The sequence below is a fragment of the Ornithorhynchus anatinus genome, chromosome 17 (assembly GCF_004115215.2).
Source record: "Ornithorhynchus anatinus isolate Pmale09 chromosome 17, mOrnAna1.pri.v4, whole genome shotgun sequence".
Classification (NCBI taxonomy): domain Eukaryota; kingdom Metazoa; phylum Chordata; class Mammalia; order Monotremata; family Ornithorhynchidae; genus Ornithorhynchus; species Ornithorhynchus anatinus.
In genome coordinates, this window is record NC_041744.1 from 4,734,754 (window position 1) to 5,005,458 (window position 270,705).

A 270,705-nucleotide genomic window follows, 5' to 3' on the forward strand; every position below is an offset into this window, starting at 1 on the left:
TCTTTCCCGTGCTGACTCAGACTTGCTGACAAGGCATAAGCCCCTAGAATCACAGCTCAGAATAGTTGCCTTGAATGATGAGATCCGGTAAAACCACGACTTGAAAGGAGCTTGAGTTTAAGCCTGGAAAGACAAACAAAACGACTTGGAACTGACCGGAAGCTTCAATTCTCCCCTTCCAGCCATCCCTTCTTGGATCAGCCACTTACCTGCTGTGTGGCCTAGGGCAAGACACTTACCATCTCTGTATCTCCATTTCCTCATCTGTAAAATAAACCCCTCACCACTCAATCGTATTTTTTGAGCGCTTTGGAGAGTACAATATAACAATGTAACAGGCACATTCCCTGCCCACCATGAGTTTACATTCTAGAGAGGTAGACAGGCATTATTATAAATAATAGTAATAATGTAATATAAATAAAGTTGGGATGAAATACCGTTCTCCCTCCTACTTAGACCATGATCCCCAGTTGGGAGAGGGACGGTATCCAAACTGATTATCTTGTATCTACCCGAGTGCTTAGTAAAATATTTGTCACGTAGTGTTTAACAAATACGTCAATCATTATTATTGTTATTGTTACTAAGAGGGAAAAAAACACACTATAAAAAAATCAATTACCAAAAACCCTGACCCTGAAACTCCATATTAGGTATGTAAAAAAAATTAAGCGCTACATTAATAGGATAAATGAGAACTCTTCAGCGTATATGAGACACTGCAATATTGACCCTTACCTTGATTATGTCCAGCGTGTGCTTTCTGGGGAAAACAAAATGTGGTGCAAATGGCATTTTGAATCAGATGAAGAAACCCCTGACTTTATCACCAAACACCCAGTTTGTACCACAAGCATCCATAGTACTGCCTTACTTAGCTTCATAACCTATTCCTAACGCACCAATTCTGGTAATATATCCCTTTATTTTCCTTCCGCTTTTCTGTAATTTATCGATGTCTGTCTCCCATACTAGATAGTAAACTCCTTGAGGGTAGAAGCTTAATATAGAGCTTCTCATACAGCGGGTGCTCAATGAATACTAATTTCTAAAGTCCCCGGGGAATGGGAGACAGTGAGAGGAGAGCGCCTGGCTTCCTGAGTTTATACAGGTCCAGAAAGGGGGATAGGAAAGGAGGCAGGAAGCAAGCAGGACCTGATTACTTTGTATCTACCCCAGTGCTTAGTACAGCGCTTATTCTCTCTCCTGTTTAAGCTCTGAGCCCTGTGCGGGACAGGGACTGTGTCCAAACTAATTATCTTATGTTTAAACCAAGTGCAAGGGGAAGGAGGTTAGGTATTGAATCCCCGTTTTACAGGTGAAAAGACTGAGGCAGAGAGGATGTGAAATGACTTGCCCAAGGTCACACAGCAGGCAAGTGGCAGAGCAGGGATTAGAATTTAGGTTTCCTGACTCCCGGTTCCGGGCTCTCTCCACTGGGTCATGCTGCTTCTCGATACAAGCCCAGATAGGAAGCGAAGAGATAGTTTAGGTAGGATGGAGGAGGGCGAAAGAGGGAAGGAGGGAGCCCAAACTCTAAGAGCACTCCAGAAACAGATCCCAGCATTTTCTGATTATGGTGATCAGCATATCATCCAGCTAACCCAAGCACTTCCCCCGAGCTGAATGCCTGAAGCTGCGAATGGTTAATGTGATTATTGTATTTAGCACAAATTTGCAACTGCTTCCTTCCTTTAATCACTTTAAAAATGCTTCAAATCCATGTCCTACGTGACTGAAATCCAAGTGGCACCTGTAAGAGCCACAGAACTGCCTGGCAATGCTAGGTAGAAAAGTGGCCTATTTGGTCTCGGCGAGCGAATCGTCTCTTCTCGAATGGCCCTCGATCCCTAATTTCAGCGGCTGACACGTGGGTGGAAGCCTCCCAGATATTTTTTCGTCAAGGATCCCAGGGATTACGTCAGAAGATCGGAGCCAAGGGGAATCAGAGACGGGAAGAGAAAGGACAAGCCTCAGCTTCCAAGTGATGTCATCACATCACGCTACGCATGCCCCCAGCATAACAAGGCGACGACATATGTGACATATTGCAGATGGACATCTTCCCCTCATCCCCTCTGCCACCTTCCTGGCCACCCAACAAGCAGCACAAGGCCTGGATTTATACTCAGCAAATGGATCATTTCCATCCCATCGCCACTTTTGAGACGAGGTCGGTGACTGCCATCTTTGAGAAGGGCTGGGCGGCTGCCATCTTCAAGAGGCACCGGGCGGCCACCATTTTTAGGAAGGGCTGGGTGGCTGCCTCCTATGAGAAAGGTCAGGATTTACTACTCTCTCTTTTAATCCGGTCACATTCCTGCAGACTCTTCACTAAATGTTGGGTACGATGTTATTATGATTCCAGGGTGTGCTCAGGCTAACTCAAGTGGCACCATGTGTCTCCAGATGCTCTGAACCCAAAGGCGTCATTTCTGGCCATCCTATCTCCAAGCTTCACACCTGGTTCCTGGTACTTGGAACTGACACCAGGTCCCGTTCGTCCATGGAATCTCCACCCGTGCGTATATACCTCGGCATCTGGACTGGGGACCCCTGCTACAATTTAGACACTAACTTACCTAACGGACACCTACCTCTCTTCCATGCGGCCTTATTATTAAAGAATTGATATCTTTTCCTGAAAATCTTTTGACCCGGGGGGAAAAAGAAAATCTCTCCCAGCTGGAAAATTCCCATTCAGTTTGAATCACAAGAAATGATTGAGAAAATGATAACACCAAGTCAGGGAGATCTCTGAAGTTCACTGCAGTTTGAATGTTTTTCACAAATTCCAAGTGCCCAAGGAATTTGTCAAAAGTTTACTGTTCCCAAAATGACTACTGTTTGATATCGACTGTTTGAACTGTGGAGGCCTGGGGTTTTAGTTTTAAAAAAAACAGCTGAACCAGCAGATCTTTTTTTTAAAAAAAGGTTTTGAAGTCAGTAAGTCTGACAGTTTCATTAAAGCTCACAGTGTTTTCAGTTCCGAAGTAATACTGCGATATTCAGCTGACTTCAAGTTACCATCAACTACAGATATTCCATACCATCAATGCTACCTTTGATTCCGAAAGGTCATCTGAGAAAACCCAGTTTCAAGATTAATTCTATGCTGGGAGCGAGCTCTGAAAGTGATCTTGCAGCCTCATTCTTTTGCAACCATGGTGAAAGGTGTTGAGGGGGAGATGTTTTGGTAACTTGATTCTATTTATTTGCTATTGTTTTAATGAGATGTTCTTCCCCTTGATTCTATTTATTGCCATCGTTCCTGTCTGTCCGTCTCCCCCGATTAGACCGTAAACCCGTCAAAGGGCAGGGACTGTCTCTATCTGTTACCGAATTGTACATTCCAAGCTCTTAGTACAGTGCTCTGCACATAGTAAGTGCTCAATAAATACTATTGAATGAATGAACTTCCATCCCGCTGCCATTCCTTTGACCCTGTTGCTTCTTTCCTCAAAAGAAAGCTGATTGTCAAACTGTCTTTTGTTCCCTGATTTACTTCTGGCCAACCCAATAAATACGTTCTGTGTGGAATCCCAAACAATTCTACGTCCGATCTGATTCTCAGCTTCAGACGCCAGCACTTAATAAGCATTTAACAAATACCACGATTAATTTTCGGAACAAGAATCGAAACGAACTCAGTTTACTCCCCCAAGAAATGCCAAAAAGTGGAATCCCATGGTTGATAAAACACAGCTGGACAGAGTCCAAGATCACAACCGTACATTCGCACGTTTCTTCCTTAGATTCTATATTGTAAATGATACGCATTAATGTGCGCCTCCCTTGCTAGACTGTAAGCTCACTGTGGGCGGAGAACGTGTCCATCAACTATGCTGTACTGTACTCTCCCTAGCGCTCAGTACAGTGCTCTGCACACAGTAAGCACTCAATAAATACCATTGATTGATGGAATGAAAATTTGAGACAGTCATTATCAGGGGTCCTGTGAGAAGGAGGCAGGTCACCCAATAATAAATGTCTGCCAGTTAGAAGTAGTTTATTCCACAAAAGATATAAAGTGACTATTTTTCACCACGCAAGGAGTCGGATAGCTGAATCCAACAATGAAGGATTTTTAATTAATCGGAGAGAAACTTGGTCTACAGAAAATGAAAGAAAACCTAGCAACAGCAGAGACATCACCACTTAGCAACAGGAAGTCATCATAAGGCATGAATTGCATTTGAAGGCAAAAACAACAGAGACCTTGTCAGATCCAGGAAAATAAGAATCCAGTGAGCATCCTCAATAATCAGAACCCCACCTTTGCCGGAGGGAAGGCAGATGTTAATTTTTCATTAGCATTATCGGAAGGTTTGACAATGACTTAAATAGATCATTGGGCTATTTGATGGGCTATTTGAGGGAAAAGTAAGGGATGTGAGAAGGAGCATGGCCTAGTGAATAGAGCACAGGCCTGGGAGTCAGAAGTACCTGGGTTCTAATTCCGACTCCTCCACTTGTCTGCTGTGTGACCCTGGCGAGTCATTGAACTTCTCTGTGCCTCCCTTATCTCTCAGGATTAAGACCCTGAGTTTCTAAAACTCAGATCCCAGTCTCGAAACTAATTTTCGAGAAAGACATAAAACATCGTTTGCCCCAAAGGTGAAGGGGGATCCGGGAAGAAGGGGTGAGCCATCTAGATTCATTCATTCGATCGTATTTATTGAGCGCTTACTGTGTACAGAGCACTGTACTAAGAGGTTGGAAAGTACAATTCAGAAATAAAGAGACAGTCCCTGCCCACAACAAGCTTACAGTCTAGAGGATCTATATCTAGATTGTAGATTGTAAGCTTGTTGTGGGCAGGGAATGTGCCCGCCATCTCTGTTCTATTGCACTCTCCCAAGCACTTAGTACAGAGCTCTGCACAGAGTAAGCACTCAGTAAATATGATTGATTGATTGATTGATTGATCTTTACAGCCAGCCAGGTCTAGTCTCCAGCATTTCTCTGGCTCCTGGCTCTCACCAAGTGGGACAAGAGAAGCAAGATCTGGTGTGGGGGAAGTAAGAAAGACAGCCCTAGGAAGATCTGGAGAAGCAGTGTGGCCTAGCGGTCAAAGCACAGGCCTGGAAGCCTGAGGGCCTGGATTCCTGAATCTCGGCTCTTCTGCTCATCTCCCTTGTGATCTTGGCCAAGTGACTTAACTTCTCTGGGCCTTAGTTACCTCATCTGTGGTGTGAGCCCCATGTGGGACATGGACTGTGTCCAACCTGATTACCACGTGTCTACCCCAGGGCTTAGAACAGTGTCTGGGACATAGTAAAGAGCTTAATAAATACCCTAAAAACCCCTGATATCATCGATTTCAGAGTTAAAACATCTACTCCCTCAAACCACCAAGATGTCTACGGTCTCAGAGGGATGGCAAATCTAATGAAAGGGAATTCTTAAGCAGAAATGCTAATATCCATAATTTCAACCTCAGCCATCCTTCCCCCGCTTCCCCTCCTCCCCATCTCTGGAAGTCACCTTTAGCGGCTGCCTTTTCTCCGGGCTGCAGTGCTGGACTGAGAGGAGAAACGTGTAACAAACAGCACTCAAGTGTTGCTTTAGGGGTTGCAAGAAGCAGCGTGAGCTAGCGGATAGAGCACGGGCCTGGGAGTCAGAAGGACCTGGGTTCTAATCTCAGCTCCTCCACTTGTCTGCTGGGTGACCTTGGGCAAGTTGCTTAACTTCTCTATGCTTCAGTTACCTCATCTGCAAAATGGGGACAGGAGACTATGAGACCTATGACAGTGACCACCTCCCGTGAAACCTGGAGAAAAGGAAATAGCTTTAAACCCTGAGAGATTTTGTTTAGATAGGATATGTCATCCGGACCAGACAGGGCCAGACCAACTGGAATCGGAACTGTTTGATGTAAGTCTGGACACCTAGGCATCGTAGATGGAACCCAGGCTTCTGATTCCCAATTCAGTGCTCGATTCTGCCAGAGAAGGGTTTCCTCTTCCCAGGCTCGGTTAGCTCCATAAAGGATAATATGTTCACAGATCATATGCCGTCACCCCAGACTGAAAAACACTTCCCAACATTTTTCACACAAACCCACCCCTTCCCCACCTATGTAAACTCCATCTCATGCGAACCACCTCTTATGCTAAATATCTCCAGTCTCGCATTTGGAATGCTGCCTGAAGGTATTTATTTGCTCTTTTTGCCTAATGACTAGTCTACTGAGATTTTATTTTATTTTATTTTTTGATGATGATGATTCTAAATGAACCATGAATCCGTTTGTTCAGGTTGAAATAGCCTCAGGCTATGAGTCAGAGGAGTTCAATTTCTGGGCTGGCTAGTGCTGGGGACCTTCGGCCGATATCTTAACCTCTCTGAGCTTCAGCATTCCCATCTGCAGAATGGCAAGATGAAACCCTGCCCTATTTCTGACCTCTCGCAAATGCCGTGGGAGCTGAATGAGGCAGTCCAAAGGAAAGCACCAGGATCTCATCGCCCGAGTCTTCTAGAAAAAGGGAAGGTTTTCGTTACGCTCCCTGAGGCAGGAATGGAAATTTCGGCTTTGGCAAAGGACAATCCAAAAGGTTCCTCACAACATCGGAAACCATCCACCTTCCCTGCTTAAGCGGGGATAAATGAACATAAAAAGCACCCGCCGACCATAATGAATTAGAAATCAATATATCCGCCTTTCCTCCGTCGATTTGTTTAACCTCCTGGACAACCACGTCCGCTCATCGGGCACCCGATAGGAAATTGGGTTGGAGGGAGTTGGCTTTGGTAAGTTCCCAAATGAATCATTTTATTGGAGGAGTTGCAATGGTCCACGAGCAATCTTGACTGACATAAATAAATGAATATAGGAACGGTTATAACTATTAGCGTTTTACAACACACAGGAGTCTGGAAGATGGAGCTTTGCAAGCGTAAGCTGCCTGGAGACTTAGGTGAAATCCAGGCATGCTGGTTGCAAGAAAGAGCGTGAGCTAGCGGATAGAGCACGGGCCTGGGAGTCAGAAGGACCTGGGTTCTAATCTCAGCTCCGCCACTTGTCTGCTGGGTGACCTTGGGCAAGTTGCTTAACTTCGCTATGCTTCAGTTACCTCATCTGTAAAATGGGGATTAAGACTGTGAGCCCCAAGTAGGACAGGGACTGCGTCCAACCTGATTATCCTATATCTACCCCAGCGCTAAGAACAGTGCTTGACGCGTAGTAACATTTAACAAACACCATCATTATTATTATTAACTGATCCCAAAGGGCAAAGGATCTTGGAATCCCCAGTGCTTAGAAGAGTACTTGACACATTTTAAGTGCTTCATAAATACCATCATTATTATCATTGTGGTGTTTTGAGGGGAATCTGCACCGATTCTCCCAATCAGCTGTCTCGCACTGCGGCCTGCTGGGCAAGGGGGATCAGGTGAGAGAGTGTGAATGGGTCGGTGTAAACCAACCCCACTACTGCAAAACAACTCCAGGGCATGCCCTGCTCTTGCTGGGAGCTTAACTTCCCCCTCTTTACCATTGATAAGAATAATAATAATAATAATGATGGTATTTGTTAAGCGCTTACTATGCACCGGCCACTGTACTAAACCCTGGGGTGGATACAAGCAAATTGGGATTGGACACAGTCCCTGTCCCACGTGAGGCTCACAGTCTCAATCCCCATTTTACAGAGGAGGTCACTGAGGCCCAGAGAAGTGAAACGATTTGCCCAAGGTCACACCGCAGTCAAGTGACGGAGCCGGGATTAGAACCCATGACCTTCTGATGTCTAAGTAGTTCCCAACCAGATGGCAGGGAGGGCCAACTGTATTTTCAGTAGCACAGTGGAAGTGTGCCAAAAACACTTACAAATCTGGATACAATCTCATCCTCAACAATGTCATCGTCTAACACGGGGATAACTGTTCAGTTCCCTATAGGTAGGGATATCAATGAAAAAATGATAATAATGGCATTTATTAAGCCCTTACCATGTGCTGATCACTGTCCTAAGCACTGGGGAAAAACAAGATTATGAGATCCAACACAGTCCCTGTCCCCCATGCACCTCATCATCTAAGAGGAAGGGAGAGGAGTTAGCTTATCCCCATTTTATAGATAAAGACTTTAAGTGAGGCACAGAAAGGTTCAGTGTCTTGCCCAACATCACACAGCAGGCAAGTGGCAGAGTCGGAACTAGAACCCAAGGCCCCTGACTCCCAAACTCATGCTCTTTCCTTAGACCAGCCTGCCAACTGCCATTTTAAATGGTAAATTCTTTCGGAGGGAGGGCCCCGTCTAACGAATAATGAGAGGGCTTGATCTTGCGCCCAAAATGGCTTCTCCGATCCCAGCAGAGAGAGGCTTCATTTCGCCATCTGGCTCCAAACTTCCAATTTGAGTTTTTGAAGGGGGGTTTTCTGGTAGTTGTTAAATGCATACTATGTGTCCAACACCATTTTAAGCACTGGGGTAGATAAAAGTTAATTAGGCTGGACACAGCCCCTGTCCCACATGGGACTCGCAGTTTAATTAGAAGGGAGAACACGAGAACTGAGGCACAGAGAAGTTAAGTGACCTGCCCCTGGTCACACTGCCAGCAACTGGAAGAGTTGGGATTAGGATCCAGTTTCTCTTGACTCCCAGGCACCTACTCTTTCTATTAGGTCAGGCTGCTTCTTCGTTTGTTTTCCGAAACTTGATCCTGAGCTCTCTGGAGCCCTCAGAAACATTAGGGCGGTGATATCTAGGAGGCCTTAGGCATCTCCGCAGCTCTTCTTTACTTCCAAAGGTTACACCTCCCCGGGAAGAGAAGCTCCCCATGGGGAATCAGAAGTGCAAGGGTTTAGAAAAGGCTCTGGCCACATGTCCGAGTTCCATTGGCAGTCATCTCAGCAGTTTATGTATATTTCAAAGATTTCTGTTTGCCTCTGGGGACATTCTTTCAGGTACACTGCTTTAAAGATTTTTTTTTAATTAGATCAAGATCAGTCAAAGAGATTAAATTTTATCTCCACCTCCTTTGACTCTGTTCCCTTTGCAGCTTTTCTATCGACTTTCGGAAACTCACTGAAGAAAGTTGGGGGTTTTTTTTCCTTAATTTCTATTTTCCAGGGAAAAGAGGGATGGGGATGTTCAGAGCTCAGTGTTTTTCCAAAGGGAAGCTGAGGGGTGAAAGGCGGGATTTGAACAGCAGGAAGAGCACCAGACTGGGAGTCAGGAGGCCTGGGTTTATTCTGATCTTTGCCACTGGCCTGCTGTGTGACCTTGGGCCAGTCACTTCAACTCTCTGAGCCTCAGTTTCCCCATCTGTAAAATGGGGAACAGATACCTGTTCTCTCTAGCAAGGACAGGGCCTGTTTCCAGTCTGTCTTGGATAAACCCAGTGAACACACAGCACTGTTTTACATAGGCAGCCCTGAATACTTTATTATTATTATTATTATTATTATCCTACTATCCAATTATCAGGAGAACCAGAGAAAAACTCCCAAAGCCAAAAAGTAGCACTCAGCGGCTAACTCACATAGTGCCTATTTTTTTGCTTTTCTTATAACGAGAGTTTGGAATTCAACTGTTAAATTTTAACTTATCAGGGTCCCTCATAATAATGTTGGTATTTGTTAAGCACTTACTATGTGCAGAGCACTGTTCTAAGCCCTGGGGGAGATACAGGGTCATCAGGTCGTCCCACGTGAGGCTCGCAGTTAATCCCCATTTTACAGATGAGGTAACTGAGGCCCAGAGAAGTGAAGTGACTCGCCCACAGTCACACAGCTGACGAGTGGCAGAGCCGGGAGTCGAACTCATGACCTCTGACTCCGAAGCCCAGGCTCTTTCCACTGAGCCACGCTGCTTCATCTGTTCCTAAGGTTCTAACGAGACCTTGAAGCTGACGGTGAGAAGTTTCCTTTCGATGCAGAGGTGGACGCAACCACTGAAGGTTCTTGAGGAACGAAGAGATGTGGACTGAGCGTCTTTTTAGGAAAATAATCCAGGCATCGGAGTGACGTATGGACTGGAGTAGGGAGATATTGGAGGCAGGGAGGTCAGCAAGGAGGCTGATGTATTAGCCAAGGTGGGATAGGAGAAATGCTTCAATCAGTGTACAAGCAGCAAGACTTCATAGAAAGAACAGAATTGGGATTCAGGAGACCTGGGTTTGAGAAGCTGCCATGGCTTGGGGGAAAGAGCACGGGCTTGGGAGTCAGAGGACACGGGTTCTAATCCCAGCTCCGCCATCTGCCTGCTCTGTGACCTTGGACGGACCACTTGACTTCTCTGTGCCTCAGTTCCCTCATCTGTAGAATGGGGATGAAGACTGTGAGCGCCATGTGGGACGACCTGATTACCTTATATCTAACCCAGCTCTTAGAACAGTGGTTGACACGTAGTAAGCATTTAACAGATACCATAATCATTAATCCCAGTTCTGTCACTAGCCTCCTGTGTGACTTTGGGCAAGGCACAAACGTGGTTTCCTCATCTGCAAAATGAGACTTATGAGGACTAATACGACAGACTGTGAGCCCCCTGTGTTTCTACATAGGGCTTAACACAGAGCAAACACTCTATAAATACGTAATAATCAATTGTATTCACTGAAGGCTTAACACTGTGCAGAGCACTGTACTAAGGGTTTGGGAGAGTACGCTACAGTTACTAGACACAGCCTCTTGTCCTCAAAGAGTTTTCAGTCCATTAATAATCCCTTCCCAACTAGCCACCTTGCAATCAACAATGACTTGGCTCAAAAGTCGTGGATAAAAGGAAAAGTTAGGAATGTGCCCTGGTCCATCAGTAACCGTGGAGATGGCTGTCCAGAAGCATCACATCATTCCTCCCTGCATCCACCGGTCTCCCTGTCAGAAACGATCCTTCAGTGGATGAACCATTGGTTCACAGGGGCGTTGCTGACGGCCTTCACTTTTCAGTGAAATGCCAAGGGAATGAATTTGAAAATCCATATGCTCCTCTCCACTTCACCAGAGTTCCCAAGGAAAAGCCCCGTTTCAGAGAGTTAACATAGGAGGGGAGAAGTTGTTCATATTCTGTAAATATTTTCCTTAATATCAATCTGTATTTACTCAACTTCAATAATTGCTATTGACTAAAGCTTAGAATTCATAACGGAGCCAATTCGGGAAATTAAATGCATATTCAATTATTCAAAACCTCCTTTCGCTGCCTAATAACTATGGAAAAGATGTCCGTTCCTACATCGTGATTATACCTCAATAATGTATTTTAATTATCCGCATTCAATTTCAAAAACCCAAAGTAACCGTCTCCGAAACCGGAACGTCACTTTGCGGAGGGTGTGATTAACGAACGAGTGCGCAAAAGAAGAAGTTTGGGTTGCCTTTCCTTTGTCTTTTTCCTTACGCTGTCAAGTCATCTCCGACCCATAGCGACGCCACGGACACATCTCTCCCGGAACGCCCCACTTGCATCTGCAATCGTTTGGGCAGTGCAACCGTAGAGTTTTCTTGGTTATGGAAGTGGTTTATCGATGCCTCCTCCGTGCGGTAAACCTACGCCTCCGCCCTCGACTCTCTCCCAAGCCTCTGCTGCCCAGCACAGGGGAGTTTTAACTTGAAGCAGATTGCCTTCCACTCGCTAGCCACTGGCCAATCTAGGGATGGAATGGGTGTGCCACTGCTTGACTCTCCCTTCCATCGCCGACCGGTAGATTACTGGAAATTCTCCAAGTGCCATCCTGAGGGGGGGGAGACGCACAATACCAGAGCCAAGTAGTGACTGATAGTTAACTATAAGGAGCCTGTCAGTACATACATTTCCATTTTAATTTACCACCAGTGCGTTAGCTCTGGACAAACACCGTTTGTAATATAGACTTTGCTCGGTAACTAACAGGAACTGATATATAGACAACGAAATCTGAGGTCGGTTCACCTTCCGGATTTCAGTTTGGGGTCTCCAAACCTTTCTTCCCCTTTCGGTCTGCTCTCTCTAGTCAGGGATGAATCTGGATACGATTAAGCATGAGGAGAAACGGACTCGAGATCATCCTGAATAGCTGGCTATCCTATCCATTGGCTATCTGTAAATATTTTTGTGTTTGTCTCCCCTATTAAGGTGACAGCTCTTTGGGGGAAGGAAACATCTCCTTTCGTTTAGTTCTTCCCGAGCAGTTGGTAGAATCGATCGGTCAAGGGGATTTATTGAGCACTTACTATGTACAGAGCACTGGACTGAGCGCTTGGGAGAGTAAGAAGCAGCGTGGCTCAGTGGAAAGAGCCCGGGCTTGGGAGTCAGAGGTCATGGATTCGAATCTCTACCACTTGTCAGCTGTGTGACTGTGGGCAAGTCACATTACTTCTCTGTGCTTCAGTTACCTCATCTGTAAAATGGGAGTTAAGACTGTGAGCCTCATGTGGGACGATCGGATTACCCTGTATCTACCCCAGTGCTTAGAACAGTGCTCTGCACATAGTAAGCGCTTAAAAAATACCGACATTATCATTACAATACAACAGAGTTGGCAGACACGTTTCCTACCCACAGCGAGCTTACAGTCTAGAGGGGGAGTCAGACATTACTATAAGTAAATCATTTATAATACATAATTTAAAGACATGTGCGTAAGTGCTATGGGGTTGAGGATGGAGTGAATATCAAATGCTCAAAAGTCAGAGTCTAGCGTACTCTGCCCAGTGAATGTTCAATAAACGATAGTATTATTCTTGCTACCACCGTGGAATGTTAAAGAATGCTTTCTCTACCTCTGGAGATGACCTTCCCACAGGCTTTTAGAAATGGATTTTGCACATCACTCAGACAAGTAGCTTTTCATGGTCAGGTTGGCCCACGGAAGGGAGAGAAGAGGTTGTCTGAAATGTACCAAAGGCTGTGACTAGCTGTTAATATTATTATTAATAATAACACTGAGGGCATTTAAGCACTTACTGTGTACCAGGCACTGTACTAAGTCCCGGGGTCGATGCAAGCAAATCGAGGAGGACACAGTCCCTGTCCCACGTGGGGCTTGCGGTCTCAATCCCCATTTTACAGATGAGGTCACTGCGGCCCAGAGAATGAAGTGACTTGCCCAAGGTCACCCAGCAGACAAGTGGTGGAGCTGGGATTAGAAATGATGATCTTCTGACTCCCAGGCCCATGTTCTAACCACTCTGCCAGCCACACTGGTCGTCCTAAATATTAAAGACTGTGATATCTGTTAAGCTCTTACTATGTGCCACCCGCTCTACTAAGCTCGATGGTAGTTACAAGAAAATTAGGTCTAACACCGTCCCTGTCCCACATTGAGCTCACAGTCTGATTAGGAAGAGTTTTGGGTCCTCTTTTTACAGCAGAGAAAACTGAGGCACTGGAAGGTCAGTGACTTGCCCCAGTTCACCCAGCCAGCCGGCAAGTGGTGGAGCTGGGATGAGAACCCACGTCCTCTGACTTCCAGGCCGATGCTCTCGCCCACACTGGTCTCCGTGGCCACAACTGGCCTTTACTGGCTGTCACTCATTTCCCTTCTGGGTTTACCCACTGGGTTGAGGAGGAAGGAGGGAAAGAGAGAACGTCTTTCTGTAATAAATAGCTAGTCAGCCTAGAAAGCATCCGGAAACCTCCTCCTCTGAACTCCCGGCAGATTCCGAAGCTCGAGGAATGGGACTATTCGGGCACCAAATGTTCGTCTGTAATGGGAACGGAACTATTCGCTCTCGTGATTACCCAGAGAGACATTCTATTAGTTTTCTATCGCTGCTTTCAGGGCAAGCTCTCGGCACAGGGTTTAATTAGAGACTGATAACTGAGGCTAAAGAGACCCAGACTTCTTTGGGCTTTCCAGTAATCAGAAGAATCATTCCATTTTTTATTAGTTTGCTTCCCCTATACTTATCACGGGAGGAAAATGAGCTGTAAAATGGGAGCAATTTCAATCGTAAGGGTTTGCGTTTCCTTCAGGAAAGCTAAAAGTGTGCTGCCTGGCAGGAGACCACCAACGAGGTAAAGAAAACACAACTGAATCTCTGCATCCATCAGATGCTTGCACACATACACACCCACACAATCCTCTCAGAGACATGCAACTGCACGCACAAATATTCATTCACCCAGCTCGCAGTGACCCACAATACCAGATATACCTGTGACACACTCACACACAAAACCCGCACATATTCAAACCTCCAGATTATAAGCTCTCTGTGGGGGGGAAACATATCTACCAAGTCTGCCGTATTGTACTCTCCCAAGCACTTAGCGCGGTGCTCTGCTCACAGTAAGCGCTCAACTGATTGATTGACTGACCCAACCCACCCACAAGGTGGAGAAAACAGATTTCTCTCATTAATAATCATAATGGTGGCAATTGTTTAGCAGTTACTATGTGCCAGGCACCGTTCTAACTGCTACAAGATAATCGGGTTGGATACGGTCCCTGCCCCACACGGGGCTCACAGTCTTAATCCGCATTTTACCGACGAAGTGCCTGAAGCCCAGAGAAGTTAAGTGACCTGCACGAGGTCACGCAGGAGACGAGTGGTGGTCCTGGGATTAGAACCCAAGTCCTTCTGACTGCCAGACCCGTGATCCATCCACTAGGCCACCTGCTTCTACTACCAAGTCTGTAATCTCAAAGAGGTCGCGTGACCTAACGGGAAGAGAACGGGGCTATGAATCATGGATTCTAATCCCAACTCTGCCACTTGCCTGCTGGGTGACCTTAGGCGAGTCACTTCACTTCTTCTCGCTTCAGTTCCTCATGTGTAAAATGAGTATGAGATCGGATCTCCCTCCCTGCATAGGTGGGACAGAAACCGCGTCCAGTATGATTATCGTGGCTCTAGCCTGATGCTTGGCATATAGTAAGCGCATAATAAATATCGCTACGACTGTAAGCCCGTCAAAGGGCAGGGACTGTCTCTATCTGTTACCGATTAGTACATTCCAAGCGCTTAGTACAGTGCTCTGCACATAGTAAGCGCTCAATAAATACTACTGAATGAATGAATGAAATCATAATAATTCCATCTTGGTTTGGAAGAGCATCTTGAACAATTCTCTAGGTCCTGAAAACTCTCACCTTCTAGGATTCCTTTAAACTCCTCTGTCCCACGCCTTCCTTTCTCCTACTCCCTATTTATTCCTTCTATTTCCCCAATGTTGCAGCACTTCCATCTGCCGTTTCAAGTGAAAGAAAATTAACTTGCTGACGGAATGATTATGTTATGAGCCCGAACCCACGCAACAACGCGGCACAGCCTGGTGGCGTTTCAAACCGTTTTGAGAGAATGTTAATTGGCAGGTAAATAATTTTCTGGGCACAAAACAGGAACCGAAGTAGGCTCAGAAAATAAAGACACAAGCACTCCGGCTTTCCGGCCAGATGAATCTCGGGATAGCTTTTCGAGGTTGTAAAACGTTCCAGTCAGCTCGATTTCAAGGTATGACGCCAAGGGGACTCTAGTGAACATGAGAAAGAAATCTCTCTCTCGCCAGTAGAATTAAAACAAGAGAAACTCACCCAATCTTTTCTATCTCCTGTGCCACTTTTCCATCAATCCCTAGATTGGTCACCTGTCCTGTTTCAAACCATCAGCTCGCAGTGGTCAGGGAATGTGTCTGCCAACTCTGTTATACTGTACTCCCCCAAGTGCTTCATACAGTGCTCCGAGAAGCAGCGTGACCTAGTAGAAAGAGCACAGGCCTGGGAATCACAGGACCTAGTTCTAATCCCGGCTCTGCCAAATGATCTGCCAACTGCTGGCCGGGTGATCTTGGGCAAGTCACTGAGCTTCTCTGTGCCTCAGTTTCCTCGACTGTAAAATGGGGATTCCATACCTGTTCTCGCTCCTACTTAAAGACTGCGAGCCCCATATGGGACAGGGACTTTGTCCGGACCAATTAACTTGTACCTACTCCAGCGCTTAGAACAGTGTTTGACGCATAGTAAGCGCTGCACAAGTACTACAAAACAAATACACAGTAGGCATTACAGTGCTAAACACACAAGCAAATGGGGTTGGACACAGTCCCTGTCCCACGTGGGGCTCACAGTCTCAATCCCCATTTTACAGATGAGGTAACCGAGGCACAGAGAAGCAAAGTGACTTGCCCAAGACCACAAAACAGACGAGTGGTGGAGCCTGGATTAGAATCCATTGCCTCCTGACTTCCAGGCCTGTGCTCTGTTCACTATGCCATGCTGTTTACTGTTATTTCAGGGGATCCCTGATTCCCCCCTCCCATTTTCTCGAGAGCTATTGAATTTTCTTCCCAGCGCTTAGTACCGTGACAGGCACAGAGTCAGCACTTTACAATTACCACAACTATTATTATTATTATTGTGGCCATGTTTCCCCACTCCTCAAGAGACTCCAGCGGTTGCCCATCCACCTCCGCAGCAAACAGAAACTCCTTACCGTCGGCTTTAAAGCACTCAGTCATCTCGCCCTCTCCTCCCTTACCTCACTGCTTTCCTACTTACCCAGTCCTCACGTTTCTCTCCTCTAATGCCAACCTGCTCACTTTACCTCAATCTAGCTTAATAACACCTCCGACCTCTCACCCCGCCTCTGGGATACCCTCCCCCTTCATATCCGGCAGACGATCGCTCTCCCCACCTTCAAAGCCTTAACATCTCCTCTAAGAGGTTTTTCTCAACTAAACCCTCATTCCCCATTTCCTCTTCTCCCACACCCTTCTACGTCACCCTAACACTGGATTTGCACCCTTTAATCACCCCTCACTCAGCCCCAGAGCATTTCTGTACATAGCTGAAATCTATTCATTTATATTGTCTGTTTCCCTCTCTAGACTGCAAGCTCGCAGTGGGCAGGGAATGCTATACTGTACTCTCCCAAGCGCTTATTAGAGCGCTATGCACATAGCAAACGACCAGTAAATACCACTGATTGCTGTAAAGCGTTTTTTTGTACGACATCAATAAATTACACGACATTGCTAGGGGGCCGGGGTAGGGCTTAAGGGGAACAGATCCAGTTGCATGGGGAACGCGATAGGGATGGTGAATAGGGGAAACAAGGATCTACTTGGGGAAGGCCACTTGGAGGAAACGTGATAGAGTCTGAATCTTACCCTCAGGGAAGCAGCGTGGCTCAGTGGAAAGAGCCTGGGCTTCGGAGTCAGAGGTCATGGGTTCGACGCCCGGCTCTGCCACTCGTCAGCTGTGTGACTGTGGGCGAGTCACTTCACTTCTCTGGGCCTCAGTGACCTCGTCTGTAAAGTGGGGATTAACTGCGAGCCTCACGTGGGACGACCCGATTACGCTGTATCTCTCCCAGCGCTTAGAACAGCGCTCTGCACATAGTAAGCGCTTAACAAATACCAACATTATTATCAGCCATTCGGCTACCGCTAGACTTTGAATCTTATCACCACCCGCTTTATTACCGCCATCTCAAGCACGATGCCTAAACTGAGGAAAGAGAACTAGCTTAACCTTCAGCTGTGTGTTCAACCAGAGAGCAGGCGACCCGGCCCGTAGAGATCGGCGCTCATATTTATTTAGGTGCCATTTAGCTGTCATCAGCAACGATATTATTCTCCAATGGGTGTGCATCTGTTACCTTATTCTTTGATTAATAACACGAGGAGGAAGACAGATGGTCACCGGGATGCGGTGAATCAGTTCTGAGGGGAGTTATTTTACCCACGATGCACCCGGCTGTGAGTGGCGACGTGGTTTTATGGGGGTGTCGAGTGGCAGGGACTACTCTTTTTCGTTCATCTGTCCATTCGTCCCCTGTCGGTTCTTCCAACTCCACACTCCGGCCCCGTGTCCCGGTTGAAGGACGACTCTGAAGGGAGGGACAAGGCGTAACGAAGAACGATGCCAAGGCGAATCAAACATGACACGTGCATCCATGTGTGATACCATTCCTCTGGCATATCGTGTGCTTCTTTGGCGGGGCGCTCACTGCTTACCATCTTAGGTCTCGGGAAGGATTCGCACAGGGTGGAACGGTAACATGTGTAAATGATCACCAGGAGGAGATAGAACACTTAACTGGCAGAACTGGCTCAAACTGTAAATGCTTCAGGACCGAGAATATGTACAAAGGAATTGAGTACAAGTGTTTGTGCTGTCCCACCAAGACTCTCTCATCCTCGTCCACTGGACTGTAAGCGCCTTCACAGCAGGGAACGGGTCTAACAGCGGTTTTGTTCTCTCCCAAGAACTTAGTACGGCGCTCTGTCCACAGTTAACATTCAACAAATACCATGGATTGATTGATGGATTTGATCGTCGGTCCTGTTTCCGCTGGGGTACGGAATGCCACAAACGCCTAAGCGTTACGTCGTAGCTTGCATGCAAGACTTGGGTAGACAAAACTTATTTTGGGATGAAAATGAATTCAGCGTTGTGCTTCTGTTGTTGCTGTGGCGGCCTGGCTTTTTGCGGGGGAGGTGGCCAGGGTGGGTGTCCCAGATGCCCTTGCGGTCTCTCCGCCCATGTTAGCCTGCTATTTCCAGGACTCCTGTTGTGCCTCCCCACCACAGGACATTAAGACTGAGTTGAAAACAATATTTCCTACTACATTTGACCAAAAATATTGCCCGCTCAATATAACATCAGGTCAGGGTACATTTTGTGACATAAAGTATTTACGGGGCATTGATGAGAAGTGGTGTGGGCTAGTGAGAGAAGCAGTGAGGCCTAGTGGAAAGAGCCTGGGCCTGGAAGTCAGAGGCCTAGGGCCCAGGTTCTAATCCCACCTCCACCCCTTACCTGCTGTGTGGCCTTGGGCAAGTCACTTCACTTCTCTGTGCCTCGGATTCCTCCTCTGGAAAATGGGGATTCAGTACCTGTTCTCGCTCCTGGCTGTATCTGTGTTGAGATGAGGTTAGGGAGCAGTACTTCTCTTTTGGTCCTTCAAAGATTTATAATGAATCCCACATGGGGTTCGTTAGCTGAAAATACCAAAGGTTCAAGAGAGGATTGTATAAATGGAGAAATCCATGAATGAGTGGTACAGGAAAGAGCCGTGGTGTCTAATCTCTGGGAAGACAACATGGCCCACTGTAAAAAAGACGCGACTGGAAGGCAGGGGGCCCAGGTTCTAGTCCATGCTCTGCCCGTTGCCAGCTTGATCACCTTGGGCAAGCTTCAAGAAGCGTGCTCACTAGCTCTAGTACTACTTTTTCACAGGAAAACATATTGCCAGGAGAGTCTGGTGGTGCTGGACCCAGGCTTTGCCATCGGTGACCTTTTTTTTTTTTCCAGGAATGAACAGCACTGTGCTCTGAATCGAGCCCTCCCTTATTCGTATTGATGTCTATCTCCGCTTCTAGACTGTCAGTTCGTTGGGGGCTGAGAACGCATCTGTTTATTGTTCTATTGTAGTCGCCGAGTGCTTAGTACAGTGCTCTGCACACAGTAAGTGCTCAATAAATACGACTGACTGACTTAACCTCCCTGGATCTCCATTTCCTCATCCTGCTCTCCCTCCCCCTCAGATTGTATCGTGTGGAGCAAAGACAGTGTCTTATCTGCTTGTCTTGTATCTGTCCACCCCAGCTCTTAGCACGGGGCTTGACACGTAGTACGGTCTTCACTGTTATGAGAAGCAGCATGGCATAGTGGAAAGAGCACAGGTGTGAGAGTCAGAGGATGTGGGTTCCAATTCCGCCTCCACCATTTGTCTGCTGTGTAACCTTGGGCAAGTCACTTAGCTACTCTGAGCCTCAGTTACCTCATCCGTAAAATGGGGATTAAAAGTGTGAGCCCCACGTGGGACAACTTGATTACCGTGTATCTACCCCAGTGCTTAGAACAGTGCTTAATAAAAATAATAATAATAACTTAATCATTTGGGTATTTGTTAAGAGCTTACTGGTGCCAAGCACTGTTCTAAGCTCTGGGTAGATACAAGGTAATTAGGTTGTCCCCCTTGGGGCTCACTGTCTTAATCCCCATTTTACAGATGAGGTAACTGAGGCACAGAGAAGTTGAGTGACTTGCCCAAAGTCACACAGCTAAGTAGCACATAGTAGGCGCTTAACAAATACCATCATTATTATTATAATCATTATTATTATGAGGATTGACGTCCACATCACTCAGGTCCTCCAACTGTCCCATCACCACTGGGCCGGGTGGACCACTGCTATAATTCAATCGCGTTCTGAAGAAGAAAGTTCTAGTTCGGCCTAGGGGTTGCCTCAGGCCAGTCTATCATTTGTTGCCAAGATAGCATAGCAGGGAAGGTCCGGTGTAGATAAGACTGACATTTTTGGAGTTCCTAACCACGGATCCCAACTCAGAGCCCACCAAAGGAAGGCTGGCATCGGAGTCCTTGCACGTTCTGAAGTGCCGGTCTCTTCCCCATGATCTGTATCGCCTTGACTGTGGATATGCGGGCCTGGTGAGGAAGCTGTGTGGCCTTGTGAATAGAGCAGAAGCCTGGAAGTCAGAGGACCAGGGTTCTAATCCTCACCCTGCCACTTGTCTGCTGCGTGACCCCGGATCAGTCACTTCACTTCTCAGGTCCCTCAACTGTAAAATGGGGATTCTATACCTGTTCTCCCATGGGCAAGGAATGGGTCTGTTAGATTGTTATATTGTACTCTCCCAAGCGCTTAGTACAGCGCTCTGCACACAGTAAGCGCTCGATGAATACGAATGACTGACCCATACCCACCATTTCTGGCTCCTCCAATCCCCCAAAACCCTGCCTCTCTCACCACCCCCATCTCTAAGCTGCCACTCTGTTTTTATAACCCTGGTCTCCCTGACAAGGAAAGGAGAAAAGAGCCGTCAATCAGGAGGTCCCCGGACCGATCAGGAGGCTCGGACTGAGGTTCTGGGGCTCCGGCCCCTCCCCGCTTCCATCCCGGTGCTTTCGATCAGTCCCTGACAAATCGTGACCAAAACCATTGGCGTCAAATCCTCCATTAATCGTGGCTAATGAGTCAGATATCGTTAGTGTAATGATGGCAGGGTTCAGGAATCACAAACAATTATGAGTGTGAGAGAATGCTAACTTTAATGAAGAAACCTACCCAGCAGGTCCTTCAATCCAGGGAGACAGATTACTCCGTCTGTTAAGGGCTGTGTCTCCTAATCCCATCATACGACCCCAGAGAATGTCTCTAAATATTAGTTTGTCACAGTGTTTTTCCTCTTAGTAGCTAGTAGGGAAGGCTATAAATGATTATCCAAATGCCCCCCTAACAACAATTACTCTTTTCCAAAATAAATTCACCTCAAAAATTGCCAGTCGTGAGCGGAACAGATCCCCAGGGACCTCCCTCTTCCCCCTTGCGTTCTGGGACTGGCTCTATTTCCGTTCGATTGTCTCCTCATAGACACACTGCAGTTACTATTATTACCATGAGAAGCTGCAGGATTCGTCAAAGCCCTCCCTCTTCATATTTATCAGACAATCATTCTCCCCACCTTCGAAGACTTCTTGCAGACCCAGCTCCTCCTAAAGACCTTCCCTAACCTAAGCCTTCATTTCCTTTTCTCCTCCTCCCTTCTGTGTCACCCTGATTTGCACTCTTTATTCACCACCCACCCCCAGCCCCACAGCACTTATGTGCTTAGCAGTAATTTATTTTCTTACATTAATATCTGTCTCCCCCTCTAGACTGTAAGTTCGTAGTGGGCGGGGAATGTGTCTGCTGTATTATCATATTAACATTCTTCAGATCACATCTTCTCCAAGAGGCCTTCCTCAGTTAAAACTCTCCTTTCTCTGCCTCCCTCTCCCTTCTTTATTCCTATGTATTTGGACCTGATTCGCCCCACCCTGAACCCCTCAGGACTTGAGTATATATCTTTAAATTATATATTATAAATTACTTATTTATTCATTATTTATTCAGTCTGTCTCTCCCTCTAGACTGTAAACTCATTAAGGGCAGGGAACTAGTCTGCTAATTCGGATGTATTGTACCCTCCCAAATGCTTAGTACAGTTCTCTGCACATAGTAAGCGCTCAATAAATACCATTGATTGATCGATTAATTATACTGCACTCTCCAAAGCGTTTAGTACAGTGCTCTGCACATAGTAAGCACTCAATAAAAAAGACTGAATGAACGATTAACTATATGCAGAGCACTGTACTGTAGATACACCCAATCCAATAAGACACAGTCCCTGTCCCACATAGGAATCATAGTCTGTGACTGGTGGATGGGCAGATTAACACCTCTGTAATTGACTTGTGGAGACAGGGAGGGGTTAGAGTTTATTGAAAGCCCTCTCATTTTTTTCCTAGTCTGGACTTTGCATTTGGATGAAGAGAAGGACTCGGGCATTCGAGAACTGACCACCACTCCTCCCCCCCCCCCCAACCCCTTCCCCATGAAGGTTCTACTCACCAACCTGGGCCTTCGCCATTTCTGTAAATAATAATGATTGTGGTATTTGTTAAGTGCCTTCCATGGCCAAGCGGTAGGGCCATGTGTCCATCGGGTTGGACACAGTCCTGTCAAAGGGGAGAGGGAAAACAAGTATTTAATCTCCATTTTATAGAGGGGCAAACTAAGGCACAGAGCAGCGAAGCAACTGGCCCAAGATCCCACAGCAGGCAGGTGGCAGAGGCAGGATTAGAATCCAGATCCCCTGACTCCCAGGTCTGCGCTGATTCCATTAGACCGCCCTACTTCCCTGCCCTATGGCTCCCCAGAGCCATATTTAGCATCCGTCATCCTCCGCTAGATCACAAGCTCCTTGAGGGCAGGGACTGTATCTAGCAGGGGCGACAGACACCGAAATAAATGACAGGTAGGAGAAAGCAACGGAGTAGACACTTCTTTTTTATGGTATTTTTTAAGCGCTTAATATGTGTTAGGCACTGTACTAAGCACTGGGGTAGATACAAGATAATCAAGGCTTGATCCCCATTTTACAAATGAGGTACCTGAGGCACCAAGAAGTTAAGTGACTTGCCCGAGGTCACACAGCAGAGATGAAGTGGAGCCGGCATTAGAACCCGGGTCCTCTGGTTCCCCGGCCCATGTTCTTTCCATTAGGCCAAGCTGCTTCTCTAGATAAAACTTTGAGTTTTACCATCATTTGGGCCATGCCTTCGACTTAGGAAATAAAGTTATCCCAGTTAACACATGTCAGCGTCACTCTTCTCGTAAGAGTCTTTAGCGAAACGACCTTTAAAATCCCGAAAAGATTTGTTCCGTCTGATCTTCCCCACACTCAGTTTCCAAACCATTGCTCTGGTCTGCTCTTTAATGATCTCGACACATTCAGGAACATGTACTTGAAAAATCCAATTCCATTTTCCTGGGCTTTCGCGGGGACCATATTAACCGCCCCGAAGAGGCAGACCTGATTTTTCTCTCCCTGACATCTCCTCTCTGGTTTAAGCTTCATTTGCAACATGAGGGAATCAGCTTTCCTTTCACGTGAAGTCGTAAAACCTGGTGGTTAAACTCAATGGAGGGGGATGAATCCCCTTAATAACCAACTCTGCCTAAAGTCATAACAACTGGAGCCTCCTGCTAGACTTGAAGCTCACAGAATGGGTCCTCTGTCATTCCATTAACCAATCAATCGACGGTATTAACTGAGTGCTTACCGTGTGAAGAGCACTGTACCAAGCGCTTGGGAGAGTACAATAGTTGATAGACATGCTCCCTAATTCATCAGTGGCAACACTTACTGAGTGCAGAGCACTGTACTAAGCATTAGGAGAGCGCTTGGGAGGATACGCTACATTTGAGTTGATAGATAGAATCCCTGCCTTCAAGGAGCTTATATTCTAGGGGAGGAGACGTGTTAAAATGAATCAGAGATATAATAATGTTGGTATTGGTTAAGCGCTTACTATGTGCGGAGCACTGTTCTAAGCGCTGGGGTAGATAGAGGGTAATCAGGTTGTCCCACGTGAGGCTCACAGTGAATCCCCATTTTACAGACGAGGTAACTGAGGCACAGAGAAGCCAAGTGACTTGCCCACAGTCACACAGCTGACGAGTGGCAGAGCCGGGAGTCGAACCCATGATCTCTGACTCCGAAGCCCGGGCTCTTTCCACTGCGCCACGCTGCTTCCCCAAGATATGGGAAGCAACAGCGCATAAGGATATGAAGCAACATGGCATAGTGGATAAAGCACAGGCTTGGGAGTCAGAGATCGTGGGTTCGAATCCTGATCCCACCACTTGTCAGCTGCATGACACTTGTCATCTGTGTTGCAGATGTGGTAACTGAGGCCCAGAGAAGTGAAGTGACTTGACCAAGGTCAGACAGCAGACCAGGGTGACTTTCTGACTCACAGGCCCGTGGTAATAGCTGAACGCTTACTATGTAGCACGTACTTTGTGGGAACACTGAGGTAGAGACAAGATGATCAGGTCCGACACGGTCTCTGTATCACACGGAGCTCACGGTCAAACAGGGAGGGAGAATAGGTATTTCACCCCCATTTTACAGATTTTTGAACTGAGGCCCAGTGAAGTTAAGTGACTGGCCCGAGATGAGCAGCGGACAAGCGGCGGCCGCTTGTCTTTGGCCACTCATTTCCTGCTTACCATTGGAAGGGAAAGGGAGCAGTAAAGAGAGAATGAAGTAGAAAGATGTTGGGGGAAGAAAAAAGGCCAGCTCACATTCAAAGCTCTAGAGCAAGAATGCGGGCTTATCCATCCATTTTTTTTTCTCATTTCTTTTAAATTCCCTGAGGTGCATAAAACTCTGATTGGTTGAGTGGCCTAGGGTTTGCTTTAAAAAGATCCCTGACGGCTATGTGCATTTTTTCTGATTGATTCCCTTTCAGCTGAAAGGAGTTTGTTCAACTGTCAAAGTTTGATTCCCACCTGGAAAAGCTGTTTTTGATTTGTTTTGATTTTCTCCACCTTCTTTACGTCCTCCTCCATCCCTGCTAAGTCTGCTTGGTGCAAGCCTGGCCAATAGGTTTTTTTTTGGGGGGGGGGGTTAATGATATTAATTATTAGTTAAGCACTCACTATGCGCCAGCCACTCTACTAAGCGCTGCACTAGATACAAGATAGGTTGAAAGCAGTCCCTCTCCCACACAGGGGTCACACTCTTAATCCCCATTTTACAGATGAGGTACCTGAGGCACAGAGAAGTTAAGTGACTTGTCCAAGGTCACATAAGGCAGACAAGTGGTGGAGCTGGGATGTAAACCCAGGTCCTCTGACTCCCAGGCTACATTGCCTCTGGTTCTAATCCCAGCTCTGCCACTTGTCCGCTGCTTGACCTTGGGCAAGTCACTTAACTTCTCTATGCCTCAGTCACCTCCTGCAAAATGGAGATGGAGACTGTGAGGGGAGGGACTGGATCCAACCCCATTTGCTTCCAACCAGGCCAGCGCTTTAGTACGGTGCCTGGCACGTAGTAAGCGCTTAACAAATAACACAGGTACTATTATTATTATTATTCTGAGATGGAACGCCATGCTCCTCCTTTCTGGGATCAAACTTCAAATAGCTGGGATCGACCTCCAAGCCTCGCCTCCCTCTCGATCTGGGAAGGAGAGCAAAAGGGGGGAGCTTCCTCAATGGTTGGGGTGAACCCCAAGTTTCTCATCTCCCCACCCTATTTCACTCCCTACTGCTTCACTAGCTCTTCCAAGTCACTTAAGCACTTAGCTGCTTCCCACCCTTCCCACCCACAGAACATGTCTAAACTTCCACTGTTTTGCTCTCCAATACCTATCATTTATTTTAGTCTACGTCTCCTCCACCAGACCCCCACGTCTTTGAGGTCAGGGATCAAGTCTACCAACACTCCTGTACTCTCCGAAGTGTGTATTACAGGGTTCTATAAACAGTAAGCGCTCAATAAATACTACTGATTTATCCCCCCTAACCTATAAGCTAATTGCAGGCAGGGAACGGGTCTAATATTGTTAATAATTATGGTATTTGTTAAGCGCTTACTATGTTCCAGGCCCTGCTCTAAGCACTGGGTCTACCGACTCTGATACATTGTACTCTCCCAAGCGCTTAGTACGGTGCTCTGCACACAGTAAGTGATCACTAAATACAATGGATTGATTGACTGATGGACAACAACCCGCTCACCTGGCCTCTAAACTGGCTGATCTTTCCCTAGTGGTATTTTCAACTAGCAAAATAACTCTAGTTATGGCAGCTTTGATGGGCATTTTTTTTTTAATTTCTGTGAATGACCGGAATACAGAGATTTTAAAATGCCAAAATCTGCAGTTCTTAGAAATCCCTGAGTGGGAAAATCAACACCATAAGGAGGAAGTGCAAACAACAGAATCGTGTTCCCAAGTCCCCTCTTCCCTGGGGATGGAGAAAGAAAACACTTCTTGGGACAGGTTCTCTCCCAAGTGCTCAGGATAGTGTTCTTCACAAAGTAAGCACTCAAAAATACCACTAATGATAATGTTTTATCTTTTAGGCATATCTACTTTCTTGCCTTATAGCTGAATCTGAAATAGAAGGAAAGGTGAAATGACCACCTTTTCCTTTCAATTCTTTCCCCTGAATAAATCAAGGAGAAATATCAATCAATTTCTAAATCTCTATTTTCTTTGTCATGAATTTATTACTTTTCTTACTTTGAAACATAAGCCGCATCCATTTCAAAGAACTCCACCAACAGAGCTAAATGCTGCAGATTAAACATTTAACATCCTAACGTAAAGGCATAATCTGTCTTCGGCGAGTGCTCTAGGCCTGTGGAAAACAAATTTCAGTTTATGGTTGTAATGTAAGATCAACATTACTTAATGTTGCATTTTTTTATTCCGCACAGTTGGTCTTCTGGGTTCCGGCTATGAAAGCCACAGATGGGACAAAATCATCGTATTCTCTGGGATATTTTCTGGAGATGAAAAATAGTTGTGGCCACCCAAACCCATGGAGATGAATCGGAGGTAGAAATTTCTTTTATGAAAGGTGCATCTGTACCATTTAACTTTATTAAATCATTTGTTCTCGATCTGTTCAATCAACAGCAAGAATCTTGCTCCTGTTATATTCTCCCAAGAACTTCGAGCAGGGCTTTACTCTCAATAAGTACTACTCATTAAGTACTACTGATTAATTGAATCATTAATTACTCTGGGGACAATATCTCTATTATATTCCATTTGACCCTTTTCATCTTCCTCCTCTTTCCTAATGGCTTCACTTCATATTTCTCCTTCTCAGCCATGATCAGATCATAAGAGTAAGAACTGCGCACATCAGAACTGGTTTTGAACGTTAAATCCTAGTTGAATAAGGATTGAGTCCGGAGCCACAGGTTGGGGAGAGGTAGCGGGGAAGAGAGAGAGAAGGAGATAGGAAGGAAAAGAGAAGGAAAGAGGAGAGGAAGAAGAAGGAGAGCAAGAGAGGGAGCGTGGAAGAGAAAAGTGGGAGATGGGGAGAGAGGAAAAAAAGACAGTGGTATCCATACGTTTACTCACGGAGAGTATTATTATTATTGTATGATGCCGTACTTATTAAGCATCTACAGTATGCACAAGGCTCATGATTTTCTCATTATATACATGGACTTTGCCTCAGTCAGTCAGTTGTATTTATTGAGCATTTACTGTGTGCAGAGCACTGTACTAAATTCTTGGGAGACTATAATACAACCGACATATTATTTGCCCACAGTGAGCTTACAGTCTAGAGGGGGAGCCAGACAGTAATATCAATAAATAAAATATCAATAAATAAAGTTACAGATATAACAAGAGTGCTGGGGGTTGGGGGGGGGGTGGGGGGTGATGAATAAAGGGAGCAAGTCAGGGTAACACAGAAGGGAGTGGAAGAAAGGGAAAAGAGGATTTAGGAAAGGCCTCTTGGAGGAGATGTGCCCTCAGTAAGACTTTGAAATGGGGGGAAACATCGTGGGATATGAAGAGGGAGGGCGGTTCAGGTCAGAGGCAGGACAGGGGCGTTAGGTCGATGGCGAGATAGATGAGCTCGAGGTGTGGTGAATAGGTTGGCGTCAGAGGAGCAAAGTGTGCGGGCTGGGGTGTAGTAGGAGAGTAGTGAGGTGAGGTAAGAGAGGACAAGGTGATTAACTGCTTTGAAGTCAGTGGTAAGGAGTTTCTGTTAATCACCCAGTCGAGAGTCAAAGCTGGGATTAGAACCCAGATCTCCTAACTTCCAGCCCGGTGCTATTTCCATAGAGTTGGTACCTAGTCATTCACGTATTCATGCAGTCACGTTTACTGTGTGCAAAGCACTGTACTAAGCGCTTGGGAAAGTACAATACAACCACAAACTGATATATTCCCCGCCCACAGTGACTCATGCCCTTTCATTAGGCCAGTAATCCCAGTGCTTCTGACCGGAAAAGAGTCTCACCACTTCTGTTGGCCCAGAAATTCAAATGATCAGAGAAGCGGTGTGGCTTAATGGATAGAACCCAGGCCTGGGAGTCAGAGGGACCTGGATTCTAATTCCGGCTCTGCCACTTGTCTACTGTGTGACCTGGGGCAAGTCACTTCACTTCTCCATGCCTCAGTTACCTCATCTGTAAAATGGGGATTAAGACTGTGAGCCCCATGTGGGACACGGACTATGTCCAACCTGATTACCTTGTATCTATCCCAGCGCTTACAACAGTCCCTGGCACATAGTAAATACTTAGCAAATACCATTAAAAATCAAAGGCCACCTCACTGTTCCCAACTGGAGTGAAACAACCAAGGTTCCTTGCCCAGGAGACTGGAGAAGATCACTGCCCACCGCTCTCAGAAAACAAAACTAAATTCACAATTTCTCAGTACCGGCAGTTACTAAGCACTGGAGTACAAACAAGCTAATCAGCATGGCTCAGTGGAAAGAGCCTGGGCTTCGGAGTCAGAGGTCATGGGTTCGGCTCCCGGCTCTGCCACTCGTCAGCCGTGTGACTGTGGGCGAGTCACTTCACTTCTCTGGGCCTCAGTGACCTCATCTGTAAAATGGGGATTAACTGCGAGCCTCACGTGGGACGACCTGATTCCCCTGTATCTCCCCCAGCGCTTAGAACAGTGCTCTGCACATAGTAAGCGCTTAACAAATACGAATAATCAGGTTGGACACAATCCAGGTCCCAAATGAGATTTACAGTAGTAATCTTCATTGTACAGATGAGGCAACTGAGGCACAGAGACATTAAGTTATGTGCCCAAGGTCACACAGCAGATAAGTGGCAGATCTGGGATCAGAACCCAGGTCCTTCCTACTTACAGGCCTGGGCCCCACTAAGCTACGCTGCTTCTCAGCCATCATCTCATACAGTCGGTCCATCGGTCCAGATCTGAAATCCAGTTCCACGTGGGTAGGGAATGGGTCTACCAACTCTTTTATAGCCTATTCTCCCAAGCGCTTAGTACAGTGATCCGCACACAGTAAGCACTCAATAAATACCATCGATGAATTGATTGATTGACTCGGGATGGGTCGTGAACGGAGCAATGAGAAGCAAGTACCGAAGGAGAGAAAGGGAAGTGGAGATAAAGGACGGAGAGGTGCTCTTTGAACTTCCTGGCAACTGATTTACAAATACCTGAAAGGCTCAGCACATTTGATTATTTGTTGTGAGCACTCTCCTCATCTCTGCCCGCCCTCTCCATTTTCCGTCTTCATTTTTCTGTTTTATGGGCTTTGCGGTAAATGGATGCTTAGCTTGCTTCTGAGCTACCACTTAAAACACTTAAATGTACAGTAGTGCATCTTGGGATGAATATATTATGTAAAAAAAAAAAGTCTGTCATCACCCACACAGGTGCGAGAGTTATTCTAATCGTCTTGCCCGGTGAGACCCTTCATCTCCCTTCCCAACCATTCCTCGCTCTCTTCTATTCCTCGTTCTAACACCTCTCATTTTCTCCCACTCCCTACCAATGTCATTCTTTCTTTCTCTGACTCTCTTTTCGTCTTTCTTTCTCCACTTCCTGCTCTCTCTGTTTGTCTCGCTTTCTCTGTGTTTTCCTCTCTCTTTCCATCTCATCTCTCTCCATCTCTAGCTAACTTTTGTCCCCACTCCTCTCTTGGGCCATCCCACTTTGTCTCTGACTGTCTCTGTCTTTCTGTTTCTGCCTCTTTCTGGTTCTCTCTCTGCCGCTCTTTTTTTCATGGTATTTGTTAAACACTATGTGTCAAGCACTGTTCTAAGTGCTGGGACAGATAGAAGTTTGTCAGATTGGATCACATGGGGCTCACAGTTATTTGAGAAGAAGCAGCACTGTGTAGTGATAATAATAATAATAATAATAATAATGTTGGTATTTGTTAAGCGCTTACTATGTGCCGAGCACTGTTCTAAGCGCTGGGGTAGACACAGGGGAATCAGGTTGTCCCACGTGGGGCTCACGGTCTTAATCCCCATTTTACAGATGAGGGAACTGAGGCACCGAGAAGTTAAGTGACTTGCCCAAAGTCACCCAGCTGACGAGTGGCAGAGCCGGGGTTCGAACCCATGACCTCTGACTCCAAAGCCCGTGCTCTTTCCAGTGAGCCACGCTGCTTCTCTAGTGGGTAGAGCATGGGGCTGGAAGGCTCTGGGAAGGCTCTGGGTTCTAATACCAGCTCTGCTATAAGTCTGCTGTGGGATCTTGGACAAGTCATTTCTCTTTTCTGTGCTTCAGTTACCTCATCTGTAAAATGGGGATTGAGACTGTGAGCCCCATGTGGACAAGGGGCTGTGTCCAACCTGATTTACTTGCATCCATCTCTGAGTTTCGAACAGCGTCCGGAGCATAGCAAATGCTTAACAAATACCGCAATTTTACTATTATTATTATCGTTATTATTATTATTATTTCTGCCTCTATCTTTATCGCTGTCTTTCTGCCTGTCTCACTGTCTTTATCTGTCTGCCTCACAGTCTCTCATCTCTCTTTCACCCCCATCCACCCTGTTTTATCTGTTCTCCCCTTCTCTTCCCTCCCCTTGCCTTCCTCCCAATCCTTTCATCTTTCTCCTCCACGTCAAATAAATGCACATCCTCCCTTGGAATATTTTTCTCCTCTAACTTCCCCTTGACCCCTCATTGGTCCATGTTTTCTTAACATCCAAGCCCCACACCTCCACCCAACCTCCTCCATCCTAAATCTGATCTTTGCAAACCACCCCGCCTTCTCTTTCGCTATTGTGTCTTCCTCCCCAGAGCTCTGATTTGGGAAGATTCCGCACAGGATAACATCCTTTCAGGGAAGAGATTCCACTCCAGGGGGGAGTTGAAGGCCGCGGACAGTCTTCTCCTCAAGGGATCCGCCGACGTCGGGACTACGGATTCCTTACATCAACAGTTACTCAAATGGCAAAGGCTGTTGGTGAGCTCTGGGGCTTTGCAAAGAGGCACTGTAGATCTGACCAAACACCCGGGTGGGAATCCAAAATGACTTCCTGAGAACCCAACTCTTTTCTTCCCAACCACAACAAAAAGAATGTATATTATTTCCTACTAATGCCTGCCTGCTACTCCGAGATATAAACCTTAAGCTTAAGGGTTGAACTATCCCTCTGCTTCTTATAAATCCATACCCACAGAGAGAAATAATTTCTTTTTTTAGGGAATCAGGGTAGGGGGAAGGAATTTATTCAGGGCCCAATAGAAACAAAGCTGAATTCTTTCCTCTGTGGGAGCCTCTGGGTTTGGTTCTGTTCCAGAGCAGTCAAAGACCTCCCAGCTAAAACTCACATGAAAAATGGCCAACTATCTACAACTGTCAAGTGGCGGCAGAAGAGGTAGAAACGCCTCTTTTTATAGAGCTGTACAAGTCTGGTGGTCTTCAATCACAGCTGCAAAATGGGACTTGGAACAGCCCTGATCTGTCACCCCAAGTGAACGACAAAGTGACTCTGGGAAATGAAGACGAGGAAGAACAGGGGAGAAGGGCGTGCTGCCACTCTTCCAAGTCCTGAGAAAAATTCCAGGCCTGGGAGTCAGAGGATCTGGGTTCTAATCCTAGCTCCATCATTTACCTCCTGTGCGACGTTGAGCTAGTCATTTCACTTCTCTGACCCTCTGTTTCCGCATCCTCAGAATGGGGATTGATTATCCCCATCCCCACATATTCAATCTAATAATGACGTTGGTGTTTGTTAAGCGCTTACTATGTGCCGAGCACTGTTCTAAGCGCTGGGGGAGATACAGGGTAATCAGGTTGTCCCACTTCGGGCTCACAGTCTTCATCCCCATTTTACAGATGAGGTAACCGAGGCACCAAGAAGTCAAGTGACTTGCCTAAAGTCACACAGCTGACAGGTGGCGGAGCCAGGTTAGAACCCATGACCTCTGACTCCTAAATCCGTTCTCTTTCCACTGAGCCACGCCGCTTCACAATCTATTACTTAATCCTGTCGGTTCAACCTGCACAATATCGCTAAAATCCACCCTTTCCTCTTCATCCAAACTGTTACCACATTAATCCAAGCACTTGCCGTATCCCGCCTTGATTACTGCTTCTTTGGTGACCTCCCAGCCTCCTTTCTCTCCCCGCTCCAATCCATACTTCATTCTGCTGCCCACGTCATTTTTCTAAAAAAAAGTTCAGGACACGCATCCCAACACCTCAAGAACCCCCAGTGATTTCCCATTTACCGAACCCCCAGTGATTTCCCATTTACCTCCGCATCGAAGAGAAACTCTTCGCCATTGACTTTAAAGCTCCCTATCACCTCGCCCACTCCTACTTCACCTCACTACTCTCCTACTATAACCCAGACGGCACACTTCGCTCCACTGATTTATCACTGTACCTTGATCCTGTCTATCTCGCCGTCAACCTCTGCCCCACATCCTGCCTCTAGCCTGGAATGCCTTCCTTCTCCATAGCTGACGATTACTCTCTCCACCTTCAAAGCCTTATTAAAGGCACATCTCCTCCAAGAGGCCTTCCCAGACTGAGCCCTCATTTCCTTATCTCGCCACGTCTCCATGACTTGCTCGCTTTATTCATCCCCCTTCTCGGCCCCACGGCACTCATGTACGTATCCTTAATTTATTTACTTATAAATTCCGGATTCTAATTCCAGCTCCACCCTTTGTCTGCTGGTGACCTGGGACAAGTCACTTCACTTTTCTGAGCCTCAGTTACCTAATCTGTAAAATAAGACCGTGAGCTCCCATAGCGCTTGGACTGTGTCCAACCTGATTAGCTTGAATCTACCCAGCGCTTAGTACAGTGCCTGGGATATAGTAAGCCCTTAACAAATACCGTAAAGAAAGAAAAATCAAGGACCACCCCTGCCTGTCCCTTCAAGAGAAGAGTCCACGACCTCCCCACTCGGCCGGCCTCTCACCCTTTTTGACCTGGAAGCCGTTTGCTCTGGGCACAGTCGAGGAACGTTTTCAAGTGGGAGGGTCATGCCGCTTCAGCTGCTGCCTGCCCCATTCTTTGAAAGATCTGGGGTGTTGCGGGGACAGACATCAGGGAAAGGGACAGGCTCCCGGCCTCCCAGTGAGCTGGTGGTCCGGCAAGGGCCCCATCAGACAGGCCTGCTGCAATGTGGGCCAGTACCTGTCACTTGCCCCAAGAGGTAACAGTCAGGCAATCAAAGACAGGACTGTTAGATCTTATCTGCTTCCACCGTGGACCGGATTTTCAGCTAGCATGCATCTGAGGACTCGATCTGAATGTGTCATCTCTGTTGCGGAGGGCGTGATTTGAATAGTTAGAACCAAAAAGGAGTCCAAAAGAGTGAGTTTTTCCAGCCTACTTCAGACACTCCTGAAGGATCCTACTTTTCCGCCTCAAAAATCATGTTGGTTCTGGAAACCGGTTATTTTAATTCCCTCAGATTGACCCTCGTTAGATTGGAGATGTCACATCTTGGGAAATGGTGTGGTCTAGTGGATAGGGCATGGGTCTGGGAGTCAGAAGGACCTGGGTTCCAATCCCAGCTCTTCCACTTGTCTGCTGGGTAAGGTTGGGCAAGTCGCTTCACCTCTCTGGGCCTCAGTCATCTCATCTATAAAATGGGGATTAAGACTGTGAGCCCAATGTGGGACAGTGACTCTGTCTAACCCTATTTGGTTGTATCCACCCCAGCACTTAGCCCCAGCCAGCCTACCAACCCAAGCACGTTTATCCGTCAGCAAACGGTCACATTCAACTGAAATCACTGTGGGGAGAGGAACCCGAGATGAACTGTTCTCCTCTGACTTGGACAGACACGGGGCTAAAGGCCCCAATAATGGTTTTGTTTATAGCCCATTTGTGGTTATTTTCCAACCCTTTCTTCCTGTGGTCCGCCCGCGGGGTCCTTTCAGGACTTAATTTCCACTTCAAATCACATCGGTGCTTCAGATGAAACGTGAACGGTTTTGATGAGAGAGCAGTTTCATCTCTAGGGGATTACAGTGGTTCGATTTTGATGCGCTTAAACAAATACCATTGAAAAAAGAAAAGGGAGGTAAAAGGCACTATTCCTGCCCTTAAGAAGCTTACAATCAAAAAAGAGAGACAGATTCAAATGATTTATAGTTAGAAAGACAAGGACAGGAGAAATTGTCCCTATCCCATATAGCACTCTCTGCCAAAACTCCAGAGGAGGGTCCCCTGAGTCTCTGTACTAAGCATCACCTTCTCCTTGGTATAGGAAATGAATTATCACATTGTTTGCGTCATCAAAAGTGCACTGTGGAGTGCGGATAGGATAGGAGGAAAATGACCAATAGATTGGTCATTGGAGGTGTACCATCTCAGTGAATGATTTTAGAGGTGAAAATCAGCCTCCTGAAGCGTTATTGTAAAGACGGTTATTCCTCTTTAGGGTATCCCTGAAAACACTCTGACCCTTGTCAACTCTATAGCGGGTTCTGAATCAGACTTGCTGCACAGCCCTCTGAGCAGTCAACATTTCCTGGTTTTTCCATCTTTAGGAAACCAAGGGTGATTAAATAGTGCCAGAGATCATCCCCTGACCCTTCTTTACATATACAGGGCTACTTTTCTCTCTGAAAAATTATGAGAGGCTAGAATATAAAGCTTTGGGATGAAAACAAATATTGGAAAATAAAAAGGTTTAGTGCTGATGGAAGGAGGCGACAGAGAAAAGAAGATGGAATCATGCTCTCTGAGCCCTAGAGGACCGAGCAGTTATTTGGACTGTGGAGACAATCACGCCGGATAACGTGACACAGAGATATTCCTTGGGCTGCCTGAACTCGGCTTGTTGGAGTTCCCACTAAGCTGTTGGGTTTTTTCAGACAGAACTCCAACTCCAGAATCTACTTTATAATTGTCAGAAATGGATCGTGGGGCTTACACTTGTCTAACTTTAATAACGTTTCCTGGTCAAATGGCTGGGAAAGATGGAACCCCTTCCTCAACCAAAGCCTAGTGGAAAAGAGAGAGTGCTTCATCTGTATATACCATCCATCTGCTAAACTAGCCTGCTGTAGTTAAATGGCTCAGTACGTCACAAGAACGATGGCGGAGCCTGTGGGTGCCATTTCCTCTACCCGAAAGAAGATTCTGGAGCATGTAATGAGCATCTGTTGAATACAGCACACTAAATGACACTAACTGTGCATAGAGCACTGTACTAGATGGTAAACTCCCCATTGGATTATAAATTCCTCGAAGGCAAAAATCCATCTACTTATTCTATTGCACTCTCCCAGGTGCTTGAGAAAATGGGATGGTAATTTATTGATCACCCACTGAATGCGGGGCACTGGACTGTATGGCTATGATAGGTGAATACCACAGCAAATTCCCAAATTCATTTTCGGTCAGTGAAGAGAGGGTTGGTGTCGAGTGGTTTCTGTGGCATATGAGATGGATTTTCCTTGTGATTTCCAGGTTGGGTTGGGCTGGTGGAGGCAAGACAGCCAGATTGTAAAATGAATGTAGAATGCCCCGGGGTATGCTTCATTCAGAACTAGCAGAAGTTAAGTGTCTTTTCGCGTTCTTTCATCCGACAGCCCACTGATCCTTGAGGGTCAGTCAGTCAGCCAGTCAATCACATTTATTGAGTGCTTACTGTATGCAGAGCACTGTACTAAGCGTTTGGGAGAGTACAATAGAACAATAAACAGATACATTCTCCGCCCATAATAAACTTACACTCTAGAGGAGGAGACATATAAATATAAATAAATAAATTACAGATATGTACATGAGTACTGTGAGGCTGGGGGAAGAACAAAGGGAGCAATTCAGGGTGAGGCAGAAGGGAGTGGGAGAAGAGGAAAGGAGGGCTTAGTCAGGAAAGGCCTCTTGGAGGAGATATGACTTCAGTAAGGCTTTCAAGGGAGGCAGAGTCATTGTCTGTCAGATATGAGGAGGGAGGGCATTCCAGGCCAGAGGCAGGACGTGGGCGAGAGGTCAGCGGTGAGACAGACGAGACAGTGAGGGCAGGGATCGTGTTGACCAACTCTATTGCCCCCACAGCTGTCTGAACCAGACAACCAGCCTCGCTCCTCCCAGACATCTGACCAGATCTGCGGGAGCCCCATCAGGGCTGAGAAGGCCCAAAATGGTGGCTTCCTGGCCCGTTGGCTCTTTGAAGCCTGCCACCTAGCCTCGTGCCCCCCTAATAACCCTATCCCCTTTTCACCTCTGTCCTCGAAACAAAAAGCTGCCACCACTGATTCCAAAAACTTGGAAAGAAGGCAGGGTGAGTTAAGGCAACCTCCAGACAGACACAAATCCCCTTTGGAAATAGACCTCCCATTTTAAACGCTTTCCGGAGGGAGACGCTCTGCCTCCAACTCCCACAAGGCCCGACCCGCCTTTCAAGCCGCCACTGATCCCAACCGGTTGGAACCACTTTCCTCCCTTTATGCCAGAAGACAGAGCCACGTTAAATTTAGAATACTAAAGGAAAGTGAGAAAATTGCCAAAGGGCAAGAGATGATTGGTTTCTATTCAATCGGACCGGCAACTTTCATCTCAAAGCCGACCCGCGGTGCTTTAAACCTCCCAGAGCCTCTTTCTATAGTGCGGACGTGGGTCTCCTTTATACATTTCAACCTGTTTAGATACTAAATCCATTCTTCAGTGACCCCCCTCAATCAATCAGTTAGTCAATACTCTTTATGGAGCACCTACTGTGTGCCAAGCACTGTACTAAGAGCTTGGGACAGTATAATAGAATTAGAAGAGAGGATCTTTGTCCTCAAGGAGCTTGCAGTCTACGATGCACAGAAAGCTGAACTATGGATTTGGGAGAATACAACAGACTTCGTAGACACGATCCTTATCCACAAGGAGTTTACAGTCTAGCAGGGGAAACAGACACTGAAATAAATTAGAGGGAGGAAGAAGTGACATTAGTGACAAGAAGTGACATAATAATGTTGGTATTTGTTAAGCGCTTACTATGTGCAGAGCACTGTTCTAAGCGCTGAGGTACATACAGGGTAATCAGGCTGTCCACGGGAGGCTCAAAGTTAATCTCCCATTTTACAGATGAGGTAACTGGGGCACAGAGAAGTGAAGTGACTTGCCCACAGTCACACAGCTGACAAGTGGCAGATCCGGGATTCGAACTCATGACCTCTGACTCCCAAGCCCCTGCCCTTTCCACTGAGCCACGCGCAGCAGGACATGGACATAAGTGTTCCGGGGGAATGCCTCGAAATTCATGGGAAGAGTCCGTGAGAGGAATTGGGAAGGAGCACGGCTTAGTGGAAAGGCACGGGTTTGGGAGTCAGAACCTGGGTTCTAATCCCATTTCTGCCACTTGCCTGCCGTGTGGCCTGAGGCAAGTCAGGCAACTTCTCTGTGCTTCAGCTTCCTCATCTGTAAAACGGGGGTTCGATGCCTGTTCTCCCTCCTACTTAGACTGTGAGCCCTAAGAGGGGGGAACAGGGACTGTGTCAGACCTAACTGTCTTGTATCTACCACAGGGCTTGAGATATTGTAAGCGCTTAACAAATGACACTACTATTATGAATTCCGCATCCAGTGATAGGGGGGCTTAATATTAGGGTGCTGCCTGCTTCTGTCCTCCCTAGATTCTGCTAACTCTTTCTCCACCCCCTCCTCTTTCACTTGTTTATTTTTCTTGCAGGTGCTAGCGGCCCTGTATCAAAGTTGGAAGAGTACTGCAATGTAATGGCTTTTAAAAGACAGAACAGCATGGAGGGTAAAGGTTGTAATTCCCTAGAGTCTGTTAGGAATCTCCCCCCCCCCCCCCCGCCCCCGCCCCGTTTGGCTGTCCAGTGAACCATTAGACAGCAGTTTAATCATTATTACTTGTGCTGCAGTGCGACTCTCTGGAGATGCACAAAACTGGAATGAAAAGGAACTGACATAATTAGTCTGACACAGTTCAATGGGGAGCTATTTCACCAAAGGTAATGAGTTCCAATGATATGTTAATGTTATTGTAAGAAATTATACCACTGAAACAAAGTGGCTTTGTGGGCTTGAACAACCGGGGCTGGTGCCTGCCCGGGAAAAGGCGCGAATGGGAAAAAATTGGGAACGTGGAGCCCTTTCCCTGCTCAGCCACGTTGGTGTGGCCATCTTGAGCTGGAAACGTTCTGGCTGAAACCACAGGAGGCAATCTGAGCTCTTTGGGTAGCCTGCTGTACTTGTGGTTATTCGACGTGTGACATACACCCTTCTGATGTCCTGAGGGAGAAGAAAGTTCCCCAAAATACCCACAGCGTGCTAAAAAAAATAGAGGAAACCACCCTGTATCTTCAGTTCATCTACTGCATCACATTTTAGCTGGTTTCTTCTGTCCTCAGGATTTTAGTGTTTTCCTCAGATGCTCTACGAATGTTAGGAATATGGTAACAGTGTCCCATCTCCACATTTTCTCCTCTAAGTTCCTTGACATTTGCTGCCGCTGGCTCCACTTTGCCCTACCACCCAAGGTTCAAGGAATAGGTGGCCTCAGGATAGGATAGGCTTTCCATATTGAAAAGGAGTGTAGCCTAGTGGAAAGAGCCCAGGCCTGGGAATCAGAGGACATGGGTTCTAATTCCGGCTCTGCCGCTTGTCTGCTGTGTGATCTTGGGTGAGTCACTTCTCTGTGCCTCAGTTTCCTCATCTGTAAGTCCTGTGTAGGACAGGGACTCTGTCCAACCTAATTCTCTGTATCTACCTCAGTGCTCAGGACAGTGCCTGGCACGTAGTAAGCACTAACAAATACCATTAGAAAAAAAAAATGGAGATTCGTGAATGGATTGTGAGGCCCATCTTTTCCTCCACCTCCCCACTTCTCCTAGGCTCCTGCTGGACCTCGGTCAGTCCGAGGGCAGAGGGAGGTGACCCTCACCTTTGGACCTGAGATGAAGTGACCCCTCCTCCCACCAGTTCAGCTCTGGGCAGATTCAGATTCTGGGAGATCCGATGAGGTCAGGCAGGAACCTATCTGGACCCGAAAGACCATCAGATTTTCCAAGGATCCCTGAAATCTCCCCCAGGACAGTAGCCGGCAGAGAGAGGGTGGCCCTTCGGCACCCTCCGATGCAAGGACCGTGTTTCCCGACCTTGTTAATGCCACATGGCTTGAAGAATTTCATATGCTTAGTCATACTTTTTTGTGTAAATATCATGGTAAAAAGACGTGACATTTTGGGGGCCTCTCTTCAGCATTAATAAAAGATTCCTAGAACAGGATGACCTTTTCACAAAGGATTTGTAAATGCCAAAAACCGCATAAAACCTCTCTTTCTGAGGCAGGCGAGATCTCCATAACTTAGCATTTATTCTTGAGGTGGTGGGTTTGATCTTTTCTTGGTCTTTCCCGTGGTCATCTTTTTGAGAAGCAGTGTGGGCTAGTGGAAAGAGCATGGGCTTGGAAGTCAGAGGACCTAGGTTCTAATCCCGGCTCCACCGCTTGCCTCCTGGGTAATCTTGGGCAAGTCACTTCACTTCTCTGTGCCTCAGTTACCTCATCTGTAAAACGGGTCTAAAAAAACCCTCCATCTCGCTCTCTTAGGAGGTGAGCTCTCGGCTGGGTCAGGGCCTGGGTCTGATTCGAAGGCCTTCCACGTACCTCGGTCCTAAGGAAATAGTAAACCTCCCTAGATATAGTAAGTCCTAAGAGAAGCAACATGGTCTAGTAGAAAGAACCAAAAGACCTGGGTTCTAATCCTAGCTCTGCCACTCGTTTGCTGTGTGACCTTGGACGAATCACTTCATTTCTTCGTGCCTCATCTGTAAAATGGAGATTAAGACCATGAGCCCCATGTAAGACATGGACTGTGCCCAACCTGGCTAACTTGCATTTACCCCATTGCTTAGTACAGTGTCTGGCACATAGTAAGCACTTAACTATCATTAATTTAGAGAGAGAGAGAGAGAGAGAATTGGTATTTAATGTTGGTATTTTTTAAGCGCTTACTATGTGCCGAGCACTGTTCTAAGCGCTGGGGTAGATACAGGGTAATCAGCTCGTCCCACGTGAGGCTCACAGTTAATCCCCATTTTCCAGATGAGGTAACTGAGGCACAGAGAAGTTAAGTGACTCGCCCACAGTCACACAGCTGACGAGTGGCAGAGCCGGGAGTCGAACCCATGACCTCTGACTCCGAAGCCCAGGCTCTTTCCGCTAAGCCACGCTGCTTCCTATAAATATACACCAATTCTATCCATCTGTCTATGAATTCTGAATTTTATCCCTCTTTTCATGGCACTTGAGCACCCCCACTGAAACAACTTGGTGATTATTCCACACACACGCCCTCTTCTGCCTCATTTCTGAAGGAAGAGAATGAAGTGACCTTAAAGGCCCTCAGTTTGGCACCCGCATGTCCTTTTCCTTCCCAGCTCTGCTCAGGAAGCCACCCCTCTCTTTTCATCCACTCTCACCCAAGTCCCTTTCCTGGGAGCTATTTGGCGGAGAGCTCGGGCTTGAGGCCAGAGAAAGACCCAGTAGCTCTCTGGCTCTTTTGCTGACCAGACATTTCCTTTTAGCTCCTCACCCCGCTCACAGGCCCCCCCCCCCCCCCCCAGGAAGGACGCCACTGAGATCCAGATGCACTGAACTCTGCTCTTCGCTTCTCAGAGTCAAGAGAGAATGGGTAGGCTGGGGGTTAGTTAGGATTTTCAAAATTCCCTCAATCCATTCCCTTGGTGAGGAAGACTGAACCGAATCTCCCTAGCGCCTCTGGGGAGGGGGTGAAGGACACGGTTGGGGTTGAATAAGGACTGGACAGGGAGTCAGAGAAGCCGGAGTCTAATCCTTGCTCAGCCAGTCATCTGCTGAGTAACCTTGGGCAAATCACTTCACTTCTCTCGGCCTCAGTTTCCTCAACTGTAAAATGGGGATTCAATACTTCTTCTCACTCCTACTTCGACTATCAGCCCGATGTGGGACAGGGACTGTGCCCAACCTGAGCATTTTGTATCTACCCTAGCGCTTAGAACAGTGCTTGACCCTTAGTAAGCACTTAACAAATACCATAATAAATAATAAATGTAAAGGGGATCGGGGCTCTGGGCCTTTCCTGGCTCTTGGCTAACAAAGAAAGAGAAGGGAGCTCTCAGAATTCAATACTGTACCTTTTTTCCTTCGCACATTTCCTCATTACTGGCTACGTTCAGTCCTTCCTGCCTTCGGGTCGACGAAGCTAATTTCCAGCAGTGTTCCTGGGTCAGGCCTCCTCCATCCGCCGCCTGCTTGGCCAGATTCATTAGTCTCGGTTGCCGGGATTGGTCCCCACATTCCCCTGGTGGAGGAGAAGCAGTGGAAAGAGCCCGGGCTTTGGAGTCTGAGGTCATGGGTTCGAACCCCGGCTCTGCCACTTATCAGCTGTGTGACTTTGGGCAAGTCACTTAACTTCTCGGTGCCCCCTTCCCTCATCTGTAAAATGGGGATTAAGACTGTGAGCCCCACGTGGGACAACCTGATTCCCCTGTGTCTACCCCGGTGCTTAGAACAGTGCTCGGCACATAGTAAGCGCTTAACAAATACCAACATTATTATAACTAATCCGGTGAAGGACAGCATTTTCCCAGACAAGGCCTCTCCGCCTTTCCACCGAGGAAATCCACGGAACTGCGCTCAGGAGGGAGGAGCGGGGTGGCCTTTCGCAGAACCCCCTGCTGGACCATGTGACTTTCTGATGACCAATCGCAGGGAGAATGATCAGGTGGCCTTGCCCCAGGTCCTACCCTCCTGCCTGGGCTTTTGAGGCGCAGGGTCGATGGGGTGGTATAGCTTAGAATTGGCATTCCACTAAGCAGGACCTGGTACTAAGAGCCTGGGCCTCAGGGGATCTGGGTTCTAATCCCCACTCCACCGCTTACCTACTGTGTGCTGTTGGGCCAATCACTTAACTTCTCTGTTTCCTCATCTGTAAAATGGGGATTCAATACCTGTTCTCCCTTTTTCTTGAATGGGAGCCCCATGTGATTAATATGTAAGTCCTCAATAAATACCACTGTTTGATTGACTGACTGAGTGATTATCTTGTATCTATCCCAGCATTAAGACTATAGTAAACCCTGAACAAATAGGATAATTATTATTAAATCCCCACTGTTGACTTTAAATCATTCTTAATTAGGTCATTGTCAATCATATTCTACCGCATTTTTTTTGATACATGAAATGGATTCCATAAAAGCCTTTCCAAGGAGTTCAGTTTGGAGTCGCCCACTGTAAGCTAGTTGTGGGCAGGGAACGTGTCTGTTATTTTGTTGTGTCGTACTCTCCCGAGGCACATAATACAGTGCCCTGCACACAGTTAGCACTCAATAATATCACTGAGTCAAAACAGTCCCTCTGACTGTTAAGCATCATCTTTAGGGAATTCAATACCCGTTCTCCCTTCGGCTTCAACTGTGAGTCCCATGTGGAAGAGGGACCATATCCAACCTGATTATGTTGCATCTACCTCAGCGCTTAGTACAGTGCTTGACCCAGGGTAATCCTTTAACACCTTATTATTATTATTATTATTATTGCTCCCTCTCCGCTGAGATAATCGTTCAGCTCAGTTGACATCTGGGATTCTGTCAGCTGGAAAGGTGCCCCGGGAGTGAACGCGGGCCAAGAAGTTGGCAAGTGTGCTGAGGTCAGACCCGTTAACGGCAAGTTCCCAGAGAACGCAAACAAGAACGAACAAGGGGTTGTGTTGTTTGTCAGGATTTTAAACCTTGAAACCCTATGAATAATACATTCCCAGAAAGGTAAGCCGCGCCTTGCTTTCTTCCCGTAAATCAACACGGCGAGGCGCATTTGTGTAATGGGTTCTCTCCTTGACTAATTTAATCGGGTGAGTGATCTGGGTCCGAGAGACAGGCTGCCGAGGCGACAGGCCCCGGTGGCTTGAGCTGACGGCTCAACCCCCGAGCGGGTGCGGGCTCAGGGAGCGAGGAGTCGCCTCCCCCCGCCGCATCCGCACCGATCACGCTCCGGGTCAGTCCCCTCCCGGCTGACCACCGGCCATAAGCAGGGGAGCTCCCTAGGCATTACATCGGGCACTGGCCCCCAGGAATTATAGATTCATTCATTCATATTTACTGAGCACTTACTGTGCGCAGAGCACTGTACTAAGCACTTGGGAGAGTACAATTATAACAATACGACAGACACGTTCCCTTCCCGAGATCCAGAGCGCACTTCAGAGGTCACTCCCTGGGGCTGGACTACTGTGAAGATGACTGTGACTCTTGAATCTGGGGTTGTAACTTCACAGTGTGATGTTTGTGAACTGCTTACCATGTGCCAGGCACTGTACTAAGCGCTGGGGTGGATACAAGCACATCGAGCTGGACGGGGTCTTGCGGTCTTGCCAACTGTGACCTGGTTATTATGACTGGCTGTGGCTCTTGGGACCGAGGTGGTGACTACAGTGGCTGTGACTACCTTAGCCATGATATGTTGTTTTGTGCTTTCTTATTTATTTCTCCTTTTCTCAAGTGTCTGCGGTATCCAGTCCGTTCTTTCTTATTTCTCCTTTTCTCACGTGTCTGTTGCATCCAGTCCGTTCTTCCCTGCTAATTCTCCCCTTCTTATTCTCCTGGACTCCGCTGATCGATGAGGCTCCGTGTTTGGGAAAACCAACCCGAATCTCTCCTTTGGGAGGAATAGGCAGGTATTTCCTGGGTGCCTACAATTATGGTATCAGGTTGCACACAGTCCCTGTCCCACATGGGGCTTACAGTCTAACTAAGAGGGAGTAGGACTTATTCCCCATTTTACAGATGGGGTAACTGAGAAGTTAAGTGACTTGCCCAGGATCATTCAGCAGACATGTGACAGAGCCAGGGTTAGAACCCAAGTCCTCTGACTACCAGGTCGATGCTCTTTCCACTAGGCCAGGCTGCTTCTGTGCTTAGAGGCGGCGGTAGAGAAAAGCGCAGCAGCTACTATTTCCAAGGACTCCTCCCCGTCTCATCACTTCTCCCAGGGATTCCCACACCGCTAAGATTTCAAACCAGCGCTTGGCACCGGAATCAGCTTGTCCCAAACCAAAAGACTTGGGCCATCCCCTCCCAACTTGGAAGACCAAGTTGAGTTTCCACATAAGCTCGTTCGTTGAGGCAGGGAACGCATCTGCTAATTCTGGTGCATTGTACTCTCCCGGGCGCTCAGTACAGTGCTCTGTACATAGCAAGCCCTCAATAAATACCATCGATTGACCGATTGGAAGATCAGCAACCAATTGTTCGCCATGTAGCCTAGTGGAAAGAGCGCAGAGCGGGGAGTCAAGAGAGCCGGGTTCTATTTCCGGCTCCTCCACCTGCCTGCCGTGAAACCGTGGACGAGTCACTTAGCTTCTCTGAACCTCAGTTTTCTCATCTGTAAAAATGGGGCTGAAACACCTGGTCTCCCTCCTCTTAGGCCGCGAGCCCCAGATGGGATTGGGACTGGCTCTTATCTGATTGTTTGATATCTATCCGGCGCTCAGCACAACGTTTGGCATATAATAAGTATTTAACAGATACAATAATTTTTATCAGCAGGCAGAGGGAAAAGAAGCCAAAACGGGATCATTTCGCCATCCAGGCCTCGCCACCTCTGGAAAAAAACTAGTGTTTTGAAATAATAATGATAATAATTATGGTATTTGTTAAGTGCTTACTATGTGCCAAGCACTGTTCTAAGCGCTGGGGTAGATACAAGATGAGCAGGTTGTCCCACGTGGGGCTCACAGTCACAATCCCCATTTTGCAGATGAGGCAACTGAAGCGCACAGAAGCTAAATGACTTGCCCAAGGTCACACAGCAGACAAGTGGCAGAGGCGGGATTGGAACCCACGACCTCTGACTCCCAAGCCCTTGCTCTTGCCACTAGGCCATGCTGCTTTGCACATCCTTCCCCGCTCTGTTCTATAAGGGGGAACCCTGGGGTTAATTTGGCCTAACAAAGGGAAAGTGTCACATTTTATTTCCTTCTAGCCCAACATTAATTACCGATTCTCTTCATAGCAGTCCTGCTTGCTTTGTGTTTCTTCCCTTAAAGCTGATAATAAGCTGTCCATCTCCATAACTGCTCGGCTGACACAAATCATGATGGATCTGAAAAGCAATAAAAAAGCCGGTCTAATGAGACATCACGAAGAATAAGGGTGGGGGGGGGGGGGAGGAGGGAAGTGAAGCCAGTTCTTTAATCATTGGCCTACAAGGACGACTGGAATAAATTTCTGTAATGAGTACCTCCTTTCTATTTAAATGTGAAATGTGCCACAGTGGTTCAACAAGCACTGTAAACTCTTGATTTCTGAGAAAGTACTCAACTTGTAATCGGAGCCAAAATATAATTTTTTTTAAAAGCCCTCAGGTGCTCAGAAGGGACTGGTCTTTTCTCAGCCTTACACAGATCTGTTCTTGGTATTCAGAGGCACCTCTGACGATCTCCCCCTCAAGACTTAGTTAAGCTCTGCTCGAAGTAAACACTCAATAAATACCATTAATTGATTGATTTACAGAAAGAAGGGGTAAGGGCTGCCAAAGCTACAGTGTGAAAGATGAAAGCGGGATGAATTCTTGCGGAAATATACGTCACTGCCAAAAGATGTTCTTCTCAAGAAGAGCAGGGGAAACAATGTGTCCTAGTGGGTAGAGCCCGGGCCTGGGAATGAGAGAACCCGTGTTCTAATCCCGGCCCCGTCACTTGCCTGCTGTGTGACTCTGGGCAAGTCGCTTAACTTCTTTGAGCCTCGGTTACCGCATCTGCAAAATGGGGATCGAGACTGTTAGTCTTACATGGGGCGGGGACTGTGTCCAACCTGATTATCTTGTATCTATCCCAGTGCTTAGTAAAGTGCCTTGCACATAGGGAGCACTTAGCACATGCCATTTTAAAACAAAAAGAGAAGAACTGTCTGTTGATTGTTATATTGTGTTCTCCCAAGTAGGCACGTGGGAGAATCCAGTAAAGAAGAGTTGGTCGCATCCAAGTTCTTGAAACCCATCTCAGTGCTGAGCTCTCCTCTTTTGCTCTGTGTTTGTAGAGCAAAATTCATTGGCCCACTTAGTTTTTCAAATGTGGTTCTCTTAAGGCATTAGCTCTCCAGAGGTAGCATAACATTCAATCAACGGTATTCCTTGAGCGCTTCCTGTATGCAGTATTAAGCACTTGGGAGACTACAACAGAACAGAGTTGGTAGAAGCATTCCCGCCCACAAGGAGCTTACAGTCTAGAGGGGGAGACAGATATTAAAATAAATTACTGGAAGATTGTTTGTTACCCATTTGGAGGAGAAAATGGCCACCTTGGTTTAGGAACCTCTGGAAAGCTCCCCGCCCTTCTTCCGAAACCTAATATCGCCGGTGCTTCCTTCTTGACATCTCCAGAATCCGCCCCTTCCTCTCCCTCCAAACTGCCACCATGTTGGTCCACATTCTGGCCCTAGAACTTATCATAGTCCCACTTGACTACGACATCAGCCTCCTGTCAGACCTCTAGCCTCTAGCCTCTCCTCTCTCCAGTCCTTACGTCACTCCTCTGCCTGGATCAGTTTTCTTCTCAATGGTCATTTTTCCAGCAGGTTAGCCTTCTAATGTGGTTTAAATTCCACACAGATCTGTAGGACTCAGGACTTTATCATTGGTTGAGTCCCCGGCCTAAAGGCCTCTGTGAGTTTCATATCGATAGCAATAATCCTGGTATTTGTTAAGTGCTTTCCATATAATAATTTTAGTATTTGTTAAGCGCTTACTATGTGCAGAGCGCTGTTCTAAGCACTGGGGTAGATACAGGGTAATCAGGTTGTCCCACGTGAGGCTCACAGTTAATCCTCATTTTACAGATGAGGTAACTGAGGCACAGAGAAGTTAAGTGACTCGCCCACAGTCACACAGCTGACGAGTGGCAGAGCCGGGAATCGAACCCATGACCTCTGACTCCGAAGTCCAGGCTCTTTCCACGGAGCTACGCTGCTTCCCTATATGCCAAGCACTGTGCTGAGAGTTGAGGTAGATACAAGATAATCAGGCCAGATATTAGTCCCTGACTCACCTGGGGCTCACAGTCGCAGTGGGCGGGTGAACAGATACTGAATTGTCATTTTAAAAATGAGGAAATCAAAGCACAGAAAAGTTGAGAGACTTTTCCAAGATCCCGCAGCAGCCAAGTGGCAGAGCCAGGATTAGAATCCAGGTTTTCCGACTCCCAGGCCTGTGCCCTTTCCCCCAGGCCACATTGCTTCTACGCCGACTGGGGCTCGGGTGATTGGAGTCCAATGGCAGGATCTCTCACTTCAGGAGTTTGGCAGGATAAATAAGATCATCCTCTAGACTGTAAGCTCACTGTGGGCAGGGAATGTGTCTCTTTATTCTTGCATGGTACTCTCCCAAGAGCTTAGTACAGTGACACAGACTCTGTCCGGCATGGGGCTCACAGTCTAAATAGGAGGGAGAACAAGTATTTAATCCCTATTTTACAGTTGAGGAAATAGAGGCACGGATAAATTACGTCCAATTTCACACAGCAAGCAATTGGCGGAGCTGGGATTTGAACTCAGGTCTTCTGACTCCCAGGCCCAGTAGGCTGCACTGATGAAAGACTGATTGTTTGATTTATTCAGGGTTGCCCTACACGCCCTGATATTGGGAGCAACATGGTCTAGTAGAAAGAACATGGACCCAGGAGTCAGAGGAGCTAATTCTGGCTCCCCCATTTTGCCTGCTACATGACTCGGCGCAAGTCACTTAACTTCTCTGTGCCTCAGTTGTTTCAACTGTAAAATGGGGACTTAAATCCTGTTATCCTATTTAGACTGTAAGTCTTATGTGGCGCAGAGACTGTGTCCATTCTGATTAACTTATTCCTACTCCAGAGCTTAGAAAAGGTGCTTGAGGAATAGGAAATGCTTAAGAAATGCCACGATTATTGTAACTGTCTTTCCTGTTTATCCCAGGTACCAGAGAACTGAGAGTGACCCTCAGCACTTCCTTACCTCTGCAACAAGGCAGTAAAGAAAGATGCCACTGCTCTCTATCCATAGCATGGTAACCAACCAATCAATCTAGACTGCAAGCCCATTTTGGGCAGGGAATGTGTCCGTTTATTGGTCTATTATACTCTCCCGAGCGCTTAGGACGGTGCTCTTGAATCAATCGATGGTATTTACTGAGTGTTTACTGTGTGTCGAGCACTGTCCTAAAGCGCTCGGGAGAGTACAATAGAACAGAGTTGGTAGACACCTTCCCTGGCCATGAGGAGATCACTCTCTAGTAAGGGAGCCAGACAAAAATATAAATAAGTGAAGAAATAAATTACGGATTAATACATACGTCCCTTGGGGCCGGGGAGTGGGGTGATGTCAATCAATCGTGAGTCAGTGAATCAATGGTATTTATTGAGTGCTCCTCTCTCCCTCCAGCAAGCCAGGACTCCGAAGCCAACAGACGTCAACTAATGGGCCCGCGATGGGCTAAAGCACGTGTGCCAGGATTTAAAGGAAAATCGTCAATAGCGCGTAGTTTGGCATGTTGATTTATATTTAGGGACACTTGAAAACCCTTCAGCTGGTTAATTGGTCTCTTTGTTCTCCAAGATTGGCATCGAGACTCTCAATTTCATAATTCTCTCCCATATAGAACTAGCTTGGAGAGGGAGGCATTTGGAATACTACAGCCAAGCATGAGGAGCTGGGTTTTACAGCTAACGATTATGCTTGATGCTGTAATGGGGACAATTAGAGCCTGCGGTTTATGAGGGGGAATCCAGGAGATGGGGCTGTTTTGGGGGGAGGGGGAGGGAGGAGTCGGGGGGAGCAAAAGAGAGCACTAATTCAGGTGGTTCGGAAGGGTTCACTGCTAGTTTGCGGAGAGGAAAATCCTGCCACCTTCCAGATAGACAGGAGTCTGAATCGTGAACACGAATCCTTATCGCGGGGCGGGGGGCGGGGAGTAGGGTAGTTCCATTCCCTTGGCTGCGAGGGAGAAGCTGCCAATCTCGTTGGAGTGCTGATCCAACCATCAGCGCCAAAGTGCCACGTCCGGGCATGCGGTTGCCATGGTAGCCGCCGCGGGCTCGGTCGACCACGTTCGCCAGCTGTCCGTCACGATTCCCCCTTGGGCCTGCCCACATTCTCGAATGCCCCAGGTGGTTCTCCAGGCCGGAAATCTGTACTACTCAGGGCACGGTCCCTCAGCCGCACTTTGCAGAACCAGCACTGGAACTCAGAGAATAATAATTAAAAAAATCATCACTGTGATATTTGTTAAGCGCTTCCTCTGTTCCAGGCACTGTACTAAGCACTGGGGTGGATACCAGCAAATCAGGTGGACACAAGTCCCTGTCCCATGTGGGGCTCAGAGCCTCAATCCCCATTTTACAGATGAGGTAACTGAGGCCCAGAGAAGTGAAGTGACTTGCCCGAGGCCACACAGCAGACAAGTGGCAGACAGGAATAGAACTCATGACCTTCTGACGCCCAGGCCCGTGCTCTATCCACTATGCCATGCTGCTTCTCCAATCAGGTGAAATGGGTAAAATATCTGGACCCAAAAACTTCAGCTCCAATTATCAAGGTTTTTCAGAAAAGGATGCTTTGTTATGGAGCAGAATTATCCCCAAAATTGAAGCCAAAGTATATTTATTAGCCAGAAGTATCTGTAAAATTTGATAACGTCGGCCTGACATTAATGCACTTGGTAAGTGATTCCATACGGTTTAAGTCGCGGGTTGGAAGTTTTATTATCCTGAGAAAAAGTTGATGTGATAAAAAGCTCCCTACAGACTTGTGAAATTTAAGATGCAGTTCCATTCTAAATGACTGAGAACCCCATGAGGGAGAGGGTCTATGTCTGACCTTTTTTTTTTATGGTATTTGTTAAGCGCTTACCGTGTGCCAGGCGCTGTACTAAGCCCTGAAATAGATACAAGCTAATCGACTTGGTCTTGATTACAGATGAGGTAACCAAGCCACAGAGAAGTTTGGTGACTTGCCCAAGGAGCTTAGTCCTGTGATAGGTACATAGTAAGTGCTTAACAAATATCACAATTATTCTTACACTTAACTAGGCTTGTCCTGGGGGTGTTGAACTGTGTCATTAGTTTAGAAATGGAAAAGTCCAGGAGTTTTCTGTCTCCAAGAAATTTACACTACTTTCCACACTCTTAATAATAATAATAATAATGGTATTTTTTAAGTGCTTAACTCTGTGCCAGGTGCTGAACTAAGCACTGGAGTGGATACAAGCAGATCAGGTTGGACACAGTCTCTGTTCCACTTGGGGCTCACAGTCTCAACCGCCATTTTACAGATGAGGTAACTGAGGCCCGGAGAAGTGAAGTGACTTGGCCAAGGTCACACATTAGACAAGTGTCAGAGCCACATTAGAACCCATGACCTTCTGACTCCCAGGCCCACTTCCATTCATTAGACCCCTTGAAGGCACACCCCTGACCATCTAATAAAGTCACACAACAGAAACACAATCTATTCAAACTGATTTCCCTTTTTTCTACCAGCTCTGGGTTCTTCCACTTGAAACCTCTTTAATGGGTTCTTTCATCTGAATCTACTTATGGTGTTGAGGCAGGAAAATTCTCAAACCCCAAATGATCTCATTCCACAGTCTTCTTGGTAGACTATTTCTTTCATGTCTCTTTCGACCAATTCCTGGGAAATTCTATTCATCCACTTGGCCGTATCTGATCTTATCTGCATCTATCCAGAGAAGCCACGTGGCCAAGTAGATAAAGCATGGGCCAGTGAGTCAGAAGGACCTGGGTTCTAATCCCTGCTCTGCCATTTGTCTGCTGTGTGACCTTGGGCCAGTCACTTAACTTCTCTGGACCTCAGTCTCTCATCTATATAATGGGGAGTTACAAGTCCAAATGAGCCCCAAGTAGGATATGGGCTGTGTCCAACCCAATCTACCCCAGTGCTTAATACAGAGCCTGACACATAGTAAGCGCTTAACACTATCATTAAAAAAAAATCCAATGCTTTGGGCCATTTAAAGTCCTTAATAAATACTATCATTAATAAATACCATAGCTATTATTATAAACTCAAAAACACTGCATGGCTCTCAGGAGAAGATCATGCAAGAGACCCAACATTTTGAAAAGGAAAAGATTTAAAGGACTTAAAGAGAGCTGTTGCTTCCGCAGAATTCTGCTTCCTCTTGAAACTAAGATGGCAGCCATCCATGGCTCGTAGGAGTAGGTCAAATGAGTGTAAAATAGCAGGAAGAAAAGGAAATCCCTATCGCAAGACTCCTCATTCCTACCTGCCTGTTTTTCAGTGAAGAAAAAAAAAGGAAATGTAGTAACATTCGTGGAGTGAAAAAAGCCGTCTGAAAGAAGGGGCCCAGATGTACAAGAATAGCAACCCACTAAAGATAAATATCATGCATAAATGTAATGAACGAATTAATCAGAAGAGGTGGGAAGGGGAAAACCTGCCACCATATGTTTTCCAGTGTTAATCAGTTAATCCCATTAGTAATGATCAAGAGGCGGTGGGAAATGAACAGAAAAAAAAGGCGGGGGTAGAAAGCTCTCAGGTGCCTGTGGTCCCGGCCCAGGCTTGGCCCGGAGGGGAGTAATCCTGCCCGGGGCTCCTTCCATGTTTCAAGCACAACCTCCTGAACCTAGTACAGTGCTCTGCACACAGTAAGCACTCAATAAATATCACACTGATGGATTGATCGATTGTACATAGCCTTTGCACCTGGATCCCCATCCCCTAAGCGCTCTGATGTTCTTCCCACCTCAACCCCAGAGAACCCTGCTGCTTCTCCTATCTATAATTTATTTTAAAGTCTGTCTCCCTGGTTAGATTTCAAGCTCCTTGTGGGAGGAATTGTGTCTATCTGATTGTACTCCCTCAAGCACTTAAGAATGATAATAACTGTGATATTTGTTAAGCACTTCCTAAATGGCGAGCCCTGGGGTAGATACAAGGTTTTCAGGTTGGGCTCATAGTCTTAATCCCTATTTTACAGATGAGGTAACTGAAGCCCGGTGAATTTAAGTGACTTACCCAAGGTCACACAAGTGGCAGAGTTGGAATTAGAACCCAGGTCCTTCTGATCCCCAGGCCTACGCTCTACCCACTAGGCCACTCCGCGTTTCAAACAAACTTCCACCCGAACAGGAACTTGAACCCTGTCGGATGCTGTACCGACTGAGCTCTCCGAGCTCCTTGATACACTCAGTTCAGTGCTCTGCATACAGTATGCTCTCAGTAAATACCACCGATCAATTGTTTTGTCAGGGAACTCCCCGAGAAAGCAACGCGGGCTGCAAGATTTCTGCCCTCCGTCCTCCCCACTTCCATCTCAGCAACCACCTGTCCTGCCCTGGGATCAATCACATCACAGAGTCCTGGAATCAGGAGATGCCATCACCCTCTACTCGTCCATGCCAGCACTGCAAACCCCTCCGTCCCCCAAATCTGGGTCCCCCTCCCCACCTCACACAGCTCCAAGGTTCACCCTCCCACCTCACCCCCCCTTTAAATCACCACCCTGGGCTGCCACATCGACGACGGTGGGATCCGGTGGCCACGGTAATAATAATAATAATTACAGTTATGGTGTTTGTTAAGCTCTTACTAGCAAACTAAAGGTTCTAGGCTTAGACCTTAGTCCACCATACTGAGTCCACTGTACTTACTCCACAGTACTAAGCGCTGGGGCGGACACAAGCAAATCGGGTGGGACGCGGTCCCTGTTCCGCACAGGGCTCGCAGTCTTAATCCCCATTTTACAGATGAGGTAACTGAGGCCCGGAGAAGCGAAGCGACTTGCCCAAGGCCACACGGCAGACAAGCGGCGGAGCCAGGGTTAGAACGCACGACCTTCTGGACCCCCGTTACGCCACGCTGCTTCCCCTAGAGTGAGGAGGCGAGATGGTTACAGGAGGCCTGGCAGACCAAAAAACCCGACTAGGCAACCCTCCCAGTCCAAGGCCTCAAGGTCTCCCAGTTGCCAACCAACTGACAAACAGGACCAAAGGACTAATGAGCTAACACACCGGGCAATCAAGCTTCCTCTAACTAAACCGCACTTAAACATCCCCATGGCCCACTGAAGGTAGGACCTTTTTTCTTTTTTTTCCCTCAGAATCGACCTAGTTCTATTTCGCTAAGCATGCGCACAGACCCGCTTAATCATTATAACTCAGACACTCCATTATCCATACCATGAAATTTAACAAGGTATGGCCCATACAGGGCTGCAACACTGCAGCTGGGTGGACTAATTAGATAACGCTCATTATTGTTCATTCAATTTGCGTTGGCAGATGCGGAGAGGCCCCGTGCCCACGGCGGTTGATTCTTTGATTGATGGCGGCTGCTCTGCATTCATTAAGCGGGTGGCCCCTGCGCTCTCGTTTTACAACATGTGTTGGCTACAACCTGACTGGAGGTGCCAGTCAAAATAGCCTTCCTGCGAGCCTCTTGATTAACATCGACGGGCAAATCCGGGCGAATATTTCAGCCTCTGCCCTGGCTTATTGTGGGTCAGCCGGATATCCCAGGCAGAGCACTTTGTTTTTTGTTAATTTTCGCTTCACTCCCTGAAAATAAAAAATACGGTTGGGTTGGCTAGAAGCTAGTGACAGCAAGCCAACAGGCTGAGTTGGGGAAGTAGCTGCATAATAATAATGGTGGTATTTGTTAAGCGCTTACTATGTGCATAGCACTGTTCTAAGCGCTGGGGAGATACAAGGCGATCAGGTTGTCCCATGTGGGGCTCACAGTTTTAATCCCCATTTTACAGATGAGGTAACTGAGGCATAGAGAAGTGAAGTGACTTGCCCAAAGTCAGACAGCTGACAAGCGGCGGAGCCGGGATTAGAACCCATGACCTCTGCCTCGCAAGCCCGGGCTCTTTCCACTGAGCCACGCTGCTTCTCTAATCCATCTCTTCTTTGGTATGGGTTCTAATCCCAGCTCCACTATGTGTCTGCGCTTACTATGTGCCAAGCACTGCTCTAAGCGCTGGGATAGATACAAGGCAATCAGGTTGGACAAAGTCCCCGTTCCACATGGGTCTCACGGTCTTAATCCCCATTTTACAGATGAGGTAACTGAGGCACAGAGAAGCAAACTGACTAGCCCGAGGTCAAACTGCGGGCAAGTGGCAGAGCCGGAATTAGAACCCATGACATTCTGACTCCAGACCTGTGCTCTATCCACTAAATCATGCTGCTTCTCGCTACACCACGGTGCTTCACACTATGCCATGCTGCTTCTATTATTACTATTATTTTTATTATTAGACAGATGGAAGTCACTAGTCATATGCAAATGCAAATCCAAGGACGGATTAGCGTAATTCTTTATGTCTGGGAGTCCCTGATTGTGTTTGCATGGCAAGCACCACCCTCATTCCAAACAGTCCCAGATTATGGTCTCCCTGTTTGTCAACAGCGTAAACCCATCAGTCCCCTTCTGAAATGCCCTGCCACCCCATCGGCTCCATAGAAAAAACCACATCCATTTTCCAAATTAATTCCGACCCCTTCCAAGACTCCGGTCTTTCGGACTTAAAAAACAGAAATTATCACAGTATCACTAAAGGCTTACTATGTGCCAAGCACTGTACTAAGCGCTGGTGAGATACAAGAGAATGAGATCAGACCCAGACCCTCTATCAAGCGGGATTCACCTCTAACAGGGAGCGAGGAAAGTTATTTAATACCCATTTTACAAATAAGGAAACCGGGGCAGAGAGAGGTGAAGGGATTTGCCCAGCATCACAGAGCAGGGAACTGGGATTAGAACCCAGGTCTCCTGACTCCCAGACCTGGGCTCTTTCCATCAGGTTATGTTCTTCAAAAGGATAAGGGTTAGGGTTCCCCCCTCCCAACCTTTAAGATTTCTAGAGTTGGGCAGGGGCTTTCCGAACCAGCACAACTCCCGAGTCGACCTGCTCTTAGTTTGGTGTGGCCGTTTGCCTTTCAGGAGCAGAAGAAATAAATCAGTTTTCAATCTGGTTAGCCACAGTTCAGAGACCAGAATGGACCTTCTGCTCCGTCACCTGAGGAATGATGTTGTTATGTGCAAGGTGGCCCGGGTTATATAAAGTGGGAGGAGGAAAATATTGGCAGCAGACAGTGGACTCTGCCCCCTGCACCTTCCCGACACCCCCTAGCCCCCTCGAGTCCCAAGTGAGCCCCGAGAGGCGAGCCCCGAGCCCTTCTTGGAGACTGACGCATCAAAAGGAAGCTCCCTCTCTAGAAAAGAGGCGTCCCCGCTGATCCCTTTCCCCAGATCAGTCGCTTAAAGAAATTAACTTCCAGTCGCCCCTTCTCTCACCAGAGGGGCAGACGAAAAAGGTGCGGCCTAGCGGAAAGAAGACGGGACTAGGATTGGCTCCTCCATGTGCCTGCTGAGTGATGTGGAGTAAGTCACTTCGCCTCTCTGGGCCTCAGTTACCTCATCGGTAAAATGGGGGTGAGATCAGGGCAGCGTTGTGGGCCTGGTGGAAAGAGCACCGGCCTGCATGGGTTAAACCCCCTAAACACTTCAGGATATATTTCTTTGGCCCATTCTTGGTGTGAATTATACACGGCACATTTTAAAGCTCCTTGCTTTCTCACAGACACGATTCCTTTCTTCCCATAATTGGTTTTGTTCCGTCCGTGTTTAGTCTGTGACCTGTGACGAAGACATGTTTTCCTAGATGAGACCTGGGGTTTTGCTGATGCTGGTCATATGTTAATGTGATCCCGGTCACAGTTTTATCAATAGAGTCTAGTGTCTGATCTCATTCCTTCTCTCCGGGAGATGATTTTACGCAGGGGTAAGTAGCTTGTTGAAGATCTGCATCTAGTCTCTTACTGCTCTGCAGACTTCCAAGGTCATAGTACGGTCTAGTGGAAAGAGCCTGGGGCCTAGGAGTCAGAGGACCTGGGATCTAATCCCTATTCTGTCACTTGCCTGTTGGGTGACCTTGGCCAAGTCACTTCACTTCTCTGAGCCTCAGTTTCCTCATCTGTAAAATGAGGATTAAATACCTGTTCTCCCCGCCGATAGACTGTGAGCCCCTTGTGGGGCAGGAATTGTGTCTGATCTGATTCATTCTGTACACTAGTACTTAATACACTTCTTAGCAGATAGTAAGCATTTATCATTAGGAAGGTTGTCAGATATAGGAGTGGTGAGGAAGGTTTGGGGCTTAAAACAGCTCACCAACTGTGTTTGAGCTCATGGGATCAGCACTCATGCTGAGATCAGGAGAGTTCTTATCTCAATTCAGCTCCTGAGCTGCTGTGTGACTTGGGGGAAGACACTTCACCTCTCCGTGCCTTGGTTTCCTCCCCTGTTACATGGAGAAACTGATAGCTGTCTCTCCCAGGGCTGTTGTGAGGTTAAAACAAGGGAACTGATGTGAAAGAACTTTAGAAGAAGAAAAGTTCTTTGGGAATTCAAGCCCTCCTATTTAGAGGATGAGAAAGGTGAACAAGTTGGGATATTTTCATTCTTACTCCACAACCTAAGCAAGGCAACATAGGCCTGTGAGTGGCCACGCTGACAACTTTCGCTAGTGTTTCGCAGTGGGCAAAATGTGAAATGAAAGTTTTATAGATGCCACATGGATGAGGTTTCACAGTATAACAGATGTGCTCTTCTGAAACGCAACCTGACCGCTAGTTATAAAGAGAAGAGGGGCAAAGGAGAGCCGAGCCACTGGGTGACCTTGGCCAAGCCACTTAGCCTGCCTGTGCCTCAGTTTCCTCACCTTTCAGATGGGGTTAAATTACCTGCTCTCTCTCCCTCTTTGACAGGAAGCCCCACGTGGGATAGGGACTGTATCTGATCTGATTATCTTCCCTGTCGCCTAGCACAGTGCTTGGTACTCAGTACGTGCTCAATGAGGGACCATCATTATTGTTATTTAGGCTATTGTTCCAGGAGTAAATCAATCGGTGGTATTTACTGAGCATCTACTGAGTGCCAAGGACTGTACAGAGCGCTTGGGAGAGTGCAATAGAGACAGCAAATTCCCCAGCCGGGAACCGTCAGCACTGACGGGTCCTGAGATGTTATGTTACTAAACAGTGGTATTTTCCAGGCCGATTGAAAGTTTGGACAAAAGCTGTGATAAAACAAAAACATTATTATTTGTCAAATAAGCGTATCTCATTAGCTCCTATATATAAGTCTAGCTCGCAGAACTATTTCAAACAGAAACCTATTATATGTACTTAGGTACGGCCAGGGTCTGTTCTCTGACTTTGTTGGTGCAAATGTGATTTCACACTTCAAGAGAGGGCTTCATTTATCCATAATTAATAAGCCGTTTCAGAAATATGTTTGCCACGGGGGACGTCTGGTCTGTGACCAGACTCTAAAAACTCCATTCCCTCTCTCTGAAACACTAATTCACATTTCCAGAAAGATGTGGGAATGCATCTAAGGTAGTCATTTGTCTAGTTTTATTCCAGACAGTCTGATTTTTTTATGGTATTTGTTAAGTGCTTACTATGTACCAGACACTGTACTCAGCACTGGGATAGTTACAAGCTAATCAGGTTGGACACGGTCCATGTCCCATACAGGCTCACAGTCTTAATCCCCCCTCTACAGATGAGGGAACTGAGGCACCGAGAAGTGAAGTGACTCACCCAAGGTCACACAGCAGACAAGTGGCGGAGCCAGGATTAGAACCCAGCTCCTTTGGACTCCCAGGCCTATGCTTTATCCACTAAGCAATGCTGCTTTGGTGGGCCTCACCTATGCCTGGTCACCTATATGGTACCAGGCACTTTTTTTTATTTTTCATCAGTGTTGACTGCTCTCTGCTCCTGAGTTCTGCAGTCCAGAGTCGGGTTTTGTGAGGTGGGGAAGGTCACAAAGTTTGGGAGCCGGTGAGGGAAGGTTTGGGGGTCCAAGGGGTCCTCCCAGAGAAACCTTCTAGATCGCATGAAGCTGGCAGACTTCCGCAAAGTTGTGCGGGGGACGTCGTCAAGTTAACTGTCACGGGCATCTCGAGGTCCAGGATTTATCCACCCCAGAATCTCATGGGGCAACAGGTGGTACCACCAAGCCTGTTTTATAAAGGGACCAGTCCAGAGAGAGGGAAGGAAGAGCAACCACAGGAGCAGGGAGCATTTTGTTTTAATGATATTGTTAAGCGCTTACTATGTGACAGGCAGCATACTAAGTGCTGGGGCAGCAGGTTAAACACGGTGTGTGTCCCACAGTCTTAATCCCCATTTTGCAGATGAGGTAACTGAGGCACAGAGAAGTTAAGTGACTTGCCCAAGAGCAAACAACGGACAAATAGCAGAGCTGGAAGACTCAGGTCTTCTGGTTTCCCAGGTCTGTGCTCTTTTCCCTAAGCCTCACTGCTTTTCATGCACAACTAGTAAAGGTTCAAGTGTTAATGCTGAAAGTTCCTCTCTAATAATCAGGATGGTCTTTACTACGCCCTTACTATGTGCCAAGCATTGTACTAACCGCTAGGGTAGATACAAGGCAACCGGATCAGATCCGGGCTCCCAGTCTAAGAGGGAGGGAGAGGGAGGGAGAGCAGGTATTTTATCCCCATTTCATAGCTGAGGAAACTGAGGCTCAGAGAGGTTAAGTAACTTGGCCCAAGATCACAGAGCCGGCAGACGGATTAGAACCCAGATCTTGTTGCTTGTCATGGCTGGGCCTACAGAGCCGACGGACAATTACTCTCCATCTTCAAAGTCTTCCTGAAGGCACATCTCCTCCAGGAGGCCTTCCCCATCTAAGTCCTTATTTCCTCTTTTCCCACTTCCTTCTGTGTCACCCTGATTGGCTCCCTTTATCTGCCCCTCCCTCAGTCCCACAGCTCTTACATCCATATCCGTAATTTATTCCTTTATATTAACGTCTGTCTTGCCCTCTAGACTCTAAGCTTATTTGGGGCTGGGATTGGGTCTACCAACTCTGCCCAAGCGCTTAGTACCATGCTCTGCACACAGTAAGCTCTCAATAAATACGATTGCTTGATGGATTGGTCGCTTTACTTCAGAGGCTGAGGGTCAGAGAGGTTCTGAACCAGCAACTTCTCCTTCTCCCCTATTACTTCCAGCCAAAACCAAGCCCCAGCTCTCCTGCCACTATCGCCGAATTCCAGGGACCCAAGTGGATATTTTCGGGGGGCCCTCAGGGAAGCAACCCCATGCCACGTTTCCCCAGCAAACGTCCCTGCCGGTGGCCCAGCCCGAGGTTCAACCACAACGCCGTGATCGGCAGACGTTGGAATGAAATACATAATCCGAAATCCATTTTTGGCTTCCCCTGGGGCAGCCTGATTAGTAAAACCCTAGTCAAAATGATTGTCACACACGAACCCCTGGACCCCGTCCAGCAACGGGGCCTTCCATTTCGATTTACAGACACACGCATTGATTACCATCCTTTCCCCTCCAGATTTCTAACCAGGAGCTCAGTGGAGAGCACAACTCCTCTTCCTGTCTTTCGTGATTCTCCCACATCCCTCAGAAACTGATGATTTCACATTCTAAATCTTGTAAAAATATCTTGTCGCCCCAAGCAACGCCCAAGGCGTACATTGTTTTTATGGCGGGGGGGCGGGATTCAATGAACTAGGAGTGAGTTATTTTCTTGGTCATCAGCACAAGTAATCTGTGGATTTAGGGTCCCGACGGCAAACTTGTCTGGCTTTGGGGGGTCCTCCCTTACTCTCCCCAGTTTCAAAGGCTTATTGAGGCCCCTCTCCTCCAATAGGACTTCCCAGTCTAAGCCCCACTTTTCCTCATCTCCCATTCCCTTTGCTCTCTCCCTCCCTCCCCAGCTCCACAGCACATATATATATAATAACATCTATAATATATCTGTTATTTTATTTATTTGTATTGATGTCTGTTTCCCCCCTTTTAGACTGTGAGCAGGGCAAGTGACTTCACTTCTCGGTGCCTCAGTCACCTCATCTGGAAATTGGGGATTAAAACTGTGAGCCCCACACGGGAAGTCAGTCCCCCAGCTCAGCCCGGCCTCATTCCCTGCTCAGCCCACCCTCATCATCCTGCTCGGCCCAGCCTCCTGCCGGACTGAGTGGACGGAAGAGGGGCTGAAGTGAAATGGTAAGCGCAGCTCCGTGAGTATAAACGGGCTTTCTGAAGGACTTACTGTGTGCTAAGAGCCGTACTGCTAAGGCCTGGGGAGAATACAAGGTCATCGCTTCACCTCTCTGTACCTCAGTTCTCTCATCTACGAAATGGGGATTCAATACCTGTGCTCTCTTCTTCTTAGACCGTGAGCCCCACTTGGGATCTAATGATCTTGGATCTACTCCAGCACTTAGTTCAGCGCTTGGCACATAGTAAGCGCTTAACAAGTACCTCAGACACCACAGTTATCATTATCCCCGGGCACAGTTTCAGCACCCGTAAACCAGCTTCCGAGCCACACTCCACCAAGGAGGGATGCATCTGCACGTAGTAAACCCTCAATAAATACCAATGATTGGCTCCCAGGGTCCGGGGTCCTTGGCCCAGGCCATCCGGATTGTCCGCCTTGCATTGGGAAATGTTGGGTTTGGCCTTTTGAATCGCAACCTTGGACAGCTTTCATCCCTCGCCTCCCGGCGGCCAAATCTTAAAAAAAAAAGCTGTTTTTTCTCTTAGTTGATGCTGTCCCCGTGTGGCTGCTGAGACAAACTGCCAGGTGCTGAGCAGGGCCTGAAAATGGAAAGAAAATGGATCATTTATTCATTCACTCAATCGTATTTACTAAGCACTTACTGCTTTCAGGCTCACATGCTGGGGGCTTGACCTACTCCCCAAAACACACACACACCTGCGTGCTCTCTCTCCCCCTCCCAGTAATAATAATAATTGTGGTATTTGTTAAGCGCTTACTATGTGTCAAGCATTGTTCTAGGTACTGGGGTGGATATAAACAAATCAAGTGGGACACAGTCACTACTATTAAATAACGATAATAATTATGGCATTTGTTAAGCGCTTACTAGGTGACAAGCACTGTTCACAGTCAGGATGTCCACGTGGGCCTCACTGATTCAATCCCCATTTTGCAGATGAGGTAAATGAAGCACAGAGAATAATAATAATTACGGTATTTGTTAAGCGCTTACTATGTGCCGAGCACGGTTCTAAGAGCTGGGGTAGATACAAGATAATCACGTTGTCCCACGTGGGGCTCACAGTCTTAATCCCCATTTTAAAGATGAGGTAACTGAGGCCAAGAGAAATGAAGTAGCTTGCCCAAGGTCACATAGCAGACAAGGGGTGGAGCAGGGATTAGAACCCATGTCCTCTGACTCCCGAGCCCGGGCTCTTTCTACTAAGCCACGTTGTTTCTCTATTACTGCGTTACTTTATTAATCTATTACCATACTATCACGATCACCAGTAACTACTATTACCGCTAGTATTGCTTCTCGGACTACAATTACTTCTGCCAGCAGTTCTCTTACCATCACTAATACCTCAACTATCCCGATTACTTTTAGGACGTCCACCACTATCCTAGGAATTCCACCACTAAAAGCACCATTACTTCTTCCTCCACTATTATTACGTTCCCCCAGGCAAATGGCGGTACAACTGGGAATTGAGGCAGTTACCGAGGTAATCTGGGGGGGAAATCACCCTGCTAGGCGAGGGACAAGAAAGCTTTTGCCATGAATTTTTCCGGTAACAATCCGTGTTTACCGAACTCTCCAGGCAATCGCTTCATTCTCCATTTCCCCAGACCCTGCCTTCGCATCGATTCATTGACCCGGTGACCATGGAAAGGCGGGTGGACTGAGATAACCTTGGGAAAGGTGAAAGCGCGTGAACAGTTCCAACACGGACCTGTTTACGGGTAGTGTGTGTTTCTGTGGCTTCCTAGCTTAATGACATACGCTCTCCAAAGCTGAAGCTATGGCACCAAATGGCGGTTTCGCTTCCAGGAATGCAGCCAAACTCATTAAGTTAATAAAGGAATTTAGCCAGAAAAAGAAAGCCTCTTCTCTATAAGCCCTAAACTTCACCCTCGAACAATTCATCAGTCACTATTAAAGCAGTTCATCTGTACACACTCAATGGTTCCTCAGAATCAGACTCTGAGCACTGAAGACTGGCTACTGATGCAAAGAGACCCTGCTAGCTCCTCCCCACGTCTCCAGCTACTGGCCCAGGACTTCTGCAGCACAACAAAAAGGAAGAGATCTTCCACTTTTTTTAATGTTATTTGTTAAGCGCCTACAATGTACCAGGCACCATACTAAGTGCTGGGGTAGATGCCAGCTAATTAGGTTGGCTCCAGTCCAGTTCCCATATTTTACAAAATCCCCATTTTACAGATGAGGTAACTGAGGCCCAGAGAAGTGAAATTAGTTGCCCAAAGTCACAGAGCAGACAAGGCGTGAAACTGGGATTAGAACCCAGGTCCTCCTGACTCCCAGGTCCATGCATCTAAGTCTTCACCCTTAAGTACTTGGGCACATCCCCCTCCCCCCCCACCGCAGAACTCACACAGGTTTTTAAATTATGGGCTTTCCCCCTACCTGGAATTTATTTCAGGGCCTTTCTCCCCTACTAGTTGTGAACTCCTTGAGGGTCCGAGTCTATTTACTCTATTGTACTCTCCCAAGTGCTCAGGGCAGTGCTATGCACAGAGTAGGCCCTCAGTAAGTGCTACCGATGGATTGAGAAGCAGCATGACCTAAAGACTAGAGTGCAGGTTTGGGAGTCAGAGGATACGGGTTCTAATCCCATCTCTATCACTTGTCTGCTGTGTGACCTTGGGCAAGTCACTTAGCTTCTATCTGCCTCAGTTCCCTCATCTGCCTAATATGGATTCAAAACCTGTTCCCCCTCCTACATAGGCTATGAGCCCCATGTGGGATCTGATTATCTTGTATCTACTCCGGGACTTAGTACAGTGCTTGGCACATAGTAAGCGCTTAAACAATACTACAGTTATTATTAATATTAAATGTAAAACCCCAGTATTTTTCCTCTTTCAATTCCAGAACCTTTCAATTGATGTAACAGTGGATTTTTCTCCTTATGAAACTGCTCTCCGGCTGAGACGAGCGAAGATTTTCCATTTGTACTCGAACAGCACCCTCGAGTGTCCACCGGGAGATCACAAAACCGTAATAAAATCATAACTTCATTCTTTGCTGAAAACGAGCAAAATGATGATAATAATAACAATAGTAAAAATAATGATGGCATTTGTTAAGCGCTTACTATGTGCCAAGCACTAAGCACTGGGGGACAAACAAGGTAATCAGGTTGTCCCACATGGGGTTCACAGTCTTAATCCCCATTTTACAGACGAGACACAGAGAAGTTAAGTTTCTTGCCCAAAGTCACAGAGCTGACATGAGGCGGAGCCTGGATTAGAACCCACGACCTCTGAACCCCCAGCCCGTGCTCTTTCCGCTGAGCCACGCTGCTTCTCCTACAATTGGGGCATTTGTTAAGTCCGTACTATGTGCCAAACACTGTGCACACTGTGTGTTCTCCATCGAACCTGCGTCTCCCTTGAGTTTCTTGGGCACTTTGATTCCCTGTCCAGGAATGATCTGTGTGTGGGGAGAATTACCGCAGAGGTACAACAGTGTGCCACTAAGAAGGAAATATTTCACTATCCTGCTGGAAATTGTGGACGATCTGGCCTAGATGTCACTTCTCCACAGGCTGATCTCTTCCTATCAAACTTTACTTCTTCTTGTCAAAGGGGGATGCCTTTGATATTTCTCGCTGTCATAATTCCATAAATTTTTCAGAGGACCGCATCTAAATCTCCCACTCCTCTTCGGGCACTTGGGCGAGGCAGCAGGGAACTGCTAATCTTTCTCACGGAGAGGTGCTTTATATCTGCCGGGTCGAGAGAGTCAGCAACCTCTGCTCCAATTTGTCTCCTGATTTTCCTTCTCTGAGGTGGCCCAGAATATGAATGGAGTGGCAGCTGGACGATTTATACCTTTTCCCAGGTTTGCGGAGATAAATGATCTAATAATTTCTAATTCGAGGATTGCTTACGGTCCCCGTCCGGGAAGACGAATGTCCTTTGAGAGAGGTGGGAGACTATTTGGGAGGTGAGCGCTCTTTTCTTTGGCCTTCTGGGAGAGAGACAGAACTGGACTTCAGTTTCCTCGCGGTGGCAGTCTTCCCCAAGACGTGACTGACTGTCTGTGGGGAAGGGTTGGGTTGAGAAAGGTGGCGTAAACTAGCTCCACAGGTAAGCACCCAACCTCCAGGAGAAAGGGCCAAAATAAATCAGGCAAGGCCTTAAAGAAATTCACTGACGGACACATATAAATTGGAACAGAAGATGAAAATCCATCTCAGAGTGTGTTTTCTTTTCCAATCACTGATGTTCAGTCAGCAGAGGTGCCGTTACTTTGGCACAAATGGGTGTGGGGAAGAAGGGTGAAACAGTGAAGAAAGGATGGGAAGGAAGCAGCGTGCCTAGTGGATGGAGAACCCCAGCCTGGACTGAGAGGATCTGGGTTCTAATCCCTGCTCTGCCACCTACCTCTTCTGTGATTTTAGGCAAGTCACTTAACTTCTCAGTACCTCAGTTTCCTCAGCTGTGAAATGGGGATTCAATGCCTGTTCTCCCTCCTACTTAGGCTGGGAGCCTCATGTGGGACAGGGAGTATGTCCAACTTGGTTACCTTGTGTTTACCTCTGCACTTAGTGCAGTGCCTGGCACAAGTAATCACTTAACAAATACCACCATTATAATTACTGATTGATTGATCGGATGGCTCTTCCCAGTAATCCCTCACCCCAGCTGGCTGGTATGAGAATGACTTGGAATTCTCGAGAGGGGTTGGGTGGGGGGAAGGATGGCTGATGGTGATTTATGGGGGTGCACTCAAATGACCAGTCAGATCCTTGTTGGGGTGGGGGTCTCTGGGCTGTAGGCTGAGGTTGCCCTGCCCTGCTCGGTTCTGTCCAGCAACAGGGCCAGAGACCTGGGTCTCCGGCGAGGGGTCTCCGGAGAGGGGGAGAGATGGGGGTGGGGGGAGACATGGGCAAGAGGAGAAGGAGAAAGCAGGAGGGCAGATGGACCGGGGGACGGAAGGAGGGTGGGAGGGAAGAAGGAGAAAGCATCAAGAGAGATGGGCCAAGGGATGGAAGGAGGGTGGGAGAGTGGAAGGAGAAAACAGGAGGGGAGATGGAGGGAGGGTGGGAGAGAGGAGGGAGGAAGGAGAAAACAGGAGGGGAGATGGGCCAGGGAATGGAAGGAAGATGGGAGAGAGAAGGGAGAGAGGAGGGAGAGGAAAGGAGGGAGGGGGGAGGAGCAAGGGGAGGGATGGATAGATGGGGAGGAGGAAGAGGAGGAAAGGCCGGGAGGGTGAAGGAGAAAGGGGAGGGGACAAGGGGAGAGGAGAGGAGGAGGAGGAGGAGGAGGAAGGAGGCGATGGTGGAGCCGTCCCCTTCCGCCCGGTGTTGGGGGCGGGGGGCGATGGCGGGGGCCGGCCGGGAGCGGGAGGAGGCGGCGGACTACTCGGACATAAGCGACTCGGAGTTCCTGGACCTGGAGGAGCCGGGGTAAGGGTGAGGAGGGTCTCCCCTCGGCCCAGGGGGGCAGGGACCCCTGGGGATGCAGGCCCAATCTGCCCTCCCACCCTGCCCCATCCCCTCCCCCGTCTCCCTACCTGCCCCCCACTTCCCTCCTACTTGCCTGCCTGCCTGCCCCACCCCCTTCTTCCCTCCCTAGCCCCCCTCCGTCCCTACCTCCTGTGCCCCCCGGCAGGGATGCAGCTGGACTTCAGTGCAGCCTCTTCTTCCGGGTCAGGCTGGGAACAGCAGAGGTTTTTGTTTCAGTGCCAGCCACCTCCTGTCCACTGCCCTACAGCTCAGGAGGGAGGGGGTGGGGGAGAGAAAGAGACTCTGTGTGTGTGTGTTTGCACCCATGCAACCCCCTTGGAGGGCCTGCACGTTTATATCTGTGCACCCTTTCCCTCTGGGGGTGTCTGAGAGTAAAGGGTAAATCACCTGGGGCGGGGGGGGTAGCAAGTGAAATCTGGCAGTTGCCAAGGAGAAGGAAAGCGACAGACAAGATGAAGAGGAGGGGAAGGGTCCGGAAAAGTGGGGGAAGACACTTAGCTTCCTCTTTGCCTTGTGTTTCCTCCGGTGACTTTTTTTTTCTCTCAGGGTAAAGGGTTCATTGCACATAGGACGGTGTCTCGTGCCCACATATTGTAAGTAACCTGTCTGCACACACCTCAGTCGGTCCATGATAATTATCGAGCGCTTACCATGAGCCACACGCCTCCATCGTCTTCCAGGAATCTCTGTGGAATCCACAGCAACAAGAGCCGAGCGGGCCCTGGGAATCTCCAAAGTGGACAGGAGAATCAGTCCAGAAGACCCCCCCCCACCCGCCTCAGTTGCCCTGTCTGGGATTTTATCTCCTATAAACATAATGCCCTCTGCATTGCCAGAATCTTCCCCTCCAGAGGGCACCAATGGTCACATTAAGGGAGTTTGGTGTGATGTAATAATAGTGATAATTAATATCGATGGCACTTATTAAATATTTAGTTCGTAGCAAACACCGCACTGAGCACCGGGGAAGAATCGGAATAGTGAGATCGGACACGGGCCCGGTCCCACCGGAAGCTCACGGTCTGAACAGGAAGAAGACCGGGTATCAACCCCATTTTACAGATGAGAAAACTGAGGTCCGGAGGGGTTGTGAATTGCCTAAGGTCCCACAGCAGGACAGTGGCCGAAATGGAATTAGAGCTCAGGGACGTAGAGGTGGTGTGCCGTCCTCATTTTACAGATGAGGAAACCGAGGCCCAGAGAGGTCATGTCACTTCCCTAAGGCCACAAAGCAGGATAGCGACAGAGCTGAAATTAGAACCCAGGTCTCCCGACTCCCGGTCCCGTGCTCGTAATAGTAATAGTAATTGGTGTATCTGTTGAACTCTGTTCCAAGCACTGTGCTAAGCCCTGGGTTGGATGATAGGTCATCTGGCCAGACACAACCATTTTCCAATAGACCCCGCAGTGACCTGGCGTCCCAGAAAACATTACTGTTATGGAAAAACAAGTTCTCACCAAGGAAATCAGGCCGGTTCCTCTGGTTCCTTGTCACTGAGACAACGGGAGGCTCGATGGGCCTGAGTTCTGGACCCCAGATGACCCCACGTAGTTTCTGGTACATTCGAGATGGCACCTGTCAATAATAATAATAATAATCATGGTATTTATTGTGTGCTTACTACATGCCAGGCACTGTACTAAACTCTGGGATGGATACAAGCAAATCGAGTTGGACACAGCCCCGTCCCTTGTGGGGCTTACAGTCTCAATCCCCATTTAAAGATGAGGTAACTGAGGCCCAGAGAAGTGAAGTGACTTGGCCAAGGTCACACAGCAGACAAGTGGCGGAGTCAGGATTAGAACCCATGATCTTCTGACTCCCAGGCCCGTGCTCTATCCGCTACGCCATGCTGCTTCTACCTGTTGTGTTTTCAGAGACTCGGAGCAACTCAGCTCCTCACAGAACCTACCTGGGACATCCACAGGAAATCCGGGACAGGAAACCGGCCCGCCGGGGGGCCCGGAGCGGAAGCGGGGGGCGGACGTCCAGACGCCGCTGGAGAGGCTCCGGCTCCGCTACCTGTGGGTCACCGACCTGACCAGCCAGAGCTGGTGCGAGCGACAGATGGTGTTCAGCAAGGAGCTCCCTGGACTCCAGGCTCCCGAGAAAGCAGCCGTGATGGACCTGGGAGCCAGCCTCCACCTGGCCAGAGGTGAGAGTCCGGGAAGCCCGGTCCCTGGGCCGGAACTGGGACCGCTTGGGGTCGGTGACCCTTGACGTCTCCCGCTAGGAATCAGAGCAGCGGGCGGGAAGCAACCTGAGCCTGCCGGAGACTTATATCATCGGTAGTATTTCCTCCTTACACTCTGCTTTTCCCCTCCCTGTGATTTCGAATGATTGCAGTATTTGTTAAGCACCTCCTGTGTGATATTTGCTAAGCACTGTACTAAGCGCTGGGGTAGTTACAAGATAATCAGGTCCCACATAGGGATCACAGTCCAAGTAGGAGAATAGGTATTGAATCCCCATTTTATAGAGGAGAACTGAGGCACAAAGAAGTTAAATGACTTCTCCAAGGTCACCCGGTTGACAAGTGACAGAGTCAGCATTAGAACTCAGGTCCTCTGACTTCCAGGCCTGGTCTCTTTCCAGTAGGTCATGCTGCTTCCCGTGCTTCTTGACTATCATATTGTATTTTTTCAAGGTACAGTGCCAGGCATACAGTAGGCTCTCTGTAAATTCCATTGATTGATAGATAAAGCAGCAGTCTTCCCTCCCACGGTGCTGGGCGTGATGGCGGTGAGGGGATCCCGGGTAATGCGTGAGCCCTCCCCAAAGTTCTGGTGACATGGAGCCACATCTACTGGGTGATAATTGTCCTGTGTACTTGGTTAGAGGTGTTCTTAAGCTCCCACTATGGGCCAAGCAATGGAGCCAACACAAGAGGATTAGATTGGACACAGCTCCTATGCCACATGGGGCTCACAGTCCTAAAGCTAAGCAGAGAGGCTGCCCTCTTCCCCATTTTACAGATGAGGAAACTGAGGTCGAGAGAGGTTGAGTGACTTCTACGCGGCAAAACAGTGGCAGAAATGGGACAAGAACCCAGTTCTTCTCACTCCCAGCCCCAGGTTCTTCATTCATTCATTCAATAGTATTTATTGAGCGCTTACTATGTGCAGAGCACTGTACTAAGCGCTTGGGATGAACAAGTCGGCAACAGATAGAGACGGTCCCTGCCGTTTGACGGGCTTTCGGTCTAATCGGGGGAGACGGACAGACGAGAACGATGGCGATAAACAGCGTCAAGGGGAAGAACGTCTCGTAAAAACCGATGGCGACTAAATAGAATCGAGGCGATGTACAATTCATTAACAAAATAAATAGGGTAACGAAAATATATACAGTTGAGCGGACGAGTACGGTGCTGTGGGGATGGGAAGGGAGAGGTGGAGGAGCAGAGGGAAAAGGGGAAAATGAGGCTTTAGCTGCGGAGAGGTAAAGGGGGGATGGCAGAGGGAGTAGAGGGGGAAGGGGAGCTCAGTCTGGGAACGCCTCTTGGAGGAGGTGATTTTTAAGTAGGGTTTCGAAGAGGGAAAGAGAATCAGTTTGGCGGAGGTGAGGAGGGAGGGCGTTCCGGGACCGCGGGAGGACGCGACCCGGGGGTCGACGGCGGGATAGGCGAGACCGAGGGACGGTGAGGAGGTGGGCGGCGGAGGAGCGGAGCGTGCGGGGTGGGCGGTAGAATGAGAGGAGGGAGGAGAGGTAGGAAGGGGCAAGGTGACGGAGAGCCTCGAAGCCTAGAGTGAGGAGTTTTTGTTTGGAGCGGAGGTCGATAGGCAACCCCTGGAGTTGTTTAAGAAGGGGAGTGACACGCCCAGATCGTTTCTGCGGGAAGATGAGCCGGGCGGCGGAGTGAAGAATAGACCGGAGCGGGGCGAGAGAGGAGGAAGGGAGGTCAGAGAGAAGGCTGACACGGTAGTCTAGCCGGGATATAACGAGAGCCCGTAACAGTAAGGTAGCCGTTTGGGTGGAGAGGAAAGGGTGGATCTCGGCGATATTGTAGAGGTGAAACCGGCAGGTCTCGGTAATGGATAGGATGCGTGGGGTGAACGAGAGGGACGAGTCAAGGATGACACCGAGATTGCGGGCCCGAGAGACGGGAAGGATGGTCGTGCCAACCACAGTGATAGAGAAGTCTGGGAGAGGACCGGGTCTGGGAGGGAAGATGAGGAGCTCAGTCTCGCTCATGTTGAGTTTTAGGTGGCGGGCCGACATCCGGGTGGAGACGTCCCGGAGGCGGGAGGAGACGCGAGCCCGAAGGGAGGGGGAGAGGACAGGGGCGGAGATGTAGATCTGCGTGTCATCTGCGTAGAGATGGTAGTCAAAGCCGTGAGAGCGGATGAGTTCACCGAGGGAGCCAGTGTAAATGGAGAACAGAAGAGGGCCAAGAACTGACCCTTGAGGAACTCCAACAGTTAGAGGATGGGAGGGGGAGGAGGCTCCGGCGAAGGAGACCGAGAATGACCGGCCAGAGAGGTAAGAGGAGAACCGGGAGAGGACAGAGTCCGTGAAGCCAAGGTGAGATAAGGTATGGAGGAGGAGGGGATGGGCGACAGTGTCAAAGGCAGCAGAGAGGTCAAGGAGGATTAGAATGGAGTAGGAGCCATTGGATTTGGCAAGAAGGAGGTCACGGGTGACCTTAGAGAGAGCAGTCTCGGTAGAGTGGAGGTTCTTTCTCGGTAGGTTCTTTCCACTAGGCCCCCCTGCCCTCCTTCTCCATCCCCCACCCCGCTCAGCATTAATTCTTAAAGGAGTTATTTTGGGTAGGTAGAAAAGAAGAAATAGTAATGATAATAATTACGGTATTTGTTAAGTGCTTAACAGGCGGGCACCGTTCTAAGCGCTGGGGTAGATACAAGAAAGTCCCTGTCCTACAGTCGTAACTCCCATTTCACAGATGAGGGAACTAAGGCACAGAGAAGTGAAGTGACTTGCCCGAGATCACACAGCAGACAGGTAGTGAAGTGGAATTCGAACCCATGACCTTCCGACTCCCAGGCCCTATCCACTAGACCATGCTGCTTCTCATAAATTAACCAGGACTCTTTGAAAGCTCTCTGAGGGCAGGAATCGTGTCTTTTACGTCTGTTGTATTCTCCCAAGTGCTTAGCACAGTGCTCTTAAACACAGTAGGTGGTCCATAACTCAATTGACTAATCTCTCACCTGGACTCTCCGGCCTGTCCAGCGAAGGTTATCTTGTCTTTGGAGGTGAACAGGGTCCCGGCAGCCCTTGATAGGAAACTGGAGGTCTGGGCATGGGTGGGGAGTGGCGGGGAGGGTCTCCATCTCCAAGAGGGGAGGAAGCTGATGGCCAGAGCTCGTGTCCCCTTTCAGAGCTGGAAGTCCATGACATCATGACCGTCCCCACAGCCACGGCGGAAGACTCCTGGGCCATCAAACTCCTGAATATCCTGACGATGATCCCGGTCCTGCAGTCAGGTAAGGGAGAGAGCACTGAGGCTGGACTGGGCTAGGCTTCTGGTGCCTTTGGTCAGCTGTTGGGATTTCCAGACGGACGCCAGTCTTGGCAGGGAACGCTCAGCTTCCTTCACCTCTTTTCCTTCTTGCCCAGTCGCATCTCATCCTTGGCCACTCGACTGTTTCCCAGGGACGTGTGGAAGCGCTTCCGGGGTCCCCCAAAGGCCTCATCTCCCTCCCGTGGAGCCGTCCTCGCCCATTCCTCTTCTGAAGCCGCGAGGGTCCCCCCAGTGAACCCCCACCCTAACGGTGGGTTTAAGAACCTTCCCGTTATCCCGCGGAGCCTCCACGGCACCGGCGATCGGCTGATTCATCTGTAGGTGACGTCCCCAGCAGGGGGCTGGTGGATGGAGCGGGGCTTTCTGTCAGGAACGCCGTAAGAGCCTCCATCCTGAAACTCCAGGATCGAGACTTGCACGGAGGAGTTGATTCTAGTGCTTGTGGCTGGCACAGCCCCACTCGTTCTCCCTCACCCCTGCCCATCGTGCCAGCTGGGGCGTCGCAAAGTGTCCGTGTCGTCTTCCCCAAGCCCAGTCAGCCCCCTGAGGAACTGTGAACAGAACCCAGGTGTCCTAGTTCCCAGAGCCAGGTTGTGTCCACTGGACTGCCGGCGGGGCTCAGGGGGTCCAATCTTGGCGCCCCGAGGAAAGCTTGGTTGAACCGAGGCGGGGGCAGTCAGGGTCTGACCGTGGGTTCCCAGGGTTACTTTCCTGGAGGATTTCAGGGCAACGTTCCCTTTTCTCCGGTCTTTTCCGGGGCCGAGATCCAGGATCCGTGGACGGCGGCCCCCGATCTGCTTGTGTGGACCGTGGGGGGTGGGGCAGGAGCGGCCTCGGGAAAGGGCTGGGAGAAGTAGACCCGCCAGTCCCTGAGAGGAGGGTTTGTTTGCTCCGGCAGGGGGCCGCATCCGGGAGTTCCCGGTATTCGGGGAGGTGGAGGGCGTGTTTCTGGTCGGGGTGATCGATGAGCTACACTACACCCCCAAGGGGGAACTGGAGCTGACGGAGCTGAAAACCCGCAGCCGGCCGCAGCTGCCCCTGGCCGCTCAGAAGGACAAGGACCGCTTCCAGGTAGGCAGAGGGGCCGGGCCGGCTTCCTCCGGTGCCACCCAGGGGTGTTCCAGAGCCCCCCGGGGGGTCCTCAACGCCAGCCCCCCCGAGGTAAACCACCCAGCGGTTGGACAAGTCATTTCTCTGGGACTCAGTTTCCTCAACTCTAAAATGGGTTTTCAATCCCCGCTCTCCCTCCCCCTTAAGGGCAGGCACTGGGTCCCATCTGACGTATCTACCCCATTCCTTAGCACAGTGCTCGGCACAGAGTAAACGCTTGGTAAATACCACAGTAATTCTTATTATCGAGCCGTTCTGCTGAGTGGGGTGGGGATCGCCTGGGCCTCGTGGCTTGGGTCGAGTTGGGTGGGAGCAGATGGGAGCAGGTGGGAATGGGGACTTCGTCAGGGCCCAGGTTCTCCCCCGGGGCTTGACGTCAATTAATCGTATTTATTGAGCACTTATTATGTGCAGAGCACAGTACTAAGCGCTTGTGGTGTCTCCCCTGGGCCCCGGGTGCTCTGTGTGCATGATGGGAAGAGGGAGCGGGAGGTAATCTCCCTTTCCCTGGGCCCAGGTGTTCCACCCTGCTTGAGGGGAAGCAGGAGGGGGGATGTCAGGAGATTCTTTGGTTATTTCCTACCTCCCGCCCCTCCCCCAGGTCCGCTTGTACAAATACCTCTTTGACGCGATGGTGCGGGGGCAGGTGACGCCCGACAGCCTCATCCGCCACGTCCAGCTGCGACCGGAGCAGCCCCTCAGCCCCCAGGTCCAGGACGTGGCCCGCAAGAGCGGCTTCGCCGCGGCGGCGGCCACCCTGGGCGAGCTGGCGGAGCTGGCCTTTCTGCGCCTGACCCTGTCGGACCTCCCGCGCATCGACCGCCTGCAGCTCGAGTACAGCCACCAGGAGAGCGGGGCCGCCCTGGGGGCCGAGCTGGTGGCCTTCGAGGAGCGCCGGGTGCGGGCCCGGGCGCGGGACTGCGTGGCCTACTGGAAGGGGCAGCGGGAGCCGCGCGGGGTGGACGTGGAGGAGGCCTGGAAGTGCCGGACGTGTGACTACGCGGAAGTCTGCGATTGGAGGCGGCGGGGTGGGGCCGTGGGCCAGGAGCACAAGGCCAAGAAACCTAAGTGACCTTAGTGACCGGTGGGGCCGGGTTGGGGGTGGCCAGGCCTGGCGAGGGGAGGGTGGGGGGTGGCCTGCCCTGTGAAAGAAGGGGGCAGGGAGGGAATGGCCAGGGGAAAGGATTCTGTCATTCCTGGTCAGGGCCACCCAAGGGCGCCCACCCATTGGAACTGCAGCAGAGGGGGCCACCAGTTGCTGATGGAGTGGATGGGGGGCATTTAGGGGCCCACGTTACCTCATTAGATGCTGGCCTCACAAACAACATTTGGGGAGCAGGCCCCTGGTCTGGTGGTGGGATGGAGAGGGACCTGAGTCCCCCCGGCCCCAACTCCCAGGAGCAGGAGTCTCCCCCCGACCCCTCTCAGGTATGATACCTCAACTTCGGGTCAGGGGCCTGAGGACCAGAGCGGCTTTTCTAGGAAAGGCCTCCTTCTCCCACCCCATTGCCCTTGTGGTACATTTTCAATAAAATGTCGGTCTATTTTCCAAAGCAGAAAACATGTGCATTAGGCCTGGCTTTCCCGCTGGAGGGGTGGGGGTCTACCTCCCCACCGGGGGAACAGAGACAAGATGAAGACTTGGGGGGTTGGGGGGGTGTCCAGAAGGTGTCCAGAAGGGACCAGGATTGACACTCAAGGGATGGTGACTGCAGGAGGGGGCATGGGACACCTCTCTCACCCTGGCCCTGCCCAGGGTGGGTGAGGAGACTGACCAAGGACCTTAAATTTGGTGGGCAGGAAGTTCTGCTTCATGCAGAGGGGAATGAATGAGCAACCCTCTTTTATTCACTCATTCCATCATATTTATTGAGCGCTTACCATGTGCAGAGCATTGTACTAAGCGCTTGGGAGAGTACAGTATAACAGTAAACAGATCTGGTCCATACCCAAACAAGCTTACAGTCATCCTGCCAAAACCCTCTAAGCCACAGCTGCCATGAAGAGAATTCTCCTGGGTAATAGTTACTCATTTCTCATGGGAAGCAGCAAGGCCTAGTGGAAAAAGCATAGACATGGGAGTTAGAAGACCCGGGTTCTAATCTTGACTCCGCCACTTTTCTGTTGTGAGACCTCGGGTAAGATTTAAATTCTCAGTATCTCCGTTCTCTCATCTGTTAAATGGGAACTAAACCTGTTAGCCCCATGCGAGACAAGGATTTATCCAAACTGAATATCTACCCATCGCTTAAAACAGCGCTTGGCACACAATAAGCGCTTAACAAATAACTTTTTCTGTTATAATTCCGTTTGCCTCTGCATGAAACGGAAACTCCCTGCCCTCCATCTTTAAGGTAATGTGTCATGCCCCTCATCCACACCACCCAACGCCCTCCACACACCCATTCATCCTCACTCCTCTCCCATTACACCCCAGCTCACAAGCTTTATTCCTTTTGAGCCACCCTAATCAGTGTCTCGATTTTATCTCTCTTACTCACATCCTCCCTCCTTCCTGAAACTCCCTCCCCCTTCACCTAGAAGTCCCATCTCCAGGAAACCTTTCTTGTTCAATCTCTCTTCCCCATTTTACTTCCTCCAACCAACTGCCACTTCAGCCCTTTCTAATTACAAAGGCTTTCGTCTATTCCCATCCCCCCCGCCCCAACCCTGGGTTCAAATCTTTCTGCTCTATTATTATTTTACCCTCCATCTCTCCTGCAGGTCTGTAAGCTCTTTGAGGGAAATGATTGTGTCTCCGAACTCAATTGTACTCCCCCAAGTTCCTAGTACAATGCTCTGCACCAAGTACACGCTCCATAAATGCTATTGATTGGTTAGCTGGTTTGTCCATTCGGTCAATCCTATTTATGGAGCATTTACTGTGTTACTCATTGTACTAAGCGCTTGGGAGAGGAAGCAGCGTGGCTCAGTGGAAAGAGCCCGGGCTTGGGAGTCGCAGGACATGGGTTCTAATCCCAGATCTGCCACTTGTCAGCTGTGTGACTGTGGGCGAGTCACTTAACTTCTCTGTGCCTCAGTTACCTCAGCTGTAAAATGGGGATTAACTGTGAGCCTCACGGGGGACGACCTGATTACCCTGTATCTACCCCAGCACTTAGAACAGTGCTCTGCACATAGTAAGCGCTTAAATACCAACATTATTATATTACAGTATAACAATAAACAGATGCATTCCCTGCCCACAACATCTTAGGAATCAACTCCCTAGGGGTCTTAAGAAAAGCTTCTCCCTTCCAGCTCTGCCACTTGTCTGCTGTGGGACCTTGGGCAAGTCACCTCATCTGGAAAAAGGGGATTAAGACTGTGAGCTCCACGTGGGATAGCCTGACTACCTTGTATCTACCCCAGCTTTTAGAACGGTGCTCTGCACCTAGTAAGCGCTTAACAAATACCATAATTATTAATGATTATTATTACTTCAGGGCAGAGTGGTGAGTGGGGGCAACAGTTAAGGGATCCTACAGACAGCAGGTGGTCCTCTGGGTGACAGGAGGTGGACCCAATGCCCACTCCCACTCCGTCCAAGCCTGATTTCCCACTGGAGGGTGGAAGGTTGCTGGCAGGCCTCGTCCCTGCCCTCAAATTGGTCTGCCGGGGGGATTAAAGGGAGGGGAGAGGACCCCTCAGAGTAATAATAATGATGGTGTTTGTTAAGTGCTTACTGTTCTAAGCGATGGGGTGGATACGAGGTGATCAGGTTGTCCCACGTGGGGTTTACGGTCTTAATCCCCATTTTACAGATGAGGTAACTGAGGCACAGAGAAGTTTAGTTCATCTTAAGAAGTTCAGCGCTCAGACAGTGCTTGGCACATGAGGGCTTAACAAATGTCATCATTATTATTAAGTGATTTGCCCAAAGGCACACAGCCGACCAGTGGTGGAGCCGGAATCGGAACCTCAGACCCTCAAGCCCTGAGGCGGTGGGGGATGGGGGCGTGTGTACGACCCCGACAGTAGAATTGGCACGGGGGTGGGGGAGGTGCAGAAAAAACGACCCCTGAGAGTACAACCGGGGAGGAGGGAGGATGGATGCACGACCCCTCAGATTGGATGGGGAGACAGGGGAGGAAAGGGGGAGAGGAGGAGAAGAGCGGTGATGGGGGGCCCTGCTAGGGTCCGGGGCTTCCTGGGGGTGGGGTCCCAGGCCCGCCGGCCCCGCCCCGCCCCAAGAAAAAGGGAAACTGAAAGTGGCGGCGGGAGGAGAGAAGGCTGGGAGGGGGACCGGGCCCGAAGAGCGGCCAGAGCGTCGGAGCCGGGGCCGGAGGCGGCCAGCACGATGCCCGGGAGAGGCCCGGCGCTGCTCACCGTCTGCTGCCTCCTGGGCCCAGGTGAGTCCGGCCCGGGGAAGGAGCGACCGGCCAAGCCCCGGGCCCGGAGCCGGGGGGGGGGGAGGCAGGGGGGCAGGGGGGCCCGGGCCAGGGGAAGCCGAGTGGCTTCATGGCAAGAACCCGGCCTTGGCGGTCAGCCGACGTGGGTTCTAATCCCGCCTCCGCCTCTTGTCCGCCGGGTGACCTTGGACAAGCCATTTCACTTCTCTGGGCCTCAGTGACCTCATCTGGAAAATAGGGATGAAGACTGGGAGCCCCATATGGGACGACCCGATAACCTCGTATCCACCCCCAGCGCTTAGAACAGTGCTTGACACATAGTAAGTGCTTAACGAATACCATCATCATCATCATTATTATTAAGGAGGGAAGGGGAGCTCGGGGCAAGACCGGACAGGGTCCGCCGGGCGTCCTGTCCTGCGTCGGGGGTGACCCTGGGGACTTTCCTTTCCAGACGGGGAGTGGAAGGAGAGTCACAGAGGAATCGAGCAACGGGGAATCCCCCCCGTCGACTTCCCCTTACTGATCCCGAGGCGGGAATTCGGGATCAAAGTTTCTTACCGACCTCCGCTCGCTGCCGGAGTCTGGAGATCCTCGAGTCGCTGCAGGCCCCGGGTGGCCCGAGGCCTGGTAGTTTCCAGTTTCCTTGCTGCTCCTGCAGCCAAAATCCTGCCCTAAGAACACAGGCCTGGGAGTCAGGGGATCTGGATTCTAATCTCCACCCCTCCTCTTGCCTGCTGTGTGATCTTGGGCAGGTCGCTTAACTGCTCAATGCCTGCGTTTCCTCACTTCCAAAGTGGGGATTCGATACCTGTTCTTTCTCCTACTTAGAGCTCCTTGAAAGACAAGCACTGTCTGACCGGATTATGGTTTAATCTACCCCAGTTTTTAGTGCAGTGCTTGACGTGTAGTAGGCCCTTAATGAACACCACTGTCATTTTTTTTCTGGTATTTTTTAGGTGTTTACTGTGTGCCAGGCCTTGTACCATGTTCTGGGGTAAATAAAAGCTGATCAGGTTGGACACAGCCCATCTCCCATGCGCTGTTCGGTCTCAATCCCCACTGTACAGAGAAGGCCCAGAGAAGTTGTCATTTGCCCAAAACCAATCATCAGGCAAGTGGCAGAGCCGGGATTATTAGTACTTTAACTCATTATAGGCAGGAAACGTGTCTGCTAATACTGTTGTATTGTAATAATAATAATGGTGGTACTTGTTTAGCGCTTAACCATGTGCAGAGCACCGTTCTAAGCGCTGGGGTAATAATAATAATGTTGGTATTTGTTAAGCGCTTACTATGCGCCGAGCACTGTTCTAAGCGCTGGGGTGGACATAGGGGAATCGGGTTGTCCCACGTGGGGCTCACAGTCTTAATCCCCATTTTACAGATGAGGGAACTGAGGCACAGAGAAGTGAAGTGACTTGCCCACAGTCACACAGCCGACAAGTGGCAGAGCCGGGATTTGAACTCATGAGCCCTGACTCCAAAGACCATGCTCTTTCCACTGAGGCACGCTGGTTCTCCAAGGTAGATGCAGGGTAATCAGGTTGTCCCACGTGAGGCTCATAGTCTTAATCCCCATTTTACAGATGAGGTAACTGAGGCACAGAGAAATGAAGTGACTCGCCCACAGTCAAACAGCAGACAAGTGGCAGAGTCGGAATTCGAAACCATGACCTCTGACTGCCAAGCCCGGGCTCTTTCCACTGAGCCACGCTGCTTCTCTACTGACCCGAGCGCGTAGTACAGTGCTCTGCACATATTAATCGCTCAATGAATATCATTGATCGACTGTTACATCTTTTAATTATGGCATTTGTATCTTCTTATTTCCTATCGCAATACCATCATTATTATTATTGCAATCATTTTCCTCTCTGCTGCCCCCTTGTGGTTCAAATCCTCTAGCCTGTGGCTTTGTCTCTCTGCTGCCCCTTCGTGGCTCTGGCCGCGATTGCATCCCAACCGTTCCCCGCTCCCGGTGGGGCTGCGGGACTCAGGTTTTTCCCTGCTAGGTCGAAGTGGATGGGGAGAACCAGAGCTCCCCATTTCAATCCCCGAGGCATCGTGAGCAGTGCTCCCCATTCCCAGGAGTAGGGGATCCTGAAGCCAAGGAAGGAGAGCAGGAGGAAGCTGTGAGATCCGGGGAAGGGAGCCCGAGGCCCTATCCGTGCCGGGGCTTCTGGCTGCCAAGTCTCCCGGAACCACCTCCGGGCCTCGCGCAGATCCATCCTGGGCCTGGCAATGAGAGACACCTGTGAGTTGATAGGAGGAGGGGGCACAGGGAGCAAAATCCCCATTTTACAGATGAGGAAACCGAGACCCAGCAAAGGTTAAGTGATTCACCCAGTGTCACACACATCCAGTGTCACACACTAGAACCCGGATCTCAGCCGCCGGGCTCACGCTTGCAACCTGGGTTTGACAGAACCCTTTTTTTTTTTTAAAAGGTATTTGTTAAGCGCTTATTATGTGTCGAACACTGTTCTAAGCACTGGGATGGGTACAAAATAATTGTCAGATACTGTCCCTATCCTGCATGGGCCTCAGTTTTAGGAGGGAGAACAGCTATCCCCATTTCACAGTTGAGGAAACTAAAGCACAGCAAAGTTAAATGACCTGCCCAGAGTCAGACTGCAAGCAGTTGGCGCTTAGTACAGTGTCTGGCACATAGTAAGCACTTAAATACCATTAAAAAAAAATTGGCAGAGCTGGGATTAGAACATTAGAACCGAGGTCTTCTGATTCCCAGGCCCGTGCTCTTTCCACTAGGCCACGCCGCTTCTCCCTCGAGGGGTCTGATCATCAAACCCTCAGTCCTGCCCCCAATTTTTCACCCTGAGAAAGGAGTCTTCCTTCCCAAAGAGGAATGGGGTGTCTTCCTGCCTGGGGTCTCGTCCGTCTCTCTGGGGTTGGGAAACTCGTATCCTACCTGAGTTTTGCACCGTCCCAAGACATGGCGGACTGGGGCCGGAAACCTGTGGCAGAACCAGGCCCAGGTTGGGGGTTCCTCCGGCCGAAGACCCGGGGATGGGAGGGGAGGAGGGAGGAGCAGGAGGAAGGGAAGGGGGAGAGGAGGGAGGGAAGGAGAAGAGAAGGAAGAAGAGAGGAGTGGGGCAGGGAGAAGAGGATCAAAGTTACTTAACTGCAGACTCCCGGGGTCCGTAGTGAGCTGGAAATCCAGATTGACGGGAAGGCCGGGACTGCACGTCGGACCTGGAAGAGAGACGGGCAAGAGAGCAGGCTGGGGGAGGAGAAGAGGAGGGGTAGTCTCGGGGCGAGTGAGGAAATGGAAGGAGAAAGCAGAAGGGAAGCCTTGTGGTGAGGGCAGGAGAGGCAGCAGGCCGGAGCGGGGCCGGGAGCCCAGGTGTCAGTAGTTAGGCACAGCTTGTCCCCGGCTCCCAAGGGGGCCCCGGGGACGGCACGCTGTGCCCCTGAACCACCTTGGCAGGAAGGGCCGAGCCAACCAGCACCAGTGCTGACCTTGGCAGAGGCGGAAGCGAGGAGGACGGGAGACGGAGGCGGCAGACGAGAACAAGGCATCTTCAGGCCGTGCCATCCTGGACCTCTCCCCGTTGCTCCCGAGGCTGCTGGGAGGGACACCCATTGCCACTCTGTGTGCCCCGTTTACAGGCCGGCTCTCTGGCTGCGTGTCTGACGTACACACCGGGCCACCCCGGGTGTCCTCTGTTTGCTGCCCAGTGTATTCTGAGGGCCTCGGTACACTCCCCGGTGCCTTCTGGGCCTCTTTATGCTCCCCGGTGCACTCTGTAGGTTTTTGTACCCTTTCCAGTGTTCGCACGCGCACCTCTGGGAACACACCCCGGGGCTGTGGACCTCTAGGTATCATCCCTTTAGACTTGCAAAGTCCTGGGAGGAGTCACTGGGTTCCCCATATGGGAAAATTGGGTTGGAGAAACAGATTGGGTGGAGAAGGGAGAAGCTTCCGGAATGAATGGGGATGGCCGGACCTCAACAACACTGGCTCGCCTCTGCCTCACCGTGCCCTCCCCCGGTCTCCCCACAGGGTTCCTGGGGACCCCCCGGGGAGGGGCCGAGGCCGGGGAGTCCCTGAGCCGGGTCGGCCAGCTGTACTGCGTCCTGGAGAGGAGGGTCAACTCCCTCGAGACCATGGAAGAGTCCCTCGTGCGGCAAAACGTGCAGCTAGTGCTGAGGGGCCCGGGGCCCCCCGCACCCCCACCCCCGGGAGACGCCTTCACCTTTGTCCTGCAGGGTAAGACCCCCCCCCCCCCGTCCCACCCCTGGGAGACACCTTCACCTTTATCCCACAGGATGTGGGACCCCCTGCCCCCAGGAGGACCTGAGGAAGGGGATGGGGGAAGGGAAAGAGGCGAAGATTTGGACACAACAGTCAAAAGTGGCCCTCCCCAGAGGACTGGGGGGCCGTGGGGGGGGTCCTGGCAGCAGGACCCGCCCAGGCCCACCCACGTCTCCTGTCCCCCGCAGAGAGGGCCCCCGTGCTCCTGCAGTACGTGGACGAGGACGCGGACAAGCTGGAGTGCCGGCTCAGCCGCTACTTCACCGAAAACACGGAGATCCTGTGGCCGGGCCTGGCCCGTCATGGGACATGGCTCCCCATCTGGTACACTGTCACCATTAGCCACGCCCAGGCCCGCTTCACCATCACCACCTTCTGCGTCCAGATGGTCGAGTCTGGCGGCCAAAAGCCGGTGCACCTCTCAGGTCCCTCCCAGCCCCTTCTGAGTCCTCCCGACCTCCCCCACAACCCTGGCACCCAGTGGTCCAGCCCTCAGCCCCCGCCCCCCATGCCTGGCACCCAATGGTCCAGCCCTCATGGCCCCCTCCCCCGGAACCCCGGCACCCAGTGGGCCAGCCCTCATAATAATAATAATAAAATTATGGTATTTTTTTTAAGTGCTATGTGCCAAGCACTGTCCTAAGCAGCCCCCAACTCCCCCAAACCCCTGCATCCGGTGGTCCAGTCCCCCCTCCCCTCTCATCCTGTGGTTCGGCCCTCGGTCCCACCCCACTCCGATGCCCCCGGGGGAGGGGAGGGTGACCCAGGCCCCCTGCCGAGCCCCCTCCTCCCCAACTCCACCCGCAGGGGTCTTCTCCATGCGCACCCGGGCCTCCCAGATGCAGACGTCCTTGGCCGGGACCGTCCTGCTGGACTGCGCCTTCGCACTGGACCACGCGGCCTCCGTGGACGTGGCCTGGGTCTTGCGGCAGAAGGGGGGGCGGCGGCGGGAGATGCTCCGCTACCGCGGGGCAGAGAAGCGGGTGACGCACCTGGACCCCAAGGCGGAGGCCTTCCCGGCCGCCATCCCCCGAGGCAACGTCTCCCTACTGCTCCGGAACGTGGCCGTCCGCGACCAGGGCACCTACTCTTGCTCCGTGACTGCGGCCGCCCTGCAGGGGGAGGTTAACGTCGAGGTGGCCGTTCTGGGTAATTCTGTGCCCCGCTCCCGCCCCGGGGGAGGCCCACGTTGGGGGGGTGGTCCCCAGGAGGACCGTGTGGAGCAGTGGAATATCCCCCTTTACCCCTGGATGCGGGGGGCGAGGAGCCGTGGGCCGAACCAGCTCTACTCAAGCCCATCCCACCCCTAACAATGACGGCTGTGGCATTTGTTATGAACTTACGCAGGATAATCAGATCGGACACAGAACCGTAAGGGGCTCAGAGTCAAAGGGGGAGAGAGAACGGATATTGAATCTCCATCTTACACAGGAGAAAACCGAGGCCAGAGAATAATAAAAATAATAATGTTGGTATTTGTTAAGCGCTTACTATGTGCAGAGCACCGTTCTAAGCGCTGGGGTAGATACAGGGTAATCGGGTTGTCGCACGTGAGGCTCACGGTTAATCCCCGTTTTCCAGATGAGGTAACCCAGGCACAGAGAAGTGAAGTGACTCGCCCACAGTCACACAGCTGACGAGGGGCAGAGCCGGGAGTCGAACCCATGACCTCTGACTCCGAAGCCCGGGCTCTTTCCACTGAGCCACGCTGTTTCCCAAGTTAAGCGACTTATCCAAGGTCGCGCAGCTGGCAGGTGGCAGAGATGAGATTGGGATCTGTTTCTTTTTCGTCAAGCCCTTGCTCTGTGCCAAGCACCGAGCCAAGTGCCGAGACGAGATAAGCAGATCCCTCATGGGGCTCGCAGTCTAAGTAAGAGGGAGAACAGGTATAGAATCTCCATTTCACAAATGAGGAAAATGAGGCCCAGGGTGGTTAAGCGACTCGCCCGAGGTCACACAGCAGAGTTGGGATTAGAACCCGGGTCCCCGGCCTCCATTAGGCCGCGTCACCTCTCCCCCGCCCCACCTCCGGCCAGCCTGTGCGATCGCAGCCGTGGCTCGGGTTGGGGCGGGGGGGGGGGGGTCTCCCTGGCTCTGAGCCCCCCCTCCCCCATCCCCACAGAGAGCCCCAAGGTGAAGCTGAACGTGGAGTCGGTGAACCTGGTGGAAGGGGAGGAGCGGAAGCTGGTGTGCGACGTGAGTCGCTATTACCCCCTGGAGGCGCAAGCACAGTGGCTGCGGCAGCCCCCCGCCGGGAGCCGCCTGCTGCCCAAGGTGGTCGACGGCACCCTGGCCAGCAGCCACCGGCAGAACGGCGACGAGACCTTCAGCTACTCCAGCTACTTCCTGCTCACGGGCTCGCTGCGGGACGACGGGGTGCGCTACACGTGCCACGTGGACCACCTGAGCCTCAAGACCCCCATCCGCAAAAGCGTCACCGTCAGAGTGACAGGTGCCACCCCCCCCGCCCCCGACCCTCCCGCTCCCCCAGCTGATCACCGGGCCCCTCGCGGGACCCTCCCTCAGCCCCCCGGGCTGGGTCGGCTCCCTCCGTCTCGACCGGTGGTACTTAATGAGCTCTTACTGTGTGCGGAGCGCCGTACTAAGCGCTCGGGAGAGGTCAGCACAACAGAGTCGGTAGACGCGTTCCCTGCCCACGACGAGCTTACGGTTTACAGTCTCCCTTTCTCCTCCTCCAGCAAAATCGTGGTCTTGGATGTGGATTTTCATCGGGGCCATCTTGGTTGCCCTGAGCGGCCTGCTGCTCGGCCTCCTGGTCCACCTGCACAGAGGTGACGCCCCCGCGAGGAGGCCTCTAGTCGTGGCGGGGAGGGAGGGGATGACCAGGTCGGAGGGGCAGTCTGGCCTGGGGCGGGGGCTCCGGGATGTCCGGGCCTGTTCATCCCCTCGGGGAAGCAGCCCCACCCTCCCACGCTGCCTCAAGGACCCAGTCACCCCCCGTAAGAAACGGTCAGCCCGCAGAGCCCTAGAAACCACTTTCTCCCCTTCTGGGGACCAGCATGAACTCTGGGGGCACCGTTGGCTGTTGAGGGGTGGGGGGGTGTCACCCTCTGGGGAGCCGCTGATACCCTCAGACCATCCAAACCAGCAGATCCTACGTACCCCCGTCCCCCAGGCCTGGACAACCCCAGGAACTGAACTAGCTCCTCTGATCCCCACCCACGGCCCCGGGTGGGGGGAGGAGGGAGGGTCTCCCATCCTGCAGTTAGGCTGGAATTATGGGGTGGGACTCTGACCTTTTTCATCTGTCCCTCCTTCCTTCCACAGTGAAAATCATGGACAAGGTGAGGCCCCTCATCTCTCCCGCATAAGGGGTGCGGGGAGGAAGAGGCCCAGCTCCCCAAAACTGGGCCAGCCCCGGAAAGCCGGGGGGATCCTTGGGAGAGGGGAAGGGGAGCGAACCTGTGGCGCTCACTCACGGACTACCATCGTGTCTTCGTTCTCATCACCGCTGCCTCCATGCGGTGGCGCCCGTGGCTCATTATTAGTATTAATACCATCTGTGGTATTTGTTAAGTGCTTACTATGTGCCAAGCACTGTTCCAAGTGCTGCGGTAGACACAAGTTCATCCGTTTAGTCACGGTCCCTGTCCCACATTTATATTTTTGTATACTTGTATGATATAGACTCTGGGACTCATCATTTTATAGATGAGGCCCAGAGAAGTGAAGTGACTTGCCCAAGGTCACACAGGAGACACGTGGTGGAGCCGGGATTAGAACCCAGGTTCTTCTGACCCCTAGACCCGTGCTCTATTCACTAGGCCACGGTGCTTCTCAAGAGAGTCCCTCTGCCCTTATTAGAGGGGTGGGCACAGGGCCCCCGCACCTTCCCCCCTTAACCTGAGCCCCACTTATCCATGTCTGTCTCTCCCTTTGCAGCGGAAGCCATATTAGAACGCAGAATTGAATGAGCCACTCTGGGAGGTAAGGAGCAGAGGAAAAAATCGGAAGGGGGTGTCAGTTCCTAGGAGAATCCCAGAAAGCTAACACAGCCACGCAGCCTGGCCGATTAGAGAAGCCTACCAATCCCAGAATATTTATCCCAGTCCCGCCTCAGACTCTGTAGTCTGACTCATTCTTATTAATAACAACAACTCACTGTGGTACTGAAGTGCTTGCCGTGTTCCACACGTTGCGCTAAGTTCTGGCATAGGTATATGATAATCAGACCAGACCCTGTGAGACCCTCACTGTGGGCAGGGACGTCTTAAAGGGAGGGAGAACGGGTATTTTATCCCCATTGTATTATCGAGGAAACCCAAGGCACAGAGAAGTTAAGCGACTTCTTCATTTTTGATTATCCTACCACTAACTGGAGTTTCAGGGATGAGAAGTCTATAATGGATTACTCGTTGCAAAAGTAAGGGATGTTGAAATTCGCAAACCACGAGGGTGGATGTCAAGGTCATCGAGGCAACCGGGACCACCGTTCCTCCAAGCCCTGCATTGGGTGGGGCCGTTGGCCTCTAGCCGGGAGAGCAGGAGTCACGGGCCTCTCATCTCAAATCGAAGGGGGGACAGGGAGTGCGGGAATAACCGAGGTCAACAGAAAATCCCCCAGACGGTTCAGCCCACGGCTTCCCCCTCACTCCCCCGCACCTCCCTCAACCTTTCACCCACACTCTCCACTCTTCCTCTAGGTAGATGAGACGTGAAGTAGTGAAAAGGCAGTTGAGGCCAGGAGAGAGCAACAGCAAAGGAGTCTGGATAATTTTCCCAATGTTTGATCCACCCTTTTAAGTGCCGACAGGGAAACCCACATAGCCCCACCCAAAAAGCACTATCCATCGGGTGGCCAGGGACCCTTAGCCGCAAACCTGTGGAGGTACAGCACCCCTGTTTTCTGAGATGGCATGAGGAGGGGCATCCTGGGGCCTTTTTTTGGCTCCCCCAACCACTGAACCGGTTGGGTAGGAGTGACACCCCTTCCCCTAGGCCCCCGCAGCATGGCTTCAAACCTGCTGCCTTTGGTTTAGGGGGAGATGTATCCACCCCGTATTGGCAGAAGTACCAACCCGCTGCTCCTGTGTCTCCTATCTCAGCCTGCTCCTCTCTCTTCCTTTTCCAGAATGATACCCCATCCCGGGGCTGGCATCCAGCACAAACCACCCAGCAGAGAAAGAGGAAGCAGTACCGGGAGCCCCCATAGGACGACAGCATTGAAGAGGCTCCCCCCGCCCCCCGCGTCACCAACTTCCCCTTCACCGTCCGGGCCTCCAATCCCCCGGGATCATCCCCGCATCCAGTTCTTAACACCGGTGGGAGAGACGAGAAAGCTGCGCGCCCCCCCCCCCCCCCCCCCCGAGACTGCTCCGTCCCCCTCACCAGAGGGGGACACAGCCTGGTGTCGGGAAGCAAACATGGCCACCTCCTTGGGCCTGCGATGGCCCTCCTGCCTGCTACAGCAGGGCGGAGGGCAGAAAATGGTGGGAGGAAGGGTGGGGTCCATCTGGGAAATGGACCCTCCCTCAGGCCAGGGACACAAGGTGGGGACAGAGAGGATGGACTGCCACGAGACAATCTGCCTTCTGTCCACTCCCCAGCCACATTGCTCTGCTGGTCAAGGAGAGCATCAGACCCGGGGCGCAACGACTGGTGACACCCGGCCCCCCTGCTCCATCTCCTCTGCCTCTCTGCCCAGGCTCCCGTTTCCTTCTAGTCCGGACAGTCTCCGGGACTTTTGGACTCACCCGTTTCTCGATCCCTGCAAAGGTCTTTGGTACCGACTGCCACAGGCTACCCTCCCTCCGAGCCGCTCCGCTCTCCCCACACGCCGTTAGGAGTGAGCAGCGTCTTAACTGAAGGATTGGGGTGAAGGGTACGCCGCGGAAGCAAGAAGCCAGCAAAGAAACACCTAGACCATCCAGTGCACCGTCCAATCCTGTCACTGCTGGACCAGAATCCTGTCCAGTATTGCTCTTCACCTGGCCAGGCCTGAGGGAAGGACGGGATCTTCCCGCAGAAACTTTTGGAACATTCTGGAGCTGGCTTTCTCTGCCAATAGTTGGGAAGCTCTTGTGAGGGCAGAGCAAAGGACGTAGACTAGACTGTAAGCTCCCTGGACGGGGAACGTATCCACCAACTCTGTTGGTATTGTACTCTCCCAAGTGCTTAGTACAGTGCTCTGCACACAGAAAAAGCGCTCACTAAATACCAGTGATCGATGTCAGAGTTGTGTCATCTGCCTGCTTCTCTGAGTCCCGGCCGGAAGAGATTTTTCGGGCCGTGGATGTATTTCTCTCTTCCAAAGCTCCACCTGGGTGGAAAGAAAGCTAATTACAATAATAATTGGGGTGTGAAGCACTTATTATGTGACAAACTCTGTACTAATCTCCGAGGTAGATACACTGAGAGCGGACACAGTTCCCGTCGCACACGTGGCTCCAAACAGGTTAATCTGCTCGTTGTCTTAATCTGAGGAGCTATTCTAGGTTAAACCTTATTTCCCAGCCTTTTCCCAAGACAGGTATTCATCAATCATTCAAACTTCAGTTGACCTTGAAGGATTTAAACGGCAATAGCGGTACTTATTACCTGGCAAACTCTGCTAATTTCCTGTTGTGCTCTTTTCCCATTCGTGTTACAAATTAAATCCCAACTTTGATCAGTCTCTTTTTTGGCAGCTGGGCTCAACCATGTTCCCCGGGGCCTCCACAAAACATGTACTGCCGCAGAAGGGATCAAACACAGGGGGTCGCACCTGGTATCCCCCCCTTCAAGGATCTTACAGTCTAGCGGAGTTTACAATCTCATAATCATAGGGAACTTGGCCTCTCTGTCTTAGAACGGCCTGGTAACTCCTAACCTCCGACTTCCAGATCGAACCTTCAGCTCCGCAGAGATCCTTGCACACTGAGGGACACAAAATATGTTATTTATTGTGATTTTTTGCAAAGACACATTTAAGCAACAAAATATACATTTGTGAACCTTTTAGAATCTGTTTTATACATAACCGGTACAATGGGCTACCATAGCAATAAATTAAATGTACAGTATTTACAAACATAGGCGACCAGAGACTCTACAAAGCACCTGCTTTCTAAAAAGTAATAAAATAATTTCTGAGATACAGTTCTTCGATTTCGTCACGCTTAGCCACTCTCTTCACATTTGAACATCGTAAACTCAGAAGTTTCTCCTTCACCGGAGTTTCACAATGCTACATTCATGGTGGGGGGGAAACGAAAAGTCGGCCAACATGCTTGGAGATTTTAAACAACGGAAAACAACTTCACTCATTCAAGCTGAAACGAAAGGACCCGATAGCTGAACACCACAAAGGAAAAGACGGGTGAGAATTCATCCCCCCTGTGTAAATAAACCACGTTGCCTACGCTTCCTAGGATCCGGACGGAGCCGGAGACAAGCAGCACGTTGAAAGGTACAAAGATCTCCTTCTGGGTCGGAGCCCCCCCCCCCCCGCCCCCGCAACTCTCGGCTCCCCTCTGGACTCAGTCTGCCCCCCGTTGCCATGGAGACTCCCAGGGGTCCTCTGGGCTGAGGTTGTACCCCCACCCCCCGCCTGCGGGAACCTGATCAAATTGGCTGTTTCCCTCCAGATTCCCCGAGCTGTCAGGTGAGATCCAAGCAGCTGAGCCCTGAAGCCAGCTCTGCGTCTAATTCCCCTCTGCTATTATCATCTCCGGGGGGGAGCATCCCATTCCAACTCTGGGGGAGGGGGGCCGGAGGGGTGACCGCCTCATCCGATGGGCACCATTCAACAAGTCCGAGGAGGCCACTTGGCCCTTAGAAGGCTCAGCCACCCCACCTGCTTCGGGGAGCCAGAACTGTACCCAACCACAGATTCGCTCTTTCTCAATTTGGGAAATGAACATCAACGGTTTTGCCTTTTTACAGTTTCTGCCAATACCTTAAGAGATCGGCACAAGAAAATGAGAGCAAACTACTGTCTGGCCCGTAGAGTTTAACGTCTCAGACGAGGATCGACGACTGATTCCACAGGGACCTTCTTCTAAGGTTTCCTGCCTGGTAAAGTGGGAGATGAGATTTGTTTAAATACGAAACCACCCGCTCTCAGAGACCCAGGCAGAGGGAGAGCATTGGGTTTAAGGCTCTCGGGGGCTTTGGGGGATTGAGGCGGGGCAGTATCTGCAGGCCGGGAAAGAAGCAGACAGTCTGACCGTTCGCCACAGACTTGGGGAGCCTTCTCCCAGGGCCCCGCTGTTGGACCCCCTCACAGCTATAGGGGCCCACGAGAGCCGGCCCTACCTCAAAGACCATGACACACGAGTTTCCCGACTCTAACGGTCTCACAGAGACCAACACTTAGACCCTGGTTGATTGGCGGCAAACCGGAGGGAATTTCTAGGAAGGATGACACCTCCGTGCCTCAACATCACTCCGAATTCAAGCTCGGACCAAGGAAAGGTGCCGAGGGGACGGATCGAGAGGTGACATCATACTCCGGCCGGCCCGGTGAGCCCGCCGGTCCCCCTGGCCCCACGAACCGCTGGGAGTCGAGACCATAGTCAGCTAGGGAGGAGGCTGGTACCCCAGGAGGCATCACCCATCCTTAATCACCTCCGGCTTCACTCTTTAGCAGTGGGAAGGAAGCGATCAGAGGGATGTGGTTCTGGTGTTTCCAGCGAGACCTGGAGGGGTATAGCTTTCCAAACCCGGTCTCGCTGCCCAAGGGTTTGCCTCCGATCTCCGAGACCGGGCGTCGGAGCCCAGTCTCATCCTGCTCTTGGAGACAATGACAACCTCCCTCCAGCACGAGCCACCCTGAGATGGCCAAGGAACCTGGATGGGAGTTGCCAGCAGATCGCCCCATTGCTCTTGGATCCAGATTCAAAAGCGGAATTTGGTCCTTGGAAGAATTTGAGGGAAACAAAAAACCAAAAGGATTCTACCAGCAAGCATGATGCAATTGCTCTTTAATCTCCCCGAGCAGGGTGGGGCATTTCTGCTCTGAGTCATCTCAGCCTGTGGGCATCGGGCAGGGGCAGGGAGCCAACACCAGTTTAAAGGACCGCACGGAAACCCACCAAGGAGCCGCCGGCTGGCCCAGGAGGGGTCCAGTGGGCATCTTCGCCGATCGGTGGAGGGCGGGCTCATCTGACCCTTGACCTTTTTTGCCACAGCTACACTCCCCAGACTCCAGTGGAGACTCCAGTCTGGACCTCAAAGCCGCCTCCTACCGCAACAACTCCCTAAAATCCCCACAGCCTCTCCCGAGCCATCTCCACCCTCCCTGACCCTACCGGTGCCGGGCTGAATCTACCAACTTCCCCCGCTGGGCAGGAAATCCCCATTGGGAAAAGGGCAGGGCACGGACGAGGGAAGCCCCTGCGCCTCACCGTCATGAACCAGCAGGCCAGGAGGGTTTAGAAACTGAGACAACCCCTGACTGGACCAGCACTACCACCTGGAAACAGATCGGGGGAGGGAATGGATCGGTCGGAGAAGTGAGCCCAAAAGTAAGTGTGTTCCTCAGGGAGAGGGAAGCCAGGTCCCAAGGGATCTGAAGGACTTCCCAATTCAGGGTGTTCACTGAGGGAGAGAGTCAGGACAGCCCTCAGCCCCCCTGAGACTGCCATGATGGAGAAAGCGTGTGGGGCCGTCGGCCCGCCCAGGGAGGAAGAGACAAGGCAGGCAACTCCACCGTGGGCTCGGGGTCGGGGTGGGAGGGCTCGGGTCAGCTCCTCAATTTTCCAGAGTCTCCCCCAAGGAGTGCCCTTGGGGCATCCTCCCCACCCCTGCTTTGTCAGGAGTGGTCCAGAAGCTGCAAACAGAATTACCTCCTACTGGTCACAGCTGCCCAAGGGGCCCATTGGCCACTAGCGGACTATATTCTCTAGCCCCCAAGAAACTCTGAGTGGGGGTGGGGCTAATCCCAGGTCCCAGAACCAAGCACCAACAAAGCGAAAGCAAGGAGGGATGCACCCTCCCTGTTCTCCTCTCACAATCCTCCTGGGCCTCCCTCACGAACATGCCTAAAGCCCTAAAGAAAAGCGTCCAGGGGCGGGCGGAGAGGGCTGCCCAGGAGAACTAGATCTGCCGCTGGAAAAGCCCATCGCCCTCCAAGACAACACAAGGTGGACAGCACCTCATCGTCTCCGATAGACAAACAGCCGTGGTACATAAAACGGGGCACACGGGGGGGTGTATATTTCCACGTACCGGGCCCACGGGTGGTGCGGCTGCGGGTACGGTGTATGCTACATGGTAGGGGTGGTCTACCCCACGGGGGCTGAGGAGGGGGCCCTGCCGCTGAGAGAGAGAGAGAGAGAGAGGAGAGAGAGAGAGAGAGCTTGGGGACGGGAACACGGTGGAGAGAAAGCAGGGTCTCCCCTCGGCACGAAAGCCCGGCTGAGGAACCGAAGGATCGCGATGCACTATGGCTGCAGCTGCTCTTATTAGTGTGTAGTGGACGGGGACGTTCCCACTTCTCAGAAGAGGTTTTCCTGGGTCAAAACAGGACTTCCCTGCAAAGAGGAAGACAGAATGTAAGGGTGGCACATGACCAAGCCAAAACAGCCGTGAACGCCCTCCCACCCTCCTCACCAATGGGCAGCTCAAACCGTCTTCATCCTCCCTAGAATCCAGGGGTGCAGAGCCCTGTGCTAAGTGCTTGGAAGAGCCCACTGATGATGGGGGGAGAGGGGCCCTGCCCCCAAGGAGCTTATGATCTAACAGAGCTGGCTTTCTACTTCCGGACCTCTGGGGCACTCTTCTGCATTTGAAGGTGCCATGAGACTATGGCGGTCACTCCGTTCTCGGAAGAGGGAGGCCTCGGAGGAAGTCAGTAATGTCCCCGAGATCCTTATGGCTCTGGAGTGTTTTCCCCAGAGAAAATAATAATAATAATAATAGTAATGTCGGTATTTGTTAAGCACTTACTATGTGCCGAGCACTGTTCTAAGCGCTGGGGTAGATAGAGGGTAATCAGGTTGTCCCACGTGCGGCTCACAGTTAATCCCCATTTTACAGATGAGGTAACTGAGGCCCTGAGAAGTTAAGTGACTTGCCCACAGTCACACAGCTGACAAGTGGCAGAGCCGGGATTCGAACCCATGACCTCTGACTCCCAAGCCCGGCCTCTTTCCTCTGAGTCACGCTGCTTCTCTATCCATTGCTCATGTTAGATTAGCCCATCATTCCCCCTAGCACTATGTTCATCATTTCATCTATTTCATTGCCTGCTGTTGATTTCATCATTTTTACACATGCACACACACACACACACACACCCACACAATCTTTGTGGCTTAGCGGAAAGATCCCGGGCTTGGGAGTCAGAGGTCATGGGTTCTAATCCCAGCTCTGCCGCTTGTCAGCTGTGTGACTTAGGGCAAGTCACTTCTCTGTACCTCAGTTATCTCATCTGTAAAATGGGATTAAGACTGTGAGCCCCACGTGGGACAACCTGATTACCTTGTTTCTTCCCCAGTGTTTAGAACAGTGCTTGTTATATAGTAAGTGCTTAACAAATGCCATGATTATTTTTATCATTATTATTATTATTGTGCCCACAGTGTGTCTGCAATGTGTGTTTACCCATTTCCCTGTAGATTGTCAGCTTTTAGAAGGCAGGGACTGTGTCTGACTTCTACTGTTTGTTCCAAGCTCCCTGGAGAGTGATCTATTAAATTCCACAGTGGGAACTGAATAAATACTATTGAGGTTGAGGATGGTTATAAGCTTGTGGACAAGGATTGTGCCTACCAACCCTGCTGTATGGTACTCTCCCAAGCGCTTGGTACAGTGCTCTGCACAAAATAAGCACTCAATAAATACACCTGATCGACTGACCGATTAATCCCATCTCTCCATCCCGGCCACCAGAGGCAAGAGGGAACGGAAGACTGCTTCCAGCCCATCTATCCCAATCCACTCCCTCTGCATCATTCCAACCTTGCTGAACCTTTCCACACTCTGATTCCTCTCCCTACTACAACGTCATTCCACGTGTCGATCCGGAAATTCCCATCACCCGTGCCGCGGGAGGGAAACCCACCTTTACCAAGTTAACAGCTCCTCTCTCCCACTAGTGGCCCTATTGGAAGAAAAATCAGAACACAAAGGCTTATTAATAACGGTAACGATAACTGCAGAATCTGTTAAGCATTTGCTATCTGCCACTCCAGTAAGCACCGGAGTGGATGTGAGCAAATTGGGTTGGACACATTCCCTGTCCCTCATGTGGCTCGCAATCTTAATTCCCATTGTACAGATGAGGAAATTTAGGCCTAGAGAAGTGACTCGCTCAAGATCACACAGCCGGCAAGTGGCAGAGCCAGGATTAGAGCCCAGATCCTTCTGATTCTCAGGCCCACGCTCCATCCACTAGGCCATCCTGCTTCTCTTCCAAGGCTTACAATTCAAGGCAAGTTGGCTCTTGCCGACGGAGGCCTGCTTGGACCGAGTCTGTCGGCCACCTGTGCTGGTCAGTCGGACCGGACTGCTGAACTGACCATAGAAAAGTCAACAGTCCAGCTAAACACCCTAACCAGGATTTCTACTTGTGCCTACCAACTTTATTACAACATTCTCTCCCAAGCACTTAGTACAGTGCTCTGCACACAGGAAGCGCTCTATAAATACTGTCAATTGAGTCCACAATCTGTGACCGATCCTATCGGTCAACTCTATCATCTTGTGCCCTCTCAAGTGTTTAGTACGCTGCTCTGCTCTCAGGAAGTGCTCAATAATTACCCCCGATGGACAGGCTCAACGAAGCTCCTGTCCCCACTCTCCCTCTGATCTCTCAAACTGCATCATTCCTCCAAATTCTCTCCACCTAGAAACTCTGTTCTTCGGGAGGAAAATGGTGAGGTTGTAGCCTCCTGTGGAGACGTGTCCGTAAATTCCTCTACGCCTTGGACACTCCATGGCCTACACTGACTGCCCTTTGCCCCACCAATACGCCCTACACAGTCCCGTGCCTCGAGCCAACCGCAGAAGCTCAATCGCATCCGGCAGGTGGCCAGAGTGAAGGAGGATTAGCCCGAGAGATGGACAGATGCTCTGGGCCCAACCTTAGCCCCTCCTCCTTCGAGGAGATCGTGGAGATCCAAAGCCACACAGCCCTCTCAGGGGAGACGCAGCGGGACCTCGGGGAGAGAGCCCAGGCCTAGGAGCCAGGAGATCCCGGTTCTAGTCCCGGCTCCATCTGTTGCTGGGTGACTCTGGCTAAGTCGCTTAACTTCTCTGAATCTCATCTGTCAAGTCGGGACACGATACCTGTTCTCCATTCTTCGTGGACTGGGAGCCCCATGTGGGACAGGGACTGTGTCTGATCCGACTGCACTGTGTAAACCTCAGTGTCTGGCACATAGTAAGCGCTTAGCCAATTTCTCCCTCTCTCCACACCGCCCCAAGGCTGGTACGCAGAGCTCGGGGGAGAGAGGAGCATGTTGGGAATGGACTGCTCCTCAACTCTGCTTGATCACAGATAGCCTTATGCCCTCTGTTCTGTGTCTTCGCCTTCTCCTCCTGCTCTTTCTTCCTCCAATTTATCTCCTTTTTAAGGAACAACTCATACACATTTCAACTCCCACCCCGGGAGATGTCGAAAGCCACCGGCTCCTCCCTTGCCAAGCACGGCCACCATATACTTGAGATAGGAATAAAGATTAAAATGGGCATTTCTGAGTCCCTTTCCGACGCCTCCCAAATTCTGTGGGGACCAAATGCGATTCCTTCCCAAGATGATCCGGTCTCTCTCCTGGACCCGGCTGGGGGGCTTTCTGGAGCAACTGACCGGCCCCTGCTCCCTCCATCTCGCCCCCACCCCCGCCGCCCCCCACCACTTCGCTGAACAGGGGAAGCCCAAGTCATACGGGACTGGCGCTGGCTTGGCTGAGTTTATCAAAGCGAAACTTCAGATTGGACCTCGGGGAGCTTCTGCTCTTCACATCTGTCGAGAGAAGAAATAACTCCACTGTGCGCTCTCCCAAGTGTTCAGCACAGTGTTTTGCACAAAAGAAGCACTCCTTCGAAACGATTAATCGATTGATAATTAAGCATGCCATCTCAGGGCAGGCCCGGAGTCCCAACTGCCCCCTGCATGATGGGAAAGGGTCCCCCTCTGGAGTCGTGTTCCTCCCTCGGGAGCTGATGGGGGAGCGGGGCAGATAGCTGGGGAGAAATCCCTCTCTCCCACCGCACCCCTCCCGCCGTTCCCAGTTCTGTGAGAGGTTAGTCTGCCAGGCCCAACCAGTGGATGCTTGGACTCACTCCCATCCACTTCCCTCTCACCGCACAGGTCAGGCACCAGGGATGCCAAGTGAGGGAGGGGTGGTCAACAGCTGCAAGACTTCTCCCACTGGCCCGGGACCCCGAAGTCCCTTGCCGCTCACCTGTGGGGCTCCTGCTCATGATGACCGGGGTGGCGGCCAACGCCGGGCTGGGGTTCTCACTGCTGGGGGAGGGGCTGTAGGCAAACACTTCCTGTTTGTAGGGGGAGGCCGTGGCTGGCTGGCTGCCCTGTCGGAGAAAGGGGAGGGGGAAAGGCTGCGGGTGGCTGGCAGGCCGCTCTGCCCGAGGGAAGCGAGAGGAGGGGGCCGAAGCTCGCACAGTTTGGACCCAGGTTAGGGAGCGGAGGGTGCCCTCATCCTGCCCTTTGCTGGCCAAGCCCTCGGTGGTGAGGTCCCAAGCGGATCCCTAGCCAACACCAGCCAAATGCTCAACCCTCGTCCCCTGGCCCTCCACCTTTTGGCCGAGCCCCAGCCCTCCACTCCTTCAAAGCCTTCCTAAACGCCCCCTCCTCCTAGAAGGCATCCTGAATTCAGCCTCTATGCGGCTGATTCCAACAGGGCCACAGAGCTCCAGGTTGGGAGTCGGGGGGCGTACCATGCTATCATACTCCTCCATGGTCTCACTCTCGCCCGCTGTGCTGCTGAAGCTGCTGGTGCTGGATGAGGAGCGGGAGATGTTGGATCGACCGTTCTCTTTCAGCTTGATGAAAGGCCTGCCAGACACGGGGAACAAACCGCCCAGGGGGCACTTTAGAACTCTCAGGGCCCTGGACCAAGTCAGCTCATGAAGAAGGCATACAGAGAAAATACCCAGAGGATCCTTGGCCTAGGAGCCCCAGACCCTGAGTACTCCCACTTTACTGACTTCTGTGATGACTGCATGCTGGGCCCGTTTCATAGACGGGTAAAAAGAGGTAAGGAAAGACACAGAAGGGGCTCCCCCCTCACTACTGAGCAAAATGAGGAGGAGCAGGAAGAAACCCAGGAGCCCTGAGTCCCAGTAACCAACTCTAGCTGACGCTCTCTCTAACACTGCAGCATTTCAAGGTCTAATCATAAGCTCCTTGTAGCAGAAGTATTTATTACGTGTCTGTTGCACGTACAGCACCGAACTACACGCTGGGAGACATTTCACAGGTGGGAATTAGACATGGTCCCTGTTAGAACCCCGCCCCACCCCGGGCTTTCCTCCCCATGGTCCCTCTTACTTTTCTTTGTTGGGGCATATTTCAGGGGAGCTGGGATTGGATGAGGTCTCTGATTTCATGTCTTGAGAAGAGTGCCCACCATCTGAGGTCTTCTGGGTCGCAGACACGCTGTCACTGTAGAGACCGGAAAGGGAGACTGCTATGTCCCGCTTCTGCTGGCACCTGCCCTGACCTGGCCCGACTTCCCTGCCTCTGGCTTCTTCACCATCTGGGCAGTGGGTACGGCCAGCCCGCCCGGTTTCCACTCACCCTACCCCCAGCTTGAACTACCAATCCAGACTCTGGAGTCAGAGCCCGGTGTTAAAATGGGGGCTGAATCTCCCCTTTCTCCCACCCCATTCTGAACCTCCCTCAGCGTCCTCCTAGTAAAAGCATCCCCTTCCATGTGCGGGGGTCAAAGTCCTTCTCAGCCCCTCGTAGGGGCCAGGAAGGGGGGGTCTCCTGGGCCACCAGGCCCTTTGAGGGATGGTATGAGTGACTGTGAGTCCAGCCTAGGCTGCTCTGACTCCCCAAATCCAAGACAACCTCTCCCTTGCTCAGCCAGGCTGGCCACTGAGCTCTGCTCCGGCCAACTCCCAGGGGGTCCACAGGCCCAGAAGCTGCTTCCTTGGGCCCGAGTCAGCCAAGTAGAGCCTCCCACCCCTGAGAAAGTGACCGGGGGGATTTACCATCGGGTTCGGGAGTCCCCCTGGCCCTCGGCCCCCGTGTGCAGGCGAGGGAACAGTCCGGACCGCCGTTTGATGGGGCTCCGGGACTGATTCTTGGTGGTGGCCACCGCGACGGGGGGCTGGAAAGCAAAGCGTCCAGGTAAAGCCCGTTCCACTGCTCGGACCCTCGACTCCAATCCACTCCCCACCCGGGATTAAGCCCCTTCCTCTAGAGCTCCAGGTTCCAGGGCTGTTTGGTCTGAAGTCCCACCCCATCCGGTCCCCCAAAGAACACCCAAGCCAACATCCAATGAGGGTCTCCCCTGCTTCCAAGGATTGACACAACAGTCCTCTCCTGCTCTAGCCATACCAGACCACATCCCTAGAGTGGCCAGACGTCTACTGGACGATCCAGTTTGCAGTGGGCCAGTCCCCCGACGGGTACAGAGAAGGCCCCGGCTGCCTTTATGTCCGGTTTCTTTATCCTCGGCACCCAAGGCTTCCGCTGCCTCAGTGCCAGCCGCCAAGTGCTGCAACTTGGATAATAATAATAACCGTATTTGTTAAGGGCTTACTATGTGTCAAGCACTGTTTTAAGTACTAGGATAGATACAAATTAGGTTGGACACAGTTCTTGTCCCAAATGGGGCTCAGTCTTTATTATTATTTTAGAGATGAGAGAACTGAAGTATAGAAAAGTTAAGTCATTTTGGCCAAGGTCATACAGCAGACAAGTGGCAGGGCCGGGATTAGAACCCAGGTCCTTCTGACTCCCAAGGCCCGTACTCTATCCACTCGGCCACGCTGCTTCCCGGTGCCTGCGTTTGGAGGGACGCAGCTGTCACTGTGGACAGTGACACAGTGTCTCCCCAGGGCACGCTCTGGCTTCAGAGGGACTCACACAGAAGTGTGGCATTATGTTGCGTGCCTGCAGGAAACACGTTTGACATCACTTCACGTGTGCTTGTCTGTCTGTCGTGTGCAAGGGCCTGAGTAGGAGCTCCCAGCTGGATTGGGAAACTAAAGAAAGGGAACAATCCAAAGTATTTCCCTCCTCCTCCTCCTTCCCCCAAGTTCAGCCCCCCGGGCGGTGGCACTCACAGAGAAAGTGGTCTTGGTGACTTCCACGCTGTTGTGGGGAATCCCCCCGCTGAGGCTCCCCGGAATGCCTCCACTGTGATGCTTCCGCTGGGTCCCCACCATGGTCTCCATCGAGTGGCTGCGGACGCGGATGGCTCTCTGTGGACAACGAGGCCGGCCCGGGGGCGGTCAGGGGGCGACACAGACCAGTCTGGCCGCTCCTTGCTGCTACCCTCTCTCATCCTCCGGCCTTCAGCAGGACCAGCCGCTGTTTCCTGTTAGAGCCCGGCTTCCCCTGGGTGCTATTTCCCATTAAAGCCCAGTCACCCCGGGCACTATTTCCTGTTAGAGTCCAGCTGTCGTGGATGCTATTTCCTGTTACAGCCCAGTCACCCTGGGCACTATTTCCTGTTAAAGCCTGGCTCCCCTGGGTGCCGTTTCCTCTTACACCCCAGTCACCCTGCGCACTGTCTCCTGTTACAGCTTGGCTGTTCTGGGTGCTATTTAATAATAATAACAATAATACATTTGCTAAGCGCTTGCTATGTGCCAAACACTGTTCTAAGCGCTGGGGGGGATACAAAGTAATCAGGTTGTCCTACGTGGGGCTCACAGTCTTGCTCCCTATTTTACAGATTAGGTAACCGAGACACAGAGAAGTTAAGTGACTTTCCCAAAGTCACACAGCTGACAAGTGGCGGAGCCTGGATTAGAACCCAAGTCCTCTGACTCCCAAGCCCGTGCTCTTTCCACTAGGCCACATTGTTTGTCGTGCTTTGTTAGAGCCCAGCTGCCTTGGGCATTTTTTCCTGTTAAATCCCAGCTGCCCTGGGCACTATATCTTGTCAGAGCCCGATCATTCCGGTCACTGTTCCTGTTAGAGCCCAGCCTCCACTCTCATCTCCAGGGAAATACCAGGCCCAGTTCAGGAGCTGGAGGGGGCAAAACTCTGGGGACCCCACCTCCCTGCCACCCTGGGGATCAGGGAGGCACAGGCCCTGTCATCAACACCCCCAACCCAGAGGCTGTCCCCTAATGGGGAAACCAGGGTTGGTGGAGGGTTGTAGGGGAGGGAAAGTGACCCCTCCAAAGAGCTTGTAATAATAATAATTGTGAAATTTGTTAAGCGTTTCCTGAATGGCCAGCACTGTACTAAGCATCGAGGTAGATCCAAGAATAATCAGGCCAGTCACAGTTCCTGACCCACGTGGGGCTCACAGTCTGAGTAGGAAGGAGAACAGGTATTTAATCCCCATCTTGTAGATGAGGAAACCGGGGCCCAGAGAAGTGAAGAGATATGCCCAAGTTCTCACTAAAGACTAGTGGCAGAGCCGGGATTAGAACCCAGATCCTCTGACTCCCAGGTCTGTGCTTCATCCACTAAGCCATGATGTCTCGTTGTCGGCCTCTTGGGCCCTGACTGAAGCTCTGGGGCTTGGGCCCAGCAGAGAGACCCCACAGCTCTGCTGAGGATTCCTGATTAGCTTGCATGTACCCCATTGTTTAGTACAGTGCCTGGTACATTGTAAGAGCTTAACAAATACAGTAAAAAAATACAATTTAAAAAACCACTACTCTGCAATTCTCCAGGTCTGATTCCCCTCACTCCCCAGAGATCCTTGGCCACAGAATGCACGCAACAGCAAGAGTCAGACGACTGAACTTAAAACAAGACAAGCTGCCACCTGGGATTTCTAACAGGGCTGTCACCACCTTCAACTCTATTTTGCCGTGAGCCAGAAAGAACCCACTGGGAACCAGGCACCGGTCGCGTTCGGACTGTAGCCTTCTGGCAGAGGGACAGGGAGGTCATAGATTTTAACAAGGTCCCAGAAGCTGAGGGGTGGAGAAAATGCCAGAGGCACTAAAGCCTCCGTTAGCAATGAACGGCAGCTGCCTGAGAGGCCACCTCTGTCTCCCTTCTTGGCCCTGTCATTGCCCTGACAGAGGCTGGGCCTGCTGGGATTCCGACCTTCACTGGATTCTTTCGCCCTGTAGGTGTCAGTTGAGACCAAAAGAATTTCACAGGATTCAAGTAAAGAAGTCTAGCAACCAACTCCACCTACACCTTCCACATAAGTCCTCCTAGATTCCGCCCCAAGCAAGCTGAGAGGGGTTTGGGGGTGAGCTTGGGGATAGGGATCCTCTATAACGACCTTGCAGATCAGGACGGAGTGTCACAGAGATGGTGACGAGAAATCGTTCTGTTTCCCTGGAAGAGAAGATCCGAAGGGCAGCAGAAGAGATTTAGGCTAGAAAGTAGCCTCTCCCATAAAACTGTAAGCCTCTTGAGGGTGGGGATGTCTTTGATTTATTCTGCGTGTTCTCCAAGCGTCGAGTAAAGTGTTTTGGAAGCTAGCATTTGTCTTGGGATAATCTTCAGACTGTTAGCTCATTATGGCCAGGGAAAACGTCTGCTACTTCTGTTGCTTTGTAGTCTCCCTAGTGATTAGTACAGTGCTCTTTGCACAAGTGCTCAAAAAATGGCAATAATTGATTAACTGATTGAGAAATTGGGGCCAGTTGGAGGTGGCAACCACCTGACTGACCACAGGTTTCCAGCCAGCAACTGTCAACATGGCCCCCCAAAGTCAGACCTGCTGGTCCCCTATCAAGTGCTCAATACAGTGCCTTGCACTCAGTAGACAGGATGATGGTATTTGTTAAGTGCTTACTATGTGCCAAGCACTGTTCTAAGCGCTGGGAGATATACCAGGTAATGAGGTTGTTCCACGTGGGGCTCACAGCCTTAATCCCCATTTTACAGACGAGATAAGTGAGGCACAGAGAAATTAAGTGACTTGCCCAAAGTCACACAGCTGATAAGTGGCAGAGCTGGGATTAGAACCCACGACCTCTGACTCCCAAGCCCGGGCTCTTTCCATGAAGCCACACATATCCCTGATGGATGGGATGGTTGAGATTGGCTGGACCAGAAGCCTCCGCCGGAGTTGCTGGAGACAGCCCATCCCCCTGTGTTCCTGTGCCGAAGGGACATGCCGTCACTGGGACATGAGCTGGGAGGTCAGGGGTCACCCCGAAGACCCCCCTAGGCTAAGCCTAACATAGACCTGATCGGGAAATGGCCCTTCCCTGCTCCCCCTCCCTGGGCTGGCCTTTTTGACGCAGTGACTGCAAAACTGGAAAAAAAAAAAAGCATTTCCAAAGCTAATGCTCAGACTTGTTGGCGCTCAGACCTGATCCATTTGGAGCTGGTCTGCCCTCCATCTGACGTTGCCGATGAATTTATGCATTCATGAAAAGGTTAGGATATCACATTGTCATTCCACAGTGATTACCAGCAAGCTGAACTCTGAAAAAGCCTTCGAAGGGAGAGAGGGGAAGAGAGGAAGAGAGAGAGAGAGAGAGAGAAGGGAGGTGAGGGGAGTAAAGGTAGAGAAAGTGAGGGACAGAAGGACAGGGAGAGAGAAGGCAAAAGGAGAGAGGGAAGAGGGAGAGAGAAAAGGATGGAGGAGAGAAAGGGTTGGAATGAGAGAGGAAGTGAGGAAGGATAGGGAGAGAAACGGAGAAAAGGAAAGAGAGAGGAGGAGAGAAATTGAGAGGAGAGATAGTAGAGAGGGAGGAGAGATGAGGAGAGGGAGGGAAAGAGAGAGGGAGACAGAAAGAAAAGGGGAGAGGAGAGGGAGAAAGAGGAAGAAAGAGAAAGAGAGGGATAAAGAGGAAAGGGAGCGGAGAATGAAGGAGGTGAGAGGAGAAGAGGTCAGAGGTGATGATAGCGTTGGAGAAATTCAGTTCAGGGAGAAGAGATTGGAGAAGAGGTGGTTGGTGGATGACCCAATAATGTGAGTCTCAACAAGGAAGAGGGTGTAGAAGCTCCCTGAGGCCAGAGAATGGGTCCTGCACTTCTGTTGTAGTTTTCAAGCACTTAGTACGGTGCCGTGCAGTTTATCAAGAAAACAAAAAAGCAAATATAGAGAGGAATGGGAGGAGACAATCCAATTGCAGCAGGAAGAAGTTAGGTCAGATAATGAGGGGGACTTCCTGACGAGTAGGATGCCAGTACTGTGGTATAGAAAGAGATGATTTTGAATCTCCTTCCTTGGAGAGCTTGAAGAACAGAATGGACACTTACCTGGGAGACAGATGAGGAGCTATTTATTCTGCCTGGAGACAGGGGAATGGAAGAGATGACCTTTCCATCATTCTAGAACTCTAACGCTCAGCTGGGCCCCAGCTCCTGGTCTTTCAAGTTCCATCTCTCCCAAAATTCAATGCTGTTTCCTGGCCCATTTGACTCATTTTCCCCCTCATTTAGGCCTCGCTCATCTCTTTCCAGCTCCTCTTGTTCTCCCACCGCTCCCAGGCTCTCCGCCCTGCCCCTTTTCCCCCCAAAGCTGCCCTGTCGTGCCCTGTTGACTGTGTGAGTGCAGCTGGAAGAGCTGACGAAAGAGGGGTGTGAAGACAGAGAGACTTTGGCCGGGGCTTGTGAAACCAGGCCGTCAGCAGGAGCTAAGCACTCGGTCCTCACCTCGAATGGTGCCAGCCTGCTTTCTGTGAGCGCTTCCCACCTCCACCATTGCGGATGGAAGAACGTGGGACCTTCAGCCCACCTTTCTGGAAGCACGGGGTGGGGTGGGGTGGGGGGGTCTCTACCTTGAGGGATTCCAGGATCCCCCCGTGGCTCCCATTCTCAAATTTATCCTCCTCAGGCCCCAGTCCCAGCATGATCTGTGTGTGGGCGTGGAGTTCATCGTGCAGGTTGTCTAGCAGGGCAGCCCGGGTCCGGTCCTGGGAGGAAGAAAAGACCAGAACGGGTGTTCTGTAGGTGGTGGTCATCTTCCCAACTCCCTCCCTCCCTCCTCACCCGAGGCCCAGAGCCAAGAGGAATTACCTTGAGCTAGAGTGAGATTACAGCTCCAATTCCCAGAAGCCAGGAGAGGGTGCAAGAGGAGGTCAAAGTGGAAGGACCTGGGTTCTAATCCCACTCTGCCATTTTCCTGCCATGTGACTTTGGGCAAGTCACATCCCTTCTCTGGCCCTCAGTTTCCTCTTTTTTCAAATGGAGATTTGACTGGATTATGGCTTAGGAGCCCCATGTCAGGCAGGAACTGTATCTATCCTGATTATCTTGTATCTACCCCAAAGCATAGTACAGTGCTTGGCACACAATAAGCGCTTAACAAGTACCACAATTATTATCCAGAAGACGATGCTAGAAAAGTCGGTTAGATCTTTCTCAGCAAGGGGGAGCCACCCAAATGCAGGAAGTTGCCCCCAACCCTGACATAGGAGGAAACTGGGCTTTGCCCGGGGTTTCCGAGAGAGGCCATCCCAGCTGAGATCTCAGGAGGATGCCTCAGAGCAGATAGGGAAAGTCACATATATAAAAGAGCCTGGGTGAGTCACTAAGAGGGAAGGAAGGAGCAAGTCAAACGCCGGCGGCCTCTCCTTTGAGGCCTCAGCACAGGCGGTGGGCTCCCCAGGGAAGGTGAAGGAAGGAGGAAGGAAAGGAAAAAGGAAATGGGAGAAGGGAAGAAGGGTTAGGGGAGGAGAGGCTGGGAGAGAAAAGAAAGGGTAACGAGGAAGGTGCTGGACAGATTGGAGGAAGAACTGGGGAACGGTTTTCGCTTTTACCTCCAACTTTGCAAACTTGTCAGACTTGCAGCAGGCGTTCTCTGCATTGGTGAGCTTGGTCAGCAAAAATTCCCGGAATTCTGGGCTCTGAAAGAGATGCAGAGATTGATGAGGCCCCTGGGGAGGTCCCAGGGCCCAAACACCCAAGACCTACTCAGCGCGCCATTGGTGGCCCTACAGAAGAGAGGCTCAGGGTCGGCCCTACAGTGGCCACCAGAAACTCCCAGAAGGCACCCCTGAGAGGAGGCTGGTCAGTCACATCTTTGGCTTTAGGGAAACATCAGACACTCTCTCCCCGCCACCAGTCCTGACTCTGCATTCTGATTCTGTATGCCACCAAAAGACCCAAACGGGAGATGGTAAAGTATAAGCTCCTTGAGGGCAAGGACGGTGTCTCCTACTCATCCTTCAAAGCACTTAGTACAGTGTTCCGCCTACAATCAGTACTTCTATGTCACTGATTAAGTTAATGGGAAGCAGTGTGGTCCAGTGGAAAGAGCCCGGGCCTGGGAGTCGAAGGATCAGGGTTCTAATCCTGGCTCTGTCAATCGCTTGCTGTGTGACTTTAGGCAAGTCACTTAACTTCTCCGGGCCTACTTTTCTGAACTGAAAAATGGGCATGTGGTACCTGTTCTCCGTCTTACTTAGACTGTGAGGCAGGACAGGGACTATGTTTAACCTAATTAATATGTACCCACCCCAATGCTAAGAACTGTGCTTGACCCGTAATAAGTCCTTAACAAATACCATAAGAAAAAAGTGGTTGACTGAAGCAGGTTCACATTGTAGCAGGGAAGACTTGGCTGGAGAGAAAGTAGAACTCCATGAAGGAGAGGGTGAGTCCAACAGGAGACTGGGGAGCATGTAAAAAAAAAAATAACTGAACCCCCATCTGTCCTGGGTTCGGGTGTCCGCCTGCTTAGTACAGTGCCCTGCACACAGTAAGCATTCAATAAATATGACTGAATGAATGAATGGGCGGTGGAAACAGCATGAGGAAGTAGGTGAGAAGTAAGAGAAGCAACATGGAAAAAGTACGGGCCTGGGATTCAGAGGACCTAGGTTCCAATCCCAGCTCTGCCACTTGTTTGCTGGATGACCTTGGGCGAGCCACTTAGCTTCTCTGGGCCTCAGTTACCTCATCTCTAAATGGGGATTAAAACCGTAAGCCCTAGGTGAGCCACAGACTCTGTCCAACCGAATTATCTTGTTTCTATTCCAGTGCTTAATAGAGTACCTGGCATACAGTAAGCAATTAATAGATACTATTTAAAAAATTGGGTCAGGTGACAAAATAATAATGGTATTTATTGAATGCCTTCTGAGTGCAGAGCATAGCACTAAGAATTTCCGAAGTATAAGAGAAGCATGAAGCACCTTCCCTGCCCACAAGAAGCTGACACTCTCTTCAAGTCCCTTCCAGGTCTAGAATTCTAGGAGCCAACTCCCAGCAGCGTGGCCTTGTGAGATAGGATAGTGAAGAGCCAAAGCATCTAAGACCACGGTTAGGAAGGCACGATTGCCTAACTATCCAAACTCAAGGGGATTCTCCCGGTCTAGAGAGAGAACATTATCCAGGCTGTTACCACAGACATCAATGGCTGCTGAGGAGCCCATTAATGGCCATGGGCCCGTTGGCTCTTCCAACAAGCAAAACCTGCCCGATTCCCAGCAGTGTGGCCTAGTGAGAAGTCACGTGGCTCGGTGGATGGAGCACAAGACCTAGAGCAGAGCAGGTCTTTTATCAGTAGCAGAGCAGCCTCTCCTACCATCACTGTTATTACTGATAATAATGATAGCATAATAATAATGTTATTACTATCAGAAGTAATTCTAGAAGAAGAAGAATAGTTGTTTCTATTATGGCATTTTTTAAGCACTTACGAGCCAAGCACTGTATTATGCACTGCAGTAGATCAACCAATCAATCAATGGTATTTACTGAGTGCTATGTGCAGAGCACTGTTCTAAGCACTTGGGAGGGTACAGCACAAAAGAATCAGCAGATACGTTACCTGCCCATGATGACCTAAGAGTTGAGACAAGTCAGGTTAGATACAGTCCCTGTCCCACATGGGGCCCCAGAGACTTTTGAGGGAGAGCAGATATTTAATCCCCATTTTACATCTGAGGTAATTAAGACACAGAGAAGTGAAGTGACTTGCCAAGAGTAATACCGCAGGCAAATAGCAGAGTTGGGATTAGAACCCAGATCCTCTGACTCCCAGGCCCAAATTCTCTCTACTAGGCCATGCTACTTTCTAGCACTATTCCTATAGACTGTTAGCTCCTTTTGGGGAAGGAACATGTCTACCAACTCTTTTGTATTGTACTCTCCCAAGCGCTTAGGACAGTGCTCTGCTACAGGAAGTGCTCCATCGATACCACTGATTGATTGATACTATTACTAGGATCAGAGAGAATTCCCCACGCCCTCAGCTCTCCGTTTCCAGGACAAGCCCCCGCCTTTCTCCACTGGAAGTTGTCGAGAACGCCCTCAGTCACAGGCCCTCCTTCCCGCCAGCCACAGGCATGGCAAGGCAAAGGGCAGAGAGAGAGAGGATCTCTCCGAGGGGCACAGGGAAAGCTAGCGGTACCTCCAATTACCCCCACTTCCTCAGAGACAAGCCTCACCCCATCCATTGAGTCCCAGGAGATAAAAATATATTGTTCTAAGAATATCCCCTTGGTTAGAAGCCAGACCAGAGAGTCTCTCAGACCAGGCAGATCAGTGCATGCGCACACACACACCTCTGCAAGGGCGCTTCCTCTGGCTGTCGGCCCGCCCCACTGCCAGGAATCGTGGCCGGGACAAGGAGCCTGGCGGCCAAAGAGGGGAGCAGTGGGTTCGGGTCCTGCTGGCTCCTGCCCAGAAAAGAGCTGGTCAAGTCATAACATGCTCCCGAGTCTGGAGAGCCAATCCCAAGGGGGGTCTGTTCCCCTAAAGGCTGGGGGGAGGGGGGAGTGTTCAGGCTGGGGTGCTGCCTCCCTGCTAGGTCTTTCTGAACGGGAGCCACCTCGCCTGGCTGAGCTGGGGTAGAGCCGCTCTGCTTGGAGGCATGGGGATGGAGATGGGAGGGGCCCTCCCTTTCTGCCCGAGGAGTCTAGAGGCCTTGGGGGTCGGTGAGGTCACTGAGCCCAAGGGCCTCCTTTCCGCCAGCTGGGCTGTAATAGAGGTCCTGCTCCTCTGCCCTAAGGGTGCCCGTGAAAGGGGCAAGACGGGAGGCATAACGAGGGCAAGAAGGATGGGGGCTGAAGAAGGGCCGGAAACAGAGGCAGAGGAGGGTAGGAAGGGGCCAGATTGAGAGTAGGAAGGAAGCAGGAGGAGAATTAGAGAAGGGCAGGAAGTAGGGGCAAAAGGAAGGCAGAAGGGGAGCAGGAAGAGAGAGAGGAGAAGTACTTACCTTCTGAAACACGGGCGGGCTGGGCAGGGAGGGGCCGAAGGGAGGGACGTCTTCTCGAGCAGTGACAGAGACCTGTGACAACAGCAGAGAAAGCAAAGGGGGGCGGGGTGGGGGCAGAGCAGGGCACCACGGCCCCCTCCCTCCCCCACCCCGAGCCTCCACCACTGGTCAACTCGGAGACAGAGAACGGGGATAGATGGTCTCTGGGCAAGTCGCAGCCCCGGGACTCGGCCCTGCTGACGACTCCCCTTAGGGCAGCTCTCTCTCACTGTAAACTTTTACTATCTGGGCTTGTGGCAGGGAGGTTAGGCTGTAGGCTCGTTGTAGGCAGGGAATGAGTCTGTTTGATTGTTATACTGTACTCTCCCAAGCACGGTATCGCAATAAATATGGCTGACTGACTGCCCTTCCTCCTGTCCTGAGGCGGAGGCAGACATGAGCAGAGCTTTGGCCCTAGGGCAGCTGATTAGAACCACCAGGAGGACAGAAAGGATGATGCTAAGACTGTGCGGGGAGGGAGGAGAGGAGCAGCGGCCAGAGGACAGTCTTAGGCTGGGGAGGAGATGGAGAGTGGGAATCAATCTGGCTTCTCCCTGATTCACCGCCACCAAAACTGACCTGGGCTGCAATGCCGGCTGACAGGGAGTCACGGTGGGAGTATTCTGCTTATCCTCTAGAGTGTGAGCTCATTGTGGGCAGGGACTGTGTCTGTTTGTTGTTGTATTGTAGTCTCCCAAGTGCTTAGTATAGTGCTTTGCACCCAGAGAAGTTAAATGACTTGCACAAGGTCACCCACAAGGGCAGGGAGGGGCAGGGAGAGACAGAGAGGGGTGGGGAAGGGCAGGAAGGGGGCAGAGAGAGGCAGACAGAGGAGGATCTGCTAGCTAGAACTCTGGCCCCCAGAAGGCAGGGACTGGTTCTTTCTTACTCACTTTGAACAGAGGCCAGCGGAGTGCTGGCCCAGAGTGGCCTATAAATATCTCTGGCTGGGAATGAGGCTGGCACAGGAGTCTGGGCCCGAGGCCCGCAGGCTGCTCAGACAATAATAGCCACCCTCGGATTTCAGACACTCGGTTCCCCTGCAGAGCCTCGGACTCATCTGTCCTCCCAACATCCCCAGGGTGAGGAGACGGGGGGACGGATATCCTCGCCTCCCCCTTTGCAGAGGGGAAGACTGAGGCCCACAGTCCTGAGACCGAGCCAGACCTAGAACCTGGATCTCCTGACTCTCAGACCCGGTTCTCTCCACCTCCAGGTTTGGCTAGAGGACCAGAAGAACGCCCACCTTGCCATCAAGTGCCTTAAAGAAAAGCAGGGGAACAAATTAGCTGTTCCTTTCTTGATTAGGGTATAAAAGAAATTATTAAATTTTCATAAACTGAAAGCGCCTGAGGCTTCTGGCTCTGCACTAACCCTGGCTTAGAAGCTGGAAGGACGGCCGCATTCCAGGTGGCTAAGAATGCGGCAGGGTGGTCTGACGGAAAGACCACAGGGGAGCCTGGGAGATCTGGCCTGCTGGGGTGACCTTGGGTAAGTCAAGTAACCTCTCTGGGCCAGTTTCATCCTCTGGAAAATGGAGATAAGGTACAGAAGCAGCAAGGTTTAGTGAATAGAGCACCGGCCTGGGAGTCAGAAGGACCTGGGTTCTAATCCTGATCCACTACGTGTCTGCTCTGTGACCTTAGGCAAGTCATTTCACTTCTCTGGGCCTCAGTTACCTCATCTGTAAAGTGGGGATTAAGAGCTCCATGTGGGACAGGGACTGTGCCCAACCTGATTAACATGTATCCAAACCAGTGCTTAGAACAGTGCTTGGTATATAGTAAGCATCCTAATTGTTATTATTATACTGGCTCTCCCTCCCTCTTTAATTGGGAAATTGGACCGGGTCTTAAGTCTACCCTGGCTCTTAACGCACAGAAAATGCATAATAAATGCTATCACAACTGTTACCGGTGAAGAGACTGGCTCCCTGTTGAGGATACTGGCTAGATTTCATGCCACCCCCAAGGACTGCCCCAGTTCCACTCCCGGGCAGTGCCATAGAAACACAGGGAAGCTGGGATTCTCCCACCCAGAGGAGCGAAGGAGAAGAAGCATAGCAACAGCCTTGAAGTGAAAAGCAGGATCTCATGAGGGAGGCAGTAGCTAGCTATTCTTTGTTCACCCCTCCAAGGGCGAAAAAAGAAAAAATGGAATTTCAACTGCAGCAAGAAGGATTTAGATTAGACTGAAGGAAAAAGCACCCAGAGCTTAAGCTCTGGAACAAGGGGCAGTTAGCAGACTCTGCCCTTGCAGGTCCATCGGACCTAGGTGGGTTAGATACAACGCTACCTGGAGGCAAGGAGATTGAAAGGCCCTTCGTCTCTCTCACACATTACTTAACACTGGCTTTCTGTAAGTATCAGTGATACACTCTACTATTTGCGCACTTCCTCCTATTTAATAAATTACCGCAGCGTCTGCCTCTCAGACAGTAAGCTCTTTGAGGGTTGGGATTGTGTCTACTAATTCTAACATGCTCTCCCAAGAGCTTAGCACAGGTACTCACTCAATTCTATTGATGGATTGTGGTTCTAAGATCCATTTTTTTTTTTTTAAGTTTTTAATGGTACTTGTTAAGCACTTGTCGAGGACTGTTCTAAGCCCTGGGGTAGATACAAAGTTTATCAGGCTGGAGAGAGTCCAGTCTACCCTGAGGCAGAACACTCGCCAAAACAACATACAAGGCTCTAACCCACACCAAAGTTTTGAGCCTCATCCTTATGGAAAGAGTACCCCAAAATCTGAACCATCCCACTGAAGAATGCACCAGCACCATTTTTGTTTTGCTCTTGGAGATTAGGGAGGCACAAAGAGGAACGACTCCCAGAGCCCTTTGCTTTTCCCAGAATGCACCGCTCACCGTCAGCCTCTTCTTACCTTATAGGACGTGGCTTCGGAATCCAGGTGCTGGGCTTGCACAACGATGTAAGCGTGCAGGAAATTCGAAGCAATCATGTCGGGGACAAACGGAGTGTTTTCCTCTTGAAATATAATCGCCACGATATCGTTACCGATGTGTCTCTTTCTCTGCAGCTGAACCAAAAACAAACATGTTCGGACGCTAACATTAGCCTAAATTTCCTGGAAACTGACATCTGCTCTGTACCCGAAATTCCTAATTACGTTATCTTTATATAGGAGGCCTGGCACTCTGCGATCCAAGGGGAAGGCTATTTGCCTTCCTGAAAAAACGTCCCTCCCCGATCCTGAGAAGTCACAAAAATGTATGATAAATCCAACTAATTCCGGCAGTGGACCCCGTGGAAAACTGACTTTGGATTGCAAGAGTATTTTTCTGCCCACATTTGTCACTGGGACATTGAGTATTTTATTCCAGAGCCAAACCACGCTCCTTTTTTTTTTTGCCAATTTCTCTTTTAATAAGGAGAAAGCTGGCATCTCTTTTACAGTTCTGTATGTGATTTAATGATTCCTCTGCACTAAAAAGCAGAGAGTTTCCCTCTGTAGGCTGCAAGTTCATTGTGGGCAGGGAATGTGTCTACCAATTCCATTATATTGTACTCTCCCAAGAGTTTAGTACGGTGCTCTGCATATAGTAAGCACTCGATAAATATGTTTGATTGAAAACGCTGTGGACGCAGAAACAAGCGAGACGGTGTGCAGACATTGGCCAGCTGGGGTCCTAGAGCTCAACAAGGAGGGAGGAATTGGGGAGGGGGAGCAATGGGCAGGGTGGTCAGGAGATCAAAGACACACAGACTCTGTCCTAAGACTTTATAGTTCCCCAAGGAAAGCCAAACCACAATGATTATCTGTTGGATTTTAACCACTGGTATTCCTACGTTACCTGCTGCGTGTTGTTACTCGGGTATCCCTAAGTTACCTGCTGGGTGTTACCAGTTGGGTATCCCTACGTTACCTGCTGGGTGTTACCAGTTGGATATCCCTAGGTTACCTGTTGGTTGTCTCCTTCGGTGAAAGGCAGCTTCGTGGAGACATGAAACATGATCTCTCTGTCCCTGAACACAGTGTACACAGACTCCGTTCCCGTCTGGCCGTGGGTCACATCCAAGCCCCCTCGGAAACTAGAAACAAACAGGACCCGAGGAAGAGATGAGACGATCGGTGAAAATCAAATCTAGAAACTCTCTGCCCTTAGTAGGATAAGGCAGTCATTAGAGGGGAAATGACTGTGTGGAGAAAACCGAAGGAGATCTCTCTCTCACACCAGCTTTTTAGGACTTTTAATAATAAATCAGTCATTCAAAAGACAGGTCAACAGAAATGCAAAACTTAATGTTTTAGAGATGCCTGAATATTCAGGAAAATAACCCAAAAGCCTGAAATGATACGTCTTTCACAAAAGTGAAAATAAACGACTGGTTCATGTTATTCTTGTTTTTAATGGAACCATTTGTCAAGTGCATCCATTTCCTACACTAATCCTTTCATTAATGGATTAAAAAGGAGAGATTAAAAACTGTCCGGGATTGCCCCAGAGACCTATCAAATGACTGGCATAGGGGGTCACCCATGCCACTGAGGTGATGACCCTGGGTGTCCGAAGAGGAAAGTGACACCCGAATTATGCTTGCTGGATGCTGCTCCGGTCAGACTCTCTTTGGAGTACAATGTTTGGCACATAGTCAGCACTTAACCAGTACCATAATTATTATGATTCGGTATGAATGGCCAACTAGGGCACCTCGGCTCCTGGATGATGTGACGGGCAGTTGAAACAATTGCAGTTCAAGAATTGGGGCCGGGAGGCGGGCCCGGAGGGAAGCTTCAGTAGATGGCAGGCAGGACGCTCTTGGTGTTTTTCTGGCTGAGCCTGGGTACCTGAGGGAGGTGAGGCTTCCATTATATCCAGCCAGAAGCGAGCATAGTAGGGACATGAAGACCAGAACGTGTCAGATTGTTCAGGCAGAGTGCTGGGACTACAGTATTATAAAGAGATTGGCCCTTCCCCTAAAGCCACACATTCTAATTTAGCCAAGAAAAATGAAGAGTCGCAGTTTTCTTCAGAGACGTGGATCAGGCCAAATCCTAAAGTGGAGCAAGAGTTGCCCCACCCTTCCCTTCATGGCTGTTCAGGACACAAATAACGGGATCAGACCCAAATCTACATCAAAACACGGTTGGGATATTTAGCCAAGACATAAAATTTTACATTTATGTTGGTGACACATTTATTTGTCTGGGGATACTCTGGCCATCTGCAACTAATTCTCAATTCTTTGTGCTCATGGAAGGTAACTCAGAGAATTATTACATAATAATATATTAAAAGTATATTATAATATACAATGACGGTATCTCTTAAGCACTTACTACTTGCCAAACGCTGTACTAAGCGCTGGGGTAGATACAAGATAATTAGATCCCACATGGGATTCACAGTATAAGAGGGAGGGCAAACAGGAATTGAATCCCCATTATACAGATGAGGAAACTGAGCCACAGAAAAGTTAAATGACTGGCCCACGGTCACATAAACAGATAAGTGGCAGAGCCGGGATGAGACTTCAATGCTAAATCATAGAGAATTCACAGAGTGGGATAATCCAATCTGTACTGTTACGCTTTTACTGTATTTCAATTATATTGTGCTCTCCCAAGTGCTTAGTACAGTGCTCTGCACACAGTAAGTGCTCAGTAAATACCACTGATTGATTGATTCAAATGGTCCTTTTCAGTCTCTCGAGGGTAAATGATGTGCTTGTGCCAGTCAATCACATAACTACGGAAGAGAAAGACTCCCACTCTTATCACCCAGAAGTTGTTTTCAGAGTTAAAGGGTCACTCGGTCAGAGATCATCGCGGACGCACCCTTTAAAGTCCTGGAGTGTGACGGTGTCCCCCAGCAAACTCAAGAACTCTCTGAAGGCAGGGCTCTCCTCATTGTTCCCAAACAACTCCTCCTCCTGGGTCTGAAAGATAAGTCAACGCAGAACCGTGAGCTGGAAAAATCCCCTACGCTTTCCTCTGGGGCAGCAAAGAAAACCCGCTAGCCAATTGCCTGGGCGGGATGTTCCCCAGACTCCGCAGGTCCGGGCAGAACTGGGGCCTTTTCTCTTTTCGGCAGGAGTGAACACGGGCGCCACATATGAGCCCTAGAACGCAGCTCGAGATTGAGAAGCAGCATGGCCTAGCAGAGAAAGCACAGGCCTGGGAGTGAGGAGGACCCGGGTTCTAGTTCCAGCTCCACCACTTGTCTTCTGTGTGACCTTAGGCAAGTCACTTCATTTCTCTGTGCCTCAGTTACCTCATCTGCAAAATGGGAATTAAGACTGTGAGCCCCATGTGGGACAGGGACTGTGTCCAACCTGATTACCTTGTACCTCCCCCAGTGCTTAGAACAGTGCCTTCACATAGTAAGTGCTTAACAAATACTATTTTTAAAAAAAACACTGGGCATAAGGGAGTCTGGGGCCACACTTGGCCCCATCCGGATACACACCCCCTGAAAAGTGGGTGACTGCTGAAGAGGACAGAGGGGAAGACAGAGATGCTGCTTCACGGCTCCCACCCCCAACTCTTCAGAATGAACTTGAGCTGCCCTATAATGGACGATAGCCCAAAATGCTCATGGAGAAGAGCTGCCCCGCGACTCTGGAAGGAAATGTCTTCCCCGTGCCTCCTGTGTTCAGGCCAAACCATCCTCACCCAAAGCTAAAGGCAGCAGCTCAGACGCCCACGACTGGAAAACCCATCGAGAAACCCGGGAATAATCCGCTCTGCCCCTCGGCAGGCGACGCCTCTCCCTCATCTTCCCGTCTGTCGCACTGGCAAACGAGTCTGCTCTGTTCTGCTGCAAACAGCCGGTGACTAACCGGTCTGGTTTTCTGAGGAAACTCATTATACGTTCCGGCCTGGGGCCACCTCCCAGAGTCGAATTATCTGGGTGTGAGTTTGTCTTCTTTCCCTCTGGCGGGTTTGGCTCCTGAGGGCAGGCCGGCTGATTCTGAATCTCTTCAAGAAGTGAAGAAATCACCCTGTCAGTCCAGCCCAGCACAGCTTCATCAGCCCCCATGGGAATTCCTCAGGCTTCTGGCAGGCCAGGAGCTTAGTACGGTGCTGGGAGCACAGCACACGCTCAATAAATACTACTGATTGATTTTCAGACTTCTCAGCCAACATTACAATAGGAATCACACCTCCCAGCTGATGGGACCCAGCTGACTAGATTGTAAGCTCCCTATCACTCAAGTGCATTTATTGAGCGCTTACTGAGTCCAGAGCACGATACTGGGCCCTAGGGAGAGCACAACAGAACAGAGCTGGTGGACACGTTCCCTGCCCATAACGAGCTTTCAGTCTAAAGGGGGAGATGGACATTATTATAAATAAATAAATTACAGATAAGGACATAGGTGCTGTGAGGCTGAGGGAGAGGTGGAAAGAGGGAAAAAATCCAAGCGCAAGAGTGATGCAGAAGGGATCGTGTGTACCAACTCTGGTGGATTCTCACAAGTGATCAGTACAGTGCTCCGCATATAGTAAGCACTCAATCAATACCACTGACTGACTGATGTTTACATCTAGGAGCAGGGGAGGGTCTCTGGGGGCTAGACAGAGAGGAGATGACCCCTTTCTTGCCTCTATTCCATGCAGCCCCGCTGCTATCCGGAGACTTTCTCCCACACACTTCTAAGCAAAGCTGGAAAAATAGTGTCGGGATTTTATGCAGACTGATCGCTGACATCCAGTTTCCCCGATGCTGATGGCTTTATGCTTTATATATCTGTAAAGGCCTCTGTGTCTTGCTGAGGGCTTTTTTTTTCCCAACAGCTTCAGACACATGGATAACTCTCAGGAGAGGAAGCGTAAGGTGAAGGCGAAATAATTATAACTCTGGGAGAACACTGGATTCTAACCACCTTCCCGGGTATGCAGGCGTATGTTTCACAACAGAAGGACTTTAATTATGGGATTGCATTAGTGATGCCATACAAAATAAAAAAGCAATATGGAAAAATAATTAGAGAGCCTAACTCAATAATCTCCACCAAATTACAAGTCATCAGTGTCTGACTTTCAATACCGCAAATTCTTTGCTTAATTAAAGTGTTTTTAGTCTATCAAAGCCTAATATCGTCAGAGACGGTATTAACCGTTTGAAGGGAAAAGAGCTAGCTCAAGAAGGATCAGTCACGAGCAGGTACTGTCCAAAGAAAAATATGAAGTAAAAATAAAAAGGTAACGTAAGATCAATAAAACTAAAATGCAACCAATATTTCCAGAGCTTCACCTGCCAAGGATTCAGGGAACTAAGAAGCACAACCATCAATCCAGAGAAGGGTTTAATGGGATAGACTCTTGTTCCTTACCTGTTTGACTTTTTGATATATAACACCAAACTTGAACGTGTTGTTCACTTCATGTTCATCATATGACACTATCATTTGTGAAGCCTGGAGGGAGAAGCAGAGACAGAATTTTAAATCACAAGTTTCAGGGTTTTATTGTCACAGTCTCTAATTGTCTCAGCCACTAAACATCTCAGAGAAGTGACTCTCCTGGTGGCAGCTGTGGGAAAGCCCCTTTAAAAAAAAAAAACGATATTTATTGTTTACTAGGGATCAAACGCTGGGGTAGATTCACGATAATCGGATCAGTCCTGTCTCACATGGGACTCCCGGTCTAAGAGGGAGAAAGAGCAGGTATTTTATTCCCGTTTTACAGGTAAGGAAACAGAGACCCAGAGAGGTTAAGTGAAGTGACCTACCCAAGGCCACTCAGCAGACAAGTGGTGGAGCCGGGTTTAGAACCCAGATCCTTCCAACTTCCAGGCCTGTGCTCTATCCATCGGGCCACACTACTTCCCGTGGTTCTTTCTGCCCTGCCCTAGAGGGTTTGGAAAACCACCCTCTGGGGGACAAAATGGCAGGACACAAAGTGAACAGAAATTTCCCAGAGCCAAACAGCGTGACTTGTCTCGGCTATTCCCCACAGAAACTGAGCGGGAGGAATTGGAGGGCCTGGGGAATCACAGGAGACAAAATTCTACAGCCAGACTGCACCTGGGGCCATTCGGTTCTGGAAGCTTCCCCCTCTCCCCCTCCGGGCCAGGCTCATTTGACTGGCAGGAGACTTAAGTACTCTCTAAATTGGCTCACCATGGTCTAAGTCACAACCACTCAGGTCCCTGGGGTCCGACACAGCAGACATTTTCACGATTCCATACACCATCAGGGCAGAGATATCAAACAAGGACTGAAATCCCATTATCCTGGGAAGACACTCTGGAGTGGGGGCCGACTCAGCAAACAACGACGGGGGCGGGGGGCCGAGGATTAGTAAATTTCCTCCCTCCAGATGATTCTATGGCCCAGTGGGAAGACCATGGGATTGGGAGCCAGGAGACCCTGCTGTGTGATCTGGGGCAAGTCACTGAACCACTCTGGGCCTCCGTTTTCTCATGTGCAAAATGAAGATAAAATACCTCCCTCTTAGATTGAGAGTCCTTCCAGGGACTGTGTTCCATCAGTGGTATTTATTGAGCTTTTACTATGTGCAGAGCACTCTACTATATACTTGGGAGAGAACAATACAACAGAATTAGCAGGCATGTTCTCTACCCATAACAAGCTTACAGTCTAGAGAGTCTGTGTTCTATCTGCTTGTCTCATATCTACCCCAGCGCTTAGTAAGGTACTTTGGCACATAGTAAATACTTAATATCATCATCACCATCACTATTACTATTATTATTACTACTACTAAGCTCCACATGGACAGAGGCTGCGGGCACTGAACGAGGCTAGATCCGACCCAAGAGTCACCCCTCCATCGGGATTGTTGTATTGCTTACAGTGTTCTGCTCACAGTGAGTACTTAATAAATACCATCGATTGATTGACTAATTGTTGCTAAGCAGCTTGAGAGGCAATGTGGCCTAGTGGAAAGGCTGCGGGCCTGGCAATCATAGGACCTGGGTTCTAATCCCAGTTCCGCCACCTGCCTGCTGTGGGAGACCTCGGACATGTCACCTTATTTCTCAGAGCTTCTGTTTCCTCATCTGTAAAATGGGAATCTAATACCTGTTCTCCCTTCCCCTTAGATGATCAGTGAGCCCCTTGTGGGGTAGAGACTGTGTCCAACCTGATTACCTTGGATTTACTCCAGCGCTTAGTACAGTTCTTGGTACAGAGTAGACACTTAACAATTACCACAATCATCACCATCATCATCATCATCATCATTATCATTATTATTATTATCAAGAGGTTAAGTTCATGCTAACAGAGAGTTCTTCTCTGGCAAAAATGTGAAATCTTCAGCAGGGAGGAGGAGAGAGACTCATTTCCCACAAACTCCAGCCAGCCTGGCCTACTGAACAGAGTCTTTTCAATTAGATTTTCCTGACACATTAGACAGTCTCTGAGAGTAGTTTTCCTATATAAATCGTTTGTTTTCCATTATTGTTCTTCGGGTGTGAGGAATAGTGCCTGGGGAATCCGGGTGGAGTTTAGCATCGAGAATGTACTAACCAATATTGACTATAAAACTAACATCTCTCCTTTATGCCCTGCACAAGGCTCAGAAGCACAGCACTCTTTCAATTCTATCTCTCACTGAGGGCCTGGATGCTCATAAATGTTAGGGGGTGGTTATATTTTTCCCATTCTCAAATTTCAAGCAATCTGCTGCTCAGGTTGGATTTGTTTCGTCACGTTTGGCTCTGCAACTGTTAATCTGGGGGTTCTTCCCCTGAGAGCCCCCAACACACACAAAGAATTGGGTTCGAGAGTAGGCTAGGTGCTATGGCGAACAAAATAATATCTGAATGAAGAACGGGCTTATCTATTCAGTGGACGGAAAGGCTCTGAACTGCAGGAACAACAGCAATCAGAAATCCCTTCGCCGCCTCTGAGCATATTTTGGTCATTAAAAACCCATCCGTGATGAGCTTTAAGACAGCCATGTCCCAAGTGAGTCCTGCGAGATGGGTTTGAGGCTTACTAGCCTTGATTAGACTTCAAAAGCAGCATGATTTAATGGAAAGAGTCCAGGCCTCAGAGTCAGAGGACTTGGGTTCTAATCCCTGCTCTGCCACTTGTCTGCTGTGTGACCTTGGGCAAGTCACTTCACTTCCCTGGGCCTCGGTTATCTCATATGTAAAATGGGGATTAAGACTGTGATCCAACTTGATTAGCTTACCTACTCCAGCATTGGTAAAGTGCCTGACACATAGTAAGCATTTAAATATCATAAAAAAAGATTGCAATCACCACAACTCACTCTATCTTAAATATTGGTTCCCTTCACTTATTTCCCAACTCTCTCTCTTCATTCCTCCCAAGCTGACTTTCTAACTGTACCTTGCTTACACTGTTCTCCCAGACTAGAAACTCATCCCCCACCACTCTTCCACAAATCTGACAGACTAAAACTACCCCCATGTTGAAAGCCCTCCCCAAATCCCACCTTGTCCAACAAGTCTTCTCCAAATAATTTTCATTAGCCTGAGTCACATCCATCCAACATTCACCTCTATCTACTCATGAGATTCTTAGCACTAGGTATATAGATGTCATCAAATGCGTAAATGTGTGGGTTTAAATATATATGCACAAAACCAATGAGCTACTTATTTACTCTGCCTACTCCATGTGTAACTATTTCCATAATTGTCTTCCCCGTTAGAGGGTAAGTTCCTTGAGGACAGGGAACATGTCCCATGCCATGCCTAGTGAAAAGAGCATGGTTCTTATACCAACTCTGCCACTGGACTGCTGAGTGACCTTTGGCCAGTCTCTTAACATCTCATGTGTCTCAGTTTCTTCATCTGTCCAGGATCCTCTTTCCCTTTCTGGGGTTCTATGATTCGAACAGCTGCTTGGGGCTAGGGTGTGCAGAGCACTGTACTAAGCACTTGGGATAGTTCAGTATAACACCATAACAGACACATTCCCTGCCCACGATGAACTTACAGTCTAGAGGGAAATGAGGGATCCAGCCCAAATGAGAAAAAGCATTTTATGAGCCCCGAAAGGCCTCCTACACGATAACCCTCCTCACCTTGGGGTACAGGACAGGATTGAATTTCAGTCCAACGGCATCATCGCAGAAAGCCTGAGGAAAACACAGCCCATTAGATAGAGTCCCCGCCCCAGTGCCTCACCCATTCCAACTCCATTTTCAACCGAGGGGGATGAAGAGAGCTGATAATTAATTTCAAGGCAGGTCACCTCTCCCTCCCATCCCCTAAAATCTCCCACCGCTAAATTGGGCCCACTCCCTGGCTGAACTCCATCTCCGTGGGAAACACAGCAATCTGGCAGCCAGGCCCGGGGCCACCCTACTGAGAAACCGTCCTTCCATTCAGGTGCCCTAACGCTGGACAGACGTCGGACATCTGAGAGGGAGCCGCGGACCCGAGGGGGAAATGGAAATTTCCTTCGACTTCCGTGGGGCACACACTGTGACCGAACCTGCATGGGGGAAGGGAAAAATGCAGGTGGCCAGCTGACCTTGGCAATCTGAGGAATGCTGGGAAGCTTGCTCAGTCCTGTCAAGGGGATCCGCTCGTGGACTGTTTTCACTTTGGACCTAAGCGAGTTAAGCACAGGAAGAAAACCACAGAAACAGTCAATCTGTCGATCAATCAATGGCATTTACTGAGCTCTTACTCTATGCTGAGCACTGTGGAAAGTATAATGACCCCAAGGAGTGGATAAACCAGCGCAGGAAACAGACGGTGACATAAATTAGAAGTAACGGAAGCCAAGTATAAGGATACGCACGTAAGTTCTGTGAGGGGTATTGAAGTGCTTAGGAGGATGCGACAAGTGCATAGGTGACAGAGAAGGGAGAGAAATAGGGTGAAGAGAGGAATAATTAGTCAGGATGGGCTTCCTGGAGGAGATGTGATTTTAGTAGGGCTCTGGGGATGGGGACAGCAGTGGTCCACCATATATGCAAGGCTGTAAGCTCACTGTGGATGGGGAATGTGCCTGTTTATTTTGTAGTGTACTCTCCCAAGCGCTCAGTACAGTGTTCTGCACACAGTAAGCGCTCAATGAATACAAATAAATGAATGAAGGGGCAGGGAGTGCCAAGCAGGAGAGAAGGCGTAAGCAAGGGGTCAAATGTAAGAGATGAGAATGAGGTCCAGTGAGTAGGGTGATGCTGTAATCGATGGTAGCTAGTGAGCACTTATTATGTGCAGAGCACCACCCAACCCAGTATTCACACACCATTAATAAGAGGAAACCCCCATCTCCCAACTCGGTTGCTCCAAAGGACCCAAACAAGCACTGGTCCGTCCCCTCCTACCTGAGTATAATCCGAAGGTATTCCACCCCATCCACCTCCTCGCACTTAATGGAAAGGATCAGGTTACCGAGGCTGCTGGCTGTACAGTAAAAATTTAAGTGATCCTAAAAATAGAGATGAGAGGGAAGGGGATTAATCAAGGTGGGATGATCGATCAGACGGTGAATCCAGTCTGCCCATTTGGGGCCTGAACCCGGACCTGTCCCCAGCAAGGAGATGGAGGGGGAAATTTAGGGCCCGGGATAGGCCAGCTAGAGCAGTGGCTCCCAGAAGTGACTATAGCTTAAGGAAGCTGCGTGGCCTAGTGGATAAAGCACGGGCCTGGGAGCCAGAGGACCTGGGTTCTAATCCCGTTTCTGTCAGTTTTTCTTTTTATGATACTTGTTAAGTGCTTACTATATGCTCAGCACTGTACTAAACACTACAGTAGATATAAACTAATCAGATTGAACGCATCCCATGTCCCATACAGGGCATATGCCTGCTGTGTGACCCTAGGCAAATCACATAACTTCTCTGTGCCTCACTTTCCTCAACTACAAAATGGGGACTAAATACCTGTCCTCCATCCTACTTGGATTGTGAGCCTCATGAGGCATAGGGACTGTCTGCCGTGTCTGGCCTGATTAACTACCCCATTCCCTAGAACTGTGCTTCACATATAGTCAGCACTTAACAAACACTATAAAAAAAAAAAAGAACGTAGCAAGAGACCATAGCAGACCTGGCCGGATATCAATTTCTAATCAGTCCCCAGAGCAACTGAGAGGTCTTTATTTATTTCTATTAATATCCGTCTCCTGCTCTAGACTGTATGTTTGATGTGGGCAGGGAATGTGTCTGCTTATTATTACATTGTACTCTCCCAAGCATTTAGTACGATGCTGTACATATAGTAAGCGCTCAATAAATAGGATTGACTGACTGACAGTGGGAAATTCCCAAGCCTAGAGCATGGATGGCTTGGATACATCATGACTTTAGGTGCTTGGAGTGCCATTCTCTCTCTCGGTGCTCCTTCTGAGACTGAGACATGAGCCCTGGGCTTCCAGCCCTCACCATTAGCCCAAGGATCCAGCAGGATAATAATAATAATAATAGTACTCGTCAAGCACTTACTATGTAACAAACACTGTTCTAATCGTGGGGATAGATACAAGTTAATCAGGCTGGACAGAGTCCCCGTCCCACATGGGGCTTTCAGTCTAGGGTGGCTAGTCTAGAGTCAAGAGTGGCTAGTCTAGAATCTACAGTGGCTCGCATTAGGGCCAGGCTGACGGAGGTCAACAGAAGCCCCTCTGGAGAAAGGGACCAGAGGCCTGTGGGGCCACCATTTCCAGCCGGCACATTCTGAGATAAGTCGCATTCCTGGGCTCCACATATCCTTACAGCTCAGTTATCCAGACAGTAGAGTTCCAGAAATGACAACATCCACCCCTGCACCCGAGCACACCGCTCCCTCCTCCCCCGGCCTGGCACTCCGACACCCTGCTCCGATATTATCTGTGATTCTGACTGTGGGCACATCTGCGGGTTCATCTTCTGCGTGTGTGTGTCTGTGCCGGCGTGTGCCTTTCTGGGTATAGCTAAATCCCACCCCTCCCCGGCTTCCGACCTCCCCCGCCCACACAAACATCAGGTGAGGCATGGATAGCTGGTTCATTTCAGGGGTTATCACTGGCTACCCCATCTGTCCAAGAGGCAAGGCTACGCGCCTCCTGGATTCACCGAGAAGACGGGCCAGAAGCCTCCCCCAGGCGGGACCCCGTCCCCTCCCACGGCCACTGACCTTTCCCAGGAAGTGCTTCCTGTAGGCCCTGGCTTCTCCTTTACACTCCAACCGGTAGCCAAACGTGCTGGGGCTGAGGCCCTCTGCCTCCTCCTCCTCGCCGACGCTGCTCTCGGAGGACGTCGGGGTGCAGAGGTTCTCGGGGTCCTCGATCCAGTAGCCTCCAAACTGGGGGAGGATCACCATGGGGTACGGGGGCCCCTTTTCCAAGATCTGAAAGCGAACAGAGTCGATGGACGAGGCTGGCCTCTGAGGCCCTCCCTCCCCGTTCAGAGGGGACAGTGAGAGCGGCTGAGTCTCGGGAAGACCAAATTAGGGGCGGAGAAGGAGATGGGGTGGATCCCTGCAGGAGGGAAAGGACCCAGAACCGGGGGGGCTGGTACCTTAGGCACCCTTCCATTTATGCCTCATCATCATCAAAACAACTGCATTTCTTAAGTGCTTATAACGTGCCATGCTCCGTACTAAGCGCTGAGCTGGATTCAAGATAACTAGATCAGACTCAATCCGGACCCCACACGGGGGTCTCAGTCAAAGGGTATCTTTCATTTCTCTTTTTGTTTTTAGAAGAGGAAACTGAGTCACAGAGAAGTGATCTGCCCAAGGTCATACAGCAGGCAAGTGGCAGAGCCAGGATCAGAACTCAGGTCCTGCCCCCCAGGTCTGCACTCTTTCCACCTGGCCAAGCCGCATCTCCAAGCTGCTTCTCCAAGCACCGGGTCACTTGCACGGTGACGAGGGATTGAACCTCGCTGTCCATTTTGAGGGGGTCATGGAGGGGGAGGGAGACGAGGAGAAGAGGTGGGTGACCACAAACTACATCCATCACAAAGGAGTAAAAGGGTTGGGAAAGGCAACCGAGGTAGGCAGGGGAGGAGAGGTTCAGAAGGGAGAATGGTTTCAGAAGATGGATATCCAAGAAAGTGAGGCAAGAGGCAAAGTTTTTGCAAATGAATTTTTCCACGGGGCAAGATGAAGCTGGCTTAATTGTTTAAAGAACACTCCGCTGCCGTGATCCTTCACCCCACAGTTCGGTGAAACAGGAAAAGGAAGGTATTCATTCATTCATTCAACTGTATTTATTGAGCGCTTACTGTGTGCTGAGCACTGTACTAAGCGCTTGGAAAGTACAATTCAGCAACAAATAGAGACAACCCCTACCCAACAACGGGAAGGTAGCATCCTTTCCATTTGACGGATGAGGAAACTGAGGCCCGAGTGGAACCCAGACCGTTAGATTCTCAGACCCGTTCCTGTTCTATAAGGCTACAGAACCTCCCATGGGCTGCCATTAAGAGCCAACTCTCCAGGGACTGTTTTTTTCCCAGTGACAGAGTTGGTCAGACCTCTTGCTTCCACTTGGCTTCTAACGTTTCCCAGAAAGAGGGCAGGGGCAATGAAATGAAAATCAACAGATTTCTGCACCTTATCAACAACTCAAGTGCCAGGTTGGGAGGAGCGGGAAGATCAATTTGACTTCTTAAAATTAGGCTGGATTATTTATGGATTCCCATAATTCCCAGTCCAATGATCCCGAAGTCCAGGATTGTGGATAATCAGTCGTTGATTGTAAAAGCAGAGGAGGAAAGACAGGAAGCTGGACAACTTAAATGCCCAAGCTCTTTGAAGTTGAAGAAGCCAGGCATGGAAATCAATGGAGTTAGTGCCGTCCAAAATTCAGTCAACATCTCTTCAACACCTTGCCCACTTTCCCCAATGGGAAAAGGGCAGAGGAGAAGAGATCTCGCCCTTTCCCCAACCTTGGCAATGACTGGCTGTCGCCACTCAGTCCCTGAGTCTGCGGATAAGAACGGCGTCCAGTCTCACAGCCAGGGGTGGCTGGAGAGAATGGCCGACACCGGCTCCTGTCGGAGAAGATTAACCGCCCTTGTGGTGCCAGGGAAGGCATGCAGGGGTTCGGATACATGCACCAAGTCCTACCTCGTCAATGCTGGGGTACGGGATGTAGTCATCCTAAAAGACAACCCAGATACCCAAAACACATGACCTTTTTTTCCCCTAAGAAACCCAGGCACACACAGTAGTAATAATAACAGTGGTATTTGTTAACAGCTTACTATGTGCCAAGCGCTGTTCTTAGCACGAGGGTAGATACAAGACAATCAGGCAGACACAACGCCTGTTCCAAAAGGGGCTCATAATCTGAGCGGGAGAAGAGGTATTTCATCCCCATTTTACAGATGAGGAAGCAAAGGCACGAAGGTCACGCAGCAGGCCTGTGGAGGAGCTGGGATTCGAAACAGGGTTCCCTGACTCTTCGGCCCAGGCTTTTTCCTCCAGGCCCCACTGCGGTGGCTGTCTTCCCGTCTGTCGGACGCGTTGGGGCCGGACTGCGCCAGAGTAGTCTGGCACAAAAACTTTCCTGTTTTCCCCCTAAACCCCATCCCTGAAGGTCTCAGCTGCCCACAAAGGTTCCTGAAGAGAGGGTATCCTAAAGACTAGCCCTGCCACAGATCAGAAACTGCCCCCAAAGTCCCGTGGATGAGGGTAGAAGTCATAGACAGGCACTGCCCTTCCAGAGAGCAACAGACGCGTATCGTGCCCATGCCCTGGCAGAGGGGCCCTGAAAGGGACCAAACTGCAGAGTTAGAACGGTTTTGTATTTGCAGCAAAGCACCCTGGTAATATTGACAGAATAGAATGGATGGACAACCCACCCCGGCCTAGTCAGGGAGGCTGGCCCAGTCTTCGACCTTTTAAACAACCTCATTTCCATGATTACATCATTGCTCGTTACTTCAATCCACCTAAGATGCTCGGTGACATAAGGGACAAAGGATTTTACACTGCTCTTGTCTTTCCAAAATAAAATCAGATTTTAAAAAGCTCAAACAGGCTTGGATTAGAGAACAAGACACGAGTCGATTCCCGAAAGCTTTCCTGTCCATCCAGGCGAGACTGCTCTAGTGCTTGGCCTCCAATCCCAGAGTCTGCCAGGGCGGGAAACGCCATATCTCGAGAGACAATCACATTTGACCCTTTCTGGACCTGGCCCTCGGCTCACCTTGTTTTTCTGACTTCCTGTTTTCTGTTCTTCCAGCTTGATTCCCTGTTGGACCATAAGGCAGGAACAAGAGGTGAGGTGGGATGGAGTGAGGGTAGAGGACAGAATTTGGGGGAAGGAGAGGGTATTTATTGAGAGCTTATTATGTGCAGAGTACTGTACTAAGTGCTTGACGAAGGATGTCTCATCATTCCCCAGGGTGGGATTCACTGGGGCAACTGCTCCAGGTCCCCCCCAACACACACTTGGAGGGATCCCCAGGATGGCAGGCCCAGCCCCACTCTGGGGGACCAGAGCTTCCAGGAATTCAGTCTGGGCAAGGAGAAGTTTAAGGGCAGAACATGGGAGAAAGTCCACTCGATGAACCACCCACCTTTCCACCTCCAACAACCAGCCCGACCCCAGCATCAGAGAGCTGGTTGTGAAAGCCCACTAGCCTAATAATAATAATAATAATATTTGCTAAGCACTATGTGTCAGGCACTGCTCTAAGCACTGGGATAGATACAAGCAAATCAGGTTGAACACAGAGCCACATGGGGCTCACAGTCTTTATCCCCATTTTACAGATGAGGTCATCGAGGCCCAGAGAATAATAGTGATGATGGTATTTGTTTAGTGCTTACTATGTGCCAAGCGCTGTGGCACTGTTCTTAGCACTAAGTGACTTGCCCAAGGTCACACATCAGACAAGATTAGAATCCAGGTCCTTGTGACTCCCAGGCCTGTGCCCTGTCCACTAGGCCATGCTGCTACGGGTTGTTGTTTTCTGAGAAACGTGGTCTGGATGGCGGCTCCTCCTCAGAGACGCTACTCCGAGCCAACAGACAGGTGGAGTGTTGATTCGGCTCTGTTTTTCCTGTGCGAGTCCCAGTCCGCGCCAGGCAGACATTAACCCATGAGGGACGACACCTCAACCTGGGCGGCCGGAGGACAATGGGATCCTGGGAGGGTAACTGCAGGATGGCCACCTACGGGAACCACATTTCCCAGCAACCAGCTAGATGGTCCCCACCTCCCCGACCAGCCCTGGAGACCTGGAAGATTCAGCTAATCAAATCAATCAATGGTATTTATTGAGTGCTTACTGTGTCCAGAACACTTTACCTAGCGCTTGGGTTAGTACAATACAACGGAGTTAAAAGACCCATCCTGCTGCCCATGATAAGCTGCTTGGAGGGTATTAACATTACTTTTGTACCCTCTAGACAGTAAGTTCATTGTGGGCAGGAAATGTGACTCTTTATTGTTACATTGTACTCTCCCAAGTGTTCAGTGCTCTGAACACAGTAAGTGCTCAATAAACTGAATGAATGAAAGTGTTTTGTACACAGTAAGCACTCAGTAAATATGAATTGAAATGGAAGTATCCATAATTTATTTATTTATATTAATGTCTGTCTCCTCTTCTAGACAGGGAAGTTCAGTGTGAGCAGGGAATGTGTCTACCAACTCTGTCATATTGTACTCTCCCAAGTGCTTAGTATAGTTCTCTGCACACAGTAAGCACTCAATAAATATCACTGATCGATTGGCTGAATCTTCCAGGTAAGCACTCAATAAATACAAATCACTGATTGATTGATATGAACCCTTCATGCACGGAGGGTTTAGCAGATGGCAGTCCCTCTCTCTTTTGCTCTACGGAGTTGCTTGGAGCAAGAGATACATCCTTGCTGTTTTGGAAAAAGTGAGGAGGGATTCCAAAGGACCAGGGCCACGATCGGCCTCTCAAGTTCAAGCTAAAACTGACCTTGCTCCCACAGTCCCCTGGGAAGCTCGCTATTAATCAGATCTTGCCCTCATAGGATCTGCATTGTTCATGGATATTCCCCATAGCCTGTGGGTGACTGTTTTTCTGGGAGTCTTAACCAGACACCCCGGCCCCCCCAGCTCCTGCTGTCACCCCACCAAACCCATTCCTCTAGAGAAGTTGGCATCCCACATGCCTTGATCTGTGGATTTCCCAGGCCCTTATCACTGTGGGATCTGAATACCCAGACAGGGGCGTTGAGAGCAAACACAGCCCTCTGGCTCTCCTCCAGCCCCCAGGGTGGAGACAGGTCCTACCTAGGGCCCAGCTTCCCTCAGCTTTTCTGGTGTTGGTGTTCTACTCCAGACCAGGTGGATAAGATTAAGGTAGGCCCAGTGAGGCTCCAGGAGTGACCAGAAACCCAGGGTCTTCTTCAAGGGGTGGTTTGGAATGCTGTTTCTTGTCCCTGGGCTCCCTGACCACCCAGGAGAATAATAATAATGGTTCTTGTTCAGTGCTTACTATGTGCCAAGCACTGTTCTAAGCACTAGGGTAGATACAAGTTAATCAGGTTGGACACAGTCTCTGTTCCCCCATGGGGCTCATGCTCTTAATCCCCAGTTTACAGATTAGGTAAATGAGACCCAGAGAAGTGAAGTGACTTGCCCAGAGGTCACACGGAAGACGTGTGGAGGAGCTAGGATTAGAACCCAGGTCCTTCCGACTCCCAGGCCCAAGGTTCATCCACCAACATATCAGACCGGTCGGCAGTCTGCAGGGAAATTGGCGGTGTGGTCAAGTGAGGCCAGCACCGATCAGAAGCTTCCTAGGGGGTAGGCCGACCCCTGGGAATTCCGTTTCCCTGCTTCTGCATCACTCACCTGCATTTTCTCCAGCATCTCAAAGAACTCTGCAGACTGAAGGATGAAGAAGAGGAAGGGGAGAAAGGGGAAGGGGGGGGGAAGAGAGAGAAAGAATAGTCAGTGGAACTCTCTGAGATCAGTGAACTTAGGAGGTGAGGGCTTGACTAGCAGTGGGACTCATATGCACATGAAGAGATCGATCCTTGGATTCCATCTTCCCCAGGCTCACAGGAAACAAAACCCTGCTGGAAAAGAAAGATTTGTGGAAGCCAGTCCCCAGAGACCTAGGTGATGTGGGCCTCAAAGGGCGTCTGCCCTAATACCAGGTTGAATAGATTCAGAAACCACTTCCAACTACTCACTGTACCTCAGATTCACATATCTTGCCACCAACCTCTCGACCACGTCCTGCCTCTGGCTTGGAACATCCTCCTTCTTCCTATCCAACAGATAATCCCTCTCCCCACCTTCAAAGTCTTATTGAAGGTCCAAGAGGTCTTCCCTGAATAAGCCTCATTTTCACTTCTCCCACTTCCTTCTGTATCCCGCACTTGGATCTGTCCCCTTTATCAACCCTTCCTCAGCCCCACGGCACTTACGTACACATCTGTAATTTATTTTTGTATATTAATGTCTTTCTCCCCCTCTAGACTTAAGCTCAGTGTGGGCAGGGAACGTGTCTTACCAACTCTTATACAGTACTCTCCCGAGCGCATAGTACAGTGCTAGGCCCACAGTAAGTGCTGAATAAACAGGACTGATTCACTGACTACTTGAGGGGAGCATAGTAAGCGTCTAACAAATACCACAATTATTTTGGAGGGCAAACCAACAGAGCCTCTACACTGAGGCTCAGAACTCACTTCCGGTTTGCAGCGGCCTGTTTCCCAGAACGGAGAAGCCCCCACCCTCCTTACAGACCAGGGAACACTGGCTGAGACAACAGGCCAGGGGCCTCTCGCCCCTTCCTTGGGGGAAGTAAGTGGCCCACCGATACTCCCCGAGGATGGGGCAGATGAACTAGGCTGAACTCTAGTGGGGGCAGCTGGCCCTTCTCCACATAATAATAATAATAATTGTGTGGTATTGTTAAGTGCTTACTCTGTGCCAGGCACTGTAACTAAGCAATGGGATGGATAGAAGCAAATTGGGTTGGGCACAGTCCCTATCCCACGTGGGGCTCACAGTCTCAATCCCCATTTTACAGACGTAGTAACTGTGGCCCAGAGAAGTGAAGTGATTTGCCCAAAGTCGCACTGCAGACAAGTGGTAGAGCCGGAATTAGAACTCATGACCTTTTGGGTCCCGGGTTTGTGCTCTATCCACTACACCATGCTGCTTCTCAGGCTTCTCTGTACCAAGCGCTGGAATAGATGCAAGGTAATCGGGTTGGACACAGTCCCTGTCCCACACAGGACATCCAGTCTTAATCTCCATTTTACAGATGAGAGAACTGGGGTACAGAGAAGTGACTTGCCTAAGGTCACACAGCAGACATGTGGCAGAGCCAGAATTGGACCCCAGGTCCTTCTGACTCCCAGGCCCACGATGCCAAAGCCAGCCAAGGCAGCCCAGAAGCAGACGGCCCCCCGAGGGCTTGCCCACCTCAGGCCCGCCACAGAACAAGCCGCGAAGCCACCAGCTCCCCAGAGACGAGCATAACGCATCGTCACCGGCAACGCTCTCTCAGAGTCTAACGTATTATTAGCAAGCCCCTCTGCCGCCTCTGGAACTAAGCCAGGGCTGGCGCTCCCACCGTTCCCACCACTTTTAACATCTTAGCGACTCAGCCATAAATACTCCCTGGAATGGCCATGCCCGGGATACAGCCTCGGAGCCCGGAGCCAAGGGTCCCCCGTTGACAGGAACCCGATCAGACCTCCGTCGAGGCCGACGGGAGAGTTCTGGGGAGCGAGCTGGGAAATAGCCGGGGGGTCAACCGGGGGCGAGATTTGGAATGGCAAGTGGTGTCGAGCGAAGATCGAGTAACTAAAATTCCCTTCCGATAACCTCCCCTCCGCATTCCCCCTCCTGAGGAAGCCTAAGTTGTCATTCCCCTGGGGTGACGGTCCATGCCGATCCCAGCTGGCTCAAGGAACGGCAAAAATGAAAAGAATACTCTTACCCTCACACCCACACCCAATCTCCTACACACCCCTGACCTCCCCTACACATAAACACACACATACATCTCCTAATGTACCTACTCCAACAAACACCTCCTGAGAACAGTGATGGACGAGGATTAAGTGTGGGCAGGTTAATGTGTGTGAGTGTGTCTGTCGCACAACTCACGTGCACATATGGCTGTTTATGCATACAGAGTCCTCACCTGTTATATCCCTTAACGGTTGGCTTTAATTCATCCAAGGCCTAGGAGTCAGGGGACCTGGCTCTAATCCACACACCCCTTTTCCCACACATGCCGCTGCCGCCCACCTCCCCGCCCCTCGGAAATTTGACTGAGACACTTTCCCTGAGAGTCAGACCTAGCTGTTTCCATTTTACAGGTGAGAAAACTGAGGGACAAGAAGGGACTTGCCCCAGTTCAACAGAGAACTGGGAGAATTCCCACTGCCTCACTCTAGCCACCAGCCACATCTCCCTGTCGCTGTCTGGTGGACCGTCCAGCCCCTTTCTACCCAGCTTAAAAGGTGAACAAATATCTGCACGCTTTCTCGTCCCATTGATGGAAAGGCAACATGTTAATACCTCCAAAGTCTGTGGAATCTGATTTAAATGTGAACGAATGCCAAGACCTACACGGCTCTGTGACCATCTCTCTCCCTGCCGCCCTAAGAGTAAAAGCCCGGGACTCAGAGTCAGAGGACCCAGATTCTAATTCTACTCTGCTCTTGCCCTGCTGTGTGACTTTGGATGGCTCACTTAGCCTCTCGGGTTTCAGTTTCTTCATCAAATAATGATAATAATCATTGTGGTACTTAAATGTTTACTAATGAGCCAAGTACTGTGCTGAGCATTGGGGCAGCTGAGTAGCAGCGTGGCTATGAGAAGCAGCGTGGCTTAGTGGCAAGCGCACGGGCTTGGGAGTCGGAGGTCTTGGGTTCTAATCCCGGCTCCACCACTTGTCAGCTGTGTGACTTTGGGCAAGCCACTTCACTTCTCTGGGCACCAGTCACCTCATCTGTAAAATGGTGATTAAGACTGTGAGCCCCACCTGGAACAACCTCATTACCTTGTATCTACCCCAGCACTTAGAACAGTGCTTGGCACATAGCACTTTACAAATACTATCATTATTATACAATACAGTCAGATCAGACTAAGTCCCTGTCCCACAAACGGCTCACAACCATCTGTAAAATCAAGACAAACAATAATTGTACTATACGTTAAATGTTTACTATGTTCACTGTGCTAGATACAGGACAGTTATCTTATAAAAGTGGGATTCAATACCTGTTCTCCCTCCCACTGAGTGTGGGAGCCCCACGAGGGTCAGGAACTGTGTCCAACCTGATTATCTCATATCTACCCCAATGCTGTGCACAGTGTTTGTCATATAGGACTGCTTAATAAACAACACTATCATTATATTACTTAGCCTTATCTTGTACCTAGCTACCTGTACTTGATACAGTCATTAAGCAAGTCACTTAATTTTTCGGGGCTCCAGTCACCTCATCTGTCAAATGGGAGCTAAATCCTGTTCTCTCCTATTTAGACTGTGAGCCCATGTGGGACAAGGACTGTGTCCAAACTGATTAACTTTCAGGATTTAGTACAGTGCTTGACACACAGTAAGTGCTTAACAAGTACCTTCATACAGTGCCTGGCCTATAGTAAGCCCTTAACAAATACTACAATCATTATTATTATCACTATTATTATATAATATGCTAGCACCCTAGTAAACAATATAGCACAATACTATAATGCATTAGAATCGGGTAAATGAATACACAATAATGTAATAGTATGTTAGGATAATATCCTAACATAGAAGCAGCAAGACCAAGTGGATAGAGCCCAGGCCTGGGAGTCACAAGGACCTGGGTTCTCATCCCGGCTCCACCACTTGTCAGCTGGGTGACCCTGAATGAGTCATTTCCTTTCTCTGTGCCTCAGTTCCCTCATCTGAAAATGTGGGTTAAGACCGTGAGCCCCATGAGAGACGTGGATTGTGTCCAACATGATTACCTGATTACCCAGCACTTAGAACAGTGCCTGGCACATAGTAAGCCCTTAAATACTATGAAAGAAAAATGATGGCGAATAGGAGCCCAAGAAGCCTGCAGATGGAGGCTTTGCTCAGGAAAAACTCTGTAAGCCAGGTGTGAGCAGGAATTGTCTGTCTCTATTGCTGACTTGTATTTTCCAAGCGCTTAGTACAGTGCTCTGCACACAATAAGCACTCAATAAAAACGACTGAATGAATGCTCCCCAGGCTACGATCCACCTCCTCTCCGAGTTGTCTCTCTCTGGGCCGTGCCTCGGTAGAGTGCCGTGCCAGACAGCTTTCCCCGACAAGGGAACAGACCAAACCGACTGGTTGGGTTACTCGCCATTAGCGGGGCTGTGTCCTGAGCCAGAGGGACAGAGCCCCCGACTGAACAGACCCTTTTCTTCTTGTCACCTCCCTTGAACGACCCCCCATCCTGGCCGAGGCTTAGTTCTGGCCCCCCGATATCTAGGCAATGGGAAATCTCCACCCCAACAATCACACTTACTGAGAGCTACCGTACACAAAGCAGTATACTAAGCGTTTGGGAGAGTACCACACGTCAATATAACGGACGCATTCCCTGCCCACGATGAGCTTACGGTCTAGAGGGGGGGACACACAGCTGAGGTGATTCCCCTCCAGGCAGCTGGGAATTGGGGGAAATGGCCCCTGCAGGAGACCGGGGGGCCGGGGGGGAAGGGGAGAGAATCTGGGGGGCTGGGAGTAGGCTTCCACCCCCACGCTCTGAGGGACAGATCTGATCTGAGACACCCGAGACAAACCTCCCTCTGCCCGACAACGCTCCATGTGGGCAAACAGCAGGTCCCGAATCTGGAGCTGCTGGGTTCAGTCACAGCTGGGTGGAGGGGCACCCCAAGAGTCCCCCCCCCCCCCGGCAGCGGGATGGCACTTACCAAAAGGCCGTTAAGAATCCATCCGTGATTGCCCAGTCCCTCCGCCCTGCCGAACCAGTAGAAACTCTCGACCCATCGAGTAGTTTCTGCTGCTGCTGCTGCTGCTGCAGCAGCTGCTGCTTTTGTGACAACTTGGGCAACTTCCTTAAGATCAAACAAGGAACTGCTGGAATCGGATGCCTGCCCGGCACTTGTCATCCTGACCTGTGACCCTCCCACACACACACACACACACATTCACATTAATGCAGTTGGACAGAAGAAGGTTTTCCAGGAGAGAGAAATAGAGTGGGAAAGAGAGAAAAAGAGAGAAACAGAGAGAGAAAGAGGAAGAGAGATATGCCTTTCCCATCCTTCCTTGGAATGCTGCTCCCATATCCGGGACAGAGGAGGTCAGGAGGGAGAAGAGATGCCGGCTGAAAGTTGGAAGGGCCGGCTGAGCCATCTCAGTTGTCCGAGAGCGTGGCAGGAGGGGAGACGGCAGTTGAATATAGGTCCTAGGTGGCAGCCAGATTTGCAGCAGAAACCGGACTACCTGGGACATCTCCAGAATTGGAAACTGACAGAATGAACAAGACACGGTCTCTGGTGGACCATAAAGTCACAGGGGCACATGGATGAAGTTGCGATGTCGATATGAGAATGGGAATGAAAGGACAAGCCCTCCTGAGCTTTTTTTTAATGGTATCTGTTAAGCACTTATGTGCCAGGCACTGTACTAAGCCCTGGGGTAGATCCAAGCTAATGTGGTTGGACACAATCCGTTTTCCACATGGGGTTCGCAATCAATCCCCATTTTACAGATGAGGCAACTGAGGCATAGGGAAGTAAAGTGACTTGCCCAAGGTCACAGCATACAAGCGGTGGAGCCAGAATTAAAACGCGGGTCCTTCTGATTCCCAAGCCCGTGTTCTATCCATTAGGTCACGCTGCTTCCCTCCAGAGCTCCTGCAGTTAGGGCTAATTCTGGGGGCCTATCCAACAGGAAGGGGAAGGTTTGGGGTGCTGCAGAGTATGCGAGAGAACAGGATCCCGCTGCGGAGGAAGGTGCACTATTGAGAACACCTGCCGCCCCTCCCTACCTGGAAAAATCTTCCCTCTGCTCCCTTGTTAAACATCAGTGGAGAAAAAGCTTAGATCTGAAAATTGGGCGAGCTGGGTTTTGACCCCAACTCCATCAGTGGCTGGCTGTGAGATCTCAAGCCAGTTTCTTAACCTCTCCGTGCCTCAGTTTCCTCTTCCATCAAATGAGGATAATAGTGTCTGTCTCTTCCCACCCCACAGAGATACGGTGAGGAGAAAACAAGATCATTGTTGTGCAAGTGCTTTGGAAAAATGAAACAGCGACACAGGTTCAAGGTGTTATCATCTAATTGGGCCTTCTAGACCAGGGAAATCTTATGGGAGGAAGCCAGGGAGGGGTGGGATTAGGGAGAGGAGGTGTCTACCTTGGGGGTGGAGGGATCCTAGGGGAGGACAGAGAAAGAGAGAAAATGTCTGTGTGTGTGTGAGTGCGTGCATGCAGGGATGGTGCCTAAAAATGCTATTGTACTCTTCCAAGCACTGAGCACAGTGCTCTGCACATAGTAAGTGCTCATTAGACCCTACTGAATGATTGCTAGTCTCTGCAACCCAGGACTGCTCTCCATCAATGGCCTGAAGCCTGGGCCATGTAGGAGAGGAGAAAGAAAGAAAGCCTGACCAAAGGGAGCTGAATTGATGGTGTTTATTGAGTGCTTTACTGTGTGCAGAACACTGTACGAAGAGCTTATGAGACTACAACAGAGATGATAGACAAATCCCCTGCCCACAACAAGCTTACAGTCTAGAGGGGCTGTATGTTGGAAAGAAATGATTTAGCTGAATGTATATGTGTGCTGTGGGGGGAAGGAGACTACTTATGTAGGCAAGAACATCTGGACATGTCAAGATTAATTCCTCCTCCACCCCGACTCCAGATCCGACATCATAAAGGTTGACTTTTCCAAGATCTGACCCAAGCACCCCCGGCCGGGAGAAGGAAAGGGCCGCAGCAACAATATGTCAATCGGTTGCCAGGCAGAGGAGCCGGGAGGATGGTTATCTGTCACTCAGTTCATATTTACTGAGTGTTTGCTGTGTGCAGAGCACTGTACTAAGCGCTTGGGAGAGTACAATATAACAATATAATAGTCACATTCCCTGTCCACAACGAGCTTACAGTGTAGAGGCTATTTGGTCGTGATCCTTGATTTGGTCTTTCCCAGAACAGAGTCGGCAGCAACTCTGGATCTCAGTTCTGCGTGGGAGCTGCCTGTGAACCCAATCGCTCCTGAGGAGAGGGGTTTTTTTATGGGGAAATAACTCCCAAAGGCCTGTATGGCCCAGCCCAAGATTCCTATCCATTCACAGCCAACTTTCCACAGGCCAATGACTGGAATGGAAATCCAGAGGCAGGGGACTGAGGAGTGTGGGGTGGGGGAGTGGAAACCCAGCCCCCCCCCGCAAGGCAGATTGGAATTCGGTTTCTCGTTCTCCAGTTCCTAACAGCCTGTGGAGCCACACCCTTTGGAAGAGGGGGTGCTACCAGTTAGGGACAAGGAGACAGGGGCGGGTCCCGAGCTCGGTGTTTGGTTAGTGAGTGCTTGACTAGGCCTCAAATAGCCTGGTATTTACAGTCGCCGAGCGATTAGACGGAGCGGAGCTGATTAGGAAACCTGAGGAAGCTCGAAAGTGGCTCAGCCGGGGCTGGCCGTGTTGCTCTCCCGGAACCTCTCCGTTCCACCCACCCTGGGCTGGGTGCCACGAGCAGTAGAACGGGACTGGCATCCACCCTCACCAGTCCCGGACACACAGCTGGCAGAGGTGCGGCTCATCCCTGGGCCGTGCCGCTAGCTACGGGCCACGGGACCCAAAAATCAGGAGCCCGTGAGAGATCACGGAGTCCGTCCCTCTGCCCGAGGGCAGGGTCACACTCAGACCGGATGCCACCCCAAATCTGCTTCCTGCTCATGCCATTTTCCAGCCACATCCGGAGATGGGGTGGCCAGAGGCGGTGGACACTCAGTACAGTGCTCTACACAGTCAGTCGATCATATTTTCACTAAGTGCTTGGGAGAGAACAATATAACCATTTAAAAGACACATTCCCTGCCCACAACAAGCTTACAGTCTAGAGGGGGAGATGGACATTAAAAGAAATAAATTAGAGATATGTATTTAAGAGCTGTGGGGCTGGGAGGGGGATGAATAAAGGGAGTAAGTCAGGGTGACAAGGGAGTAAGTGAAGAGGAAAGGAGAGCTTAGTCAGGGAAGGCCTCTTGGAGGAGATGTGCCTTCAACAAATCTTTGAAGGGGAGTAGTAATTGTCTATGAGATATGAGGAGGAAGGGTATTTCATGGATAAATATCAGTGATTGAGAGATTGATTACAACCTGCCTCCCACAGCTAATTCTAGCTTCTCCCAGCTTCCTCTCTTCCTTCTCTCCCTTCGCTCTTCCCCATTCTGGGCCCAGGATGATTCCAGGAGGCCGGAACCACAGGGGAAAGGACTTGTTTCCAAGCCTCTTACCCTTATCCTTTCCCCGCATGCTTAGAGAGGGGTAGAGCGGAGACCCCGCTCCAGTGGTCAGCAGTCTCCACCCAACCCACGGGTCTCCCTTCTACCAAAAGTCGTGGAGGCACCCAGGGGTGAGGGCAAACTCTGGATGGGGGAAGTGGCCTTCTGGGTATCTCCCCACCTGATGGCACTTCCTCAGAAGCCCTGCAATCAGCCAGGCTTGCTGGGTCAGCGGGTCTGGGCAGAGTTTTGGTTTGCGGAGGGTGAAATTTTTGTACCTCGAGGATTGGCTGGCATATATGCTGGCCCGGAGCGGGGAGGGTTGGCGCGCAGTCTAAGAAGAAAGCCACCAGTGGGGCCAACTGACCAAACGAGACTCAGCTGGCCACGGGAGAGAGTTAGAACTATCTGCTTTGGTCAGGAGAGTCGGGGGACAGTCCAGCTCTGCAGAGACCAGACGAAATGAGTGGGTGGGCTTGTCTTGGACCCCTGGTTGGAGGGGAGGCTGAGCTTGTTGAGAGCAGGGATGAAGCTACCAACTCTGTTAAACTGTGCCCTCCCAAGCATGTAGTACAGTGCACTGTACATAGTAAGTGCTCAATAAATAAGATCGATTGATTTTCTGTCATGGCAACAGCACTCATCTGCCGAGGTCAGCCAGGGCATTGGCTTGGGAGGGGGTGAATGAGTTATCTAGGTGGGCATCACCCTCTCAACTTTCCCCTTGCCCCCCACTTTACTCCCAGAAGGATGGAACCGGCATATGTGGGTGCTGGGGGCTGTTTGGGGATCACCCATAATAACAGTAATAGTAATGGTATTTGTTAAGTACTTACTATGTGTCAGATACTGTTCTAAACACTGGAGCAGATACAAGCTAATCAAGTTGGACACAGTTCCTGTCCTATACGGGCCTCACAGTCTTAATCCCCATTTTACAGATGAGGTGCAAAGAAGTGAAATAGTTTGCCCAAGGTCCCACAGCAGACATGTGGCGGAGCCAGGATTAGAACCCAGGTCCTCCCAATTCCCAGGCCCATGCTCCTTCCACCAGGCCGTGCTGCTATCCTGCATTTCTGCCCACTGCCTGACTTCTTGTGCTAGACTGGTTCAGACAGGTTCCAAATCACCTGTTCCTTTGCCAGATAACGCACCAACTTCATCCAGGATGGTGCCAATTAGCCCCTATCACTAATGGACAGAACCAACTGACTCTACAATCATGAATCACTTCAGGAGAATGAGGATCTACTCAAGAAGGAGATGTCGCTGCCACCGAACCAAGATGGCTCCAGGGAAAATGGACAAGCACTCAATCCAGTGTTCTGCACATAGTATAGGCTCGATAATAACATTAATCATAATGATGGTGTTTCTTAAGTGTTTACTACGTTCCAGGAACTGCACTAAGCGCTGGGGAGATGCAAGCTAGTGAGTTGGATACAGTGCCTGTCCTTCCCAGGGCTCACAGTCTTAGTCTCCATTTTCCAGATGAGGTCACTAAGGCACGGAGAAGTGAAGTGACTTTCTCATCTCCTTTGGCTTGGTTTCATGGCATCAGGTGGGGAAGGGTCACTTCCTCTCAGAGAGGAGAAGTAGGATTGCAGCAGGCCTACCCATTACTGGAGGACAACCAGCAGGTCACTTGATTTGTCACCTAAAATACACAGGAGCAGGTGGAAAGTGACTAGGCTTACATCAATTATTATTACTATTACTATTATTATTGATGGCAGAACAGATAAACGTTGTCAGAGAAGCAGCATGACCTAAAATATAGAGCACAGGCCTGGGAGTCAGAAGACCTGAGTTCTCCTCCAGGCTCTACCATTTATACTTGTCTGCTGGATGGCCTTGGACAAGTCACTTTATTTCTAGTCTATTTATTTCTCTATGCCTCAGTTACCTTAACTGTAAAACAGGGATTAAGCCTGGAGCCCCATGTGGGACACGGGCTTTGTCCAACCTGATTAACTTGTGTCTACCCCAGTGCTTAGTACAGTGCCTGCCACATAGAAAGCGTTTAACAAACGCCATAAAAAAAAAAGTGGCAGAGCCAGGTTCAGAACTTAGGTCTTTCTGACTCCCAGGACCGTGCTCTAACCACTAGCCAATGTAGCTTCTCTGACAAGATAACACTTGTCTTTTGGGCCATCAATAATAATAGTAATAATAATAATTGTGATACGCCCGGTCACCTTCCACCTGTGTACTTTATGTTGATCGATTGAGTTCAGACCACTGACAACGGGTTTCATTCTCCGAGCTTTTCATGCCCGGAGACACTGCAGTCCAGCCAGTGCCTCGGGCAGAGGAGACCAGATGTCCCTAACAGGCCCTGAACACTGGGTCGCCAAAGCCGGGGGCTCCCCAGGCCAGGGAAGGGGCCGCCTCAGGGAGCCACCAAGTGCCACCGCCAGAGCGAAGGAAAGGCAGCTTCGTCCCCTCCACCTTCCAGCCCGGTGCTTGCATTTAGAGCTAATCCCGAGGGAGCCGGAGGCCGGGAATAACAAGGCTCACGTTTTTTTTTTTTTCCCTCCTATTTAATTATTACCCAAATAAATACTGCAATAACCTAGTCATCCCTCCAGTCCCGCAGCACAACAGCCTAATTACGCGCGTTCTCCCGGCTGGCTGCTTGCGAGCTGTACGCTAAGTGGCTCTCCTCCCTAGAAGCCATATGTCAAAAACACACAAGTCCCCTATTTCTGTGCGCACGAAGGAGAGCGAGAGGAGTTTTCTGGCAGTCAGCGGGATGGCAGACAGGGGCTCAGAGGAAGCAGAGGCGTCTGCCGGGTTGGATTCGGGCTGGGCAGGGATGTCTGTCCTCCGCAATCTTGTCCCAGGGGAAATGATTAAAGTGGAAAGGACAGGGGTTGTCTGTGCTCGACTCATGCATGCACACACATACGCATGGGTGGACATTCATGGACAAGCACACCCACATGTGGATATGCACACCCAAACATAAACATTCACACCCATACACGGACATGCACCCCCAAACGAGGACATACACACATACACGAACATATGCACAGACATATGCATGGCAAGAAAATCCAAAATCAGGCACAGCTCCTCAGAAGAAAAGGTGAGGAAGACGGAAGGGCCAGATCTTTGGAGTGTCTGCTTCCTCGCTCTTGGGGTGACGGAGGGGTGGCAATCTGTGACAGGGAAGTCACACACAAACAGGTGAAAGCCCCTCAGATGACAGGCCTGGGTTGAATGGTTGCAAAAGCACCACTGATAATGATAAGGATAACAACAGTAATAATAGTTGTGGTGAGTCTGATCACCTTCCACCTGCCCCCCTGTATTTTAGGTGATGAACCAAGCGGTCGGTTTTCTGCCCTCTAAAAATGGAGGAGCCTCTTCAATCCTACTTCTCCCCTCCGAGAGGAAGCGACGCTTCCCCACCTGAGGCTGTGAAACCAAACCAAAGGAGATCAGAAAGCAGAGAGGGAGAGAGCTTTCACACTCCGCCTGACCTGCCAATGCCTAATTTTTTCTAGCCTCCCACCTGATTTCCTGTAGGCTCATCCTGATTTCTCCAAGCATGTGGGCTGCTGCTCATTTTCACTGCTGAATTCCGCAAGCAGATCAGGGGCTCGTCTCGACTCGGGAAGGATTTTTCCAACTGCCGGTTCTGGGGGAAGAGTGGGCTGCGGTTCAAGCAGGAGACACGGCATATCGGAACTGTCAGTGTCTGGCTGGGTTTTAGAAGAGGCCTGTGCCTTCCAGGTCTCGCAAATGAGACTCCGGAATCATACATTTGTAGAATTCGCACTGGGACCACCCCAGGGACAGCCCTGAGAGTTGTGGATCAACAGTTGGGAGCAAGGATTTGACGGGCACTGGCCGGCCTGATGACACGGAATGGAAGGATAATGTGGGATTTGTTAAGCGCTTACTATGTGCCGAGCACTGTTCTAAGCGCTGGGGTAGACATAGGGGAATCAGGTTGTCCCACGTGGGGCTCACAGTCTTCATCCCCATTTTACAGATGAGGGAACTGAGGCACAGAAAAGTGAAGTGACTTGCCCACAGTCACACAGCCGACAAGTGGCAGAGCTGGGATTCGAACTCATGCGCCCTGACTCCAAAGCCCATGCTCTTTCCACTGAGCCACGCTGCTCCGTAGGGTCTATTTGCTCTCTCCATAGGAGCCGAAATTGCTGCCCCGAGTTTCCAGTTATAGAAATATCCCATCCTCCTCCTCATGTCCAATGATCTGACTTGGAGGTGTGCGGAGACAGTCCCGCTGGCTGGTTGGGCCTCCTAAATACTAATAATAACAATTACAATAACAGTGTTTTTTCATGATATTAAGTGCTTACTATGTGTTAAACACTGTTCTAAACGCTGAGGTAGGTACAGGTCAATAAGGTTGGACACAGTCCCTGTCCTGAATGGGACTTACAGTCTGAGGAGGAGGGTGATCAGGTATGAATCCCCATTTTACAGATGAGGAAACTGAAACCCCAGAAAAGTCAAGTGACTTGCCCGAGGTCACACAGCAGACAAGTTGCGGAGCTGGGATTAGAACCCACATCCTCTGACTCCCAAGCCCGTGATTTTGCCAGTAGGCCATTCTGCTTCTCATACCCACCAGAACTCCTCTCCCCCCAGCTTCCCAGCTCTCCTGAATTCTCACCTCCTCCAGGAAGGCTTCCCTGATTAATTTTCACTCCCAGATTGTGTCGCTCCCAACAGCCACCTCTAGCCTTCAAATTTATCAATCCATACATAGCATTTATTGAGCACCTTCTGTGCCCGGAACACCATATCAAGGGCTAGGGAGCGTACAATAGAGTTGGTACACGCAATCCCTGCTCTCAAGGATCTTACTATCTAGCAGGGGAGTCAGATGCTAAAATAAATCACGGTGGGAGGATGTAATAGAATAAAGAAATCTGTACTGAAGTGTTACGCAGAGCAGGTGTGAGTTTTTAAGAGGCTTTAGGCGACTGACACATACATATAGTCATAAATATATATACATACAACTATAAATATACATATAAACATATATGGTGATTCATGCACTTTATTAACTTATTTATTCAGTTAGTCAATTTTCCAAACTTTAGCTGCTTGACGCTGCACAACACAGGGCTATATATCTATAGCCCACTGTTATCTGTAAACAATTTCCTTTTTTGACAGATTGTTAGCTCCTTGAAGGCAGGGAACTGGTGTTTTACCTCTATCGGATGCTCCCCAGTGCTTACAATAGTGCTCTGTACACAGTGGAGTTCAACAAATGTGATTGAATGATTCAGAGATACAAACCATCCACCGAACCAGAGGAGAGAAGCAGTGTGGCCTAGTGGAAAGATCACAGGCCTGGAAGTCAGAGGACCTGGGTTCTAATCCCTCTCCACCACTTGTCTGCTGTGGAGCCTTGGGCAAGTCACTTAACTTCTCTGTGCCTCAGTTATCACAGATGTAAAATGGGGATTAAGACAGAGCCCTACGTGGGACAGGGAACCGATTATCTCGTATCTACCCCAGCGCTTAGTACAGTGCCTGGCATATAGCAAGCACCTAACAAATACCATTTAAAAAAATGGAGAGAAGACATCCGGTTTCATAGACTCTAAGTTCATTGTGGGCAGGGGGAACTTATCTACTAACTCTGTTGCACTGTGCTTTCCCAAGTGCTTAGTACAGTGTTCTACCTACTGTAAGCGCTCAATAAATACCACTGACTGATTGATTCTGTTCCTCCAGCACCCACCACTCACCTCCTGTAGGGGAAGGAATTTTTCCAGCAAGGGGAGGGGTGTCCTATTCAACAGCCACCCTCCCTGGAGCACTTGGTTCCATAACAAGAATAATTATAACAATTGTGTATTTGTTAAGCGCTTACTTTGTGCCAGGCACTGTACTAAGTGCTGGGGTGGAAAACAAGCAAATCGGGTTGGACACAGTCCCTGTCCCATGTGGGACTCACGGCCTCAATTCCTATTTTACAGATGAAGTAACTGAGGCACCGAGAAGCGAAGCGACTTGCCGGAAGGAACACAGCAGACAAGTGGCGGAGCCGGGATTAGAACCCACATCCTCTGACTCCCGAGCCTGTGCTTTTGCCACTACGATGGTGCAAAAGGCAGAGGTGACTTCCCATAACATGGTGCTGTGCACACAGTAAGCGCTCAGTAATAAATAAATGAATGAATAGCACAGCCCTGGGGCAAGGCTGATGCAAAGCGGATGCAGAGACCCCCCCCCCCCCCTTTGAAAGTCCATCGGCCATTTGGTTAACGTCTGATATTTCTGAAACATCCCAGCCCTCCTTCCTAAATCAGATCAAGCCTCCGTCTGCAACCGGCCACCAAATCAAATCTACCCCGGGGCTGCCTTCGGCTCGAGCCCCCCGACCTGGGTGTTCAAGTAGAACTGAGCTCAGACTCTGGAAGAGTCACTTCCCCTTAGCTGGAGGAGGAAAACTCCCCAATCCACCCTTCACTATCTGTCCAAGGAGGGCACACGAAGACGGTTGAAAGCTGCTGTGTTGATGGTGGTAGGGAATATGTGGGGCCTCTAATCCCAACAAAACAATTTTAAAAACGAGGAAGCGGCGGGTTGGGTCGAGTGAAGAGTACTACTGGCTCAGCCTCTGGCCCGCTATGTGACCTTGGGCAAGTCGCAAACACTCTGGGGCTCAATATTTTCACCTGTAAAATGGGAATGAGATACTTTAAAAAAAAAAAAAAGTGGTAATCATTAAGGGCTTACTGTGTGTCAAGCCCTGCGTAGACACAAATTTAATCAGGATAGACATAGTACCTGTTACGCACAAGGTTCATAGTCTAAGTAGGTGGGAGAACAGGTATCAAATCCCCATTTTACAGATAAGGAAACTGAGACGCAGAGAAATTAAGTGACTTGTCCAAGGTCACCCAGCAGGCAACCGGCAGAGCCTGGATTAGTCCTCCAAATCCCAGGGCTGGGCTCTTCTCGCCAGGCCACGCTGCTCATTTATTCATTCAGTTGTATTTACTGAGTGCCTACTGTGTTTCGAGCACTATAGTAAGCACTTAGCACTGTCCTGTAATCCTCATACCTGCTTTCCTCTCCCTCCTTCTTCGATGACAAGGACTATGTTCGATGTGATCAGCACAATGCTTGGCACAGAGGAAGAGTTTAATAAACATAATTATCCATGAAAACAGGTTACGTTAATCTCCCTTTCCTCCAGGGACCGGTTTATAGTATGAGCTTCACATCTTCTCCCACAGGCGGAACCTTGAGGGGGTTGAGGTGGGGGGTGCTGCATTTTCACACCTTTTATACTATTCATTTTTTCCTAAATTCTCAGTCTGGGAGTCCCGTGGGTACAGGGTCTTGGGCTGACCTAATTATCTTGTATCTACCACGGCGCTTAGTACAGAGTTAGGCACATAGTAAGTGCTTAAATACCATAATTATTGTCATTATCATTATAAATCCCTTTAGTCTGTAAATTCCTTGTGTACAGGGATCATGTCTACGAATTTGATTGTCCTGGATTCTCCCAAGTGCTCAGTACAGTGTTCTGCCATAAAAAAAGGAGGGGAAGGGAGAGTGTAGGGAAGGAGGGAGAAAGAGAATAACACTATCCGGAGAAAGCAAGCAATGGGAAGCAGGTCTGGCTATGGGAACTGACTTTATGGGGAGTAGAGCTTGCTGTAGGAGAGAGGTTCATAAGGACCAGGGAACCATCGGATTCCGCCCAGAATAATTATAATAATAATTTTGGTATCTGTTAACTGCTTACTCTGTGTCAGGCACCGTGCTAAGCGCTGGGATGGATACAAGAAAAACTCTGGGTTGGACACAGTCCCTTGTCTCATTTTACAGGTGAGGTAACAGGCACAGAGAAGTGAAGGGACTTAACCAAAGTCAAACAGCAGACAAGTGGCAGAGCTGGGATTAAATCCCAAGACCCTGTGACACTCAGACCCGGCTCTATCAGAGCTCTACACATACTAAATACCACAAATATCACTAATGCACTTGGATTCACTCCCTTCTCACCTCTCCCTCAACCCTTATGTACGTACGTAATTTATATTAATGTCTATCCTCCCATCTAGACTGCAAGCTCATTGTAGGCAGGGAACATTTCTACCAACTCTGTTATATTGTTAATTTACTCTCCCAAGAAGCTTGATACAGTGCTTGGCACACAATAAGAGCTCAACAAATAAAACTGATTGATAACTGGACAATCATTTTGAGGATGACAGTGACAGCGTCTTGTCTTTCTTTGATCTTTACCCTCAGGGCATTTATTATTTCACCCCATAGCACTTATGCACATATCTATAAATTATTCATTTGTATTAACATCTGTCACTCCCCCAGACTGCAAGCCCACTGTGGGCAGGAAGCATAATCACCAACTCTGTTGCGTTGTACTCGCCCAAGCTTTTAATACTGTGTGCTGAGCATTGTAAGTACTCACTTAATACCACGGATAGATCCCTCCTTCATGATTGATACCATAAGGTCATCCGTATCTAATTTTATTCACTTTATATTCACATCTGTCTCCCCCTTCTAGACTGTAAGCTCATAACGGGCAGGGAACGATTCTACCAACTCCGCTGCACTGCACTCTCCTCCAAGAAGCTTTCCCCCAAAGTAATAGTCAATCAGGCAATCAAATTAGACACAGTCCCTGGCCCATACAGGGGACTCATAGTCTACGTGGGAGGGAGAACACGTATCAAATCTCCATTTTACAGATGAGGAAACTGAGGCCCGGTGACCCGCCCAAGGTCATATGGCAGGCCGGTGGTGGAGCTGGCACTGGGAGTCAGGCAACCTGGGTTTTTTTCCTCAGCCTAACGTCTCTTCCACTGGATTGTCATTTCGGGGGTGGGACCACATCTTCTACGATATGTCCTCTGAGGACCTAACACAGTGCGCTCTGCTCCTAAGAGGCACACAACCGATTCTTTGTTTACGATTCTTTCTGAATATTACGCAGATGCAAACAAATTTCCACTTTTTTATGGTATTTAAGTGCTTAGTGTGTACCAGGCACCGTATTAAGCACGCACCTCATTCTAATGGCCACAATCCCATCTCTCTTTCCCCTTCCTTGCCCACGACAGAAATAAATCAAAGCTCTGATGTTCTCTTTACTGCCACTCTCTCCCAATCACCTCCTGCCCCGAGCTTGATTTATCGGGCACAATCCATGCCGAAAACTACAGCTCAACACCGAAACACGAAACACCACTTGAAAAATCCATTTTAGTGTCATCTGAATTGGGGCCAGACGGGTACCCAAAGCAGATGGGCTGTAAATCAGACTTGTCTGTAGCGATGCTTGAGGGAAAAGAATGCACACAGGATACTAGCTGAATTTTCCCCAGGCTCAGAATTCCAGTTCCGCAGGCTCATTAAGGCCTTCGCTTTCCAGGCAGAAGAGAGAGCAAAGCAAGTTTTCAAGAGGAAAGGATCAGACTAGAGTGTAAGTCCCCGCTAGACTGGAAGATCACTGTGGGCAGGGAATGTGTCTACTAACTCTGTTATACTGCCCTCTCCCAAGCACTTAGTACATAGTGAGCACTCAATACCACTACTGATCCCTCTCGGGGGGGAATTGGGTCCAGGCTAATAATAATGGCATTTAAGTGCTTACTATGTGCCACGTACTGTACTAGGTCAGTCAGTCGATCTTATTTATTGAGCACTTCTGTGTATGGAGCACTGTACTAAACCCTTGGGAGAGTACAATACAACAACAGACACATTCCCTGACCACAATGAGCTTACAGTCTAAAGTGTGCCAGGTAGGTAATCTGTCGGTGGTATTAACTGAGTTCTTAGCGAGTGGAGAGCACTGTACTGAGCACTTGGGAGAGTACAACATAACAGAGTTGGTAGACAGGTTCCCTGCCCACAAGGAGTTAAGAGCCTGGGGAAGGAGTTAATCTAGAAGGATCAGCTAGCCCAAGTGACCCAGCTGACCCTTTGGACCCTTGATTGCTTTGATGGCTTATACCCACCCCTCCTTTTTTCTCAGAGAAGCGGCCTGGCTCAGTGGTGGACCATTGGACTGGGAGCCAGGAGGTGTTGGTTCTAATCCCAATTTCACCTCCTGCCTATGTGACCTTGAGCAAGTCAACCTCTCTGGGCCTCAATTTCCTCATCCAAAATGGGGTTTTGATACCTGGGGGTTTGGGGGTTTTTTTCTTATGGTATTTGTTAAGTGCTTAGTATGTCCCAGGCATTGTACTAAGCACTGGGTTAGATACAAGCAAATCAGGTTGGACACAGTCCATGTCCCAAGTAGGGTTCACAGTCTTAATCCCCATTTTACAGATGAGGTAACTGAGACCCAGTGAAGTGCCTTGCCCGAGATCACATGGCAGACAAGTGGTGGAGCCGGGATTAGAACCCAGGTCCTACTCACTCCCAGACCTGGGCTCTATCCACTAGGCCATGCTGCTTCTCTGTTCTCCCTCTCCCTTAGGCTCTAAGCCCCATGTGGGACAGGGACAGTGTCCAAGCTAATTATGTTGGATCGACCCCAGCACTTATTACAGTTCTTGGCACAGAGTAAGCGCTAAATAAAAACCACAATTCCTAGGTCTAGCCCTAGCCACTCTGCTCCCTGGTTTCTCACCCCAACTTTGCCAGGCCAGGACCTCTCACTGACTGGACGATAATGGGGAGCATCCAAGGAAATAGGGAAGGGGGCAATGACCCCCTCAGGATGGAGACGAATGAAATAAAGCAAACAGAACTCCAACCCAGAACAAAATTAATTCCAGGCAAGGCTGGGTAAACCCAGACAAATTGGTAGTAATTTCAGTAAACAAATATTTGTCCTGACTTTCAAATCCACCTTCAAATCCCCTTTAAAAAAAAGTCATCTCCCCTAGTGTCCCTGTCCCCAACTCGGAGGCTGCCACGAGAAAAATCTTCCTGAATGTCACCTGCTCTTTTTTCCCTGGCAAATAAAAATCATTATTTTCCTTCACATCTCTCCCAAGCCTCTCCTCAGGCTGAGAAATCAATAGCTTATGTCTACCCTCCCCCGCCCCCCCAAACTAAAAAGCCCATCCAGCGGGGACAGGATAAGCTAGCAGGATAATTAAGAAGACTCTGATAAGAAGCTCGGGACCAAATATTTGCATTTATGAAAGAAAGGTTAAAAATCCTTCCACCTCCCTTCCCCTGGAAGTGCTTGGTTTGTTCTAGTTCCCCTCAGTGGGCCAAGGGTAGGTGACCAGTGGCCCAGCTTTACGTCAGACAGCTCCGTTTTCTTCAGCTCTGTCCCCCAGCCGGCACAGAGACGACCCTTTATGAGAAGCAGCATGGCCTAGTGGATAGAGCCCAGCCTCAGAATCAGAAGACCTGGGTTCTAATCCCTATTCTGCCACTTGTCTGCTGTGGGACCTTGGGCAAGTCACTTCATTTCTCTGAGCCTGATTTGCCACATGTATAAAATGGGGATTCAGATTGCGAGCCCCATGTGCGACAGGGACAGCGTCCGACCTGATTACCTTCTATATATCCCAGTGCTTGGTACAGTGCCTGGCACATAGTAAGCGCTCATCAAATACCACTAAAAAAAAAAAAAAAGTCCCCAGGTCACTGCATGTTTTTTCCACTGCTCTCCTGGTCCCTGTGAGCCGAGGCTCCCGAGAGATCTCTTGCCTTCTCCGGAAGAGACCGGTCCCCAGGAAGCATGTTTTTCCCCACACGAGGAGGCAATCCGATCAATAGTATTACTGTCTCCTGTGAGGAGAAAATGGACCAATTAAAGTGGAAAATGGTGACCTGTTGTGTTGGAAATTCCTACCCCATGTCCATTTTGCCAAGCATCAGGGCCTGAAGGAAAGAGCACAGGGCTGGGGAGTCGGTCAGACCCTGGGCAAGTCCCTTAACTTCTCTGCCTCCCTTTCCCTGTCTGTAAAATGGGGATAAAAATACCTGCTCTCCCTCTAAGTGGGTTATTCGTTAAGCACTTCCTATGGGCCAGGAACTGTTCTAAGCACTGGGATTGATACAAGCAAATCCAGTTGGACATATTTCTTGTCCCATGTGGGGCTCACAGTCTAAATCCCCATTTTACAGATGAATTAACTGAGGCCCAGATAAATTAAGGGACTTGCTCAAGGTCACACAGCAGACAAGTGGCAAACCCGGAATTAGAACTCAGGTTCTTCTGACTCCCAGGTCGGAGTTCGATCCACTAGGCTTCTTTTCGCCTACCCCCAGGAGGTGGATCCAGCTGTCCGGGCAGAACCAAGCTGGTACCTCTTCTCAGGCTTGTGCTGAGCTCCTCTGGCACCCGCCCCTCTGGAGAGACGGAATAGGCCTCTCCCCACCCAGGCTGGGAAGAGGGATCTATGAGAAAATCGGGCCTCCCCAAAGCCCCTGGGATTAACCCTCGGACCTCAGTCCCCACCTAAGACCTCAGCCTGGTAGTCCTCTCCCCCTTCCTGTCCAGTGACCCTGAGATCTTCCCCAACAGTCCGACCTCATTGACTCATTTATCCAGGAGGGACCAAGCTCCCTCAGCCTGGAGGGCTGGGGGGCACAACTGCGACAGAGTCCTGGCCACTTCACCCCACCCCATAAGACCCCAGCCCTACCAGCTACCCGTCTGCTATTTATATACCCCAGAGTCTCAGCTGCTGGGGGCCTCACCCTCTCAGAGCAGCCCGGCTTCCTTAAATAAACCACTGCGGGAGGCCTGTGACCACACAGGCGATAAGAGCCCAGAGAGATCTCACCATGTCCCAAAACACGCTATCCCCTCTCTGGGGAGGCTGTGCCCTCCCTCCCGCACACTTGGGCAAACAAGATTCCTACATCTTGTGCCCAAGTCTGGCAAGCTGCAGGTCGGCCCATCTCTCTGCCTGGGCTCCGACTAGAGCCTGGTTGGGGCCACAAGGAACAGTCTGAATGAACCCTTATGGAGGTGGGAGCAATGTACTCACGCAAGCGCTTAGTACAGTGCTCCACGTATAGTACGCGTTCAATAAATATCGACTGTTTGGGAGATTCGGGCGGGCAGAGGGGATCTGTTTGGCCCCAGAACTCCAGCTCTGGGTCAGAATAATAATAATCATAACGGTACTTAAGTGCTTACTATGTGCCAGACACTGCTCTAAGCACTGGGATACATTCAAATTAATGAGGTTGGACGCAGTCACTGTCCTATGTGGGGATCACGCTCTTAATCCCCATTTTACAGATAAGATCATTGAGGCATAGAAAACTTAGGTGACTTCCCCAAGGTCCCACAGCAGACATGTGGCAGAGCCAAGATTAGAACCCAGGTCCTTCTGATCCCCAGACCCATGCTCTATCCACTAGGCCACAGCATATATATATATATATCTGTATATACAGATATATATATAATTTATCTTTATATTAATGTCTGCCTCTCCCTTTAGACTGTGGAGATGGATTATTTCTCCTGTGTTTTTCTGTCACCCCAAACTGGCTTATCTCAGGAGGTGGAGAAAAATCTCAAGGCCAATCGAGCCAGAAGACAGAGCGGGCCAAGCCCGAGGAAGCCATTGGGTTAAAGGGTACCCTTCACAGAGGAAATGGCTAGCCTGAAAGCTCCTTGAGAACAGGTAGCAAGACTGTAAACTCATTGTGGGCAGGGAATATATCTGTTTATTGTTGTATTGTGCTCCCCCAAACACTTAGTACAGTGCTCTGCATATAGTAAGCACTCAGTAAGTATGACTGAATGAATATCTATTAACTCTACTGCACCCTCCCAAATCCTAAGTCCAGTGGTCTGCACAGAGTGGACGGTAAGTTCCTTGAGGGCAGAGATCTTGTATGCTAACTCCACTGAACTCTCCCACATAATTCACAGTAGGTGCTCAATAAGTACTTCCGATTGATGAGTGGGTGTCTTCATGGCAAGGTTGGTATGCATGTTGGGGAGGGGGAGAAGGGAGGAGCTTCCCCAGACCCTCCCCAAGACTGAGCAAATAACATCCCAGAGTCGTGGGGGACCACAATCTAGGAATTGAGGGGTCTCCAGGCCCACAGCTTCCCCTCTGCCAGTCGATCACTGAAATGCCCCCTCCGGTCCCGAGGCAGGGAAGAGTAAACGACGCATTGTGCCCAGAGACAGACACTCTCCCTCCTCCTCGGCACTCAGTCTTCTGCAGCAGATCTGACCTCAGCTGACCTCTGATTTGAGTCCGGGAGCGGAATGACCAGATTGTCGATGGAAACAGTGCGGGAGACTGATCCAGAGACATCGGCAAAGATTTCCTAAGGGCCTCTCGTGCCTGTCTTTTCCCTCCCAAGGACAGAGCGGAGGCCTCTGGGAGAACAGGACACAGAGAGAGCCGAGAATTGGTGGGCGACAGACCTGTCTCTTGCCTTTGCCCAGAGTAAACTGAGGCAGGGGTCTATCGACTGGCCTCCCCACTCCCTCAACTCCATCCAAACTCAGCAATGACTGCTTCCACTAACTGTCAGGCGCCATCTTCGAGCTCTGTTTTCAAAACTCTGCCCGCTTGTTCCCCGCTTCACCCCAACTCCTGGACTCCTCCAAAAGACTTTCCAACCCAGGAAGACCTTAAATGGCTGTTGACTCCATATGTGTTAAACTGTTCCGACCCTCCCAGTGAAGCTCCCCAGGGTCATGGGAGATGGGGGTTGTCCAGGAAAAGAGGGCCGACGTGTGGGTCAGAGGGGAGACACCTCCCCGACCCCAACACACACACACACCCCACCACCCTCCCCAAATCAGAACCCCAGAAAATCTGTCTCTCAAGTCACTTACCTTCATGGTTGGAGGCGCCGTGAGGGGAGGGGAAAGAGGTCCATCTGAAAGGGGTGCATCAGAATTGTTGGACAGTTCCTGTTTCCTGAAAGACCAAAGCACAATCCAGTGAACCACATAGGCTCAGCCTTCAGCTTTCGGGAAGAGAGGGGCCGACTGAAGCGAGGGGGAAGGAGGAAATCACATTTGGGCCTTACTCCATTTTGCAGTCGGGGAGATCCCGGGGTCCACAGACGAGCGCTCTCAGTCGAGTCAATACACGAAGAACACCGGGATCCCCAGGGGTTGGGAAGTAGAGAGGCTCTCTCAGACTCTCCCCAGGCCCTGGCTCCTCAGGATGAGAGGCTGGAAGGGTGGTCACCTGCTGCGTGGGCTGCAGGTGAAACTCATCCCAGGTAACATCCCCCAGGCTCGGGATGGAGGAGCGGCAGATAAATAGAGTTGCGTTTCTACGGCAACACAATTGCGACAACTTTTTCTTTTCCCCACTCGGCCAGCCCCACCCCTCCCCCTCAACTCCATCTGGCCTCCGCTATTGACTGAGGAGTGTTTGTGCACAGTCCCCTCTCTCCAGCTTGCAGGAGGAAGTGCGGTCTGTTTGGTGTGGAAAAAAAAGTCACCATCGCAAGTGTTATACAACACTCTCATCCCACCCTGCTCAGCACCCAGAAACTGGCCGGGTGGAAAAATCAGAAGAAAAACACCAGTTTGCCCGGCTCCCCGACTTCGGCTCGCCTTGCTCGCGGGTCCAGTTCCGAAGTGGGAAGGACTGGGCATCGATGCTGACCCTTCTGTCTGCAACGCCTTCATTTGCCCCCTTTATTCATCTCCCCTCCCAGCCCCACAGCAATTATGTCCATATCTGTCATTTATTTATTTAGACAAATGTCCGTCTCCCCCTTTAGATAGTATGCTCATTGTAGGCAGGGAATGTGTCTGTTATATTGTTGTGTTGTTCTCTCCCAAGCAATTAGTGCAGTGCTCTGTATACAGTTAAGTGGTCTGTAAATACAAGCGATTGACTGGGGAAATCTCAACCCCAAGGGATAATGAGTTCACCACGCTGTACCCTACTTCAGGATCCTCTACCTGGGTGATGCCACCGGTCACCCTCTAGGCCCTGTCCAAAAGGGTCACAAAGGGTCAGTCTGCCCTGCCCGGCCTTTTCTTCCCGTCTACTTCGATTGGAGCTCTCGGAACTGACATCCTACCTGTTGCCCCTCCCCCGTCCCTCACACAACCCTCTCACTTGATCAGTGGTATTTTCCGTGGGCAGAGCGCTACACTAGGACCTTGGGAAGAACAATATAAGTTGGTTGACTCAATCCCTGCCCTCAAAGTGCTTACAGTCTAGCGAGGGCACAGTCAGGCTGGCAATGGGAGTGAAATGGGCATGCTTCTTCTAGACTGTAAGCTCCCTGTAACTCTTTTATATTGTACTCTCTCTAGCACATAATACAGTGTTCTGGACACAGTAAGTGCTCAACAAATATGACTGATGTTCCAACACACTCCAGCCTTGCCAGCGGATAGACAATGGACATCTCCCATCATCTTCCACTTTTGCCAATGCTGGTCTGTGTGTGTCTCTCTCACACACACACACAAAAACACACAGAACACACACACACACACACTGCCTGGCAGGCTGAGGGTGCAATCTGGCATGATGGTGAATGATTAGGAAAGCTAAGAACACTTAGTGGGCAAATCGCCTATGGAGCTCAGGGCTTTCAAGAACTAGGACATGACTAGCCAGGGGCCAATCCAAGCAACTAGAGACACAGATGCAAACCAGACTGTGACTTGGAGCAGTCACCACCCTCCCCAACTCCTCACCCCCGTCCCTACTCCAACAGAGAAAACTAACCTGTCCGGCCCTCGGCCGTAGCGGCCGACACGTTTGGGCTCCCAGCTAATAACTAACAGCATTTGTCGATCGCTTACTATGTGCTAAGCAGTTTGCTAAACACGGGGGCAAATAGAAGATTATGAGATCTAACACAGTCCCTGTCCCAGTCAGTACTCACAGTCTAAGGGAGATGGAGACTGGGTACTGAATACCTATTTTACGGATGAGGAAACTGAGGCACAGAGAAGTGAAGTGACTTGCCCAAAGTCCCACAGCAGGTAAGTGATGGATCCAGGATTAGGACCCGAGTCCTCTGATTTCCATCCTCCTGCTCTTTCCTAAGCCATGCTGCTTTTCCAGGCAGCAAACGAGTGACTCTGCCTAGAGGCAGTGGGATGGACTAGATGACATCCAGAGGAAAGCACTGGCCCAAGAGAGTTTAGGGTCTTCTCGACCCTTAGAAACGTGGCCTAGTGGAAAGAGCATGGGCCTGGGAGTCAGGGGGGCCCTGGGTTCTAATCCCAGTAACGCCACTTGTCTTCTGTGTGAACTTGGGCAAATCACTTCACTTATCAGTGCCTCAGATCTGTAAAATGGGGATTAAGACTGTGAGCCCCGTGTGGGACATGGACTGTGCCCAACCTGATTAGCTTGTATCTACCTAGTATCTACTGTATCTTAATACAGTGCCTAGCACATAGTAAGTGCTTAACAAATATCATTAAAAAAAAAAAAAAAGTCAGCCCACTGGCCCATCCCAACCTCCTGGCTAGCAGCCCAGTTTCCGTAGAAGTTCCGAGCCCCACTGGATTCTCCCTCTGGGTTCTCCCAGAGGGGACAGCTCATGGAGGTGAGGGGGACCGGCAGCCAAACTTCCAGGAGAGGGCCCAGAGCCCGGGGTCCTGGAGAAAGACTCTCTCTCAGGGGACCCTGGGCCACCCCTCAAATGACCACAGAGGACTCTGACTTACAACTCTGCAAACAGAAACAAGATCTTTTCTGGGAAAACAAACCCCAAGGCCATTTGTTTCCAGAAGCCTGTCAGGCAGCTCATTGATCACTAGAGAAAATGACTTCCACTACCACCCACAGCCCACCACCACCCGCCCTCAGAAAGACACACACACACACGGCCAGCCCAGCTCACATTTGACAATTAGATTCTCTAATTCATTGGCCACTCCAGATGCTACTTTGGGGTCAGAAGCAAGAGACTTCATTCACTTTGCCCACCCCTCACTCTCTCCCCCCCACCCCAGAGCTGTCAGGTTAAGCGCTACAGGAACTGGACCAAAACGACTAGCCACCATTGCCGTTCATCTTGCTTGCCGCACTAACGAACTCTTTGTTTCCACGGCATCACCAGACCACTGGGACCACCGGCACAGAGAACCCAGCCCCAGACCGGCACTCCCGGAGGGGTGTCGCAATGGATGGCGGGGAAAAGAATTGGTGACGGGGACTCCAGGGGACTGGGTCAATTCAGGCGGTCAATCTTATTTATTGAGCAGTGACTGTGTCCAAAGCACTGTATTTGGGAGAGTACAATATGAGAGACACATTCCCTTCCCACAACGAGCTGATAGCCTAGACGGGGAGACAGATGTTAATATAAATAAAGAAATGACAGAGATGGACGTAAGTGCTATGGGGCTGGGTGGGGGGATGAATAAAGGGAACAGGTCAGGGTGACACAGAAGGGAGTGTGAGAAGAGGAAAGGAGGGCTTAGTCAGAAAAGGCCTCTTGGAAGAGCTGGACCCTCAATACGGCTTTGAAGTAGGAGGGAGAGTCACTGTCCGAAGGATATGAGGAGGGAGAGCTTAAGGCAGGATCTGGGTGATAGGTGAGAGGTCGGTGGTGAGATAGACATAGACAAGATCAAAGTAAAGTGAGAAGGTTAGCATTAGAGGAGGGAAGGGTGTGGGCTGGGTTGTAGTAGGAGAGTAGTGAGGTGAGGAAGGAGATGGCAAGGTGATTAAGTGCTTTAAAGGCTACGGTAAGAAGTTTCTGTTTGATGTGGAGGTGGATGGGCAACCACTGGAGGTTCTTGAGGAGAGGGGAAGCATGGCCTGAAAGTTTGTGTTGTTTCCCCCATAAACTTGCAGGCCGGAGGGTTACTCTCCCCCGATTAGACTGTAAGCCCGTCAAATGGCAGGGGCTGTCTCTATTTGTTGCCGACTTGACCCAGATGTTCTGACTCCCAGGTTTGTGTTCTTTCCGCTAGGTCACATTGCTTCCCCAAAAAGAACTGAAACGGCTGTGGATTGCTCAAGAGGAATGAGCTTTTCCACTGCAGTGGGAGAGGCTTATATTAGATAAAAGGAAGGATGTCTTCCTCAGGCGGAAGAGTTCAGTGCTGAAGAGTGTTGCCAAGGGGCATCCCTCCCTAAAGGATTCCAAAAAGAGAGGTGTTTCTCATCGATTTAGGAAGGTGTTAGCCAATGTATGCATCTTCTTTTCTTTCTGAGGGTACAGAATGTTCTCAGCTCACTCTGTACTATCACAGCCCTCCATGGGGAGAGGGAAATAGGCTGACCTAGACGAGATAACCCAAACAACTCTTAAAAACCTGTAAAAACACCTTCGCTATTTGAAATACCCTAAAGATATCTAACATGCAACCAGGTTTGGACACTCTACTTCCACCATCTCAGTTATACCTGTGGTGGTAGGAGGAGGAGGAAGAAGAGAAAAAGGAGGAGAAGGAGGGGAAAGGGAGGAGGAAGGAGAGAAAAGGTGGAGGAAGGAGAGGAAAAGGAGGAGGAAGGAGAGGAAAAGAAGGGAGAAAAAGCAGGAGGTAGAGGAGGAGGAGGAAGAGGAAAGAGAGAAGAAGAAGGAAGAAGAGTAGGGGAAGGAAGAGGGGCAGGAAGAAGAAGGGAAGGAAGAGAATGAGAGGGGGTGGAAATGGAAGAGGAGGAAGCGAAGGAGAGTCAAGACACCCAGCTGATGTCCTGTAGAGAAGAATCAATTTCGGAACCTGACAGTGGCAGTGGCCATGATCTAACAAGGAGTATTGCAGAAGAGCCCCGGTCCTCAGGGTTGTGGGGTAGGGGGGTGCCCCGGGTCAGAAAGACCCACTCCTTGCCTGCCTTCAAGGCTCTTCCAATTCAGCCCCCGCCCATGGAAACTCGCAAACAGGGCCAGAGCGAAGGGTCTCCTAGTCACCCATCCCCGCCCTCTCAGCCTCACCAGGAAAGAAAGATTTGGAGCCACGGTAGCAGTGGTTTGACGCTGAGCTGAGGAGATAAGAGTCTGTAACTCCCTCTAGACTATAAGTTCATTGTTGGCAGGGAACGTGTCTACCAAATCTTTTTTATTGTACTCTCTAAAGCATTTAAAACAGTGCACTGCACATGGTAAGTGCTCAATAAATAGCAATGATTGAGAAGAGCTGCTGTGGGTAAGGGATAGGAGCAGATGGGGCAACAAGAGACCTGTGAGGACAGAGAGGGATGGAGAGCAGGACTGATCAGGGCGGCCATCTTGGCCCTCTTGCAGGGGCTGTGGCCAGAATCGGCTTTCTCTAAGGAGACTGGGCAACTCCCAGCCCCAAGTGTGAGAGGATGGAGAAAAACCACATCACAGAGAACCCCACTTCCCCCCACCACTGCTCTGGGGATTCTCTCAGTCCTGAGAGTCTCTCTCTACTGCAAAGAGTGGCCTTTCTTGCTCACAGAAGTGGGGTGGGGGCACAGACACTGGCCACTGTCTAAGGTTTCTCAACATTCTCCAGGCACCCCAGAAGGGCCTGAATCTAAGCCTTGGCTACTGTCTATCCGTTGAGGTTAATCATTGATAACAAGGCAAATAATCTGCAGCTGGAGGGCCAGTTATCACCCCTACTCACTCTCTCTGGCCACAGTCCCTGCCCCCGACTTTCCAATAATAACAATAATAATTGCGGTATTTGTTAAGTGTTTACTATGTGCCAGGCATTGTATCAAGTGCTGGGATGGATACAAACTAATCGGGTTGGACACAGTCCCTGTCCCACATCAAGCTCACAGTCTTCTTCCCCATTTTAGAGATGAGATAACTGGGGCACAGAGAAGTGAAGTGATTTGCCCAAGGTTAGGTAGCGGACAAATGGCAGAGCCAAGATTAGAACCCGGGTCCTTCTGACTCCCAGACCCGTGCTCTATCTACTAGGCCATGCTGCTTCTCAGAAACCTTTTCCTTAACCCTCACCATCTCCCCTTCTCTACTGCTCCCCCCACAAAAAACCCAGATTTGCAAAACCTAAACATCCAGAAGTGATGGGGACTGTAAGCTTCTTGCAAGCAGGAATCTGTCTTCTAACTCTATTTTTACCCTCCCAAGTGCTGAAGACAGTGCTGTCCACACGGCAGATATTCAATAAATACTTCTGATTGATGAAGAAGGAAAGGGGAAGGGTAGGAAGAGAGAATAGATAAGAAGGAAAAAGAGGAGAAAGAAGAGAAGCAGCAAGTGTAGCCTAGTGGAAAAAGCCCAGACATGGGAGTCAGGGGACCTGGATTCTAATCCTAGCTCTGTCACTGGCCTGGTGTGTGACCTTGGGCAAGTCATTTAATTTATCTGTGTCTCAGTTTCCTCACCTGTAAAATGGGGATCCATTACCTGTTCTCCCGCCTCAGACTATGAGCCCAATGAGAGACAGGGACTTTGCCCTGATTATCCTGCAACTACCTCAGTGCTCAGTACAGTGTTGGGCACACAGTAAGCACCTAAACAGCATTATTACTATTAAAAGGAGGAGTGAGAAGAGAGGGGAGGAAGCAGGAGAGAAGGAAGAGAGAAAAAAAGACAGGAGGAAGAGGGAAAGGGGAGGAGAAGGGAAGGGTGCGGAGGTGGAGGAAAAGAAGAGGAGGCAGAGGAAGAGAGGGTGTGGCAGAAGCCCAGAAGGAAGAGGAAAAGACAGAGGTCAGAAGGCAGGACTGTGCCTTCAGGGCCTTGTGCAAGGATCAGCACTTTGCCTGTTCCTGAGGCTCATGCCAGATCCCCAAATCAGAACTTGTTTCCGACCAAAAAGGGAACCAAAACTGGTCTGTTCCGATCACAAGATCATAAACCCATCACTACTAGGTCAGGCCAGGCCTCCGCCTCTGCCCATAGCAGCAGCAGCAAACCACTTAAGGAGTGGACATCGGGCTGCCCGCCCGGACTTCCGCCCCAACGTTTGGAGAAGCCTCACAGAAATTCCTGACCTCCCCATCTTTTACATCCGCTGCCTCTCGAATCCATTACAAGCCGCGCCCCCCTGAATTTATCCACACCCTCTTGAAACCACTGGTGGTACGTCCCTGCCCAACTTCAAAGAGTCCCTTAGAAATTAGAATGCTCATTTGCCCAATGTGCACTGTACCCACACACTTCCCAGAGAGCAAACAACTGCAAATTAACTTTGCACTTAAGCAGTGGTGAAAACCCAACTGATTTTCAGCAATGATGCATTCTATCCAGTCCCCTGCCTTGGTTTCCCCGTTCTCCCCCTCTAGACTGGAAGCTCCTTGTGGGCAGGGAATATGTCTTATTGTTGTACTGTACTCTCCCAAGCGCTTAGTACAGTGCTCTGTACACAGTAAGGTCTCCATATAATTACTCTCCCCAGCTTCAAAGTCTTACTGAAGGCACAGCTCCTCCAAGAGGCATTTCCTAAGACCCCGCCCTTTCCTCGTTTCCCACTCCCTTCTTGGTGGCCCTGACTTGCTCCCTTTGTTCATCCCCCTTCCCAGCTCTACAGCACTTATATATACTTCTGTAATTTACTTATTTGTATTAATGTCTATCTCCCCATCTCTAGACTGTAAGGTCATCATGGCCAGGGAATGTGTCTGTTTCCTGTTGCATTGTACTCTCCCAGTACTGTGTACAATTGAATGAATGAATAAATATGATTGACTGACAAAGATGAACAGTCCCAGTGGAACTTTGTGACAAAACCTGTAGAGGAGGAGAAGCAGCGTTTAGGGAAGAGCCTCCGCTCAAGTTATTGCCAAGAGGTCCACGTCCCCAGAGCAAAGAACGGTTTGCTGAGTTGATTTCCTTCTTGGCCTGGGCCTTGGAAATTTACAACTCAGCCTGCCTCTACAGAACTTCCGACATTTAAGCCGCAAACGTTCCTTAAACGCCAGAACCCAACGAGGGGCGTGCAGAGAAGAGGGAAGAAGAGGAGGGAAAGATAAGAAGGGAGTAGCTGAACCTGGGTTCTAATCTTGGCTCTGTGTGACCTTGGGCAAGTCACTTAAATTCTCATGGCCTCAGTTACCTCAATGGTACAATGGGAATTCAATACCCGTTCTCCCTCCCCCTTAGACTGTGAGCCCCATGGGGAGAGGGACTATGCCTGATGAGACTGTACTATTTCTACCCCATCACTTCTCACAGTGCTTGGCACAAGGTAAGCCCTTAACAAAATACCATCATTTCTGTTTTTGGAAAGAACACTGCTCTTCCCCTGCTCTGGAAATCAAGAGTCTGGATTCTAGTCCGGTTCTCCCTGTAGTTGCCAAAACCGGGAGAAGGAAGCTCAGGCCCTTTGCCAAGCATGGCATCCCTTTGCCCATCTACTCAGCCCCAGTGAGAACATGGCTGGCAAGGGTGGGAGAAGGTGCGCTAGCCCAGTTCAAGCCACTAGCACTAATCACTGTGTGACTGTGGGCAAATCACTTAACTTCTCTGTGCCTCAGTTACCTCAGCTGTAAAATGGGGATTAACTGTGAGCCTCACGTGGGACGACCTGATTACCCTGTTTCTCCCCCAGCGCTTAGAACAGTGTTCTGCACATAGTAAGCGCTTAACAAATACCAACATTATTATTAATCAATTCCTCCCTTTCATTCACTTGTATTGAGCACTTACTGTGTGCAGAGCACTGTGCTAAGTGCTTGAGAGAGTACACTACAACAATAAACAGACACATTCCCTGCCCGCAACGAGCTTACAGTCTAGAAGGGAGCTGACAGTCTAGCCTCAGGATAGAGACTTCATGTGACAGAGACATCTGTATCAACCAGAACAACAGATCTAATAATAATAATGATGGTATTTATTGCACATTTACTATGTGCCAGGCACTCTATTAAGCACTGGGGTGGATCCAAGAAAATTAGGTTAGACAGAGTCCCTCTCCCACGTGGGGCTCACAGTCTTGATCCCCATTTTACAGATGAGGTAACTGAGGCACAGAGAAGTGAAGTGACTTGCCCAGCAGACAAGTGGCAGAGCCGGGATTAGAACCCATGGCCTTCTGACGCCCAGGACCATGCTCTATCCACTAAGTCACGGGATCTCAAAGACAGCAACCACCACACAGTTTTGCAGGTGCAGGGGTGGTTAGGGTATTTGTTAAGTGCTTACTATGTGCCGGGCACTGTACTAAGCACTGGCATCGTTATGAGCTATTCAGGTTGGACCCAATCCATGTCCCACACGGGGCTCACAGTTTTCACCCCCAATTTATAGATAAGGTAACTGAGGTTCAGAGAAGTGAAGTGACTTGGCCAAGGTTAACCTGCAGACAACTGGCATAGCTGCAATTAGAACCCAGGTCCTTCGGACTCCCAGGCCCATACTCTTTTCACTAGGCCAGACGTTCTTCCAAATCCCTATGGGAGTCAGAATCTGGAGTTGGATGGGCCACCGTCTGTCCTCAAGGACCAATCAGTACCGGATATTCCCAGCTCCAAATGTATGTCCTCACCTGGGTTCCAGAGACCCACCCTCGGGGAGCTAACGGTTCAGCTGGCTAAGGTTTCTGGAGCCCCCAGGGGCATCTGACAAGCAACGGGACTATTGCCGGAAACCAGAACTCAAAGGAAAATGAAATCAATGTCAAGTGGGAGATAAGCCAATGTCTCTGCCTGACCTCCATCTGGACTCCCAGAGTCAGAAGCGGGAATTAATGAAGATTAAAAGGGAATTTTAGGGGAGGGGGGTGGGGAGAAAAAGTATCTTTTGATGCAGCTGAAGCTCTTGCTAATCCCAGGATCTAGCAGAAAAACATGAGTCTTATTCCTGAAGGGCAAATGGCTGCAGGCAGGTGACAAGGAAGACAGTTTGGCCTCCAGGGTGGGACTTCGGGGCCAGAGAGTGAACGTTCACAAGACGGTTTCATGGGGAAGGGCAGTCGGGCAGCTGGGTAATAATAATTAATAACGATAAAGATACCTGTTAAGCCCTTACTATATGCCAAGCACTGTGGTAGATACAAGGTAATCAGGTTGGACACAGCCCCTGTCCCACAGTGGACTCACACTCTTAATCACCATTTTTACAGATGAGGTAACCGAGCCACAGAGAAGTTAAGTGACTTGCCCAAGGTCACTGAGCACACATGTGGCCAAGTCAGGATTAGAACCCCGGTTCTTCTGACCCATGCTCTATCCACTAAGCCACACTGCAGTTTCTGTGGGTCACTGCTTAATAATAATAATAATAATAATAATAATATCTATTGAGCATTTTCTATGGGCCAGGCACCGCACTAAGCGCTGGGGTGGATAAAAGCAAATTGGGTTGGACATAGACCCTGACCCACCTGGGGCCCACAGTTTTAATCCCCATTTCACGATTGAGGTAACTAAGGCACAGAGAAGTAAAATGACTTGCCCAAGGTCAAACAGCAGACAAGTGACAGAGCTGGGATTAGAACCCATGACTTTCTGATTGCCAGGCCCATGCTCTATCCACCACGCCACGCTGCTTCTCTTCTCTTTGCTCTACCCCAGAATGATAATGATGATAATAACAGTGATATTTGCTAATCAGTTCTTATGTGCCAAACACAGTACTAAGCACTGGGGTAGATGTGAGGTAACGAGGTCAGATCCAGTTGCTGTCCCAAATAGGGCTCACGGTCTAAAAGGGAAGAAGAGGTATGGAATCCCCATTTTACAGGTGAGCAAATTGAGGCTCAGAAGAGTTAAGGGACTTGCCCAAGGTCACCCAGCAGGCAAGAGCCAGCACTGGGATAATAATTCATCACTGTGGTATGCGTTAAGTGATTACTACGTGTCAACCACTGTACTAAGCACTAGGGAGGATAAAAGATAATCAGGATCCATATGGGGCTCATAATCTAAGTAAGAACAGATACTGAACCTCCATTTACACAGCAGGCAAGAGGCAGAACCAGGATAATAATTAATCATCGCAGTATTTGTTAAGCACTAAATTCTCCCAAATCAGATGGGCTACAAATAAAGGAAAGCTTGAGGGAAACCCCTCCCAGGGTTGTCTAGAGGAACCTCGAAGAGTCAATTCCATCAGACCCTCTCATATTGGCATTGAGGAGTGGTTTGTGTTTTTTTTATTATTTTCAAAATAATGTGTTAGGTTCTTCCTAAAGGCTCCAAGATAAAAGAATTGTTCAGCTAGGCCACCAGAGAGTAGTATTAGAAATAGAAGAGGAAGATGAGGGAAGCCACTATGTAGCCGCCATTGTGCTGCGCTGGACACTAGGAGATTAGTCTTAATGCATTTCACACAAATAGTAATAATAATTTTCTTTAAGCACTTATGTGCCTGAATTTAGCACTAAGGTGGACACAATGAAATCCTGTTGGACACGGTGCCCATCCCAAGTAGGGCTCACGATCTCAATCCCCATTTTATAGCTATGGTGACTGAGGCCCAGAGAAGCGAAGTGACTTGCTCCAAGTCAGACAGCAGACAAGCAGTGGAGGCAAAATTAGAACCCATATCCTCTGACCCCCAAGCCTGTGCTCTAGCACTTAGTAGAATGTCTGGAACATAGCGCTTAAGTACCAAATACCACAATGATTGTTACTCTTATTAAGGTCACAGAGCAAGCATTCGGCAGAGCCAGGATTAGAACCCGAGTCCTTTTGACTTCCAGGCCTGTGCCCTCTCCACTAGACCATGCTAATCTCAATTTATTGAGCACTTCCTGTGTGCAGAGTCCAATACAATTGAGTTGGTAGATGTGATACTTGTCCTCAAGGAGCTTCCAATCTCATGGCTGTCCTCCCTTCCTCGGCACTCCCCCTACACACACAGACCTTCCCCTGCCTATCATCTGTATATATCTGTGTGTGTGTGTGTGCATGCGCGTGCATATATATGTAATTTATTTATCTATTTATATTAATGTCTGCCTCCCCCTCTGGATTGTGAGCTCGATGTGGGCAGAAATGTGTCTGTTTGTTTTTTCAGTGTACTCTCCCAAGCACTTAGTACAGTATTTTGCACACAGTAAGCACTCAAATACAATTGAATGAACGAATCACATAGAAAAGGACCACGGTCACCCAAGGGGCATTTCTCCACTTACCAAAGAAAGTCCAAGGTAGATGCCGCTTGGACATCCTACACTATCCCTACCCTTGACTCTGGATAATAATAATGTGGCATTTGTTAAGCGCTTACTATGTGCAAAACACTGTTCTACGCGCTGGGGGGGATCACAAGGTGATCAGGTTGTCCCACGTGGGGCTCACAGTTTTTAATCCCCATTTTACAGATGAGGTAACTGAGGCACAGAGAAGTTAAGTGACTTGCCCAAAGTCACACAGCTGGCAAGCGGTGGAGCCAGAATTCGAACCCATGACCTCTGACTCTCAAGCCCGGGCTCTTTCCACTGAGCCTCGCTGTTTCTTAAACCTCCCAAAGGAATCAACGCGAGGCAGCTCAAACAGTTCCTCGAACAGGGGACCCATCAACAACCTTTCCTTTGAGATTTGGGAGACCTTTTGTCCTATCAGCACCCTGGAAATCTGCATTTGGATAGGGTCCCCATTCACTTCCTAGCGACCAGAAGAGAGCAGCAAAAAAGAAAGAAAAATCAAGCAGAACATGAACCAACCGGCCCAGATCTGCCACTTCCCTTCTCGGGGCAGATTTACGAGGCGGGAACTCGGCACAAGTGACAGGCTACTCAAGGAAGCAGCGGTTATTAATGCCGCTCGGGTCTGCGAGAGAGGGGAAAAAAAAAATCAATAGGCTTGTAGCACAAATGATTTCGCCGACATAGGTGGTGATGTATGAAGAGAGAGAGCCATAAACATCCTTCCTGCCACCGAACTTCCATCTGGAACTCTTCACTCTCGCAGCTGGATAGGGTCTCATGGGTGGAGGAAAACAGAGCGGTCACTTCAAACTCTGTGCTCGGACAGTGCTCGGCACATAGTAAGTGCTCAAACACCAATGATTGATCAAATGATGTAAACCCCCTCTCTGAAGATTTTGGGGGTCGGTGTGCAGCTATACAGGAGCTCAGACTCCCACGGACACACTGGGAAGTTCCGAGAAGCAGAGACAGCCCCCGCAAGCCAGGACTGGGATGGCCGCATTCTGAGGGGTGTTTGGGGGGAATTTGAAGATGGCACAGCAGTAGGAGGTTGACCACTGTAGATACTCTACCACACGTGATAATAATAATAATGTTGGTATTTGTTAAGCGCTTACTATGTGCAGAGCACTGTTCTAAGCGCTGGGGTAGACACAGGGGAATCAGGTTGTCCCACGTGGGGCTCACAGTCTTCATCCCCATTTTACAGATGAGGTAACTGAGGCACAGAAAAGTTAAGTGACATCGCATGCCAGAAATCCATCAACCAGAGTAAAGTGATGGCACCGAAAGGACTGTTTTACTGATGTGCCGAAGTGAAGGGGTTTCGGGAGGTGGGGAGGTTATGGAATTTAAGCGCTTACTATGTGCCAGGCACTTTACTAAGCGCTGGAACAGATACAAACTAACTGGGTGGTACACAGTCCCTGTCCCACATGAGGCTCACCGTCTTCATCCCCATTTCACAGATGAGGTAACTGGGGCCCAGAGAAGTGAAGTGAATGGCCAAAGGTCACACGGCAGACAAGTGGCAGAGCTGGGATTAGAATCCGGGTCTTTCTGACTCCCAGGTCTGTGCTCTATCCACTAGGCCACGCCGCTTCTCTAAGTGACTTGCCCAAGGTCTCACAGAGGGCAAGGGACTGGGACGGATTTAGAAGCCTCTGACTCCCAGGCTTAGGTCATGCTTCTGCTTCTTTTGTGGTTGAGTTATAGCCTGATGATTCCTCACCAGCTCCTGCTGACACAGAGATCCATAAGGCTTTGCCCATTGAGAAGATTTCTGTTATGAGTTATTTCAAGGTTTTTCATCCCACACTTAAAGGTTTTAAGGCAAGCAAAGGGAGAAGGGAAGGCAGGGGAATAGAAAGGAAGGAGACAGACACACTGATGGTCTGTGGACTGCCAGATGTGGAGTCAGTCAACTGCATTTATTAAGTGCTTACTATGTGCAGAGCACTGTACTAAGCACTTGGGAAAGTACAATATAAAAGGAGGGAGACTCCCCCCCAGGTAAGGGAAAGCGTGAATAAGAGGTTGTTGGTGAGAGACACAAGAACAAAGCGCAGTGAGTAGATTGCTGGATTGTCTGAAATTCCAGATAAAAGTCCTCCCAAGTGGGGCATTACTTAACCGAAGCTTACTGGGTGTGAAACTCCTTGGCCAGGAATAAGAAAGGTCCGAAAATCAAAGTCTGAACCTCAGCCCCTTATCAATCAATGGTATTTATTGAGCTCTTTCTATGTGCAGAGCACTGTACTAAGTGCTTGGGAGAGTACAATACAACAGAATTAGCAGACACGTTCCCTTCCCATCAGCACCCCTTATCTGGTTTAGGTGGAAGTTCTCTCTGGAGAGTTAACTGTAGGTTGTAGTGACCTCACCCCCTCTAGGCTGAAAGCTTGTTGTGGTCACTCAGGAAGCCGATCTTATTTACTGAGCGCTTACTATAGGCAGTGAACTGTACTAAGGGCTTGGGAGAGAACAACACAGTAATATAACAGACGCATTCCCTGTCCACAATGAGCCTGCAGTGTAGAGCAGGGAATGTGTCTACCAACTTTGTTGTAGTTTTCCAAACACTTAAGATAGTGCCCTGCACTCAGTAAGTGTTCAATACATACGATTGATTGGGCGGGGAGGAGAGGGGCACGGGAGGGGGGGCAAAGGCCGGGGTCCAGTCTCCCCTCCCCCAGAGTCCAACCTGGCCCAGCCTCATCTGGGCTACTAGGATGATTATTATTCTAAGACCACTTTTTTTTGGTATCTGTTAAGCGCTTACTATGTTCCGGGCACTGTACTAAGCGCTGGAGTGGACACAAGGAAATCGGGTTCGATACGGTCCCTGTCCCAATCCCCATTTTCCAGATGAGGTAACTGAGGCACAGAAAAGTTAAGTGACTTGCCCAAGGTGTCACAAGCAGACAGGTGGCAAAGAGGGGTTTAGAATCCATGACCACTTCTCTTCGAGACCCCAGACACCCCCTCCTCACACCCTCTTGCTTGATCAGTTTGAGAGACAACCTACTGGCCTGTTCTCCCTCACAATGAGAGGTGATTAAATAAAACTCAGGTGCAATAGCAAGAGCAAATGAAAGCTGACTGGGGTTTGATTAGAGCCGGTTCTGAAATACCAACCCCGGTTGCTAAATCATAATCAATACAGGCTCACAATCAATAGCTACTTTATTAACACACAACCAGGGCTGCGTGAAGCTCAATCTAACGGGATGGGGTAAGAGGGGAAAGCAACTTCCGCCACTTTACTAGGCCACGGAAGCAGCATCCAGCGTGGCTCAGTGGAAAGGGCCCGGGCTTCGGAGTCAGAGGTCATGGGTTCGACTCCTGGCTCTGCCACTTGTCAGCTGTGTGACTCTGGGCAAGTCACTTCACTTCTCTGTGCCTCAGTTACCTCATCTGTAAAATGGGATTCACTGTGAGCCTCAAGAGGGACAACCTGATTACCCTGTATCTCCCCCAGCGCTTAGAACAGTGCTCGGCACATAGTAAGCGCTTAACAAATACCAACGTTATTATTATTATTAGTGGATAGAGCACGGGCCTAGGTGTCAGAGGATCTGGGTTCTAATCCCAGCTCTGCCACATGTCTGTTGTGTGACCTTGGGCAAGTCACTTCACTTCTCTTCACCTCAGTTACCTCACCTATAAAATGGGGATTAACGGCAGGGACTGTCTATCTGTTGCCGACTTGTTCATCCCAAGTGCTTAGTACAGTGCTCTGCACATAGTAAGCGCTCAATAAATACTATTGAATGAATGAATGAATATGTGAGCCCCATGTGGAACAGGGACTGCGTCCAACCTGATTACCTTGTATCTACCCAGTGCTTAAAACAGTGTGGCACATAGTGAGTACTTAAATACCACAGTTATTGCTATTATTATTATCTTTCTGCCTCTGGTGCCAAGGGAGGGGATGGTTAGAGTCTTGCAACAGTCATCAGCCCCCTCTTCTGCCCATCTTTAGCCAAGCTTCATTTCCCTTCACTCTTCCACCCAAGACCCTCCACAGTCCCTAAGCTATGCAGCCTCAGTCTTGTGGACGTCTGGAATCTCCCAACATGTTCTCAATCTCCCCCGAGCTGCCTGGGGGTGAGAGATGCCTTATCTTTCGTCTCACAGGATAGAAAAGTTAGAAGCACTCTAGACTTGTACATTCCTTGTGGGCAGGGATTGTGTCTACCGACTCCGTTGCAGTATACTCTCCTAAGCGGTTAGTACAGTGTTCTGCCCACAGAAAGCGCTCAATAAATACCACTGATTTATTGATTCATTGAAAATAAAAATAGAAACCTCTAGGAGGACACAACTAGAATGAGGAGGGAAGGACAGAAGCAGAATGTTCCATGTTAACACCAGTTCTTTCTGCTCCCCTGCTTTCTGGGAGGTTCTGACTCACCATTCTATGACATTTTGTATGGCTGATGAATTAACTTTTTCTAATGGTATTTGTTAAGCACTTTCTATATATGTCAGACACCGTTCTAAGCGCAGGGGTAGATATATGTCTATCAGAATCAGACTTCATCCCACTAGCCCTGAGGAATGAACACTGGTAATACACACCCTCAGCCCCTTCAGCCCTCTTTATCAGTTTATTTTTTCCTTCACTTGCATCTAGGATTTACGTAATAATAATAATAATTTTGGTATTTGTTAAGCATTAACTATGTGCCAGGCACTAAGTGCCGGCGTAGACACAAGCTAATTGGGTTGGACACAGTCCCCATCCACAGAGGGCTCACAGTCTGACTCCCCATTTTACAGATGAGGGAACTGCGGTCCAGAGAAGTGAAGTGACTTGCCCAAGGTCACCCAGCAGACAAGTAGTGGAGCTGGGATCAGAACCTAGGTCCTTCTGACTCCCGGGCCCATGCTTTATCCACTAGGCCACACTGCTTCTCTATTCTATTCTCACTAAACCAAGGTATATTTGTCAATTTATGTCTCCTCTCCCATCAGATTCAAGCTCCTCAAGGGCAGGGATCTCATCTTTTACTTAATACTAATCATAATCATGGTATTTGATAAGCGATTAGTATGTACCAACTACTATATTAAGCACCGTGGAAGATACATGCTAATCAGGTCAGACAATGTCCTATATGGGGCTCACAGTCTACAGGAGGGAGAACAGGTGTTGAATACCATTTTACAAATGGGGAAACTGAGGGCCAGAGAGGTGACTTGCCCAAGGTCACACAGCAGGCAAGTAGCACAGCTGGATTTAGAATTTAGGACCCCTGACTCGCAGACCCATGCTCCTTCCACTAGATCACATTACTTTCCATGCTTCTTTTATATGCTCCTCAAAATACCCTGTGCAAAATTCTATATATGGTAAATCCCATGCCTTCTAACTTACAGTCGAGGAAACTCTCTAGATATATAAATCTTAGACTGTGAACGCCATGTGAGACAGGAACCGAATCCCACGTGAAAAATGCCAGGGTTGTCTACCGAAACGGGGTACAGAGGGGATTTCACTCCCTAAAGTGCAGCAAGGATCCAGGAAACCCATCACCCTTTGCATCATCACCTGATTGATCAATCGATCGACTGGGGCTTGAGCATTCATGCCATAAAGCGTTCATGATCGATCTACTTAAAGGTAAGTGATAATTTCCCCGCCTGTCCCCTCCTTGTCTCAAGGCCAAAAGGGTTTCAAATGAGGCGAAGACCCGCCTCTGAACACTCTCGGGGGGATGGCTGGAAGCTAAAACCATCTCCGTCGACCTCCAGATTGGTTTTCTCTCCTCTGTAAGCCATCGGGCCTCTCCCACGGCGGGCTTCAAACCTCCGCAGGAAAGTCACCCGCTCCAAAGCCGAAAAGGGGCAAATTGCAGATACAGTGGCCTCGTCCCAGGATTCCTGATACGCTGGACACCCCGGGGCCCTCACGTTAGCGGGAGTGGCTATAGGTGAAGGAACATGGGTACCCCCTTTCTGTGCTTAGCACTCCCCCCCCCCTCGCAAGCGTGGCTTAGTGGGTAGAGCCGGACCTGAGAGTCAGATGGACCCGGGTTCTAATCCCAACTCCACCACGTCTGCTGCGTGTGGGCAAGTCACTTCATTTCTCTGGGCTTCGGCTCCCTCCTCTGTAAAATGGGGATTAAGACCGTGAGTCCCCTGTGGGACAAGTACTGTTTCCAACCTGATTAGCTTGTATCTACCCTTGCACTTAGAACAGTGCTTGGCAGAAAGTAAGCACTTAACAAGTACCATCATTCTTGTTATTCACTGCTTCGTGTAGGAAGCAACCCCACCTCGCCTTCCTGCCTGGGTCCTTACTCTACGGTAGCCTGGCCCTAGTAGACAGACCCCATGCCTGGGAATCAGAAGGCCTGGGTTTTAATCCCGGGTCCGCCGCTTACTGCTGGGTAACCTTGGGTGAATCACTTCACTGGGCCTCAGTTTCTTCATCTGTAAAATGGGGATTTGATACCCATTCTGCCTGCCCCTTAGACCTTAAGCTCCACCTAAAACAGGGATGATGTCAGACCTGATTACCTCGTATCTACCCCAGTGCTTAGAACATTGCTTGACATATAGTAAGTACTTAATATAATAATAATAAACAATAGTAAACACTTAAATACCACAATTGTACATTTCAAGTGCTTAGTACAGTGCTCTGCACACAGAATGCCCTCAATAAATGATTGAATTGTCATTGTTATTAAATGAACCACTAACAAATGAACAGTTTACATCCCTCCATCCAGAGACTTCTGTGAGACGTGATTCACAACACGGGGAAAAACTTCCAGCAACTCAAAGAGGAAGAAGACGGCATTTAGCCACAAATGAGTTTGGCTCTCCTATCCCCCCAACTCGACCGATAAATACTATTCAATGTTAAGAGCTCCTAGTACAAGAATTTGCCATGTATGCTGATTTTTTAATAGCTGGTAGGCACCTTATGACTTGAGATTAGATTTGTCCTTTGAACGGAGTAGTTCGATGGAAGTAAACTCACTTGCTGCCCTGATGGATTCCCTTTTTTTTGTTGCTGTTGGGTTTTGGGGTTTTTTTCCTCTGAGGGCTTCACTCCCAAGATTGCTAGTGATGTTGGAGAGTTCAGGCTCATAAAAGGAAGAAGCCCACTCTTGGTTCTTTAATGAAAAATACTAGGTTGCTATTTCAGGCCAGGTTGCTTCTTGTCATACGAGGAAAAAAAAAAACCCACAGAAGCCCAGATACTTCAGGATATTGAGCCTTCCATAGAATCTACAGCTCCTCAGGAGAGGCTTACGATGAATTGATGCCCGGTTGCCCCATCCGATGGGGAAACTGAGGCACAGAGCAGGAAGGAAGCTCCTGATTCAGTGCTTCCTAACAACCACGTCCCCTCCCCCATGCCTTTAATCTTATGAGATTTAGAGTTTTTCCCAATTTGTCCAGAAAAATCAATCAGTCGTATTGATTAACTTCCCTCTGCAATCGCTCTGTTGACCCAGACGTTGTTTTGCCGTTCATTAAGCGCTTACTATGTGTTAAGTGCTGGGCTAGATACCGGGTTTTCAAATTGGACACAATCTCTGTTGCTCATGGGGCTCACATTCTAGTTTATCCCCACTTCACGGGTGGGGATGTAAGGCCCAAAGAGGTTAAGTGACATGCGCGACGTCACACAGAGGGCCACGGGAAGATCTGGGACTAGAACCCAGGTATCCTGACTCACAACGTGTGGCTTTTTCCCTTAGGCCGTGACCTCTCCTGCCCTTGCCACTCCCTTCGGGAAGAGCCTGGCTCCTACCAGGCTGGTTGTCATCCACTGTCCATCGGCAAGCTCACTGTGGGCAGGGAATACGTCTATTATATTGAGACTGTTAGCCACACATGGGACAGGGACTGTGTCCAACCCAATTTGCTTGTAGCCACTCCAGCGCTTAGTACAGTGACTGGCACATAGTAAGCATTTACCAAATATCATTATTATTATTCTCCCAAACACTTAGTACAGTGTTCTGCACACAGTAAGCGCTCAATACAGTTGAATGAATAGTATTTGGGCGCTTACTATGTGCAGAGCACTGTACTAAGCACTTGGGAGAGTCCAATACAACAGAGTTGGTAGACATGTTTTCTACAGATTCAAAGAGACCCTGGGGAGAGTGCTCCTTGGGGTCATAGTTGACTGGGGGCGGAGGGGTTCCACATAATGTGCCAGCCTCTAGGGCCAATCGTGGCCCCTCCCCTCTAGACAACTCCGTATGAAAGAGCAGGCCAGGAAGGATGGATTAATCCTTCTTGGTGGGAGCAAAAAAGCACAGGCCCTAGGGGGGGTGGGGGAGGTGGGGGCTCAGCAGAGCCGGAAAAGGTCGATCCCAGGAATTGTGTTATTAAGAGAGTGGCACAGCCAGGTGGGAGGGGGCGGGGGAGCGGAGGGGCACAGAGGGGCCGCAGCTGCTACCAACCCAGCCTGCCTTCTGCTGGCTCTGGCAGACCAAAATTCAATCGCAAATGCTGGATGAATTTCGGATGCTTAAAAGAAAAGGGAAGAAAATGTCACTTTACCCCCAGGACTAAATCAATTCCTTCCTTTCAGTGAGTTAAGTCAACTTCTGGAGCTTGGGGGGGGGGGGGGGGGGGAAGTCTCGCCCCAGGCCAGGAGTGATGGCTGGAGGGCTCTGCTAGAGGCACCATCTGCCCCTTGCCTTAATCTCTCTAGGGTTGGGTAGTGGGGGGGGGGGGTAAAAAGAGAGCTGCCTGGGGGTGCTCAAGCCCTCTGGAGCGGCTTTGGAGAGGACAGTCTCCCCTCCACGCTCAGAGACCATCTCATATCGGCCTGGACTGACTGTGATATAATAATAATTGTGGTATTTGTTAAGCACTCACTATTGGCAGACACTGTACTAAGCACTGGGGTAGATACAAGGTTAGACCCAGTCCCTGTCCCACATAGGGCTCACAGTCTTCACCCCCCATTTTACAGATGAGGTATAAACAGACACAGAGAAGTAAAGTGGCTTGCCCAAGGTCACAGCAGACAAGAGGAGGAGCGGGGAGTCCAGACAGCCCCATTGTCTAGGGGTTCGAGAAGCCCCCTTCAGAAGAAAGCCCGCCCAGAGAGACGTGATCTCCCTGTGTCATGTGCCAAAACTCCAGGGGCTCCTGGATCATCAGGAGCCAAGGGGGCTATCACTCCCACCTTACAGATGGGGAGAACGAGGCCCAAAGGGCAGAGACGTGGACGGGGTCCCCGGGGGGAGTCAAGGGCGGGATTGGAACAAACACCTTCCGTCTCCTGAATCTACCCACTAGGCTGCACTGCCTTTCCACAGGAAACTCCACAGTAGAGATGGGTTCAGTTCAATGGGCCCACCCACCCCAGGGTCTGAAGGGGAGTGGGGGTGTCTCTGAGACCCACTGTCCTTTCACAAGAGGCTCCTGGGACTGTACCTGGGGGAGCCCCACCCACTAACAATCACCCTACCACCAGCAAGCCGAATGAGAGACAGCAAAACTCAGCAGAACACAAGGTTGGGGCAGACCCTCAGTCGATAGCATTTATTGAGCCTTTATCACGTGCAGAGCACTGTAATTAGCACTTGGAAAAGTACAATACCGCAGAGTTGGTAGGCATGTTCCCTGCCCACAATGAGCTGACAGTCTAGAGGGCCAGGCTGTACTCCACCAGCCCTAAGTTTAGAGACCCGGACCATTCATTCATTCAATTGTATTTCTTGAGCACTTACTGTTTGCAGAGCTCTGCACTAAGCGCTTGGGAAAGCACAAAAAGACATTTCCTGCCCACAATGAGCTCACAGTCTACTAGGGGAGTCAGACATTAATATACAAATAATTACCGATATATACATATATGCTGTGTGGCTGGGAAGGAGGATGAAGTCAGGGTGAAGCAGAAGGGAGTGGGAAAAGAGGAGGGGAGGGTTTAGTCAGGGCAGGCTTCTGGGCATTCAATAAGGCACATAAGACCTGGAGACCCTCCTCCCATGTGTCTGGGACCACTACTCTATGCGGGGGAGCCCAAGACAGCACGGCTCCCCCGAGGTGTCTTTTACAGGTGATGCTGCCAGCAAGAAATGCGAGGCCCTGTCTGGGGGGATCAAAAGCCCCCTCCCAAGGGCAGCTGGGCCCACCAGGCCGGCGGCTTCAGACTCCAACCTGCCCCACGTCTGCCCTTCACACAGCTCTACCAGAAAACATCTGGCAGCCGCCTCCTTCGGCCACAGAGCATACACACCTGGGACACGGCTGAAATAAGCCAGGGTCGACCTTGCAGATTTAAATTAGCATGGAAAAGTGGAGGAGGGCGGTGCGGGGAGTGAGGGGAAGAGATGGAGAGAGAAGACAGAGAGCGAGATAGAGAGTGGGGCAAGGAAAAAGAGGGAAAGAAAAAGAAATGGGGAGAAAGAGAGGGAGAAACACAGGGAGGGGGGAGAGAGGCAGCACTTGAGACAGGGTGAGAGGCAGAGACGGAGGGTAAGTCAGAGAGATGAGAGATGGGAAGATGAGAGAGAGATGGAAGGCAGAGAGAGAGAGAGAGACAAGGATGGAGACTGAGATGGAAACAGAGAGACAGAGATGGGAGACAGGGACACGGGAGGAGGAGGAGAGAGACAGGTGAGACAGAAAGAGGTAGGGGAGGAAACCTAGAGGGAGAGAGATATAGGGGGAAGGTCACAGGACGAGAGAGAGAAGTGGAGAGATAGGAGAGAGGAGTAGAGGAGGGAGAGGCAGAGGTAGGAAAAAAGCGAGTTAGAGAGGTGGAAAATGAGAAAACGGCAACAGAAAAAGCCCGAACTTGTTTATGGCTGAAAATCCCAAGCAGCCTGCTTCAAAATTGAAGTTGCAGAGAAATAAATGTGATCAACCGTGGGAAGCCACTGTGCCCGGCCCTGGAGGAAATGGACAAAGAGCGGTCCGTCATCGGCCCCCTAATCGATCCTCCCAAGGATGCAAGTTAGTGGCGGAAAAGCCGTCCGGCCAAGCCGCGCACACAAGTAGTAGCCGTGAAGACGGGAGGCGGGGCCCGCAAACTTAACATGGCAAAGAGCTTTCCAAGCGACATCTCCATAACGCTCCAGGATGGCAGCCCGGACAGGTCCTCGGGCTTCGCCCCCCGACAGATCCCCCAGCGACAACCAGCTTCCCTCCCCCAAATTCAAACTCCCACTTCCAGACCCCCGCAGAAAAGGGGCAGAGACCTGAAACCACCCTCGCTCACTTAAATATCTCCGGGACTGTCTCCAACCCGACTGCCTCGGATCTACCCCAGCGCTTAGAACAGCGCCTGGCACATGGTCAGCGCTTGACCGTATTAAACGAAATTTCTCAAAGCAAGCAGAAAGAGAGCGAGGAACTTAAAGGGTGCTTTTACCTTTTCTCTTTATTTTGCTTTCGCGACTTGTGCAACAACCCTATGAGAACCACAGCTGCCCGGATCCCTGCCCTTTTGGAGTGCATCCTGTCCACCGGCTGGGACATAGTTAAGGTGACCAGTCTCCCGGGTCCGGCCGGTCCCGGTCCGTCCAAGTCCGGTCCTTGGAGGGGAGGCTTCGCTCCAAAAAGTGCCAGCCTCCCCGCCTAGCCCACGCTGGCGATGCTCGCCCTCCCTCGCTTTCCCCTCATCTGTTCGGGTTAAGGGTTGCCTCGGAGGTGTGCGCTCGCCTGGATCAGGTGACTTCTCTCTCTCTCTCTCTCTCTCTCTCTCTCTCTCACTGCCGGCGACCTTCAAGTCACCTGCCTCCCCTCCTTGCCCGGCTGCTGCTGCTGCTGCTTCTGCTCCTGCCTCTTGTGATGCAGCTGCTGCTTCTGCTGCCTCCTCTTATCCTGCTTCTGCTGCTCTTGCCTCTGGTGGTGCAGCTGCTGCTGCTGCTGCTGCCTCCTCCTACACTGCCTCCTACACTGCTGCTGCTCCTGCTGCCTCTTGTGCTGCTCTTGCCTCTCGTGGTGCAGCTGCTGCCCCCTGTGCTGCTGCCTCCTCTTACGCCGCTGCTGCCTCTTGTGCTACAACTGCTGCTGCTCCTGCTGCCTCTTGTGCAGCTCCTGCCTCTCGTGGTGCAGCTGCTGCCCCCTGTGCTGCTACCTCTTGTGCTGCTGCTTCTGGCGCTGCAGCTGCCGCCCCCTTTGCTGCAGCAGCTGCCCCTCCCTCCCCTCCGGGTTGCTCAGCGTGCGGCCCCCAGCCGGGTGGCGTTTCCAATTCAATGCCATCCCCTCCTCGCGCCGCAAGGGGGCGCTCGCCTCCCCGTCGGCCCTCCGCTCCGCCCTCGGTGGGCCGGAGACGTGGAGCCCCCTGGCGGCCGCTCCCCGCGCCGTCCCCCCACGAAGCCCCGCCCACCACGCCCCGGGCGCCGGGGAAAACCCGGGCCGGATCGCGCACGGAGCGGAGCCCTGGCCGAGCCGGGCGGCGTGGCCAGGGAAACCGGGGTGGCGCGGAGCGTGTCGGGAAAGGATGCTGGAGGCCCAGGTGGCTGCTGGGAGTGGGGGACCCCTCCAGGAGGGTGGGGGACCCCTCTGCCGCTGCAGGCCTGGAGCCCCGGCTGCACCGGCGGCCTCGCCAATGGATCATTTTTTCCAGTGCAGGACTGCCCGAAAGGCTGTAGAAGCAGCATGGCTCAGTGGAAAGAGCACGGCTGGGGAGTCAGGGATCATGGGTTCCAATCCCGACTCCGACCCTTGTCCGCTAGGTGACTTTGGGCAACTGTAAGCCCGTCAAAGGGCAGGGACTGTCTCTGTTGCCGATTTGGCCATTCCAAGCGCTTAGTACAGTGCTCTGCACATAGTAAGCGCTCAATACTGTTGAATGAAGTCACTTCACTACTCTGGGCCTCAGTTACCTCCTCTGTAAAATAGGCATGAAGACAGTGAGGCCCATGTGGGACAACCTGATGACCTTGTATCCTCCCCAGCGCTTAGAACTGGGCTTTGCATATACTAAGCGCTTAACAAATGCCATTATTATTATTTGGCTCTCCCGGAAACCCCTTGCTCACTGCTGGATGAGATGCACTGCCGCAGAAGAATATAACCGAATAACAGCGATGGTATTTGTTAAGCACTTTTTAATGCACCGAGCACTGTTCCAAGCACTGGAGTAGATTCAAGGTAATCTGGTCGGATAGGGTCCCTGACCCACAGGGGGCTCAGGCTCTTAGTCACCATTTTACGGAGGCTCAGAGAAGTTAAGTGACTTGCCCAAGGTCACACAGCAGATAGGTGGCAGAGCTGGGATTAAAACCCAGGTCCTTCAAACTTCTAGGCCGGTGCCCTAACCACTAGGCCATGCTGCTTCTAGAGCAGATCAAGCTCCCCAGGTGGAGGGGTCACACTGGCCCCTAAGGTGGACAGTGCAAAGACGATCCAGTCTTTCTGAACCAGCTTGGGCTAGGTGCATCCCTCTCTAGACTGTAAGCTCACTGTGGGCAGAGAACGTGACCATTAACTCTGTTGTACTTTCCCAAGCACTCAGTACAGTGCTCTGCGCACCGTAACCGCTCAGTTAATACCATCGATTGATTTTGATCCTAGGCCCCATAGAATTGGGGTGGAAGCTGGATCGGGCCTGGCGGGGAGGCTTTGTTGATTTAGCCCCACAGATTATGTTACACAATCCATTTATAAGGCACTTTATGAATAAATGTCCCCAACTTTCCGCAAATTGCTGAGCCGTCCCAGAGAAACAGGTCTGAAAAACCAAGGTCCTTGAGCTCCCAGTTAATATTTGTTTTCCTCAGCCAGACCTAGATTGATAAAGCCGACCCATAAAAGATCTGTTTCACAACCCCAATACTGTCCTGTTGCGAGTCACTGTTGCCATGGAAACTCTTCCAGCCACATGCACAAACCCTCAGTGGACCCTCCACAACATCCATACACGCCCAGGACCGTGAACACTTGGTCATGCTGTTTTGGGGGAGGTTTTTTTTTTTTTCCCTTTTTTTGTTTTTTCTGGCACTTAAGTACTTACTCTATGCCACCCACTATACTAAACACTAGGTAGACACAAGTTAAGTTGGTAAAAGTTCCCTACGCGAAATAAGGGGTAACCCTTATTATCAACCAGCTAGATGAACGTCTCATGGCAAAAGGCATGTAACCCATCAACGGGGATTATTTAATGTTTTAGATTAAATCTGTTAAAGTTCAGGTATCCATAGCTCAAATTCAATCTCTCTGTCCTCCCTACCTTTTCCCTCCTCTCCTATCCTCCCTGCTCCTCCCAGCTTGTTCTGCCCCAACCCCATCATACAACTGATAAGATACAGAGCTGTGGGTTTGGGGAGTGGGAACAGGGAGGGGATTAGTGTGGCAACTGGCATCTCCCATGCCCTTCCACCCTTCCTCACGCACCCTCAGTCTTACGGCTCTCAAACATTTAAGGGTGGTCTTCTCCTGGGCTCGGGCGTCAACACGCCGAAAAGCAGCATGGTCTATTGGATAGAGCACGGGGCCTGAGAGTGAGAAGGACCTGATTTTAATCCCAACACTGCCACTTGTCTCCCTGTAACCTCGGGCAAATTGCTTAAACTCTGCTCTCAGTGATGACATGGGGGATTAAGACAGAGCCCCAGGTGCGACAAGGTTCAACCCAGTGCTTAGTACAGTGCCTGGCACATAGTAAGTGCTTAACAAATACCACAATTATTACACCTGGTTAGCCTGGCAGCATCCAGGGGGAGAGAGCCCACCTGGGCTCCCCCAAAACACACATACACAGCCCAAGGGACAGAACCAGGAAACACTGCCTGCAGAGGGAAGTTTATTGCAAACAGAAGAGAGCCCAGGCGCACGGCCAATTTCTAGAGGACCCCATGGGCCGGGACAGGCCGATACGCACCCCTGGCCAGGAAGAAAAGCCCCGTCTGGGCTCTGGGAACCATCCAGGAGGAACCAGGAGCCCTTCCCTGCCACCCCCTGATGCCCAGTACCATCACTCAAAGAGAGAGGGCTGAGTGGGACCGACAAGAGGCGGGAGCCTGAGTTCACCCATACCAAATAGGCTCACTGCCCTCCTGGGGGCTTGAGAAGGAGGATTAGGACACCCCCTTGGTTGTCCATTATTAATAATAATTAATAATGGTACTTAAGTACTTACTATGTGAAAAGCGTTGTACACTGGGGTAGATACGAGATAAATCACACACCTTCTCTGTTCCACCCGTGGCTCAAGGCCTAAGGGGGAGGGAGAACGTGTACTGCATCCCCATTTTCCAGATGAGGAAACAAAAACACAGGGAAGTTAAGCGATTCACCCAAGGTCAAACAGCAAGCGAACGGCAAAGCCAGGATTAGAACCTAAGTCTCCCGATTCCCCCAGGCCTGGTATCGTTCCACTAGGCCACGTTCTGGCTGAGGTGCCAAAGGTGAGGGATGGGGGGCTTGCATAGAAATCACTCCCAGAAGGAAGTAATTTCATCCTCCTTCCCGCTTCGCCAGAGATTCTACGGAGCAAACGTGCTCCCCACATCTAAACACACACACATATAGACATGTGCCCCCTCACATTCCCATGTAGACACACAAGCCCCTCACATATCCAGGCAGAGATGTGTCTGTTCCTCTCTGTCAGTCTCAGTGTCTCTGTGAGTCTCTGTCTCTCTTTCTCTCTCCAGATACAACAGCTCCCTCTCCTGGCAATCCTAGGCATGGCTGTGCTCTGGGGGTCTGCTGCTGGAACTGAAGGGAAACGGGAGGGGTGGGTGAGGGACAAGTGCTGTCTGGTTTCCCCTCTCTCTAGCCTTTTCACCGGGGAAGACTTGTCCCGAGGCCCGAGGGCAGACTGTAGGAAGGGGTTTGGGTTTTCCCGTGAGAATCTGGGATCAAAACAATGGTTTTCCAGCACCACCTCTTCGCCCAGATCCCCAGTAATCCTGCCCAGGAATGGAGTTCAGAGGGCAGAATCCAGGACTTCCCCACTCCACCAGTTCTCACCTGGCAGTTTAGTCCCTGGAGTTGAGCCCCCTGCCCTCCCACGACACACACAGGACAAGGATCTAATTCTCACCTGTGCATTCTTCCCCAGCATTTAGCAGCACCGTGTACACTTAATACTAGAGCAGCCAGATCCCAAGAACCAAACAGCACAATTCCCATTCTTCAATCGTATTTACTGAGCCCTTACTCTAGGCAGAACACTGCTCTAATTATTTGAGAGTGTACAGTTGAGCTGGTAGCTACCTCCTTGTCCTCAAGGAGTTTACAATCTATCAGGGGAGGCAGATGCTAAAAATAAAACTACAGGTAGGGAAAAACAGACAGCTCAACCAAGTGGATAAAGCACAGGCCTGGGAGCCAGAAGGACCTGGGTTCCCCGGCTCCCCCACTTGTCTGCTGTGTGACTTTGGGAGAGTCACTTCACTTCTCTGTACCTCAGTTACCTCATCGGTAAAATGGGGATTAAGGCTGTGAGCTCCATGGGGGACATGGTGTGTAGAATCTGATTAGCTTGCTATCTACCCCAGCACTTAATATAGTGCCTGGCACATAGTAAGCACTTAAATACCGGAATTATTATTATTAAGCATAAAGATAGCGACATGAGAGTTGTAAAATGAGTATCCAAGTGCTTAGTGGGTGTGAAGCAGTATAGAGGTGATGCAGTAGGAGGGAAAATAGGGCGGAGATGAGAGATTAATCAGGGAAGGCGTCCTGGAGGAGTTACGATTTCAGAAGGGCTTTGAAGACTGCCAAATGTGGAGAGGGAGTGGAATTCTAGGTCGGAGGTAGGGACGGGTTCAAGATCAGATGTTCACCTTTTTCAAAAGAGGACCTTCCAAGCTGACTTGTGGTCCTTGAGCTTGAAGAAGGCACAGGGAGTAACTGACTCCAACCTCTTTCTACAGGAAAAGCAGAATAGCCTAGTGGATAGATCCCAGGCCTGGGAGTCCGAAGGACCTGTGTTCTAATCCCAACTCTGCCGCTTTTCTGTGTGACCCTGGCCAAGTCACTTCACTTCTCTGGGCTTCAGTTACCTAGTCTGTAAAATGGGGTTTAAGATCATGAGACTCATGTGGGACAGGGACTGTGTCTAACCTGCTTTGCTTTTATCAATCATTCAATTGTATTTATTGAGCATTTAATATGTGCAAAGCACTGTACAACACGACATATTCCCTGCCCACAATGAGCTCACGTGTACAAGGTAATCAAGTCTCACAAGGAGCTTACAGTCTAAGTAGGAGGGAGAACAGATATTGAATCCTCACTTCGCAGATGAGTGAACTGGGGCAAAAATAAGTGAAGTGACTTGCCCAAGGTTGCACAGCAGACAAGGAGCAGAGCCAGGATTAGAACCCAGGTCCTCTGACTTCCATGTCCATGCTCTTTCCACTAGGCCATGCTGCTTCTCTTAGTGCTGGAGCATAGCCCCACCCCGAAGACCCCTGGCCCCCACCTATGGCTCTCTCAAACAGGACTACTGGGCTGCATGAATTCCCAAGATTTTCCCCCCCATCCCCAAGTTGGGCTTTCCTTCCCACCAAAATAAAAGCCATTCCTCCCTCTCTTTACGTTCTTCAGCACGAGCTGCCTTTTGGAGAAAGCTTCCCTTCGGAGATACTTCTTCCGGGCAAGTTAAGTATCAATTTTTTCATGTTTTCTGCCAAAGTGACTCACAATTGATTTTTAAAGATGCTCAATTCTCGAACATTGGCAGACGGGAGACTGCTTAAGAAACTGTTCAGCAGGAGAGTGTAAAATGGGCATTCCTGTCATCAGACTAAAAGAGGCCTTGCCTTCTTGCTGTCCCTGTCCACTCAGCCTCTTCTGTTTTGCCCCAGGTGGTAATATTAACAAATAATAACAACATCAACAACAGAGAAGAAATGTGACCTAGTGGAAAGAGCACAGGCCTGGGAGTCAGAGGACCTGGCTTCTAATCCCAGCTCCGCCACTTGCCTGCTGTGTGACCTTGAGCAAGTCACAACTTCTCTGTACCTCAGTTACCTCATCTGAAAATGGGGATTAAGACTGCGAGCCCCATAGGGAACATGGACTTTGTCCAACCTGATTACCTTGTATCTACCCCAGCGCTTAGAACAGTGCTTGGCACACAGTAAGTGCTTAACAAATACCAAAAAAAGGGAAACTTCTGCATTTCCCCTTGGCTTCCATTGTCCAGATGTAGCTACCTCAGTCACCACAACAGCAACAGCTGCTGAGCTGGGGGAAAAAATAAAAGCAGCTCGACATGGCAAACCCTGTCAGTCATTTGTATTTACTGAGCATTTACTGTGTGCAGAGAGCTGTATTAAGCGCTTGGGAGAGTACAATGATATAACAGACATTCCTGCCAACAATGAATTTACACTCTTTTAGGGGAGACAGACATTCACATAAATAAGCTTGCAATCCTAAAGCCAGAACCCCTTTGATGCAGAAATAGGGGAGTTTCAGGGTTGCTCCAGTAGAGTCCAGATCCCCAGACAGTTTCTGCAGGGTTCAGCTTGGGAGCTTGCCTCAGGTACTCACATTACAAACTCAAAGAATGCTCCGAATTTAGCCAGAAGCCTTCTGCCTGGGAGACTCCAGTGTGAATCTTTTATCAATCACTGGCATTTATTGAATGCTTACTTCCTGCAGAGCACTGTACTAAGCACTTGAGTACAATAGGATCGGTAGACAGAATCCCTGCCCATAAGGAGCTTACGGTCTGTGTGCAGACATCACCAGCTCTTTCCGGGAGCCCAGTGACCTCCCCCAAAGTACAAGAGCAACCTCGATACACCCCATCCCTTCTCCTGGCTCCGTGACCGGCACCCCCAATGGTCAAGGGCATCTCTCTTTTGAGACCCTCAGTCGGCACCCCGGGGGGAAAGAGTTTAGGGAAGAACGTCGAAGACGTTCCGGCTCCATCCCAAGATGGAGATGCAGTCAGAAGCGATCCCGAGGCCCGACGGGAGCCACAGATGGAGTCCGCGAAGCACCGAATAACGAAGCTACCTAAGCTCTCTTATGAGCCGAGGTGGTGGAGGAGGGGCCCCCATCCAGCTCAGAAGAGACTGTGCTTGGGAGAGATTGATTTTCAAGACTCTCAAGCCACTGTGGACTCCATTACCGACCTTGTTTTCACAACGTGACTCAGCGTCTGGAACAGGAAGTTCTGCCCACCCCGGAGCCAGAACCGGCCGGCCAGCTGCTTGGGACTGGAAGCTCGTTGCTGGCAAGGAACCCGGTTTACTAATTCTAGGACCTTGTCTCTCCCAATGCTTAGTACAGTGCTCTGCAACCAGACTCAAATACTGTGGCTTAGTGGATAGAGCACAGACCTGGGAGTCGGAAGGACCTGGATTCTAATCCCAGATCCTCCACATGGCTGCTGTGTGATCTTGAGCACATCACTTCTCTGGGCCTCAGTTACCTCATCTATAAAATGGGGATTAAAAGTGTGATCTCCATGGGGGACAAGGACTGTGTCCAACCTTGATTAAACATGTATCTACCCCAGTGCTTAGCACATAGTAAGTGCTTGACAGGTACCTTTAATATTATAATTATTACCAAGGATCGATTGCTCTCTCCACCCTCGCTGGGTTCCTTAAGACCATGCTGAAAGGGAGTCTGACTGAGGGGAGAGGTGGGGGAGGAGGGCGGGGAGGGGAAGGGAGAAAAGTCAGGAATGGTCCAACCGGTGACTTTGAACCTAAACGATACATTCTTTCATTCAATCGTATTTACTGAGCACTTACTGTGTGCAGAACACTGTACTAGGTGCTTGGGAGAGTACAATACAACAAACAGACACAATCCCTGCCCACAGTGAGCTCCCAGTCTAGAGAGTTGATTATTTTGTATTTATCCCAATGCTTGGCACACAGTAAGTATATAACAAGTACCATTATTTTTTTTAATAATACTGCTCCATTGTAAATTATCCACATTACACTTCCCTGCTCCTTGATTTCAATCACATTTATTGAGTGTTTACTGTGTGCAGTACACCATACTAAGCACTTGGGAGAGTACAATATAATGGAGTTGGTAAAAAACATTCCCTATCTGCTACAGACTAACAGTCTAGAGGAAGACATTAATATAAATTACAGATGTGTGACCTTGGGCAAGTCACTTCACTTCTCTGTGCCTCAGTGACCTCATCTGTAAAATGGGGATTAAGACTGGGTCTGTTTATTGTTATATTGTATTTTCCCAAGCGCTTGGTACAGTGCTCTGCACACAGTACACACTCAACGAATGAATGAATGACTGAGATCCCCATGTTAGACATGGACCGTGTCAACCTGATTATCTTATATCTGCCCCAGCAGTTAATACAGTACCTACCACATAGTAAGTGCTTCACAACTACCATTTAAAAAAAAAAAAGAAGAAAGAAACGCTCAAATACTCAACACAGTGCTCAGCAAGCTGTAGACTGAAAGCTCCATGGAGGTAGGGATTGTGTAAGCCCTTTGTGGTCAGGGACTGTCTCTCTTGGTATTGTACTTTCCAAGTGCTTAGTGAAGTGCTTTGCACACAGTAAGCGCTCAATAAATACGATTGAATATCTCAATAAATACGACTGAATGAATGTCTACCAAAGGTTCTGGATGCTCCGAGGCTCTCAGTACAGTGCTCTGCACAGAATAAGCGCTCAAAAGCTGTCAGTGACTGACTGACGGACTGAGAAAGCCGAGGCTGAGCTGGCCAGACTCTCACCCCGGGGTCTGGGTGCCCTGAACCTTCATTGAGGGTGTCGAGGAGTTCCCAGCACGATTTCTGCCTCACCCTACCTTCTCGGAATGAGCAAGCAGTCGGGGCAGGGGCCAGGATGGGAGGGGCCCTGGGTTTCTGTGGTTAGCTGCGGCCGGCGGGCTGAGAGAGGTGAAATCAGACGGCTGCTCTTGTGAGAGCCACCTCTTCTCCAGAGGTCAGCCCCCACTCCGGTCCCAGTCCCAACTCGGGGGGAACCCCGAGATAATAATAATAATAATGATGGTATTTGTTAAGCCCTTACTATGTGCCAAGCACTGTTCTAAGCACTGGGGGGATATAAGGTAAGCCGGTTGTCCCATGTGGGGTTCACAATCTTAATCCCCGTTTTACAGATGAGGGAACTGAGGCACAGAGAAGTTGTGACTTGCCCAAAGTCACACAGCTGACAGGTGGCGGAGCCAGGATTAGAACCCATGACCTCTGACTCCCAAGCTCGTGCTCTTTCCACTGAGCCACGCTGCTTCTCAAAGATCTACCAAGGAGAAAGGCTGCAGCAAAGTGTCAGAACCAGAACAGCAATAGACCCTGGGCCTGCTAGTCAGAAGGACCTGGGTTCTAATCCCGGCTCCGCCACCTGTCAGCTGTGTGACCTTGGGCAAGTCCCTTCACTCCTCTGTGCCTCAGTTACCTATTTACTTGTTTTGATGTGTATAAAGCTATAATTCTATATATTTACAGTGATGCCTGTTTACTTGTTTTGATGTCTGTCTGCCCCCCTTCTAGACTGTAAGCCCAGTATGGGCGGGGATTGTCTCTATTGCTGAACTGTACTTTCCAAGCACTCAATACGGTGCTCTGTACACAGTAAGCGCTCAATAAATATGATTGAATTAATGAATGAATACCTCATCTGTAAAATGCAGAATAAGACTGTGAGCCCTATGTAGGTCAGGGACGTGTCCATTCTGATCAACCTGGGTCTATTCCAGTGCTTACAACAGTGCCTGATACATAGTAAGTGCTTAATACCATTTAAAAAAAGGTGGACAGTCAATCAATGGTATTTATTGAGTGCTTGTGGTGTGCGGAGCATTCTGCTAAGTGCTTGGGAGAATATAACAATATAACAGTTTGTAGGCATAGTCCCTTCCCACAATGAGCTTATGGTCTTGCTTGCCCTTTTCACTGCCTGCAGCTACTGCCTTATATTATGAATTATAATAATATATGTTAAATGCTTCCTATGTGCCAAGCTGCAGCAGAGCTGAAATAATCAGGTCAGCAAACTTTAATCTCCATGAGGGACAGGGAATCCCCATTTGACAGAGGAGGAATCTGAGGCCCAGAGAAGTCAAGTGAGTTACTCAAGGTCACATAGCAGGCAAGTGGCCAAGCTGGGAGGAGAAGCCAGGTGCCCTGCCTCCCAGCCCCCTGTGCTCTTTCCACTAGTCCATGCCACTTCTCCATCTAAGAGGCAGCTCTCCCTTCTGCTGAGATCTCCGGACCTCGCAGTTCCTCAGCTGCTGCCCTTCCACTCTCCGACCCCGCCACGCCCCACCCCCACACCTCTTTTTCTTCCTCTTTCCCTCATTGCAAAACCCAGGGCTGCCCTGAAACTCTGCCTGGGTGGTGAACCCCCTCCGGCTCACCCGCCTCCCTTCCCCAGCAGGATGGCATCCCAGCCTCGGGTTCCAGTTCCTTGGGCCTAGGAGAAGGTGAGACGACGGCACCAAAGTCGGCGACAGGCATGGAGGAAGGAGACCACCACCCCTGAGCCCCTACCCCCGGTTGTTACCTGGCTCTGACTTGAGAGGTTTCTTCACTTCCACTCAATCACCTCGCCCCCTCACCTCAACGGTCTCCTACTCCAGCCCACACCTCTAATGCCCACATTCTCACTGTACCTCAATCTCGTCTATCTCACCACCCACCTCTCACCCACAGCCTGCCTCTGGCCCGGAACGCCCTCCCTCCACAAATTCAACAAACAATTACTCTCCCTCACTTTAAAGCCTTACTGAAAGCACATCTCCTCCAAGAGGCCTTCCCTAATTAAACCATCATTTCCTTTTCTCCCACACCCTTCTGAGTTGCCTTCACTTGCTCCCTTTATTTATCCCCCGCCCCAGCCCCACAGCATTTTATATCCGGTAATTTATGTATATTAATGTCTGTCTCTCCCTCTAGACAAAGCCCAGTCCCTGCCACGAATCTGCTCATTCTGGTGCACTGTACTCTCCCAAGTGCTTATTACAGTGCTCTGCACACAGTAAGTGCTCAATAAATAAGATTGATTGATCCAGTCCTGCCTCCCTGCTCTTGTGCTCCAGGGCTCCCCTGAATTTCTCTGGCTCCTCACACCCGACCCCAGACCACCGAGAGTGGAAAGAGCAATGCTTTTTTCTACTAACTCTATTCTAATAATAATAGTAATAATAATAGCATTTGTTAGGCACAGGAGCAATGCTTTTTTCTACTATCATAACAATAATAATAGTAATAGTAATAATAGCATTTGTTAGGCACTTACTCTGTGCCAACCACCGTTCTAAGCACTGGGGTAGGTTGTCCCTGCTTGGAGGCAGGTGGATCACAGTCTTAATCCCCATTTTACAGATGAGGTAATGGGCACAGAGCAGTTAAGTGACTTGCCCAAAGTCACACAGTAGACAGGTGGCAGAGCCGGGATTATAACCCTTGTCCTCTGACTCCCAAACCCGTGTTCTTGCCACTAGGACATGCTGCTTCCCAAGCCCTAAACCCCAAGGTCCCAGCAGGGCAGCAGAGGAGAGAATAACCCCCCACGGTTCTTGCAAGCCATGACCCAGGCTAGCTCAAAGCCTGGCACTCTGCCCCGCCCCACTTTGCCACTGAACACTGCTCCTAATAACAAGAAGAAGAACAGTACTGTTTGTTAAGCACTTACTATGTACCAAATACCAAGGGAGAACCAAGATCATCGGTCGGATGCCGTTACCATTTAAGGGAGGAGGTCCGACAGGTATTTAACCCTCACTTTTCAGATGAGGAAACTGAAGCCCAGAAAAGTGAAGGGACTTGCCCATGGTCACCTAGCAGGCAAGTGGCAGACTCAGGATTAGAACCCAGATCCCCTATCAGACCTGGTTGTTGTTTTTCTAGTAGGCCTTGCTGGTTCCCGCTGGCAACATCCCCAAGCCTCCTACTGTCCAAGAGAGGGGACCCCCACACTCACTCTGGCCCAGGTGGGCTCTGCTCACTCGCTGTACTGGCCAGCCCCCCGGTCTAATAGCTCCCCTCCATCCCTCCAGCTGTTTCCTAATATAGTGCCCTCAACCACCTCTAGAGGAACGCCCAGCCCAGGCACCAGGGGAATAGGCCGGATCCCATTGGTGATGGTATTAGTTAAGCGCCTATGTGTCAAACACTGTTCTAAGCGCTAGGGTAGATACAGTGTGAGAAGCAGCGTGGCTCAGTGGAAAGAGCACGGGCTTTGGAGTCAGAGGTCATGGGTTCGAATCCCAGCTCTGCCACCTGTCTGCTGTGTGACCTTGGGCAAGTCACTTCACTTCTCTGGGCCTCAGTACCCTCATCTGTAAAATGGGGATGAAGACTGTGAGCCCCACGTGGGACGACCTGATTCCCCTGTGTCTACCCCAGCGCTTAGAACAGTGCTCTGCACATAGTAAGCGCTTAACAAATACCAACATTATTATTATTATTACAAGATAATCAAGTTGAACACAGTCCGTGTCCTACATGGGGTTCACAGTCTTAGTGCCCATTTTACTAAGACACAGGGAAGTTAAGCGACTTACCCGAGGTCACGGCAGACAAGTGGTGGAGGAAGCATTAGAACCCAGATCTTTCCGACTCCCAGGCACGTGCTCTATCCGCTAGCCCATGGTGCTTTCTTTTATGGTATATGTTAAGCTAGTCAATTGTATTTACTGTGTGTTTATTGTGTGCAGAGCACTGTAATGAGCAGTTGGGAAAGTATAATAAAAAGAAATTCCCTGCCCACAAAGAGCTTACAGTCTAGTTAGCTTACAGCTTACTGGGTGTCAAACACTGGTTTAAGAGCCAGGACAGGTACAAGTTATTTAGATTGGAAAAAAGTTCCTGTCCCACACTGGGCTCACAAGTCTAAGTAGAAGGGAGAACAGGTAATGAATCCCCATTTTGTAAATGAGAGAACTGTGTCAGAGGAGTTAAGTGACTTCCCCAAGGCCACACAGCAAGCAATTGGCAGATCCGGGATTAGAACCCAAGTCCTCTGAATCCCAAGCCTGTGCTTTTTCCATTAGAACTGGGTACCGCTCTCACCTTGAGTCCCCGGTTGATGCAGGAGCCTCAGGGAGGGAAGTAGCAACTGCTGAGAACCACTAAGACCATGATGGGTGGATGGGACCTGAGGATGCTCCCATGGTTGCCATGACAATCGCCACTGTCCCGGTTGTTGATTGGCTACCATGAGGGAAGCTGTGCAAAGTAATGCGGGAGAACAGAACTGCCTGTCAAGCAGGCGTAGAACAGAGTGAAGACCAGTCCATTTGGAGGCCCTGAGAACCATCTTCTCCCCCTCCCTCCTTCCCATCAATCACCACCATAGAAATCTGCCTCCAGAGAAACAGGGGAAAAAGTCTGAGGTGGATCCATCCAACCTTTCCTCTATACCTTGCATGTACAAGTCCATAAGCAAAATGCTAACAAATATCCCAGACCACAGTGGGTAGCAGAAGGGGGAAAAAGGGAGAGACAGTAAGCTCCTTGTGGGCAGAGAACACATCTATCAACTCTGCTATACTATACTCTCTCAAATTCTTAGTACCGTGCTCTGCACACAGTAAGTACTCAATAAATACAAATGATTCATGGAAGAAGAGGGAGTGGGGGAAGAGATGGAAGACAGATGGACCAGTAGAAGTGTTGAGGGATATAGAGGGAAAGGAGAAGCAGAAGGAGACGAGGAAAGTGTCAGGGAGAGATTTATTTACAGGAAGGCAGGGAAAAAACTGGGTCAGAGAGAGGAGGAGGAGAAGCAGAACTGCTGTCACCCTGCTTTGAAAGTAAGGGTGCATGTGCTTAGTACAATTACTCAGTACATTGCTCTGCATATATGCAGGAAGTGCTCAATTAATATCACTGATTGATGCCCCAATTTGTTTGCTGTTGGGTACTTTTTTCAGATGTTTTTCAATGCTGCCTCTCTCCCTCCCCGTGCATCTCCAGGGTTTTTACCTGCCTAAACTCTTGGGAGAATACAAACGAGTTGGAAATGCAATCTCTGCCTTCAAAGAGCTGACAGTCTAGCAGGGTTCATCTTCCCTGGGAGCCCCCAAGGGGCAGAACTCAGCTCCTCCCTCCCCATCTTCCTCCCCCTCTGCCTTCCCCCACAGTGGAGAGTGCAGAGGAACAGAAGCTTGAGCAGGGGGGCAGTGGGCTGCAGCCACCCCTTCCAGCTCCTCAACTCCACCAACCCAGAAATGGGCAAGATCCCTAAGCCAACCGTAGCTCATTTGAGTAGAAGGCCTTGTTTCCTCATCTGTAAAATGGATTAAATTCTGTTCCCTCCTAAACTGTGAGCCCCAAATGGGACAGGGACTATCTTGTATCTACCCCAGCATATAGTACCATGCTTGGAAAATAGTAAGCATTTAAATATCATTCAAAAAAGGTGCCAACAGCCCAAGGTGGCAAACGCATACCCCCAGTTGGGCCAAGGTCAGACCTAGATTTTCAGCTCCTGCTGGGCAGGAGGTCATGTTAGCCTCTCAAACTTCCAGATACCAAGAAGTGAGATGCACTGGGTTGACTGCATTCTCCTTGCTTAGAGACTTGAAGATTAATTAGTAGAAGGAGAAGCAGAGGTATCTAGTCCAAGTCAGTTTAGGAGAAGACTTGCTTGGAGGCAGGTGGATGGACCAGATGAACTCTGGGAGGCCCTCACAATCTGGGCGGTTTGAAGGCTTTCAGCATCTGAAAATGAGATGCTGAAAGCTCTCTGGAGGAACAATGGGAACCTAATAATGTCTCTCTGGGTCTCTCAGGGCCCCCAGTGGAGAGATACCTGACCCGTGCCAGCCTGGGACTTGACACTAGGTAGCAAAGCCAAGAGATGGCAGGACCACCCCAGAGCTGTGATTCGGAGTGACCATGCCCAGTCTGTGCCCTGTGCTTGTCACCGATGGCACTGCTTGTACCTCAGATAGGCCCCAGACCCCTGTCTGAATTCAAATCTCCTCTCCTCCACCCATCTGCTGAGCCCTGTCATTAGCATGCAAGCCTCAGAACAATCAATTGATGGTATTTTTTTTTGAGTGTTGTGTGCGTAACAATTGGGAAAGTATAAATCAATCAGTAGTACTTATTGAGTGCTTCATGTGTGCAGAGCACTGTATTAAGCGCTTGGAAGAATTCAATATAACTGAGTTGGAAGACACGTTCCCTGCTCACAGTGAAATTAATTCAATAGGGTTGTTGAGCTGACAGTCTAGCAAGGGATAGACTTTAAAGTAGCAGCATTTAAGGATAAATACGTAAGTACTACCAGGGTGAGTACCCTGGTACTTTGGGGGTGAGTACCCTAGGGCACATAGGTAAGGGCTGAAGTGGCAGTAGGAATCAGGAAAATAAGAGTGAATTAGGAAAAGTCTCCTGGAAATGTAATTTCAGAAGAGTTATGAAGACGGGAAGAGCGGGGGTCTGGCGAACGTAAAAAAGAGGAGGGAATTCCTGGCAGGAGGGCAGGCATGAGCAAAGGGATGCTGGCAAGACATGAGAATGAGGCACAAGGAGAAGCAAAGCGTGTGAGCTTGGGTGAAGTGGGAGAGGAGCCAGGTTAGGTAGGAGGGAGAGAGCTGCCAGCACCTTAAAGCCGATGTTAAGGAGTTTCTGCTTGGTGTGTAGAGACAACCATTGGAGATTTTTGAGGAGCGGGGAGACACACACGAAGTGAGATTTTTAGAAAAATGAACCGGGTGGCAGAGTGAAGTACAGGCTGGAGAGGGGAGAGGCTGGAGGCAGGGAGGTCAGCGAGGAGGCTGCTTGCCAGAAGCAAGCTGTGCCATGGATGTCCACCCTCACCTCAGCACGGACCCAAACCGGGAAACTGGATGACTTGTCATGTCTGGCTGTAAACCCCCTCCCCACAGAGAGGGTCTTTCCCTCTTCACATCCAATCAACACCCACTGCCACTGACCCCAAAAGGTTTACTTCACTCAGCCCCTTCAAGTCATGGGGCTCAGGCTACTCTCACACAACCCCTCAAGGCCCCACCTCCAACCAGGATCAAAAGTAGAAGGGGGTCAGGAACAGCAGCCACTTCCTGAAAAGCTGGTGACAGCAGCGGGGGCAGGTGGGGAAGGAGCACAACTAGAGTTGTATTTATTGAGCACTTACTGTGTGCAGAGTACCGTACTAAGCACTTGGGAGAGTACAGTAGAACAATACGCAGACACATTCCCTGACTACAGTGAGCTTACAGTCTAGAGATGGGAGACAGACATTAATATAAGTTACAGATATGTACATAAGTGCTGTGGGACTGGGGTGGGGGCAAGATGAATAAAGGGAGTAAGTCAGGGTGATGCAGAAGGGAGTGGGAGAAGAGGAAAGGAGGGCTTTGTCAGGAAAGGCCTCTTGGAGGAGATTACCTTCAGTAAGCCTTTGAAGAGAGGGAGTGTAATCATCTGTTGGATATGACGAGGGAGGGCGTTCCAGGACAGAAACAGGATGTGGGCGAGAGGTCAGTGGTGAGATAGACGAGATGGAAGTATAGTGAGAAGGTTAGCACCAGAGGAGTGAAGTGTGCGGGCTGGGTTGTGGTAGGAGACTCATGAGGTGAGGTAGGAAGGGGCAAGGTGATTTGAGTGCTTTAAAGCCGATGGTGAGAAGTTTCTGTTTAAACCATGCAAGCACCAGACCTGCCCACTTCTGGTTCCCACGGGAGAAAGGAATCAGCAGCAAATGCCAAAGGAGGTCAGAACCCTCCAGGACAAAGAGGCTAGCTCAGGGTGGCTCCCCAGACCACTCGAGGAGCATGACGTTCACAGGTCCACTCCCAACCAACAGCCCCCTCCCCTGCCCCACAGACACCCATTCTCGGCCCCAGCAGAAGAGATCTGCTCGGAAATGGGGGGCGCAGAGCTGTGCTCTGAGTCATACATGCCTCCCCTCCTCCTAGGGTAAATAACCAGAGCTGAAGTGGCTGGGTCTGGTTACATCAGCTGCATTCCTGAAGGAAGAATTCCCAAATCAGGTGGTTGTTTTCTCAGAAAATCCAAAGGTCTGGGCAAGCTCCCCAACTCCTGCTGGGGAGCTCCCCCAAGACCAAGCAGTCCTGGTCCCCAGCTGTAACCCAAAACACACACACACCCCACCCCAACATGGCTGCCAGGATTTCCTAATCAAATTGGGCTGATAGTCCCCCTCCAGGATCTTCCCCAGGCTTGCAGAGTCATAGGCCTATACCCCAGTAGGGTAAGGAGAAAGAGCCTGCACCTTCCATTTACTCTTTCTACTCTCAGGCTGGGTACCAAAGGATCATTTTTCCAGAGTCAAAACCAAGAAGAGACTGGGCCTACAAATCTTCCCATTGTGGTCCCTTGTAACTTTAGTTTTCCCCAGGGTAAGGTGAAAACTGCCCCAATCTGGGAATGAGGCTCCTCCAAAGGGGAGCCAGAAATCTGGGATGGAGTTCATTTCCCCTGACATCCCCACACCCTACTTCCTTTCCTCATGCCTCAGTAGGATGTCACACCCCTCCCTCCCTGCATCTTCCCTCAGCCCTCCAGTAGGGAGGTAGTTCAGGACACCCATTTGGATGCTCAAGATATCACTCGGAGAGCCTGAGGCTCTCACTACAATCCCCAGAAACCAAGGGCACCATTCTGAGTCTCCCCCTGGGACCCCAAATCCCTCCTCTTCCTCACAGCAACCTCAGTTCCAATACCACCTGTCCCCCACCCCTCTGCCACCAGACCACCTCTAGAAGCGGGAAGAGAGAGAGAGAGAATCAGGAGCAGCCCCAGAAACTCTACCACCCCATCGCAGAAGGCTTCCCGACCACTAGCAGATTCAGTCAGGATTCATCTCTTAAGAAACTAAGGAGAAACTCACCACAGCTTCCTGGGCATGCTGGCAGGTGGACAGGGTAGACGGACAGGCTACCAGGGTCCACAGCCTGGCAGGTCTGAGGAGGAGGAGTAGAAATGGGAAAGAGGAGGAGGAGGAAGAGGAGAAAAGGGGGACCAAACGCTTAGTATAGTGCTCTCCACATAGTAAGCACTCAATAAATACTATTGAATGAATAAAAAAGGAGAAAAAAGGGGGCAAGGAGAAAGAGGAAAAAAAAAGGGGGCAAGGAGAAAGAGGAAAAAAAAGGGGGGCAAGGAGAAAGAGGAGGAGGAGGAAAAAAAAGGGGGCAAGGAGAAAGAGGAGGAGGAAAAGAAAAAGGGGGCAAGGAGAAAGAGGAGGAAAAGAAAAAGGGGCAAGGAGAAAAAGGAGGAGGAAAAGAAAAAGGGGCAAGGAGAAAAAGGAGGAGGAATAGAAAAGGGGAAAGGAGTGCGAGGATGAGAAAAAAGGGGAAAGGAGTGGGAGAAGGAGAAAAAAGGAGAAAGAGGAGGAGAAAAAAGGAGAAGAGGAGGAGAAAAAGGAGAAAGAGGAGGAGAAAAAAGGAGAAGAGGAGGAGAAAAAGGGGGAAAGGAGAAAGAGGAGGAGGGGAAAAAAGGGGGGGAAGGAGAAAGAGGAGAGGGAAAAAAGGGGGAAAGGAGAAAGAGGAGGAGGGGAAAAAAAGGGGGGGAAAGGAGAAAGAGGAGGAGGGAAAAAAAAGGGGGGAAAGGAGAAAGAGGAGGAGGGGAAAAAAAAGGGGGGAAAGGAGAAAGAGGAGGAGGAGGAGAAAAAAAAAAAAGGGGGGAAAGGAGAAAGAGGAGGAGGGAAAAAGGGGGAAAGGAAGAAAGAGGAGGAGGGAAAAAAAAGGGAGGGGAAGGAGAAAGAGGAGGAGGGAAAAAAGGGAGGGGAAAGGAGAAGAGGAGGAGGGAAAAAAAAGGAGGGGAAAGGAGAAAGAGAGGAGGGAAAAAAGGAGGGGAAAGGAGAAAGAGGAGGAGGGAAAAAAAGGGAGGGGAAAGGAGAAGAGGGAGGAGGGGAAAAAAAGGGAGGGGAAAGGAGAAAGAGGAGGATGGAAAAAAAAGGGAGGGGAAAGGAGAAAGAGGAGGAGGAAAAAAAAGGGGGAAAGAAGAAAGAGGAGGAGGGAAAAAAAGGGGGGGAAGGAGAAAGAGGAGGAGGGAAAAAAAGGGGGGGAAAGGAGAAAGAGGAGGAGGGAAAAAAAGGGGGGGGAAGGAGAAAGAGAGGGGGAAAAAGGGGGGAAAGGAGAAAGAGGGAGGGAGAAAAGAGGGGGAAAGGAGAAAGAGGAGGAGGGAAAAAAGGGAGAAAGGAGAAAGAGAGGAGGGAAAAAAAGGGGGGGAAAGGAGAAAGGAGGAGGGAAAAAAAGGGGGGAAGGAGAAAGAGGAGGAGGGAAAAAAAGGGGGAAGGAGAAAGAGGAGGAGGGAAAAAAAGGGGGGCGAAAGGAGAAAGAGGAGGAGGGAAAAAAAGGGGGGGAAGGAGAAAGGAGGGAGAAAAAAGGGGGAAAGGAGAAAGAAGAGGGAGGAAAAAAAGGGGGAAAGGAGAAAGAAGAGGGAGAAAAGAGGGGAAAGGAGAAAGAGGAGGGAGAAAAGAGGGGGAAAGGAGAAAGAGGGAGAAAAGAGGGGGAAAGGAGAAAGAGGAGGGAGAAAAGAGGGGGAAAGGAGAAAGAGGGAGGGAAAAAAAGGGAGAAAGGAGAAAGAGGAGGGAGAAAAGAGGGGGAAAGGAGAAAGAGGAGAGAGAAAAAAGGGGGAAGGAGAAAGAGGAGGGAGAAAAAGGGAGGGGAAAGGAGAAAGAGGAGGGAGAAAAGAGGGGGAAAGGAGAAAGAGGGAGAAAAGAGGGGGAAAGGAGAAAGAGGAGGGAGAAAAGAGGGGGAAAAGCGAGAAAGAGGAGGGAGAAAAGAGGGGGGAAGGAAAGGATGGGAAAGGGGAAAGAGGAGGGGAAAAGGGGGAAAGGAGAAAAGGAGGAGAAAAAAGGGGAAAGGAGAAAGAGGAGGAGGAAAAAAAGGGGGAGGGGGAAAGGAGATAATGGAGGAGAGAAAAGGGGAAAGGGAGAGAGGGAGACTGGGGAAGAGGAGGAGGAGGAAGAGAGGGGAGCAGGAGAAAGGAGGAGGAGCAGATTGCTGGAGGAGGAGGAGGAACGGGAACAGAGAGGAGCAGGTGGCTGGAGGAGAAAGAGGAGTGTTCAGTTGGAGGGCCAGCCAGCTAATTGCCACCTTCGGTGCGTTCCTGAGCTTCTGCTAACAGAATCAGGCCAGCCGCCTGCTCTCCGGCAGCCTCAGTGTCAGAGCCAACGCCGCCGCCGCCACCACCAGTCTCCTCCCTCCCAGGATCCCGCTCAGGAGAAAGCCTCGGCTCTCTCCAACTCCACATCGCAGAACAGACACATCCATGAGTTACCATAGGAACAAATGAAAATCAAATTAAGCACACACACCACAGCGGCCTCCCACGCTAACGCAAAGGCTTACACAAAAACTCACACACCTCCCCTTGGATTTATGCAACAAACCTACACCAACTCACAAGGAGACACACCTGCAACACTCTCACTCGCCCCCTACCCACCCTAGCTTTCTCACTCCAGGCGATCACGGGGACCAGATTTGTCGATCTGAGTAAATTCTGAAGCCCTCATCAGAATATCGGGCCCGTGCTGAATCTCCTAGCTCCTTTGAGGCAGCCCCTGATTTTCGGGCTGGAACTCTTCCTTTGTTCCCTCTCTGTTTTTCTCCACTATCTTCTACCCTCCCTGGAGGATATCTACAAAGTTGAGGTGTCCCTGGGGGCCAGCCACAGAAAATGCCCCAGCTCCCCACCCCAAGAGTCACCCAGCCCATTGGGACGCCGGAGTCAAACTTGGCCCATGCGCCTTCAGCGCCCCCAAAACTCAGGACGCAATTCCTTGGGAGCTGGAGACCCAGAAGGAGGGATTTGTCACCCCTGGCAGAGGGGAATATAGCCCTTTTACTCTGGGATCCCATCTCCTGCACCACCACCAGCAGTGGCGTTTGTTCCCCTTGTCCAGAATCCTGGAGCCCCTCCCCAAAGGAGTGACAAATACCCTCAGTTCCCCATTCAAGCCGTCACTACCGTTTACCTCATCTTTTCTAGGGAAGGCTCATCAGGAGGGCGGAAGAGGGAGGGGGAAAAAAAAAAAACCACTCGTATTCCCACTGAAAATATTATGATTGCCCAATCTGCAGCTCTTCTAATGTGCCTCACAGCCCCCATGCACATTATCCAATACTGCATCCAGAGAGATTGCCACTCCAGTCTCCAGGATCCAAAAGCTCTCAGGTTGAAAACTTCCTCTCTCTGGAACTCAGGCACCTCCCCAACCTCTTCTGAGTCAGGTGGCTGGGTGCAAATAATAAGCAGGGGCAGTGGTATTTGTTAAGCGCTTACTATGTGCCAGGCACCGTACTACGTGCTGGGATATTCATTCTTGTTCATCCCAAGCGCTTAGTACAGTGCTCTGAACATAGTAAGTGCTCAATAAATACTATTGAATGAATGAATGAATGAACGTGCTGGGATAGATATAAATTTATCAGGTTGGAAATAGTCCCTGTCCCACACTGGGCTCACGGTCTTAATCCCCATTTTCCAGATGAGGAAACTGAGGCCCAGAGAAGTGAAGTGACTTGCCCCAGACAAGTGATGGGGCAGGGATTAGAACCCAGGTCCATGTTCTTCCACTGCACCACACCACAGCAGGAACATGACAGGCAAGGATGAGAGAGTACAAGTGGCAAGAAGCAGATGGTTAACGCTAATTAACTCCTTCCTCCCAGAGCCTCGCACTGTGCTCTGCACACAGTAAGAGCTCAGTAAACACTATTAAGGGCTGATTGGACCAGGGTGGGCCGATCATTACACAAAGGATTACACTACCCACCATCGAGCCTTTATGTTAAATCTTGCCATGGCAAGATGGAACAGGGGCTCAGAAACCACATCAACCACCAAAACCGGCTAGGAGGTTGCCAAGGCTGTCGGGTGGCCAGAGATCTTGTCTTTGGGCCCTAGGACTCCTTTGCCTATAATCATCGGTACACCTGACTTATCTGCAGGAACTGGAGAGGATCCGGGTACTGGATGCTGGCAGCTAAGTCAGGCTGCATTCCTGAGTTTCTGATGTCTGAGAAGGCATTCTGAGAGCCTTCGGTAGAGGGGCATCTAACCTACAAAGATGTGCCGGCACATCAGATGAACACCTCATTATCGGAAGAGGGCCGGGGAAAAGGATGGTAAGTTCCCCATAGGGATGGCGGTGGGGGGGAGAGGAAGAGAGGAAAGCAAACAGAGGAATGAGCTTTATTACATTTCCAGAGAGATGGATCCCGTCCCCGGCCTGGCCTTCCGTGAATCCCCTCTATGGCTCGGTATAACCGGATTAGAGGGCTAAAAGAATAGGAAAAGGGATTGTCGCCAGCTAGTCCTGGCTCCCAAGGGGCCATTCTCAGGTCCAACCCTTCCCCCGCCCCGTCTCCAAGGGGGTGACGCCAAGAGCCAGGATCCGCTGCTTGGTGTGCAGCCCCAGATGCCAGCTGGACGTCATCGGAGCCAGTCTGAACGTGCCTCCGGGCCCTCTGCCCACGCTTCTCCCAGGGAATGGTGGCAAGGAGCAGAAGTTGGCATGGACAGGGCCTAGTGGCTTCAGCCTGCCTCTCTTCCTCCCTCACGTGCATAGGCTTGGGACAGAAGGCAAGGTAGGGAAAAGACACACCCATCCGTCCCTTGAGAGCTTCAGCCTAAGGGCACTCCTAATCCAGGATCCCTCATTGTGAGAAGCAACATGGCCCAATAAAAAGAGCACAGACCTGGGGACCAGGTTCCAGGTTCCACTTCCAGCTTCACCCCTTGCCTTTTGTGGGACCTTGGTCAAGTCATTTGACTTCTGTGCCTCAGTTTCCTCATCCGGAAAATGGAATTGTAATACCTGTTCTCTCTGTCCCTCACACTGTGAGCCCCATTGGTGGGACAAGGACTATGTCTAACCTGATCATCTTGTATCTAGTCTACCGCTTTATATCGTGCTTGGCACCTGGTAAGGGCTTAACAAATACCACGGATATTACTATTGGACTCAAAAGACCACTGTGGTCCAGGTGGCGAGTCCAGCAAAGGTCTGAATGAGGAATAATAATAGTGATGGTACTTAGTGCCATTCACGGGGGAAGATACAAGGCAGTTCCTGGCCATCTGGGGCTCACAGTCTAAGTAGGAGAGGGAACAGGTATCTTATCTCCATTTCACAGATGAGAAAACTGAAGGCCAGAGAGGTTAAATGACTTGCTCAAGGTCACCCAACAGGCAACTGGGAGAACCAGGATTAGAACCCAGGTTTCCTGAACTCTAGTCCTCTGCTCTTTCTGTAGCACCTATGGCATTTGTGGCTCAGATTTCCTTTGTTCTGCTCCCCTACTCACCAAGGAGTCCCTGGGTCTTTAATGCATCTCCCTGCCTCCAGGAAAAGCTACACATCACCCAACCCAGACAGGATGGAGTCTCTTGATTTGAAAGCTCTCCAGTTGATCTCTCTCTCTCTCTCTCTCACACACAAACACACCTCTCGAGCATGCTTGGTAGGATTTCCTGGCAACAATTATTTTAATGATATTGTTAAGCATTTACTACGTGTCAAGCTCGGCTCTAAGTGCTGGGGCAGATCAGCAAAAGCAGAAAAACAGAGGAATGAGATTTATTGCATTGCCGGAGAGATGGATCCCGCCCCGGATGTGGCCATCCATGAATCTCCTGTGTGGCTCGGGATAACCAGATTAGAGATCTAAAACAATAGGAAGAAGGGATTGTCTCCAGCTACTCCCATCTCCCCCTGTGCCACAGGGGGCTTACAGTCTGAGATGAAGAGGAAACAGGTATTAAAATTCCATTTTACAGATGAGGAAATGAAGGCACAGAGAAGTGACTTTCCCAAGGTCACAACAGGCAGGTCGTGGAGCCGGGATTAGAACCCAGGTCCTTCTGACTCCCAGGCCCGTGCTCTTTCCACTAAGTCATGTTGCTTCCCTGATTTTGGAGCCAGTCCACAGAAAATGCCTGTCAGACAATGTCCCAATTTCAGCAGGCTGGGCAGTGGGAAGACCCCACCTGACACTCCTCCCTTTCAGGCCTCCTGCTCCCAGCCTCCCTCCTCAGAATTCCCCAAAGGGTAGCACAGCTCAGACCAGAAACAGGAACCTTCTGGAACCCCAGCCTGGGACATGGGACAATTAGGATAGGGTCACCAAAATTCCACAAGGAGTCTCAGAGCTGCCAGGCCATTCTCCGGCATGAGGCAGCAAGCTCCCAGAGGGCCTCAAGTCACCTGTCCAATCAAGAGATCATCTCATTCAGTACACCCAACACGGGGCTAATGGGAATGTGGGAGAACAGTGAACTAATCTTGGGAAGGCATGAGGGCATAGAGTTGCTCAAGTAGACAAGCACCCCTAGATTGGTGGAATCTTCTCACACTCCTGAGGTTTTACATATTCGCAACACACTGCAACAAATCAGATGCCCCCTCCTTGCAAATTCTTTGACATTCTAATATGCATCGGGCAGAGGGGACGGGGAGACGAGGGAGAGGAAGGAGCATCAGCAAACTTGCTTTCCAGTGGCAGACCAGCACCCTAGACCCCTGCCTAGATATGCCTGAGCTCAAAGTTACAACTGTATTTCCTAGCCCCTCCCCAACATTTTATCATTCCCCTTTACCTCCAACCTCCATAATAATGACAGTTATGGCATTAAGCACTTACTATGTGCCATGCTTGGTGTTCAGCACTGGGGCAATGATGATGACGACGATAGTATTTGCTAAACGCTTACTATGTGTCAAGCGCTGTTCTTAGTGCTGGGGTAAATACACGCAAATCAGATTGGACGCGATCCCTGTCCTACATGGGGCTCACAGTCTTAATCCCCATTTTACAAATGAGGTAAGTGAGGCACAGAGATGTGAAGTGACTTTCCCAAGGTCACAGCAGACGAGTGGCAGAGTCTAGATTAGAACGCAGATCCTTCTGACTCCCAGGCCCATGCTCTATCCACCTGGCCATCAGATCAGACATAGTCCCTATTCTACTTGAAGCTCACAGGTTAAGTAGGAGGAGGACGGGTGTTTATTCCTTATTTTACAGGTGAGGAAACCAAAGCACCCAGCAAGCCACTTAACAGACAAATGGCAGAGCTGGGATTAGAACCCAGTTCTCACAGCTCCCGGGCCCTTGCGCTTTCCATGATGCCATACTGCTTCCACAGCTCTTTCAAAGTCTCCACGCCCAGACAGCCGCCACCAGCCACAAACCCACCTTCACCCACTCTTTCATAAAAATCATCAGAAACGGGAGCAGTGTTTGCCGCCCACCATCAAGGCAACACAATTTCAGCAGCCACAATGCGCAGTTCCCAAACAACCTCCAAGATTCAGGCCTTTGTCCTCAGAGCAGACAGACCAAGGGTACCACCCGGTGAGAGGCAGAGAAAATGGCTACTTACTTGACCTTCAGGCTGGCCAGCATGTTCTTGTCGATCCTGAAAGACCCAAAAAAGAAAAAAAAAAAAAAATCAAAGCCTCAGTCTCCCGCAGTTTGAGGGCTCAGAGACTTCCCCCTCCCCCTACCATTCTGTTTTTCCCCAGATGGGGGTCACCCAGTCCCAGGGAAGGGGGGCACAGAGTCTCTGCAAGATTGCAGGGATGAGAAGAGTTGGGAGCTGGGTCCCTGGAGAAGCCCTCCAGGACCCTCTATTCATTCCAGGTGCCAACTTCTCCATCCATCAATGGTATTTATTGAACACTCACTGTGTGTAGAGTACTGTACTAAGCACTTGGGAGGGTTGGCGGGCACATTCCCTGCCTTCAAAGAGGTTACAGTCCAATGGAACGCAGGTAAAGCGAGGGGTAGGAATTTTAGGGAGGGGTAAGAGTGGGGAAGGGGCTGCTTCAAGGAGCCTGACAGGTCAGAAAGCTACCATCTTGGGCCTTTCTGGCCCAGACTGGGAAACTGTTCAGGCGCTGGTCAGAGAGCTGGGAGGAGCAAGGCTGGAGGTCTGGTTGCCGGCTAAGGGGGATGCCGGCCTTGTGTAACGAGCACCTGTACCAGGCCTGTCCGCCTTGTGTAACGAGCACCTGTACCAGGCCTGTCCTGGAGATAGCCGAGGTCAAGGGTGGGGGTGTCTGGCTGCCGTTCAACCCCCGTAGAATAAACCCAGACCCTGGGTCAGTCACCCCAGAAGAGGGAAGAACATCCAGAGAGTCAGATGGGACAGGAATCAGACTGGAAATTGGAAGAGGCAGCAGGAAACTTTCCAAGCCATGGCAATCTGTCCTCGATCTATTCCGCCTCCCAGCTCACACGGCCCTGACCCAGATGACCATCTCCCACTGCAGCCTGGCTTCATTTATCCCCTGTGGGCCCTAGGCCCAAGCTCCTCCCCTGAATTCCCAACATCCTCCTCCCCAAAAGACTTGTCTTTGTCCCATCAATGTCTTCTTGAGGATTTGCCAGGGTCCTTGCAAAGTACTCCTTCTCTCCCGAAAGAGTAGTGAGCAGCTGCCCTCCCCCCCCATAGCTCTCTCCGCCTGAACCCGCTTGCGGATGATCAGGCAGGGAGAGCAGAAGGCACTGGCACCACAAGATGGACCTTTCTCGAGCTCGTAGCAGCCTAACCTGGAAAGCTCTTTATCTGGGGTGCAGAGAGATGGCAGAACTTTCTAGGGATGCTAATGGGGCTGGGGCGAACCCAGCAAGGACCAGCTGGCACTGAAATATTTATAAGCCACAGAGCGGGGCTCCCGATTGTGGGGAGGGAGGGGGGTGTAAGCTGGTAATGAGTCAAATGTGAGAAGCAAATGACTGTTGCTTCTTTTGTTTGCCTTTTCTGCAAAAACATCTCTCTAGAGGAAAACCACAGTTTCAGACTGACTGACTGCACACACCCATGGATGTAGGAAGAAAGAGAGGCTCTCGGGGCCTGTGGCCATTCCCTCAGGCTTCTCTATACCATGGCAGAATATCATATAATACACCATACCATAGACTTAGTACACAGTCTCTGCCCTTAAGGAGTTTACAATCTGACATCCGATTCACTTGATTTTAACATACAAGATGAATCTTTTCCCAAGATCTGACATCTTTTTTTTTATTTAAAGGTTTTTGTTAAGTGCTTACTATATGCCAGGCACTGTACTAAGCGCTGGGGTAGATACAAGCAAATCGGGTTGGTCACGGTCCATGACCCAGAATTTTAATCCTCATTTTACAGACGAGGTAACAGACACAGAAAAGTGAAGTAACTTGCCCAAGGTCACAGCAGCATTGCGAATCAGCATGGCCTAGTGGATAGAGCAAGAGTCTGGGAGTCAGGAGGTCCTGGGTTCTAATCCCAGCTCCACCACTTTTCTGGTGTGGGTGACCTTGGGCAAATCACTTCACTTCTCTGCACCTCTTTTCCCTCATCTGTAAAATGGGGATTAAGACTGAGAGCCCTATATGGGACATAAACCGTTCCAACCTGATTAGCTTGTATCTACCCCAGTGCTTAGAACAATACCTGGTACATAGTAAGTGCTTAATACCATTATTATTATTATCATTAAGTAGCCAGGATTAAAACCTAGGTCCTACTGACTCCCAAGCCTGTGTTCTATCCACTAAATCATGATAGTATTTAAGTGCTTACTATGTGAACAGCACTAGCACTGGGGTAGATACAAGATAAACAGGTTGGAACAGTTGATGTCCCATATAGGGCTCACAGTCTTAAGCTCCAATTTACAGATGAGAGAACTGAGGCACAGAAAAGTGAAATGATTTGCCCTAGGTCACACACACTAGAAAAAGTGGTGGAGCTGGGATTAGAACCCAAGTCCTTCTGACTCCCAAGCCCATGTTCTATTCACTAGGACAAACTGCCAGAGGGCTAAGGCCAGAGGGCTGCCTTCTCAGAAGAATCCAGAGGGACCCCAGCTCTTATTGGGAGAGGAGGGGGTCTCCCCATGTCCCAGAGAGACAGAGCCAGGGGGAGAATAGATCTGTGCATTTGCAGTAATGAGAGAGAAGTTGAAACTAAGACTCTGGATAGACCAAGATGGTTCTACTTGTTTACCCACCTCATCTCCCCTAGGTTATATCAGTAATAACTGTGGTATTTGTTAAGCACTTACTATGTCTCAAGCACTGTTCTAAGCACTGAGGATGATAGAAGTTAATCAGGTCAGACACAGTCCCTGCCCCACACAGGGCTCACAGTCTAACTACAAAGGAGAACAGGTATGGAATCCCCATTTAATAATAATTATGGTATTTGTTAAGCACTTAGTATGTGCCAAGCACTTTTCTAAGCACTGGGGTAGATACAAGATAATCAGGTTGTCCCACATGGGGTTCACAGTCTTAATCCCCATTTTACAGATAGGTAAGAGGCACAGAGAAGTGAAGCGACTTGCCCAGAGTCACCAGAGCGGGCATACGGTGGAGTCAGGATTAGAACTCGGGTCCTCTGACTCCCAGTCCCATGCTCTTTCCACAAGGTCATGCTGCTCCTCAGTACAACAAAATCACCTCATAACCAATGGAAATAACCAACTGGGAAAGGAACTTTCTCCTGAAGACTTATTTTCACTGGGGGCCGGGGGGAGGGCAGGCAAAGCAGAGAGAACTTTGTTACTGGATTTTACTTACCCAATGGATGGTAAGGAATCTCAGAAATTGCAGGCAACAGGGTCAAGTCCATGCCTGCTGTGTGACCTTAGGCAAGTCACAGCCTCTCTGGGACTCTGTTTCCTCATCCCCCAAAAGGGGATAGTACTTGCTTCTCCCTATCTCTCAGGGATGTTGTGAGGATAAAAATGATCTAATTTGATGAGTGCACTTTGGAAAAACAAAAGCTATACAAAAAGAAGTGTATTACTACTAATGCTACCTTGGATTTGGAGCACCCCTTAACTTTCTCCAGAGTCCTTTTACACCAGGTATCTCATTTGGTTGTGAGGGCCTAGGTTATAAAGAGGTGAGAAAAAAGATGCCTTACTTTCAACTCCATTTTCCAAAAGGAGACAAAGGACTCTCCAGACACAATCCCTCTCCACCACCCACATCTGTAATTGTTGCCTTGGAGGAGGAGTGAAGTGGAAAGGGAAAGGAAAGAGGCAAGGGGAAAGGGAAAGGAGAAAGGAGGAGAGAGTGTCTCCTCACTTCAATCCATACTTCACTCTGCTACCCTGATCATTTTTCTACAGAAATGTTCAGGACACATTTCCTCATTCCTCAAGAAACTCCAGTGGTTGCTCATCCAACTCTGCAGCCAACAAAAACCCCTCACAATTGGCTTTAAAGCACTCAATCACCTTGTCCCCTCCTATCTCACCTCACTGCTCTACTACAACCCAGTCCGCACATTTTGCTCCTCTAATGCTAACCTACTCACTGTACCTCAATGTTACCTATCTCGCCGCAACCCCTCACCCATGTCCTGCCTCTGGCCTAGAACACCCTCCCTCCTCAAATCCGACAGACAGATTCTTCCCCACTTCAAAGCCTTATTGAAGGCACATCTCCAAGAGGCCTTCCCTGATTAAGCCTCCCTTTCTTTTTCTCCCACTCCCTTCTGCATCTCCCTGACTTGCTCCCATCTACCTCCCCTCCCCCATCCCCGGGCTCCATGGCACATCTGTAATTTACTTATATTAATGTCTGTCTCCCTGCCACCACCACCCCCTGCTAGACTGTAAACTTGTTGTAGGCAGAGAATATGTGTATTATGTAATATACTCTCCATGCTCTGCACATGATAAATCCTCAATAAATACAATTAAATGAATGAATGAACAAAAAGGAAAATGGAGAGAGGAGGGAATGTTATAGGGAAAGAGGAGGGAGAGAGGATGGAAGGGGAAAAGGGAGGGATGAAGGAAGAGAAAAGGGGAGAGGAAAGCAAAGGAGGACACAAAAGAAATGCTCAGACCCTTGTTCAGTGGGTTTCCCCCAGAGGAGGATCACCCCCTTCCGCGGGGGTCCCTGTGAGAAGAGTGTAGGCTAGAGCCACCCACCCATCCAGCTAGACAGCCAGTCACTCTTCCACCCAGAGTTGGGGTCCGTGGCTTCGGACTGGGGGGACCAGATGGCAAGATAAGGTGGCTGGGGGTGTGGGGCGGGGCTTTTTCCCTTTCATTAAAAAAAAACAAAACCCTGAGTCAATTGTTTGTTTCTTTCAATCCGGCCCTCCCAGGCCCACCCAGGCTCTGCCTCGGACCCAGGCTGAGGCTGCAGAGTGTGTGGGTGGGTGGGTGGGTGTGTCAGTATGTGGTGAGGATCCGCAACGGCCTCGGTTAGCTTATTTTGGGTTTAAGGTACATTAAGGCCGAGGAATAAAAAAAAAAAAAAAGCCAATTGACGGGAACCGGTTGCACAAAGATTTTCATTATTACTATTATCATTACTATTACTACCACCATTATACTTGTCAAGTGTTTACTGTGTGAGAAACAGCATGGTCTAGTGGATAGAGGACCGAAGTTCTAATCCCACTCTGCCACTTGTTTGCCGTGTGACCTTGGGCAAGTCACTTCTCTATGCCTCTGTTACCTCATCGATAAAATGGGGATTTGGCTATGAGCCCCATGTGGGACAAGAACTGTGTTCAACTTGATTAGCATGTATCTGCCCCAGCACTTAATTCAGTGTCTGGCACATGGTAAGTGCTTAAAAACCATAAAACAAGACTAACAAATACCATTTAATTTTTTAGAAGAACTGTTCTAAATGCTGGATTAGAAACAAGTTAATCAGGTTGGACACAGTCCCTCTCTCACATGGAGTTTAGGGTCTAAGTAGTAAGGAGTCTCAGACTGAATCCCATGAGGGACAGGGACTGTGTCTGAACTAATTATCCTGTATCTACGCCAACAGTGATTCACACACAGTAAGTGCCTAATACCATTAAAGAGGGAAATTTTATCTCCATTTTACAGTTGAGGAAACAAGCACAGAAGTGACTTGTCCAAGATCATACAGTAAGCAATTGGCAGAGCAAGGATTAAAACCCAGGTCCTGACTACCAGGCCCATGCTCTTTCCAAGAAGCCACAATGCTCTCCATTACTGGAGAGAGTGGAGAGCAGACAACCTTCTGGCTGGATGCAGGGGTCTGGGCTAGCTGACCTCACCCAAGCCTTCACAGAGACACAAGTCTAAGGGCCCCAGATGAACTTCATTGCTCCTTCCTCCACCAGTCTTTATTTACTCCCATCAGCTGTAAGCAGGCAGCCGGCTCTCAGCCACCTGCTTGCAGTTAAGCAGGCTGTATCTCCCGCCTCACTGCACCAGATTAATCCATCTACCCACCTGCCTGCCTGATGCCACCTGATGCCAGGGTCTCCTGGCTTGGGGGTACATGGTGTGGCAGGGTCACTGGGTCCATCATGAGTCTGCACATGCTGCAGCTGCCCCTTGGACTCAAGCCCTACTGGTCTGTCTGCAGAAAAGGGGTCACCTGACCACGCTCTCCTCTACCCACCCCTCCATCGTACTGCCTCAACAGGGGTCACCTGACCACCCCCACCCCAGGACCACCTCCACTTTTTTCTCTCCATATTTTTTAATGATAATGGTGGTTTGTTAGGCACTTACTATATGCCAAACACTATACTACAATTACAGTGCAATCAGACAGCCCCCATCTCACAGGAGGCTCACAAAGAGGAAAAGACTCCTCCTTCCCAGTATGCAATCAATCTAACCCTGCTGGAGGTGGGTGGGAGAATATTGACCACTTTAAATGCATTAAACAAATGCTCACCGTCAAGGGACTTTCCCCTAACCAGTAGTATTTGTTGAGCACTTACTGTGTGCAGAGCTCTCAAGGAACTTCGAATCTAATGAAGATTCAGACAGTTACAGGTGGAAGCAGATAAGTATAAAGAATAAACCCATAAGGAAATTCATAGTCATAACACTGTAGAACTGGAAGTGATCCTAAAAGGTCATAGCTTGCATCCCTCTGCTTCAATGCACGATCACATCTACAACACTCCAGATAGATGGGTTTACACACACCGGGAGAAAGATTCCACACTCTTTATTGGTTCCCACCTCAGATCCTCTGTCTCCTTTCAGTTCCCTCCATTCAGTGTAAAAAGGGGGGAGAGGGGAGGGAGAGGGAGACCATCGGATGGTTGGCCCTGAGAAGGGAGAGGAACAACCAAGAAAATTTTCAGTAAATCTCCTTCCCATCCCCAAATCCAGAATAACAAAGAAGAAACTTCCAGAGAAAGAGAGAAACCCAGGAACCATTCATACCCTGATCCTATTACACTATATTGTATCTACCCCAGCCCTTAGAGTGCTTGCATCTAAGTGCTTAACAAGTACCACAATTATCACTGATACCTCCCTTAATGTTACAGAACTCAGGGTCAGATAATAAAAATACAATAAAAAGACAGTTGCCCAGAAAGTTGTGTCCACCAACTTTATTGTGCTCTCCCAAGTGTTCTGCACACAGTAAGCAGTCAATAAAAGCCTAAAGTTGACCCCTTAATGCCCAAGACCAGAGGTCATGGTTAATACTGCAGAGAGTGCAGGGTGAGGGGCTGAGAGCAGAACACTGGCAGGGAACTTTCCAACAACGAGAAGCAGCACCAAGCACGACTCCGATCGATCGAGAAGTGAGACCCCAGACACAGTCTGTCCAATGGGGAAGGAGAGAGGTCAAGTGGAGTCCCAGGGGACCTTAGGCTTCCTGTCAACTTGCTCCCAACCCGAGACTTGTACGGGGGACCTCTTCCTTCAAGGCCTCGGGGGAAGACCCCATCCCCATGCCCAGCGTCAGAGGGAACAGTCCTCTACTCTGAATCAGGGCTGGGAGCAGTGGTGGAGCAGGAGGTGAAGCGAGAGAGAGAGAGAGATTGAGAGTTGCCCCCAAAATGCAGGCAGTCCACCTCCCTATCCCACCAGTAACTCCTGAGCTACGTCCCCATCCCGCTCCCCCACAGGAACATCCTCCCGCAGGCCCCACTGTGGTGAGTGGCCCGACTCCCCCAGGCCCAGCTGAGCTGACACGGGGTCACCCACCATCCATAGCCCCCAAAGGAGACGCTCCGCTTCCTGCCAAACATCCCCACGGCTCCCGGAGAGACGGCACTGGGGACGACAGGAGGCAGGTCCGGCGGCTGGGGTGTCGTGGGACCGTCTGAACCTTCGACAACACCACCCCTCCCACCCTCCTCTGCCACTTCCTGTGGGAGTGCCGGCTGCACACGGCAGCGGCAACTCCACGCACCACGAGGGGTCTCTCCCCAGCTGCCAGCCGGGCCCACTGCTCCACCACTTCCTTTTCTCGGGCTGTAGCACTCTCTCGCACCACTGTTTCCCCCCCAACCCCCACCCCAATCCAGACTGGGCACCCTGTTCCTCCCAGAGGGGCAGCAAAGAGAGGCCAAACAGAAGGTCAGTGAAACCACTCTCCCCCAGAGACACACAGTCAACTCCGGCATGGTCCTTGCCATCTGATTGTGGCATAGTGGTGCAATCGGCCCCAATCTGCCCTGAGGCCGGGCCCACACTGGGCCTGCTTCCTGATGAGCTACACCCCTCCCTAACCCAGCCTGAAACCTCCTGGGCTGTGGAGGGGGGCGTGGGTGGGTCGCCCAGACCCTGGCTCCCAGCTCAGGGACCACAGGACCCTTCCGGGGATGGCCTCGGGCAGACAACGGGAAAGGGGAGCGGACAACCCTTCCCTGTGACCGCAGTTTCCATGGGGCAGATCCAGGGGCAGCCATGGAGGAGGAATGCTGCCCACCCCTTGCTGGAAGGAGAAGGGGAGAGTGGCAGTGTACAGCATAAAGTCTAAAGCCCAGGGGAGTCCAAATCCTCCCCTCCAACCCCATTCCTCAAGCTCGCACCCTTTGGTTCTTTCTCATGCTGGACAGGAAAGCAGAATAAAGCAGCAGCCATGTCCACGTCCCCCCACCCAGAGCTCTCTCCACAGTTTCCTGTTTGTGGTCTGCCTCTCTCTGCAATGCTCCGACACCCGCCCTTGCCAGAGGTCAAAGGGCACGGCTATTTCAGACCCCCCCCCCACCTCCCAGCACGTTTCCCCAGCTCGGAGTTGGGGGAGGGTGGACTGGAGTCTTTCAAATTTAGGAGATAGGATTCTCATTGGCTCTTGGAGGCTTCCTCCTCAGGATACCCGAATTCAGCCCAACCGCCCATGTTCTGCGATTGCAGACTGCAGGGGAGCCACAACTCTGCCCCGGGGGGAGGAGGGGGCCATGTCTCTGCCCCAGGAGCTGGAGGGGCGGAGAGGGGTACCACATCTCTACCCACCATGAGACTCCCCAGCCACCAGATGAGGCCTTGGCAGCGTTGGAAGGGCTGGAGTAGTAGATATAAGGTAATCAGGTTGGACACAATCCACGTCCCACTCGGGGCTCACAGTCTTAATCTCCATTTTAAAGGTGAGGGAACTGAGACCCAAAGAAGTGAAGTGACTTTACCAAGGTCACACAACACACACGTAGCAGAGCTGGGATTAGAATCCAGGTCCTTCTCACTCCCAGGCTGTTCTTTCCACTGGGCCACACTGCTTCTCAACAATTATTAAACATTTTCTGTGTGCAGAAGACTGTACTAAGTGCTTGGCGGAGGGGTACAATGCAATCGACTTGGTAGACAGAATCCCTGCCCACAAAGAGCTGACAGTTTAAGTCACAACCAGATCACACTCTATGGGAGACCAGGTATTGAAATCCCATTTTACAGATAAGGAAACAGGCACAGAGAAAGCAAGCAACATGCCTAAGGTCACCCAGCAGGCACATGGAAGCTGGGGTTGAACCCAGGTTCCCTGACTCCCAGCCTTGTGGTCTTTCCATTATCTCACATAGAGCAAATTAAGCCCAGTTCTCTGTCTACAGCCGCTACTCAACAGATACTCTTAACTGATTCAAGTCAGAAGCCTCCCCTATGGCTCAGAATTCTCGACTACCAAAAAAGGCCTTCAGCTGTCTCAGGCAAGGAGGTAGCCACTCTAGACTCCTCGTGGGCAGGGAACGTGTCTACCAACTCTGTTATATTGGACTCTTCCCAAGCGCTTAGTATGGTACTCTATAGATACCATTGGGATTGTCTCTATTGCTTAATTATACTTTCCAATCACTTAGTACAGTGCTCTGCACAAAGTAAGCGCTCAATTAATACAATGGAATGACTGAATGATTGACAGCTCCTCTGGGCCCTCTAGCTAAATGTTGCCTTGGTCGAGCGATCCCCAAGCCCAGATGTTAAGCTTGGAATAAGTGTCCAGGCACGACATTCAATAGTATTTCATTCAATGGTATTTACTGAGTGCTTACTATGTGCAGAGCACTGTACTAAGCGCTTGGAATGTACAATTCGACACTGTACTTAATCCCCACATACAACATTGCAGCCCCTTTAAGCTCAGGTCTTGGTGGGGCGAACAGAGGGTTATCCTGCCCCATATGGGACAGGGACTGTGTCTGATATGACTGCACTGTATCTACCCCAGTGCTTGGCACAAAGTGTGGAACAAGAACCACAATTATTCAATCAATGGTATTTATTGAACACTTACTATGTGCAGAGCACTGTTCTAAGCACTTGGGAGGGAACAGTACAATACACAAGAACTAGCAAACATCCCCTGCTCATAATGAGTTTACAGTCTAAAGGGGGAGACAGATAATATTCTAATCCCAGCTCTGCCATGTCTGCTGTGTGACTTTGGGCAAGTCGATTCACTTCTTTGGGCCTCAGTTACCTCATCTGTAAAATGGGGATTGAGACAGTGAGCCCCATGTGGGACAAGGACTGTGTCCAACCCGACTTGCTTGTATCCACCACAGTGCTTAGTAAGTGCTTGGCACATAGAAAGCACTTAGTACCACAATTATTATAAATAATTTTAATATGTACATAAGTGCTGTTTCCCAAGGTTACAGATCCAGGGGCATAGATGACACAGAAGGGAGAGTGAGCTGGGGGAAAGAGGGCTTAATCAGGGAAGGCCTCATGCAGATGATGTGATCTTAATTGTGCTTTGAAGGTGGAGAGAGTAGTGGTCTCGGTGTATATGGAGGGGGAGGGAGTTTCAGATTAGGAGGACAATTTGGGAAAGGGGTCAGAAGTGAGATAGTCTTCCAGAGCCCCAATCTGCCTGGACCATTTTGGAATTTCCAAAGAAAGGGAAGAGGAAAGGAAGGGATGAGGAAGGAAGAAGTCACCTCCACCCTAAGCGGGCCCCCTCCACCCTACCCCAAGGCCCCTCCCCGGCACATGGTTTACAGCTGGAGTCTTCGGTGCCTGGCTCTCTTCTTCATTTCAGGAGTTCATGGGAACAACAGTCCAGATGACAAGTGTCCTAATTTGAACTGCAGATGCCATGAGGAATTGGACCCACCCAAGGCCCCTTGGATTAATAAGAGTTGTGGCATTTGTTAAAATGCTTACTCTGTGCCAAGCACTGTACTAAGCACTAGGGGGGATGCAAGATAAGCAGGCACAGTCCCAGTCCCACACGGGACTCACAGCCTAAGAAGAGAGAACAGGTACTGCAGTCCCACTTTACAGATGAGGAAGCTGAGGGCCCGAGAATTCAAATGACAGCCCCAAGGTTACATCGCAGACGTAACCATGTCCTCTGGCTCCCAAGCCAGTTCTCTCTCCACAAGTCTTTGCTGTTTAGAAGTGTGCAGGTTGGGCCATAGGAGGGGTATTTCCCCTCAGAAACAGAGCTGAGCTTTTGGTGTGTCTCCCCCAGAACAGGAGGAATGGAAGCTTCCTGTCATATAGGGGCAAGACCTCAGAACACTGACATGAGAAGTAGCATGGCCTAGTGGAAAGAACACAGATGGGCCGCGGGGTGGGGGAGAGGCCCCCAAAGTGGTTAGGTGCTGTGGAATTACCAGAGTGGGAGGTGGAGAGAATATAGGTTCTGATGGCCCTTGCCCCCTCTCCCCAAAGTGCAGCCTGGTCCTTCTCTGACTGCTCCGGGGAAGCCTACTTTCCACCCAGCATTCTAGGACCAGAGCAGGCTTGCCATTGGCATTTAAGCCAAAGCGCCTCCGAGAGGCCGAGACCTCCTCGGGCCCCCCTGACCGTGCCACAGCAGCTACGGCTCGTGAAGCCCACGGCTGCCGCTATACTTATGGACAATGGGATCCCTTTACCATTCACAGACCAAACCCATGGGCCGTCCTTGAATGCATGGGCAGCGGCCACAGCCCCGTCACCTTATGGATGGTTGGTAGCCCTGCCAGGGGTCCCCCAGCGTCACCACTCTCCTGGTCCCAGGTCAGTGGCGGCCCCCGCGCTCCTCTCCCGACCCGGACCAGGACCTGAAGGAGGAGCCCTGCGGGAGGACCGTCTCCTCTGAGACCAGCTGCTTGGTTCACCGGGGGCACCGGCAGAGTGGGTGGGAAATCAGTCAGAGAGAAGCAAATGACCGTGGGTGGGCGGGGGGGGGGGGGGAGGGAGGGTTGCAGAATCTCTGGCTTGGAAAGCTCAGGAGTCCCTGCTGGGAGGGGGACTAGCCTGGCTCCCCAGAGCTCTGCGCACACACACTCCCCAGACATGAGTTGAGTGTACACACCCCCACACTGACAAGCAAAGACATACACAGCTCTCAGACATGAGTGTGCAGGCCCACTCAGGCATGCACCCACATACACAGACACGCAAAGACACATACCACCCAGACATGAGTGCACGTACACACACACACACACAGAGTTCGGAAGCAAAGATGGAAGGTTAGCTACATCTTTCCTCCTCATCTCCCAGCCTCCGTTAAAAAAAAAAAAAAAAAAAAGACCTCAGTTGGGCAGGAGTCTGGCTGGCGCCAGATTCCAGGAAGCTCTTCTGCCTGACTTGTTTGGGACTAACAATGGGGAAGCAGTGTGGCCTAGTGGACAGAGCACAGGCCTGGGAGTCAGAGGACCTGGGTTCTAATCCCAGCTCTGCTGTTTGTCTGCTGGGTGACCTTGGGTAAGTTTATTTCTCTGTGCCTCAATTTCCTTATCTGTAAAGTGGGGATTAAGCTGTAATATGGGACATGAACTATGCCCAGTGTGGTTACCTTGTAATTACCTCGGCGCTTAGTACAGTGCACTTAAATACCATTAAAAAAGTGTGGGGAGAAGAGCCAGCTCACATTCCTCTCTGAGGCCCGGATCCTTTTTCTTAAACATAGTTTTGAACATGGCTTCCCATTCCTCAAAAGTCTCTCAATGGTTGCCCACTTCTCTCCACAATAAACAGAAGCTCCCGACCATCAGCTTCAAGTCTCTCAGTCAGCAATCACTCCCCCCGCACCTCCCACACAGGCACTTAGCCTCCCTCCTCTCCCACTTCAGCCTAGATTGCAGGCTTCATTCCTCAATCACCAATCTACTCGACATACCTCATTATTGTGTATCTCGCCATCGACCTCTTGTTCACACCCTCCCTTTCCACATCACCACCACTCTCCCCATCTTCAAAAACCACAATCTCCTTCAGGGAGCCTTTTCTGATTCACTCTCACCTTCCCACCCATCTATGGCCACATTACCCACACCACCTCCATCCTGCATCTCTTCCTCTGCCAGGGAAGAGGACCCCAGACCCACCACAAGTCTCCTCTCCTGCCCCTAGTTTCAACTTGCGGCTCTTCTCAGACCTCTCTCCTCTTGCTCAGTTTTGTCTTCCTCGCCGTTGCTCTCTGCATGCCCGTGTAATAGCATTATAGCATTTAAGTGACTATTCTGTATCAGGCAGTATACTAAATGCTAGTCTTGATATAAGATAAGGTTGGAAACAGGAGACTCAGTCTAAGGTGGAGGGAGAAAAGATATTTCGTCCCTATTTTACAGATGAGGAAAGTGAGGCCCAGATTAGTTAAATGACCTGCCTAAGGTCACACAGCAGGCAAGTGGTAGAGCCATAATAGAATCTATTTAAGCACTTACTATGTGCCAAACACCGTACTAAGCGCTGAGGTAGATACAAGATAATCAGAGCCCACAAGGGGCTCAGAGTAGAAAGCAGGTGCCCTTAGTGCTCATTTTAAAGAGAGAAAAGTGAAGAAAGCAGCAGACCCAAGCAATTCCAGGCAGAATTTCTGGGTCTGGGGGCGTCTTTGGCGATATCAGACAGCCCTCCATGAAGGGCTCAAAACAATAAAGCCAAGCGGCACCATGATCTCAACACCCCGGCGAGCTTAGCCCCACCCCCTCACACCACACAAGAGTCAGGGGCACTGTGCCCTGCCAGCCAGACGACACCCGGGAACTGGAGGTGAGGGAGAGTTCAGCCAGGAAGCCGACCCCGGAAATTGCCAACTCTGGTTGACACCTCCCTGAAGACACAGGCTGGTATCTCTCTTCCCACTGAGAAGAGGTAGTTGAGAAACAGCTGGTAGTTGGGGAACCAGCATGGCTCAGGGGGAAAAGCCCGGGCTTGGGAGTCAGAGATCATGGATTCTAATCCCAGCTCCAATGCTTGCCAGCTGTGTGACGTTGGGCAAGTCATTTAACATCTGTGCCTCAGTTACCTCATCTGGAAAATGGGGATTAAAATTGTGAGCCCCACGTGGGACAACCTGATCACCTTGTATCCCCCCAGCACTTAGAAAAGTGCTTTGCACATAGTAAAGGCTTAACAAATACCACCATTATTATCAGTGGCCAGGCCTGGGAGAGAGGAGATCTGGTTCTAATTCCAGCTCCATCACTTGCCGGCTGTGACCTTGGGTGAGCCACTTAACTACTCCACACATCGATTTCTCTACTCTAAAATGGAGATACCATACCTGTGTTCTCTCCCCCTTGGTCTGGGAGCCCCATGTGGGACAGGGGCTGTGTCCAACCTGAGTATCTTGCCTCTCCCAGGTGCTTGGCACAAAGTAAGCACTGAAATGCCACCATTATTATCAGCACCTGGGGTGGGCGGCCCTCTCCCGGCACCATCCCCACCACCCCCGAGGCAAGGGGCCTCTAAAACCTGGTCGGGATAAAGCCCGGGAGACAACTCAGCTAGTGGCTTGTCGAAACGTCATGCAAGACGCCCGGGCAAGGTCACCAGTGCCAGGCTGATGGAGGGGAGTGGGGTGGGGAGGGAGGGAGGGGGGCAGAAGCCTCCCTCCCATACCCTCAGAGGAATGAACAACAACAACAAACCAGAATTCTTCCTGGAGATTCAGCTGGGTCCCTCTGGAGTTCCCTATTTTGACGTTGGCAAATACCAGATATAAACCAGCTGGTCATTCATCTTCCAAGGCTCCGGTGTGCCCATCCACACACGCACCCACTGGCCCCTGGAAACTGAATCTCACGCCAAGCCCCTCCTGCACCCACCCACTCCAAATGTACAAACAAACCTCCAAAGTACGCAATCATAATAAACGGCTTCTTATGTCAGAGTGCATACACCTAATGCAGAAAAATCAGAACAATCGATGCGTTTGGGAGCCCTAGTCAATATTTACAGGCTAGAAGGGTTCATCAAAGGGCAGTACTAAAGCCTGATTGATTCTCCGGGGGACTATCTTCCAAGTGCCCAGGGGGCCGGCCCAAGAAGACAAGGGGGGGGGCAGATGAACATCTGCTCAGGGGAGATATAAGGGGAGGTGGTCTCGGGGATGCAGCCGCGTAAACCCTCTTACCTGGCTCTCTGGCGAGATGAAGATTGGTTGCAGGCTCCTGGGAGCCCCCGAGCTGCGATCAAGGCTCCGAAATGCAGCGAGGGCAGGCGGGCGGGGGTCCCGAGGCGGAGCTGCAGTTATGGCATTGTTGCTTTTAGGACTATTGTGCTGCGGGCTTCGCTGCCCTCGGATGGAAAGCTCCACCGGCTCCCGGCGGGGGCGCAACGCGGCGCCACGCCCACCAGGGGGCGCGAGACGCCCTCGCACGCGGCCCGGGAGGAGCCCCTCGCTTCTCCCCGGGCGCCGCGGGGATGATAACGGTAATCATTTTAGTGGTATTTGCTAAGCGCTTTCTACGTGCCAGCCACTGTACTAAGCGCTGGGGTCGATACAAGATAATGGGGATGGACACAGTCCCTGTCCCACCTGGGATTCCAGCCTCAATCCTCCTTTTACAGAGGAGACGACTGAGACAGGGAGAAGGGAAGTGGCTTCCCAAGGCCACCCTGCAGACAAGGAGCAGAGGAGGGATTAGAACCCATGACCTTCTGACTCCCAGACCCGTGTTCTACCCACTAGGCTATGCTGGGGGCTCACTCGCTCTGGACCCATCCAGCGTGGCGTGGCCAGATGCCCGGGTGCCCCAGCTCCTGGGCAACTATAGGGACATCCCAGAACCAGGCGGGTTCTAGCTCCCCACTTTCCCACCTCCTTGCCTGCAGGATGACCTTTAAGTCACTTAACTTCTCTGGGCCTGTTTCTGTTAAAGTCTCCGTTCTCCCACCACTGAGGTGACAAGAGTCTAGCCCCAGCAGGCATTTTTTAAATGGTATTTCTTCAGCATACATGCTTGCCAAACACTATATTAAGGGCTGTTGTAGATACAAGGTAATCAGGTTGGACACAACCCACCTCTCATACAGGAATCCCGATCTTAATCTTCCTCTTCTAGAACCCTACAAGGGCCAGAAATACATAACATGACCCGACCCAGCCCGGCCAGAGAGAAGCTGGAGATAAGCCAAAGGAGAAAGGAGGATATTACCTAAGCTCCCTTCCTGAAAATTTGCCCTCTACCTCACTCAGAACACACAGCTACATCCTGAATATTCGGGAAGGTGGGGCCTCTATAAATGCTACTGACTGATTGACTGATGGATTAATTGACTAATTGGGGATGAGGGCCAGGTGCTGCTGACCAGCTGCAGCTGTCTTCCTTCTCTAGAAAGATAGATGCTCCGACTCCCACCCCTGCTCAAACCCTCCAGGGATGGGGGTCTGAATGCCCCCTTCCTCAACACCCTAAAGTTTCCCCTGCCTCCACTCCGAGTGAGCTATTAATAAAAACCATACTAATTATGGCATTTGTTAAGCCCTTGAGCTCTTGTGGGCAGGGAACATGTCTACCAACTCTCTTATATTGTATTCTCCCAAGTCCATACTTGTGAACCCATTGTGAGCAGGAATTGTCTCCATTTATTGCTGAATTATACTTCCCAAGGACTTAGTACAGTGCTCTGCATACAGTAAGCACTAAGTAAATATGATTAGTTGATTGGTTGATACTATATGCTGAGTACTGTGCTAATTGCTTGAAGAGATACAAGATGAACAGATCAAACATAATCCCTGTCTCACAGGGGATTCTTAGCCCAAGTGGGAGGGATGATCAAGTATTGAATCCCTATTTTACAAATGAGAAAATTGAGGTCCAGAGAATAATAATAACTGCAATTATTATGGTATTTGTTAAGCACTTACTATGTGCCAGGCACTGTACTAAGCTCAGGGGAGGATACAAGTAAATCGGGTTGGAAACAGTCCCTGTCCCAGATGGGGCTCGCAGTTTCAATCTCCATTCTACAGATGAGGTGACTGAGGCACAGAGAAGTTAAGTGATTCCCCCAAGGTCAGACTGCAGACAAGTGGAGGATCTGGGATTTGTACCCATGACCTTCTGACTCCCAGGCCCGTGCTCTGTCCACTACACCAAAGAGAAGTTTGGTGACTTGATCGAGGTCACACAGGCAAGGATTTTTGGGGGTTTTTTATGGTATGAGTTAAGCTTTTACTATGTGTCAAACACTGTTCTAAGGGCTGGGGTAGGTACAAATTGTTCTTGAACCTCAGCAGTCATTAACAAAAGCCCACCCTCTCTTGATCGATTGATTGATGAGGTACCCAGTGGCCCTTCTCCGCTGTGCCCTCCCTCCTAACTTTCTTCTTGGGCCAACAGTGTCAATGATAAGATTGCCAGGCTCCATTGCCCAGCTATCAGGCTGAGGGGAGCATTGGCTGAGCTGGGCACGGGCTCCACCCTGGCTCCAACCTTGGCCCCCACTGTCCATATTTCATCACCCGCCTACTGAACCCCCCCCCTCTGCTAGCCCCAAGAGGACCAGCTGTGACTCAAAGCTCCAGCTCACCCCAAGAGAGTCTGAGGGGCAAGCTCAGCAATGTGGAGAAAAGTGGCAAGGCCTAGGGGAAAGAGCACTGGCCTGGGAGTCAGAAGACCTGGATTCTAATCACTTAACTTCTCCGTGCCTCTGTTACCTTATCTGTAAAAGTGGGGTTAAATTCTACTCCCTCCCACTTGGACTTTGAGTCTCATGTGGGACAGTGTCCAACCTGTTTAACTTGTATATGGCCCAGCATTTCGAACAATGCTTGGCCCATTCCCACTGACCTGGTAACTTCTCTGGCTTTCCCCTAAGGACTATTGATCTTAGAAAGCACACTAAATAACTGTGACTCCCTTCTCTTGCAGAGCAGTGCTCCCAGAGAGCACACTGAGTGGCCGTTAAGTGACTCCTCTTCCCTCGTCACCGCACCCCACCCCACCCCCGGCCCTGCATCTTCAGCCTCCCCCAAACACTATGGTTCTGCTCCACCTGAGGGGACTCGAACTCAAACCCCAGGCTCCCCATCCCAGAGAGGGGATGATCCCCTGCCTTGGATGTATGGGAGGAGGGAATTGAAGTTGCTTTCTCTACCTGAACTATATTTTAGTGTTGGTCTCCCATGCTAGATTGTAAACTCCTTAAGGGCAAGGACAGTGTCTACTAGTTCTGTGGTATTGTACCCTCCAAAGCATGAAGTACAGTGCTCTGCACATAAATTATATACTCATCGAGGGCAGGGATCATGTCTACTAGCTCTCAAACCCTCCCAAATGCTTACCACAGTGTTCTGGGCACAGTAGATCTAGGCTCTTCACAGGCAGGGATCATGCCTACTGTCTCTATTATGCTCTCTCGAGCATTTAGTTCAGTGGTCTGAACACAGCAGGAACTCAATAAATCCCCTGCGTGGTTGATTGATTGAAACAGTGGATTCGGTCCCCGTGCCTTCAGTCTCTCCTGGAACGAGCCAGTCTGGAGGCTGGAGTGGCTATCCGGGGGGCTTTGGGGTCAGCAGGGAGACCCAGGGTGCCCAGGAGAGTGGGCATCCTTACCGGCTGGGAGAGTCCAGGTCGGCCCGGCTGAGAATTCGGTGCTGCTGAGGAGTGTAGAGCCACTGGAAGGCCGTCAGAGTCCTCTCTTCGATTCGAAACCGGCCTTCCCTCACGTACCTGAAGAAGACACCAGAATGAGAGGGGATCAAATGCTTACCTGAAATGAAGGATGAGGTGGGGGGTGCCGTTCCCAGCAGCCCTGGCAGGGAAAAATCCGTAAGAGGGGGTTGATAACAATGGTACTTGTTAAGCGCTTACAATGAGCCAAGCACTGTACTATCTGCTGGAATAGATACAAGTAAGTCACACTGGACTGAGTCCCTGTTCTACATGGGGCTCGCAGTCTTAGTAGGAGAGGATAGGTTTAGAGTCCCCGTCTTACAAATGAGGAAACTGAGGTACACATAAGTGATTTGCTTGAGGTCAGAAGAAAATTGACAGAGTTGAGATTAGAACCCAGGTTCTCTGACTCTCAGGCCTGTGCTCTTTCCACTAAGCCATGCTTCTGCAGGGGATCGGGGCGGGATCCCTTCCCTGAAGTTCTCTCAGCATGAAAGAGACAGCATGGCTTAGCCAAAGGATCATAGACCTGGGAATCAGAAGCTCTGGGTTCTAATTCCAGTTCTGAGTTTAAACTGCTGGGTTACCTGGGGCAAGCCCCTTAGCCTCTCCGGACCTCAGTTTCCACATCTATAAAATGGGGATAGGAGAACTGCTCTCCATCCAGGAATTGTGTCAGGGCTGACTGTTTTGTGTCTGCCCCAGTGCCTGGCACATAGTAAGTGCTTACATGGCCTAATGATAGACACACATGCCTGGGAGTCAGGGGACTTGGGTTCGATATCCAGCCTCCAGCGCCTCCCTTCAAGATGACTTGTCCTAGGTCACTTCACTTCTCTGGGTCTCAGTTTCCTCATCTGTAAAATGGGGATCAAATACCTCCCCTTGAACTGTGAGCCCTATGTAGGGCTAGGACTGGGTCTAAACTGATTATCTTGAATCTAGCTCGGCGATTGCCAAATGGCTTAACGAATGCCATCGTTATTATTGTTACCATCATCATCATCTTTAGTATTCTCTCTTTGGCCTTCACCTTGCCCCCCACCACACACGTACATACATATACAGTCACAATACACATATATGCGAAGCAGCGTGGCTCAGTGGAAAGAGCTTGGGCTTCGGAGTCCGAGGTCATGGGTTCGAACCCCGGCTCTGCCATTGTCAGCTGTGTGACTGTGGGCGAGTCACTTCACTTCTCTGGGCCTCAGTTCCCTCATCTGGAAAATGGGGATTAACTGTGAGCCTCATGTGGGACAACCTGATGACCCTGTATCTACCCCAACGCTTAGAACAGTGCTGTGCACATAGTGAGCGCTTAACAAATACCAACATTATTATTATTATTATTATACGGTACATCAGGCAAAGACCAAAGTGACAGGCAGAAGGGCACCCTCCAGCCCCCTCTAGTGGTCCGTTCTGGAATGGCAGGCAGGGCAGCGGACTCCATTATTTCCCGCTCGGTTCATTATTTAAAACCCAGCGGTTTTCCATCTAGGGCAGCCACTCTGTCTGCGAGCCCTCATTTTAAACTGCTGTTTCAAGTGGAAAATACACTCTCCGGCTCCTTCCCGGCCTGAAAATCAGAAGTCTCCAACGCCTGGGGAAAACTCAGAAAGTCTCTGACAGGAACAAAGGCCAGAGCTTCGGAATCTGGTCCCGGCCGGGCCCTGAAACACTGTGGGACCTCGGGGGAGCTGCTTAACCTCTCTGTGCTTCTTTTTCCTTCGTCTGTTGTGTGAGGGGAATAAAACCCACTCCCCGGCTGCTCCAACCTCATCTCCAGTTTCCTTCAATAGCAGGCAGGACCCCTTTGCCCTCCTGATCTCCCTGTGTGCATTTCTTTAAGGTGTTTGTTAAGGACTTACTATGTTCCAGGAACTATACTAAGCGCTGGAGTAAACACGAGTTAGGTTGGAGCCTTGATCCCCATTTTACAGTTGCAGTAACCACGTCACGGACCAGTGAAGTGATTGTCTCTGTTGCTGTATTGTACTTCCCAAGTGCTTAGTACAGTGCTGCGCACACAGTAAGCTCTCGATAAATTCGATTGAACTGAACTGACTTGCCCAAGGTCACGCAGCGAACAAGTGGCAGAGCCAGGATTAAAACCCAGGTCCTTCTGACTCCCAGGCCCTTGCTTCCAGTGTGCATTTACTCTAGTCTGTGAGCTCACTGTGGGCAGGGGATGTCACCATTTATTGTTGTATTGTACTTTCCCAAACGCTCTGTAGAGTGCTCTGCACCCAGTAAGCCCTCGATATATACGATTGAATGAATGAACCCGGTCCTCACTTGGAATGGCAACACTGGGGCCAGGATTTCCTAAACTCTTGTCTGGGGAAAGGTCCTTCTGAGTAGATGTGGAGACCAGCCCCCCAAAATCTAGGTCCAAACAGGCCCCCTGGTCCGTTCCAGGAAACCTAAACACTCTGCCCCTCCCTGCAGCCCCCCGGGAGTGATCAGATGCTGACTACCCGAACCCAAAACCTCATCCCTCCTCCCTCCTGCTCTGCGCCATGTTCTCTGTCTGAGCGTTCTTGCGGCTTTTCTTCTCCAGCCCAAGCGCGTCATCCTTCGAGGCTCCCACTGCCCTCCCCGCCTTCCACAGCAGCCCCCTGCCCACACATCCACCTGGGGACCCTGTTTAGGATGGTTATCCAGATGTTCCAGTCTCCCGAACACTATGAAACGAGGCATCCGGGGTTATTATTGTAATTAAATAGGTGAGTGTTCTTTAACGCGGGAGAAAAATATCAGTAATTATACTATTGTTCCTTGCACAGAAAGCTGAGCAGTGCAGCTTGTTCCAGATAATCAGTGACACTTAATATCTCCTTGAATGAATAGAAAATTCCGCCCTGAAATACTGAATTATTAAGGGACTCTGGAGGAGAAGGATTGGGGTAGGGGAGGAATGTTTGAAAGGGAAAAATCAAAGCAGACTAGTCAGAGATCCCTGAGTCAGGAATCTCAGCAGCCCCTTCCCTCCTCTCCCGGTCGACTCCAAGAACCAGCCCAGTTTATCATGGTTTCCCCAACAACCATTAACCAGAGACAGGATGGATGGAAGGAAGGGGGAGATTTGATTCATTCATCAACGATTTCCCAAGGTGACGGTCGATTCCAAATCTCTTCCCTAAGACCGCTCTATCTTTGCTATTTTTGTCGTTAAAATTCCCAAACTATAGCTCCTCTAGACTGTAAGCTCATTGTGGGCAGGGAATGTGTCTGTTCTATTTGTTATATTGTGCTCTCCCTAGCGCTTAGTACAGTATTCTGCACACAATAAACACTTAATAAATACCATTGATTGATTGTCTGAATCTCTAGGTATTAATCCCTTTCAGGAAGATTTTGATTTCTCTCTGTGCCTTGGGGGGCAGGGGGCTGTGTACCGTCTCTGCCCCTCTGTCTCTGCCTCTGTGCATCTGTCTCTCTCTCTCTGTGTATCAGTAATAATTACAATAATCACAATATTCCTTAAGCACTTACTATGTGCCAAGCACCGCACTAAGTGCTGGGGGAGACGCGGGATGATCAGGTCGGACTCAGTCCCTGTCCCAGCGTGGCTCAGTGGAAAGAGCCTGGGCTTCGGAGCCAGAGGTCATGGGTTCGACTCCCGGCTCTGCCACTTGTCAGCTTGTGACTGTGGGCAAGTCACTTAACTTCTCTGTGCCTCAGTTACCTCATCCGTAAAATGGGGCTAACTGTGAGCCTCACGTGGGACAACCTGATTACCCTGTATCTACCCCAGCGCTTAGAACAGTGCTCTGCACATAGTAGGCGCTTAACAAATACCAACATTATATTATTATGGTACTCACAGTCTATTGGGGCGGGAGCGCTCAGTACAGTGCTTTGCACACAGTAAGCTCTCAATAAATACAACTGAATGATTGAATGAATGAGGAAGAAGAGGCATTGACTCCCCATTTTAGAGATGAAAAAAGTGAGGTAACAGAGAAGGGGCTTGCTCAAGGTCACCCAGCAGGCAAGCGATGGAGCTGGGATTAGAACCCAGGCCTGGGCTCTTCCGTTTTGGTCAAGTTCTCCCAGGTTTGAATATGTACAGAACGTATCTCCCCCACTAGACCGTAAGCTCTTGGAGGGCAGGGATCGTGTCAAATAAGTGCTTAGCGCAGTGCTCTGCACACAGTTAGTGCTCAAGAAAGACCAACGATTGATGGACTGAATCCAGGTCACGGCCCATTCAATCATCCCTTTTATAGGCATAGACTTTCTCTCCCCTCCCCCTGCACCGAAGGACCAGGGGGTGACTAAGCCAGAGAAGACAAGACAACAAGAGAAGGAGTGCGGCCTAGTGGGCAGAGCACGGACCTGGGAGTCAAAAGGAGCCCAGCAGATTGAGGGGCTCAGGAAAAACCTAACAGGGAAAATGATTAAATAGAGGAGAGCTTATGAGACGTATTTACCCCCCGCGCAAGAAATCCACAGCATATATCAGAGTGACGGTTCACCCACACACTCAAGCACTTCTCCGGGCCAGGGCAAAACTCACCCGGCCATTTTAGAAGAGAGAAAGGAGAAATGCCAATCTTTTAAGGTAATGTTCGGGTGGAGGGGGGTGGGGGCACCACGGGGCAGCTGCTGCAGTGGGGTGAATCACCAGGACTTTTTAATCGACCAAACTGAGTCGATCCTGCCTGAGAGGCTGGGGGAGGGGAAATTGAGATTCCTCAACAGTGTTGGTTTTGGAGATTGAGGATGGAGGGGTTACAGAGAAAGGGCCAAGGGTGGGACTGGGAGACAAGGATACCTGAGTTCTAATAATAATAATAATAATAATGTTGGTATTTGTTAAGCACTTACTATGTGCCGAGCACTGTTCTAAGCGCTGGGGTAGACATAGGGGAATCAGGTTGTCCCACGTGGGGCTCACGGTCTTAATCCCCATTTTACAGATGAGGGAACTGAGGCACAGAGAAGTGAAGTGACTTGCCCACAGTCACACAGCCGACAAGTGGCAGAGCTGGGATTCGAACTCATGAGCCCTGACTCTAAAGCCCGTGCTCTTTCCACTGAGCCACGCTGCTTCTAATCCCAGCCCTACTCATGACCTGCTGTGTGCCCTCAGGCAAATTACTTAATCTCTCTGTTCCCCAATTTCATCATCTGAAAAATGACAATAAGACAGTACTCTCCCTACCTCTTAGTGACCCCTGTAGGGGATCGGGTCTATGACTGATCTGCTTGTCTTGTGTCTTCTCCAGTGTTTAGTGCAGGGCTTGTCACATAGCAAGCGCTTAGTAAATGCTACTTCAATTAAATTAACTACTAAGCACTTGGGAAAGCACAGTGGAAACACAAGGCATGTTTTCTGCCCACAAGGAACTCAGTCCCTAATGGAGGACAAGAATAATAATATTTATATTTACGGCTAGTGGAATCTGTGTATCTCTTGAGAGGTAGTGTTGCCTAGTGGAAAGAACATGGGCCTGGAAGTCGGGGGACCCAGATTCAAATCCTGCCTCTGTCGCTTGCCTGCTATGTGACCTTGGGCAAGTCACTTATCTTCCTGTGCTTCCATTTCCTCATTTATAAAATGGGGATTCAATATCCGTTCTCCCTCCGACTTCGACTGCAAGCCCCATTCGGGACAGTGACTATGTCCTACCTGATTATCTTGCACCCACGCCAGTGTCTAGTACAGTGCTTGGCCTAGAATAAGTGTTTAACAAAAACCACCATTATTATTATTTTCAGAACAATTAGATTTACCACTGAATATGCATTTATACTGAAATACTGAGCAAGGGTATAAATGATAACAATAATAATAATAATTGATACGTACTTACTTTATACCAAACACCGTACTAAGCACTAGGGTAGATACAAGATAATAAGGTCAGTCATATTCCCTGTTCCAACAGGGGCTCACAGTTTGAGAGGCTATAAACTCATTGTCTGTTTATTGTTATATTGACAAATATATTATTATTATTACTCTCCCAAGCACCGAGTACAGTGCTCTGCACACAGTAAGCACTCAATAAATACAACTGACTGAGTGAACAGGTATTGAATCCCCAATTAACCAATGAGGAAAATGAGGGCCAGAAAGTGAAGTGACTCGTTCTAGATCATACAGCAAGGACATGGCAGAGCTCGGATTAGAATCCAAGCCTTCCAGCTCCCGGACCCAGACTCTTTGCACTAGTCCACACTGCTTCTCACATCATTCAAGACATTCTGTGGTCCTGTATAAGCTAATGCAGCTCATCCAAAGAGAGAATATGGTTCCAACCTCACCACAGACAAGGAGGAAAATCTGAAGAGACGTCAAAAGATCTCCAACGTCCTCCTCAACACGCCCTCAGCTACTGCAGATCAAAACTGATAAAACAAAGACAATTTTTCAACGTGGCACCTGTCCCAACTACTAAAGATGTGTCTGCCGTCATCAGAGCCATGTAAGATGGCTCCGTGACACCGGAGACTGGAGATCCACACGCATGGAACAGACAGTCTGCTTTAACACTTCCGAAAAGTTTCCCTCAACATACAGAACCCTGAAGAAATATCCCAGGATATCTAAGATGCCACAGAGCAGTGATGTGACTGGAGAACTCGCAGTCTCGAGAAGCCTGAAACTCTGCCCTTCTGGCCACGATTCTATTTTATTTTTATATTTATCCCTGCCCTGTTCTTTTCTATTGTTAAAGCTCTTATTGTTTCACTTTTCCCAGGTGACTTGGACGGCCATGGACCGTGTCTAATTCTCACCCACGGATTCTCTCTCAAGACTTAGTCCAGTGCTCTGCATACGGTAAATATAAATATAAATATAATTGATTGATGGAGCGGTTTTCTATGGCTGTGAGGCCGGGATCTTTCCTCAGACACCACATCTGAGTTCTTAATCACGTCTGTCAATTACAGCCCGTATTTAACCTCAGTGGCAAGACACTGTCATCAACAGTGAAGTCCCGACATGAGGGGGGAAGTGGCTTGGCCTAGTGGATAGAGCACGTGCCTGGGAGTCAGAAGGACCTGGGTTCTAATTCCAGTTCTGCCGCCTGTCTGCTGTGGGACCTTGGACAAGTCACTTCACTTGTCTGGGCCTCAGTTGTCTCGTCTATAAAACGGGGATTAAGACTGTGAGCCCCATGGGGGAAAAGAAATGTGTCCAACCCACATTTGCTCGTATCCACCCCAGCTCTTAGTTCAGTGCCTGGCACATTGTAAGCACTTAGCAGATACCATAATTATTATTACTATTATTGTTTTGACCATAATTATTAAACCCCATGATCTGGAAAGGATCACAGTGCTGCCCCTTAGGGCCAACCCAAGGTAGGGACAAAGATCCTGCCAGCTCAGGGCACCTTGCCCTGACTCTGCTGTTGCTTGTGTATGGTCAACCCTGAGGTAAACTGACTCCTCCATTTCTCTCTGAGTTTGTCTCCTGGAGCTCAGCAGCTGAGGGAGGGTAGGAGGAAGATGGGATGGCAGGAGGCGACTGGCTGTTACCCTTAGCTCTTGGATTTAATAATAATTATGGTATTTGTTAAGTGCCAACTATGTGCCAGGGACTGTTCTTAGTGCTGGGGTGAATTTGCACCTTTTATTCACCCCACCCTCCACCCCACAACACTAGTGGATAGAGCATGGGCCTGGGAGGCAGAAGAACCTGGATTCTAATCCCAGCTCTGCCACTTGCCTGCTGTGTGACCTTGGGCAACTCACTTCACTTCTCTGGGCCTCCGTTGCCACGTATGCAAAATAAGGATTAAAATCTTGAGCCCCCATGCGGGAGAGGGATCGTGTCCATCCTGATTAGCTTGTATCTACCCCAGTGCTTAGAACAGTGCTTGAAACATAGTAAGCGCTTTACAAATACCATCATTATTATTATTATATCCATAATTTATTTTAATGTCTGCCTCTCCCTCCTAGACCCGAAGTTGTGGGCAGGAAACGTGTCTACAAACCCTGTGGTATTCTACTCTCACAAGTTCTTTAGTACAGTGCTCTGCACATACTAAGTACTCAGTAAACACCATTGATGATCATACTCATATGGATCTCAGGGTCTCCCCCGCCCATTCCCCCACAGGTCTGGACCATCCTGACCTCTGCAAGGAGACGGCAGTGGGTTGGCGAGGATGGAATTTGCTGTTCCTTTGCACCGGGTCTGTGAACTCGGGAATCCCAGTCCGAGGACCAGAGGGAAAGTGAAGGGGCAGGAGGTGAGAAGAGGTAGTGGAGGGTCACCCCATCACCCACTCGGTCCCCAGAAGATAAGAAAGATGGGCCCGAAGCCACACTCATAATGGACCTTGGGGTCTCCGGCCCCGGGGCCCTATCCTGGCCCGACCCCGGCCCCTACCCCGGCCCGGCCCGCAGTCCAGAAGACTGGCTGATCGGCAGAGATGAGAGGGAAAGGAGACCGACCTCGCCCCAAAGTACTGAGGCATGGCGGAGTCGGGGGGTGACCTTGGAAAGGGCCTTGGGGGAAGGGAGAGCAGCATGGCCTAGTGGATACAGCACCATCCTGGGAGTGATAGGGTCACGGGTTCTGATCCCGGCTCCACCACTGGTCTGCTGTGTGACCTTGGGCAAATCTCTTCACTTCCCCGTGCTTCAGTTTCCTCACCTGCCAAGTGGGGATTCAGACCGTGAACCCTAAGTGGGACAGCGACTGTGTCCGACCCAATCACCTCGTACCTACCCCAGGGCCTAGAACGGTACCTGGCACACAGTAAGCACCAAACGAATACCCTAATTTTTATTACGGGGGGGGGGGGGGCACCAGAACAGGGAGCTTGGAAGGTGGGAAGGACCGGGGGTGGGGGGCTCTCTGGATGGGGCCGAGGCAGAACAAAGAGTCTGGCTCCTTAAATGGCTGACTGTCAGTTTGCAGCATTTAAGGATGGGGAAAAGTTTCTATCTAGGGAGTGGAGCAGTAGGAGCTGGCAACACGGCCCCCAGCCCTGGCTGGAGAGGGAAGGAAAGGAACCAGCTCTTTCTCTCTCCGGGCGGAGGAGACCCAGCTGCACCCCCAGGCTGGTGGCAGAGGAGCCCCCCTCCCCATCCCTCTCTCCCTCCTCCCTCGACTCACCAGCGCACCAGCTCCCAGCGCTTGTCCCCTGGCGCCCTGCGGTTCGCCATGCTGCCAGCCCCGGCTCGGTCCGGTCCCGTCCCCCTCGCTGGCCGCTGCCCCGCACCTGGGCCTGGCCGGGATGGCTAGAGAAGGCTGCAGAGGGAGGCTCACACTGCGGCAAGGGAGGGAGGGGGAGGGCTGGGAGAGCGCTATAGAGAGGCCTCCCGGGCCAGGGGAGGGAAGGAGGGGGGGGACATTGGGGACTGGGGTCACCAGGCGACCCCCTCCTCCCCTCCCGGCACAGCCGCTTCTCCCGATCGGGGACCAGCTGAGCCGGAGATGCCCCCCCCCCCCCCCCCCCCCCACACCATGGGATACTCGTTTATAATAATTATTATTACGGTAAGCACTTCACAAGTGCCATAACAATGATTACTATAATTATTATTATGGTACTTGTGAAGCACTTACTATGTACCAAGCACTAAGCATTGGGGTAGGACTGTAAGCCCACTGTGGGATTGTCTCTCTTTATCAGTGTATTGCATTTTCCAAGCGCTTAGTACAGTGATCTGCTCACAGTAAGCGCTCGATAAATATGATTGAATGACTATAAACCAGTCAAGTTGGATGCGCTGCCTGTCCCTCATAGGGCTCACACTCTTCAACCCCATTTTCCAGAGGAGGTCGCAGAGGTCCGGAGAAGTGAAGCGACTTGGCCAAGATCACACAGAAGACAGGTGGCGGAGTCGGAATTAGAACCCATGACCTTCGGGCTCCATTAGGGGAAGGCTGGGCATCGTCCCACTGTTTTTCAGGGGATAGTGCAGAGAAAATGGGCGTGACCGCTGCTCCCCATCTCCACTGATGACAGCGAGAGGAATTGGTTGGAATCTGCAACATTGTGGATTGGGGTTAGACTGGTTCTTAACTTTCTGGACCGTGTGCCGCCCCGAGCTCCAGATTCAATTAGGCCCAGGGGTGTTTCTCTCACCCGGCCACCCCCAACCCCTGCCAGCTCTCTAGGGTCAGCTAGGAGCAGAATACAGAGGGAGGAAATTCATTGTCATTTTTATTGAGTGCTTACCGTGTGCGGAGCACTGTACTGAGCCCTTGGGAGAATACAGTACAACAATAAACAGACACATTCCCTGCCCATAACGAGCTTACAGCCTAGAGGAAATTGGAAAGCAAACCCTCAACCCTACTGGGTTCTGAGCAAGAATTCCTGGATGCCAAAATCCCAGGACTGGAGGAAATCTGGGCCAGAGCAATGGATGATGCCAAAACAGCATGGCCTAACAGCATGGACCATGGGGTCCAAGAGTCAGAAGAACCTGGGTTCCAATTCCTGCTCTGCCACTTGTCTGTTAAGTTCACTTCACTTCCCTGTGCCTCAGTTCCCTCATCTGTAAAACGGGGGTTAATATTGTGAACCCTATGTGGGACAGGGACTGTGTCCATACTGATTATCTCGTGTTTACCCTAGCGATCAGTGCAGCGCCTGGAACACAGTAAGTGCTTAACAGATATCATTTAAAAAAAAAGAAAAAAAAAACAAGGTGTCTTCTGACTGACTCTGTATGACATTGAGCTTCCTTGAAACATTTTTTTAAAAAACCATGCTAAATTTACCCCCGTCTCACCCTCTTACTCTTCCATCATTTTCCAGAGGTTTTTACATTAGCAACTTGGAAACTCAGTGCTAACAAGAAATAATATCTAATTGTGGAGGGAAGGGGAGAGGAGATTGGCAAAATTACGAAGTCCAACCCCATTTCTAATGGGCCCAGGCATTTCAATAGAAATGGAATGTCAACTCAAAAGAATCAGAAAATGTTTCCCTCTCCTGTTTTATCTTTGTTCTCCCAACTAGAAAAGTAGTTGAAGTAATACTTATTAAGCGCTTTTGGTGTGCAAGGCACTGTACTAGGCCCCATAAAAATACACAGGTGGGAATTAAACCTGATCTCTATACCTCGTGGACCTCACAATTTAAAAGAGAGCAGCGTGGCCTAGTGGAAAGAGCACTCACCATCCTGCCCCTCTCTGTGGGCACGGCAGCTGCCTAGAACATCTGCCAGGAAAGAAAAATGGAGAGGAAGAATGGAGGCAAGCCAAGGCAATGAATAAAAACAAACAACAGCATCAAATAAATCAGATTTGCAAACAAATCTGAGGCCTTTCCCAGCTCCATCCTGGGAAGGAGGGAGCAGGAAAATAGATGGGATTCACTCTCCCGGCATAACTCACCCTGGGAGAATGGACATGTCAGTATTTGTGAGATTGAGATAGATGATTAAAGTAAGATCCTCACCTCCACCAAAGGACTCATCGGATCTTTTTCCCCACCAGAGAGAGATAGAGACTATGCCTATAACCAATCAATACCATTTACTGAGTGTCTACCGTGTGCAAAGCCCTGTATTAAGGATTTGGAAGAGAACAATGTAGTTAAAAGGAGCTTACAGTCTAGTGGAGAGAGACAAAACCTTAAATAATAATAAAATAATAATAATTATGGTATTTGTTAAGTGCTTACTATGTTCTAGGCACGATACCAAACACTGGGGCAGATACAAGCAAATCAGTTTGGACACAGCCTCTGTCCCAAGTGGAGCTCACAGTCTCAAATCGCCAATTTTCAGATGAGGTAACTGAGGCCCAGAGAAATAAAGTGTCTTGCCCAAGGTCACACTTCAGACAAGTGGAAAAGGCAGGATTAGAACTCATGACCTTCTTACTCCCAGGCCCATGCTCTATCCACGTTGCGCCATGCTGCTTCTCACGAATTAAGGTTAGGGGGGAATAATAGATTATGTAAGACCGGTTCATAAGTGTTCCTGAGTGGGTTGTGGGAAATTAAGTGTTTAGGTGATGTGATAGAAAACTGAGAAATAAGCAACAGAAAAAGAGAGATCACTGAATAAATGAGAGATAAATCAGGTGGAAAGACCATCTTCCTTTCTTATTCCGCTCCTCTCTTTTTCCCCTATTCTTCCCACTTCTATCCAGTATTCCCTCCTCTCTGACCCATTTCTGGGCTTTCTCAAACTGGGTCCTATACTTTAAAATGGCTCCCTCATTCCCTCTGCCAGAGAGGAAGGAATAATACTGCCACACCTCCTCTAAGGACCCATCCCAAACTAGGAAGAGAAGCAAAGGATTTGCTTTACTTCAAAGCAACGTGGCTCAATGAAAAGAGCATGGGCCTAGGAGTCAGATGGCTCGAGTTCTAATCCCAGTTCTGCTCCTTGCCTGCTGCATGACATTGGCCAAATCCCTTGACTACTCTGTTCCTCAGTTTCCTCATCTGTAAAATGGGGATAGAGTACCTATGCTCTCTCCTACAGAGACTGTGAGCCTCATGTGGAATAGAGACTGTATCTCACCTGATTACCTTCTATTTACCTTGGTGATTAGTGCAGTAGTTGGCAGGGGGGCGGGGAGATGTTTTGAAAATGGTATTTGTTAAGTGCAGTGCTCTGCACATAGTAAGCGCTCGATAAATATTATTGAATGAATGAAGCGCTTACTACGGGCCAGACACTGTCCTAAACGATAGGGTAGATACAAAGCAGTCAGCTTGAACACAGTCCATATACCACCTGGAGCTCACAGTCCCAATTCCCATTTTACAGATGAGGTAACTAAGGCAGAAGAAGTTAAGTGACTCATCCAAGGTCACGCAACAGACTAGTGGCACGTAGTGAGCACTTAGCAAATATTATTATCATTATTATTATCGTTATTATCATTACCACTACTATTATTTTCAAGGCATGGCATATTAGTACAGTGTTCTGCACTCAATAAATTCTCAATAAATACCATCAATTAATTGATGTGAGTATTTAACCTGGCATAGCTGCAACCATGTGTTGGTGGATATTTGTACCCAAAATAAACTGTAGAAACCTCTTGAGGATAGTGGACCCCCTTTCCCAAGCTCTGTACACCCCTTTCCCACTCCCAAACACCCTGTTAGTGGATCTGACATTTAATCAATGTGAGTCAAATGAATGAAAGAAAGCGTTTACTGTCTGAGCAGGACTTGAAAGGAGGTGATTTGATCCCCAGGGGAGTCAAAGCCCTAGAATGAATCTGGGCAGATGTGGGATCTGGCAGTAAATTTTCCTAGAGCAGCGAGAGTGATGGAAAGATAGTAATTTGATTAGAGGCAGCAAATAGATCAATGATATTTATTGAGTGCTTACTTTGTGCATAGCACCGTACGGAGGGTTTGGGAGATTATGAGACCGAACTAGACTAAGTGACTTGAGAAGCAGTGAGGCCTAGTGGAAAAAGCATGGGCCTGGAAATCAGAAGGACCTGGGTTATAATCCTGGTTCTGCCACGTATCTGTGGTGTGACCTTGGGCAAGTCACTCCACTTCTCTGTACCTCAGTTACCTCATCTTTAAAATGGGGATTAAAACCGTGAGCAACCGTGTAATCGGGTTGCTTAGAACAGTGCTTGGCAAATAGTAAGAGCTTAACAAATACTATAATTATTATTATCGTGGGCACAAAATGTGTCAACAAATTCTGCTACATTGTACTCGCCCAAAGGCTTAGCACAGTGCTCTGCATGCAGTAAGTGTTCAATAAATACGGTCTATTGACCGATTGAAACAATGCATTTGGTAGATATGATCCCTTCCCTCAAGGAGTTTACATTTTAATGGGGGAGACAAACTTTAAAATAAATTAGAGGCAAGGGAAGCAAATGAGTATACGATATGTACATAAGCGCTGTGGGGGTGAGGAAGGGAATCAGTGCCTAAATGCTTAGGGGTTGGGGCAAAGTTAACGAGAGAGGCAGAAGGAGAGAAAATAGGGTTATCGGGGGGGATGAGAGCTTAGTCTGGGATGGCTTTCTGGAGTTTTTTTGTATGGTGTTCGTTAAGCGCTTACTGTGTGCCAGTACTAAGCGCCGGCGTAAATACAGGCTAGTCAAGTCGGACACGGTCTTTGTCCCACAGGGGCTCGCAGTCTCAATCACCACTTTCCAGATGAGGTAACGGAGGAAGTGACTGACCCAAGGTCGCACAGCAGATAAGTGACAGAGCCGGGATTAAAACCCAGGTCCTTCTGACTCCCAGGCTCGTGCCCTGTCCATTAGGCCAAGCGGCTTCTTACACGACTTCCGTCTACGACTTCAAAGACGTGATTTCAGTAGGGCCTCGAAGATGGGAAAAGTGCCGATCTGTCGGATATGCAGCTTCGGTCGAGTGCACAGAACCCTGTATTATGCCCGCCGGTGAATGCAGTAGAGTCAGGACGGATGAGGAACTTACCATCTAGGGGAGGAGTTTACAACCTTAAAAGAGAAAAAAGAAAAAAAACTCTTCTTCATGCTCCTGAAGGAATGGAAGCTCCTTTCTACCGGGGAGGAAAGGTGACTGGGAGATGTGACGTCCGGCCAAGTGGAGAGACACTTGACCTAGAGGCCAGAGGATCTGGGTTCCAATCCCGACTCCACCACTTGCCCCCTGGGTGACTTTGGACGAGTCACTCCGCTTTTCTGTGTCTCAGTTTCCTCAACTGCAAAATGGAGATCCGATACGTGTTCTTCCTCCTGGTTAGATTGAGTCCGGGCGGGACGGGGACCGGGTCCAACTAGATCAACGTGTATCACCCCCCCCCCCACCCAGCGCTTAGCGCGGTGCTTGGTGCATAGTAAGCGCTGAACAGATATAATCATCGTCATCCGCCCAGGCCCCGGGAGCTGTGAGAGCGTGGAAAACCGCAAGGGAGTTTCCTCTGAGCCGGAGGTGGTCGTGGGATGGGTCCAGTAGAGAGGAATGACGGGGGCTTCTAGGTAGGTCCTGGAATTCGGTGCAGGGGGAGGGGGGAGACCTAAACTCGGACCCCTTTCCTCTCTCCCCCCACTCCCACCTCTATTAATGGTCTCTGGGGTGCCCCCGGCCATCCCCCTAGCCCTCGGGTTCTCCCTACAGTCGGGGCTCCGGAAATCCTCCGGATCGCTTGGTGGGTCGATGACCCTGAGAGGCTGTGGAGGGCGTGGGACGGGAGAGGAGGGGGCCTGTGGTGGCCCCCGGGGGTCGGGCGGACCTGGGGCTCTTCGGGCTCCCCGGGCCGGTGGCGGGCAGGCGGGGGGGAGGGGGAGGGGAAGCTGTCCGCGGTGCTGCAGCCCGCCAGCCGCCTCCCCACTCCGCCCGCCCCGGACCGAAGACACGACGCCCCTCCCCAGACCCTCGAGACCCCTCCCCAGGCCCACCCCCCTGAGACCCCTCCCCAGGCCCTCCCCTCCCTGGGATCCCCTCCCCAGGCCCCACCCAAGAGACCCTTCCCCAGGGCCTCCCCCCTTCCCAAGCCCCTTCCCTGCGACTCCTCCCCCCCGAGCCCCCTCTCCAGGCCCCATCCCCTCGACCCGTCCCCTGGTCCCTGACACCCCTCCTCAGGCCCCACCCCCGCGACCCCTCCGACACCCTCCCTCCCAGAGACCCCCTGCCCAGACCCTCCCCCGACCAGATCCCTCCCCGGGCTTCGCTCCTAAGAGCCCTCCCCAGGCCCCATCCCCTCGACCCCTCCCCGGGCCCCACCGGCCGCCCCCGCGCCTAACACACGGTGGGAGTGGGGCGGGGGAAGGACCGGCCCCACCCTTCGGACCACTTGATCCACCCCGCAGCCCGCTAAATAGCCCCCCGACTCCTCCTCCGGCTCTCTCCTCCCCTCCTCCTTCCCCCCTCCCTGCTGCCCGACCCCCCCCCCCCCAGCCCCCTCGCCCTCTTCCTCCCCTTCCAGCCCCCTTCCCTTCCTCTGTTGCTTTATCGTCCTCTCCCAAGCGCTTAGTCCGGCGTTCTGCACACGGCCAGCGCTCAATAAATAGGATTGAACGAATGATTGAATGAACGTCCCCGCCTGCCACCCTTCCTCCCCAGGCCTGCCCCTCCTCCTCCTCCTCCTCCTCCTCCCTCCCCACCCTTCCTCCTCCTCCTCCTCCTCCTCCTCCTCTCTCTCCAGTTCCGGTCACGTTGCTCGGTGTTTACGCCTCGAGTCCTCCCCGGAGCCCCCTCCCCCCGCCTTCCCGGAGCCCCCCGCCCCTCCCCCCGCCTTCCCGGAGCCCCCCGCCCCTCCCCCTGGCCTCCTCTCCCCTCCCCGCCACCGGCTTCCCGGAGCCCCCGGCCGGTGCAGCCGATGGAGCCCCGGTCCGAGCCGGCGCCGCGGGGCATCGTCTAACGGGCAAGAGGAGCCCCCTGCCCTCCCCTGCCCTCCCTCGCCCTCCCCTCCACCACCTCCCACCCAGGGGTCCGGGACGCCTCTGCCCACCCCCGACACTCCGGACAGTCCGGACAGTCCGGCCCCGATCCGCCAAAGGTGAGCGGGCAAAACGGGCAGAGAACGAACCCCGGGCCGGGGTAAGGGGGCATGGGGATGGGGGCCGGGACTGGGGCTGGGCCGGGGGCCGGAGGGAGCGTGGGAGGGTCCCGGGGCCGAAGCGGCAGGCCCAGGGAAGGGTAAGGGGGACGGGGGTGGAGAGGAGGGTGGTCGGGGGCCGGGGGCCGGAGGCCCGAGGAAGGGTAAAAAGGGATGGGGATGGAGAGGAGGGTGGTCGAAGGCTGCAGGCCCAGGGGAGGGTAAGCGGAACGGGGGTGGAGAGGAGGGTGGTCGAGGGCTGCAGGCTCAGGGAAGGGTAAGGGGGACGGGGGTGAGGGCCGGGTGGTTGGGGTCTGCAGGCCCAGGAAAGGGTAAGGGGGACAGGGATGGAGAGGAGGGTGGTCAGGGACTGCAGGCTCAGGGAAGGGTAAGGGGGACAGGGGTGAAGGTCGGGTAGTTGGGGTCTGCAGGCCCAAAGAAGGGTATAGGGGACAAGGGTGGAGAGGAGGGTGGTCGGGGGCTGCAGGCCCAGGGAAGGGTAAGGGGGGCAGGGGTGGAGAGGAGGGTCGTCGGGGGCTGCAGGTCCAGGGAAGGGTAAGGCGGGGGGCGGGTGAAGAGGTGGGAGGTCGGGGACTGGGGTAGGCTAAGGGGATTGGGGTAGGGGGTGGAGGAGTATGAGGTGGTCGGGGGCTGGGGCGGGGGTAGGGCACGATGTGGTGGTCAGGGGCTGAGAAGGATGGGGTAGGATGGGGTGGTCTGGGGCCAGGACTGGAGGATAGTGTGGGTCGGGGGGCTGGGGAGTGAGGGGACCTGGGCGACGGGGCGAGGGGTCCTTCCCTTGTAGGGCCTGCCTCGGGCCTGGCCTGGCCAGTCCTGGACGCTCAGCTCCCTAAGGACCCCGGGGTTCGGCTCCTCGAGGGACCCCGAGGGGCTGGAGCAGGGGCTGGATCGGGGGGAGCCCCCGGGGGAACCCCAGGAGGGCCGGGGCTGACCCCCCACTTCCCCATCTGCTTCCATTCGAGGGGACAGCAGAGCGAAGGGAGGGTAGAGGGAGGAAGGGAACCACTTGACCAGGCCCAAGACGTCTGGGTCCCAGGGCTGGACGGAAAGAAGAACGCCTCTCTGCCTTGCAGGCAAGCTCAGAAAATCCACCCGCCCACTGAAAATACTACTTACTGGCCTGTAAAAGCAGCCCAGGCACAACCCGCCCCCCCCTTTCCAGCTCCCCAACACACACACGCAAACACACACACACACAGCAACCTTTGACGAAGCCTGGAGACAGCAGGGAGAGGCAAGAAGGGCAGGGAACAGTCCTGTTCAGCCTCTAGTTTATTGGTTGCTTTTATGTGTGGGGGCGGGGGAAGAAGTAATGATATTTATTCGGTGCTGAGTCTGTGCTAATCGCTGGGATATTTACAAAATAATCGGATTGGATACAGCCCTGTCCCACTCCACAGCTTGGTTTCTTTTTGTCTTGACTTCTTTTTCCTTCATTTTTTTTCTTCGGAGTTTTTCCGTGGTATTTGTTAAGCACTCACTAAGTGCCAGGCACTGTACTAAGCTCTGGGGTAGATACAAGCTAATCAGGTTGGACACAGTTCCTGGCCCATGTGGGGCTCAGCGTCTTAATCTGTAATTTACGGATGAGGCAAGTGAGGCACAGAGAAGTTAAATTACTTGCCCAAGGCCACATAGCAGACTAGTGGCGAAGTGGAGATTAGAACCCAGGTCCTTCTGACCCCCAGGTCCGGGCTCTTTGTTTATGCTTACTAACCCAGTTATGCCCAGTTAAACCAGTTGGCAATGGTACAGGATTGAGAGTGCGAGCTCCACACGCGACAGGGACGGTATCCAACCCAATTTGCTTGTCTCCACCCCTGCGCTTAGTACAGTGCCTGGCACATAATAAGTGCTTAACAAATACCATAATTATCATTATATGTCCAAATACTCCCTCCTACTTACACTGTGAGACAGGGACTGTGTCCAAGCGGATTATCTTTTATCTACCTTAGTGTTTAGGACAGTGCTTGGCACATGGTATTCAACTACCATAATTATTATTACATTTAAACTCTTACCTCATCCTACCTGTATTGCTTTTATTATACTTAATAATTGTTGTATTGATTAATTGATTGAGGAGGAGAAAAGTCAAGGATACAGTCAGCTCAGTATCCCTTAAGCATTTGGGTTCTCATCCCATCCCTCAGCCCCAAAGCACTTATGTCCATATTACTGTTCTCTACTGTTTCCCCTATCTGTAATTTTTTTTTTTTTACTGTCTGCCTCCCCAATTAGATTGCAAGCTCCTTAAGGGCAGAGATCACAGCTTCCACCTTTATTATATTTTATTCTCCCAACCACTTAGTACAGTGCTTTGTACACAATCAGCTCTCAATAAATACTGTTGATTTGTGGATTGATGGGGTTGCATATGTCCTTTTGGTTTGGACGGGAAGGCAGTGCAGCCTAGTAGGTATCCAAAGAACAGTGGGAGAAGGAATTCCTTCCCTCTTCTTGAGGAATATCTAAGGTGGAGGCCCTGAATAATAATAATAATGGTATTTGTTGAACACTTATATGCCAAGCACGGTTCTAAACACTGGGGTAGGTACAAAGTAATCAAGTTGTCCCACATGGGGTTCACATCTTAATCCCCATTTTACAGATGAGGGAACTGAGCACAGAGAAGTTAAGTGTCTTGCCCAAAATCACAGCTGATGGGTGGCAGAGCCGGGATTAGAACCCATGACCTTCTTACTCCCCAGCTCATGCTCTTTCCACTAAGTCATGGTGCTTCTCTAGGACCCCCCTCCTTCAGCTCACCCCCCTACCTTCCTGCTGGAGGCTAGGGTCTCCCCTGACTTCACTCCTGGTGTAGGGGAACTGTTGAAAGGTAGGGTTGGGGGTGAGGGGGAGAAGGAATGAAGAAAAGCAAACCAGCATTTTTCCCTTTTGCTTGCCTTGGGAGAGCCCTCGCTGTGGGGTGGAAAAGCCCACTTTCTCCCATCGTTGAGGTTGGCAGCTTGGGAGTGGGGCCAGGGACCTGGCAACGGCACTCAGAGCCCCCTTGGACCTCTGGAGAATCAGGTGGATGGGCACTATTGCCATGCCATTGAGAAACAGCATGGCATAGTGAATAGAGTGTGGGGCTGGGAGTCAGAAGGTCATGGCTTCTAATCCTGACTCTGCCACTTGTCTGCTGAATGACCTTGGGCAAGTCGCTTCACTTCTCTGGGCCTCAGTTACCTCCTCTGTAAAATTGGGACTGAGACTGTGAGCCCCACGTGGGCCAGGGACTGTATCCAACCCGATTTACTTGTAACTACCCCAGTGCTTAGTACAGTGCCTGGTACAGAGTAAGTGCTTAACAGATACCATCATTAATTAATTCCCTGGAACAGGAGACAAAGCAAATCTTCCTTGCCTCATAGCCAGACCTTTGAAGGGTGAACAAATCCAGGGCACTGGGAAGCAGAGATGCCAATGTTACTTTTGAGCACAGTGGTGAAAAGTGGGATGGGATTTTAGCTGGGGAGATGGAGACTGGGAGGGGACGACCTCCAGAGGGCTGATGGGACAGGAAGCTGCCATTTTGGCTCTTTTCTGCTCTGTCTGGAAAGTCTGAGAGATCTGGGATGGGAATTGAGCTAAAAAGCTGTGTGTTGGGTGAGGGGAGCAGAACAACCCATCCCTGCATCAGCCCTCCCCCCATGAAGATGGTCCCAGTGCTAGGAAGGAGCCACTTGTGGTTCAAGGGTCCAAGGCAAGGGGAGAGACGGGGACATCCAGGCAGCTGGTGGACCTTCATATCCTGTTACCTGCACTGGACCAGGGCCAAGGACAGGACAATCTGAAGCTGGGAGGGCTCTAGACGAAATTTCAGATCAGATAAGCTGGCATTTTCCTGGCTCTTTCTTTCTGAGTCAATTTAGATTTTCCAGATAGCAAGGAAGGCTGATTTTTTTTTTTCCCCTTGCCTTTCCCGGTCTCTAAGTCAGAACGCTCACCAAGTTCATTGATGACCCAGATTTTGTAGAGGCAGAAGCCTCCTTGCCGGTTCCGAGCAAACGTCTCAGGTGGCCAGGAGGTGCAGAGGCAGCTGGTTTGCTTGGCACCGGTTGGAAGCGAGGAACTTGGGCTTGAATGGACGCATGTCGGGGCTTTACAATTTCCTTTCAAGAACTCGAATCTGACATTTTAGCTAACACGCGGGCACTTGGGCCCAAAGCCTCCTGCGATCGTGGCTGACGAGGATCAATAAATTGATGGTATATAGTGAACGCTTGCTGTATGCAGAGCACTGTACTAAGAGTTTAGGGGAGTGTAATACAACAGAGTTGGTAGGCATGCTCCCCACCAACAAGGAGCTTAAAATTTAGATGATGATGACGACGACGCTGATGACGGAATCTTCTGGTGGAATCTCCTTGAGAAGGAACCAAGTGCGAGTCAGGAGACCTGGGTTCTAGTCCCTCCTCTGCCACTTCTTACTGTGTGTTCTTGGGCAAGTCACCTTACCTCTCTGGGCCTCAGTTTCCTCAGCCATAAAATGGGGATGAAATCCCCGTTCTCCCTCCCCCTTAGACTTTAAGTCCTGCGTAGGACAGGGACTGTTCTGGTCTGATGTTGTTATCGCTACTCCAGAACGTGGCACAGAGGAAGTGCTTAACAAATACCACAGTTATTATTATGATGGTAATCACTGGTCTGTGCAACAATTATACTTGCCACCCACAGTGTGCTGCACTCTCCAGCAAGGGTGCAAGTCTACAAAAGCATATGCACAGGCATGATTTCACACACGCACCTGCCTAGATGTCCTTCATTAAAAGGAGGGAGGGACATAGTCTGTAATAATCCAGAAAAGGGCAGAGAGGAAGCAGGTGCATGTGAAAGCCCCTGTAGGATTAGACAAAAATGAGAAGCAGCATGGCCTAATGGAAAGGGCATGGGTTTAAGAGTCAGAGAATATAAATTCCCACTTCTGCCACTTGCCTGCCGTTTGACCTAAGGCAAGTCGCTTCACTTCTCTGTGCCTCAGTTACCTGACCTGTAAAATGGGGATTAAGACTGTGAACCCTCTTTGGGATAGAGACTGTGTCCAACCCGATTACCTTGTATCTACTCCAGTGTTTAGTAATAATAATTAATAATTATGGTATTTGTTAAGCACTTACTATGTGCAGAGCACTGTTCTAAGAGCTGGGGTAGATACAGGGTAGTCAGATTGTCCCAAGCAGGGCTCACATTTCTTAATCCCCATTTTTACAGATGAGGTAATGAGGTAGTACAGTGCCTGCCACATGGTAAGCACTTGACAATTACCATAAAAAAAATGGATGGGGATGGAAGAGAGGGAGAAAAGGAGGAAGGAGGGTGAGAATGGGTCCACGTGCTAAAGCCCAGGGGCAGGGATTCTGATCTAGTCCAGTCAGCCCAGAAGGCCCCCACAGACCTTTTCATTCAATCATATTTATGGAGCTCTTAATGTGTGCAGAGCACTGTACTAAGCATTTGGAAAGTACAATTCAGCAACAGAGACAATTCCTACCCAACAACGAGCTCACAGTCTAGAATTATAATGAGGGTACTGGTTAAGTGCTTACTGTATCCCAGGTAAATAAAAGATAATCATGTTCTACACAGCCCCTGTCCCACATGGGGTTCACAGTCTAAGGGAGGGGGAGAGTGGGTGTTTGATTCCCCCATTTGATGAATAAAAGAGAAGTAAAGTGACTTACCCAAGGTCACACAGCAGGCAAGTGGTGGAGAACCCAGATCCTCTGACTCCCAGACCTGTGCCCTTCTCACTAGACCATGTTGCTTCCTCTTGAAAGAGGATGAGGGGGTTTAAAGGGTGGGACTGACATACCACTCTCAGGAGAAAGGCAGGACAGCTGAGGAGAGAGATGCCTGGGGTAGTTGGCCCCCCAGTCCAGGTCAAAAGTGGCCCAAGGGAGGTCCAAGCGGTCCCATTTTCTTCCAGACTGCGTGTTGTGTCTGAGGCGGGCATGACTCCGAGTGGTGTGAGAGTGAGGCCAACGTAGGGGTCACCCCCTGGGCCCCACTCTTTCATCCCCAAAACTCCTCCTCCTCAAAAGGCAGCTCTCCCCTCCAGTCAGAGAAGATCCGCTCGAAACTGAGCAGCTGTTTCTGAGAGGCCGGGGTAGGAGGATCAGTGACTGGTGGATGGAGATGGGAGAATGAAAAAGGGAGCCAGACTTGGAGGGAATCAATCCCATCTATGATGCACATAATTGTTGGATGACCCTCTAGACCGCAAGCTTATTGTGGGCTTAGAGTGTCTACCAACTCTTACTATTGGACTCTCCCAGTGCTCAGTACAGGGCTTTGCATACAGTAAGTGCTCAATAAATACCATTGATTGGTTGAGAAATTGATGGCCTGGTGGAAAGAACACGGGATTGGAATTCAGAAGACCTGAGTTTTGATCCCAGTTCAACCTCTGCCCTGCTGTGTGATCTTAGGCAAGTTCCTGAACCCTTCTGGGCTGCAGTTTTCCACATCAAAAGTGTTTTTTAAGCATTATGTACCCAGGACAGTACTAAACACCTGCGAACATCTGGAAAAATAGAGTCAATATCTGCTCTCCCTACTTTTTAGATCAAGAGCCCTGGTGAGACAAGGACTGAGGCTGATGTGATTATTTCGTTTCATCAGTGCTTAGCACCACAATGAAAATGCTTGACAAATATAACTAATACATACCCTAGCTCCCACTGGAGCTCATAACACCCCTTCCAGGTAGGAAGAGGCAGAGATTATTTTCTTCACTGAATGGATGGGAACCCGAGGCCCAGAGAAGTTAAGTGCGTTGCTTCAGATCACACAGCACCTTAAGGGCAAAGCTAACAATAATAATAATAATTGGTGGTATTTGCTAGACACTGTGTGCCAGCCACTGTACTAAGTACTGAGAGGTACTGAGAGGTAGTGTGGACTCATGGATAGAGTCCAGACCTGGGAGTCCGAAGGACTGGATTCTAATGCTGGCTCCCCCTGAGTCGCACAGGGCAGGGACTGTCTCTGTTACCGATCTGTACATTCCAAGCGCTTAGTACAGTGCTCTGCACATAGTAAACGCTCAATAAATACTATTGAATGAACAGCAAACAAGTGAGGGAGTCACTTAACTTCTCTGTGCCTTAGTTACCTCATCTGTAAAAGGGGGAGAAAGTCTATGAGCCCCATGCGGGACAGTGACTGTGTCCAACCTAATGACCTTGTATCTATCCCAGCGCTTAGAACAGTGCCTGACAAATAGTAAGTGCTTGACAGATAGCATAGAAAAAAGGAATAGAACTGGTATAGATGCAAGATAATCAAGTCAGACACCATCCCTGTCCCACACAAGACTCACTGATTAAGTAGGGATGGGTATTTAGTCCCTATTTTACAGGTGAGGAAACCGAGGCCCAGAGGAGTTGAGTGAGTTGCTCTACGTCACCCAGCAAAATCCAGTTCTTCTTCAGATTCCTCTTTTCCTGCCCATCAAGCTCACCGGGGGGGGCCCTCACTGCAGTCAGGATGCAGTTGAAGCCCAGCCAAGCCTACCGTAAGGCAGAGAAGCAGCATGGTGTAGTGGATAGAGCACGGGCCTGGGAATCAGAAGGTCATGGGTTCTAATCCCAACTGCCACTTGTCTGCTGTCTGGTCTTGGGCAAATCACTTCACTTCTCTGGGCCTCACTTCCCTCATCTGTAAAATGGGGAGACTGTAAGCCCCATGTGGGACAGGGACTGTACCCAATCTGATTTGCTTGTATCCATTGCTTAGTACAGTGCCTGACACATAGTAAGTGCTTAACAAATACCACAATTATTTTTATTATTATCATTATTGTCTGAGGGTGAGTCAGACACTGCCAGCCCCACTCAGGAGGCCCTGTGGCTCTGAGGTTGGTGGAAGAAGCCCCCTTGGGCCCACTTGGCTGATGAAAGGGTGGCGTGGCCTCCCCGGAGACCCCCCCACACACACACAAACTGGAGAGCCTGGGGGCGGCCCCTGGGGACCCAGCTGACATCTTTCTCCATAGCTCCTCACGGGGGGACCCCACCTTTATCAGCAGGAGGTCTGGACTGGGAAATCCCAGGCATTTGCCAGTGGCCACAAGCACAAGACAGGGCCGGGTGGGTCAGCCAGGGCTACCCTTGCTGGGGGGGCGGGGGTGATCAGCAGTGTCCTTTCCCTGGTGGTCATCCCCACAGGAGAGGATGGACTCCCTGTCCCTGGAGCACCAGATCCAGCGGGTGCAGCGCCATATCGCCTTCCTGAAGAAGGAACAGATGGAGCTCCTACGGGACCTGCACCTCGAGATCCTGCGTCTGCAGAAGCACTGCACAGGTGAGCGCGGCAGATCGCCCCACACCCTTCCCCCGGGGTCCCCCTTTCCGGTTGGAGCAGCCAAGGGACACGGGACCTCGAGCAGGGGGATAGCAGCCAATGGCTCCAGAGGAGGCGAGAGATGACAAGAGCGGCTCTGCCGATTGCTCCCTGTGGGACACTGGGAATGTCCCTTAATTTCTCTGGGCCTCGGTTTCCTCAATTGTAAAATAGGGATTCGATGCCTACTCGGACTGAATGGCTGAGTTGCCTGGGGCATCCCCAGAGGTGGCTGGTGTTTGATGGGGACCTGGGGAGAGATCACAAAGTTGTGAGGACTCACCAGTGTGGCTGATAGAGCACAGGCCTGGGAGTCAGAAGAACTTGGGTTCTAATCCCCACTCCACCACTTGTTTACTGTGTGACCTAGGGGAAGTCACTTCACTTCTCCGGGACTCAGTTCTCTCATCTGTAAAACGGGAATTCGGAATTATAATAATTATGGTATTTGTTAAGCATTTACTTTGTGCCACACACTGTACTAAATTACAATAATAATAAAATAGTATTTGTGAAAGCGCTTTCTGTGTGCCAAGCACTGTACTAAGTTCTGGGGTAGATCCAAGGTAATCAGATTGGACACAGTCCTTGACCCAGCTGGGACTCACAATCTAAGGAGGGAGAACACGAATTGAATCCCCATTTCACAGATGAGAAAGACTCAGAGAAGTTAAACCACTCTCCAGAGATCACATAGCCAGCAGGTGGAGGAGCCGGGATTAGAGCCCAATTCCTCTGACTTTTAGGCCCATGCGCTTTCCCCTAGGCCCAATTCTGGACTTCTGGTTTCTGGGCTGGATCTCAAACCTTTGCCCTGCCTTTCTTCCTCCCCACCTCAGCTGCCTCTGCCCCAGGAAGGGGATACACTAGATGTGGAGTGAGGGCAGTAAGGAAAGAGAGAGAGGGAAAGACAGACAAAGACAGAGAGAGAGAAAGAGAAAGACAGAGAGAGAGAGAAAGACAAAGAAAGAGAAAAAGACAGGAGAGAGCACCCTGGCACACCCTCAGGGAGCAGTGAGCAGAGATGCCCAGGCACTCCCCCACGTTGCCCTTCCTGCTTCTCACTGATTGATCAATCAAGGGGTAAAAATAGCCCATCGCTTTATCAGAGCAGGCGCAGACTCCATCCATTGATAAGAGCCGAGGTGAGGTCATTCCCTTCAAAAGGAATAAGGCTGGAAGGCATCCCCATCTCCTGGCCTTGGCCTGTCTGTCCATACCCTGCCAACCAAAACTGTACAGAAATCTCCTTCTGTACCTCTGAAAATCTGCCCTGGTCTACCTACTCTCTTGTAATAATAATAATAATAATCATTTTTTACATTATGAGCCTCATGAGGGACAGGGACAATGTTTATTTCCACCAATGTGTTTTCTCCCAGTGCTCAGCACATAGTGAGCAGTTAATATTATTACTACTGTTATTCTTATTTTGGGACTTGTTAAGCACTTCCTATTTGCCAAGGACTGGATCATCAGGTTGTATACAGTGCCTATCCACATGGGACTCATAGTCTAAATAGAAGTGAGTAGGATTTAATCCTCATTTTACAGATGAGGAAACTGAGTCATAAAGAAATTAAATGACTTGCCCAAGGCCACAGCAGACAAGTGGCCTAAGCCACACAACAAACACTCAATATGTACTATTACTTTTTTTAATGGAATCTGTTAAGCGCTTACTGTGTGCCAGGCACTGTACTAAGTGCTGGGGTAAATACAAGAAAATCAGGTTGGATACAATCCCACATAGTTGCTCACAGTCTTAATTCCCATTTTACAGATGAGGTAACAGAGAGGTTAAGTGATTTACCCAAGGTCACACATCAGACAAGTGGCAGTTAGAACCCAGGTCCTTGCTCTATCCACTAGGCCATGCTCCTTCCTATTTAGTCTAAGTCTCATCACAATAATAATAATAATAATGTTGGTATTTGTTAAGCGCTTACTATGTGCAGAGCACTGTTCTAAGCACTGGGGGAGATACAGGGTCATCAGGTCGTCCCACGTGAAGCTCACAGTTAATCCCCATTTTACAGATGAGGTAACAGGCACAGAGAAGTTAAGTGACTTGCCCACAGTCACACAGCTGACAAGTAGCAGAGCCGGGAGTCGAACCCATGACCCCTGACTCCGAAGCCCAGGCTCTGTCGACTGAGCCACGCTGACCCTCATCATGTACCAAGTACCACGCTAAGCACTAGGTAGATACAAGACAGTAAGGTTGGACACGTTCCTATCGCACATGGGACTCCCAATCTAAGGAGGAGACATAACAGATATTGAAACCCCATTTTCCAGATGAAAAAACTGAGACTCAGAGAAGTGAGAGAACCTGCCCAGGATCACACCACAGGCAAGTAAATGGGATTAGAACCCAGGACCTCTGACTCCAGGGCCCAGGTTCTTTCTACTAGGCCAAGCTGATTCCCATAGTAAGCGCTCTGTGAATACCAGTGATTGATTGGCTGATTGACCCCGGGGAGTAAAGCAGGTTGGCACTTGAAGGCAAACCACGATCGCTGACGTTGGGGAGAGAGAGTTAAATGTCGAGTAAAAGCCACGTAAAAGCTGACCCACCACGGACTACGCATCAGCCATTATCTAACAGGCCCCAGCCCTCGTCTCAGCCGAGCAGGGATTCAGAGGTGACCGAAGCAAATTCAATGATTCGGGGAGGCTTCCTCCCGGGGAGAAGGAAAGTCCAAGAGGGCAGGGAACCGGGTTTCCTGCTTCCCAAGGAACTGGAATCCGACAACCCCTTTCCTCGGGTTCCAGTGCTAATTGCCTGGGGGCACGGAGAGGGAAGGGAAGAGGAGGGGAGAAAAAGAGGAAGGGAAGAGAGGGGAGGGGAGGCATCACCTCCAAATAGATATTGGAATCGATCAGTCGTCCTTCCCCTCCTGCGTTTCAGCAGTTTTTTTCTTTCCCCAGACAGCGGCACAAACTTGGCGAAGAAGGTTTACAGTCTTGGGTTTTACAGGAAGGGAGGTGCCTTAACCCTCCTCCTCCCCATCCTCCACGCTCTCCCTCCTTCTCCCTGTCTGCCTCCTCTTCCTCCTCATTCTCCTTCCAAGATGCTTCATTTGTTCACATGAAATCGAGATCACCTAGGAGAGGCCAATTCATACACACACAAACATACACACACACTGTCCCCTCCACCCCCTTCCCACCCCCGCATGCCAGAGGCAGCTGCAAATTTATTTCTCTCCTTGCCTCTGCCCCTCTTCCAGGAGCTTAAGGACACACCAGGAATCTTGTGCTGCAGTAATTACCATGCTCAGCTTGTTCCAGCGAACAGCGATGATTGCATAAGGGAGCCGTGGTACAGGGACTACCCCCCTACCTCCCCAGGGACCCCAAGATGGAGGGCCGGTAGACAGGTTTGGGGTCCCCAGGGGAGCCCAGAATCCCAGTCAGCCCAGAACCCTGGAGATGGAGAGCGAAGATCTCAGTGAGAGGATACAGGGAGATGGGAAAACATTTTCACCCCAGTTGAAGGGGATGGGAAACCATTAATCAGGGGTATTTATCAAGCACTATGTACCCAACACTCTACAGACCCCCTCGACCTTGAAGGCAGCAGGCGCTGGTGGAAGGAAGGTGGCACTGAGGCAGGAAACCAGGGTCCTAGTCCCGGATCAGTCCCCGCCGTGGGGCTCGGGAACAAAGAGCTGAGCCTATCCGGGCCTCAGTTTTCTCATCTGCAAAAATGGGGATAACGATCTCTGCTTCTCCCTACCTCACGGGAATTTGGGAGGCTAGAATGAGGTCATCGATGTGAAAGTGCTTTGGAAAAATAAGAGCAGTATTCAAAAAGCAAGAGACATTATTACTGAGAGATCTTAGCATGGGAGAAAAGCCAAGCAAGCACCAGACACTTCCAAACTCTGATCTGTGATTTTCTTTTCTTCTCCCCTCCCTGAACCCTCTCCCTCTGGGACAGAACTCACGCCCCTTCATCCGCCTCCTGGAGGTCTCTGTCCAGAGTCTTGCTCCCTGTCCAGTATTGTTGCCCTGACATCCTCCCCCTCACTTCTGTTCTACTTTAAGTCTTTGGCGTGGGTCAGGACCCCAAATCTCTGCACCTGATCCTTACCCCTTCTGGCCTGTTGTCATCTGAGTCCGGACTGGGCCAGTGACCCTGACCCTTACTTAGACTCTCTCTCTCACACTCTCTCTCTCGTCAGCCTTCTCCCCCAGACCCCTCAAGAGAACAACATCAGTCAGCGGTATTTACTGAGCGTTTGTGTACTAGACTAAGCACTTGGGAGAGTACAATATAACAGAATTGGTAATCATGTTCCCTGCCCACAAGCAGCTTACAGTCTAGCAACATCCCACCAACCCCATCCCCATCATCCAGGCTGGAGTCCACCACATCACAGAGTGGCCTAGTGGAAAGAGCACAGGCCTGGGAATCAGAAGGACCTGGGTTCTAATCCCAGCTCTGCCACTTGTCTGCTATGTGACCTTGAGCAAGTCACTTTTCTTCTCTGTGCCTCAGTTCGCTCATCTGCAAAATTATTCAGTACCTATTCTTCCTCCTAGACTGTAAACCCTGTGGGACCTGATTATCTTGTAACTGTCCCAGTGCTTAGTATATAGCAAGTGCTTTACAAATACTATTATTATTGATATTATTATATCCAGAGGCTACATTCAGTTTCCAACCCTCTCAGGGTCAGCAGGCAGCCTGGGACTCAGCCCAGCCTCGCACAAGGGTATCCTAATAATAGCTGTATCATTTGTTAAACACTTACTATGTGCTAAGCACTGAGCTAAGCATTGGGGTAGAGATGATATAAGCAGTCCCTGGGCCCCAAGGGGAAGCAGCGTGGCTCAGTGGAAAGAGCCTGGGCTTCGGAGTCAGAGGTCATGGGTTCGATTCCCGGATCTGCCACTTGTCAGCTGTGTGACTGTGGGCAAGTCACTTAACTTCTCTGTGCCTCAGTTACCTCATCTGTAAAATGGGGATTAACTGTGAGCCTCACTTGGGACGGCCTGATTACCCTGTATCTCCCCCAGCGCTTAGAACAGTGCTCGGCACGTAGTAAGCGCTTAACAAATACCAACATTATTATTGAAGGGAGAGGGAGAACAGCTGTTTAATTTGACAGATGAGGAAATTAAGGCACAGAGAAGTGAAGCATCTTCCATAAATTCTGGCAAGTAGAGGAAGCAGCGTGGGCTAGTGGAAAGAGTCCAGGCCCGAGAATCAGAACCCCTGGGTTCTAATCCCAGGTCTGCCAGCTGCTTGATGTGTGACCTTGGGCAAGTCACTTCACTTCTGTGTCTCAGTTTCCTCAACTGTAAAATGGAAACTAAATACCTGGTCTCCCTACTACTTATTCATTCACGCATTCAATCATATTTGTGCACTTACTGTGTGCAGAACACTGTACTAAGCCCTTGGAAAATACAATACAGCAATAAAGAGAGATAATCCCTGCCCAGTCAGGGACAGGCTCATAGTCTAGAAGTGGCGGGTGGGGGACAGACATCAACACAAGTAAACATGCATTAATATAAATAAATAGAATTATAGAGATGTACATATATCATTAAGTGCTGGGAGGCGGGGAGGGGGGGGAAGAACAAAGGGAGTGAGTTTTGGTGATGCAGGACAATGACCCTGTCCGACCTAATTAATTTGTACCCACCCCAGCACTTGGAATAGCATTTGACACATAGTAAGCGTCTAACATATCACACACACATACAAACACACAAAAAAAATAGAGGGTCTGGCCCAGTCACTCCCTGGATGGGTCCCAGGTAAGGCCTGCTTCCTTAGGCCTCATGGAGCTTCGTAGCTGGCAGATGTGACTTCGGGACCTAGTCTCAGAAGCAGAGGAGCTTGGAAGAAGAGGGAAGAAGCAGATTATGGAGAAATCTAGGGCAGAGAGGCTCGGCGCATGTGAAGATGAAAATTCACAGGGAGATTTCCCCAGGGGTTCCAGTCGGTGAGGGTCCCCCAGGCCTGTCCCGCTCCCCCTAAAAATAGAGAGCTGGAGGTTTGTGGGTCAAACGCTCCACACGAAACACTTCAGATACTTGCGATTCCCCAAGGTGCCCTCCCCCTCCGTCCGGGAGTGAACCCCATCCTGGTCTCCCCCTTCCAAACTAGTCCTGCAGGTAGCACCAGGAAGAGGTGACCCCAGAAGGGGCTTCTGCTCTAGGACGATGTGGCCTAGTGGAAAGAGCAGCCTCCTGGGAGTCAGGGGACCTGGGTTCTAACCCTGGCTCTGCCACTTGCCTGCTGTGACCTTTGGGCCTCAGTTACGTCATCTTTCAAATGGGGATTAATAAGAATAGTGGTATTTGACGTAAACATTTGCAAAGCACTGTTCTAAGCACTGGGGGGATACAAGGTGATCAGGTTGTCCCACGTGGGGCTCACAGTTTTAATCCCCATTTTACAGATGGATAACTAAGGAACAGAGATATGAAGTGACTTGCCCAAAGTCACACAGCCGGCAAGCGGCAGAGCCGGGATCAGAACCCATGACCTCTGACTCCCAAGCCCGGGCTCTTTCCACTGAGCCACGCTATGAGCCCCACGTGGGACGTGGACTGTAACCAACCTGATTAGCTTGGATCTACTACAGGGCTTAGTATAGTGCTTGGCATAGAGTAAGCACTTAAATACCATTAAAAAAAGAAAATGAGGGTATGGGACAGGGACTGTGTCAGACCTGATTATCTTGTATCCACCCTGGTGCTTAATACAATGCTCGGCACATAATAAGCACTTAAATAAAAGCAGCGTGGCTCAGTGGAAAGAGCACGGGCTTTGGAGTCAGGGCTCATGAGTTCGAATCCCAGCTCTGCCACTTGTCAGCTGTGTGACTGTGGGCAAGTCACTTAACTTCTCTGTGCCTCAGTTCCCTCATCTGTAAAATGGGGATTAAGACTGTGAGCCCCACGTGGGACGACCTGATTCCCCTATGTCTACCCCAGCGCTTAGAACAGTGCTCGGCACATAGTAAGCGCTTAACAAATACCAACATTATTATTATTATTATTATTAAATAGTACTTAACACTTAGAAGCAGTGTGGCTTAATGGCAAGAGCCCAGGCTTGGGAGTCAGAGGATGTGGGTTCTAATCCTGACTCTGCCACTTGTCTGCTGTGTGACCTTGGGCAGGTCACTTAACTTCTCTGTGCCTCAGTTCCCTCATCTGTAAAATGGGGATAAAAACTACGAGCCCCACGTGAGACAACCCGATTACCTTATATCTAAGAACGGAGCTTGGCACATAGTAAGCGCTTAACAGATACCATAATTATTATTATTAAATACTATAATTATCATCATGGCAGCTGCATAGTTGCCACCAGTCCCCCATCCCCATAAACACAGGTCAAGAAGAAGAAGAATGGTATTTGTTAAGCGCTTACTAAGTACAGAGCACTGTTCTAAGCGCTGGGGTAATAATAATGTTGGTATTTGTTAAGCGCTTACTAGGTGCAGAGCACTGTTCTAAGCGCTGGGAGAGATACAGGGTCATCAGGTCGTCCCACGTGAGGCTCACAGTTAATCCCCATTTTACAGATGAGGTAACAGGCACAGAGAAGTGAAGTGACTTGCCCACAGTCACACAGGTAGATACAGGGTAATCAGGTGGTCCCACATGAGGCTCACAGTCTTAATCCCCATTTTACAGATGAGGGAACTGAGGCCCAGAGAAGTCAAGTGACTTGCCCACCGTCCCACGGCTAAGTGGCAGAGCCGGGATTCGAACCCATGACTTCTGACTCCCTAGCCCGAGCTCTTTCCACTGAGCCACGCTGCTTCTCAAGAAGCCAGAGCAGGCTCGGTGAGCCCAGTCCCGCGCGAGGGGGAAGGGGGAGGAGAAGCGGAAAGTTTCAGAAGCAAGAAAAGGAGGCTCAGAGCAGGTGTCGATTAGACCGTCAGCCCGTCAAACGGCAGGGACCGTCTCTATCTGTTGCCGACTTGTTCATTCCAAGCGCTTAGTACAGTGCTCTGCACATAGTAAGCGCTCAATAAATACTATTGAATGAATGAAAGTGTCCTGCCTGGGGTTTGAACCCTCTGGCCGCAACGCTTCGCAGAGCACAGCTCTGACCACCAGGTGGCGCTGCGTCCCTAGGCCAGCTGCCCCGTCCATCCAAACTAACCCCTCCCAAGGCCCAGAAACCTTTTTTTTCCTCTTTTAGTGGTGTTTGTTAAATAATAATGTTGGTATTTGTTAAGCGCTTACTATGCGCAGAGCACTGTTCTAAGCGCTGGGGTAGATACAGGGTAATCAAGTTGTCTAATAATGTTGGTATCTGTTAAGCGCTTACTGGGTGCAGAGCACTGTTCTAAGCGCTGGGGGAGATCCAGGGGAATGAGGTTGTCCCCCGTGAGGCTCCCAGTCTTCATCCCCATTTTACAGACGAGGGAACTGAGGCACAGAGAAGTGAAGTGACTTGCCCACGGTCACACAGCTGACAAGGGGCAGAGAGAAGCAGCGTGGCTCAGTGGAAAGAGCCCGGGCTTTGAAGTCGGAGGTCATGGGCTCTAATCCTGACTCCGCCACCTGTCAGCTGTGTGACTTTGGGCAAGTCACTTTACTTCTCGGTGCCTCAGTTCCCTCATCTGTAAAATGGGGATTAAGACTGTGCGCCTCACGGGGGACAACCTGACTCCCCTGGATCTACCCCAGCGCTTAGAACAGTGCTCTGCACGTAGTAAGCGCTTAACAAATATCAACATTATTAAACACTATGTGCCAGGCACTGTACTAAGCGCCGGAGTAAATACCAGCTAATCAGATTGATCGGATAGGACACAGTCCCGGTCCCACATGGGGCTCACAGTCTTAATCCCCTCATTTTACAGATGAGGTAGCTAAAGCACAGAGAAGTTAAGGGACTTGCCCAAGGTCACACAGCAGTCGGATGGCAGAGGAGGAATTAGAATCCAGATCCTTCCCTCAGGCCCGTGCTCTATCCATTAGGCCATGCTGCTCCTCGGAAGCAGAGCTCTGACATCTCGGAAAAGCCCCTCCGGCTCCCTCCTCACCCAACATTCCCAGGTAACAGAGGGGCCCAGGGAGAGCCTGGAATTTAGAGTGCTCTAATGGGAAGGGCATTGAACTGGGAGTCAGGAGACCTGTGTTCTTATCCCAGCTCCACCACCTACCTGCCATATGACCTTGGGCAAATAGTTTCACTTCCCCGGGCCTCAGTTTCCTCCTCTGAAAATGATGATTCCCTCTCCGATAGACGGTGACCCCCTGGTGGGACTGGGACAGTGTACCATCTACCCCAGTGCTTGGCACATAGTAACGTTGGACAAATACTACAATTATTAGCAATATAGTGGAGGCCGGGAAGCAGAAAGGGGGCTGGGGTACAGTAGGTACGAGAGTGGGCTGGAGCTCAGGGAGCAGGTGGTGGTGTGGGGCTGTGGGCCCTGGGGGACCCCCATGAGGGGCTAAGGATATGGGGAGGGGAAGGCACTCCGAATTGTCCCGACTGTTTAAGGAAACTGAATGGAGGGTACTTGGAATGATTTTAGGGAGCTGTTTGCCGATGGGGGCCAGAGCTTCTCTTCAGCTGCTCACCCCCAAATGCATAAATCGACAAAGTCCTCAGGGCTGTCTCCACCCTGATGCAGCCATCTTGTCCCCGGGGAGTGACTCCGCGTTCTAATAATTAATGTCGTTATCATCCCGACTCTTCAGATGAGGCAGTTTTTAACCACGTAACCAAGAAACACAGAGCAAGCGAGAAAGAGGTCGTTAATAACCCCAACCCCCGCCCCTCTGCCAATCTTCCTTCGCTCCCTCCCAGTCAGAGACGAGGAGCGTCCTCGCCCTAGGCCCGGAGAGTGGAGCCATTCTGAGTCAGCAGCCAAACCCAGGAGTCCGAGCCCCCAGCCCCCTCCTCCAGTGCAGCCGGGGAAGGAGAGGCCTCCAACTGCCGCAAAATATCCACCCCCGGGGGCTGGAGCAGACCTTCTAAGGGAAACATATCTGTAAACAGTAGGGGTGTATGGGAAGTGCAAAAGAAGGTGGTGACATGTTCCCTTACACTCTAACAGGAGAAGACAGGTATAAATATATTGGCTAGTTGAGAATCCGATCACAGGTTCCCCCTGGCTTGGGGAAACCCTAAAGATGGTCCAGAGTGGAGGAGGCTGCTGTCTAAATGTCCCACATCTAGTAGTAATAATAGTTATGGTATTTGTTAAGTGCTTACTATGTGTCTGGCACTGTACTAAGCACGGGGTGGATACGAGCAAATCGGGTTGGCCACAATCCCTGTCCCCCTTGGGGCTCACAAAATTCCCATTTTGCAGATGGGTAACTGAGGCACAGACAAGTGATTTGCCCAAGGTCACACAGAAGAAAAGTGGCAGAGTTGGGAGGAGAACCTATGACCTTCTGACTCCCAGGCCCGTGATCTGTCCATTACAACATGCTGCTTCTCTAGTATTAAGCAAGCATCTGTTGGGTACAAAGTACCATACTAAGCACTGAGGGTAAAAAAATAATAATAATACACAGCTGAAGGAGTTCAAAATCAAAAAATTAAGCAAGGACACTGAAACAATAAAAAAAACCCCAAACCCTGTAAAAGATGGGAAAACTGATAAGCCCAACAGGTACTGCGATAACTTCTCTGGGCCTCAGTTTCCTCATCCATAAAATGGGGTAACGTTACCTATTCTCCTTCCCCTTTGGACAGTGAGCTTCACAAGAACTCCATGTCTGAACTGATTATTCATTCAGTTGTATTTACTGAGTGCTTACTGGGTGCGGAGCACTGCACTAAGCACTTGGAAAGTACAGTTCAGCAATAGACAGTCCCTGCGCACAGTGGGTTTATCTTTACCCTATCCCAGCACTTACCACAGTGCTTGGTATACAGTTAGGTTTAGTAAAAACCCATCATCATCGAGGACTGGACTATGCTCGACGATGCTCTACTTATATTCTGCTATTCCCTCTCTCTGTAATTTAACGTCCGTCTCCCCCTGAAGACTATAATCTCCTTGTGGGCTGGGAATCGCTTCTACCAACTCTATTGTATTTTTCCAAGCACTTAATACAGGGCTCTGCACACAGTAAGAGCTCCATAAACACCATCAATTGACCGATTGATAAGGACGGGGTAGACAAAATACAATCAGGTCAGAAGCAACCCCTGCCTCACATGGAACTCACAGCTTAAGGGGGAAGAAATCGATCCCCACTTTACAGGTGAGGGAACTGAGGCCCCAGGAGGTGAGAGAAGGATGTTGGCAGATACTCGCCTAATGGTCCCCCCTCACGACCACTCCTCGTGTTGGGCCTCTTCCAACCCCAACAGCCTTCTCCACCACCTCAATCCCCTGGCACCCCCAGTAACTGCTCCACTCTTTCTCCTCTCCCCCAGAACTGACTCAGGACCTAGAAAGGAAGGAGTCCCGGACCGACCAACAAGGTAAGAAGGGAACCCCTGCTTCGGCAGAGGAGGAGGACGACGAGGAGGAAAGGGGAGGCTCTAATCTCTCCCCTAGCCCCCTTACAAGTCCTGTTCATGCCTTCCCTTTTCCTCCCAAGACTCCACAGTGCCCACACTCACCCCTTTCCCCATGAGGAACCAGCCTCCACCACACTGTTTCCCACAGGGATCCATCCAGGGAAAGCTGGAAAGACTGTACCCAGAGGCACCCTAAGAGGTGGCAATAACGGAAGTAAGCAGACCAAACCCAAAGTTCTGCCCCCACCACTGGGCTTTAGAGAAGTGGCTGGGCTGTGGCAGGGGTTATAAAAGATCAGGTGACCAAGGGAGGGGGAGGAGTCGCCTGCTCTAGGGCTCAGCTGGAATCAGTTAGTCAAGCTCCAAGCTGTGCACTGACTTTGATGATGATAACACTATTTATTAAGCACTTACTATGTGCCAAGCCCTGCACTAAATACTGGGGTAGATACATGACAATCAGGTCAAAGGAGTCCCTATACTACATGGTTCTCACAGCCTAAGGACTTTGATAATAATAATTATTATAATCATTACTATATTAATAGTATTTCGTAAGGGCTTACTCTGTGCCAAGCCTCTTCTAAGCATTGAGGTAGATACCGGATAATCAGGCGGGACACAGTCCCTGATCCACGTGGGGCTCACATCCTAAGAAAGAGGGCGAACAAGGATTTAATCCCCATCTTGCGGATGAGGAAACTGAGGCATAGAGAAGTTAAGTGACTTGTCCACAGTCACACAGCACTTGTGAGAATACAATAGATCAGTAGACAGGATCCCAGCACTCAAGGGATCTACCCCTGCACTTAAAACAGTACTTGACACAGAGTAAATGCTTAACAAATACCATTATTATTGTTATTATTAAGAAATGAATCAGGGAGGTCTTCCTGGAGGAGATGTGATTTTAGTAGGCTTTGCAGATGGGGACAGTGGTGTTCTATTGGATGTGTAGGGGAAAGGAGTTCCAGACAGGAGGGAGGATAATAATAATAATAATGAATGTGGTATTTGTTAAGCACTTACTGTGTGCCAGGCACTGTACTAAACACTGGGGTGGATACAAGGAAATTGGGTTGGACACAGTCCCTGTCCCGCATGGGGCTCCCAGTCTTAATCTCCATTTTACAGATGAGGTAACTGAGACTCAGAGAAATGAAGTGACTTGCCCAAGGCCACACAAAAGGACAAGTGGCAGAGCTGGGATTAGAACCCACGCCGTTCTGACTCCCAGGCCCATCCCTAGCCACTCTGCATGCTGCAAGGGGTTGATGGAGAGAGAGAAGAGACTAGAAGACCCTGTCAGTTTAGAGGGAGGGGGATTGGATGCAGAATTGGGTGGAAAGAAGGGGCTGGATGGGACGACCTCTGAAAAGATGAGTTTCCTGAAGGCTCTAGGATTTTTCCATAACCCGAAGGATTGGAAGGATCGTGGGAGCGTATTTGTTTGCAGCGTGTCTCCTAGTGTGTCGACTGGTTGGTTGTGGATCTGAATCTGAGTGAGTGTGTGGAGTGTGGGCCTATGCGTGCACGTGTGTGCGTGTGCATGCACACGCTTTCAGGGCTGCAGTCGTTCCTTGTGTCTGTAACTAGGCTCAGGGTCTGGAGGATTTGGGTCCTAATAACAGAGGAAGGAGGCAGGGAGCCCAGGTCCAGCTCCAAGCCTCTGGGCCAGCTGTTGGCTGTCGACTTGAATAGAAAGGCTGCCTATCCTCCTCCCTCTTCCTCACCTGTTTTTTCTCTCCTCCATTTCCCTTGCCTATTCCCCTCCCTCCTTCTTAGGAGAGCCCTGCTTTTTTTTAAATAGCATTTGTTAAGCACTTATTATGTGCCAGGCACTGTACTAAGCGCGGGGTGGATACAAGCAGATCGGGTTAGACACAGTCCCTGTCCCACATGGGACTCACAGTCACAATCCCCATTATACACGTGAGATCAGTGAGGCCCAGAGAAGTGAAATGACTTGCCCAAGGTCACGTAGCAGACAAGTGGCGGATCTGGGATTAGATCCCATGACCTTCTGACTCTATTCACTACACCATGCTGGTTCTCCTGTTCTGAGACAGCTTCCCGGCCCTCCCTCCCTCCACCCACCTCCACCCCTGGCACCTAGGCCCTCTGCCCCACCCCCACCTTCCCTTCGGTCTGTCATCGCTGGGGACGGAGCCCAGCGTCCATCCCAGCATCCCCAGCCCCCCAAGGCAGAGCGGCTCCCTTGAGCCGGACCGTCCCTGGCCACGGGCCTCCCCGCCTCCTGATCTGCTTTGCGCTTTGAAGCTGGGTCGTTATGACGCAGCCATGACTCACCCTCTGACGGGAGAGTTTCCAGCGCTGGGTTTCTTTGCCCCTCTGTGGGCCGGCGCCAAGAGTCACTTGCCCTGGCAGATGCCGGGCAGAGCCGAGGGAGAAGAATTGAGGTTGCTGGATCTGCCCCTGGGCCAGGGCGAGTGGAGCATTAGGAGAGGGTGGTCTACACCTAACCCAGGCTCGGGCCCACCCGTCCCTGAAAGAGGGAGCTCAAACTCCAGCACGGTTCTTGCTGTGGAGGAAGAAGCCCAGAGGTAGCCCAGTGGCAACCCAGTTGGGGCACGTTCCCTGGATCTGCTTCTCCCTGCTCTGCCCAAAAGGAGTCCTTTAGGAGCCCACGCCAGTCTGAGTGATGGGCGAAGCAGAGGAGCAGTGCAGCCTCGTGGCAAGAGCCCGGGCCTGGGGTGCAGGGGACCTGGCTTCTCATCCTGGCTCCACAACTTGCTCATCGTGTGAGCTCGGGGAAGTCACGTCACTTCTCTGAGCCTTGGTTTCCTCATCTGTAAAATGGGAATTCGATTCTTGTTCCCCCTACTTTAGGCTGTGAGCCCCATATGGGACAGAGATTGTGTCCATCCCGATTATCTTAGATCTACCCCAGTGCTTGGTGCAGTGCTTGGCAAATAGTAAGTGCTTCATAAATACCATTATTATCATTACTTGTTATTATCATTAATAATAGTAATGATAATGATGAAGATGAATTGTACTTTCCAAGTGCTTAGTACAGTGTTCTGCACACTGTAAGCGCTCAGTAAATACGACTGAATAAATGAATGATGATACAGACTGGTACCTGAATCTGAATCTCACTTCTGGGAGAGCACTGCCCAGTGTGGAGCCAGAAAGCATGGCGGGTGGGTCACAGAACTCCAGATGGAGGTCTCCTTCCCTCCAGTCAGTCAACTGTATGTATTGAGCACTTACATTTTTCAGATGAGGTAACTGAGGCATGGAGAAGTTAAGTGACTTCCTCAAGGTCCCCAGCGGGGAAGCGGCATGGCGTAGTGGCAAGAGCACGGGCTTAGGAGTCAGAGGTTGCGGGTTCTAATACCGGCTCCGCCATTTGTCTTCTGTGTGACCTTGGGCAAGTGACTTTATTCCTCTGTGCCTGTTACCTCATCTGTAAAATGGAGATTAAGACTGCGAGCCCCTCTTGGGACAGGGACTGTGTCCAGTCAGATTTGCTTGTATGTACCCCAGTGCCTAGCAAAGAATAAACGCTTAACGAATACCATAATTATGATTATTAACTAGTTTACAGTCTAGGGGAGGAGTTTACAGTCTATCGGGTCCCCACAGTGGGGCGGGTCTGGCACCTCCCCCAGTGCTGCAGGCCAAGGGTGGGGAAGAGGAGGAGGAGGAGCAGGAAGAGGAAAAGGAGGAGGAAGAGGAGCAGGATAAAGAGGGAGGAGTGTCTTCGTCCGGGCTCCTTTACCTCTCCCTGCTTTGAGGCGCTGGACAAGCCCAGGCAGCGGGAAAGGAGAGAGAAGGGGGTGGGGGCCGGGGACTGGGATGGCAGTGCGGTACCAAGAAGCGGGGGAAGACTAGTCTGCCAGATGGGGGGCGGGGGGGACCCCCGCTTAGGAGGGAGGGTGATGAGTAAGGGGGTGGGGAGAGACCCCTTTGGTTATGCACAGATGAGTGTTGGAGCATTATAGGAGGGTCTATTTCTGAGTCAGGGTATGGTATGTGTTTGCTTTGGTATGTGTTTGTGAGGGGGGGAGGGTTGGGGGGAGGTTCCTAGGAAGCCACTGGGGTGGGTGACCCTTGCCCAAGTGAGGGGAAGGGGTGGAGGCCCCAGAGAAAGCATGGCAGAGGGGTTGGGGGGCGGGGTGGCAGCCCAGCTCCACCAATCCCAGCCCTCCGTTCCAGCAGAGCTGACCTGCCCCAGTGCATGAGGAGAAGGGGGAGGGGGGAGGAAAGGAAAGGGCAGTTCCAACACCCGGCCCGGGCCACCACCACCACCAGAACATCCTATTGGTGCATTCTTCCTTACAGGACAGGCGACAGCCTGGCCCCTGGGTTGGGGAGACAGGGGGTGCATCTGGAGAGAGAGGAATGAGGGCTATGGGTCCCTGGAGAAAAGGAACAGGGATTGGGGAGGTAGGGAGGAGATGGGGGGGGGGGGTGGAAGGGCAGAGAGAGTGGGAGCCCTTGGGGCTGTTTTGTCCCTAAAGGAGAAAGGACAAAGTTCACAGTTGCTGTTTTGGTGTCAACAGGGCTGTGGCAATCCATCAGTGGTATTTACTGAACACCTCCTGATAAGCCACACACACAAACACACACACACATTCTTTCCCTGTCCTCAAGGAGCTTGCAGTCTAATGGGGAAGATAAGGCAAAAATGATCTACAGGGAGGAAGAATAAGGGTAGAGCAGGAGAGAGTTCCAGGACTGCCAGGATGAAAGAGCTGAGTCAGTAACTGAATATGCGGTTAAATTTTTTTTTTATGGTATCTGTTAAGCACTTACTATGTGCCAGGCATTGTACTAAGCACTAGTGTTGCACATAGTCTATGTCCCTGTCTTAATCCCCATTTAGCAGATGAGTGACTGAGGCCCAGAGAAGTTTAGTGACTTGCCCAAGGTCACACAGCAGACAAGTGGCTGGACACATTCATATGTCCAGGCTGGGAGCAGGCTGGCACGCGGCCTAGCAGAAACAACTGGGGCCCGGGATTCGGCCCTGCTGGGTGACCTTGGGCAAGTCACTTCACTTCCCTGGGCCTCGGTTTCCCCCTCTGTCAGACGGGGACGGGGACCCTGCCCGGCCTGATCGCGTTGCCTCTCCCCCAAAGCTTAACGCGGTGCTTGGGCCATCGTAAGCGCTGGTCCCACCGCCGTGACCGTGATGACGGGGAGTCCAGAAGTGGTGAGGGCGGTCCCTCTTCCTCCTGTGCCCCTGCCCCCTTGTCATCCCCAGAGGTCGTGGACCGCCAGCTGGAGGAGCAGTGCCGGGCCATGGAGGCGCAGCTGGCGGAGCGGGAGGGCAGCAACGCGGAACTGCGCCGGGAGCTGCGGCAGCGAGAGGCCCTGGTGGCCGCCCTGCGCTCCAGCCTGCGCAGCAAGGAGCGCCATTTCCTGGAGGAGCTGAAGCGCCGGAGCCACGGGGTCACCGTGCTCGACACGGAGCTGCGCAAGCAGACCGAGGCGGCGGCCTACCTGTCCCTGCAGCTCCACGCCTCCAGGCAGAGACTGCACGGGCCCCGGGGGTCGGCGGGGGGCCGGCTCCCCCCTGACCGGGCGCCCCCACCCGCGGAGCCCCGGCCCAAGAAACGCAGCCACAGAGCCCGGAGGCCGCCGGCGGAGCTGGGGGGCCTGGGGACCTTGGGGGGCCGCGCCGGCGGGGGCTTCGGAGATGCCGACCCCATGCCCGACCCGGCTCTGTTCCTGTCGGGCCGGAGGCACCACTTGCCCAAGGCCACCGGCCCCCAGCCCCGGGCCAGGCCGGAGGGTGAGGGGACGGCCCCGGGAGAGGGCAGCCCCTGCAAACCTGCCAGGCCCCCCGCCGAGGAACCCCCGGACCCCCCGGGTGCTCCACCCCCCAGGGCCCGGCCCTGTCGGAGCCAGCACAGCCGACGCCGTGGGCCCAGTCCCCAGAGCTCCGCCGACCTGGAGTAGCCCCAAAGGGAGACCGGGAGACCGGGGGGCCGTGGGGGGCCAAGGAGAGCCCAGGGGCCAGGGCCCCTCTCCCAGCCCCACCGCCCCTCCTCTCCCATCTCCCCTCGACCCCCTGCCCACTCCCGCCGTGGGCCGGGAGCGAGACTGCGTTCGTCCAATCGTCCCGGGGGCATCGGCCGGAGGTGCCCGCCCCTGGTAGGTCCGGGGAGGGGGCAGGGGAGGGACAGGTCAGGGAGGCCAGAGAGACTCCCCCTTTTAGAGTTCCAAACTTTCTGAGCTTCCAGCCCCCACCGCCTCTCCTCTCCCTTCCCCCAGCACCGGGATCCTGGGGCAGGGGAGGGGCAGACAGAATTTGCACATTTTTGTAAGAGAAAATATGAGTTATGGCTCGCTCTCAGTGGGCTGTTCTCTCCTTCTCACAGAGAGGGGAGCTGCCAGTGCCCTCTGAGGGGCCGAGGAGAGCCGGCCAGCCCTCTCGGGTGGGCTCCGAGAGAAACTCCCCCCCAGCCCAGGGGGGCAGAGGGTGCCCTGCATGCATGAGTAGCGATGGGATCAACAGTGGTGCTCGGGATGACGGTTATATTCTTCCCGTTCTGCCGCCCACCCGCCCAGGGTCAGCCCCTGCAGGCTTGGGTCCACTGACCACCCGCCCCGCCTGCCCGTCTCATCCTGCTCTGCCCACTCAGCCAGCCTCGCCCTGCCCCGCCCACCCCATCCTGCCCATCCCGTTCCGTTGTGCAGGGCCCCATGACTGTCCCGTTGCCTGGCACCTACCCTCTCAGCTGCTTCTGCCGCTGCGTTGGGTCGGGGGGAAGGGGGTTGGAGGACAATAGAAGGGGTCAGCCCACCCTCCCGGGAGGGAACCCGAGGAGGCCCTGGCATTGCTTTCCGCTTTCCTGATACAACCATCCACGGAGCTGGGCCAGGGCCCGGTGGGCCGGCTGACCTGGAGCAAGGGCGAATTGGGTGCCTGACTGGGGTCCTGGGGGCTGGGTGGCTAGGAGCCCGTAGGAGGGACTGATGAATTGCCTGACCTGGGAAGGGGGGATTGGCCGAACCCCCATTTCCACAAATGGCAGGTCAACCCCAAGCCCCCGCAGTTTAGGAGGAGTCCAGAGAGGTCTCTGCCCAGACAGGCAAGGGAGAGCCAGGGGGAGCTGAAGGGAGGAACAGGTGAGGAAAGGAGAGAGGAGAGGGGGTCCCGAGGCGGGCTACCAGAGCTCAGACCACCACTCCTCACCCATGGGGCCAGGACCTCCCCATTCCTGCCCCCTGACTCTTCTCGAGCTCTCCCTCCTCCCCCAGCATCTCTTTCCCCGCCCCCAGATTCTGAGCATCAATCTGCCCATAGCTCTGAGAAGCAGGGGAGACAAACCCCGACAGGGCCAAGCTTCCGGCCCTTGGCCGGGGGCAGGGTCCCCGGCCCCCCAACCACAACACCGCAAAGAGGAGGCAGGCTTCAAGGCCCCGTCTGCTGGTGCTAATTGCAGCCGCTCCCCAATCAGCTGGCTGTGGCCAGAGGCAGGAGGGAGGGGCCGGCTGGCAGGGACAGCTGGCAGAGTCGCTGAAGCGTCTCGGGCCCGGAGGGGAGGCGGTGCCCTGGTCCCTGGCTCCCCGTCCCCCAGTTCTCCCCCGTCCCCAACAGCACCCCTGAAAGGCCGGAGCCGAGGGAGCTCTCTGCCGCTCCTTCGGCCCGGTGGGCAGGGAGACGGAGACAGCGGAGACGGTGACTCTCTGTTCCGGCTCTCTGGGGAAGGTCAGCCTCCTCGCACCCAGCTCTCGGGCCCAGCCTCTGTGGGGAGGGAGACCTGTTGGAAGGGTGGCCAGTGGGGAGGAGGCCCGGAACTGGACGGAAGGGATCCTCGGGCAGGCTGCGGCACTGACGTCGGGGAGCGGGACTCTGGACCAAGCTAGGCCTGCTGCTCCTCCCCATCCCTACCCGGCTCTCGGGTCTTGGCCCCCAGGGCTCCGCTGAGCTCTTCCTCTCCCCAAGGCACAATTCCCACCCGAGACCCCCTGGTGAGGGAGCATGAGGGCACCAGTGCCAGGACTTGCTGCCCCATTAAGATGGAGGATGCCAAGTCAGCTCCAGCCCCGCCTCAACTCTTCCAAGGCTTAGATGGACCCATCCAGAAGCCCCCCCGGGCCAGGACAGCTCATAGGGCCTTCTACAGGCTCCTCTCCCCCCAGATCCTTTCCAAGAGACCCGTTGTGCATTCAGCCATAATGTGCCTGTGACTGTCTTCCAAGCTGAGAGGTGGTGGCGTGTGATGGGAGAAACCGGTTTCAATACCACTAGGAGATCGGGTGTTGGGAGGGGGAGGCCTGCCGAGCCATCCCTATTGCTCAGGCAGCATCTACACTGACCAATCACTCCCTGTGAACCCCCGAGTTCCCTGCATAACCCGATCTGTCCACACAGCCAGAGAGTTAGAGTTGACTCAACTCTCTTCCAGTTTCGGGTTGGAGTAATCTGGACTGTTGAGGTTTTGCTGTCCTCCCAGATAGCTGGGATCCCCTCCCTCCCCAGGGTAGAAAAGTCTCTATAGGGCAAGGGAGAGAGGGAGGCCAGAGGGAGTGTCTCTCCACTCTTGCCGATTGACAGGTGGTGTCTAAATGCGGATGGGCGTGGCTGTGCGGATGAAATTCCAGGTGTGGGTCTGGGTGGCTGGGTTTATGCGGTCTGTATCACTGGGGAAAGGCGAGGAGCGCGTTCTGTCTCTGAGAGAGAAAGTGTGTGGGGCGTGGGTGTGGGTGTGTTGTCTGGGAGCTGTGAGTCTTCTCATGGCTGCCTGTATCTGAGGCAGAGAGGGACAAGCAGGGCATTAGAAATGAGTCATTTGAGTAGCACACGGGCAACTGGAGCAGCTGGGATTCATGGGAGCAAGAGGGGGGGCTAAGGGAGGTGTATTGTATTCCCTGAGGGGCTTTTTGGAGATGAGCCAGAGAGCAGCCATGGTTTCCAAACAGCAGCTGCCTAAGGCTTCGTCCCCAACCCCCATCTCCTCCTCTTCGCCCTCCCCCACTTTATCCTGCCTCCACTCTCCTCACTGATAATAATTAATAATTACTGTGGTATATGGCAAGCGCTTAATATGTGCCAAGCACCCTACTAAGTGCTGGGATAGATACAAGGTAATCAGGTCGGATACAGTCCCCGTCCCACTTGTGACTCGGTCCGAGAAGGGAGGGCAGGTATTGACTCCCCATTTTACAGGTCAGGAAACGGAGGCCCAGAGCAATTAAGTGACTTGCCTGGGGTCACTGGGGGCAGAGCCAGGATTAGAACACAGGTCTTCTGACTCTCGGGCCCGGGCTCTTTCTACTAGGCCACACGGTCTCCCCACACTGACCTTTTGTGACTCCCCTCTTCCTGTCTATACCGCACCTCCTCACCAGCCCTCACCCCTCCCAGGGTCTCAGCATCCGGGCAGACCCCAAGGGGACCCAGAAGGGGGAGATGGAAGAGGGTGACCTGACCTCTCTGGGGTCCTGGGACGAGGGACCGGACCCCGGGGGACCAGGAAGTGGGACTGGACCAGGCCGCTGCCTTCATGTAGATCTGAAAGACTGAGCGGTGTGGAACTGGGAATGCACACGCGCACGCATGCACACTTTCCTGGGTGAAACAGGAGAACTTACAAGCACACATGTGCTCCCATGGACACACAACACACACACACACACAGTGACGCCCATCCCACCACTGCCCCCAACTCTGGGGGAGTAGCCCTCGGCTCTGCCGGCTGTTTTCCCCGTAGTGCTGGGCTCAGCTAGGAGGGCAGTCGCTGCCCGAGCAATAATAATCCCCATTTCTTCCCTCCCATCGATCCGTCCTTGTCTATCCATGTCTGTCCCTGAGCTCTCTCCCCGCTGGGGGCCTCGGCACCCGTGACCCTCCCACCGCTTCCTCTCCCTGGTTGTCTTCCCCGCAGTGTCCGGGATGAACTTGGACAGGGGACACCCACGGGAGTCAGCAGCCCTCTCAGGCACAGGGGTCTGGCTCTTCCTCCTGCTCCAGCCCCTACCCAGGGGGTGAGGGGTGGGTGGCAGCTCTGAGCCGGCAGAACCAGGCAGGAGCTGGTCTGAGCCCAACCCCACTGTGGACTGGAATCTGTGAGGGGAGAGGAATCCAGGGATTGGTTTTGTTTCTCTCTTCCCTCCAGTGTGGTGTAGTAACTTTCCTCCTCTTCCAAAGAGAAGCCATAACCCCTCCTCCCACCTGCCAAAGCTCCCCTCCTCCTCTCCCCTCTCCCCATGGTCTCCTACGTCCCCCACTCCTGGGAAAGGCTCGGTTCAAGCTAGCTAGGCTGTAGGACTGGCCCCCCTCTCCCTATCCCCTTCCTGTCCCAACTGGGCAATAATGACATTAATTGGGGTATTTGGTAAGTGCTTACTGTGTACCGAGAACTGTACTGAGCGCCGGGGTAGCTACTAGATAATCAGGTCGGACAGAGCCCCTGTCCCACAGTGGGGTTCATGGTCCACAGGGTAGGGGAAAATTGGTATTAAATCCCCATTTTACATTTGAAGAAACTGAAGCCCAGAGCAGTTAAGTGACCTACCCAAGGTCACACAACGGAGAGGTGGTGGAGCCAAGATTAGAACCCAGGCCCCCTGACTCCTAGATCCACCAGGACCCAGAGCTCCTCACAAGCACAGCAATAGTCCAAGTTTCCATCTGGCCCCATTCCTGTGAGGTTGGGCTCACCGGGAGGCAGCCGGAGGAAATTCCAACAAATAGAGACTTCTCCCACCCAAAGAGGGTGAGCTGGGGGACGTGTGGGCAGAGGGCCCCGGAAGTCCAGAGAAACTGAGATCTGCTAGGGAAGGAAGGGGCAAGAGTTGTGGGGAGGGCTAAGGAAGGCTGATAGAAACCCATAGAGAACCCACCAGCCCGGAAGCCCTAGGAGTATGGGCAAAGGCAGTGGGGGTGGGTGGTCTGAAGAGCCACTCCCTTCTCCCTTTTCTGACAGGCACAACACCTCCCTCTTCACCCCGGCCTTCCCCTAACCCTAGAAGCTCTAGGCAAAAGGGGCACCCCAATCCTGGCTCCTCTGTGCTGGTCTGCCTCAATTCTCCCGGGGGTGCCCAGGCTTGCCCCCGGGCTCTGCCCGGACTGACCCAGCCCTATCCACAATGGGTCATGAGGTGGGGCTGAGCGAGATTCTCAGGCCTCACCATCTGTGGGAAGAGTGAGAGGGAGAGCTGAGGCCCAGCTGAGTCCCGGGGACAGGGGAAGACATGTTCCTAATAATAATAAAAATTGTGGTTTTTGTTAAGCGCTTACTAAGTGCCAAGCACTGTTCTAAGCGCTGGAGTAAATACAAGGTAATCAGGTTGGACATAGTCCCTGTCCCGCATGGGGCTCACAGTCTTAATCCCCATTTTACAGATGAGATCACTGAGGCACAGAGAAGTGACTTGACCAAGGTCACACGGCAGATCCTGGATCAGAACCCATGTCCTCTGACTCCCAAGCCCGTGCTTTTTCTACTACTGCCACTCTGCTCCTTGCAGAGGGTTCCTTTCTGCCTCCCAGCTTCCCCTCCCCGGCTTCTTGCCCCCAAGCCTTTTCAGTGCCCTGTGGGGAGTTGGGGCTGGGCCCGGAGCTGTCACCCACCCTCCGCCCCCAGCCCTCCCCTGTTTAGACTTCTCAGGAATCTGACACTGTCTGGATCTAGTGGCCAGGTCCTCACCTCCTCCCAGCCCCAGGCTCGAATCCTTGTCCTCAGGGAATGGGGTGGGGTTACCACCCACCCTAGATGAGATTATCTAGGGTGGGGCTGGGTGGGGTGGAGAGGGGTGTGAGATAAAAGAGGGGACCGATCCCAAGAGACCAGGCCTCCTCTGTGCCTTCAGCCTGGCTAGCAGTGGCCATGGAGGAAGCTGAGGCCAGGGGGCGGGGACAGGTGAGGACCCTGGGGGGGTCAGAGGAGCCCATTCCCACAAAAAGAGTCCCCAGTACCCCATCCTGTCCCTCTCCCTTTTCCTCTTCCCTTCTGTTTTTCCACTGCTGCTGAGATGTGTTAGCAAGAAATTAAGATGCACCTCCCCCTCCCAACCACGGAGATCCCCATGGGGTGGAGTTGGATGCTTCTTAAGTCTAGGAGTATCTACACTGACCCTCTAAGTCTAGTGGAGCCAGTGGGTCTACACTCCAGGGCCTCTTTGGGGGGGAACCTCTCCATGGGATCAAGATGGATGCCTCCCTGTTTCACTGCTTGATAACCTTATCTCTTCCCCTCCCAACCTGAATCTGTCAAGCTTCCTCGCTCCCCACACCCAAAAGGATCCCAGACCCCGGGCAAGGGGTGGGGAGGTTTGTAGCTGTTGCGCCCGACAGGTGGGCCCTGCAGACACCATCTCTTCCTTCCCGCCCAGCCCCCTCGACTCTCTCCACTCTCTCCCCCTCACTTTCCCAGCATCCGGTGGGATTTCCTCCATGGGTGGGTGGGTGGGGGTCCGGGGAGTGGCTGAGGGACCCAGCTCCAGGGCTGGAGAAAAAAAGAGCGGCTGTCCATATGCGAGGAGCCGAGTGAGTGGAAATGTTCAGTCCTTCCCCAGCCTAAGAGGCACTTTTGCATCCGATGTGCATCCAGTTTCTGAAGCAATGCAATATGGTTCCCTCTTAGCTCCCAGAAGCGCTCACCTGATTTTTAGGAGTGTTTGGAGTAGTTGCATCCTGTGGGCAGGACCGTGAGGGAAAACCCATTCCCGCCAGTGGTAGGCTAAGCCTCCTTTCCTCACTTCAGGATTGGGAGAGGGCACCTGAAAAGTTGGTGGAGCAGAGGGGACACCCTTGTGCCCTGTCCCCAGGCTCCTACTGAGACCCAGAGACCCTCGGCCCCAGAATCAATCAATGGTATTTATCGAGCGCTGTGTGCAAAGCACTGTATGAAGCACTTACAAAACAGCAGAGTTGATAGACGTCCCCTGCCCACAACGAGCTTACAGTCTAGAAGGAAGAGGCAGGGGGAAAGAGGCCTGTAATGTAGCTCAAGCTGGGGCTGTGGGCATTGTCTCGGGGGGGGGGGGGGCGGGGGTCATCCCTTCCCTCCCCGTCGCTGCAGGGTGGCACTTCCGCAGCTGGAGCTGAAAAGCAGTCGGGGCCCTGGACCTGCTTCTTGCGGCAGATGCCAAAGTTTGGATCCCAGGTCTGGTTTATTGGGACCTGGAGGGGAGGAGGCCCGGGGCCCAGACGCCCCCCGATCGTGGGGACAGGGGAAGGAGAATGGGCCAATGGTCTCAGGACAGAGGGACTTGCCCGTCGCGCTTTTTAATCCAATGCTTTTAAAAATATAGTCTCTTCCAATCACCACCCACGGAGATAGAAACCCGTCCTGTAGGTGTGACTGTAATCTGCCTTATTCTTAATAAAAAAAAAAATTTAAAAAACCCACATGAAGCCAAACGGAGTCACGTCCTCTTGTTTCTCCCTGTGTCTCATCCCCTAGGGGGCTGGGGAGGGGGGACCCTAGCACCCACCCAACCCATCCCCAACTGATCCCTGAGGTGGCAAAACCCAGGAAGCGGGAGACAGGGAGGCAGAAAGGGAGGGAAAGGAGATGGTTGATAGTTGCCATGACAACGGTAGAGCGTTCATCTCTTCCCCTTGAGTTCCTCCTCAAACTCTCCATCATCACTCCCCTCGCCCCCTCCCCTCGTTCCCTTTTCCTCTTAAAGTGGACAGCTCCCAGAAGGAGACCCACCCAAGATGCAGGCAGGGGAGGGCTTCAGATCGAGGCTGGCCCGGTCAAGTCATGGCCACACAGTGCGGGAAGAAAAAGCAGGAAATGGACTAACTAGTTGATGAAGCCTTGAGGTTTCCATGTGACAAGCCCTCTTCTAAGCGCTGGGGTAGTTAATCAGGTTGGACACAGTTCCTGTCCCACATGGGACTCAAACTCTTATCCCCATTTTACAGATTAGGTAACAGGGACAGAAAAGTTAAGTGACTCTCCCACGGTCACAAGGCACATATGTGGCAGAGCTGGGATTAGAACGCAGGTCCTTCTGACTCCCAGGCCAATGCTCTATCCACTAAGCCGTGCTGTTTCTCATTGTACCTGACTGGGATCAGGATCCAAAATCCGGCTCTCATTCTCCAGGTGAAGATCATTTTCCAGCTCCCTGGAAGGCCTCTGCTCCTTCAACAACTGGTATTCGTTAAGTGCAGATTATGCGCCAAGCCCTCTAGTAAACTCTGGGATAGATACAACCTACCCCAGAGAAGCAACGTAGGCTAGTGGAAAGAGTACAGGTCTGGGAGTAGGAGGGCTTGGATTCCAATTCTGACTCAGCCACAACTTCTCTGTGCTTTAGTTACCTCATCTGTAAAGAAAGGATTAAGACAGTGAGCCCCATGTGGGAAATGGACTGTGTCCAACCTGACTATCCTCTATCTACCCCAGGGCTTAGAAGGGTGCTTGACACATAGTAAATGCTTTACAAATACCATTTAAAAAAAAGGTTAATCCATCAGACACAGTCCTTGTTCCACATGGGACTCACAGTATAAGTGGGAGGGAGAAGAGGGGCTGAATTTCTATTTCACAGATGAGGAAACTGAAGGCTAGTAAAGTTAAGTGACTTGTCCAAGGTCACGCAGCAGGCACGTGGTGGAGCCAGAATTAGAACCTAGGCCGAGGCTCTTTCCACTGGGTCACACAGCTTCTCCAAGAGAACACAGTGCTTCCTCCCCTTCTCCGAGTACCATTCCTCCCCACTCCCTTCCCACCCCGGTGCTAACAGGACATCTTTTCCTGGCCGCATCGTCACCTGCCTCATGATCCTGTGTTTCAAGCGGGGTCTCCTGGCTGCTGGACACCTTAACACCTCAAGACCCCTGGCCCTCCCCCCTTCCAGGAGTGGGGGCAGTCACTGAAGTTCTGGTTTTCTTCTTAGGTCGCCCTGCTCCACTTCTCCCTCCCTCCCCTGCCTACCTCCTAGAGAAATCCGCAGGGACCACCCACACCTCTCTGTCTCATGCAACTGGGAGTCCATATCCTGGTGGCCTTTAAGGGAGGCAGGGACTGAGAGGACCAAGTTCTAACGGGCCAGAGGCCTCACGCTGACCTAGAG

General features: G+C 50.5%; 4 protein-coding genes and 1 long non-coding RNA gene across 12 annotated transcripts; 3 read left to right on the plus strand and 2 right to left on the minus strand.

Annotated features, from left to right (window-relative positions):
- Nucleotides 1–18,711: 18,711 nt before the first annotated feature.
- LOC114817984 lies at nucleotides 18,712–63,238 on the minus strand. The gene is made up of 6 exons (XR_005660987.1): nucleotides 63,179–63,238; nucleotides 60,652–60,872; nucleotides 45,194–45,298; nucleotides 41,332–41,498; nucleotides 22,301–22,407; nucleotides 18,712–18,880 (listed from the first exon to the last, which is right to left on the minus strand). It is a non-coding gene; the product is annotated as an uncharacterized LOC114817984 (long non-coding RNA).
- A 2,366-nt stretch (nucleotides 63,239–65,604) lies between these two features.
- On the plus strand, nucleotides 65,605–73,481 carry EXO5 (exonuclease 5). The gene is made up of 5 exons (XM_029082881.1): nucleotides 65,605–65,717; nucleotides 67,656–67,933; nucleotides 71,121–71,225; nucleotides 72,162–72,334; nucleotides 72,975–73,481. Exons 1-5 carry the CDS (start codon nucleotides 65,632–65,634, stop codon nucleotides 73,443–73,445), a joined length of 1,113 nt encoding a protein of 370 aa, XP_028938714.1. The 5' UTR covers nucleotides 65,605–65,631; the 3' UTR covers nucleotides 73,446–73,481.
- Nucleotides 73,482–76,579: 3,098 nt separating this feature from the next.
- On the plus strand, nucleotides 76,580–87,638 carry LOC103167815 (tapasin-related protein-like). Its single transcript, XM_029081764.2, has 9 exons — nucleotides 76,580–76,725; nucleotides 80,753–80,959; nucleotides 81,193–81,429; nucleotides 81,812–82,153; nucleotides 83,127–83,456; nucleotides 83,704–83,796; nucleotides 84,293–84,309; nucleotides 84,908–84,952; nucleotides 86,097–87,638. Exons 1-8 carry the CDS (start codon nucleotides 76,674–76,676, stop codon nucleotides 84,920–84,922), a joined length of 1,293 nt encoding a protein of 430 aa, XP_028937597.1. The 5' UTR covers nucleotides 76,580–76,673; the 3' UTR covers nucleotides 84,923–84,952; nucleotides 86,097–87,638.
- A 248-nt stretch (nucleotides 87,639–87,886) lies between these two features.
- On the minus strand, nucleotides 87,887–219,426 carry RAP1GAP2 (RAP1 GTPase activating protein 2). 8 transcript variants are annotated; one of them, XM_029081760.2, is made up of 26 exons: nucleotides 216,773–216,958; nucleotides 215,882–215,991; nucleotides 200,715–200,750; nucleotides 151,326–151,410; nucleotides 127,926–127,961; nucleotides 125,292–125,336; nucleotides 124,208–124,240; nucleotides 122,267–122,479; nucleotides 120,478–120,581; nucleotides 119,673–119,751; nucleotides 119,221–119,274; nucleotides 115,527–115,610; nucleotides 113,026–113,126; nucleotides 111,149–111,278; nucleotides 110,110–110,265; nucleotides 107,188–107,259; nucleotides 103,784–103,870; nucleotides 102,803–102,937; nucleotides 98,210–98,347; nucleotides 97,130–97,248; nucleotides 96,462–96,575; nucleotides 95,849–95,966; nucleotides 95,356–95,482; nucleotides 94,837–94,913; nucleotides 93,012–93,050; nucleotides 87,887–91,479 (listed from the first exon to the last, which is right to left on the minus strand). In XM_029081760.2, the coding sequence occupies exons 3-25, from the start codon at nucleotides 200,735–200,737 to the stop codon at nucleotides 93,042–93,044; spliced, it is 2,139 nt and encodes a 712-aa protein (XP_028937593.1). In that variant the 5' UTR covers nucleotides 200,738–200,750; nucleotides 215,882–215,991; nucleotides 216,773–216,958; the 3' UTR covers nucleotides 87,887–91,479; nucleotides 93,012–93,041. The 8 variants fall into 8 exon arrangements, with proteins under 8 accessions (XP_028937593.1, XP_028937589.2, XP_028937592.1 ...); XM_029081756.2 differs by lacking the exons at nucleotides 215,882–215,991; nucleotides 216,773–216,958 and adding an exon at nucleotides 219,315–219,426; XM_029081759.2 differs by lacking the exons at nucleotides 215,882–215,991; nucleotides 216,773–216,958 and adding an exon at nucleotides 208,291–208,387.
- A 16,132-nt stretch (nucleotides 219,427–235,558) lies between these two features.
- On the plus strand, nucleotides 235,559–264,745 carry CCDC92B (coiled-coil domain containing 92B). The gene is made up of 4 exons (XM_029081578.2): nucleotides 235,559–235,790; nucleotides 244,028–244,163; nucleotides 255,601–255,648; nucleotides 260,924–264,745. Exons 2-4 carry the CDS (start codon nucleotides 244,034–244,036, stop codon nucleotides 261,619–261,621), a joined length of 876 nt encoding a protein of 291 aa, XP_028937411.1. The 5' UTR covers nucleotides 235,559–235,790; nucleotides 244,028–244,033; the 3' UTR covers nucleotides 261,622–264,745.
- Nucleotides 264,746–270,705: the final 5,960 nt, after the last annotated feature.

What these genes read in the sequence shown, in the direction of transcription:
- LOC103167815 (XM_029081764.2), top strand. Translation starts at nt 76,674, where the DNA reads ATGCCCGGGAGAGGCCCGGCGCTGCTCACCGTCTGCTGCCTCCTGGGC. An exon ending in CTGCTGCCTCCTGGGCCCAG is followed by an intron (nt 76,726 to 80,752) that starts GTGAGTCCGGCC and finishes GTCTCCCCACAG; the next exon opens with GGTTCCTGGGGACCCCCCGG. An exon ending in CGTCGAGGTGGCCGTTCTGG is followed by an intron (nt 82,154 to 83,126) that starts GTAATTCTGTGC and finishes CCATCCCCACAG; the next exon opens with AGAGCCCCAAGGTGAAGCTG.
- CCDC92B (XM_029081578.2), top strand. Translation starts at nt 244,034, where the DNA reads ATGGACTCCCTGTCCCTGGAGCACCAGATCCAGCGGGTGCAGCGCCAT. An exon ending in TCTGCAGAAGCACTGCACAG is followed by an intron (nt 244,164 to 255,600) that starts GTGAGCGCGGCA and finishes CCTCTCCCCCAG; the next exon opens with AACTGACTCAGGACCTAGAA. An exon ending in GTCCCGGACCGACCAACAAG is followed by an intron (nt 255,649 to 260,923) that starts GTAAGAAGGGAA and finishes TGTCATCCCCAG; the next exon opens with AGGTCGTGGACCGCCAGCTG.
- EXO5 (XM_029082881.1), top strand. Translation starts at nt 65,632, where the DNA reads ATGGCGGGGGCCGGCCGGGAGCGGGAGGAGGCGGCGGACTACTCGGAC. An exon ending in GATCCCGGTCCTGCAGTCAG is followed by an intron (nt 71,226 to 72,161) that starts GTAAGGGAGAGA and finishes TTGCTCCGGCAG; the next exon opens with GGGGCCGCATCCGGGAGTTC. An exon ending in AGGACAAGGACCGCTTCCAG is followed by an intron (nt 72,335 to 72,974) that starts GTAGGCAGAGGG and finishes CCCCTCCCCCAG; the next exon opens with GTCCGCTTGTACAAATACCT.
- RAP1GAP2 (XM_029081758.2), bottom strand. Translation starts at nt 174,941, where the DNA reads ATGTCCCAGCCGGTGGACAGGATGCACTCCAAAAGGGCAGGGATCCGG. An exon ending in ATCCTGTCCTGTACCCCAAG is followed by an intron (nt 115,611 to 119,220) that starts GTGAGGAGGGTT and finishes TTCTCCCTCCAG; the next exon opens with GCTTCACAAATGATAGTGTC. An exon ending in CATGAGCAGGAGCCCCACAG is followed by an intron (nt 94,914 to 95,355) that starts GTGAGCGGCAAG and finishes TTCTCTCGACAG; the next exon opens with ATGTGAAGAGCAGAAGCTCC.